Source organism: Amblyomma mixtum, chromosome 6 (genome assembly GCF_055824585.1).
Source record: "Amblyomma mixtum isolate Tamu chromosome 6, ASM5582458v1, whole genome shotgun sequence".
NCBI lineage: Eukaryota > Metazoa > Arthropoda > Arachnida > Ixodida > Ixodidae > Amblyomma > Amblyomma mixtum.
The window spans coordinates 65,743,575-66,031,932 of NC_143017.1; the positions used below are offsets into that span (position 1 = coordinate 65,743,575).

The 288,358-nt window shown below is 46.2% G+C and overlaps 4 protein-coding genes, 1 long non-coding RNA gene and 1 other non-coding gene across 9 annotated transcripts in view; 3 read left to right on the forward strand and 3 right to left on the reverse strand.

Moving 5' to 3' along the window:
- The first annotated feature begins 34,483 nt into the window (after positions 1 to 34,483).
- LOC149339263 (uncharacterized) lies at positions 34,484 to 205,147 on the forward strand. Of its 3 annotated transcripts, XR_016283500.1 has the most exons (5): positions 34,484 to 34,663; positions 171,428 to 171,522; positions 180,742 to 181,081; positions 184,115 to 187,081; positions 204,648 to 205,147. XR_016283500.1 is itself a non-coding variant. In XM_089548022.1 (4 exons), the coding sequence occupies exons 2-4, from the start codon at positions 171,436 to 171,438 to the stop codon at positions 184,204 to 184,206; spliced, it is 519 nt and encodes a 172-aa protein (XP_089404148.1). In that variant the 5' UTR covers positions 34,484 to 34,663; positions 171,428 to 171,435; the 3' UTR covers positions 184,207 to 188,704. The 3 variants fall into 3 exon arrangements, 2 of the variants coding, with proteins under 2 accessions (XP_089404148.1, XP_089404149.1); XM_089548022.1 differs by lacking the exon at positions 204,648 to 205,147 and having other exon boundaries at positions 184,115 to 188,704; XM_089548023.1 differs by lacking the exons at positions 34,484 to 34,663; positions 204,648 to 205,147 and adding an exon at positions 120,851 to 120,959 and having other exon boundaries at positions 184,115 to 188,704.
- Positions 94,682 to 94,753, reverse strand: TRNAA-CGC (transfer RNA alanine (anticodon CGC)). Its single transcript has one exon. It is a non-coding gene; the product is annotated as a tRNA-Ala (tRNA).
- An 8,384-nt stretch (positions 205,148 to 213,531) lies between the features above and the next one.
- LOC149339265 (uncharacterized) lies at positions 213,532 to 217,814 on the forward strand. The gene is made up of 2 exons (XM_089550443.1): positions 213,532 to 213,607; positions 216,352 to 217,814. The coding sequence occupies exons 1-2, from the start codon at positions 213,578 to 213,580 to the stop codon at positions 217,588 to 217,590; spliced, it is 1,269 nt and encodes a 422-aa protein (XP_089406569.1). The 5' UTR covers positions 213,532 to 213,577; the 3' UTR covers positions 217,591 to 217,814.
- Positions 217,815 to 217,842: 28 nt separating this feature from the next.
- LOC149339266 (uncharacterized) lies at positions 217,843 to 238,809 on the reverse strand. 2 transcript variants are annotated; one of them, XR_016283784.1, is made up of 7 exons: positions 238,670 to 238,809; positions 230,705 to 230,791; positions 230,485 to 230,571; positions 226,856 to 226,943; positions 226,720 to 226,762; positions 224,083 to 224,151; positions 217,843 to 218,024 (listed from the first exon to the last, which is right to left on the reverse strand). It is a non-coding gene; the product is annotated as an uncharacterized LOC149339266 (long non-coding RNA). The 2 variants fall into 2 exon arrangements; XR_016283783.1 differs by having other exon boundaries at positions 226,720 to 226,765.
- Positions 238,810 to 272,562: 33,753 nt separating this feature from the next.
- On the forward strand, positions 272,563 to 284,310 carry LOC149339267 (anionic trypsin-2-like). The gene is made up of 4 exons (XM_089550445.1): positions 272,563 to 272,658; positions 276,664 to 276,932; positions 282,551 to 282,690; positions 283,948 to 284,310. Exons 1-4 carry the CDS (start codon positions 272,576 to 272,578, stop codon positions 284,308 to 284,310), a joined length of 855 nt encoding a protein of 284 aa, XP_089406571.1. The 5' UTR covers positions 272,563 to 272,575.
- Positions 284,311 to 286,423: 2,113 nt separating this feature from the next.
- Positions 286,424 to 288,358, reverse strand: part of LOC149339268 (glucose-6-phosphatase 2-like) — a 6,642-nt gene continuing 4,707 nt past the window's right edge. Inside the window, exon 5 of the mRNA XM_089548024.1 lies at positions 286,424 to 287,976. Coding sequence (XP_089404150.1) covers positions 287,456 to 287,976 — 521 coding nt within the window. The 3' untranslated portion in view covers positions 286,424 to 287,455. The remainder of the gene's footprint in view (positions 287,977 to 288,358) is intronic.

The following is a 288,358-nucleotide window of genomic DNA, read 5'->3' on the forward strand; positions in this document are numbered from 1 at the left end:
TCACCGACAGAAAGCTGGAAGTCTTCATCACCAGATCAGTGTCCCAACCGCTGCCTTTCCACCAATTTTTTAACTTTTGTTTTCTTAAGAGGGAGGGCTTGTGAACGCTCCCCGTAATTTCGCTATTTCAACCGCCTTGATAATTGCTTTGGCAGGACGATCCTGCTGATGTGCTGTGGCCTCAGACTTCCGACACCTGCTCGCATCCACAGCCGTGACATTGGAAAGAAAGGCGGGCTCGTGCTGCGCTCTACGCATTGCAGGCCTGTATTTTAACCTTTAACTGGTGCCGTTTCCTGTCTACATAGCCTAACTCTGCTTCATGACAGTGAGAGCGAGTTCACATCTCTTTCAGTGCATGGCAGAAATCTATTGCTTTAGTTTTCATCGCAACCAGGTTCGCCTGTTTCCAAGGTATTCGCGCGCTTGCAAATTCTGGGCGGTTTTTCTTTGCAACCCCTATCAAAATGTGGACTGCTCTGTGAATGTAAGACATCAATGCTGAACTCTACCTGTTTTTTCGCTCTCCGCAGCTGCTTCGCAGACCAACCGTTTCCTACTTTCGTATTTGATTGTTTTTCTTTTTAACATAGTTTCTCCTACAGACTAAACCTCGTGTGGAGTAAACCCTGCCGCCAGGAGTTGGACACAAGCTGGTTTATCGTTAACTAGGCTTATCCCCAGTATGGCAAATATTTGCGCACTAAGTGCAGGCTCAAAGCGCTTAAACTACCTTTATTTAGGCTTCGAGCAAAGAGACATCAGTTGAAAGTCGACGCCCTCGTTCCCTCGTTTTCCTTTTGTCTGGGTCCCGTCTCACAGCGCAGTTTAGGTCTAGTTAGATATTGCTGTTTTTGTTCATCAGAGTAGACAGATTCAAATGTCAAATACTATGTTGGAATTAACAAAATAAGATCAAAATAAAAGCCTCGCCAGTTGCATGACTAAAAAGGTAGTAATAATGTCTTGCTGCTTTGTCGCTGATATGTACAGCCTTTGTCAAAAGTTTGGAGCCCAGGTGAGAGAGAGAGACTCTAATGAAATACAGAGAATTTAGCCGGCGTTTCAATATCGCTGGCATGCTACTCTGCGTAGGGGGGGAATTTGGGAGATCAAGACAGAAGGAGAGCAGCGTGGAAGAGGCAAAAGAAAAAAAAACGAAGATAAAATGCGGCCATGAAATGGGTACTAAGGGAGCAATGGAGCCCAGGTGGTTTGCTTCTGAGCCCCACTGTGTGGTTCGTGATGCATCTCCAGCACTCCAAATTTCCTCTGGGTAAGAAGATTTCTGTTTCTGCCTCGTTCAATGGGTAGGACTTCCCAGAATGCTTCAGGAGTCCCACTGCAAGGGTAAACCCCCGTGGCTCTAAACTTTTAACAAAGACTGTACGACGCATGCGATTTGGAAAGACCTGCAGTGTTAGGATAAAATATGCAATAATGACTGCGGCGGCTACCTCGTAAGTCGAATTTATAGCTGTGCCAAGTATTTACAGTAAACAGTTAAGGTGCTTGTAATTTGGGCTGTGACACTCGCTTCATCACCCTTAAACTTAATTGAGAACTCTATATAAAGGGGAACATCCTTGCTGCCTTGCGGCCTAAGCACGTTTTCAAGGTATGTATCGGTACTTGCAAAAAAGATGGCTAGCTTTCCGCGTGGTGTGTACCCTATTTTTGTTTGCAAGCAAATATTTTTGTATGTTGCAAAAGTTATCTGCAGACAGAGTGTTAGCAACTCTACGAAGCTCAGTGCAAAAAGCAGGAGGTCATTCTGAAAAAAAAAAAAAAATCACGGCGTCACAAAAGCTAGTCTTCTTTCCTTTAGTGAACTTTCAGGGTCCTTTGTGAGGAAGGAAATATTCAGGTTTGGTTTGGTTTATGGGGTTTAACGTCCCAAAGCGACTAAGGCTATGAGAGACGCCGTAGTGGAGGGCTCCGGAAATTTCGACCACCTGGGGATCTTTAACGTGCGCTGACATCGCACAGTACACGGGCCTCTAGAATTTCTCCTCCAAAGAAATTCCAGCCGCCGCGGCCGGGATCAAGGCTCTTGATGTCCAAGAAACATGCATCAAGGACTTTCGCTTCGTTACCATCTTCAAACCTGAAAGCAAGCTAAAAATTCTGACCCACAGTTTGGTCGGAAATGGTCAGGTCAATAAAAATTTAGCTATATCGTTTTTCTGAGCGAGGTTCTGTGAAACGCCCGTAATATAACAAGATTTTCTGAGCACCTTAATGGAAATATATGCAGCGCAAAAAAACAGGGCAGCAGAGTAGACACAAATAACAGGACTGGCGCTGAATTCCTGTCCTGTTGTTTGTGTCTTCTATGCTGCCCGTGTTTTTTGCGCTGCATATACTTTCCTTAAGATGAGCCACCGACTAGCCCATACCAAAATTTTGATCGATTTTCTGAGCATTTAATCACAAGCTGATCTGTGTAATATCTTGAACAGTTTTGGTTTTTTCTTCCTTAATGTGCTATGGAGAGGAAAGCGAAGTTTTCCTTTGGTGCAAAAGAAAGCACAATCTACTGGGGCGCGAGTACGTTAAAGGAAGGAGGGGGCGTCATTAACTTTCCGTCTACGCTATTATGGTCCTCATTCGCTAACTCAAGAATATTATCACATACGTTCTTTATTTACCACAATCATTGGATCGGCATCTTCATCAGCTGCTTTTAATTCATTCATTCATTCATTCATTCATTCATTCATTCATTCATTCATTCATTCATTCATTCATTCATTCATTCATTCATTCATTTATTTATTTATTTAAATCATAGCTATGGGCAACTAATACAACGCAAACAAAAAGAAACCAATGGCAAATTATTCACGGCAGCATTCATGACAAAATATGACTAGAGGAGTAACACAAATTCTTCGCAGGAAAAAAAAAAGAAAGCATGCAAGTGCAACCAACGTGATGGCAGGCCCAACTTTCCAATGCTGCAACACCTCATACATTACAGGAAGCAGTAGAAATGCAAGACTGGTGTCAACCGTTAGCAGACATGGCTATTACGTTGCTACTGTGTATTCAAGATGGACAATTTTATTTCGTAGCGAAAGCTACACTACATTAGACAGCGGCGCATTTCAGGCGGTCGTCGCAGGCCAGTACCACGCATGCGCCGTAACCATAGCAACCGGTTGCTATGGTTGTTAGGCGCCGAGCATAACATGTCCAGCGCCTAATGTACTTTTCGCTATGTATATCCTGGCCCGCAAATTTCTTAATCTCATCCGCCCATCTAACTTTCTGCCGCCCCTGCTACGTTTGCCTTCTCTTGGAATCCACTCCGTTACCCTTAAGGACCAGCGGTTATCTTGCCTTCGCATTACATGCCCTGCCCAAGCCCACTTCTTCCTCTTGATTTCAACTAGGATATCATTAACGCGCGTTTGTTCTCTCACCCACTCCGCCCGCTTCCGATCACTCTAAGTTACACCTATCATTTTTCTTTCCATAGCTCGCTGCGTTGTCCTTAACTTAAGCTGAACCCTCTCTGTTAGCCTCCACGTTTCTGCCCCATAGGTGAGTACCGGTAGGATACAGCTGTTGTATACTTTTCTCTTGAGAGATATTGGTAAACTGCCATTCATGATCTGAGATAACCTGCCATATGCGCTCCACCCCATTCTTATTCTTCTAGTCATTTCCCTCTCATATGGAATATGGTGGCCGCGGCTGGAGCAGGACAGGGTTAATTGGAGAGACATGGGAGAGGTCTTTGCCCTGAGTGGGCGTAGTCAGGCTGATGATGATGATGATGATGATGATGATGATGATCCTGGCCTAGCTGAGCTAAGCCAAAGCAATTTATTTCTTTTTTTTACTGCCCATCCAACTATTTATGTACCCAAGAAACGCTTTATCTGTGCCGCGCAAGAAGATAGGGATGCGATACCTCTAATGTTGTGATATATAATAGTACATTCGCTAGTGGTCCGAGGGAAGAACGTACAATTTTGACACACGTACTCATTGGTGTACATCTAAATACATAGATCAATGCCCAGGATAAAGCATCAGACAACCTACTGTCATTCGCTGCCTCCAGTGACACATAGGCTTGCTCTGTGAAGCTAGGTTGCGGTCAATTTAACTAACCACCAGGGCACAACAATCCCCATTAAATTAATACCTAAATGATTATTGCTTAAGTCTATCGCTCTTGGTTGCATCCTAGCAAAAGCAAGAGATATGCAAGGTTTAAGCAGACAAGACATGCTGACATCATATTTCCGCTGTGCTTTTGTCATTTGGCTGTCTTTCATCACTCGGATTATTCACTTCGACCAGTATGCGGTATCGATGCTCTTAGATAGACCATCGTAATGCTGAACTTCAAGCAGCGCCAGAGGGTTGATTCTTATTTTCTTGTTTTGATGCATTGTAAACACGTAATATGAGCTTTGTATTGCTGTGAAATTTGAGCGTCTAATGTTGAATCGCGGGTTTTCGCTTTTGCAGGCATTCACAGCGGGCCAAATAAGCGTTTCTTTTTTCATCGCGCATCCAAGGCACTTCAAAGAAGAGGCAATGAGACTGCCATAATCCCAGAATAAAACATCAAGACAAGAGGGGATGAGTCGGTTTTAATGACACGATTATCATGCTTGGCCTAAGGGCGACCATGAATAATTAACTAAAGGCATCAAGGCACATGGTCAATTTCATTCAATCCTACCATACAGAAATATGAAAATCAATGCGATTCAGATTTTGAGCAGCTTGCTCGTTCCCGCGAGAACTGGGAGTAGGCTCTTTCAGACATGCTGGAACAATGCCGCCAATGGTACGCAACTTTCGTGTAAGTAAAAAAATTATTCATCCACTTGTTCTACTACACTGTAATTAACAACGTTCTTGGTTTTAGGAACGAGTTTTTGGTTCGCTGTCTAAGCTGCATTTAACATTTCGAGTTAAAATTAACGAGATTCTCTCCATATATTAAAGAATGAAGTCCAGGCGATAATGACAGTGAGAGCACTTTCGCCACGCCCTGCAAGGGAACACCCCAAGGCTCTGTCATATCGCCTGTACTCTTCAACATGGCGATGCTAGGACTAGCGAGAAGGCTCAAAGAGATCCCGGGTATTCAACACGCGATGTACGCCGACGACATTACCGTATGGACCACCCAAGGGTCGCTAGGAGAGAAACAAGATCGGTTACAAGAAGCTGCCACCTGCATAGAAGACTACGTAAGGGAGAGAGGCCTGAGGTGCTCGACCGAAAAGTCGGAGATCATCAGAATAGGGAGACACCCCACCCAAGCTTCACTGGATGTCGTCCTCGAAGGACAGCTGATCCAGGAAAAGAACCTGGTCCGCATCCTGGGTATGTGGCTGCAAAGTAGCCGCAAATGCAGTCACACCATCACCCTGCTCAAGAGGGCCGCGGAACAAGTGGGAAGAATGATCAGCCGAGTATCTCAGAGAAGATACGGAATGAAGGAAGAAGACACTCTAAAACTCGTAAACAGCTTGATCGTCAGCAGGGTCATGTACTCGCTGCCTTACCACGCTACAACGAAAGCGGAGAGGGAGCAGGCCGACTGTGTCCTCAGGAAGGCCTACAAGATCGCTTTGCACCTACCCAGGAACGCATCAAACGAAAAACTGCTCCAGCTCGGAGTCAGCAACACCTTCGACGAGCTCGCAGAGGCTCAAACGGGTGCACAACTGGTTAGACTCAGAGGCTCCCCCACAGGAAGGGCGCTCCTGAAGAGGTTGGGTCGGAACACCGGTGGTCTGGCTGACAGATACACAGAAGTACCAGACGACCTCAGAAGGACTTTCAATGTAGGGCCATTGCCTAAAAACATGGATCCCAACTTACACGAGGAGAGGCGGAGGGCTAGGGCCGAGCAGATGGACAAAAGGCTAGGCCGATCCGAAAACACACTATATACGGACGCTTCTATGTACGCAAGCGTAGAGAAGCGCACAGCCGCTGTAGTGGTAGTCAATGGTACAGGGGAAATGACCTCCTGCGCTTCAGTGGGAGTGTCGGGGATAGCGGAGGCCGAAGAGATTGCCGTCGCGCTGGCGGTAGCCGAAGGCTATAGAAGAGGCCGCTCCCTGAACATTCTAACGGACTCGAAAGAAACATGCAAGAGTTATACGAAGGGCAACATTAGCGGCATCGCCCTTAGGATCATCGGCGAGGCGGCAGCTTCCGCTGGAAAAACGCCTATACAGCATATCATCTGGGTGCCAGCTCACGCAGGCGTAGCAGGAAACGAAAGGGCGGACAGCCTGGCTCGAGGGCTCACTTACCGAGCAGGCTTATCGGACGCCCCGGAGTTACGGCTACTCACGTGCGAGGGAGGCTACGCAGAGACCCTACAACTTTATAGGGGAACTAGATTGAGGTATCCACCACCACACAGAGCACTGACTAGGGAAGAGGCTGTAGGATGGCGTAGGCTACAGACGAACACTTTTCCTAACCTGTACATATACAGCAAAATGTCACCAACGCAATTCAGATCAGACTGTCCCTGGTGCGGCGGTACACCTACACTCTATCACATTACCTGGGAGTGCGAAAGAAACATAGCATTCCACAATTATCAAACACCGAGTGAGGAGCAATGGGAGAGCTGTCTCTCCAGCAGCGAGCTCGAGGTCCAGAGGGCCTTGGTACAGCACGCTGTTGAAGCGGCACGACTCAGTGGAGCCCTGGACTGAGGGCCCACCCTTGCTCGAAGACTCAAGTCGCCAGCGCCCAAGCAGGACGACCAAGAAGTCTTCATCTCCGCGAATCTCTTGAAAGAGCAATAAAAGTTTTCTCTCTCTCTCTCTCGACCATAGTGGAATGTAAGGAAACGGGGAATCAACCCAACTGAGATGAGTATTTAATTTCTTAAGCAAAAGTGCACACACAAAAAAACATGCAAGGTGCAATTACATTTTGAGCCATAAGGGCGTCCTCAGAGCTCCAAACATGGCCTTTGAGCTTGGGAGAAAACTGTGCTTTGTCTTTCTTCCAGCCTCGTAGAAGGTTTTGCTTGACTTAGACTAAAGCAATCATAGATGGTGAAGAGGGTCTTAATGGGACGCTGACAATATATGGAAGTATTCAAAACTTAAATTGGGCTTTAAGGAGTAAGGAATTCTGCAATAAAAGTGGCTGAAAAAATCAGAGGGCATGATCACTAGCTCTAGTTAGGTTTCTTGATGTCATTTAGTTAGACTAAATAATCCCTTAAGCTTCCGTTTAAATGAAATATTCATCTTAATCTTTTTTATATGAATGTTCAGAACTAAAATGGCTGGCTTATGGCGGCCTGTTGAGACGTCTTTGGCAACAAGTAATTATAGAAACTTACGGGCTAATGAAAAGCCCAAAATCAGCATAAATTGAAGAAAGCGCAAATATTGATGAAATGCAAAAAAATATTAACCGTTTAATACTGAGAACGGTTTGCCGAACAGATCTGAAGCCACGATGTTTTAGCCCGAATCAAAAAATGGTGCAGTGGGGGAAGGAGATGTAATGAGAAGAGACAACTAATGTTATGTTAGGGTAACTAAGTGAGCACCATGGGAAACGAAACACAGCTGGCAGAAGCAGGCATTCAAAGATAAAACAACAAACGGCTGCACCGCAATTTTGTTAATAAGATTTATTTTTGAGCAAGGAAACGGCACAGTAACTGTCTAACATCTTGCTGGACACCTCAACTGAGCCTTAAGGGAAGAGGTAGTCTGGGAAGGCATACTAATGAAAGATGTATATGTCGTTGGTTCGAATCCCCGTCTAAAGCTGGCCTCTAACTTGACTGCAACGAGAAATCGTATGACGTCACCTGGAACGTTGTACTACAAACGTTGGCGTCACGATGCTGTACGAATGTTGGCGGGAAAATTGGCGCCAAGTCAGCCAGTGCAGAGTATATACAGGCGAACGACAGGTATATGATTGTCTGGAATTCCAGTGTTCGTCTTGCTGAAAGCGTCATGTGGCTGCTTCATAACGTCACCCTATTTTCTTTAATCACGCCCCTATATTTCTTGCCAACGCTGGGATTTTCGGTACCATCTGCGAGTACACACACTAACACACCGCCGGCTTTTCTCGTAATTGGACTAGTAATGCTTTCGCAGAAGAAAATAAAAGCGAGTTTAGGGTCTCAGCGGCTGGCGTAGGACAGGGAGTACTAGAAATGATTAGGGACGGGGATTACCACGACGACTATGATAAAGACATTTACGTAGAAAAAACAAATATGACAGATGCCTAGCGCAACAAAACGCTATAGCGAGCTGGGCGCTCCTTTATGTTATGTTTCGACCCCGATACCGAACGCTGACCTACTTAATACAGTTCACGTCCCGATGCTCACATCCCTCACAGCTCAGCCCAACCTGCCGAGCATTGTCTTTTGGAAACAGCTGGAAACAGGAATTATTCAGTTGCGGCGTATTTTGACACTCATAGCGACAATGCTTGTTGTGGAGAAAGTGTATAAAAGCCAGTCAAAGCAGGCTACGCATGGTTACGTTGCCAAGGTATTAGCGATTTTCAAGGCCTAGAAGGAGCGTCTCAGTTGATTCAATGTGGCGGCGTTACTCCCTCCAGGATCAACCTACGTAGAATCCCGCTTGTTTTAAAGTTTAGCAATAAACACAAGTATGTTTGTCGATGATGAGAACCTCGTGTGACACAAACAGCCTTTCCTTCAGGGTGTCAGGAAGAAAACGAGAGGTAAAAAATAAACCGATGTCTGATATCTAAAAACGACCAGCATGAAAGCGGAGCTGCACATCAACTATGAATGCGCTTGTACAACGGGTGAATGAAAAAAAAAAACAGAAGATCATGGCAAGAAAAACCCAGTGAGTGCGAATTTGTCATGCTTCCTGGTAGAAAATGAGCCAACGAGCTAGAGAACTTTCCCAGTCACTGCCGCTTAAATTTTAGTTGATAAAGCTGCATCTTTTTGCGTTTTCTAGTGCTCATAAATTTTATGAACCATGTGCTACTTTAAATATACTTATATATTTCTAATTGCATATACAGATTGATCAAAGAGATACATCGTATGGTCTTTCCTGATTTTGTTTCGACCATGTGGGGGCTGTTTAACGTGCCGCACTGCTTCGACACCTAGATGCTTTTCTCGTTAGAAACGCGGTCTCCTGGATAAGAGTCGAATCAGGCACCTTATTTCGGCAGCCTAATTCTTTAGTTACTGTTCCAGAAGCGCAGATACAAAAAAAAAATGACGCCCGATTGAGCGTGGTTTGGGCAAATGCGAAATAGGTGCGCTAGCATTTCGCTTTTCATTTCGGATTAGGTTCGAGGCTCGGTTTACATGGTCAATCTGGCTTCAGACATTCATCGGCGAATGCAGCGAGTGGAGACCTTAGAACTAGTGCACTAAGGGCACTTAATCTCCGCCTTAAAGGGGTGGAGACACCTAATTTTTGGCTGGCGCGTTTTTTGTTTCAAACCTTTCTTATTGCTTAGGAAGCATGACACACACTCGAAGATTCATATATTCCCAGTGAATAATTTAATATCGCATTTTCGATTTCAGTTTCTGAACGCCGAGTTGAGCAGTGACCTCACTATCTAGGATGCTCAACTACTTTGCTTGGTCACGTGGGCCCACGAAGTTGTGACGCACCTACTGCTGCATCGTCTGCTTTCTCACACACATACTGACCAGCGCATGAAAACAAACAACGGCATGGCTAGTCCCAGCAGCTCGGATTTTGACGAATCTTATTCCAATGAGAACATCGACTTTTTTTTTTTTTTTGATCGAACGAACGCATGCTAATATCGCCTTCGCGGGTTCGCGTGAGCATACGAAGCACTTTGCGAAATGCCAGTAAGCACGGCTAGTTCGGCAATACGTTGAAAAAAACTAACCGAGTGAGGGGCGGTTCGCAGCAAATGTGGCTCTCTGTTGCGTCAACTGCTCTCACATGGCTCGTCACTCGTGTCTCATGGCTGCGGCTGTGCCCCGCTCATCGTACGTCACTGTATTTTGGTATGACGTCACTAAAACATTGGTTACTCTACCAGCGTAGTGATGTCAGCATTGATGGCACTAGCGATGGGTCTAGATCGTGAAAGTGAGCATTTAGGTAATCTTTGGAACCGAATTACAATATTTTTTAAACGTTCGTTGTGTCCAGCACCTCACTGTGAGTGCCCTTGCGTACAGAGGAATCCCATAGCAAGCTTTTTATGGCCTCAAAATTTGGTGTCTTCACCCCTTTAAGAGTATGACGTCATAGAGTTGATAGGTAATGCCCATATATGCGCAACATTACTGTGTCGTCTATGGCTCGGCGTTGCCTTCACAAATTACTTTACTTTCCGGATCGCGATGCCCGACAGCCCTTCTTGAGTAATCTGTGTCTGTGAAGAGACAATCACTCATCTCTTGTGTGAGTGCCCCGTCTTTGTGACCGAAATGAGTAAGCTGCGTTGTGCTCTGGACCGTCTTGATCCTCGCCCTTTCACAGAGGCCAAGGTCCTCGGTCCGTGGCCGCAACACTCGACTGCCCTCAAGGTTTACAAGGAACTGTTTTGCTTTTTCTGAGGGACTGCCTTGATTGACATATTGTGACTGTGTTTCCCGTTCCTTCTCTCTTCCCTCTTTAATTCCCTTCCCCTGTGCAGGGTAGCCAACCGGAATCCAATCTGGTTAACATCCCTGCCTTTCCCCTCTCTATGTATCTATCTATCTATCTATCTGTCTGGCCATTCCATACTTTGCATTCATATATCACTGGAAGTCCTCGTACCACTCCTGGCGCTGTGGTACAGCGGTTAAGCGATGCGCCACTGCCCTGCGATGGCAGGTGCGGCCACCATAGTGACCTGTGAGACCCAGGTTGCTCTTCGCGAGCAACCTCTCGCTACCAATCATTCATTGAACGGCCACCGGCAACGGTGGCCATTTTTCTCACAATCCGGTGGGCAGGCTGTGGTGACGCTAGGTAACCCACCGGTCACCTAGGGTACAGGTGGAGCCAGACAGACAATGGCGAAATGGCTGAGCGCGGATGAAAGCGCTAATGCACTAAAAAGAAAATAATCGCAAGACTGTTGCGACTGTGTATCGCGAATGTTTGTGCATTAGTTGTGGCGTCACAACAAAGAAAGGTGTTCTGTTTTGTTTTCTCGCAGTCAGACAGCCGATGGCTAATCCGAATTTGCCCAGGACTGCAGTGATACACTGGATAAAGCTTCGACGGGTTTCGAACAAACCACCTCCCGCCGCTGAGGCAGACGCCTAAGCCACTAGGCCTCACGTCTCCTCCCACCTTCTCTCCCTGTTCTTTTTCCCCATTTTCCTGTCAACTCCCATCTCCTGAGAGTGAAAAGAAACATTTCCCTCTCTGCACTTCGTCACGCATCGCCTTCCACCCTCTCTTCCTCTTTCCTCTCCTACTCTTTCCTGTCCCTTAAAAGTGGAGAGGATATTTCCGTCTGGTTACTACTCCACCTCTCAGTTGAGTGAGTTGGCAGGGGGAAGTGGCATCGCTTCCGACGCCTACGACGGCGCAAAACCGAGGAATGAACTAATAAGAGCTAACGCTGTAAGAACTCGCGGGCTACTGAGAGCACACACAATAGCCTAGCCTAGAAAGCTAACGCGTACGTCGCGCAGCGGACTTACGGGAACACGACCTCATCGCGAAAGCAAAGGTATGACGCGTCAACCGCAAAGTCAATTGCTTATGCGTAGGACGCCGCGGCCTGTGAACGCATTCGCCTCGGTGCACCTTTTGTTTGGCAGGCACGGGCATAACTCGGCGTCCCAGAGTCCGGGACCCGTGTTTTCTGACTGCGCAATGGGAGTGAATGGACCGCACAGCGGATATCCGTCGAGATCACACACTACCGCACATACCCACCCACACAGACACGCGAGAGCCCGAAACTGGAAGGTGAGGTGCGACGGGGTGAAACGAAGACGGTGTATGTGAGCGACGAAGATGTCGAAACAGAGCAGTCTCCGTCGCATTGGTATGCAGGCGTCTGTGCGACAGAGCCAAGAGAGGCAACAAAGTGCCAACTACTCCAGCCACGGTCGAAAAAAGAAGGGAAGCGGCAAGCTAGAAGCTGCAAAGAATCCGAGGAAGTGAAAGCAATAAGGGCAGACGGCACACCAAAAATAATAAGACAAAAAACTAGACCTATCGTAGTTTTCTTAGGGCAGCCCGACTGCACGGTGGTTGACAAAGTACACCCGCTGTCTGGCCTCCTGAGCAAACGTTGGAGGCGTGAGCCTGGCGCTCCATTTTTTTTTTTTGCCTTTCTTTCTAACCCCACCGATTCTTGACCGGATGCATACTATAGATGGACGTCGGTTCTGAATGGGGGCGTAAAATTAGAAAAGAAAGAGAAAATTCCCTCCCTTTTCTGTTTGCTCGTCCACAACGTCTGTTCACTATGCACAAGGCGTGGTGGATCTGAGTGTGCCGTCCCAGTCCCCATTTCTTTCCAGATGGAGGCTAACAGATCACGACGCATACGGGCAAAGTGAGGGAGAAGGCAGGGGAGGAGAGAATGCGAGAATTTTTGGTAAACTCGTAGCGGCTACACCGAGATCCGGAGTTCAAGAAGGAAATGTAGCGAAGTGTTTTAGTATTCCGCCGGCATGCTCCCCTCTTGGTTTGAAAATCCAAGTTTTTCGTTTTTTTTTCAGCCGTCTTTGCAACCAGCGAGATCGGAGATATTTGATAAAATCAGACGCTATGGGAAACGCATCTGATGGGGAGGTGTCGAAGAGCTTGGGGAAAGATGCTCCTTTGGAGTAATAGGAGTGGTTTCGAACAGGTGCTCTAAAAATTTGGCAGTCTCCTGTGATGTTCAAAATTTTCTCCCTAAAAATGCGCGTTTCACTAGACAGTAAAAAACAGGAAATTGTACCGAACTGCTAGGTCACGACGCACTCAGGGTTTTGAGTTTTGCAGCCAACAACAGGAAGTGACACGCACACAACACAGATGTGAAAGATGATAGTTGAGTGAACGTCTCTAAACGATACCTAAAAGTGCACCAGTTCTGTATGTACAAAAACAGCGCTAGTAGCTTTTCTTCGAATTTCTTAAGCTGCCAAGATGTCGCAGGATACGAGAGGGAGCTGAAATACCTCGGCAGAAAAGAACCCTACTCCTCATAGACTCAAATCTGGAAGTGCAGTCTTTCTTCATACTCTCAGTCCCTCCTTAATTCCTTCTCTTACGGCGCGGTTCAAGTGTCCACCAAGGTATGTGAGACAGATACTGCGCCATTTCCTTTCCCAAAAAACCAATTTTATGTTATTTTATATATTTTTATTTAGTCTTTCTTCAATGCCCTGCTCTTGAATTGGTATGTTAATGTGTGTGCATATGTGTTCTTGGTAGAAAAGAATACCACCGCCTGACATTCAGCTCTACAAGTAATAATTTACCAAGCTTCACAATCGTGCATCATTTTTCTCTTTTTTTCTTTAAATAATTTACGAGCGCGTTAAAAAGAACCAACTAATAAACGCAGAGTGGGAAAGGGAAATAGAAGGGAGTGTTTTGCGGTCATGCGCTCTTGTCTGATGCATCCTGAATTTTAGTGAAGCGACTTTGTGTAACAGTGCTCCAGTAAAGTTGCTGTGCCGCCATGTCGTGAACCACTGATAACCGTTTCGCAGCACTGCCAGAGATCCACTTTGGATAAGAGCGGTGCTTTCCCAGAACATGCGATGGGTAACTTTCTGTCAGTTTAGCAGTACTGGTAAGCAAGGTTTTCATGTTTCTTTTCTCTGAAACCCTTAATTCTGTACGTTGATCTCGTACTGCCCGGATGTGACTGGTTTAGCTTAATGGTAAATACTAAAATTGGAAGTCTAAAATGCTAGTTTGTGGCATTAAGCACATAGTAGAGTCTGCCTTAGTGCGAACGCCTTATCATGTGAAGAACCTGTTCGCCGGAACGCGCCATAAAAATATGCATTGCTCAGTTTTTTTAATAGTAACAGCGGTACTTTTTTCAGGCGCGTAGAAGACCGCCGTTCTGTAATTAGGGGTCACCGCACTACCCGCTTCTAACAACTCGTGTCTAAGGCGAAATGATGCTAGGTAAGCAATACATGCTGTTCTTCTTATCAAAACTCCTCCTACGTACTTTCATTCTGTTTAAAAATTAATGTATTTTGAAGTTCCAGCACTGTATTCTCGCCAATTATCGACGTCAGCTAGAAAGAAGCCGCGGTTAATGCGAAACATGCAGGTTACCTGAATTTATTTTTCTTGGGTTCACCGAAAAACCTTCAAGCATCCACATAAACATGACATGAACAGTTCATATGAAATAACTAGGCCAACAAGGATATTCAAATGATTTTTCTTCGAATTGTTCAGAGTACATGGAAATGTTTCATACAAAAATGCATGGTTAATTACATTTAAGTTTTCTTTGTATATACATGGTACTATGTACATGGTAGAAGTGATTGCATTAAAATATCATCTTTGTTATCATCCCAAATATTCTGGAAAAAAGCATTTTTTCAACGGTAGAGAGTTTATGAACCCAATTTTTCATATTTTTTTATATTTTACTATAAGCGTTCTCCGTTGGTTTTTTATGCAGTCTTAACTGTTCGATGTGATGAATGGAAACAATTTAAAGGAAATATTCTGTTGCACATAAGAGGAATGGACCATTACCTTCAATATTTTCATTACAGTAACTCAGGATTTTCTAATATTCAAAATATTTGTCTAAGAATGTTGGACTTGTTTGTATTTCGATCGTACGCGATGCGAACCTGTTTGGCGGCAGGTACCTCTGTTATGATTTCGCATAGCTTTAAGTCATTGCCTCCTTTAGCATGTAGTGAACACAAATAAATTTTAATGAATATTACAAACAGTCCGCTTTTCGACCTGTTGGGTTGACGGTGGCTTCTGGCTTCGAACGGAAACAACACATGGGCTCCAAATGTCACCTTGCGTCTCAACTACGGACAAGTTAGGAATTCTGAATCAAAATTAATATTTGGTTATGGACGTAATGAGTCACGGAGAATACTCGAAATTGTAATTGATATGTTTTTGAACGCATGGCTATTAATAAATCGTTCGTGTCAACATGCCAGCAAAACATACAGTAAAATACGCGCACAAGCGAACAAAAAGAATTCTAGCAAGTCTCTAACGTAACGGCTTTCGGATGATAATCATATATTGGTGAAACCTGAGTGGACCATATAACACAGGCTAACATAAAGAATACTAGCAATCCTTTGTACCGGAATGGCTTTCGAATAATCCTATCTTGTTGAAACCTAAAGGAGGCGGTTGGGGTCATATGCTCATCAACGCAGCTCGAGCTACTTCCTTCTGTTGCATCTTGAATTCTTCTCTTGCCAGAATTGCTTCGTTTGCCCTCAATTCTATTCTTAAAGGGACACTGAGGAGAGCACTATTAATATATTTTTTATAGCAAAATCCGATAGTTCGGCATGTCATGGCTTTGTTGCCACTTGGCCGGCAGCGAAAAATGCATTTATTTCTAAGAAATTTGGATTCGAAGTTGAAAAGGTTTTTCCCGCCGCTGTGATTCAAACTTGGGATTCGGTTATGACGACAGAGGACTAAGTGACGTGAAACATGACGTGATGCAGACTCCGTGATTTCTGGCTGCCAGCAGTGCGGCCTAGCAGCAGCCGAAAAGAAAGCTACCGCCGGCCGCACGTTGAAGGCATCTATCGGCTATTGCGGCCGTCGCTACAGTCGCTTCGCTTACGTTTGCACCGGCGTTTTGCGAGCGTTACGATGGATCTCGTTCTCGAAGTCGTCAACGAAGTTCTCGCAAATAGACACCTTTAGCATACCGTGTACCATGGGCGTCCGGAGGGGGGGGGGGGGGGGCAAGGGGGGGCGGCTGCACCCCCCTGGAAAATCACTCACTCTAACCGTGAGTGATGGCCGCACACCAGGGGCGGCGGTGCGCTCAGCAAAAAGAGTAAAAGCGGCCCCGCTTCCAGCTTTGGGTCACATCTGCGAAGTGCCGCGTCCGGGGACGCGTCGTTGCAGACATACAGCGGCACCGGCGAGCATGTGTTTCGAGGCGTCTTGAGATGGGTGCCTGTTTCTTTGATCTCTAGAGAGATAGCCACACGGAGGCAGACAGTGCACAATCCGGCCACCGATGAATTCTTCAGGAGGGAGGGACAAATCAGTCGTGTCCACCCCCGCTTTGTCGGGCTGCTCAAGGGCAAGCAGGCGATGAGTTGGCGCCGCCGCCGCTCGCTGTCTCCTCCGATCCACGGGAGAGCGCAGTTCGGTAGAAGCGCCGCTTTCAGAATCTTCGGCAAAGGGGATTAGCAGTTGCTTTTGTTCACGGCGACGCAGTCTCCAGAGGCGCCCCCACACCAGCGTTCCTTGCATCTTCTCCGGAAGCCAGCGCCTTTGGTCAAGGCAGCCCGATGGCGCCTGCCTGGCTCGCCTGGCTCGCCTGTCACCTCTGGCTGGGCCTCAAATCCCAACAGCGCCCATGTACTGTGTGATGTCAGTGCATGGTAAAGAGACCCAGGTGGTCGACATTATCCGGAACTCTGTACTACTCCGTCACTCATAGCCTGAGTCGTTTTGGGGCTCTGAACCCCATAAAAACACACAAAACAAATTTTCCGACCGGAGTGGCGAGTGTCCCTTCCCCTCGGAAGTCGCGAGGCGTTCCTTTCACCCCCAAAGTGCTATTAGGAACGACGACAACAAGTCTCGCCGGGTGGCCGCCAGCACGCCTGTTTCTACTGTGTATGGCTGCTAGCGACTTGAGGGTGATTGCTTTCGGGCCTGCCGCCATGGACCACAAGCACCGAGAGGACCCAGGTGCCAGCTGACTTCAATTACGGAGTTTGCCCGGTTGGAGTGCAGGAACAAAACCAGACCCCCTTCACAAAGTGCCTGCACGTGTAGAACGCCGCCGCCGCCTCGGGGAGACGAACGTTATCTTCCCCATTTGCCGTGACCGTGCCAGGGAACAAAGGGCCTCGTCTCCGGTTGCTCTTTGGCGTGCCCAAGCACCGCGACAAGCTGGCGGGCCTCATCTCCGACCCAAGCACGAGGAACCACTTTCGGCGTTTTCGTGACCTCGCGTCTGGCCTCGAGCGGCGGGTGGCATTTGATGATCAACAGATGTCGGTGACCCGCAGAAACCTTCGGCTGGCCGGAGGCCATCACCTACCGCCGTCAACGCTACCTCGACGACAACCTTCTTTCCCTCAGACTCCACATGTGAAGGGGGCGTGACCATGAGTGCAGTGTCGTGTGTGTGCGCACAGGTGAAAGCTCTAGGCCCCTCCCACTCCGGCAAGGGCGTCCTCAACCTAGGGACTTTAGGGAACAAGAAGGATATAAAACTCGACAACGGATGCGGCAGAATCGTCTCACTTCTAACCACCAATGTAAAATGTAAATAAACCTATTCTCCTTTCGCCATCTACCTCTTCGCTCAGCGGCACTCCTGTCCTGAACCCTCAACTCCAACAGTGCGTATTCGGGGATACTGCGGCAAGTAGGCCCTTGCATGTGTGCGCGCCTCTGTGTTTGTGCTCCGGTATTTTTAGTGGCCGGTTGTCAACTAAGCTGAGAACAATCAAGACAGCGGACGAGAAAACGACGAGCGGCGAGTAGTGTGTGTGCAAATACTCGACTGTGCGGTTGCGCGAGCGAGGTGTATGAAGCTGCGAGCGTGCATTTATCTTGTAAATAAGTTTTCGTTGTATATATAGTCATTTTTTGTTTTCAACGTACGCATTCAACCGTTTTTTCAATCAATGTGTATATATTTTTAACACTACCAACCCCGAAGAACTCCATAGCCAGCTTTGTCTCGCGCGGTTCCGAATGATGGACATTCGGCGCTTCTTCAAGCGTCAGCGGTTGTCTGACGAAGCGTTATCCAAATGCGCCCCTGCAGATTCTGGTGTGATATGTGACAACGGTGTAGCATTTGAACAGAGTGATGCAAGCTTTTATCACCGGACAGTAGCTGATGTCGTCGACTCCATGGAAGGGACTCTGTCAACAGTGAGTTCAGGTAATGCAGCAGGCCGAGATGATTCCATTTCTCCTTTCTTGGGATTTAAGTCCGGATTTGACCAGAGCGATGCAACCTTTCATCACCGGACAGTAGCCGACGTCGTCGTCTCCATGGAAGGAACTTCACCAGCGAGCTCCGGTCACGCAGTAAGCCGAGACGATTCCCTTTCTCCTTGCTTGGGATCGAAGTCCGGAGACAACATCAAGAAAACAAATAACTTGCCTCAAGAATAGGACTTAGGAGAGTTTCTAGGCAAAGCTAAACTCACTGGCATACCGGACTTTTTGAAGTTACGTCTTCTTACTAAGCCATGGTCACCAAATGTTACATACGATTTTAAGAAGGATGTAACACCTGGAAAGAGGCCTTTTCGACATCAATGGCTGGGAGATTACGCCCCCTGGCTTGCGTACTCAGCGACAGCGAAAGGCGCTATTTGTCGTTTTTGCGTCATTTTTCCTCCACGTGTTCACCGGGGTACTCAAGGAAGTTTTATCGTGCGCGCTTTCAGTAACTACAGAAAAATGCACGAGGCGTGCAGGGATCACGTAAAATCCCAATGGCACCAGGAGGCAATGACGGCCTCACAGAACTTTATGGATGTGATGAAAGGCAAGCAGCTACCCGTTGTAGAGCAGCTGAACAGAGCACTCCACGCGCAAGTTGAAAGGAACCGTGAGAAACTATTTCCAATAGTTTCCACCATTGTCTTTTGCGCGACGCATGACTTGCCAATTCGCGGCAAGCAGTCCGATAGTGGAGTCTTCAATGATCTGCTTGACTTTCGTGTAGAAGCTGGAGATACTCTACTTCAGGAGCACTTCGCTTCTTCTGCTGGCAATGCCAAGTACACTTCTGTCCGCGTCCAGAACGAGATCATCACAATCTGTGGCGACATCCTGAAAGAGCAGATAGTTACCGAAGCTAACAAAGCGTTTGCTTTTTCCGTTCTTGCTGACGAAACTGCAGATATTTCAGGAAAAGAGCAGATGTCTATAGGCGTTCGCTTTATTGACAAGGCGGGAGCCGAAGTGTGCGTTCGAGAGCAGTTTTTGGGATTTGTAGAGCTGGAGCAATTAAACTCCGCTTGCATCGCCGCGGCAATCTTGAAGTTTTTGACGAATGTCGGGCTGATTCTTTCGAACCTCGTTGGACAGGGGTACGATGGATGCTCTACAATGGCTGGAAAAGAAGCTGGAGTGAACAAAATTATACAAAAACAGTTCCCGAAGGCACTATTTTTCCACTGTGCAAGTCACAAACTAAATCTCGTCATCAACGATCTGAACGACGTCTCTGAAATTCGAAACACAATTGGCATAATCAAACAAACCATAAACTTCTTCCGCGAGAGCGTACTCCGGAGAAAATTGGTGCCGAACATTCCGATGCTGTGTGAGACAAGATGGTCTGCAAAATATAAGTCTATTAGGATCTTCTCTCAGCATTACGTGGCCATAGTCGAAGCACTCGAGGAGCTCGCGTCCACGCAATCATGCTCGAACGCTGCAACTAGACAACGAGCTCACATCCTCTACTGCGCAACAACAAGCTCATCTTTCATCGTCTGCTTGCATATTGTAGCGAAGTACAGCGCTCGGCTCGAACCAGTTACGAACATTCTGCAAGGTGTATCCATGGACTTCCATTCTGTGCATGACCACATCACTGAGCTGCAACGTATTTTTCGCGGCCACCCTGGACGAACGCTGTAGAGGAGTTCTCTAACATCATGAATGCAGCAAGGGAGGCAGCCAATCACTTAAATGTGGTGATATCTGTGCCAAGACAAGTCTCTCGTCAGGCCCACCGAGACAACTACGGGATTCAGTCGCCGGAGGAATACTACCGTGTGGCAATATATGTGCCGTACTTGGACTCCCTCACTGCTTCTTTAGCTCGGCGCTTTTCTGAAAGCAATGAGAGGAGCTTCAAACTTCTCCAGCTGCATCCATCAAAAATGAAGCACTTGAGCCGTGTTGAGTTCGCTGTTCTCGCCGAAGAACTCCAGTGCTTTTACGGCATCGACAACTTCAAGGAAGAGGCCATCTCTTGGTACGAGATGTGGTGCAACAAAACTGGGGACCCATCAGAAATAACTTACTGCGAGCTTCTACATCAGGCCAAGACATTCTTCCCTGGTGTTGCAAAAGCCATTGAGGTGGCTCTGGCTTTGCCAGTTACTACCTGTACGGTCGAACGCTCCTTCAGTACAATGAGGAGAGTGAAAACGTGGCTACGCTCAACGATGACAAACGACAGACTGGACGGCCTTTGTATGATGAGTGTGCACCGAGAGCGTGTAATGAAGCACAGGAATGAATTTATCACCCGTGTCATCACGCAATTCGCCCAGAAAAATCCGAGGCGTCTACAGTTGCTGTTTACTGACTGACTGTCGTTGCGTGTTTGTGAACATATTGTGCTGTGTGCTGGTCATCAATCCGGGTGTGTCGAGAACCCGTATGCAGCAAGACTGAGCACTCTTCTCCACGAAGTGATAGTATCTTTTTGCATTTTTATTAATTTTAATTGTTTCTTCGTTGATAAACTCCAATGTATCTCTCCTAGCCACGCTTTAATTTGCTGTTTGTAATTTTTCTTTCATGTGTGTATTTTACTTATTTATTTTATTTATTTATAAATAAATAAATTTACTCCGCAAATAGTGCCTTTTTGCTACGAACATAACCCCCCCCCCCCCCCCCCTCCGGCGCCAACAGCCAATGGGCCCCCCCCCTGCAAAAAATTCTGCGGACGCCCTTGCCGTGTACCTTGATACCGCTAGCGGAATACCGGGAGCCCGCCTAACGCCGGCGAGCAGGCGCTGATTGGTCCCGATGCTTCAGGCGAGCGCGTAGCTGCCCGGCACGTGGCGCCATCTGGCGACGTCAAGGAGATTTGCGCATGCATTGGCTGCGCCTCAGTGATTTGTGCTTCTCGTGTCCTAGCGTTGCTAGAACCATTGGTTCCAGCAGCACTGTTTTGTTATATGACGTCATGACGCTTGTACTTGCGAGTTTGGCCTGTGGCGGCGATACCTGTATTTTGGTTCTTGCTCTTTTCTACGTTACAAGAGCTTTGTTGTCAGTATGAGTGGCGTTTTTGTAATCAGGAGCTGGTATTCTGTCGATACAAGCCAACTTCAATTTCTCCTCAGTGTCCCTTTAAAAACCAAACATTCAATTTTTCGGTACCGCCATCGTCCTTTCTTGACTTACACCATTTTGAACTTAATTATACTGCGTATTTCTCTCTTTCTTTCTCTTTCTTTATAAGATGTAGTTGAAGTGGCTTGCGACTGCACAGCCCTGATCAAAAAAAAAAAATCTCCGCTTATCATTCAACTTTTCGTCTAAATGCGCAGCCGGGTGCCGATTGAAAAGCTAGAAGACAAACTGCAGTCCTCAAGACAATAGCCTCCGACATAATCCTCTGTGAACTGCGAGAAGGCTGCGCTTTGAGCGCCACCTGTCCCCGGAAGATGGTGTATGTGTGGCGACCGTACCTTTAACAAGATAGGGTTCTCCTTTTTCCCTCTCTCTCTAAACCTACCTGCAAGGGGTGATCGCCACCAACTTCAGTAAGAGATTTCTCCCGTGATTTGGTATTCATCGATTCTTTTCTGCCACCTTTTAAAGTAATTGCGCTTTCATGGTGGAAAAGAAGATTCTTCACTGTACTGTCCATCAACTGGCATTTTGGGAACTAAAAATAAAAGCGACAAAAAATGGTCTTATAATCAAAAATTCAAAAACAGCCGACTCTGAACACGCATAAAAAAGAACCTTGGCGTTTTAAGGCTCAGCTGAAGGGAAGAAAAAAAAGGCACCTGACTGGGTTCTTCAGCTAATCTGTTTCGCAAAGCTGGTGTAATGTCCCGCAGGGACAAACGCATAAAGATAGAACTTCTCTGTTCTTGATCGCATCGCGGTTCTTGCCACCCCGTGTTTCTCTTACGTGCCCGTTTAGAAGGCCTTAAAACGGGCTCTTAACGCCCTGACCAAAGTGCTCGTCCGTGTTGGCCGAAAAAGCGCGGTGAATGGCTTTGGCGGTTCGACGTGTTTGCCTTGTGTCCGGGCTGCGCAACACGTCGCCATCGCCACGAGGTCGTGGCACTCTGAAAACATCGCGCACGTAAGACTGACCGTAGCTGGAGGTAAGAAGAAAGGTGGTCGCGAGGTCTGCGTGTTCCACTGGTTGTAAAATGATAATCCTTTGAGACGGTTTCTTTTTTGCCATTTTTCTTTTACGCATTGCACTCGCGAGGCATTTTCTTGTCATCTAAATATATCTCGTCTCGACGCCGACGTGCAGACTAAAATGTTTCTCTTGCTGTCCAGAAAAGGGGCGACGGCTCCTTATTGTGGCTAGCTGCGTATATGTATTCGTGCACGAGACGCATTACTGAGCAGTCGATTGAATGGTTTGAACTTTCTCTGTTGTTGCGATCCCCCATAGCTGCTTAATAGCATTGCGCTTTCGGGGTGCTAATATGGGGCCTCAGTTGCGGTGAAGCTCCAAGGAATCCTAACTTGGTTCATTGTTTAGGTTATGATACATTAATGAGTGATTGAAGTTCTATAACGAAAACAATGCATCGGGTTAGGATTCTCTAGAGCTGCAATTACACAAGCGATAGTCTCAGTAGGAAAGCTTTCCAAATATTGAACCAACAAGGCACCACTTCAGAACAACATATTACTCACCACGAACCAAATCACCGACTGCACAGCTAGCGGGTTCACTAACTGAGCGGCGGTCGACGCAGTGGGAAACGATCCGCTGACGAAGGACTAAATAAAGAAGCACCTCGGGGGCATTAGGAAGCGTTTCTCTACCTCAAGCAAAACTAAGCAGGGAGCCGTCGGTCCGCTGAAATCTTCTATAGACGAAGACCTTCATAAAACTTCTTATTGTGAATAAAATTTACCTAAGCACTATACCACACATCAATGGGCTGTCAGAATATAACAGCAGTCCTACACATACAGAATCCTACACCAAAAAAAAAAACAGGAGACCATACTCTTCAGCAAAGACCTGGACAACAACGTCCGGCTGGCCGACCGCGCATGTGCTGCAGCCGTGGCCGCTGGGGCTTGGGACTAAGGGACCCGCCCGCTGGACTCGACGTCGAATACTTAACAGCAAATAAAGTTTTTCACTCACTCACTAACCACCTAGATATTCATGTTTGCTTACATGTTTTTTTCTACGTTAAACTTAGGGTGGTACTTTCTAAACTGATCAGAAGCTGAGGTATTTATTCCGCATCTTCGTAAGAAAATTGTTCAGTTATATGGTATGTCGAAAACTGAAGAAAGCATTGAAAATTGTAAGTCAATATAAATTTGACGTACCTTTGTCATCAGTCGACTAATGCAAGACTCTTCTAAAAACTTATACTGTTGTACAAATACCCTGGTGTTTAGCTCACTCAGAACTAACGTTAAAATATTCATAATTAAGTAATATTGTCAAAAACAAGTAATAAGGGTGTGCGAATAAGCTAACCTCGAGCTCCTGCTGGGGTGGCGGGGGTACGAATTTATTGGGGGGGGGGGGGGGGGTTCCTAATTCGGGTGTTGATTGATGCAGCGCCACTGCGGTACTCTTTTAAGCACCACCATTGGTACGCAGCTTGAGTCGGTCGATTTTCTCGTCTTCGGTACACGCATGCCGTTAGGGAAACAGCGGGGGCGTGCACTGTGACAGCCGGTCCTCGTGTTAAGGTCGTGTGGTATTTTGTCTCTATAATGGGTTGTTCTTTCGGCCGATTATTTTGTGTGAAAAACGTTGCTTAATAATATTTTACTTGGTAACATAAGACAACCAAGTGTAGCTCACCGAAATGAGACCCATACCGCACGTTAGTCCATTCATTCAAAAACTGGTCGGTTTCAGATCTACACCATGCTGAATTTGTTCTTATGTCTAAGGTAGTTCAAGAGCATTCGGCGGTGATGTTGTATTCGAGAATTTTTTTTTTATTTATTATTTTCATTTTTATTTTTTTATTTTTTTTTTTTAGGTCTGAAATTTCGCCCGAACGCAAAAGGGAAACTTCAAGAGTTATCAGAATATTGTAAGAATTAAAAGGTGAAAGAGGGAAACTTATTTTCGGCTAAAGAAAAAGATCTTGACCAGGGCAAAGGGACAACCCGGAACAAGCGGGAGGAAAGAAATGGAGATAACGATGCAATGGAGGCCAATGCGGAAAACCTTTTCTTATAGAAGCCTTCGTCCATTAAAAGCGTTTCAATAATATAAAAAAAGATATTGGAATAAAGCCTCTAAAGTGATCAGCACTGAGCGCCACCGTGCCGTCACCTTGGAGATAGCGCGTTTGCACTGCCGTTGCTTCCTGCTGCCTTTAATGTACAACATCGATGGCACTGCTGACGTTTAAGTTCACTGCCGAAAAAATTAAAAGGAACTGGTTCCATCTCGTACCTTTCTTCGCGCCTCGTTTCATTCATTTATTTGTATTATTTTGTTTTTGTTTTTTCATCACATGCGTTAGCAGTCATAGAGCAAGGAATAGAAAAAAAAAATAAAGGGTACTTCACATCTGCAAGTGGCCGCTACTCGCAGAGGACACTGTCGCCAAAATATGTTTCGCAGAATATATTAGAGTAACGAGAATCTTTGAGTACTTCATAACTGCGGCACATCTTTCATTTCATCTCGCTTCGATCATCGCCACAAAACAGGCATACCGCAGTGTAACAAAAATGCTCACAGTGTGTTTTCACGGAACCAGTAAGTATTGCCATACGCTAACCTGCTGCTGAGTTAAGCGTAAAAGACGCTGGCAAAAAATAACTTTGCTTTAACAAGACATCCGTGTGGACTCAAAGCAAGCATGGGCGGATGATCATAGGGCTGAAATTACAGAAGATCTTGGGAAAGACACGCTGGGGACGCATAAAACTGCGGACACTATTTTGACAATGTCACTGCCAAAGTTCAGAGAGATACAGTCATTTGGCTTATACTTCCTTTAATACGCTTCCTGTCTTGTATCCAAGCAGCACAGATAATCTGTACAAAAATTCGCTGTGGCTTAGCTTGGTTAAGCCCGGTAATTGCGAAAGCAATACCCGTACCTACGCCATGGTACAGCTGGTAGTGTAGCTGGTGGTGGTGCTTGTGGTTAGACTTGTGGTGATGGATACATAAATACATACATACATACATACATACATACATACATACATATTTATTTTGTCATATTTACACATGGAAGTATGTGTGCCGGTTATACAATCCAATCCAATCCAATCCAATGCAATTCAATCCAATCGAATCCAATACAATGTAATCTAATCTAAACTAATGTAATCTAATCAAATCTAATGTAATCTAATCCAATCCAGTCCAATCCAATGTAATCTAATCCAATCTAATGCAATCAAGGTCAAATGAAGGTCAATGGTGGTCACCGCCGCGGCACGGCAAAGGCGTGAAAGTGCAAGTAGTATTGCTTTCGCAATAATAATGCAAATGGATGGTTTGACTCTGGTCCTTTGGTAGAACCGGTCTTCGTCAATATATTCCCAATATTGGGCGAATTAACTTTGAAGCTTGGGCAGTTGCTCACTACCTTCCAAATGCTTTACAGTGGGATTGTTTAGGCCGTTCATGAATAGCAGCTACACTTATTCACAACGTTCTCGATTAATATACAGCGCGAACATACCTCCTAACGTCACTCGTAACGACAACCATCGTGCTGAATTCAAGAGTTTGGTTTCAACGCACATTCTCTGCTCAGGCCGATGCTTGTTGATTGGCAATGTACTGGACACGACGCTTTGTGACAGCGCACGACCCCTTACATTGTCAACCATTTTGGTTGACGAAACAAGCGAGGAGTCAGGTGTTAAGACTGGTACAGACAGCGGGTACCAGTACCGATCAGAAACTACTTCAGCTTCACGCAACAGGAGAACGTGGTACTACCTCAGCTTCACGCAACTACTTCAGCTTCACGCAACAGGAGAACGTGGTACTACCTCGGGCCGCACAACGTGCGCAGTAGAGTGCAGAAGATTGGTTTTATTGGGGTTTAACGTCCCAGAGCATAAAAAAAGAAGAAAAACTTGAGGGAAGCTCAGGGAGAATTATTTCCGGATTCATTACATGAAAGAGAAAGACCCGACAAAACTGGAAAAAAAGAAATAAAGTTAAAAATATAGAACAGCAGGAAAATCACAGCATAGAATGGTGTTCTCACTGCATGCAAGGGCTTGAAAACTCACCCGTTAATACATGGGATATCCGTCCAAAAGAGCGAATTGTTCGGAGGAAAGTCGTGCGAATCCTGCGGTAGCGACCGCCCGCATCTCAGAGAGGGCGCACCTGCAACTAATAAATGTTATTCAAAAGAGAGCTCTCGCCTTTCAAGAGACGCGCTCTTTGTGCAGCGTGAAGCAATTTCCTTAGTAGCGTGTTCAATAGCGCCTTAGTAACGCCTCCATCCGTTTGTGTACCTGTGCGTACTCCTAAGCTATATTCCATTAAAGTCCACGAACAAACAAGAAAAACGCTTCTTGAAAACATAAATCAGGCTTACAGCTGCTCGAGCTTTTGTTTATGCTGGCGCACGCCACGTTCTATATTAAAAGCAAAATTATAACAAGCCATTCCCTTCGTATGCCCGACCACGAGCATGAGTGCGCGTGTGAGCAGTTGCTACTTTAAGTTAATAATTCCTTGCAAGCATTCTGGATACTTTGATACTTCCCTGCTTTCTCTCAAACCCTCCTTTTTGCTCGCCAGTGTGGATCCCAACAGCTTGCTAAGCGGATGCACTAAAGTATGCCCTGGCTGCGAGATATTACGCCATTTTGTTTGGCACCATCCAGATTTCGTTCTTCGCACTAACCGAATTTTAATAAACTAGAGACTTATAGACTTACATAAAACTATGAATATAGTGATTGTTTCAAACGGCGCCTAGAATATCGTATCTTTAACTAGCCGCCGACAAAAGTTTGAGGAGTCGTGGCTATAATGCGCTATTCTTAGGAATTTGCAGCAGCTATTGCACCCCTTTAAGAGTGCACAGCTGCAAGGGTGTTACACCTCTGTGTGGTGCAATAGGTGCTGTTAGACTTCAGAATCCACCTTGCAGTTCTTCATCAAGCACGTAACTAATATGACGTGAGCTATTACAGCTTTTCATTAAAGAATAACTGTCGGAGTGATGCGTGCCGTTATGGTTTCGATTTCCGCCATCGCAGTATGTGAATAAACTGAATGATTTCAGCTCAACTGCCATACACTTCTGACTCCAAATTGAAGCCTGCCTAAACAGAGCACGTAAACGGGGTGGACGCATTAAAGCAAGTTTATGGCGTGCGACCGTGGTTTGCGTCTATGCCGAACTCTATCACTTTAGCAGCATTGCGCAACTCATTTCAGTGACGCATCAGTCTGCCTGTATTCACCTGCATTACGTGGCACGTGATGGTATCGCGATGCTTTGCGAGCGGGGTAGCTGAACGTTACCGCCTTGGTGGAGCTTTTTTTCTCCTTTTTCGAATGCATTCTAAAGAGCAGGACGTCAACATCATGGGGTCATCAGAACTGAGGCCACACACAAGACAGTTGCAGATACGTTATGGAATACATATCTGGGTATCATGATTAAAACCATGATATCGTAATTCTATAGTAAGATACAACACACGCAACAAGCGGCATATGCCACTCAAAGGGTGCTCTCTAGCCAATGGCGTCGATCGGTTTTCGTGAGGTCGCAGTTAATCTAATTAAGCTGCGGTTATTCCCCTTTCTTCTGCCACCCCCTACGATTTCACGCTAGTATGCCCAAGAGAATCGGTCAAGGGGATAGGGGGAAATTTGGTCGACTCCATTGGTTGGAGGGGTTCTTCTGAAGGGCGTTTGCCGTTTTGTCCTTGAGTCGTATCCGACTACAGTGCATACTGAGACAGGCTGTCGGCAGCTTTTTCTGAATACTGTTCCGCTTTCCCCTGAGATTGCATGCAGCGCATATAGGACCAGGCTTTCTTAAAGCACTCGGTGCTTGTGCAATTTTACAAGAATCAAGAGCTGTGCAGCTGCAAAGCAGTAGGCAGAAGGGAGAAACTGGACCTATCACAACCCACTGTATTGGGTGGCAGCCATATTTTGCACCGTTTTTGAGCATCTGGCAGCAACCGCCCGTGTCTTGACCAATCCCCCAGTGGGTACGCGCCATTTATCTCTTGAGGAAAATAACAACAACAACTGTTCGAGTTAAACCCACCGCTGCGGCTTAGCGGCAATGGCCTGTCTAGACCAAGGACACGGCATCAATTTTAGCTTCGGCGACTATATTTCAATAGAAACGAAATGCAAAAACACCCGTTTGCCGTGCAATGTCAGAGAAGGTTAAACAAACCATGTTGTCGATATAACTCAGGAGCCCTTCACAGCGACGTCTGTCGTAGCTCATGCGCGGCTTTGGAACGTAAAAACCCAGGTAAACCATACCGAACCGTACCGTACCACACCATACCATACCATATCATACCATACCGTACCATATCAAACCATACCATGCCGTACCGTATCATACCATACCATACCATACCAACCAGCTTGAATGAAAAGAAGTATAAAAGTAAAGCAGGAGCCAGACCGTTCTTTTATGCGCCTGTCAGAGCAAGCGACCTCGAGAACAAACGGGAAACCAAGAGGAAGAGCAGAAAGGCTGACATCCCTTATTTCCATGGCACGAATGGCGAAAAGGCTCTGTGACATTCGCTAGAGCCAATGCCTTCAGTAAGCTGCATTCTCGATCCAACAAAGCTCTTGACGTTCAGTGCCACCGCTTTTGTCGAACCACACTTTGTCTTTACGTAAAGTACTGACGATAACTGCGTATTTGACGTTATAGGTTCGTTTCTTAGCAGCATCTTTGGTCGTGTTTCAGACTCGAAAAACTCGCTCTTTGACTGTAGTTCTTCAAGCTTCTGAAAAAAGGCAAATGAAGAAACACTCGCTTACAATACATTATAGCTTAAGCGAATTCAGCTGAGAGATGGCCCCGCGCTTTTTTATCATCTTTTCCAAATTGAAGGCACTACGCTAGAATTAAATACTTGAACGGTAGCGTATTTGGTACCCCGTTTTCACTGTCCAATATTCTGTGTCCACTGCCGTCTCCTTTTCGGCCTACTTTCTAATGCGCGCCGCCCTCTTCATGGAAATGCTCTGCATAGTATTCTGTGCAATTTATAATCAATAATGAACTGTGCCCTTCAGAATAACGATATGATATTTGCCCAGCGAGGTCGCAGTATTCGTGTTAGACACCCGATGATTTTATAGTTCCTGCTATTGCGAGTTCGATTCGCGCTTATAAAGTGCTGAATAGTTCCGGGGCAACGAAAGGATAGGTGCTCAGACGAGAAGTTACAAAAAATATTATGCGTTCTTTGATCCAAGGTATAAAATGTTAATATAACATTTTCAATCCCCATCCGCGGCAATTTGCAACGTAAGCTGATACACTGGTCACATTTTACAACAAAACTTCTGACACTAATTTATTTTTATGAACTTTGACTGCGAACTAACTTGTTAGCTATAATATTCGCGTTGATTTATCCACCAGTTCATACCAACCCACCCCAGTGGTTCTCTTCCGACTACAAGGCGCATTTCTTTGGGACTATGCAAATGAAGTGCGAAAACCATTAGAATAAGCACAATGCGAATGAAACAAAGGAAAAAAGAGGCTTCAAGAAGAATGCCCCAACCGCCAAGAAAAGGAGTACGTAATAGCATACGAAATAAGCTCATTTTGTCAAAAACAAAACAACAACTATTGCACGAAGCGAACCTTTCTGCTAAGAAAAAACAAATAAATGCGCAGTTTTACGCGCGGAGTTTCCGACGGAGCGGAATACTTTTGTTTATTTAGAACAATGATGTAATTCCTTTTGCAGTCGTGATATGAGTCATAATGCCTAGCAGAATTACCTTTCTAGCTGCTGAATCGTCCTTTATAAGTCGTTTTGGAATCTTAGAATTCCACATATGTTTGTCACTTCTAGCCTAGCAAAGTGAAGCCTGCACAAAAGTGCTGGTGTCGAATATGGCAGAGCTTAGGCCTCGAACAAGAGAGAACGCACCCTCTATTCTAAAACATCAGCGTGGATTTTTCGGCGATGACAGCGAGCGTCTAGGTCGGTGGCGTTTGAAGGTTTTTCGGGAGTAGCGCATATGATTCAGCATCATTTCCGAAACTTTGACGCCGTCTTCCGTATGGTAGGCGAAACCCTTAAAATAAAAACAATATACTGCAAAGCGATGCGTTAGCTTCTGTTATCCGAACTGCCAACGGGCAAAATGCGTTTCGTCTGATAATACTTGAGCGAGAATAGAAGACAGAGGAAAACATTTGTTGTTTCTCGCAGTTTGATTTTATGCATGGCGCGCGACGATCAAGTTTGCGACGAACGGCATTGGCGTGTACGCGCGATGACAAAGCTGCATACCCTAGTAAAAGCTCCAACTTCCCCAAAACGCCGTAAGCGTAAGGTTCAATCGCCTGTCTTACATGAGTTGTCACACATCCATCTAAGCAGAGAAATCGCTGATTTTCTGGTCAGAGCAAGAACACGCATGACTGGAAGATCCCGTTAGCCTACCCACTTTTCTGAAGGAACTACACACATGTCTCTGCTTGTAGACCCTTAGGGAAAAGAGCCAGTGGTCTGCGAAAACTAACAAAGCTTGAGATGGTTCTGACGTTTATAACAAACGTGAAAGGTGCTTCACAAACATTTACAAACTTATAGAAAAAGGCTCCGACGCATTCTCAGGCCGGCAACAAGGACTACGAGCTACCACTGAAGACTGACCCGGCGTCTGCTTGTAGCGTGCCGTACTCTACCAACTCATCGTTGCCGCGCCTGGCTTCCAAACTGCTTCTGCGGTGGCTGCTGAAGCATGTGTTCTTTTGAAAACTTCCGAAGCCACTTAGCGTTAGAGGGGAAAATACCACCCTCTAGGTCGCGTGGATGGAAGTTAGTTTTACCCTCGAGGCTTTTTAGAAGCCGTGCGCAGTGAGAAAGAAAGTGACCCTCCCTGTCTAAAGCCTCATAAGCGCTAGGAGTTCAACAAGAGTTTATTGGCGTGGCTCAGCGACTCCTCTGAAAGCGTGACAGGCGGCTAGGAAACTGCAAAAAAGTGTTCTACGCTCATTAAAGTTATCCACGACATTGTTAACTCCAAGTCTTCGCAGGGAGCTTCTCTTTAATAAGGCAAGTGGGTAGTAAAGGGAGGGGCAAAGGCGGGGCACTTGGACAGTACTTCTCTTTTTATTTATTATTTTGTGCGTCTGTCTGTGTACCCTTTCAGAGATACTTGTGTCAGGTCTTTGTTGTTTCTAAGGCGCCACCCTGCCACAGAATATGTTTGCGGGACAATCATGACATCTTTTGCGTATTTCAAAAAGCCCTTTACATTTAAGACGTGCAGAATGTTTAGAAACTCGCAGTATTGACAGGCATAAAAATTAAATGACCAAGCTTCAGATGATGCGGGCTATCATACTTTTTGTGTTTAATTGACAACTTTAGCTCAGCAAGGTAAAGTTTGAACATGGCGCTTTACAAGCTCAGATGTGTCGGTGCAAGTATTAATCACGTTAATTTTTCGTCAGTCAGCATTCCGGTCAAAAGATATTCTCAATTACTTGCAAGCTCTTGCCCCGAACTAGGGCTTAACGCGAAGCAACAAACTCAGTCGAAAAGACAGATTGGGGGACAACTGCTTTTTTTTGTACCCAATCCTGAACCTTCATAATAGTTCGGCGATTGCTGGTGACTTATTTTTAATGAGCGCCTCTTAGTAAGCAAGCGAGATCTGAAGCAGGTGCGGCCACCCATTAAACTCAGCTTGCACTGCAAAAACCACAAATGTCATTCAGTATTAGAAGAAAGTGAAGCCATCTTCCGTCATAAGAACAGAACAGTCAGGGAAATAGTAAAGACGTTTTGCATTCGTAAGTCCGGCGGCACATGCGTCAACACTTCCTATATCTGAATACAATAGAGGGAAATTCTAATATTAGATAGTCTCGTGTGAGCTTGCCATTGTTTCTTTTTCCTGTATTCGTGTTTGCGCATATTTCCTTTTTCGCGTTATTGAACCTTCAGTTGAAAGATAGCGCCTTTATTGTCCTCTTCTCCATTGTCTTCATTCTTTAGCGCTATGGTGTATAGTTCAACCCAACTAGCTCAACTTCCTGGTATTTTTACCAATGTAACCAATATATAAAACTGTATTATTGCGCATCAGAGCGCAGGTATCAATGTGTGACGTGCTCGAAGTGATGCGGCAGCAACTAAGTCGCATCCCTTTCTAGGCCACCTTCCCGGAAAAATCTACAACAACTGATTCCCGACAGATCCTTTTCGATGATCCGATATATAAGCTCAGTTTTCGATGGGTGTTGCAATTAAACTGCAATTAATGGATAGACCTTAACATGATGGCAGAAAATAACATATGTATAGGAGAAATCTCACGCAATCAGTTATTGTCCGTAACGTTGTCCGTAACGTAACGTGAATCTATTGTGGTACCATTGTAAATAGGTGTGATGTATTGTACAGTATGTCGTTTTCTTATTTTTATGTATGTTCATTTTCTTTTGTTGCGTGCGCGCTGAGCGTTATACTGTTTCTTTTTTCCTTTCGTTTTGAGGGTATATACCTTGTACTCAAGCCTGATTTACGCGAACAAACTGCTGTCGTTGTATACCTGAGGTACTGGGTGCTACTTCAAGCTCTCTCAGGCAGCTTTTTGTCCAGTGTCCCCTCTTCTCACTGTAATGCGAGCTACAGAAATAAACTTGCAATTTCAATCTGCAGCCCTCCACTATGGGGTGCCTTCTAGCCCACTATGGGGCTCTGAAACGTGAAAACGTCACATTTTTTTTTTTTGTTGCGCCTGAAGAGCTCGCTTTGCCTACTAAACCGCAAATATGAGGCAAAGCGAACTTAAGGCATTTATCTCGTTTAGCCGCGTGCAGTTGAAAACCGCTTGCAATTTTTTTGCCTCGTCTCGTTACTCTCCTTGTGGAAAGCAGTTCTGTAGGTAGCTTGACTCGTAAATCATGATAATTGTTATTTGTATGTGAGATAGCGTAGGGATTAGTACTAAGACAAATTTATATTACCTACAACTCAACCGCGTTGCAGATAACAATTATTACAAAAATAGTTGAACTACAGGTTGGCTAAATGTCACTCACGCAGATGACAGGCAGTCAGGTATACAGAAAGAAAAGCTATGCGCGCATGAAAGTAACGAACAAGAATAAAATACAGAATTTAACAATTTCTGTGGAAAATAACTGTGAAAAAGCCATTTCTAGGAAGAATGAACAGCGAAACGATTTAAGAGCCGTTTGGCTTCTCACCTATTTACTTTGTCGCTACTCCTTTAGTTGCAAGCGCAGTGTGGAGGCAGGTTCTACATTGGCCTGTTTCGACCACCTACGACACTTGAACCTGTCGTGCAAATGCCAGCCCGACGAGTGTCAAAAGCCGCCAAACTCTAACGTCCACGCTGGCTGCTTTCAATCATCCGTCGAAACAGCGTCAGACACGCTGAATGGGGTCAACTGCTCTCGACCAGCCGGATAACATATTATCCCGTCACCTTTGACGCATAACGCGCCGAGTCGGCCGCTCTCTGAACGAGCCACAAAGAGGCCGCTCGGTCGCAACCGATAACCGCGACCGTTTCTTTACGGCAGTGGTACAAAAGGTGTTGCCTTTACGTCTGTTTCACCCGCCGTCGTCGTCGCCGACGTGGCCCGCTTTCTTTAAAAAGGCGTCCGAACAAACAAACGCCGGAACTCGGTTCCTTCCGCTGCGCCGTATCCCAGCGGCTGCTCCTATCAATGGCGAGATCCTTGTCGCACTCCGCCTGGGGACCGCGTGGCGTCCCACGAAGGGCGTAGGTGCCCGCTCACGTCCCGGAGAGTTTTCCACCACCACCGCGGCCGCCTGCGCCGGACAAAGGCGAAGCAACAATTTCCACAACCGAAACGGGAAGGACGGGAGAGGAGTTTCGCCGCGCATGGGGACGAGGAAGGCTGGGGAAGGGCGAGAGAGGGGAGTAATGGGGACAGAGGGAGAAGCGAGGGGGAGGCGAGCGGGAAGGGGGGACCTTTCGCACGGGCCCCCGATTGGTGCGCGCCGGAGCCCGGGCCGGTTTCGAACCTCGTGTTAGCGCGCCCGTTCTAAGAATCGATTGGTCGCTCGGGCAGGAGGCGCTGGTGGCGCTGGCGCACGTCACGTGTGACGTCTCCGGGGGGTCCCGTATGTTAGAAAAGGGGAGCGCGTGGGGATAAAAGCCCAAGTGGACCAATGGGACAGGGCCGCCAGTGATAAAGGCACATCGTGTTCCCAAACAGTTTTTTGAGGCTATCCGGGGACTGTGTGTACGGCACCCAGAGCACCGCGCGCTCCTAGGCCGGTTCCCGCACACGAGGCGCAACTAGCACACGGCACAGCGGAAGCAGCACCTCTTCCCGGGACCGGTGAGTGCGTGGCTGCGGTCGCAAAAAGTTTTTCCTCGAGAGTGAAAGAGTCGGCGGCAAAGTTTTGCGCGAGCGCTTGTTTTCTTTCTTGCGTTCACCGGAGCACTCGAATGGGTCGTTTCGAGCGTGCTGTCGACCTCGGTGAGCCGTTTGAATTCGCTGCACTTTGTATATGTTTTATACTTGCTCTCAGTACAATGACAAGTTGTATACTACATTCAAGAACTGCACGACCACGGTGGAGCGTTTACTGAAATGGGCCAATATTTCGGTAGTCTGCACTGCTGTCATTACAAAACGATAGTTGCTGTTGTTTTCGGTACACTGCGCCGAATTTGACATCTGTATCTGTGTGAAAATCGACTTCCGTACCGCTAATTGACCGAGACATTTTTTCTTCAATCATAACGACGACAAATGTCAGCTCCCTGTCTTTGTTGAAAGAAGCTGAGGCCAAGAGCGTTACAAACTTCGCCTTGAGGCAGCGCTATTCACCAAGACATCTAGTTTATATACCTAAAATATAAACAGCATGTGTTGCGTTGCTTAAAAGACGGACGAAACAAAATATCGGCAAGCGTGAGAGTTTTTCCTTTGATATTTTCTATGTAAAACCAGCTTTGAGGTTTGGTCTATGAGGTTTACCGCCCCAAAGTGACTGAGGCTACTAGAGACGATGCAGCGGAGAGCTCCGGATAATTTTGACCACCTGACATTCCTTAACGTGCACGGCGGATACTTCAATTTAGTATTAAAAGAACTACGTACAACCAAGCACTCGTAAACCATTTGACAAGTTTGGCTCTGTGCATGAAAGCGGATTAGTTGATGAAAACCTGCATCACAACATCGCCAATTTCGATGGAGGCGAAATTCTATAGGCCCTCGTACTGTGCGATGTCAGTGCACGTTAGAGAACCCCAGGTGGCCGAAGCTTCCGGAGCCCTTCACTACAGCGTCCCTCATAGCCAGAATTGCTTTGAGACGTTAAACCCCCAAAAACCCACAACTCAAACCAGAACATCGTCAGCCAAAGTAACGTTAAATATTCAAGGCAGTGCATAACTTAACCGGTCAAATACTTTTCTTAAGAAGCAGGCATAGAATTAAACAGTGTACCTTTGGACGCCGACGCCAAAAAAATACTTTAGACAACCCCAAACCCACTGGCACCGTGCTTCTGTTCGCTGTTTTGACACGCATGCGCGGCTCATTAAGCTGCGGTTTTTTTTTACTTTAGGCAGCATTAATTACAGCAGTTCCTATTACCTGTCAAAGCTTCACTTTGGTGACACCCTAAACTATCAAGCGTGATCAACGGGTGCGCCGCTGTAATTCAATGCTTTCACTATCACTAACAATGAAACAAAATATGTCGGCACAGCGGAAATGAGAGAACTGTCTCATATCAAGTTGAGGAATGTAGAGCGAGACGAAACCGAGTGGGTACGTAAAGGTGGACCAGGTGAAAAGCCGCGCAATACATTTCCGTTCACTGGCGGCTGATCAATCATTTCACCGGCTTTGTCCACTTCGTGATCTCACCTTGTCGTCATCAGCACTGCTGCTAAACATTACTTGCGGCAACACCCTGATTGAGGGAAAATGTCATGAAGGCACTGCTTTTCAAAATGACAATATCTCGTACAACCCTCTTTTTCACGGCGGTATTTTCAGCGTGTTACATGAATTCATTTTGAACTGTTTCTCCAAACCGGGAGAGACAATAATTCAGTGGCTAATCCCTTGCACCCTTCGAGTAAGGCAGTAGATTTAATGCGCCTTCTTTGGCTCCCTATAAATCAAACTGAACATGTGTTGGCATGCAAGAAGTCCCCCTTTGACATGTAGAAGGAATGGAAGCTGCTATGTAAAATGTCCCATAAAGATCGTAAAGGCCTGTCCAGTGGCGCTGTTTTGAGTGCCTTGCGTTCCTTCTCAATTTATCATTGTTATCGCATTCGTTTTTATATATTTCGGCACAAATATTGTTCACGGAAAAAAAAAAGAAAAATCGTTTTAGTATTGTACAGTTCCTAAACCCGTACTGTTGAATTTATTAGTTAAAAAACCTTAACTACCTGCCGAACAAATACATATCTAAAGATAACCAATCCATCGAACCATTCATGGTCCAATGCGAACAACTGTCATCCAGTGCTCTGCGTTTAGACAATGGCTTCATCTGCCGTAGAAATGATTTTGCTTAAGAATTTCATTTAAGACTGCTTTTAAAGGAGCCAGAGAATGCGGGATGGTACTTTGAAAAGAGCAAAACCCGCATGATGCGATTGCACGCTATACGGAGCTCAGACTGTCTTACCGAAAGCAATGTTTTACATAATATTTGTTTATACGCCGCCACGCGTACCGGCAACTTAAGGAAAGTACACCAACTGAAAGCACTTTGGGAGAGCATGCAAGCAATCCGGTGAAGAATGCATGGGAGTGTATAGCTAGCCGAGCAGAAAAATCTCCATCGTATAAGAGGTAATACGTTCTTTGTGTCCCACCGAAAAGAGTGCGGATGAAACATACGCGCCTTAAGGAAAACACAAACCTCAGGCCCTCAGCACGCAGCCTATACTGGGTACATAGAAATTTTATCTATGCAAATTGGCTGTCCGTTTTTCGTTCAGAAGAAAAAGGAGTATAAAATGCATTTTTGAAGTGTAAACGATGAAGAAACTTAGCGCCACGCTTCAATTTTGGAAATTCCCGTTATGTGCTTGTTCTTTAAAGATGGGAGGGAGCCTTGATAACAGCAAAATTCTGCAAAGAACAGCTCCTCAGCATCCGTTATCGTGAAGGAAGGCGAGTGAAAGAGGAGGGAATTGAGTTGACAAGAAGACGTAATACAGCCTTTTCGGCAATTTTATTTGAAGTAAGAGGGACTAGGCCAGAGTTGATCACTCAAATAGGATGCGCATAAAGAGATATGAAGCTAAAAAAGTGCGAAAATAAATTAAGGAGAGTGATTTCACAACATCTAAATACTTCATGCAGAGTAGATATGTAAATAACTTCGGAGCACAAAATAGCGAGGCATCGAAACATTTTCCGGTGCGTTGAAATTTTCCCATTTCCCGCCGCCGGGAGTCTACGCGTTCAGCATTGTTGTGCCTCAGCCTGCGACCGACTCGCGACACTACCAGAAGGCAGCGACACTGACGTGTGAACGAAATGGTAATGAGCTCAAAACTTCGTCGCTCTTTCACGCTTCATCGGCACTACTCATTTTTACTCCGTCAGTGGAAGTAAATGCCACCATTATTCGTCTTGATTTGGCAAGTACACAACTTCAGTGGGCTCATCGTTCTCCAAAAGTACATCCCTTATAGGTTTTGTAATTCAGTTTTACTTTCTAAACTGCAGGCTTCCTTCAGCTCAACGAAAAGTTTGCCGAACTACGCTCTTTTTGAGCTGTTTTATATTATTGTCCTTAACAAATACCAATACCATTTTTCTGTAAACGTGCTTCTTTGGTTTTTGAGCTTCTTACCATCCTCTCTTTAGGCCCACGAGTCATCAGAATATACTATCACTCAATCACTCACTCACTCACTCACTCACTCGCTCGCTCACTCACTCACTCACTCACTCACTCACTCACTCACTCACTCACTCACTCACTCACTCACTCACTCACTCACTCACCGACAGATACAAAAAGTGAAAAATAATCGCAAGAAAAATACTAGAGAAGACATTCGAAACCATTCAGAATTTCGCTTGACACAGGATGAGTTGGTAAGAGATCAAGAAACTACCTAATCTCAACAGGGTCGCTTATTCAAGCTCAGGATTGGAGTGCCAGCGTCTGCTTTGTAGCCATTAAACTAATAGACATTCCGATTTTTTTTTATGCCATAGAGTTGGATCATCTGTGCGGAAGCTTGGACAAGGAAAACCTTGCACCACTGCCCTATGAAGGGCTTTCACGGTGCTTTCAGCACTCTCCAGGAATAAAGTTATATTTCGCTCTAGCTTTCAGCCGTCTCCAGTGGCGCAAAACATTACTCGTGGATCGAATTGTGACAACTGCAGCAATGAGCAATCATGCTCCTGTGGTGCTAAAAACATAAACGTATAAACACCGTCCCAAACCTTTGCCTGAAACATATTTTTTTAGCTCCGCAGTCGGCAGTGATTTATGTAGAAGTAGGACAAATGTGAAATGATGACAAAAACAAAACGTTTCATTCTGAAAGGTTCATGAACGGGAGACAGGAATAAATAGGATGTCGAGTGGAGATGACGGCTATGGGAGTGCTTATGTTAGGCTGCACGCGGGACCAACATAATTGTCGAGATGGCGTTTAAGAGCAAAGAAGGAAATGTACCTCCTAGGACTCCTCTAGGAGTGCAAATGTCATATAAAAATTTGAAAAGTACCCTTGTTTAGTTTACAACGGAGGTTTCTAAGATCTAGGAGGACTTACTTGCACATACATCTATGTGAAACATGCGTTCGCGCCTGCGATTTTAAGCGGTAAAAGAAAAGATGCAAATAACTAACCATGTACAATTCCTTGTACACTCCCGCATAAAAATTCAGCTTTTTGAATTTTGAATTCGGTCCCTCAAAGTAGGTGTGTGGAAAAGGCTGCATTTCTGCGCTAGCCAGATTGAGCTCTTCCATTCCGCGGTAATTAGTCTCCTATACGCTCGTCTGTTGCACGCATCACTACGGCGCGTTATTTTCAGCAACGCTTATCTGAAAAGAGTAGTTCAAACTACGGCTATAGAGGTATCAAATTGAAACGAGAATACAACCTGAGCCCAGAGGAGATACCTGAGGCGAGAAAGCACGCAGCGTGAGAAGCCGTGCTTGCAGACGACTCACCAGAGGAACGTCGAAGACCATGCCTCCAAGAGAAAGTGACACTGTTAATACATCTCCCTTTGACGTTGTTTCTTTTCTTTTACCGAACACCCAAAACAGATTGAAAAGATATTTTATAAGTACCTTTTCGGTGGAACACTGCAACTTCAGAAAAGCGTCCAGCCGTCTGCTGCACGACACATCGAGCAAACGATCGGTTACGCCTTTGCAATCAGAGAACGCGTGTTTGCTCAGCGGAGGAGTTCCTTTCAACCGGCGCGATCACCGAAGCTACAACCCCCCCCCCCCCCCCATCCCCTCCCCTCCCCCACTCTTCATTTTTATTCCCTTCGCTGGTGGGCAGGTAAGATGCGGATTAAACTGCTTTCATGGATGGCGCACGGTCTTCTTCGTCGGTGCCGAAGACGCCTCCGTTTTAGGAACTGAATTCCGAGTAGATACAACTTTCTGAAAGCGACCACTGTGATTTACATGCCCTAGCATGAATAACAAGTTTTCATGTAGCGCGAAAACTAATGTTTCCAAGGCCCGCTTAGAAACATTTACCCGGTACAAAATCGCGCATAAATGAAGAGGAAATGAATCTTAAAGTTAAGAGTTGGTCTCCTCCTCAATCGAACCCAATCGAGCAAAATATGCAAACTGTTGCCAGCAACAAAAATCCTGTAAAACGTGTATGTCTCACTGCTCGTGCGCGTGTAGATTGAGTTGCCCCGCTGGTCTTAATGATCTTCATAGTAGCAAATATTTTCTAGTACTATTTTTCATACCGTCAGTCTCAGAGGCATAATAATTTGAAGGAAACTTCTGGCAACCTCATGAATTCGCTTCGACAAGCACGGCGCCGCGCAGCTTTGCGGTCCAAGCACACGTGGCATATCCAGAGCGGCATTCATTACATTTACATCACTTGAGGGCGAAATTCACCGTGTCTCGCTCAGTGCAAAGCTAGCCACCCATGCACCAGCCTCATTTCGGAGTCCGTCTTAGTTGGGCAAATAAAAAAGAAAAAAAAGAGGCTAAAGAATGCCTGCCCCAGCACTGCTATCAAAGTTTTGGGGTGCGTTCTAACTCTCTATAATCCCGACAAGACGTCTTGTGTGACGTCTAGGAAGCCGTCTACATGTCTACATATTGGAACGTGTCTACTTCACGCGCCGCCTTGCGGCATACAAACTGAACTAAAATTTACGAATAGTTGCACTCGTGTTGTGTTTTGTGTTGTGTGTTGTGTTGGGTTTAATGGCACGTAGGCAGCTAAGGCCATCATGCGCCAAGCACAAGGTATAGGAACTGTTTTCTGTGGGATTTAATAAAAATGTGGAAGCTCTCAGTGGTGTAAAGGGCCTAAAAATTTAACTACCTATTAATAACGGAGAAAACGAGATTGAGGAATGGCGAATAGAATAGTTTCACTCCTATGATCTTAAAAATTGTCACTAAAACGAGTTAAAAATGCGCTGTTAGTAGTTTGCGTGGTTTTTTTTTTTTTTTTTGCTGCAATAATGGTGCGTTCGTCGCTACCGCTTAAGCAGACGATCTCACCCGCACGATTTCCTCCCGCGCGATTCAAGCGTATAAGCTGCTATAGCAATCATAGGGTCCACAAAGACTGCTTTATTGGGCGCCAGTTCTTATGAAAATCAACTTAACGGAATGACGGAATGACTCACACTTGAAAGATGGTGCGTCTCCGTGCCCGCGAAGAGCACGGCTCGCTCAGCTCCGACTGCACCAACTGCTCCGCCATCTTTAGACAGGAAGTAAGCCTGCATCGATGTTGACTTCGGCGCAGCAGTCTTCTTGGACGGCTTCGTGAAAAACGGAACGCGTCGCTAAATGGCGGCTGTTCGGCAAGACGTCTAAGTAGATGTCTACTCGGGAGTATTGGAACGTACCCTTAAACCAACCAAAATAAGAGAATAACGCCTAAAGGAAAAAAGAGAAAGCCCAAAATGAAATGTAAAATCAAACACCAACTAGGAATGAGAAAGCCAAGGTATGCTTTAAGCGGAAATTCGAACCGAGAGCCGAAAAACGCGCAAAAGATGTTGGATGACGCAAAAAGTGAAAGCCAGGCGGCAGGTGCATGTACAAAAGAAAGAAAAAAAGAAACTCCGTAAAATAAAGCGGCATAAACAAAAAATTGATCTATAGACAGTCTATAGACTTCTTATAGACTATATTCCCTTCCTACAGATATTTATTTTTGTATATTCATATTCTATGGATAAAATCCTACTAAAAGTGTATGGCCATAAATGTGTGGTTTGTCTGCAGACTGTCTATAGGATTTGTATTGCCTATAGACTGTTCACCAAGTTCTGTTTATAAACAGTCTGTAGGCTTTATAGTCAGAAATACATGGCCTGTCTAGAGAGTGTGTAAATAAGTTTTTAAAGGGAGGTTTGGTTTGGTTTGGTTTGGTTTGGTTTCGTTTCGTTTCGTTTGGTTTCGTTTGGTTTCGTTTGGTTTCGTTTGGTTTGGTTTGGTTTGGTTTGGATTGGTTTGGTTTGGTTTGGTTTGGTTTGGTTTAGTTTGGTTCGGTTCGGTTTACGAGGTTTAACGTCCCAGATCGACTCCGACTATGAGGCACACCGTAGTGGAGTGCTCCCGACAATTTCTACTACATGTGGTTCTTTAGCGTGCACTAACATCGCACAGTACGCAGGCCTCTCCCATTATGCCCCCGTCGAAATGCGACCGCCGGGACAGGTTTTAAAAATACACTATGAGCTCAAACCATGCGAACTAAGAAATAACCAAAGATGAGAGAAGGAAGGCAGGGCGGAATGAAGAAACGAGGGAGGAAAAGACCGAACACAGATTGGCGGTGAGGCATTGGGCTACACGGAAAAGAGGGCATCACGCCCTTCCACTTGGGTCTATGTGTCTATCAATAGCCTCACATAGTTGCGAATAAGGCAAAAGAAGGAGATAGAGAGATAAAAAAAAAACTTTATGCCATCCGGATGAGTTGCACTGATAGTTTGCCATTGTGCTACACACAAATGCAACTTCTGTTTAACCAGAATGCATGCAAGCGATTTCCTAAAGAAGAGTTACAGATTGTTCGCGCCAGATTACGTGCACAGGATACAATGAATTTTCCAAGCAGAATGTGACTTTAGAGCACAGTTATCAAGACAGTGAGATATAAAACCATATAAGCAAGTCCACTAGGACACATGTGGTCAGAGCCCAAAACGCGGAAAATAAAAAGGGAAACGACCACGGCCCGCTATGAAATAAACGACGGCTTTCGGCGGAGGAGAGGAATATGGAATGTCATCTAGCCTGCGTCGATAAGTCAAGGAAATGTTCGCGGCGCCTCCAGCAGACCCTTACGTAGCGGTGACTGAGGCGGAATTCTGCAGCCCCCGCTTAGCAAAATCTGATGTCATGGGACGCCGAATGCGCCGGGTTCATGACACAACCCGTGTTTGCCGCACTCTCGCACATATCCTGCGTGACACGCACTCTCAGAGTCTTTCAGTCTTTGTGACGTCACTACAGGCTGCGCGTCCGAATCGATTTACGATTCTACAACCGATGTCGTATGGACCCCAGATATGCTGTTCTGCAAAGACATTGTCGTCACGAAATGCGCACAGAATGCGTGAACCAGGATTTAACTAGAACACCGTGGCTGATGACTGCCTTATGCGGAGTTTATACTCAGAGACTAATCTCGAAAAGCACAGCTTCCTTGTAGAATGCGAAGAAACAAACTGCGACGATTCACTATTCTCGCGACGTCTTGCATAGAGACAACGGTTTTTCTGTTCAGCTATTTTTGGTCGCGCGGAAAAAAATTACAAGTACAAATTATCTGCCTCAAAAACGTGAGTTTTGCGTTAACCATGTTAATCGCGTGTTTTTCTCTAGCTTAGTCGTTTGATGCCTATCCGCCTTTTAGCGTCTCATAGTTTCACGCAGCGCAGAAGAGCAGGCCAAGATGTCATTTCATTAAAAAAAAAGGGGGGGGGGGGGGGGAGGACATTTTGGAAGCGTTATCTACAGTCGACTCTATGACGCGGCAAGTGTCCTTCATACTGGTTTCGCAGAAATCGGTTAATGACCAGACGAAGGTGCGGCCTGTTCGATCTAGAGAAGCTTCCGCCGCTAAGGTAGCGTCATCTTGGGTTAAGCAGTTGTCATACAAAACCAATGTTAAAAAGCCGGCCACAATTAACTCTGCAGTCATGTGAAACTTGGGGAAATAACAACGCTGCTGGAAATGATATTAGGAGTAATCACTCATGAGTGTTTACATCAGCTCTGTAATAGTGGTACAAAAAAATCGCATACAGCTTTCTCAGAAGCTTTGCAGTTGAAGAAAATTAGGTGAGCACTTGAGCTCCACCTTAAGCATGTGGCGCGACAGCGTTAAATATATTTGTTACTTTCCTGCTAATTAGTATCTATTTTAATTGCACTCATAAATTAGCATACCTCAGTAGGCATACTACACCACTTGATACACCCGAAGACACGCAAGGTCTCCCTTTAACCAAGTCGAATAAACGTGCCTCAATGGCCTAGGGCTAACCTGTATAACTCGGAACCCATGGGACATGAGGGCGATTCTCAACCAATTATCGTAGTTTTCTTTTAAACGATACTAACTTAATTTGCATCCTTACTTGTCATAATGCCGTGTCACTTTTTCTTTAATCATTAATCATTTAATTAATCATTAATCAGTTTTAATCATTTTCATTCCGCAGCACAATCATCTCGACCAATCCCCAATTAGTGTGACAACGCGCGCGGATTTTCCTCCGAACGTCCGCTCTAATGCTGTCACGTTAAAGCTACGTCCTTATGCGGGGATCATCGCCTGTCCGGGGCAGTCGCTTTAGAAACTAAGCTAACCAGCACGGCTTGTAGATTGTAGGGTGAGGCCAAATTGATCAATAATTCAAAGCCAGGAACGTTGTTGGTCGAGAATTTTTAGCAGGCCAAACGCATGCATCCCAGTAGTTGTTACGGTGCACACTGTCTTGCGTGACCAACGCTGTCGCCACTCCCTCTATCCCTTCAAAAAAAAAAAAAAACAAGCTGCAAGCGACGGCCGCAACAGGACTGCACTTTCGAAACATGAAATGGTTTTAAGCTCCCATTCTAAGAAAATTAAGGCGAATATCATCAGCAAACCACGGCGAATCTGATGCCAAAAAGGAGGCCAAATGTGAAGCCGAACTTATCCGAAAACTTTTGTAGTTTTCCGTCCAAATGGGATTAGGCGGAGGAAAACTTAGCCATAATAGAACTCCCAGCGGGATTCCAACAATCAGAGGCGCAGACAGAGCAGCTTCGTTTCCTTATGCCTTAGACCACGTGGCTATCACCGCAGCATTGTTTGTTTAACTCGGTATTTATCGAAGTGAAATAATGTGCTATGTCCATGTTGTACTTAGAAAGCCCTTAGGAAGTGGTATTAAAGGCACCACTAAAGTGAACATCAATAAGTCAAGGTAGGCAGCACAAGAACGCAGCTTCACCACGCCACCGAGAGGTAGTGCCCCTCCGGTTTTAAGTCTCTCCGGCCATGCACTAAACTGCGATAAGTAATCATTTGGCCGATTCTGTTGAAACTGCAGATTCACAATCCCCGTCCCTCATACGAGTTTTCTATTGGCTGTGCAGCCTTTAAGATAGAAAGTGCCTAAGGATCCATTAACACATTTCAGAGCACTAAGGTATTGTTTGGTGCGAGGAGTCAAACAATGCCCTTCAAAGTCCACCAGAGGACGTCCCAGACCAGTACTGCGCCCTACGTTTCATGAAGGAATGCTCACTTGCTTCCGACCCCACAAAAATGCCATTTTTCTGAAGCCATTTCTTCACGAGCAGCATCTCCGGCCACCGTCGCAGCCTCTCTCTCGCGTTGTTTGTTTTAACTTGCAACCTATCGAGCCATTTGGTGCAAATTACAGTCATCGTTTACCTGTTCGTTCTGCGCCATGAATATTTGCCAAGGCTGCTGAAAAGCGGGCGAGCACCATGGCGCATCAAATATCAAAAGCAGCGAGAGATGCCGAAAGCGCTGTTCAGCAATAATTTTTTAAAAAAAAACGCAGTGTATGCAGGTAGCGCGACGTGGTGAAGGGTGCCGAAGGGTGCCGAAAAGCGGCAAAAAGTGCCGAACGGCCCGTGTAACTAAGAGGCTGCTCTAGCCGCGAAAAGAACCATGGACAACATCCGCGTTGGCCAGCATTGAAGAACACAAGCGGGCGAAGGCTGGGCATATTGAGCAGCCAAAAGACATGAGTAGTGCCCTAGTGCGAATCTCTAAGCTGTCCTGGAAAGCGCTACACCTCTCCTGCAATGCAATCCAGGCTTACTGTGTTCTCGACGACGAGATAAACTACCATTTTTTCCACACCCCTTGCGTTACAAAAGCTTTTTTAAATCACCTGCACCATTCTTCAAAACTATGGGCTTATGTTACTGTTCACAACTAAGCATGACAGACAGAAAACGTGCATAATTTTACCACTTAAAAGCACCTTAAAGATGTTCACGTATAAAGTGCTGCTGCACATGCTTACGATCTGTCGGAAGTTACTGCCAGTATTCCTTTGGCAAAGTGTGCAAATCAATATTTGCTGCGGTAAAGTTAGCGCCGAAATCTCAGGATTTTATTTTTTCAACTAATTCTATGCAGTCCGCAATGTTTTTGTTATTTTCAATTATATGAGTAACTGCTACTGACTAAAAAAGACGCAGCTTTGTCCAAAACAATGCAAAAGGAAAGTTCTATGGAAGGAGGCGCTAAGGTAGTGTCGCTCATAGGGTAATTTCCTGTACGCTGCAAAATAGGAGTTAGGTTTTAATTAAAGTCACCACCTGAGACCATCAGATGAGTGGACAACTTCCACATTTCAGCTACCAACTTACTAATTAAAACGCCGAACCTGTTATCAGTCGTGAGGCCACAAATACTAAACGGTCCACCTAACGACCTCGAAGCGTTTCTTGTTAAATGTTGCTCAAAGTTTCTTCTGATACACAAGATATAGATGATATATCACCTTTACTCATACTTTTATTGCATTGCGCTTTTTCGCCCATTGACATAAACATAAAAGAGCGTCTACAGGCTCATTTCGTTGCTAATACTTACACAGAAAATTGTAGTTTAAGCGTACTTCAGTACGAGAACATTAATGCCTGTATGCAAGCTTTACGTGAAATATAAACTCGAAGAGCACGACCAAATGTGAGGTACGGGATGGCTTATGAGCACGTGTGTAAGCCCTTCCATTTAATTTGAAGCTGAAGTGCATCTGCATTAGCTAATTAATATAGCAATATAACAGCCCTGTATTCACATCATTTCCTGCGTTTCTCTACCCCTTAAAGTAAGAGTGGTTGATAGCTACAAATATGGCTGCATTCAATGGGCTCCTAAATAGCTTCTAAAAATACTTAGTTTCAAATCCAGCCCTCCTATCCTTCTCTGCAGAATTGCGACCCATATAATTCATATACCTGTCCGAGTGCCTGAACTCGCAAATAGCGCCATCAAAGGAATGAGATTTTCTTTTCATTTTGTGTGCGAGAGCCTGAAATTATAGGTTACTTTAAACTTCAGTTCTCTGCATGGCGTGTCCAGTCGTGAAAGATATATTGATGAGACATGTAGCCGGAATAGGATGATAGAAAAAAAACTGCACAGTGGACCGATCACCAAAAGCTAGCAACCAGCCACGCTGTCGGCAGTTTCTATGCCTCGCAGTGATAGGACGCACAAGATAGTGAAATCGATGCGAGTGTTTTGAGCCGTTAGTGTTCTCCGCGTATGCATCAAGAAAAACGTTGAAGTCGCAGCGTTCCGCCGATACATGCGAGATAAGCGTCCGTAAGGCCATAGATCGCTATTGTCCAGTGAGCGTACGTAACTCTGGAATATATGGATCGTGGCTGTGATGAGCACGACATAGCACGCGTTTCAGAAACTCAAAAATAAATTGACATTTCTACCCTAAACAGATTATTCCTTAGGTTTTTCTTTTCCTCGTCTAAAGCCACGAAACACGCCAACACGGTGACCCGTAATTGCAGTAACATGAATTATTCATGTTACGATAAGAAACATGCTTCGAAACAACGTACAGTCTTTCTCAAAAGTATACATCCCAAGATGTCTGCTTTTGAGCCCTGCAGCGCAGCTCTTCTTGTACACTCAGGGGCCCTAATCTCACGAAGGTGGGCGGAACTTGAGTCCTCAACCCTCCCAAGATTAGATCTATCAGATGTGCTAAAGAGCCCCGCCACACGACTTCGAAGCAAACCCCTTGGGCTGTATATTTTGGGGCTGTATATTTTTGTCTTTACATTTTTGTCATGGCATCTTGCAGAGTGTGATGAGGCGATAAATTGGCAAATTGGTAAATTGGTTTTTGAGGGAAGGAAATGGCGCAGTATCTGTCCCGCATATCTCGGCGGACAGCTGAACCGCGCCGTAAGGGAAGGAAGGAAGGTGGGAGTGAAAGAAGAAAGAGAGAAAGAGGTGCCGTAGTGGAGGCCGCCGAAATAATTTCGACCACCTGGGGATCTTTAACGTGCACTGACATCGCACGGCACACGGACGCCTCCTGCGTTTCGCCTCCATCGAAACGCGGCCGCCGCGGTCGGGTTCGAACCCGGGTACTCCGGCGCGGTAGACGAGCGCCTTACCAGTGAGCCACCGCGGCGGGTATGACGCGAGGAACCGACGTTCGATTTAGTAGAGCTCCACTGTAGGTTCCACCGCATGTCGTAGCGGACAGCTATGGGTTAATTTCGTTCACTGGACGAACTTAAATGTGCCGCGATATCTCAGTACATAATCAAGAAAACTTTGCGCAAACCAAGACGGGGCACGAGGCAGAAAAAGCACACACACACACGAGCGCGCTGTGTTTCTGCCTCGTGTCCAGTCTAGGTTTGCGCAATGTTTTCTTGATTATGTCGCTTCTCCAACTGGCCCAACAGTCTGTACTACTAATCTCAGTACAATAACTTACTGGCATTCCGCCGCCATCGAATTTAGGTTAACTAGAGTGTGACAGCCGCTAAGCCATCACGTCTGGTTTCTATAGGCTTGCGCCATGTTGTACCACTCAACACTCATCCACTCAAGAATTAACTTTTACGCTTGCTTGAAGGCGTCTTACTTTATGAATAGCGATTACATTTCGCAAGAACGCGCTGCTGAGAAAACGTAGCGTCGAGTTTCGTCAAATGTGCTTTTATTTACAGAGTGATGCTTCCAAGAAGATACATTTACCCGCACTGTGCGATAAGTTTAGATTCTATTCTTTTGTAATTGGAGTTTATCTTCAACGCGTTCAGTAGCAGTCGCGTCGCGTCACACGTTATAATGCAACAAGCGACAAAGAATAGCTGGACGGACAGGTGAACCTATAGCGTCACGAACACGCGCCGGCACAAGTGCTGAAACCAGATGTCCTGCTTCTTCCTAAGTGCCGAGTAAGTGGGCGACGTCAGTGTGCGTTGATTAGATCGGCGTCTGGGAGAAACATGAGCAGGTGACGTGAGTCCCCCCTCCGCCGTCTCCTCTTCCCTGGGCGACTCGCTCAAAGCCGAGCTTCGCCGTCTTTCGGTAAGACGACGACGTCACCGAAGGCCGTGCACGTGGGAGGACACTCTACTTCGCTGCGACTCTGCGAGCGACGCTTTCCACTCTGCCATGAATTCTTGGAAACGCAAAAGGTGCCGACGCGCGTCACTGTGGTCGCGGTAAAACGAACGTCCAGGCGACAAAGCCAGACGACCGCCCGTTATCTTTCTCACCAGACCGTGAGCCGTCAAAAAGCGCAGTCTTGCGTCGCTAAAGGTTCTCCTTGCTCAAGTTTTACTTCAATGTCGTTGTCAGTTACAAAGCACGCAGCGCCTTCGGTCATTTTTACGCTCGCCACGTAAGAGTTGTGCTGTGCTTCCTGGTCCTATTTACATGTATGCATTGTGTGTAAATAAACATTCTTCTTATTATTAATATTGTTGCATCGGAAGCGGGCTAATTGCTGTACTTCTTTATGAGAAGGAATTGCTATATGGGAAGGAACACTTTGCCCAGTATCATCACTAATTTTTCTATAATCTCAAAGTTTTATTTGGTTTATTAGGGTTTAACGTCCCAAAACGACTCAGGCAATGAGGGACGCCGTAGTGAAAGGCTCCGGGAATTTGTACCACCTGGGGTTCTTTAACGTGCACTGACGTCGCACAGTACAGGGCCTCTAAAATTTCGCCTCCATGGACATTCAGCCGCCTCGGCGGGGATCGAACCCGCGTCTTTCGGGCCAGCAACCTAGCGCCATAACAACTGAGCCACCGCGGCGGGGTCTAAAATCTGAAAGGCAAAACCATTCTTTTGCTTGAAACTTACGAAGCTGGATGATTCCTTTGGGCCCAACACAATAATCGAAGTCTCTTAGTTTGGATGCAGCATTTTTTATTTGCTACCTGATTGACAATAACAATACTGCTGCCGTACGGAAATGTCAAGTAAGTTCTCCAGACAAACGCACAGCCATCCAGTAATGCGTGTATTTCATGCGAATTGCATTCACAATTTCTGCTTGCCTGACAGGAGGTTGAATACACATAGTCTAATTATAAAAGCAAAAAGGTCGTTATGACATCAGGGAGCGAAATATGGGAACCGTCATTTATTTAGATTGTCTTTAGGCATGCAGCATAAAAAGCATGAGGCAAAAACCCTAGAACTTTGCGTGCGGCGAATTCTTCCTAGTAGAGAACCATAGAAATGAAATTACTTTATAGCAGATTCAGCAAACTTTGAAAAATTTGATTCAGTAGATTTAAGAAAGAGAAAGAGTCATCTCGCCTCGTAATAGGACCACCGACACATATGCACGTTTACAAGAAATGCGCATGTAGAAAGTCTATACGGGATTGCCATTTACTGCCCGTTTAATTTTATGTAATGCTTGCAATTTTTAATATTAGAAACAGTTTTTCTTTTGCATCAAAAGCGCAAATGTCAACGAGCTGAAAGTATCTACAGTGTTTCATCAAGGAACGATACAAGCGGTGTTCTTTAGTTGGTCAGAAGCAACTCAATATATTCTATTTCTTTAGCGTAGATGTTAAGAAGACTGCTGGTTGTGACGTAATTGCCCGTCGAGAAATAGGGGGCCTGTTGCAACTCTGGCTAACTTTTTTCACGCTGAGGCGGAATTCATAAACGACAAAAAAGCATTTTAGGCATCTCTGTTCCTCGGTTCAGGCGTCTTTTTCCACCTGCGTTTTTTCTTTTAATCGCTCGTTGATATTGGGGCCGCAACAACACCCCTTATTTAATGCAACCAATTTTCGAGTCATAGTGTTGTTAAAAATAAAATAAAACAGAAACTTTCCTCTGATGATGCTCTATGCATAAAACGAGCCGTTTCCTGTAACTAAGCATTCTGCTCTTCCGAGTGACAGAAGGCGCTGTTTTCTTAGAACGGAAACTCGGGCACGAGAAGCTTCATCTCTTTAATGAATAAATAGCGTCTCATTGAGTGACTTCGAGCAGCACTGGTGGACTCGAACGGTGGGCTGGGTATGTAAAACGGGCTAAGAAGGTATTTTGGAAACAAGTAAAAGGTCACCACATTTTTCAGTAAAGATTCGAGCATGTTCTCTCTTTGTTCCTGAATCCGCTCATGCGCTTTGATAGTTCACGGCGTTGACGGTGACGTAAGGCTCGCTATGACGTAGAGGAAGGTTGAATGAGCTTACTCCAGCTTAATGTCGTGTCTTAATGTCTTAATGTCGTGTTCCAGCGAGAGATGTCGTGTTTCAAGCTGCCTTTCCGTCTCGGTGTAGTTGTAGTAGTAGTAGTAATAGTAGTAGTAGTTAGAATACCAGTAGTAGTAGAAGTAGTCGTAGTAGTAGTAGTGGTAGTAGTAGTAATTGTAGTAGTAGTTGGAGTTTTGGTATTACTAGTAGTCGGCGTAACAGATGGGTGGTCTAGAATACTACTACTAGCAGTAGTAGTGGTGGTAGTAGTAGTAGTAATTGTGTTAGTAGTTACAGCTATAATTGTAGTAGTAGCCGGCGTAACCGGTGGGTGGTCCCCATGGAAACCACCGAGAAGGTGGTCACCGTGGAAGGAGAAGAGAATGACGTAATGGAGGAATACGTAGCCGGAGGGTGATTACCACCGACACCATCCGGAGGACGCTAGCTTTCAAAAAGGAGGATACAGCGAGGGCGTAAGAAAGTTCAGCAAGAGAGGGAAAGGGGGAGGGTTACGGTGAAATTAGAGTATGGTGAGAGCGGAGTACGGAACCGAAAGATGGCTACTACGGGAACCATCGGGAGAGGGGTTACTCTAGAAGGAGGAACCTATGGCAAAAGCGAAGTAACGCGCCACCGGAGGGAGGTTGGCGCGGGAAGAACTGGGAGAGTGGTAAGGGGGGGAGGAGGAAGGAGAGCAATACCCAAACAGCTCGCGTTACACAGTGATAACTGTCCAGTGAGTTTTTTTTACGTCATGTTTCCTCTGCGCTTCTAGATGAAGCACAACTTCATCGCGTTTGAAACAAGAAACGATCGATGTCTATTCAACCGCACGTGCCTCTGCCGCGACCATAAAGCTCTCCTCTGCTTAATGAGGGTTCCAGAGCCTAAAGAAGGAAGTCATTCAAATGTGCGCGCAAAAAGCAATTTAGAGGGCTCTTACGTTTTTAATCACGTGTAGATCTCATCAAGCCCATTCGCAAATTCCGCCACATGGCATTACTGTTCGTCTTTTCGGAAGCAGAATTTACGGTCACCGCGGCAGAGCACTGAATCTATGACGTCTGAATCTCTACAACGATGCCTTTGGGGAGTGCTTCAGCGTATTGTCGGCAGCGAAATTTTAATTCCTGCGAATTTAAGCGCTGTCGCTCTTGCGAGATTGTCGTAAGTCTTTTTTTTTTTTTTGCTTGTTCGTATGTTTCCGCGTTCTAGAAGGAGTTTCGTTAGCGTGCGAGAAGATGGGGAGGAGGAGCTAGCACACATAAAATTCAGAAAAAAAATAAAAACTGGCATTCAAGGTCGAGGCAGACAAGAAAAATATTTTCATCTGCATTCTTCTTATAGCACGGTACTATCACGCACCTTAATCGTGTCATACTTTCTGCCAAGGGCTTTTTGGAAAGTTTTATAAGTATAAGCGTCGGCTTTGCAGGGATTACGCCGTGTTTATTTCGGCACACAAGTCAGTCTTGTTTACGAATTGCGTTTCGGTTTCGTGCTTAAATCGAAGCCATTAGAAAAACTTTATACCCAACTGACTATAATGGCTTAACTGGCGCATTTGAAGTGTTCCGTGAAAGCTTGCTTTAAGGGTCATAACGACTGCGTCTTCTTGTCCTATAAACCACGAAAAGAGAAAAAAAAAAACGACTTTGGTTTCTTCGATTCTGCTCGTGACCTTTACTCATCACCCCCATAACCCCCCCCCCCCCCCCTGTTCCTCTTTTCACATATCATTAGCCCACCATTACAACTGAATCAGACTACTCCTCATTGTCCGGAACGATGATGACAAAGGGACGCCCAAGTGGCCGTTCTTTGAAGAAGCTCCTCTCGTTTCCGATCATTCAATTTTGATTAATGACTCCGTTAGCCTGCAATACAGAAATACAGCGCTGCTTTGTGATGCCGGAAATGGAAGCAGAATTGAGCTCCCTTAATCACTCTAGCTTAGGCCCGACAACAACCGTATTAAGAGCGAATAGATGGCAGGCGCGGCGGTACTTCGCTCTCGAGCGTTTAGAGGATGTAGTAGCATCTATTTTCTACCGTCTCCTTTGTTACTCTTGATGATTAATATGTCTATGTTTGTTTAGTTAAACTCTCTGTTCTGTAGTTCATTTTAAGGGGCGAGCAAACGAAAAGTACAACGCGTTCCTGAACTTTCCCAAGAAAATAGAACTGATTAGGCGCAATGACAACCAAAAATAGTAGAGAGCAGAATCTCTAGCGGTGTAGTTTATTTGCTTTAGTTTTACATTAAAAGGGCACATGTCCCGATCACAGACTCCACTTATCTGTACTATCGCATGTGGTCTTGGATGAAAAATGTGCAAAACGAGTTACTTGCGCGAAAGGCCTTACGTGACATGCCCGGAAGACTGACACTGGTTTCTAAATGTTTCCCTATGCGTATTCTGTCATAATTTCGTCAATGATAAAGTGAGGGACGCGAGAAAAGATTTACTTGACCACAGAACGAAACATAACCGGAGATATTTAAGGCATTTAGTGAAATACTTGTCCTTTTCGCTGAAAGTGCGCAAATGTTTTTGTTTAATGTGCTCACTCGTAAATACTCTTCATTTCATCATACATCACAATAAGCTATCGATAATTCGAATTCGCTTAATCCGAAGTTCCGGCTTGTTCGAAATGCTGTTGTGGTCCTGTCAACGCCCAGTGTTTAAGAAGCTCCTCTTAATTCAAATTTCGCGTAAGAAATTGTCCTCCAGTACGCGTTGTAGTTATCGTGGTTTGGTTGCCCATCCTTCTGGTGAGTCCGAGTTCTGTCGTATTCTTTACACCCGTGTCCCTATCCGAAGACGTCCTATGCAGTATTACGCCATCCGCTTGACATCCTCTTTTCTATTGCCCCTCCGTGGTGGCTCAATGGTTACGGTGTTCGCCTGCTGGCCCGAAAGACGCGGGTTCGATCCCGGCCGCGGCGGATGAATTTCGATGGAGGCGAAATTCTAGAGGCCCGTGTACTGTGCGATGTCAGTGCACGTTAAAGATCCCCGGGTGGTCGAAATTTCCGGAGCCCTTCACTACTTCGTCTCTCGTAGCCTGAGTCGCTTTGGGACGTTAAACCTCAATAAACTAAACCATCTTTTATGTAAAGCTATCGGCAGGGAATGGGGAACTTTCCCAGGTGTTTGACAACAGCGTCCTATGTATACAAGAGATCTTCGCCATTCTTGTGACGGCCCTCCTTGCGTCGCAGGACCCGGACGCGCAACTTCGCTGTGTGAACCGGGGTGCCGGTGCCATGGCCCTACGTGGCCTGGACACATGCGCGTAATGTGAGGGCTGTGCGGTGGCCCTGAGATCTTGTACGGTCCAAACTCACTTGCTTAATAAAGTTTTCCATCCATCCATTATGAGATAAATGCATTATATGGTAATGAATGAATGAAATGTTGCACAGAAAATGATTCCGTTAACAATATTATTAAGACGTAGATCAAAAATATGCGTGGAAAGGAAGCCTTTCAGGAACCCTAGCACTAAGGCTGCAAGGAAAATCAGTTGGCAACTAAACAATCCTTCCCACAAATTTCACAGTTTTCAAGGCAGACACCTGAAGCTGGGCACTATTTCGGAACAAATTATAGCTTGACGCTGGGCTAGCGGTGTCACCTCTTAATTAAAGGAACGCTCGCGCTGTTTATCATAATCTGCTTAGTTTCGTAGTGCATTCGTTGTCTCTAAGATTAAAAGCTGCTGTCCCGAGTCGCTGTGTTTGCTGATCAATGCGCCACTTAGCCACTCTGCACGAGATTTACATGACTCCTGAGTGAAGAAAATTGGTTAAAAAATTACGGAAACGAAAACAGCTCCCGTACGTAGCAGCCTCGCCAAGGTTCTTGTCCTGAAGCCTGAAATGCCTGGGCTTTCGCGGTGAGAAGACATTGCCGAACGAAGTGATTTATAGCCCAATTACCCTGGTCGCCCCCAAACCCCTTTACAACCAAACCACGCGATCAGTTTACGACAGTGATGGCGCTTTAAGCCATTCGCGATGTCGGGTCGTTCTAGAAACACGATGCAAACTGACCTTGAAGGTGCGTTCAGATACATCCAATGACGTTTTTGCATTTTTTGTTGTTGTTTAGCATACGTTTCTCAGATTCATGAGCCGTGTCGTGCGCCAGAAAAAGTGACAACAAAAAAGAACATATTCGCGCATTGCAGAGTAAGACTTCATGCTATGAGTACGACAAGGCCGGGCTGCAATATCAACAGCCAAGTACACTTTAGATTCCGTGTAGTCGAGATCTTCACTCCATGACAGAAAGCGAAATATCCCAAGAGTTCAGTCGTTTTTTATTTAGTCCGTGTTTGATCCTAAGCTTATCTCTTTTCATAAATGGTATATGCAGTTTCAAACGCCCTCTTATTGAGCTGAGTAGTATATTTCGGTGATTAACAAGATTCCATGCGTTTACTCACAGTTCGTGTCCATCAGCACCTAAACCACAACATATTTACAGTGTGTTACTTTGTCTCCTACCCAGGAATCAGTAGTCTGGTTTCTTAAATCCGACTTCTCTCCCTCTTCCCGCCTCGATTTTGTGCGAAATTCCCAGCAGCCTTCTGCGGCAGGAGTGCCGAACCAAGTGATTCAAAAACATCTTTAAACCTGAGCACCTCAAGAAAAACCCTAAATGAAAAGTGACCCTATACTCAATTCATTCTAGTTCTAATCAGATAATAAATGATAACGGTTATCATAAGATTATGGTAAGCACTTCCTGTTACGTGCAGCTAATGTTATGCGGTATTTTTCAGAAAAATGCAATCATCGATTGAATGGAAGCGGAGGTGTGTGAGTGGAAGCGTCACGCTGATGTTAATGCGCACACGCGCGTAAATAAGCTATAAACAAAAGCACTTGTTGTGTGCTCTAGTGAACACTACTCTCGGCGTGCGAGGCTCCAGGCGCAGGATAACTCTTAGTGTTATTCGACAATGCCAGCCTATTTACGTACGAGTCATGATCTCATTCTCGACGTAAAGGTATCAAAAACGCGACTTGCTATAACCCTTATAAACTAGGGCAAAGCAAATAGCGTTCTCCTCAACAGAGCAGAAAAAAATTGCGCATTCTTTCCTACATATCTGTGCGCGAATTTATCGCCAACTTCTACAGCCGAACGCTTCCCGCGGCGTGAAGCGGGCATAAGTCTGCGCGATGTAGGACGTCAGCGAGTTATGCGTAAGAGTAGACGGGTTGCAAACACGATATGTCCGGAGTGGAATAAAGTGAAGTTCTCTTTGTGATAATCAGTGAGAGTGACCGTTGGCATATTTATTTGAGGAAGTCGAGCTGTGGCTCTCTTTCTCTTATGGAATAGAAGTGCACTTTCATCACAGCAGTTCTGCATCGAACAGATGAGTTAAGGGCACAATACTCGCGATGTCGACTAATCTAGCACTAGGTAAGGCAGTGCTCAGCAGTCAACGTAACACGAACGGAGAAGCAGTATCGGGAAATTAAGATATCGTTCGATTTTTCCCAGTATTGCTTCTCTGTATGGGGAAACGACAGAATTGTTTCGATTAGGTTTTACACGCTTGCTATATAACCAGCGATGTTCCAAGCCTTCAGCGACAATTGCGTCAATTGGGCTGAAAAATCTCTACTTCATACCTTTTTTCACGCAGAAGCTAAAAAACTCCTTAAAATAGAAAAAATGTGGCAGTTTCGGTTCTTGAAGTTCCGCAGAACCTCGTAAAATTATTTTTTTTTTGCTGAATTTTCTTCCTCAAACTCCTTCAGGAAGGAAAGTTTCCTGAATGCAACATCACTGTACATGAAAAAAGCTCTTGACCTTGGCTATATATGCAGGAAGTTGTTTCTACAGTTAAAGAAAGGTCGTGTTGAACTATATCATCGATAAATAGCGAAGTCTGAGCCGTCACAATGCTAAGTGCACTTTGTGTCAAAAGAAAGAGAGAGAGAGAAATGATTGGAACAGATTGCTTCAGGAACAAGTTGACAGGAAAAGCGCAGCTGAGTGTTTTTCACTCTAAACCAATCTGCACATTTCAGAATCAATTTATGTTGCTAATCAGAATATTGTTAGGGTATTCTATGCACTCATATCTAATTAGTTTAGCAATAATTGAAGGACGCCTTACAGCACCGTTTCAGTGAAAGGGCGTAGGGCACAATCCTTTCTCATTTCTCCCTCTGATCCTTCCTTGGTAAGCATGTGACTCTAGACCTCTGCTATCTTTTTTTCTCTGATTTATGGCTTGAGTAAGAAACACATTCAGCATGCCGGTAAGTACCGGCTTTTGAGATCAGCGAGCAGCGCGTTGGCGCGTTGTGACTTACGAAAAGCTGGTCTACATAAATTAACTCTTCAGTGATGTTTCATAACAGCATAGGTGATCTGTTCAGTATGTGAGGTGGTAAACTGCTCTGCTGTACTCTCTTTGCTATTTTTCTTTGATGGCTTCTAGAGCCAGGAACGCTGATTGAAAGGGTTAAAGTGTTCTGGAAAGTGTGTGCTGAGGAGGGGGCTGGCAACTATAAAGTGCATCAGGATTATCACTGTTTCTCGCCGAAAACCGGGAGAAATTGTTGCCATAATTGCGTAATCCGTGCAATCCCGTTGCCGGTGCATAAACGACCGATGGGTGCCATCAGCATTGCCAAAACAGCATCGACACGCTTTTATCTACGACCCCCCCCCCCCCTCTCCTTAGTAATGGACGTAGCTTTTAATCCCTAAGCCTTCAAACTAGCTAACATTTGTGCTTTTTTGTTGATTCAGACCCCTTTTAACGAATAGCTGAGGACTAGCTTTAATCATTTACGTAAGTTGTGAGTGCATTTTGACGTGTGCAGCCTGACATTTTGACGTGATTAAAGGGAAAAGTTCACTGCTGTCTTGTACGATAAGGTTTCTCTACTTCGCTAAAGCAGCTGGGATGCCGTTATATTTCAGAAAAAAGGACATACTTGAATAACTCTTGGCGCGAAAAGACACCAAAGATAAGAAAAAAACACTGAGAGGTTAAATCAGACTTTGCATCGAGGAAAGTTTGCGCGATAACAAGCACGAGTAGAAAAAATTAAAATGTTCTTCAGGGTCCTAACCAATGAGAGAAAAAAAACCTCAAAGCAGAATGTTCCGCAGATTAAATTTGCCGTCTTCCAAACGCGCACAGTGATCTCAAAATGAAAGCGGCTTCCCGCAGGCAATTAAGACGGTTCTTAACACATTTTTTCTTATCACCGAAGCAATCATCGCCAATTAGTTTTGATGTTCAAGGTAAGTGCATTAGCACCAGCATTAGCACAGCCGGCTCGGGCTATGCATCGATTTGCAATCAATATTCACTGAGATTTATTTTAAAGCGCCTGCTTCTTGGGATGTGGTATTCCTCAAGAACGTATCGTTCGATTTGACGGGAAAACGCGAAGCTTTTTAGGTACTGCATAACAGGGACAATTCAGCAAAAAGTGTGTCCTCGCTGCAGCGTTCCCGCTGGTGTTCGACTTTGCGAGCTCAGAGCTCATTCGTTAGCACACGTTTAGCTGGTGGCGTCTCTGTCGATGGTCCGGTCACAGCCAAGGGGAAAGCTAGGCCGGACACTTCCATCTTACGCTGGCTATTCTCGGAAACATATGCTGACTTCAACTGGCGATGGTGGTCGTTTTGATCGCTAAGCCTAACGGTTTCGCTTACCGTCTTACGTACGGCCTTCTTACGCTCACAAGCGCGCTGAATCCTCAGTGCTGATTGCGACTGATTCGGTGGTCCCGCGTCTTCCACGCCGAAAGAGCTGCACCTACCCCGCGACCTTCCCTCTGAGTCGCAAAGAAGCACGTGAAGAGTACTCGGGCTGAATTGTGACTGTGCTGTGAGGCTTGAAATGATTGCCATAGCGGGTGAATTCACTATAACAGCATGCAATGAGTGGGAAGAACGACTTTGTACAGCAGTAATTATACAAGAGGTAGTATTGTGTGCTCGTCGAGTTCAGGATGTGGCAACTCCTCCCTCGAGGACAACACGAAAGGCGGGAGTGTTTTTTTGTGCATGTTCATGAATCGAGAGAAAGTTATTAAGCCAATGAGTGGTAACAAAAAGGCATTTTTCCCGAAAGTGCGCCAAATAGGAAAAAATATATATTTGTGCGCTAAGCCTGTCCTTTATATAGAACAGGAATAAAACTCAAACTCTTCCTCTAAACAGTAACAGAATCTTAGACTCCTTAGGGCTAATTAGTAATAAGAAACTCGCCCGTTATATATCTTGAAATGAACGGCTCGAAGGCACATCTTTCGCCGCCAGAAGGCGCTGCCTTGCCTGGACAGGGTGGTGGCAATAGACCTCTCCCCGATGTAAACAGTGTGACGTCAAAAAGGTGTGCTCCGATGGGCAAAATCGTCGACTTTCGGTTCTGAACCGGTTTTTCAGGTGCTGAGCGCTCCCCCACTACTTTTGTACCCCGATTCGAAACGCCTCGCAGCCTTTCTTCTCCCGGTGTGAGCCCTCTCGGTACGGCGCATGTTTTGCCCATCGGGCCAGAAACACGTGCGCTGATGACGTAGGCCGGGAGAGGTCTATTGCCACCACCCCGTTTCAAAGGGGGCGCTCCTATCCATCCATCCATCCATCCAGACCGAAGAAGGGCGGCCAAGTGGCCATGCAGCAAAGATCCCTCGGCCCACTTTACCGGCGCGGCCGGAGGACCCTAAAAGTCTATAAGGGGTCTACTCCGAGGCGCACGAAGATACCTTTCTTTCCATCTCCCTTCTAAAGACAAGGACACGAATGCAAACTTAAAGGCGTAGACGCTGACGCTAAAACATGGAACGATGACTACCACTGTATACATCGGCGGAATCGGAACAGGGACGTGTAGTTGCTCATACGGCTCAGATGTGTTGCATGTTTAGACTCCGCGTAACCAGAACAAAGTGTTTTCGGTTTGCAGATTTGCAAGGAAAGTACGATGTCCATATTCCAGTCGCATTCCATTTGTTTTCGGCTTATGGCTTGGCAAACAGACCTGACAATTTTTTGTTGCCTTCGTTTTATTTTTGTAGAGTTTAACGTACCAAAGCGACTCAGGCTACAAGGGATGCTGTAGTGGATGTCTCCGTATACTTTCGACCGCCTGTGGTTCTTTAACTTGCGCTGACATTGTGCAGTAGATGAGCTGCTAACATTTCGACTCCATCGAGGTGCGACCACCGAGGCCGGGATCGAACCCGCGTCTTTCGGGTCAACAGTCGAGCACCATGCCCACCGGGCCACAGCGCTGGCGCAGCCTTTTGTCACCCGATCTGAACAGCCATCTATGATCGCGGCTGTTGTGATTATTGCCAGCGTAAAGGCTTTTCCCACTTCCCTTCCTCGTTTGTGGAGCCAAGACAAACTGCGGCAGTACCGGAGAAATTGATCCGGAGCGCTCTGCTATACGGCGCCCCTAATAACCCACATGCACCTACGGGACGTTAAACTCCGCATACTTCCCGTATACTTTTCCCAGCAACTTCGCTTTAGGTGCTCCTGATTCGCGCCATGATGGTTGAGCATTTTTGTCGCTGCAACATGGCTGGGTAAATTAAGAAAGGAGGTAACACAGTAACATGTCACAGCGGCAGAGCCAAACTTTCCACCATGCACTAACATAGCCACACCTGGAATCTCCTTTGAGAAAATAGTGCTACCATGAAGGAACCTGCCCAGCTACTTGTGTATTTCAAATGTTGTGGCGGTGGACCGGCTCCTCAAGGGGTGCATCTCAAGCGTTCGTTAATCGGCACTTTCTTAGGCCTGAGAACAACTGCGTTCAGAGATCTGTTTGTTTACGATGGGATCATATGACCCTCATTGGGTGGGACGTTCTTCAGACTCCTTCCTTTCACCAGTGCGCTTCTTCTCCGATACTGCTCGTTTTAATGCGTTGCCACTGGAAGCCCCAGCATGAAGAAAAAACGTCCGGCATCTGTCGTAGCTTTGTGTACACCAACTGCCTCAGTTGGCAGGTGGTCATGAGGAGAGAAGGAAATCCTCCTCTCCATTTGTAGCGGAGAGGAGTGAGAGGCTGAAATATCGCTGCCACAGGAAGAACCCAGAGGGTGGCTACCGTGGAAGGTGGAAGAAAGTCAGCCAAAGCCAATCAGCTCTCTCTGATTAATGCGCTAAGCTGACAACCTTAGCTCTTCAAGCAAGAAGAAGACCTAATGCTAACGCACTGTCATCGCATGATGATAATTATGCCCTAGAATAATTTTTTTCTTTTCTCGTCTTGTTATATATATTCAACAATTACAAACCTGAGTTCTCACTTTTTCATATCATGCAATAAGGGCATCACCTCAGATGGTCACACTTCAGCGCTCCGCTCGCCTCCTAACGGCAAAAAATTACAACCCATAAACACTGCCAGCCACCTGGATTTGTCTAAACAATCTGTACCGCCAGAAACAAACAGCCTAGACGTTGAGCCTTTTAGCGGTATGCGATTCCGATCACGGAGTCCCTGTTTCGTGCGAAATCCTTCCCTAACAAAAGAGACCTCAACTTAACTTCCTTACTGCCCACCACCCGCGCCTCTTCCGCGGTCAATTCAAGACTGCCCCCCCCCCCCTCCCCTAGTAAACAAAGAGAAGAGCCCCAACCACCAAAACAAGAGCTCCAGCGTCTTCCGACAAGCGTGCCGCCTTCTCTCCGCACCCAACACAACAGGAAGGCTTTGTGACGGCAAGCCACACACGCACGCCGCGACGTTCACGTCGACCGACGCAGCGTTAACGCCGAGAATGAAAGCCCGGCCTCGCCGAAGTCTTCTTCCTCAACCCTTCTTTATTCTTTTCGCTCCGTTCCTTCTATTTTTCCCCCTCCCAGCCCCGTGCTTCCGAGTCCCATTGTAATGCCGAACAGAGCGAGCCAGGCTCAACGAGGAGTACTAGGAACCGTCTCGTTGTGCAGACGTTTTTGATGTCCGCGTGTATAGCGTACGCACGGCGTGTTTCGGCGGTTTAGGCGGGCGCGGCCCGCAGTCGTGGCCACCGGTCGACGCTGCGAGCCTTCGCTGGGCCGAGCCGCAATTTGCTCACAGACGTGCCCGGAGTGTACGCTCTGCGGTTTGTCTGGACTCGTGGCGGACTATTCCCTCCCTCGGACGACCTTGCTACCGGTTCCGTTCGAGGCAGGCCTTATTTGGTTAGCCGTCTTTCTTTGCCACTCAGTCGACAGGGCGGTACGGACCGGCTGGGATGACTGCTTTTTTCTTTAAGCCCCTGTGAGGTAAGAGGGAGGGGGAAAGGAAAGACTCTTGTGTTGCGGATCAAAGTTATCGCGGCTGTGAGGACCCTAGAAGCTGTGCTTGAACGGCGCAGGCCGTTATAAAAATGGTCTATAGACAGTCTGTAGACTTCTTATAGACTCTAATGCCTCCTTATAGATATTTCTTTGTCTATTCAGTCTAAAGACTATCTATAGACAAAAATCTGCTAAAAGTGTACGGCCATGAATCTATAGAATGTCTATAGATTGTCCGTAGGATTTCTATTGCCTATAGACTGTTATCTAGGATTTGTCTATAGAGTGTCTATAGACTTTATAGACAGATGTCTATGGACAGTCTATAGACTGTCTAAAAAAATTTCGAAGAGGAAACGCTGATTATCTTCTTGATGCTAGGAGATTCCGCGAGGATGACTATCGCAAATCATTGTGCTTTTATGTTGGTGCACACTTCCATGTTATCGCAGCCCCCGCGCCGGATTAACTGTGGGGATTAGTGACTGCGGTGGGAATATGCGCATCACAGCTACTTTCCTGTCATACATGAAATGAAACTGCAGAAACCATCAGGAGCGGAAGACAATTATGGCGGTATCAAGACAGCAGGTGCAGCTTCTTCATGCTTCGAAAATATCGCCAGCGCTAGTATGCATGTAAAAAGGGAAGAAACACATCGGCTGAGTACCTCTTTCCTCCTTTGCTAAAGAAAATGACGACTTAGAAAGGCACAGTGAAATCCTCCACCCTTCATAAGTGAACATCCAGGCCTGTGGAATCCTACACTGTTAGGGCTGCAGTCCATGCTTTATTGTCCTCATCGCACTGTTCACGTTTCCTTTCTCCACTGATATTTCTACATCCTGCTCTTGTTTCGTTCTTTTTTTCATTGTTTAAGTTATTTTGTTAAGCCATTTTATTTTACTATTTCAGCCTTTTTATAGGATAAATGAGGCACCGAATCTTTCTCGTCCATTTCTGTCAGCCATGCCGCATGTCTCATTCGCGTTCGTCGAGAATGTCTTCCATACATGTATATTCGAGGAGATAAGTACAGCAATACGCAATGGGACTCTTGAGTGGTGAGGAACACAGTGATGATCATGTCGATGACTACAGGGAAAAAGTTCAATCTTCTTCACTCAGTGCATTTTTGGTTAATTTTGATTTTTATTCTTTCCGGGAGCGCGGTGTGCTAACATGACTGGGTTAAGTCCGTGTATTGTGTTTCGTGTCTTTATATAGTGTTTTACTGTGTAGTTGCTCTTGAGTGTGCGTGATTATGTTTTTTGTTGCTCTCTTCTACAATGTAATAGGGCACTGTGTACACTTCTCTCGTCCTCTTTAATGACTTGTTACGTGTACAATGCGCTTGATGACAGATTTGTTGGTATTTTTGCTTTATTTGTTTTTCCACCACTCCTGTAATGACCCGTCAATAGGGTTAACAGTATCAATAAACAAACAAACCAACAAACTTTGCTGTTAACTTTCAGTGCAGTGTTTTCGTTCTTGCTAAGAAAGTTGTGAAAATATTTACCAATTCAAGTTGAGCAGAAACCTTAGGACCATCATTTCAGCGGGAGTTCGTGCTGCAGTGCACAAGGCTTTCGCCAAAAAGTCACGTTCATCGACAGTGACCTCACTCGGCAGAAGCGTGACCGTCGCGCGCGTTTCCCGGGCCCGGCGACGGCAGGGGGCGTGCGCATACGAGGGCCGCGTCCGTGCCGCTGTGCCACCAGCGTTCCTAACGAGCCATTTAGCCTCCGGCGCTTCGCGGCAGAAGCGCACGCTGCGCCGCTTCTTTGCAGGAAGCCATGCAAAAACGCCGCCTTCTTAAGCACTGCTTGATGCCCGAAGCAAAGAGCGCCTTCGCCTTTGAAGACAGCAGTCACCACTAACAAGAGGCGAGAAAAAGGGTTTTAAACAAAAATCCTCGCCTCTTGTTTCCAGCTGAACTTGCTGCGTAATCACGGGCTCGCGTATTGGTGTGCCCGCTTTTGTCGCGTTAATATTTTGACAGTCCCAGTAGCTCCGTTCGCGCTTCGACGTTGCCGCCTTTTTTCGATGCGACGGTACTCTGAGCGAATGTTGACACTGTCCGAATTACTTGGCACGTAGATGCAGGTTGCTTTGTTGTAAACTGCAAGCTGCATCATTAAATGAAACAAATATGGTCTCATTAACAGTTTCAATCATTAAACGATTATCTAAATTGGTAATTGGTATGATGTTGAACGTCCCGAAGCGATACATGGGCTATGAGCGACACTGTAGTGAAGTGCTCAGGAAATTTCGACCAAGTAAGGCTTTTTAAGCTGCCCCGACATCGCACAGCACACGGGCTTGTTTGTTTCTTTTTTATGTTCGCCGCCATCCGCCATCGAAAATCAGGATCAGATTCCGTGACCTTGGGATCAGTAATCGGATTCCAAAGGTACTGAGTCACCGCGCCAGGTCTTTATCAAAATGCAACCTTTACTTCATAAATACGAGTGAAAACTACTCTCTTCCTTTCGTTCTAAGCAGTTTTCGTCCAGACTAATGATTCCCATGGACGTTTCCAACTTGTGTGTCGTACATGATTCGTTCTTGCGTGCAAACTAACCGTTGCCTTTCATATTCGAGCTGCCTGTGTACGATTCCGATTTTGTAGCGATATCGCGTGACCGTCGACTCTTCGCTGATCAGCACCTCATAACCGTTGGAATCAGCAAACTCGGCAGTAGTACCGGCATATGCCTGAAGCACGGTCCCGAGCAGCTGTCGTCTGTTAGGCTGTTCGCGGAGCTGTGTGCAGCACCTGATTACCTGCTTCCTTCGCCTGTCGCGCTGGTTTACATATTCGCCATCCTTGCCTGGAAAAAAATAAGTGAAACAGCCTGATAACAATTGGGTCATCATTCGGTGAACGAACTTTTGAATCTGCGTTTCGCGTGTTAGGAAAGCATCAGGCCCCGGCAGTCCTCAGCGTGATTCTCGAGATGGCATTTTGTTCACAACACAAACAGACAGCAGCTAGATGCTTAAGTATAAACGCGCGCTGTAGAACAGTTTTGGGGCAAAACGTTTCTTTCGATCAATAGCGCAATAAAATGTTTGCCAGTGAGATGCTGCCAAAGGATGCTTGTTTTCCGTCTCTCACGTTTCACGTTCACGCAAAAAAAAAAAAACAAAAAAACTCGATAATAAAAGCTTGAGGAAAGTCAGGTTTCGATAGCCCAGCTGTGAATCATGCGTCTTCTGCCACTCATCAGGTGCCCGTAAACGTTTGAAACATAAAAACAACCCGTATAGTATGCGCGATTCATTCGTATAATGCTGATCCTACAGCTATCAGAAGGATTCATTAGCCCTTTCCGGGCTTCACCGGCTAAAAAGCCAAAGTGAGATAAGCGCATGACTAAATGGGGGGCTGCACTCAGATCCAGGAGCAGCCAATCGCAGACGACAGTCGCCCTAGTCCGTGCTTCATGCGCACGCTAGAACTCTCGCCTATTTTGCCACTTCGCTCGAAAGTGGTATAGTAAGCGTATTGTGTGTGTTGTATGCGTTTACATGGCATGGGCGAAGCACGGCAGATACATGACACAATGTTCTTCATTACAGTTGTTATATGCATCCATATCAGTCATTGTTCCCGTTCAGCATAAAACCCAGCGTTGTCACTGTCTTCGGCGGCGGCGTTATAAGCGGGAGAGCAGGCGGCTGACTTGCCACCAAGATCACGTGCGTGACCTTGTGGCTTCTTCACAACCTGCCCACTGTGGCAGGTGGCAAACGGCTGTTAACTGCTTAGTAACCATATTCCCGGACTTAACCAGATGCAAATTACACTTGGCGGCCTTGTATGGTTCTCTCTGGGCACGCCCGTTTGCCTGTAACAATACATATACACCTCCGGCCGGCACGTGTGATTTTATCACAAAACCTGCCCACTGTGGCAAGTTGCTCACAAGCTTCAAACATATATCGGCGAAGTTAGCGAGTGAGGCCTCAAGTGCTAGCCCACTATAAGTTTGAAGGGTGTGCGCACGTCGTCTGACGTTTGTTCAAAAGAAGGTGTCATCATCGCAAAAAATAGCAGGCCGCAGGGAGCTCACATAGTGAAGCCCTTGCGTCTTCCCTAAATAGCAAAAGGTACTGAAAGCTGAGGACACGGGTTGTCCTTACCTTAGATAGATTTAGTGCCTGGAAGATGGCATAAGTGCTTTACTGTACGACTAAGAAGCAGGTCATACTGCCTGGGTACTTTTGAGTGCAGCGGTACATTCTCTATGCCTTTTCTCTGCTCTTCACTATGCGTCTGGAAGCCGCGGGGCCTGAATTGAGAGAAGCGTGGTAGCGTCTTGACGGTCGATCATAGGTAACTAGCCTGCTTCAATAATTTTGATAAGTTTAACGGACTTACCTCCGTGGCTAAACCCATCACTTAATGCTTAGCGAAATTCGGTCGCTCATATGAGGCTTTCACTTTCGGAAAGGATGGTAACGTGGATGTCACTGCACAATCGGACAGTGCACCTTGTTCATTTAGCCTTGTCCGTTCAGTCAGCCTTTTATGCGAAGCACACTACTTTAGCTACCACTTCAGCCCTTCACCATGGTTATGCGCCTCCAAATCACTTGATACATGACGTCACACCATGTGACACGATGACGTCACGACAGTGGAGAAACGGGGGCCCACCTCGCGCCGTCGCTGTGGTTGTGCGCCTCCAAATCATGTGATACATGACATCACACCACGTGACATGATGACGTCACGACAGTGGAGAAACGGGGGCCCACCTCGCGCCGTCGCTGTGGTTGTGCGCCTCCAAATTACGCGACACGATGATGCTTCGCATTCTCCAGGCTTAACCAAGTTAAGCCTCAGCCATTTTTTTCCATTAGATGTTGACGCTCATTCGTCATTCGGGTCCCCTTGTTGGACCTGGATGCACCCCACAGTGACTGGATTTTGTTGGTTTGGTTTATGCGGTTTAACGTCCCAAAGAGACAAAGGCTATGAGGGACGCCGTAGTGGAGGGCTCCAGAAATTTGGACCACCTAGGATTCTTTAACGTGTACTGACATCGCACAGCACACGGCTCTTTAGCATTTCGCCGTTTTCGAAATTTAGTGCTGCGACAGGGATCGAACCTGCGTCTTTCGGGTCAGCAGCCGAGCGCCGTAACAACAGAGCCACCGCGGCGGTTGGCCTTGCATTTGTAAGTACAGCATTTGTGTCATGGCAGTACTGTAGATCATCGAAAGTTTGTTGAGTTGGTTCAAGTTTATGAATTAAAAGAGCGCGAAATACGCTCAGAACGACGCCACAAGTGCGTGTATGCGTCGTACTGTCCGTCTTTCGTCTTTTCTTCGCGCTCTTTTTTATTGACGGGAAATGGCCTGGTGTAAGGTTCGACGAATTATATTTTAATTTCTGTTTGTTTGTTTCGCAGTTGAGCGCATGAGTGCACTTGCGATTTCTCTCCTTTCTGCTCAGCGAGGCAGGTGTCTCCAAACGGCCCGCTGATGCGGCCCCTCAGCCCCCGTTTTCGGACGCTGGTCGGACGCCGGTCCCGGGCTACTTGCCGACCTCCTCCTTTACATCCTAACAGTGCAATGATAAGAGAATAAACATGAGGTCACGACCAGTAACTCTTGTTGGTCAGAGATCTGACGTTACTCCAAGAGACGGCAAGGGCGACCCAGTGATGTGACCGATCTTGCCCTTGATGCAACTTTGGAAGAGTGACATCCGAAGAAGGTGACATCTGTGTATAACTTCCTGGCTGTCTTGCTTGACATTTGGAGGATGTGTGCAAGGGTATTAGACTAAAGTTTCATGAGCTTGAAAATCAATGCTGCCTGGGGCTATGTGGGGATACCTTACCCTAGAGTAGATGCGGATAATATACGCTGGGTGGCCAGGAAAATCGCTCGCTGTCAGTGGTGGTAAACGCTGTTGTGTACTATAATTCTTTTATATGAACCATTCCAACTTATTATCATCTAAGTCCCTGCAATACCACCAATTCAAGGAGACCGAGAAGATCGAGGGGAAGAAGAACTAGTCTATACTGGAGCGTTTTAAACAGTGCGTAGAATTCGAGAGAACTCAAAGTAGCAGTGGAGGAAGAGCAAGTCAACAGTAGGGAAGATGCGTTCATCGGCAGTAGGTCAGCGCGAACAGCACACAGCGGATAAGCATTGCAGGCGAATCCAGCAGAAAACTGCCCGAGTAAAGCGCTGACCAGCGATGTAACCGAACGAAAAAGATTGCGAGGAGAAAGAATCAATACTGTTACCATCGAGGAAGAATCTGTCTCTACTACAGGTATGTCCATGTCGACTAAAAAACACTGGCCTCTCTATCTACCCCTACAAGTTGCGTTAAAAGAAAGAAATCAAGACTCCGTGTTCCAGGGACGCTGGTGTCCGGCTCACTTGAAAATTGCAGCCATGGTACGTTTGCGAATAACTATGGCACTGAAACGTTAACGCATCGGTGGAGTACACCTGAAAAATTATGTAAGGCCGCACGTCAGTGTTGTGTGGTCCTAGAGCCGTGTTCCGTTAACCACTGACGCATTTTCTTGAGGCTTGAGCAAAAGCGGGGAAATCGCGGGAGCGGTAACTGAACTGCATAATAGAGCAATCTGACGGCGTGCGCCTGTATCGAGATATGTGCAGGGTGCCCTCCCTAATATGCTGCTCTGTTCGCCCACGAATTTCACACGAATTTTTCGACAGGAAAGCTGCAAGAAATCGCTTTTCGCTTCTATGGTGGCAGGATCTCCTGACAAGGAAGTTAGCGTGCGCGGGCCGTTTTATCAATCTATATCGCAAGTTGCTCTCTCCTCACAATTTTGCCCGCTTGTTCCTCAGACAGTAAACTTTCCCCGCTGTTAGCGACCTACAAAATTGGCTTTCACTCAGCGACTTGGTTATGTGGAAATGACCACCAACGAGGGGAAGCCGCTCGCTGCTTTAAAAAACTGCATACAGAACGCTCAAAATTCTGCAGCAATAGCAGCTTGCGATAGAGATTCAATGATGAAACATCTCTCGTTCACGAGTTAACTCGCTCGCCCAGACAACCTGCCACTGCGGGAGCGAATAGCGGCCTCTTGTGTCTTTTCTTTCGAAAAGGACGTGTGCGACGGAAATGCGTAGGCGAGCAGGTCAGCTTATTACGGAGGATGCCCTGCGCCTATCCCGACAATAGGCATGCCCCGTCAAATAGTGCTGACATGCGGTTCTGTCACTTTTCCCGTGCTATCTCTACTTTTTCTCACGCCTGTACGTGCCACGATCGTCTGCACTTGATGTATCTATCCAGAACGATAGCTGCTTCTATACCTTGGCTTTCTTTTGCGGTAAGAGAAGGGATGCTTCTGGGATGGCGGTAGGCGGTGATCTAGAGTGATTAGATTGCTGTAGTCATCTGGATGAGGTCCGTGTGCCTGACGCGTAGTGTGGTCGGACCACTCAGATAGATTGGGAGAGCCTGCCGATTTTCGTGGTTGGCCGTGATGTACGTATTTTTAGGTACACAAAACACGGTAGTGTGAGTCTTTGCAGCCCAAGAATAGAAAAGTTGTGAGGTGGGAGAAAACAGCTCTCACGGGTAGCCGTAGTTTGCCACGATGGGCCTGCTTTGTTAAGTAATGAGGCGATGATTCCGCGCCTTGTAGTACGCTGCCGCTTTTTTTCTTCTGACGAACTCCAGAAAAATGTCTGATTCGTTAGGAGGGCATCGTGTTTTGTTCGCGCTACTGCATAATTTCGTTAATATTGTGATATGTTGTGTGTATTGGCCAGTAGTCCGCATAGGTACGTGTACATTGTGCAAAGGTACACGGTGGCTTTGACGCTGCAGCTTCTCCAATTCCTGCCACTTCAGACCTTGCAGCCGCCACGGTGGCTCAGTGGTAATGGGGCTCGGCTGCTGACCCGAAAGACGCGGGTTCGATCCCGGCCGCGGCGGTCGAATTTCGATGGAGGAGAAATTCTAGAGGCCCGTGTACTGTGCGATGTGAGTGCACGTTAAAGAACCCCAGGTGGTAGAAATTTCTAAAGACCTCCACTACGGCGTCTCTCATAGCCTTAGTCGCTTTGAGACGTTAAACCCCATAAACCAAGCCGAACCAATTTCAGACCTTGCCTATTAAGTACTGCATCAGTAAGGATGTGGTTGATTTGACGAGTGTGTTGCACTTCAAGTTTGGTTCGTAGTTAATACTGCTTCTGCTAGAAGTTGGGCGAATCTGTTAGTACTTCATTGCGTGCTTCAGTACTCTTTTTCCCAGGCAATGCCTAGCATGCCAGTGTCTATTTCGCGAGTGATAGGTAGCCGGTTTCCTCCATGGCTATCCTCTTATACCTCCTCCTCCTAGGTAGCCCGTTGACGTTGGCCTGCGGCGCTTTTGTATTCCTCGGCTTTTTCGGAGTTGCGAGTGAGGGAGACAGTAAACCCTGATTTACTGGCGAAACATGCCAGGGATGTAGCAAGCATGCCCCCATGGACGATTATTGTCTTATGTTTTAAGTGTAAAGGCCGCACTGTGGGCTAGCTGTTAGGCACGCTGTAGTAAAGGAATCCGAATTAAAGGATGAAATCAAACCTTCATTGCAAGGAGCATTATACCCGTATCTCCAATTTACATTTTATATGCCTCAGTGAAAAATCATCTATATATATCATGATTTATGTGGAGTTCCAATGGTAGATTGTATGGGGAAATCTTCATAACAAGGTTGCAAAGAGTACTTTCAGAAGAGTAGATACTTGAAGAAAAGTATTGTGGCATACAGTCATGGTCAAGTTGAGGGGGAACAAGGTTTGAGCATTCATCTATTGATTACTCCACAATTATGTGAAACAATCACAGCTTTTTGTCGCGATAACGTAAAAGGCAGCTTGTCGCAGAAAAGCCGGCGGCGTCGTCGGCGCCGTTAGCCGTGGATGATAAATCCAGGAAAATACCCTGAGAAGCAACCTAAGTGCCAGGTGGGCCATCTAAGTCACGTGACCTTGTGACGTCATCACAATTTGTCCACCACGGCAGGTAGAAATTAAAGGTGCACTAAAGAGGAATCTGAACTCGTATTTTTACCGCTGGAACTCGATCTACACGTTCCGAGCGTTCTTTGGAACTTCGAATTATTGCCCTGTGCGGCCGATTTCCCTAATTTAAATCCGATTAAATGTCCCAGCTCCCACCTTTCTTTTTTTTTTGAATTCCCCGCAGACGGTGGAAGGAGTAAACCAACCTTTCAACCAGTCCCGTGGCGGCTTGCCGCTCTGCCATCGGCGGAGTGATACGTAGTGATCAGGAAAAGCAGAGTCCACGCGTATTTTTATTTCCGTGGGCCTAATTGGCTGCTATGTAGTCTCTGACCAGATCTATTTATTCACGGAAACCTAAAAAAATTAATAAAATTGAAAGCTAAGCCGCCACGCGACTGCTTGATAAGGCACTCCGTGCATTGGCTGACTCCTCCCACTGTCTGCGGGGAATTAAAAAAAAAAACAAGTGGGAGCCGGACGTTAACCCGATTTAAATTAGGGAAACTGGCCGCACAGGGCAATAAGTCGAAGTCTCTAAGAATGCTCGGAACGTTTAGATCGAGTTCCCGCGGCAAAACGACGAGTTCAGATTCCACTTCAGTGCACCTTTAAATTAATGGTCGCTCGCGAGAAGTTACTCGGGAAGAGCAACTTGCGTCGCACAAGCTCATTAGTGGCAGCACTTGCCGTCGAAGGGCAGTGGCGCATCGCTTAACCACTGCACTACTGCACCAGGAGTGGTATGGTGACTTCCAGGGATATGTGAATGTAAAGTAGAGAATAACCAATTCCACATATACGGGCATTAACCCATTAACGCTGTGGCGTCATACCCTTAAGGTGGAGCTTAAGTGTCACCACCAATTTTTCTCTTTTCTAACTAGATTTCCTCTTGGCGTAAATTTTTCAAATATATTTCTTAAATTTATTCGAGAAATAACTTTAAAATTCGTAATTTTGTTCAAAAGTTTGTTCCCACTACTATTCCTCGTAACTGCTCATCTGGATTCGGCTTTGCTGCCTGGTCTTCAAAGAAGCACTGAGGACAAATTTAAATAGGCTTCTAACCAATAAATGTTCAAAAATCCTGATAGAGGTGTCGCTATCATTGGCCGATTTTGGAAGTAAAAAGCATGCGTCGAGACCTATTTTAAACGCGGATCCCAGAAGCTATGCTACGGCTCCATTCATTTAAAGGGACCCTCAAGTGATTTCGATGGGAATATTCTAGTGCAACATATTTGTATAGGCGGTCTTTGTGGGTATTCGAGTCAATTTAAAAGCACTGCGTGGGCCCTATAATTTGGAAATATTTTTTTTTTTAAATCGCTTATCGCAGTAGCTCGCAACCGATTACGGCGACCTCTCACCGTGCGGCGTCCCCTGCCACGATGACGTCAGTGGGCAGACGGAACGGGCTTGAAGGCTGGCCCTTCTGCTCACTGACGTCATCGGGTAGGGAACGTGATATTTCCCGCCAGTCACCAGCCATGAAGTCGTTAGCGAAAGCACACGTTATTGTGGGGGATGAAGGAATTTGCTGCAACTAAAACCTTTACGAAACACGTAAAGGTTCGCGAGCATTTTATTCTGTACAACACGGCAAAAGATTTTCTTTTTAAATCAATTTTAGTGCTGTTCTGAAAGATTACATCAGATAGGCAAGCACTGTTTTGTATCGCGTAATCAGAAGCATTTTCGAACGCGGTATGCAAACGTACCGATTCAAAGACTTTTGTGGCATTTGTTTGGAGAGAGCAGTATAGAGTACCACTTTCTTGGTTTTCTCCTGTCGCGGACAGGCTGTGAGCGGGAAATGTCAGCAGAGCATATAGAATGTTAAGGAATGCTGTTATAATTTACTTCATCCACATTTTATAAACCCCGCTGAGCGAACCATATAAGGGTACTAGGTTTCGAAACGAATGCGATACTAAACGTACACAGCTCTTTGGCTTGGGCTGAAATGGTCAGAGTGGAAGCTGCGTCAGCGGCGAACTTCGAAAGCATCTTCAAGCGCCTTCATTCATCACAATTTCCGCCTACACACTTTTTCCTTTTTACGACTTTGGAACGAAAAAATTCAAGCGCGTGTCTGTCTCTAGGGCGAAACTTCTCGCTGACGGTGGCTTTGTTACTCTCGCATGTATAAAGTTGGGAAACTAAGGGCAGGAAATAATAACAAAAAAAAAGAGATGGATCGCATTTTCTGGTGCATATTAAGCGATTAGAATACTCCCTCCGAGCACTTCCCCGTCTGCCTAACGCCTGCGCTAAGGGCATATGGCATAACAGTATTAATCCCTGAATTACATCTGGCAAGATGAACGCGCTACACACAGCGCTCATTTTGTCGAACGCCCGGAGCGGTTTCGACAGCGCCCGAAGTTAGCCATTATTCTCTCGCAACTGTGCTCGCGCTGAGGCGTGTCGCTGTCCCGCTGGCCTTCATATTTAAGGTTCGCATCCATTAACCATTCAGGGCTCTAAATTCTGCCACCTCATCTCCATTCCCGCAATGTCACCTAAATAATTCACACGGAGGGACGCGCTTGGCAATACAAATGCGTATTTTAATATGAGCTTGCTTTCACTTTTTTATTTTGCTTTATATTATCTATTCGTTTTGTGAAAGCTTGGCTCTTCTTAGCTTCTTATGATTCTGTAATAACCTTGATGACTTAATAACTGCTGACAAACCTTGAATGAACTTTGAAGACGTCGAAATAGACGCCTTATCTCCTTGATTACGGCACACTACTGCTGGGGCCGGGCTCTGTAGCTGTGACGTTTTCTATGTCGATTGCAAGGTCGGAGGTTCGATACCGGAAGCCTAGACAGCCAGCTTTTTCGGGAAAGTAACTGCACAAGCTAACCAGCCTATCTAATGCGATTTTAATTATCAGGCTCGAACGGTATGAAAACATGCGGTTTATCATTCTGTCACTATCACTGATTCAGTATAAGTGAGAATTTTTAGCGTTAGTAGTTTTCCTCTGGGCGTGTGACGGCATTACTGACTTCAAGAATTCGATCCAGAAATAAAACAAATTTTACATCTGAGTGAGAGCCAACTGCTCCAGTAGATTTCCGTTTGCCCATGCGTCAAAACTGCCCGGCTGGCAGACGTTTATCCAAAAGACTTTATCCATGCGAATCTTTTACTACAAATCAGAAAACAAATGTTAAGGCCATGAATAACTTTCCAGGTGCGGAACATGATGAATCTCTTTTTGTATATTTCAATCTAGCATGGAGGGATGTTACGGCGCGCTAATAAGTTATTCTCCTAAGCGCCATCTTCTGTGCAAGTAGGCATGGTAATTTTTATCTATAATAAGGCTGTTTAGACGCACAGAACATTGAGCGAGGGAAAGAGTATTTCAAGAAAACCGTACTTTTAAGGACGGATGTGTTCACTTTGGTTTGCTTTACGTCGTGTCTTACCTAAGTGATATGTCTTGTGCCGTATCGCATTTTTCAATTGCGTATGATAACAACTCCTGTCCAAGAAGATTACCTCTTCCATGATGGTTTTTTTATTGTTTTTGCGATAGAACTTGTACTGCCCGGGCGTCGCTATCATACTGTTGACTGTCTTATGCATGTTTACTAACACTTACTGGCAACTTGAGTTCGAAAAATATTTATCTCCCTTTTATCTTTGAAATTAAACTATGCACATGGCTAGTCATAGGTACCTGTTATTGACAACGCATTCGCCACCCCGAACTTCGGTTCATACTCAGGTTCGCCCCGAGAGTAGTTAACATACTCTTGCAGTTCCTCCCTGCGGACAATCTAGTAATATTTTTTTCTTGGTCAGCCTTTTGTACTGCGCATATTATTACTCTTGGTGCCAACTATAATCTGAAAATTACGGGAATAGGTAAATGACTTTAAATGCTCCGCTGCTTTTTTCTCTTCCGCTTCCTGAGCTTTGCGTCTAGGTCACGTGACTGAACAAGTGAGACATGATCAAATTCTGCAAAATTGGCGGTGGGTTTGAGAAAAATTATGCTATTTTGAAATGCTAAATTTAACAACGGATCCTGTTATCTTTCTCCACAAAGTCGCCACTGCCTATAGCTCCGTCTGACGACCCATCTAGAAGACTGCACACACTTTATAGCCTCTAAGAAACAGCACGTTGTACGGTACAAAATTACGTTTGCAAAACAGCAGTGCTCCACCGTAGAGATAAGCGATATCTGAGCCCGGTCTATCGCATGGAGAGATACCAGAATAGCGCTCTTGTTCAATGCCATCAGGCGGCACTCAAATGGTGTCACTGGAGTGTGGTAGGAGACCACTGAAACGCCGTCGAACAGCTTAGTATTACATAGAGAACCATCGGTCGATGCCTGGGTACCTCTTCCTAAAAGGGGTCCATGGTAGAGAGAGGGTGTGGTTGATGGTCCTTTGCGATCACAAAAATGAACAAGGGAGGGAAAACCTCAGGTTGCTTGAGCCAACGTTTCGACAAGGGGACTTGTCTTCGTCTGGGCCAGACGAAGACAAGTCCCCTTGTCGAAACGTTGGCTCAAGCAACCTGAGCTTTTCCCCTCCCTTGTTCATTTTTGTGATCTTCCTAAAAGGGTTAGTTGACTCCCGCCAGGAGCAATATTTTTCTGGAAGCCTCTCTGCATGTTCTGTTCTCGGTAGGCACGACAAAACTCGCCTACAAAGCCGAATTTCTTGTTCCCACGCAAAACACTCTAGAGTTTTTCGTGATGTCGTGTCTCGCGATAGCATCTGTGGCGACTCTTACCAGAGCAGGTGTCGCATTCTCGCTCAATGTTTTACCTACCTCTCCTCCGAAATAGAGCTTCTCCGGTGCGTTTCATATCCTGCCGAGTTACCGTGGAGTGTTTGAGCAATAACAACGTCATTCCGCTACGCTCCCCAAATATAGTCCCACGCTCACGCGGGCACAAACAAAAACACCCGAAATGTCGTCCTAAGTAGCTGCGCTGCCATCATAGGTTGCGTCGTGCTCCTGTTCTTGCTCCGGCGTTCGGGAGCAAAAACTTCGTGGGCGAACATCAAGTTGTCCGCTGTTTTCTTTGGCACCTCGTTTTCCTGGTCTCCTGGGCGGCGGCTGCGCCGCCGGGAAGAACCGACGACGTCGAGAAAGGCGCCGACTTCACAAAGCCCGAGCCATTGATCTGGGCCCAAGACTCCCCGGCGCGCGCGCCCCGGAGCGCGGGCTCGGTGGGATCGTTACTGAGATGTTTTTGCCCGCACGCCTCGACCGAATTGTGTCGAACCCTCCTTCCGGGCTTACACCAGCCTTGCCAGTGAGGGCAAGAGGGTATCGTTTTTGCTCCTTCCAAGAGGATTATGTCGACAAGGCCTTTCCTGACCCCCTCGTCTTCCCTTCCCTTCCTGCGGGTCTGCTCCGGACCGTACCTCTTGTTTCGGCTAGTGTCTTCTTCCCCCTTCTTGCCTTGTGTCCTTTGCGCCCATGGCCCGGAGCGTGGCCCGGCCTTGCTCCGAGGCGCTGCCCCGTATCTTCATTTCCTTTGACTCGCTCCTATGATTCCGGTCTAAGCGCAATCAGCGTTTGTCCGTGTCGGGCGGGCACATCATTGCATTTTCACCCCGGGCAAATCGATAAGCCGCGAAGCAGGAAACGTTTGTTCTGGATGGAAGACGAAGTGGGGCTCTCGAGGATGGTGGTGGTGGTCGTCGGAGGCTGGACTACTGTAGTCCGCTCTTTCGCCCGAAGCGTAGATTCTTGCGCGCCCTTCCCCTTCTGCCCTTCTGACCCGTAATTACGCTTTCACTCGCGCTGCATTCTTTCGCCTCAGTGCTGCCTTCGACCCGTGTAACCAAGACAGCTCTGGATTTGTTCCAGATCACTCGCACTTGTAACGTAGAGGCACCTGCTGTATTGCAACCCCCGTACATTCTTTTTCCTTTATATGCACGTAGAAAGCCCATGTCGGTGTCTTTAGTTTGTCTTTTTTGTTCGCAACTAGTCATTGATCTTGCGATGTTTCATTAGGTTACAAAGAGTCGTTCCTGCAAATGACACAGGCGATTCCGCAATCATCTTCGAAGAAACGAGCGTAGGAGGCGGTCGGTGCAGTGCGCATCGTCATCATTAGGTTGCGATTACAGCACCAATCTGCCGCTGAAGGTTGTATGTGACGAGAGTCTAGTTTGGATCGCGAAAAGCTGCTTCTCGCATGGATGAGTTCCTGTAGCGATTCCGCCTGAGTGGGCCTCAAATGTCCCACCATTACCGCCACACGCAGGTTATGAGGAGCCCTTTTGCTGGATGATGGCTGCACAGACCTATTCCCGCGTGAAGAGGCAAGCCATTTACTATTTGTAGTCACTAACAGACTACGGCACTTAGCCCGAATACGTGATCAGGTCTAACTCAATTATTTATCCGTTTAGAGAAGCAGGCCTGCGCTTAGTACTCAAAAGTTCTGCCGCCAGAGATGTGGGCCAAAGCGCAGCTTCTGGTTCGGATATTTCTTTTTCTCCTCCGTGGAATAACGCAGGGAGAATACATTCAGAAGACAAGCCAGCCGTCAGAAGCAGGAAACTGGCGTGAAAGTTGCAGCCAAGAGTGCTTTAAAAAGTCATCCCTAAGAATGGAGATAACATCTTCTTTAACAAATCAATCGGCACTTATATGATATATATGATAGCACTTATATCGGCACTTATATGATGTCCATATGTAATAGGGGGTGCGAGCTTGTCAAGCTGCCCGTAAGGCAGCTTTTTTCTCTCGCCCTCTCATGTACTTTCTGTACATGAAATGAAATGAAACGAAACGAAATTAAATGAAATGAAAAGTACCTAAAATCTCAATATCTCGACAGTGATAACACTCTCAGCGAGTGTTTACGGGTAGACTCAGGTAAAATTTTCTTGGGCACAGGTTTCGAACATATCTTGCAACAAAAACAAAGAGATCTTGAGCACTAAGGAAATTTGAACGTCATTACGCTCAGCATTGCGCGCAAAGTTTCGTACGGAATAAGGCCTGATTAGCGCACGTCTGGATTAAGACATGCCACCTCCGGCGTGAGACGCGCTTGTCAAGCTTTGAGGGCCATAATTTCTCGAGAGGGAACAGTGCTTATCCCGTCAGATAGCCTGGCCCTCGACGAAACTGCATCGCAACAGAAAGTGCAAAGAAAAGGTACTAAATACAAATCATCTTACAGATGGTAAAAGAACTCTAAATAATGAACCACGCGTTGTTAAGATGAAGCCGCTCAGAGGTAAAACACAGCAGCGAAAAAATTGCAGCGGAAGCCCTGTGGGACCACTTTTCCCAGAGACCACACGTTCGGGTTTATCGCGCATTGCCGAAAGAACTCTGTAATCGACTAGAGGTTTTAAAAGCTGCTAGATGGAAGTCAATTTGAAATAATTGAGCCACATTCCGAACGACATTTTTCCGGAACTGGAGCTGGATACGCATTGTGACCGCAAAAAAAAAGGGAAGGAAGGACGATGGGGGAATGTTACTCTCTCCATAATTGAGTGCACAAACTTGAGCATCGACCAGCGCCCTAGGGAGGCCCGAATGCGATCGCAGCAGCCTGACTGATACAGAGCATCTAAGGCGACATGGAGAGGCGGCTCTGTTTGTGAAGACGTCCCATTCACAGGAAGTATGTGTATCGGAGAAGACAAGTAACACGTTGCAGAGAAGAGAGCCGCGATTGGCGACGGCTTTCTCCACTTCTTGTACCTCAATTAGCTTGGGGAGAAAAGGAAAGTCCTGTCTTGTTCCAGAGGGACCTCTCAATCATCGCGGCGGATTCCGGGAGCATTAGTGCACATGAAGCAATACGCCGCGTCCCGTTACCCGCCTGTCCCACTTTGGGGCGTCTTCCCCTATGGGAGCGGTTCGTATATTCGCCTGACCACGGAATCTATACAAGCGGCCAAGCAGTAGATTGATAAAGCACAGCAGCCATGGTCTGTATAGTAATCCTTCGGAGACACGGAATTGGCACTTGTGTTCCCGAAAATGAGAAACGCCTCTTCTGCACATGAGCGATCACGATAAAAGGAAGCAATGCATAGCAGAGGGGCTTCGGATAGCCAGGAAAGAACATTCGTAGTACGTCTCTATATCGGACAAGTTGTCGCATGATACGTGAGAAGAGAACAGCTATCGAGCGCGATGGAATGTTTCGAGATTGTCCTTCCGTCCAAATAGGCTGTCTCTCAGGAAATTAAGTGCAGTACATGGGTGGTAAACAGCTGAGCATATTCCATAAAAATATTTTGCTTTCGAAACAATAAAATAAAATTTCTCGTTATACACTCCAAATAGTTCACCCAAAAAACCACCAACCCTCCCTTTTTCCTTTGACACTTGTTAATATACAAGACATAAGGCTAGAAAATGTAAATTTGTACCGACAAAAAGACTGGAATCAGCTAGATGGAAAATGAAACGGCGGTCGTCCGGGTGTGAATGAGGCGATATATTGACTGATGAATTTACCAAAGCAATAGCAGGTGGGGACAAAATTGTGTAAAGGAGGGCTTCTGAATAAATTCAACCACACGGAGCATCTTGAAAACATGCATCGTAATCTCAGCACCCGGTACCTCTGGTATTTTCTCTCCGTCAAAATGCGGCCGGGATCTGTCCCGCCAAGTTGCGCTTAGCAGCCGAAATTCGTAGCCGCCTAGCCATAGTAGTGTAGGCGCGGACGAGCGACTATGAACGAATAGGCATATTGACGACCCTACTACTCACAAACGATTTTTTAGAAGGTGTAAGCGCATTTGCGTGGGAATCCCAAACAGCTAACTCTGTGCAATCGCTCTTTGGGTCTCTTACACTATGGAAGAGCTCTTTAGGTTTGGTTTGGTTTTTAGGGTTTAACTGGAAGAGCTCTTTAAGTTCGGTTCGGCTTTTAGGGTTTAACGTCCTAAAGCGACTCAGGTTATGAGGGACGCCGTAGTGAAGGGCTCCGGACATTTAGACCAACTGGGGTTCTTTAACGTGCACTGACATCGACAGTACACGGGCCTCTAGAATTTCGCCTCCATCGAAATTCAGCCGCCGCGGCCGGAATCGAACCCGCGTCTTTCGGGCCAGCAGCCGAGCGCCATAACCACTAAGCCACCGCGGCGGGGCCGGAAGAGCTCATTAGAGTGAGCCATTCGTCTACATTCCCGCTAATTTAAGCCTTCCAAAGCTACGGCCTGATATACCTCAGTTGTTCAAATATAGTAAGTTAGGAGCAATGAAGAAACAGAAACTCTAACCCCATCAGATAGAGACCACTAGACGATGAGATGAATGCTGCTTGCCGCCGGAGCGACGAATTTCCCAATGCCGTGCGACAGTTCTTCCGAGAGAACGGCACATTTCGCAAGTGTTAGGCACACGTGCATACTTTCTGCTTAGGAGTCGGTGCGTATAGAAAGAACGTATAAATAGTAACTTAGGTGGAAACACATTTCGATGAGTCTGCGTCCGGGCAGAACACAGTCGCAGAAGGCAGTTTTCATATCGAAACCTAAGGTCGCTCAGAAAAATACGAGGTCATCCGCGCTGAAACTTCCGGCCACTCCGTTCTTTCTTCCTGGGCCAGCCGGCTGGGCCTTCCGCTGCGCCACCGCAGACCTGTTCCGGGCAATACGGAAGCTAATGGCGTGTGTCGCCCTGGGCAGAGCAGTGGGAACGCGAAGCAGAACCGGGTGGACCAGGCCTGCTCGAAAAGCAAAGTAAGGGTTGGGACTTGGCCTCCGCTGATGCGTTATGATGAGGAACGCAAAAAGAAAACGACTACACCTCTTCAGAAAGAACCAGACAACCGGAGCTAAAAAGTGCGGTATGTCCAACGCTGACTGAATTGCCAGAGATCCCATGGTCGGCCCTAGACCATTTGTTCACAACGGCCATTAGGCCGTGCAGTAACTTATATCTTCAGCCTCGGGGCAGCTCGGTGTGCCTAATATAAACTTTCAAAACATTTAGGCGCCGCTCTTAATTTTCACAAGCAGCATATCGCATGCCTTCTTTCACGGAGTGCAACTTTGAAATTGAACAAAAATTTAGCCGCAGTTATCCTATAAATCTAAACGCAGTCGCTTCAGATGTAACCAGCATATACATTTTCTCTGGTTTCAGGCAGCAGGCGGAAACATACGACTTTATAAGTAAATAGCAGTGGTCTTCCATTGATATGTAAACGCATATTAATTTAGCCGAATTTGTTCTGTTAAACTGGACGTTTTCGTGACGAAGTCAATGCGGCATCGGCGCTTATTACAGCTCGTCAAAATTTCTGACGTATAAGAAAGGAAAACGCCATGTCTGCGTGTACAACAAGCCGCGCTGAGCTTGCCTTCGTTTCGGTTCTTTTGAATGCTCTGCTATAGAAATTAAACCTGGTTTAACGTGTTTAGAAGTTTAATTTTCTTCGAAAATTTTTGTTTCTTGTTACAGAGCTGCTGGTCCTTATAAGCGCCAGTACAAACGGCATGATAATTGAACGGATGACGAATGTTACACTGCAACATCCCAAACTACATCAGTAATATTCGAGAAGCCGTGTCACTGTTAATACCAACGAAAAAAGGGAAAGGCTAGACCGAAGACGATATCCGACTTGTCATGCGCTCTGCTCGGTTCTTACTATGTCCACAGCGTTAAACCTTTTCTCCCGGTTAGTTGGTTTGGGGTATAAATTCAGGTTTTGAAATTACTGTGCGTATCTAGAGTTCGTTAGGACGTTGGTACATCACTACATAGTTTTACTTCTTGGTCTGCACTGTCAAAGCTCGCGAAACTCAAGGAGAAGGACGCATCGGTAATGACACCTGCGTTTACTTTCGTTATGAACAGAAAAGCGAAGCGCTACCAACGAATGCATCGAAGGGTTAAAGTAGTAGAAGCATTGCGGTGCCTGAGTACTAAGTACGGTCCAAATGTACGGACATACGCTACAGCGTTCTGTACGTAACTCACACACGCGCGCTCGCCTCATAACGATGGGTGTTATTTTCATGTCTGCATTTTTTGTGTTTCCAGAAACCTCGTTTCAAGGTACCGTTTCCTCTGATACCTTGTTTTCGTTCAAAAAAAAACAAGCAGTATTGTTGATGCCACCCCCTCTAACTATCTTTTTTTTTTTCAGACTGAACAGCGCGTAAGCACAGGCATGCGTACTGAGACCCAAATTGATAAAATTAACTGCCGGCCTTGCGAAGCAAAGACCTAATTTACCCTAATACACCAAACGCAGGAAAAACGCGACGTGTATCTTTAATCAACCCTGCTTAGGAAAGCTAACAAGTTCAGCATCCTCCTTAGAAACATGCGGAAACCAACACGGTGCGATCAGCCCTCATCAGGCGGAAAGTGAGTAGGCAGAGCCCGTAAGAGTTTGTTTGGCTTCGGGCGCTTGCTCGCTGTCTCACTGTAAAGCTCACAGGTAAAGAAAGACGGCGAGAATAAGCCGTTAGGAGGGCAGGGTAGTATGTAAGCCGTTACATGAGCAGCGACCGCGGTGTTCGGGACGAGAACGAGTAGGTGGCGGCCGACGAGCGTTGTTTCGATGTCGGGCTCGTTTAACGTGACCCGAGCGACGTGGGCGTCTACTCTCCGAGAGTAGGCGACCAATTTTCCTCGAGCTCGAACGTGGTAAGGTCGCGGTGATGGGGGAATGGGTTACTCGTTTCCAGGTCGAATTCCGATCTGCCTTCGGCAGAAAACGGTAATGGGCACGGTTGACCCCTCGCTTTCATTCACTGGGTGTCATTCTCCGAGAGCTCGCCTGACGTCACTGTTGCGGTTTAGTTGAGAACGCTGAACGTACCCGAATAGCTCGGGACGTGATCTGCCGGCTGATGGCATCTCAGATGTGCTCGCATGTGTAGGTGCCGCTGTCGAGTGCCCCACACCTGACCCGAACACTGCGCTTCAGTGTCATTAATGTGTACTCTGATTTGCAACGGCAACGATTTAACGCTGCCGCCTTAATCAGTAATTGCAGAGAATTAAACATATAATTAAGTATGCTTCGGGCACATCACTGCGGCTTATGTCTATCTCGTCTTTGTTTTGTGACCAAAATGAAAGTAAAGAAACGTGAAGGAGTTACCGCCGGTCCTATATCGCAAGATATTCGAATGCTGTCGTGACAACAAAAGTGTGATTTTAGGCAACTGTGAGTCACAATGACAAGCGGTACTGATTGCAAAATAACGCAAAAAACTTGAAACTTGTTCACATAAATGAGTCAGGTAAACATAGAGTTCACTGAATGCAAGGTTATATCTCTTGCTCTTTTATTAAAAGAGAGTCAGTTGATTTAATATCAATGCGCGCAATAGGCATCTCCTTGTTTGCAAGCAATTAGACGTCAGCGTAGCATGTGGGCAAGGGGGCGCGCCGAAGGAAAACAAGTTTGGTTGGGGAAAGCGGCCTTTCCGGTCCGCGGTCTACCTGCTTGGCAAAGCGTCGCAAGCTCTCCGACGAAGTGTATTTTCTCGCCGAAATTTTTCATTAACTATATTTAGATGGGCTCAAGTACGCGGCACTCCAGTGCGCGGACCCATTAGCAAATGGCAACTGGAAAACTGATTTCAAGTGTCCGGCAAGCCTGCACTTCAGAGATATTTTCGTGCATCCAGTTATAACAAGTCTGACCCGTGCAGCCCGCACGCACTGAAATCGAATCAACCACTTGAAAAATACAGGACCTCGCAATGGAAGGGCATGTTGGCAAGGGGGCTATTTCAGACCTCGGTATCGGTTACTGCAACCTAAAGGCCCTTTACAGAAGCGATTACAGAGCCCTTCGAAGTGAACGTGGGCACTCGTGAGTAAAGACAGTAGCGTACGCACAAGCGCCGTGCTTGGCTCGCCGATTTTTCTCGCAAGTATGTACATTTATAGTTTGCCTCGTTTAGATTACGTTCTCCCTAACTAACACATGACATCGTTTCTGGAACGGTTAAGTGCTGTGTGGAACAATCACGACCAGAAGAGCTACGCCACCCCTCAAACAAGCAGCCACTCCAGTCATCAACAGCTACTGTCACCATTTAGCATCCACGGTGTCGCTGTAGCACACGAGTGCTTATAGCCGAGTAGATACCGTTATAAAGCTATTTCCCATGTCTGAGAACAAAACCCTGAAATAAGAGAAAAAAAACTAAAGTGGGCCATCAAACTTCATGTAATTCATGTCGCGGAATTCGCAGGGAGAGCCACTCTGCGAACCGGAATCAGCAGCTGGCTGTTGAGCTGTTGAGCTAATGATCGCTCAGAATAAAAGGCGAAAACCCAGTCGGTTATTCAAGTTCGTGCGTTTCTCGCATCTAAGCGAACAACCGAGGTTCCGATGTTTTCTGTAACGGGCTTGTCAGGTTCAGTTCTCCACTGTATTGTGGCTTGCTACCTTACACAACAAACGTACTCCATCAATACACCTAAGCAATCTGTCGCTGTTTTTTTTTTCATCTCAAACAACACTGCTGTTTCAATACACCGCTACCGCAGTTTTGTTTAAAAAATGTTACTGCGACGAGTATTCACTTTAATGTAGCTGTGGGAGCTTTTCGTGCCTCCAAAGCGCATTACGTTATCTCATTGTAAGTTGTGCTGGCGGAAACTAGTACGTTCGGGACGAAGCTCTGATGCGATTGTTAAAAGAAATATTATTTCACGCAGATGCACAGATTAGACGGCTTTCGAGACGGTGCAACCAAAAGCTTTACCTTAACTTGCTACTTGTTAACTGCTACTTGCTTCTCGGCCTGCCCACCCGCCCTCTACATGACCGCTTTTTGCTTGCACTTCCCTTGCTACGCAAATGTAATCATAAAGCACTGATGCTCTCGTTCTTTCAGTACGTCAGCTCGAGACCTCAGGGGTGTGTGAGGTCACGAACCGAAGAAGAAAAAAACGAGCGAGCTGTAGGAGGTAAAGCACGACATCTTCCTAGAGGTTTTCAACGCCATCTTTAGCGCTTCCACAAAATAAAAATGCTTCTCAGTTTTCTTAGGTGCTCTGCCTTAAAATCAAAACTAAAAATTCAGGAAGAATCTCGAAAGAAACAAACAAAAGGCACTTTGGCCCACACGGGCTCGCGGTTGCGATGTCGATGCACGCTCTAAGCACTGGCGCGTAGCGAAGAAACACTCTGCCGCGGCCCGTTGAATTTTTCACCAGAGAGGCAGCGGCGGCACAGCCATGTATGGATTTCCCATCGAGTATAGGCAACCCAATCGCGCCGCAGCGTCAGCCACACTGACGCATACGAACTTGAGCTCGTGTCACAATGCAAAAACAAAAATCGAAAAGAACGCGTTCAAGGCGCATCTTCTCGAGACGCGACCGAGACAGTGCTTACATCGCACCTTAATTTTTTTTCTCCTCTTTTTATTTCGTGTTTTTCTTTACTTTTCCTCTTTCTTTCACCATGCTGTCTAGGTTAAAGGGGTGTCGGGCTCCTGCAGCTGAAACGCGTCCACGTTTGCGTTATGGTGCTTCCCCTTCTGGCCTGGCTGCAGTGGTTAGAAACGACCCTCCGCCCTTGTTTCTAAGGGCCCGGGGATATAGCTCATGGTAATGACAGTCAATATACCGCTCGGTATTTCAAATCCATTACTCTACCTTCCTTCTTCGCTCATCGTCCGGGTAGACACCCTGAAGAAGAGGCCCGTAGCATTACCGGCGGGAACTTAACGCTTGTGGCTGCTTCTGATTATTCGCTTATGTAAATCGGATCCTTCAGGCGTATAGCGGTTGCTTTATAACGGGGTCAGAAGAATAGAAGGCGCTTGTTCTCGCCGCTGTAATCCGTGGTTTCGACAGGGCTCGAATGTGAGGCAAGAAAAATAGCGAAGACTCCCAGGCTTGGTGGGCGCTTTTCTGAAGTATGCCCCGAGGTAACCTCCGGATGTCTAGCCCCTGGCTTAAAATACCAGTCTGTATAAGCGGCAGCCATTTAAACTAAATAACCGCACTTAAGGTGCAGGGGCTCACTGCGGTCGCGACCATAGAACATTCAAATACGGTAGCATGAGTAACCGCACGCGATCTAACGTTCCGAAAGCGAAACGAAGAACACGACTAAGAATCATCATTCAAGCTGATACCCTAAGTCTATTTAAGTAGTTCATACAAGCCCTACGTTTTCTTGTGTGTGTGTTTCCAGTTGTTAAACAGGAATAAACAAAATGTAAACGGTTTTCAGAAAATGTACTACGACGAGAAGATTGCTTGGAACGAATATTAGCGGCAAGCGCTTAGGTGTTTGATCTGGCTCTTCTCGTTATCATATTAACTCTGCCTGTACTGCTTCGGTATGCAAGAAGCTTGGATGAAAATTTATTATCAGCAATATCAGCCCAACTTCCTTCATTACATGATAAAGATCTCTCGCATAAACAGCCATTTCCTTTAATTTAATTTTGGTCCATCTGCAAGCTCTAGGAGGTCTTCCTAAAGTGGGCAGACAGGAGAATACAAAGGTACTTACCTGTATATGCTTCAAACGCAATGATAAATCGGTATGTGTTACTGTGCTGAATAAAAGAAGCGTGAAATGCAGGCAACATTTTATTAAAAAAAACTGTTTCCAACGGGAACAGAAACACTTTCTTTATGGCTTGTTTATAACTTCAGCGTGGCGCTTTCTGGCGCTACAATAACAGCGTAAGTCAAAGCATTTGCTCATCAGTGCCTGTAAACAATTAAATGTGGCTTTGAGGGAAGCAGCTGCCTTTTTCTTGCCAGTTTTCAACAAATACTGCCCTTTTTGCATATTGTACTTGGCAGATTATTCCCTTCCCCTCCCTTATTCCATTTCTTCAGAAAGGCATCGACACAACAAAAATTTACGACACTGACAGGACCCTGTAGCGAGGAGACAACTCCACAGCAAGCAACCTCTGCATTGCACCGAAGCCGGCGAATTCAGAATTGCAATTACGTGGATTGCACTGAAGCTGTGCCCGCTAGACCGGATGTTGGGAGCAGAGGCAGTACAAAACATAGAGACCCCGCAGCTGCTTTGCAGACCGAAAGTATGCTACACGGACAGGCTACGCCTACTTTAACTAAGGTGTCGATCTCTTATGCACTCTCACGATTCAAGTTGGCACGTTGTAAAATCATATAGGTGGGAAATAAGTTTTTGAAAGCGCGAGGTTATGCTTGCGGACAACTGAACAGTCTTCATGCACGGCATCCTTAGAAGGCCCTGTATAGCCACGGGATTGCACGGGTTTGCCTCTCAGTGCTCGTCAAATAGGACCTTTCGTTCGACGTATTCTCACAGTATAGTGAAGAAGCCATAATTCGCCGATAGAGAATAATACATCATTTTGTTTCAAAACAATATAACTTTATTATTAGAGAGACTTTTTGTTTTCATACACTTATTTTTGTTAGATCCAGATGAACAGCTGAGCCCCCATGAACACTCATGGCTTTAGGCCGGACCACTGACAACAAATGAAACGAGAACTAGTTTTTAAAATTTTAAGTTTATGCTTGCGGAAAACAGAAGCTTGAAGCTTCGTAACGTACAAATTTCATGCACGTAGGTATAACAGTGGGCCTCGAGGCATGCGAGCTCTTCGAGCCCGACTAATAGAAAAAATTATTCGCCGTCCTCTTGTAGTGCCGTCAAGAGGTCGATTTTAACATTATTTTCTACCACTATATAAGTTTCCTGGTGCACAAAAGCCACGTATTTTTTAATTTTTGCTACCTTAAATTCTTGCCTATTTTCCATCTGTTCAGAGTCGATCTGTTCAGACACCGGCGGCTAAGGCTCGAACTAAACTCAGAACGCTGCATAACTTAATTTTTTGGGCCAATAACGAGAACCTGTATTTCTGAAAATAAAATTCTCAAAAAAGCAAACTTTTGAAACGCGTATCTATGACCGCACACTCATGCATGCACGAACTCAAGACCGCGAGCAGCCTCACTTATTGAAGATGACCTTCAATAAATGCGAAGCCCAAGTCGAAACCTGACCTTCGTTTTCCCAATAAAATACTCAATTAGTGGTGCGTTTCTGTAAAACCACTTCGTTTTCCGCGAGCCGCAGCTGTTTGCTGGCAAATCGAAAAGAAGGCAACTGCTTTACTGCGTAATTCGGTTTGGCCCTCTCAAATGTAAGTTCGAGACGTAGCCCTTCGGTCTATACTCTCAGTGCAATCCAGACGACGACGATGACTTAGGGAGAAGCTAAACAAAAATATGCATCGATTGTTGGCTCAGTATGCGTTACGAGTGGGCCCCAGGAGGTGCTTTCCAGAATCGTCGAGAGCATCGGAAACCAGTTCCTCTTCTGCGAACAGGCCGCGATTGTGCTGACACTCAGAAACGAAGTTTGCGCCAGCTGCCCTGAAAGCCTATTTACACTTTCTTAACTCAATTGGAGCCAGCAATGGGCCCGGGCCAACTACAGAAATTTAAACTCTCTTAACAAGTTTAGCGCGAGAGAAGAGAACAATAAAAGGATGAGTCCTCTGTTGTTCTTTTCGTGAATTTACGAAAATCTCGCCGGCCCACGGCTTCATCTCATGCGAGCTACTGCCCAGTATCCTTACGAGGAAATGAAATTGAAGTAATGGAGTTTGCGTGATATATTTTCGGAGAGGTTTTCGGAACGGTCAGTCGCGTATCCTTTGACAAACACTGACGTCGCATATAGCGCGTTCGAAAAGAGCTGAAGCGTATTTTGATGAGCTTTTGACGGCTATGTTCGTGTTTTAGCGCCCCCGTTTTGTTATATTATTAATATGCGTTACGCTTTTATCAGCTTGCGAAACTTTCGCGCTACTTATCGGGAGCCACTGCACGTGAAATAGAACAAAACGCGCCAAACTAAATTACGTTTCTTTTTTTTTTGAACGTTTTGATTATTTGAACAGCTTGATGGACCAGAGCATGTGCGAAACAAGTTTATTTCTACGTGGATTATTTGACTTGAGCAGTTGGTCGCTGACAGCAAGGAACGCGCAGCCCTGAACTGAGAGAGTGTTCTTCTTAGCACCCACGTACGCTTTATTGCACGAAGTGCTCTTAGCAGCTTACAAAAAGAATTCTGTGCTAGCTACCTATGCTGCTGAGCTTGGAATGTAATTTAGAGCGTGACGTTAATCCGCGCAAAATCTTACGGCATATTCATTTGAAAACAGGATTTCTCGAGAACCTGGTATTACCTAAAGTTGTTTTGAGTGAAGCGTGAGAAAACGAGCCCTTGCAATGCATTCACGTAACGTGTCTCATCTGAGGGGCGGGATTTAATTAATTCTGCACAAAAGGCTACCTTTTACGGCTAAGCCTATTTTAGAGATATTAAGCAACGCAGTAGTCCTGCTCGGTTTCTTTATCACAGCATGTGATCATGTTTATGGAGCAAATATGGAAAAAATTCGCTGTGGCTTAGCTTGGTTAAGCCCGGTAATTGCGAAAGCAATATCCGTACCTGCGCCATGGTTCAGCTGGTAGTGTAGCTGGTGGTGGTGCTTGTAGTTAGACTTGTGGCGATGCATCTGTTATACAATCCAATCCAATGCAATCCAATCTAATCCAATCCAATGTAATCTAATGTAATCTAATCTAAACTATTCTAATCCAATCCAATTCAATCCAGTCCAGTACAATCCAGTCCAGTCAGGCCGCCGTTCATGTGCACCGCCGTCGCACACGGACGGCGCTAGATCGCGAAGCAATGTTAAGCCGCTGGTGGTTGGCACAGCTACTGCTTTCTAGCGACGTGAGTCGAGCCTAATCTCTTCAGCGTAACGCCAACAATCGCGCTCCTAGCGGAGAGCGCAGGAGTTAGGCGCCGGTGGTGGCACCGCCGCGGCCCGCGACGGCGCGAGTCGGTCGCCCTTCTCTTCGGCGTGATGTCACACATGACGTCACACAGAGGTCAACTAAAGGTCAATGGTGGCACCGCCGCGCCACGGCAAAGGCTGAAAGTGCAAGTAGTAAAGCTTTCGCTTTAAAAGCAAGCTGTCATGCGAGGTTTCATAGCGCAGTATAGGAGCGCAAATTATCTGCACGTTATGGGAATTGGGACGCCGCCCTGTAGTGTAATGCTTGCCATGGTTCTAAAATTATCTTCGTTGTTGAGGGGGCCATTGTTTCACGCCTCCGAATTCTGTGCGTGAACTGTTCCGAAGAAATGGGCAGTTTTCAAATTGAGAGGATGCAGTCTCGACAACGGAAACCGAAAAAGCTAATGAATACACATTCGTCTGGCAGAAGCGGCACAAGTGGCGATGTGAGAAAGTATGCAAGGATGCCCTTGAGGCTATTGCAAACTAGTTCGACAACCAGTTAGAGCAGATGTACCCAGGAAGCTGAGTTTTAACGACAAAGTATTACTAGTGTCATTACAAAAAAAGCCGGCGGCGTGTGTTAGTCTCTTAATATATAATTGTGTTATTGCGTGTATTCGCAGATGGTACAGAAAATCATATCGACAGAAAGAAAAATAGGGTGACGTCATCAAGCGGCCGTAGGACGCGCACAGCAAGCCGAGCACCGCCATTTCAGATAATCATATAAATGTCATTCTTCTGTATATACGCCCTACTGACTGGTCTTAACGTAACGCCAGTTTTCCCGACTACTATCGTATCAAAACTGCGAGCAACATTTTTTAGTAAAGCGTTCTGGGTTGTGTCATGCAATTTCTCGTTCCATGTAACACATGTGCGAGTCAAGTTGAAGGCTACCTTGCGACAGGGACTCGAACCGCCGCTATATACACCTTCAATTGTATGCCTGCCCAGACTCTTTAATCTTCAAGGCACGGTTGAGGTGTCCACCGAGTTGTGGAACAGTTAATGCGCCATTTCCTTTTCTCGAGAAGCAATTGTAGTCTCAAAATTAGGACGCAACCATTCGTCGTGCACCGTTTCGGGTGGTGTCATGCGATTTAACGTTGCGTAAAGCATGTCTCTCTTTGTCAGGTTGGAGGCTATCTCGCGACACGTATTTGAACCGAGTGCCCGAGGGTTTCAGTCGGACCTTTGTGGATTCAGCGTTTGTGGAATCAGCGTTCGGAGGCGCTTGTTCGTTTTATTCTCAATACTCAACCTGCGTCAACGTCAAACGATGACGATGACACACAAATACTTTAGCCCTCCCGGCACGTAAGCAGTCTTAAGTGTTCTCTTAATTCTTTTGTCACGCTAGAGATCATGCATGGTCTTTATACTACAGAGTTGGTGAAATGCCACGCCAGTGGTGTGCTGAGGGAGCATTTCATGGCCGCTGGAGGCGCCAGCGGAAGAAACAGTGTGAAGCTAAGCCGGATCGGAGACACTGGCGAGCGACAAGACCCGAAAGCGCTTGCGAAGTGGCTTACCGAATGTTTGTCACCTTTTACACCACTACTCTAGGTATGACCTCAAAACGCGAGAGTGAGGCCCGTTGGTTTCCACCAGGCATCACTCACACAACCTTCTCATTCCGCGGACTTCGAAACAGCGGCTCCCTTCTAAGGACTTATCTAAATGTTGCGACCTTTCAGAAGAGTGCGGGAGTGTAATGGGACGACTTAAAAGATGTCGAAGCCATCACGTTCGTGTCAAACCTCGAGGTCGTTTCTGACAGCGACCATCAAAAGCCACGTCTCGTATTATTCTGCGTGCGTTTTTATAACATTAACTAGCCTTCTAACAAGCGTTTTAGTGACAACCGCTCAGAATTATAGCTAAAGGATTGTAGTGGCGATATTCTCTTTAGTGATCATTTTCTCTTTGGAATGGATTGAAGGCTACCAGCACGAGGCACTGTCTTCCAGACGTGTGTAGTTGGTTCGCGAGTGCATGAATACCTTCCACTTCAAGGCAAGTTATGAGAGGGAGTATACAAGGTGTTTCACCTTAGACTTTACACAATTTTTAGAAATAGGCTGAGTTATGATAGCGCTTTTCTGGCATAGCATCGTGAGTGGTGTAGTACACCCGAATACAGCTAGGACATGCTAACATGCAGTTTTGGTAACCAGTATTGAACAGTTAACTTTTTAACTCTTACTTTTAGTCTCCGTAATTATGGAGAGGAGTGTAGCCCATTGTAAGTAATATCCACATCAGTTTTTAGAATTTCGCAAACGCGCTTACCCTCGGCGCTGTGGCCCAAATATTTTGGCTATTTCAGCGAGTTACGTGCACTGAGAGATTGCTTTTCCTGCAAGCTTCTCGAAAGCGCATGTATTTTGGCGCGATGTAGCCAGAATTTGTTGGGTCATAGCGCCGAGGGTAGAGATGTAAAATTTCAAGAAATTTTGAATGGCATGAAAAAAAAAACGTTTTTTTTTTTTTGGGGGGGGGGGGGTCATGAAAAATTGGAAATTTTGCAAAACGTGACAAGAACAGATTTATTTGCAACAGCACAACGATCAATATTAATGCACCAAAGTTCAGTCGAATATGCAGTTACAGATGTCATATTGTGAAACGAACTTCTTGTTCTATTGCACCGAGAAGATAAATAATGATTTGCACTTCAGGCGAATATGGAGACATAAATATCATATTTGTGGAACGAACTTCTTGTTCTATTACACCAAGAAAGGGAACATAAAAACTGATCTATTAGTCACTTCATAATGGACTCAGAGTCACTGTAGCTGGATGCGGCACTACGAGCAGCAGCATGGATTGAAGCTGCGTCCACAGCTAGGTTCGACTGCACATACACAAGCTTTTGAACACGTTCCCCTGAAAGCCTGTAGCGAATCCTTGTATGGACGTTTCCGAAACGGGACTAGTTTCGTTCGCAGCTGGCGGATGATGGTGGTATCTGCAGCAGTCGGCAAGCCAGACAAGTTAGCGGCTGGTTGGTGCAAAGGTCTTGCCACCAGGTAGATGGGGCCACGTGCTTCGCTGAAGACCCCTGTCCTGGACCAAATTCCTGTAGATTTCCTGTACTCTGCTGCGTTGTAAATCAAGAATCTAGGCTTGTATTTGGCTAAAACCGCTTACGTGCACAGCAGCTTATGTTATTTATGCCATGTGTGTAGCGCTGTAGAATTTGCAGCCATTTTGTTCTACTTTAGCCATGAGTTCAAGTATTAGTATGTTTTTAAGTCAAGCCTGGATCTTATACGTGACCTGGCCTTCAACCCGCGTACGCAGCACGAACAATTTAAAAGCACTACCTGACAACAGCGATGACGACTGCTCTCCAATTGTTCAACGATGCACGCTGTAATGGTTTTCAAAGCAAAAACAAAAACCTAAACTAAAAGCAAGCAATCATAAAACCTTGAAATTGCATTGTGAAATTTTCGATGTTTCTTTCCATTTTTCCTCGTCTGAAAAAAACGAAAAAAAACGGTTTTTTTTCCAAAATTGCAGTGTTTTTTTCAGGCCTTCACATCTCTAGAAGGTAACAGCGCCGAGGGTAACCGACTCTAGCGTAGCAGCAGGCGGATCAGTCAAGTGGGCGGATGAGATTAGGAAGTTTGTGGGGATATTTTGTCCGCGGCTGGTAGAAGGCAGCGTTAATTGGAGAGATCATAATAATGATTACGATGGTGATGAGGCTGATGATGAAACAAAAGAAACAACGCGAAACATGCTATGACACAGGCGCTGTCAGTCGGGACATTTCTCCATATTTGGAGCTTATCTAAATATCTCCGTATCGCTCAAGGCGTGCTTTTCCGGGCTACTGTAACAACCAGAGTTGCGTTCCGAAACTCTAACTTAACGTTCATACGTCGTATTATCGTCCACTTTTATCTTGACCACTACTTAATGAAGGCCTTTGTGCCCCTGTCTTAAATCGTGGCTTACTGATTAGGTGTTTATGTTAGAACCGAGAGGTGCCGAAGGATACAAAGTTAAAATACGGTTCTTCACGTAAAAGTTTTAGTCATTATTACAGAAATCAGAAGTCCAAATCCGTGACCATTTCGATCCATTCTTTTGCATCCGTAAGCATCTTCTGAACTTCAAGACTGTAGTTTACAGCGTGTGCCTTCTAAGCAAGCCTTCGGAGTACCAGTTTGGTATTCCATTTTGTGCGGTGTAATTTAAAAAAAAAATAAAAACAAAAATAATGGAGGTGCCGGGGTTCGAACCCGGGGCCTCTCACATGCGAAGCGAGCGCTCTACCACTGAGCTACACCCCCATCACGGAGGAAAGCCGCCGCCGCTGCTCCAGTCATGATTGCTATAAGGGCGCTTTAATGGATGAATACGTACAGTCTTTGCCAAAAGTAACCGAGCAACGGTGGTTCCTTTCTTAGCCGAGTAGCGAAGCACTTACAGCAGCCCTTAAGTTCTGAATCTGTGCAGAGTAAGGTGAACCCTTGTACTCACGTTCTGAGCCCTTTTGATTTTTATGGGTGCCCTAGAGGCTCAGTTATACGGGTGATAAGCAAAAACGTGCTGCTTAGTTGCTATTGACTAATGGGGTACATACGAGGCGTCAAATTCATGGTCCCTCACAGTAATCAAACTGACTGATTCACGGCACGTCATCACCTGCCCCGATTCGTGGTCGGGGGTCTCAAGGCACTAAGGCGCGCTGCGCCTCTTTCATTTCTAGTTGTTTTGTTTGTTTGTTTTTTACAAATCTCATTTTTCTTTCGGTTTAACATTGCGATATGTATGATGGGGAAGGCATTCCGTCACATTTATTCCTGCTTTGTTTTTGGCTTTTCCTTAATAACAGGGACACCAAAATGCGGAAATCAGAGGTCTCGAACTCAGGTCACCATGCGGACCGCATTGGCAAACTTTTGTCTTCGAAAGACCGGTACCTGGTTAGGAGAGCAGAAGGGGAAAGGGCCCGCCGCGGTGGCTCACTGGTTACGGCGCTCGGCTGCTGGCCCGAAAGACGCGGGTTCGATCCCGGCCGTGGCGGCTGAATTTCGATGAAGGCGAAATTCTAGAGGCCCGTGTGCTGTGCGATGTCAGTGCACGTTAAAGAATCCCAGGTGGTCGAAATTTCCGGAGCCCTTCACTACGGCGTCCCTCATAGCCTGTGAGTTGCTTTGGGACGTTAAACCCCAATAAACCAAACCAGAAGGGGAAAGGGGGGAGAAATGCACCCGTCATTCCTTTATGACCACTTCATTTCTTGTGCTGCCACGGACGGGGCACAAGCAAAGCGGCGACGCAGCCTCACGTTGTGTGAAGATTATTACTCGAATTCGTCAAGTGTTTGACTTACAAGTAAGACAGGGTGAGCAACCGGCCAATGACAAATTGCGGACTGAAAAATTCAGTGTCAGTGTGCCACATGCTTGATGCTTCTCGTGTAAAGTGCGTACGTGTGTAGGGTCTACGTTATAATCGGGGCTGACATTACCGCGACAAATGTATTTCCAAAATCGGGACAGCAACGGAACAGGCAACAGCAGAAAGTCGAGACACTTTTCGAGACAACGAGCGCATGCGTGAATGTTTTTATTTGTCTTCAGATGTTAGCTGAAACAACTTGATTTGTGGGTGGTGTTTTTGACACTGAAAGGCTTATTTTACATTCTCGAGTTTAAAGAAGAGTCGTGAACATGTTTAGTGATAATTTGATTAGACTGTGCCTGTTATCCTCTGTGTTAGTATATTCTTAAGTCAGAGATCGACCGCTCCACTTAATCTGAGTACTTGTTTTACATCAAAGTCCTAAATTTCATTTTAAATTGTTGGTGAACGAACCCATTTCGTTTCGAGATTTTCCTCGAGCGACTTGCCAAGCTCTTTTTTCACAGTGCCATCGAGCTTTTCTCAAGCAGAATCCAAAATTCCAAACTGCGTCTTTCTGGCTGAGTCCCGCGGTTTCCAGCTTTTGCAATGGCGCTCGGAATTAAAATCCGTACTTCTGGATACTGTAAAGCTATCTGAGAAGAGCATAAATGGTTCTAGTTTCCTTGAGCTTCTTCACGGCTTAATTTCTTTAAGTCCGCCACCTTGCCTTGGTTTTCTGCACAATGTTGCATAACACTGCATACGACTTCGCTTCTTTTAGAAGTGTGCCTCATTAGGTCACCAGTGGTCAAGAAGTCAAAGGAAGGCTTGTAGAAGAGACGAAAAGCGATCGTCGCTTCGCCAATTTCCATTCTTCTTCCTATTTTTTTCTAGGACGCACTTTGTCTCAAAGCACGCTCCCTTCCTCACCGCATGCAAGCACGTCACCGCTTGCGGTTTGAACGCCTTAAGGCCTGTCGAGCGTTTGCGACGTAAAGGCTCTCCCATCATCATAGCACACAAATTATCTTACACTAACCGTTGCCTTTGGTAGAGGAGTATCGGAAAAATAACGCGGCACTTAAGAGAAAATGTAGACAACCAGAACAAGTTGTAATTTTCCAGGACACGCAATCTAAATTCCGGACCGTTACGGACAACAACGTGTACGATAATTAGGTACAAATAGCTTTAGATATCCAGTGGCCGCTATTGTATTGCGATCGAGACATTTTTCAGAATTAAGACATGTCCCGAAAATCCCAGCTGTAATCATGATGAAGGGAATAGGCTGATGAACGATACAGCATGTTTCCACAAGCCGAGAAACACAGACTTGGATCGTTCTTCTCAATGTCGTAACTTCTTAGAAGCGGGCTCGTGTTTCAATCCGTCGCGTTAAATTCAACCCAGTTCACACCAGCACTCAGTAGCTCGTACTCAGTTCGTACAGCTAAAATGGCGCATAAATATCGCTATTTCTTTTAGTGTCAAAGCACTATTTCACGGGATTAAACCAAACCAAGAATCTTGTGGAGCCCTTGACCTTGAGGTCAAGGGCTCCACAAGATTCTTGGTTTGGTTTAATCCCGTTTGGTTTAATCCCTTGACCTTGAGATCAAGGGCTCCACAATAAAATAAATATTGCCGCGACTGGGTTTGCCACGAACAGATCAGCTTCGCTGGTCACTGCAGGAGGGCACTGTGCTATCGCAGCGGCCGATCATGCCTTGTATTAAACTGGAACACTCTCTTACGCTGTGCATTGCACATCGTCGTCTTGGTCAACTTCCATCTGCGGCGCGAACAAGTCAGATCAGCTTAACCTCTATCAGAGGTCAACCTGAATCTAATATCGTCGCCAAACCTGCCGGTCACCCAGCAAAGCAGAACCATGAGCCAACCAACCTGAGCACAAGCTTTCGCACGTCTTCTCGGTTTGAATACGTTAAAACCCTACCACTTTTTTTTTTCTTCTACATTGGTCTACTATAAGGGAAAGTCTTGTGCGCTGTCACTCTGCTCCAGACGACTTCGACTGGCAATGCACAACCGCTGCGACGAATGTGCATCACTGGTTTCCACATTTCGCGGTCTTCGCACCCGTCTACAGCCAGAGACGTTCGCCGTCGGCCACGAACTCGGCCCAGGGTCTCGCGTGTGGCGGCGTCGCTCGCGACCGCGGCGCAGGGCCTCGCGTGACGATGACCGCGATTGCCTCGTGAATTTTTAATGCAGCCCTCCGTGTTTTCGGCGTGGCACAAACCCCTCACAAAAGCCAAACAATGCTTCGCTCCGTTTCGCTAGGCGGGGGCAACTTTGTGTCTACAAGTGATGCCAGTCTCGGGAGCCCTACGAAAGGCGCGAAGCTATGAAAAGCCGTTTAAATTTTTTACCACCTTTTATAAGGTCACGCGGGGAGCACGTAAGAAAAAAAAATGACAACAACGTCTACCCCCGCTGCGTATATGACATGACCTGCGGCATGAAATTCACTAGAGGCAGCGAGCCGTACTCATAACCCGTTAGCATCACACTGGAACACAAACGTATGTTTTCAACAGCACAGGATTAAGATGGACGGTAGGGCGCAGTATATAGCTTAGCTTAGCTTCGTAGTCGGGGCCGGTTTCTGATGGTTATTACTCTCACGCCTCTCTTTTCTTTTTCTGGGATAGGTGTTCCTAGATCCCATTTATACGGTGGAATCAGCTTGGTCTTTCTCTCGCTCTCTTTCTTGATTTTATTTTTAATGCTAATAAACCAGCTGTTCAGAACAGAAAGTTAATGCGTCTAAGCTTCCTTCAGACGAAAAACGAAAAGTATAGGAGAATAATGAGGAGCAAAAAATTTATTCTAGGCCAGTACTAAAGCCCAGTGCAAAAATTTACTAACTAAACTAGACTCTGGTTTAGTTAAAATATTCGGCGAGAGCCGCTTTCGTGGCTGCTTTGGCCGTTGCTTGGTTAAAGGTGCACTGAAGAGGATTCTGAACGTGTCTTTTTGCCGTGGGAACTCGATCCACACGTTCCTAGCATTCTTAGAAACTGCGACTTATTGCCCTGTGTGGCCGATTTCCCAAATTAAATCGAATTAACGGCCGGCTCCCGCCCTTTTTTTTTGAATTTTGCCTCGTACGGTGGGCGGAGTCGACCAACGCGTGGAGTGCCTTTCACCCAGTCCTGTGGCGGCTTGCCGCTCTGCCATCGGCGGAGTAATACGTAGTAGTCCGTAGTAGCAAATAGTCCGCGCGTATTTTTATTTCTGCGGGCTTATTTTGCAGCTATATTATCTGCGAATGAAACTATTTATTCATGGAAACCTAAAAAACAAAATAAAGCGAAAGCAAAGCCTCCACGGAGCTGGCTGAAAGGAACTTCACGCGTTGGTCGACTCCGCCCATCGTACGAGGCAGAATTCAAAAAAGGGCGGGAGCCGGACGTTAATTCGATTTAATTAGGGAAATCGGCCATACAAGGCAATAAGTTGCGGTTTCTAAGAATGCTAGGAACGTGTAGATCGAGTTCCCGCGGAAAAAAGAAAAGTTCAGTATCCTCTTCAGTGCACCTTTAAGCCCAGAAAGACTTGCACGGAGAAAAAATAATTACCAGCCACGGCAACATCGCCCGCAGACCACAGACGCAGCAGTCCCCGCCTGATGATGATGATGATGGCCTCAGGCTTAATGGCACATACCCACGACGGGGGATTGACCAGGGTGCCGTCTATTTTATTCGCATTCTCCTTCTTTTCTTCCGTTTTCTTCTTTCTCTCTTGGCCGCTGAGATCGACTTAGATCAGATTGGATTGGTTTGGATTGGTTTTGATCGGTGTCAGTAACTAGTACGGGGTTCAGTTACGCAACACCCAGGGTGGCCTCCCAATCACAAATTTCGCCGTAAAAGCGAGCTTTCTCGTCGAAAGCCCGTTGCTCGTCGGACGAGCTCGAGTGAAGCCAAGCAGTCCAGGAGGATGGGAAGGGCAAAGGCAGTAAGGGAAGGTAATGCCAGAGTTACATGCGTATAGAATGTGTTCTGTATCTGTACTGATCACCACAGAGTTGGGAAACTGAGCGGTTCGATGTCATTCGAAGCTCCAGAGCATTGGTAGGGTGAGGAAAGCATTCGTTTGAACTTGGCAGAGAATTTGTGTGCTCGTTCCGTGTTGAGTGACGGGTGGGATTGGGGGAAGATTGCGCACTTTTTTCTTATGCTCTGGGCAGTGTTTTTTGTACGATGCGGCGCCTGCCGCTGACGTTAGGTTTGACAGTTTTCTCTGTAACCCCGGCGTCGATTGTACGAAACCGTTCTGTCTTTATCGCACGTATCTCAGACCTCATTCGCTAGCTCTCCGGTTAGAAGCATCGCTGTCTGCGTAAAAGGCTTGTCGGCGATTATCCCTGAGTATGGGGAGACGACAACAGTGTTGGAGAAAGACTGGGTGGCTTGAGTAAGGTCAATTAAGCACATAAAAACAACCTCCGCGAACGAAAACGAAACGTCAGCAGCGAAGTACGGGTCTAGTGGCATGGGGTCCACTAAAGGACGCCTGCGTTGACATGCGCGGGGCTTGATTTTGCAGCGACGAGGTCAGGCAATTGGTGGAACGTTTTTGTTTGTTAAATAAAAGAACCCTTAACAGCGCACAAGCGCTTCGCGACGCACTGTGACACTAAGAATAAAGATGAAAGCGTGAATGTCTCTAAAAGAGGATATGGTATTCACCGTAAGTTATCGCGCTTGCTGAATGTTTTCCTTGATTTTATTAATCTTGTTCCGCCGTTTCTTCTTAAGTTAAGCCGATGTTTAGCAGAATATATTTGCTCGATACCTGTACTTATTGATGACATTAGAAACTCGCTGACAGGGCTGTCATTTAGTGTGAAGGGTCAAGGGGCGCCAGTTCAGGAAAGGAACAGAAGTGCCGAGATAAATAGCAGTAGAAATATCGCCACATCCTTTTCCGAACACCTCACAGTAGTGCCCTTCAGTCGGCTCGGAGGCGTGATTGCGTTACTGGAACCGACATACCGGCCGTGTTATGGATAAGTGAGTCCTTCTACGTACGAAGAGAGCCCGGACGCCCACGTACAGGGCCCATGGCGCGCTGTAGTGCCAACCTTGTTCGCAACCCAGAGACCCGATTCAGATCCACGCGTCGCCTGGCAGCGACCCATCAGCGAAGACAAAGCGACGGTGCTTCGTGACCTGAAAGAGAGATGCGATCGGAGGAGTCCGGTGTTCACGCCATGTTACGTGCCCTATCGACGGATTTGCGAGAGAACGGGACGAGCAAGTGCTATCGACAAATTCCGAACAGCAATGGCAGATCCCAGGAACGCTCCCGTCTGTAACGTGTTACTTCTGTCTATCCTTTCTTCCTTTCTTTTTTTTTCTTTCCGGCAGGAATTACAGTTCCTACCGAAAGAAAAAATGACAAAAAGTGTATCGGCTCACCGTGCGCCTTGCTGGCATCGGAACACTTATCGGCATAGGCGCCTCAAATGTTTACTTTCGTTCCAGGTGACGTCCTTAAGTTTAGTGGCGTCCGGTACGAAGTATGCACACCTAATATATGATGTCAACCCTAGAAGTTAGATAATAGTGATATGAGGAGATTTTCTTTAGGCATCATGAAGAATCGACTCGTAGAAGTGGAGGCGAACAGTAACCCTATCTCTGACCTCACTAAATCAGCAGGTATAATTACATATACACATGTATACGTATACACATATATACCTAGAGATAAATACATAAATGCAGAAGATCGCAGCGGTGACTCAGTCGTTATGACGCTTGGCTGCTCACCCGAATGACACGCGTTCGATCCCTGCCGTGGCGGTTGAATTTCGATGGAGGCAAAATTCTAGAGGCCCGTGTACTGTGCGATGTCAGTGCACGTTAAAGAACCCCAGGTGGTCGAAATTTCCGGAGCTCTTCACTATGGCGTCCCTCATAGCCTGAGTCGCTTTGGGACGTTAAATCCCCGTAAGCCATAAACTGAGAATGTATGCAGAAAAAGAAAGAACCACGCCTGAAGAAAAAAGTACGACCCTCCCGTGCTGTGACTCTACTTATTTCTGTTAATGCGCAGTTTCGTTTTTGCTGCTGCCGTTGTTTTGTTCTCGAAATCAGCACGCAAAATAAAGCTCCTGTACAACATTAATCTCTGTCTGTCACTGTCCGTTCTTGTCTAGCTATGCGAGAACAGCGTATAAATCAGGATGAACACGAAAAAGTGCTGATAAGTGCATAACTAAAACCAGCAACAAAAATCATTTTGGAACTTAGAAGAGTAGTAGCTAGCACAATACTGTCTCCACTTTATTCAACGACTGTAAACACGTGCACGAGCGTGTACAGCGCGAATCGCCATTCCTGCGGATAGTGCCAAACTACAAAACCTCCCGTCGGATCGTGGAATATATTTTGCTATCGCGGCATTTTCGGAAGCGTACAACTACCGAATTCGGTAGAGTCGCGAGTAGGCGCGGAAATATGCGAGCCACCCATCACGCCGACTTAGCAGCGCGAAACATTCCTACGCACGCGTTAGCAGGTCACTACGAGAGCCCGCTAATAACAGGAAAGGGTACCAAAGCACGTACGCATTCTTGCACTGCAACAAGTCAAATAAAGTCAGTATTCACCGCGTAGCTTCCATAGCGTGTCCACCCCGCGCTACTGCGCGCTGACATTTGGCCTTTGTCGCATGCGTCTAAAAAGAAGAGACAGAGTAAGGCTAAAAAACAATGAAAGAAAAGAAAGAAGATAGAACAAAGAAGGATAGGAGCGTTGTACACTGCGCAGAAAGGGACGACGCCCTTCTGACTCTCCCAACTGTGACCCGTGCGCGAAAAATTGGTCGAGCGATCACGTCCGCTTCTTCGCGTGTGTGGCAAAACAAACGATAACGTACCGCCCGTGGAGTGAGAACTGCTGCGGTGGTTGTCGAGGCCGGTTTTGCCTGCAGCGGATATTCGACCGTGGTAGAGGTCGGCTAGTGCTGTTTCCTATACTGATTGCGTAGCGCCCTCGACCAGTTCGTCGCGGTTAGATTAATAACACGATTCAGAAAGCTGAGCCTTACGACGGTGCCTACATATTTTCGTCGACCAGGGACGCGACGGAACTGTATGTTTTCTATGTCGTCTGCGCCTGCATGCAGTGCGTGTTAGCGTAATTTCTGTTCTTCGCTGCAGACGCAGCCGGTGCATAAGCATCTGGACTTTGCTCGCTTAGACCCAAGATGCTTAGGTACAGCCTTTGTAAAAAATAAAGAGCCCAAGGAGGGGTGATGGAGGAAAAACTTTTACGCAGTAATTTTATACTGGTGGGTATATGATCGCCGTCCTCTTAAGGCGGTGACCTCAGTCCAGCATGTCGCCCGCTGTCGCTGTCCGGCACGCACGCTCGAACAGGCTTCATGGTTTTGCAAGTCTTGAGCTCGACACAGCATCGACAGCCTCTCAAGAGGAGAAAGTAGGCGAGGGAGGGGGGGGGGTGCTTCGGTGTGTCGGGGCATTCCCACAGGGACTGGAAGTAGGTGGCACTAGGGCTGCTACATGTCAGGCAGCATCCAGGGTGTATTGGGTGCGGAAAAAGGGGCGTTTGTGATAAAGGTTTGGGAAAGAGTGTGTCCGAAGTTGGCGCCAGGCTGTGGCGGCCGCTCTGCTGAGGGATTTCTGCAGTGGAGAAATGCTCTTCTCTACTGTCTGTAGCGTTCTAGTATGCGTGTGTATGTAAGAGGTTTCATGGGTGGCGGTGTTGATACGCTTTCCTCTTCCCCGTGCACAAATTACCGGCCGTCTGTCCTGCCCTCTCCCCGTGGTGCCCGGCGGTTCAAGACTCGATTCGAGTGCATGGGCGGGCTCGTTGTCATCAGGGGCTGCGTGTCCTGTGTCCATGTAACATTGTTAGACGATGCGCTGCGCCTGTGTTGATTGTAGGCGAGAGGCGAGCACCCGACATGCAACTTGTAAGTCGGTTATGATGTTCCTGACGCCCGCATTCTCAGGGTTGATGGAGGTGCAGCGGATGGCAAGGGCGATAGCTGCCTCTTCTGCCGTCCTGCTAGAGCGCGTGTGTGTGTGGATACTGAGACTTGTTTGTCGTCGGTCCCGGTCATGGTCGCTACGCTCATGGCTTCCGATCTGCCCTGGTAGCTTGCGGCGTCCGCGCAAAGGGCGCATGGGTTCTCCCGATTTTTTCTCTATAGCGCTCGGACTCGGGCTCGACTCCTTCCATCAATGTGTTCGGAGTGCACGTCCTTTAGCATTCGCGCCATCTAAAGAGTTTGCTTTCTAATCTGTACAGCGGCACTCCTGTAGCATCAGTGGAAGTTGTCACTTTCGGAGGTTTGAGAGCGAAAGATTTATGGTGGGGGGTTGGCTCATAGAAGGATGACGTGAAACTTTCGGCTTCCTGAACTTGTTATGGCACGCTAATTGTTGCCAAAGAAGATAAAATACGTTCAGTGCGTAAAAGCAGAACGAAGTACGAATTCATTACAATTCAAAGATCAAACTGACCTCACACTATTGAAAGGCATTAAAGGCCGTCAGCAGCCGATTTAGTGCTTTGAGACTTCAATATGTTTTCGTTGTTTTTTGCGCATGTTTCTTTTCAACCAGCGGTGCAGTCTGGGCGCAAAAAAAAAGTACAAGTGGTGTTTTAAAGTATTTGAGGGCGGTTCGCGATCCGTTCGACTCTCCACTGGTACCATCAACGTCCACTACTCGACCTGGGCTAATACGCTTTCAGTGGGCGTGTTCGTTCAAGATTTCTCTTCTCAGCCGCGTAATGGACACGCCCATTCGATCACGCCAATCAAAAGCGAAAGGGCAGGCGAAGAATAAAAAAAACACAGCGATACAAGCTTCGCCGGCAGAAGTGTTTTGAAAGTACAGATACGTGAAAGCAAGAAAAAGAAACCTTAACTTAACACTGCAAAAGCGTAACAAGCTTTCCCGAAACTTGTTCGTTCATCCCGTCACTTAAAGCGCTTTCGGGACGACGGTGAGTGGCGTATACTGAAAATACCGAGCAGAGTATAGTTGTCCCTGCAATAGCGGTAACAGCGGCAGTCCGGTGATGTCCAGTGCCCGCGTTTGACCACTCTGTTCTCGGCAACTGATGAATGAAGCGCGTCAGGCTCGCCGGGGCCTCGGGAGACCCGGTGTCTCTCGCGCCGGACCCGGCGGCGGAGTTTTCATCCCCCAGTGGGCGCTGTCTAGCGCGCTCTCCGTCACGGCGCAGGTTCCACCGCCCCTCTCGCACTTAGCGCAGCAAGAACAAGAGCACGATGTCTCATGTCACGGCTTTGACGAGCCGCGACAAGCCACAGCCGACCAAGAGACCCGCCAAGTCGAGTTGTCTTCTCCCGCCAACTTTTCCACCCTCTTCTCTTTTTTTTTTCCTTTTTTGTTTGAAACTTCTTCGCTCCGAAAACAGTTCTGTGCACCACAGCGAACACTTCGTCCGAACGCAGTTCACTATAGACGCAGGGTCAGCATCTCCACGGCTGTAACGCTCTTGTCAGTGCGCCGGTTGTACAAACGTTGCGCCACCGTTTGTCATGGTTGTTGTGGATTGATTGATTCTCGAAAGCGAGAGTTGCGTCGTCCCGAAATGCAAACATTGAGGTCTGAAGATGACAGTCGCGAATTGCCTCCGTTAATCCCAAGCTCCGAACCGAAGGCAGTCGTGTTGCTCAAGTGCATAAGGTTTATGTTTGGACCTTTCTCCTTTCCTGCGGAGTTATCAGATATCGGAATATCAGCTGCACAGTAAGACGTAGCGAGACCGAGGTGAACAAAGATCATCACCACTCGTAGGGGACAAAAAGTGAGAAAGAAATCTAGAGCACAGTTTTCTGTTCTCACTTGACGAGCAGCTCGGTCATAAGGAGAGCAGGAGTTCAGGATAGAACATTGATGAATCGTTCTCAATATAATTATCTTCTTCAGCGATGAGGAGCTTAGAAGTCGTGTGGATTCAAATGAAACACTTAAAAGTTGGTAAATTAGATGTAGGCGGGGTTTCAAACAGACACTCCCTGTCGCACCGGCTGAAGGAGAGAAACTTCGGTAAGTTGGTGTGGCGTATCTGCTTCCCCGTCGGTACTGCATTCAATTATTGAGGTCGGAGAGTAGGCCTCCGATCGGCAGTAATAGGTTGAGATACTCGAGGGGATAAAAACGCTTGTAATGGCCTGACTGGCTCGGAAAATTGAAGCCGCGCCTTGGAACCAAGACGGAGGGGAAAAAATATCTCAAGACCGAGAGGAGGGAGAGGGCGTCCGCGGTGATCGGCCGCAGCCGGGGGAAGGAGAAGACGTCAAGCGCAGTGCAGCCGTGGCGGCTAGAAAAGTGCGTCGCTTGGCTCCAGGAGTGCTCAAAGTGAAACGCTAAAGGGGACGGCAAAAGAGGCACACGAGAAGGCATAGTTGTCACCACTCTCACTCATGTATAGGTACTGAATTTAAACAGGAGTGGAAAGTCGTTGGCGGCTGGAGTGCTAAAAGGAACAAAAAATTGTGAACGGGGTGTGACGGGCACAGCGACGTACATCCTTTTCGAGTCTTCTAACCGTCGCGTTTCAGAGAACACAGAGTTTTCGCCGCCTCTGCTTTGTCTTTTTCGGCGTATACCTCGGTATTTTTATTATTTTGTGACTCGCGAAACAACGAGATTAACTTGGATGGGCCTGCGTGGGAAATTCGCCCTCCGTACGCCGGCGCATAATGGTGAAATAGCTGAAGCTGCCGTGACTCGTTTTATTCTTTTTAATTCTTTTTCCTGTGAGCACTTTTTTTGAAGCCTGTGCAGCCATTTGATATTGCCGTTTCTTCTTATTAAACTGCGTATTTCCGTAGCCCAAATTGCGCTGTTGGGGGTCGCTGCCCGTTCCAGTACTGTTTGACCTCTTTTTGCACAAGTATGCATACGAATAGCAGGTCATGCTTTTCTCTTTTTTTGCATTTGTTTCAAGTAGGTCGTGGCCTAATGGATTGCGTCGGTGCAGTGTATTCACTCACTGGGTTTGAAAGTTGTCGCGTAGGATTGCAAGCAGCCCTAACGACAATTATCGCAATTAAACCGCTACTTCTCAATAACCACTGGTAACGGTTCCGTGGATGGTTTTTCATCATTAAGTCTATTTAATGAGGCACTCAACTTAGTCTGTGTTGTGATTGTTCATTGTCGAATAAACTTCATAGTACACTGTTAAACCACTTGGCCTTACGCCAGAATCTCAGTTATTACAAGGAGTTGAAAAAGATGAAACTCCGGGCGACTTCATCGGTGCTCACTTGAATTACACCAACTTGACGTGATGATAAGTCGTGAAAGTTTCGTCATGCTCAGTTCAGCATTTTGGTTTAACGGGTGCCTCTACCACATATTAAGCTACCTTCCCAACGTCAAGGCAAAGTCTTCTGCTATCACGCCGCCGCGGTGGCTCTCTGGTTATGGCACTCAGCTGCTGACCCGGAAGACACGGGTTCGATCCCGGCCGCGGCGGTCGAATTTCGTTGGAGGCGAAATTCTAGAGGCTCGTGTACTGTGCGATGTCAGTGCACGTTTAAGAACCCCTGATGGACGAAATTTCTGGAGCCCTTCACTACGGCGTCCCCCGTAGCCTGAGTCACTTTGGGACGTTAAACCCCCACAAACAAACAAATAAACAAAGTTTCTCACTTCTGCTGAAAATGATCGCATTCACTGTATGCACTGTGCATTCACTGTACAGCATATCACTATACCCATTAACTGTTCACTATACCTCATATTTCTTTGGAGTACCATGCATGCTAGGCTCATAACCAGGCAGACCTCTCCTTTATTCATTAAAGTTTTCCTCTCTTTCTCTCTCTCTCTCTCTCTCTCTCTCTCTCTCGACTTATATTTCGTCTTCATTTCGGAATGACCCCCGGTCAACTCATGAGCTTCGTTTTCCAAGGCTCTTTAGCACTGGTGTACCACTCAACACCTCGGCTTTACCTTCTACTACGGTCCCTTCTTTTTTATCTGTTTTTTTTTTGCTAGCTATGAGGATGCGGTTTTGATTCACAAGCTTTTCACATGTATACGACAAGGCGTAATCAAAATGCATTTGCCGCATCACTCATAACCGGCGCCCTCTACGGTCGTCATTGCCCGTTTACCACCGGCACCAACCTAACCCCACCAAGATTTTGAGAGTGGCTAGGGCATCAAACCTGAGCCCGTCAAGTGCGGGCGGGGCATTCAGAGGTTTGAACCTCGCTTAGAGGTAACTTCTTTCTACTCACTAATGCGCTCCTGTAGCGAATGTCGTAAGGGAAATAGGCAAAAGTGCCTGATTAACTGCGATATTGTGTACATGTTGCCGTCCCTGTTAAAAAAGAGTTACTTCGAAAGAATGTGAGCTGAATGTGTTTTATGTTTAAGACGGGTGTCAGCAAGTCGTTGCCTGTAAAATCACACCATTTACTGCAAATGCTTTGGTTTGGTTTTATGAGTTTACTGTCCCGAAGTGACTCAGGCTTTGAGGGACACCGTAGTTTAGGGCTCCGGTTAATTCGACCACTTGTGGTTTTTTAACGTGCACGAACATCGCATGGTACGTGGGCCTCCAGCATTTCGCCTGCATAGAAATGCGACCGCCGCGGCTCAGATCGAACTCTTGCCTTTCAGGTCATCAGCCGAACACCATAAGCAATGAGGCAACGCATCTGCATTTGCTGATAATGAACAGAAAGAAGGGTCACAAATATTTTAGCCCGCTTCCCTCACGAACGATTCTTTCATCTTCTATTTCAAATCACAAAGTAACTCTTGACTGCGTTTTTGGGTTTTTGGGTTTGATCTCTCTTAAAACTATAAATTCTAAAACCGTTAGAAAAACGGCAATGCTTGCTATGGCCTGGAAAGGCTGCCCGCCTATGCTGTGCGCACAGAAGACTGTGTTCTTACTCGTGGTCGTCATCACGTAGTCAAGTTTTTCTGAAAACAAGCGTCCGCGAACTGGCAGGCTTATCACACAACCCCTTAGGGTCGCAGTCTGAGGAGCATTTCTGCGTTTTGTTTTGTCTATAAGTACTTCCTTTTGGTACCATTGCGCGTATATTGTGTGTGCGCACGATGCGATGTAAACAGTTTTTTTTATTATTATTGAGTTCTCGTCGAGTAAAAACATAAGTTCCTCAGAGTTTTGCATGATCTCTGAAGGTGCAGTTTCCATGAATATACAGGAAATATGCACTACACCGCTTCAAACAGTACGGGTTGAACCGACTGTTCACATGAGGAACAGTATTACTTTAGACCGCAAAGCATCCGAGCCATTTTTTGATTACTCTTCTCGCTCAGCACATGACAATATCTCTCACAACTGCTTCCCGTGTGGAGCTGTAATGAGGTGATACATCAGTTATAAATCCCTCGCCCGGTAGCTTCTGCTATATATGCGCACAACAACCGCTTTAGACCGACGTTCGCTCTTCGGCAATACTGATTCTAAAGCGGAATATTATTTCCGTTCGTACTCAGTCCCTGCAAAACGACACCGTCTATCAAGCACATGTCGCGCACATTGGAATAAGTCGGGACTCGGATAAAGCCCACTAAGTTCTCCAGAAATAATCGATAAATGGCCAACGATGTTAAATGTTCATGCCATTCAAAGAGCTCCTATTCACTCCGACAAAAGAGCGGTCGTACGCAGATAAAGCGGGTCATAAGGATCAAGTTAGTACATCCGCTCGTGACTAATGATGCTATCCTCAGATGCGACGAGGATAAAACGGTATGGCACGTGGCTTGTGCTGCTCTTTCTATAACCCCCAACACGGTCAAAGCTTAAACTAGGCAAGGACAGGAATGTCCAGTCTTTTAAGGAGCTATAGCGTGCACGGCTCCCATCAGAAACGAGGGAACGGCGACTGGCACAGTTCGTATCTAAGCGGCAATTCAAATGACATCGATTTCTTTTGCACGCTGCTCGCTGAAGCTGGCTCACTTCGCATCGTTCACCGCAGGAAACCCTGCAGAACCGAAGCGAATCCCGAAAAAAAAAAAAGTTTTGTTCCCCTACAACGTAGGGGCAATGCGTCTAAGAAATCCCGCTTGGAGAGCAGCATACTCCTTGTTCTTTATACTGATATAAACGAACTTTCCTGGACGTTTCTCTCTGGCCTTTTCTTTTGTTTCTGTCTTTGTCCTTTTTTTCTTGCCAAGCGGTGCTCTGTCGCTGCGTCCGGAGAATTCGCTGGCTTCAATTTTGCTGGTCTCCGCGCGGAGCGATCATGCGAGCTGGCATTCTGATCACGGTCTCCGCCGTCTTCCTCCCCTCTGCCCGATGACTTGCAGCCAGGCGTCGCAGCCACTCTATTAACCGAACCCTTCCCTCTCCCTCCTACCGCTACCGTCGAAGCGGCGGCCCAATCAATTCCACAGAGGCCGAGCGCCGCTCCCGTGGACCTTTCCAGAATCCCCCTCCAAACCGTTGCCTGTACATGCAAGCGCTCCGGCGAAACCGCACTGATGGTGCGCTGGGGGGGAGGGGGAAGGGGGAGGGGGGTGGTGTTTGCGCTTAACCAAAGTAAATCACACTCCTGCGCCCATTCACATCACAGTGCAGTGCGTGCCCGCTTCGTGGGTGTCACTGCGTATACGTATACCCAGTGAGGTGTCATGGTTCACGAGTGCGACGATTAACCTGTCGGTAGGATTTCCCGCTTCACTGAGACACCCACAAGCACGCGAGCGGGGGTGCCTATCACACCGCCTCATGCAACAAGAGGAACACACGACGCAGCCGAACCGGAACGCGCGGTGGCGTTTATGTTTCTCTTTTTTTTTTCGCTTGTTTGTTTGTCCTGCGCTGTCGGAACATTCTCGAGTTGCAGAGCTGCGGCGAGCAAAGCCTCATTATCGTGCGCTGTAGAGTTTCATTGAACGGGACGAACGCGCGTTTCGGCGCGATAGGAAAGGAGCAGCAATAATCTTCCGTCCGCTCCCGCTATTCTCCACTACCCTATACCACCCTGTTGATTAGCAACGCGCTGCTACGCGGGAAGGAATACTCTTCTCGCGTGACTCAATTACCCGTCGCTGTCCATAGGAAGCTATTTTCTGCCGCCATGAGTTCACAGTTATAGCGGAGCTACTTTTCTAGCCCCACTCTCAGGGGTGGGGGGTCGATGCTGAGACTTAAGACTGAGCGTACACGGTTTCTGTCGAGGATTCTGTTAAAAAAGAAAATAACGGAAGAGCATCCGCGGTGCCGAGCGGTTATTGTCATCGAGAAGCAACATATTGGAAAGGTGAATGGATCGATCGAAATGAAATTGAGCCGAGTGTCTTTCCAAATTTCGCTTGCGAAACGAAATCGGTGGGTCGATCGCCAGTCTTTGGCACGAAAACTTCTGCGAACTTGTTACAGACGTGGCTGAGACGTGGTGAAAATACTTGGAGATTTGGTAATAACAAGTCAATGCGCGCTCGGATTTAGGACGAACTATTTGAGCGACTCGACTTCTTTGTTCCTCACAACATCTCGTAAGTTTCTTTCATCGTTTCTTTTATCTCTTACCAAGAGACGCAGCAGCGAAATCTAATCAGTTCTCGACAATCGTCTCTCTTGCTAATATGTGTCCATTGCCGACGTGTGTGGACTTCCGTGTTCTATCCTTGTTCCGAAATAGACCTTTCTATGCATCCTCAAAGGTATAGACATTTATTTTAAAACTTTTCTAACCGGATTTTTCATTCTTTTGATTTTAGCGCATTCAAATTTTTCTTTCTCATGATTGTATATGCACACTGAGATATTGGCAATCTTCAGAAGTCTTCAAGCATTTGCAGTCATGCAGCTACGAACCTCATCTTTTTTCCTTGTTTACGCCTTTGAAGCTAATAGTTGAATTACATGTATAATCTAGGCAAGAGTTAAAGATTGTGATACTTTATTTAAATCAGCCGTGGACAATTCATATTCGTAATTTATACCTAGCCTAATTTCCCAATGCTCAACACTCACCGCAACAGATAAAGAATGCTGTGCTCATACAATTTCACGACCTGCTGAGAAGAATATTTGAACAGCTATACGTTTGTAACCATTTCGGAGCAGGCCAGGTTATTTGACATCTAAAACTCCGTACATTAACGAAATCAGTGCAATTTTCCCCGCCAGTTACAACTCCCTATGCAATGCAAGCAGACAGAGAGTGAAAAATCAGCTAGAACAGTAAGGAAGAATATTGTTATACGAGAGGTAAGATTGTGGCTATGCTGGCTTTCGCGTAAGAACACGTTTTATTTTTATTTTTGTTATGTGAACTGAATATATCGCACAGTACAGACAACACTGCTGTCAGTTTGTGACTCATAGCCCAGCAATGAATGACCAAAATCATCTTGTTAGAGTAAGCCATGATGAATTGTGTTTTCAGTTGCTCGTGCAAGTTTTGCTGTAGCTACTTCCTGCACCATTTATGACAAATCTTGTGTTAAGCCTGGCTTAGCGCTATCTTGCAAAAGGCCTGACTTAGCGTTACCTTGTGAAAGTTTTTACCACATTTCGTTTCTCTTGACTGCCTCTTAGTACATCTTGTTGACTGCCATCTTGGATTCCATTTGCATTTGTTTAGAAATGAGTCTAGCGGTTTATGTTCAAGTTTTGATCGGTGCGTAAAGATGCTGAATGTGCATCTTACAGTTATGAATAAGTACTTAATTCCGTGCCACACGTTTATATATATGAAGAAATTAAAATCATTTCAAATGACGGTTGATAATTGGTCACACGCACATATTTCAGTCACGTTTTTTCTTCACTTACAAAACAAGAAAATTGTTTTCCACATATTTTTGAAATACTTGGTTCAGTAGTGTCCGTTTTCGTTCCTTTATGTGTAGAACAACATGCGTTAGTATACAGGACGGCACACTGGACATCCTCCTCAAGCGATTAAACACTTTACAAAGGCAGATAATTGATCTAAGCCCATTACAGTATCTTATCGACTAAGCATATGCGTGAACGCATGCTGGCTATGATTTTGTTTTATATTCTCAACACCACTTCGTGTTTACGGCTATGAAAAGAAATCAAATCGTTTTACGAATCTCTCCAATTGCCCAGACCACGCGCGCTTATACTTCTCACAATGACCATTGTTAGAGTAAGCAATCGATGCAGTCATTTCGCACTCTTGGGGGTCGTGAGAAGGAAACACTGCCACAGGAAACGACGTTCGAAAATGCCCCCGCAACCCGACTCTGGTGTATATCTTCTCGCGTAAGCTTTCCCCGCGTTCTTCGTTCTTCTCATATTTCTTCTTCATGTTTTCTTTAAAGCCAACAGTGGGAGCGTGGCGAACTGCGTGCTTACTCTACGCCCCCCGCGCGCAAGTGAACCGCGTACAGTGACGTTCACGAAACGCTGAGCGCGTAGCTATACGGGGGGGCGCTTGAAACGGGTCGCTCATCTTCTCTAACTGAGCTTCTCAGTTAGTCAAGGACCCGAACCACTACAGTGCGGTCATTTATGGAGCCCCGCTCGGGCTGCTGCGAGTAGGGAGCTCGGGTGCGTATGCATTATTGCCCACACACTCTCGATGGGAGCGCTCGGAAGCGCTCCACGCCGTTCCGAGAAGTGCAACTGTCCTCTTCCAGCCACCCCCCCCCCCCCCCCCCCCCGGCCCTCTCCTGTTAGTTGCTCGGTGGCCTCTGTGATGGAATTGCCGCGGCCTAACGAGAGTTCCGCGTTTGTCTCGCCCTTACGCTAATGACGTTGGCTAGTGCTGGAAAACTTGGGGGCCCGCTTCTCCTTTGTAGGCAATAAAAAACCGCCGCGCGTGTGTTTTTTAAAGAAAGGGGTTGGAGAAGGGGGTTCAAACTTAAAACAAGTATCTTGTTTTAAAGCATCGGCTGTAGCGAAGGAAGACGCACTTTAAAGAGGTCACAGGCTGTGTTGAGTAAATCTCTGCCCTCGGTTAATTTTCTTTCGGTTTCCTTGTTTCATGTGAACTTTATCGGGAACGTTATGGGGGTATCTTTGTTGTTTCGTTTCCTGATTTGTTATTATTTGTCTTGAGTGCCCTTGGAATGCGGGCTTGAAGCTGAGTGCCCTTGGAATGCGGGCTCTTATCATGACAAGGCCTCTGTTTGTGCATTTCGTCAAATATGGGGTAGCAACCGACTGGAGCGCTTCTTTGCATTTCGATAAATTGACGGCGTTAAACTAGATTCTCCTTGTTAACTGCTACCGTTGGTCATGAAAGTGAAGATGCTAGTCAGTGCTACGCCTGGGTTACCCTACTCCATAAATTGTAGTAGGCGCGATGTATTTACTGAATAGGGTTCCCTCTCTTTGCGCTCCTTTCGCCGGAGCGCTCAGAAAGGTACATGTATTCTCCGACACTCCAATCTATGCCTTTGAATGCATCCATGCTCCTCTTTTGTTCTTCTCATTGTGGGCCTGTGTTGGTGAGCTCTCTTATGCAGCGCTAGCTGTAGAACTCACGGTGACCGTCTTGCGAGGTTCGGCGTCCGCATAGGTGCAAGGGTGCTCCTGTGCACTTGAGTGGAGGTAGAGAAGGCTAGAAATCAGCGGGCATATGGGAAGCGCACAGCGGGGGACTGGCCGCGGAAAAATCAAAATGTAAACGTTCAATGCAGTTCATGCATCAAAAACTGAGCAAGGTTCTAATCGGAGGCTACCTCCGACCGTACGAAGAGCTGTCCAGATGTCTGTTGCTGCCTTCATACAAAGTAAGGTCGAACAAAAAGCTTTTTTCAGGGATTCACTGGCGAGGATTTATTAGCATGTTATGCAGCCAACAGAAGCAGGTAAGCGCTTGCGCCTGCATAGACGTGATAAGATTGCGCCATGAAATATCCGCAACTCGCGTCTTCTTTGATTGCCAATACGCATGCATGTTATCACCACGCAAAACAACAGTAATTACCAACACCCATGCTTTGGCTAGTGAGCGCATGTTGACTCCACCGCAAGCTGCAAGCTACTGCAGTGCTATTCCGTTATTATCACATTATTGTTTAGCTTTTTAAAGCCCAAACATGAAAATAAGATACAAAAGAGGGTTTACAACGAGTACACAACGAGCCAGCCCAACTGCACAGAAGGCGCAGATAGTACTTAATGAAGAATATCCGTAGAATGGTCGACTATGGCACTGAAAAGTGAAACACCATCTAAGTGAAACTATATGTGAGTTGAGTATCGGCAACTTTATGGGTATTCATTGATTTCAGTTATTTATTTCAATGCAAAATTAGCACAAAAGTTGCGCGTAAGCTTCATAGATGAACTTGCAGATCCAATGAAAGAATTATGGTTCAACGGTTTGCGCGACAAGTATTCGAAGGAAGGTTTACGGAAGATTCTGCGAACATATTCAAGATCTTTAAAACATGGGAAAGGCTTCGCGCCGGAAGTAAAGGAACACAGTTGTAGACAGAGATGACTGTTTCTGGACTGAAAAATGGTTACCGCGTCTGTCTTTGCCAGGAGGCGCAAACAAATCGGATACAACAGGAATTCGGGAACAACAATTTCAAAAAATTTAGGGGTGATCAACTGGTTTGATGCTGAGGAAATCCGACAGCATTTGCCTTTTCGACTCCACTTATGTGGTAAAGAGAGACATATAAAGGATGTTTTGAAATCATTCCGCAGCGCTGAGCATCTCAACTTCGAACTGTCGCGAGCTTTAGTGTAGTTAATGTTGGGCTTCGGGCGACGTCGCTACAGTTCCTTTCAGTGAGTGTTGGAGGTTGTACACTCCTCGGTTTATTCATTTTTGCTGAATCAGTCTAAGTCCAACCTCTCCGTCCTCTCCCTCAGAAACGGGGAGATTTCTCTCTCAACATCTGCCACCCGACAACAGTGGCAGGTGGCAGGTAACAGGAGGAGAGAAAGAACTCCCCTCAAAAACAATATACAAAAACATATAAGTACAGGCGCGGACAAAAGTAAACGGAGCACGCAGCTGTCTTCGAATATTTTTCACGCGTCACCTAATTGAAATTTCCAGCAGTGGTACGCGCATCCTGGTAGAGGAGGTTGGTGGGCTTTCTTGTAGACAAACAACGCTTCTTCATTACCAATGGAGAAAGCGCGATTGCACTTCGAACGAAATAGCGTGCTCCGTTTACTTATGGCCGCGCCTGTACATACATATACAGAAAAATCGCATTAAAACACGTTACTCCGCTTACGTGGTGTCGAAATGTGCAACATGCCTGAACCGTTTTCAGCCAGACCTCGCCGTTTCTGATTTCACAACGGCATATATACTAAAGGTAGCCAACGTTCTGGGTTTCAGCGCTCTGTCTTTACATTGCACTGGCTCTATTTTTTCTTTTGGGGGGTGAGAGAAAAGATGGCCTCGCACACCACGAGGGAAACAGTTTTTGGACGTTTGGCTTCTTCCGGCCGGAGCGGTAGAGGTGGCCGTCCTTCCTCGGTCTGTCCGTGCGCAGCGGCGCTTTTTGGCGGCGCAAGGCGTGGCTGACAGCTGCGCGAATCGTCATTAATGGCGGCGACGTGCCCCGGCGGCCCGGACGCCAGCGGTGTGCAGGGAGCACGTGCCAGCAGCGGAGAGGACGGTCCCTGCGCCCAACCGGTAATTGCGTGCAACGGGTGCCAAACAAAAAAAAAGGGGGTAGGCAGGTGAGCCAGGTTCGTCCCGCGATGAGAGCTGCGGCAGCAGTGCCGGAGTGGGCAACAATGAAACTTGCTGCTGCGGGGAAAACGGGCTGAGGCTGATAGACAGTGAAGCCTTACGGCTGCACACTGCGGTATCGTAACGGGCACCTTATTAATCCTTAGGGCCTTAAGAAACCCAGCAACGCTCGATAAAATGGTGCCGTTATTTGGTGATTTTCATAAATATTCGTCACCTTTATATAGCCAGAATTCAAGGGCAATGTGAAACTTGCTGCGAGTGAGTGAGTGAGTGAGTGAGTGAGTGAGTGAGTGAGTGAGTGAGTGAGTGAGTGAGTGAGTGAGTGAGTGAGTGAGTGAGTGAGTGAGTGAGTGAGTGAGTGAGTGAGTGAGTGAGTGAGTGAGTGAGTGAGTGAGTGAGTGAGTGAGTGAGTGAGTGAGTGAGTGAGTGAGTGAGTGAGTGAGTGAGTGAGTGAGTGAGTGAGTGAGTGAGTGAGTGAGTGAGTGAGTGATAGGGCAGGGAATGTGCTGAGCAGCCACGTGCTAGTAAAAAAGATTGAAAGAGTCACACAGTGAAAGTGTGAGCGCACAGGTGGAAACGTGACGCAATAATGAGTGAGCGAGTCGTCATAATACTTTCACTTCAGTCAAAGCTCACATGAACAAGGATTGCACATTCTTCCCGACTGTTGTCCGGTCGTGTTACCGCGCCTCGCCGTGAGTAACACTCGCAGCAGGTCACGGCAGCGCTGGCTGGCTCGCCTAACCCAGCCTGGCGACACGTGGCGGTGCATCGAGTTCAAGAAGAGCAAGTGTGGAGGGTGAAAGAAAGAGGGGCGCGGCTCAATTCCTGGCTCGCCATTGCGTCAAAGAGCCGGCCGAAGCCGCGTGACAACGCGGCGCCGGACAAACATGGGACGCGGTTCGGGGCCGGCCACTGCCACACGGAAAAACGAGAGGGGGCCCCTGCGATGGTGGACGCAGTCACGTTTATTGAAAACGTGACCGCCGTTTCTCTAAACACAAAGGCAGAAAACTATGAGTGAATGCAAGGGAAGGAGATGACACGTTGCCTACACGGCGCAGGTCAGAGACGCAAAAATAGAAAAGCGGTGCGGCGAATAGGTGGCGCAATGTATGGCTGTCCGGGACCGCGGGCACCAGGGACTACCGGTTGGCAGAGGGAGGCTGTGCTAACAAAAGAGGCAGCATGCAAAAGCTCTTGCTTACCTCGTACGAAGAAACGTGGCCTTGTGGCGAACTTGGCGGCAACACCGCCCGGGTCGCCCGCCTCACTTTCATGATTAACAGAAGCAAGCAAGAAAGTTATCTTGCCCAACTCACACCAGTTTTTATAAGCTCTGTGGGTTAAACCGTGCCACCTATTTCCCTGGCCGCAAATTGGCAGCGTGGTCTTACTCAAATCGTTTGTGTAGTACTCAAAGCGTCAAGATGGCAGCCAAAAGCCTTTATTTAATGTTTTAAAATACGGACTGGACTTTGCCTGCCTTTTCGTGAGAACGAGGCTTCAATAAACGCCTATTCCAATATACGGATCTAACCCAAAGTTTCAAGATGCCGCAGATGTTGTCGAGGATGTCGATAGTTGTACTTCTTAGCGGGCGCTGCACGATAACTATACTTGGAGGATGAGGTTATGAAGGAAGGAAACGCGCTGTAAAGCACACTAGTAATGGTCGAAGCGCTTTTGCTATAATGTACGGTTTGCTTACTGAACAAAGTAAGTCTGTTTGAAAGTGTGAGTACGACTCTAAAGCAAATTAAAATTTCAGGTGAAAGAGATATTTTGTATATTTTCCTCTCATCTCAGTCATCTTACAAGTAATCTGAACGAAGGTTTCCTTTTATAACTCGCAACATTTCCAAGCATTACCCGCTGATTTCGCTAGGATAAATGCCAACAGACGAAACCCTCTTTTATGCGCTGTAGTTTGGCTAGACTGGGTGCAAATCTTAAGCGTTAAGCACTCATACAGCTATGACAACTGCGCCCACCGTGCAAAGAGTGCACGTGCACAATGAGTGTCGTGAAATTTGCGCATCGGGATGCTAAGTAAGTGGGCGTAGGAGAAAAGCATGATAATAAAGGCCGAAAAAAAAAAATATCTGTAAGCAAGGCATTCCACTCTGTGGTTGTTCTCGGAAAAAATGCAAAAATTTAATTGGAGCACTCAAGGTACAAAACAGCGTAATGGTGCAGAATATGGCGAGTCTGCAGAGATAAGCTACAACGTAAGTAAGACGCAAATGTTAATTTTATGAGGTTTAATAGGGTAAATTAAGAAATTTCAGTCGCATTCTTTCTTCTTAAAAAACATAGATACGTCGTTTGTAGTAAAACGAACAGATGGAGAGTCAGAAATCTGGTAAGCGTTAAAGATGAAGAGGAAGCCTTTTCCCTCACCTATTTCATGTTTCCTAATATTCTTATTCTTAAGAAGCGACACAACCTTGTTCTAGGATGGTAAAACTAGTAAGGCAAAGGCGTTCAGGTTAGATCAAGGCGTAGCGTTTTTTTATTTTTATTTAAGAGGTGCAAGACGACCAGAAAGAGATTAGAAAACGGTATTTACGTTTCCAAACGAGACGAGTAGTAAATTCAAAGCATATATATTTAGATTAATATACCTATACAAAAGGGTGGTTACTATTTCTATATGTGCAATTTCATGGCACCTCTTTGTTTGTAACTTGAACAAATTTGTTGTTTCTTTACACAGGCAAAGCTTAAGTAACCGGTAGAAGAAAGCATTTACATTTCAGACTCTTCTCTGTTTAAAGCATAGACTGACCAATAAGCTGAGGTTCCCAAATTAGTTTACATTACATGACGCTACCAAAAGACCTTGCTAAACTATTACAAAAAAGGGTTATCTGTTGACAGTACGAGTTCATTAATGATAGCTACTAGCTGGGTAATGTACCTAAGCGTTGTCTAAAACTATGTTCGATGGAAGAAAAAAAACTTTATTAATTAGGTCAGATATAACCTCGTTCTACGCGAGCTGATGCGTCAGTTATAAGGAACAGCAAAACATTATAGGCACTCCTTCTAAAGTGCCTGGTCAGTACCAAATCACACGCGATCAAGGAGCTTTACGGTACCACTAACTTGGCATGGCGCACTTTGGTACTGTAGAAGCAATCTTCCGGTACTCAAATTGTTGCGTAAACCTAACAAACAAACGCTTGAAGCCTTCAGCCGTGGTGGCTCAGTGGTTATGGCACTCGGCTGCTGGCCCGAAAGACGCGCGTTCGATCCCGGCCGCGGCGGCTGAATTTCGATGGAGGCGAAATTCTCGAGGCCCGTGTACTGTGCGATGTCAGTGTACGTTAAAGAACCCCAGGTGGTCGAAATTTCCGGAGACCTTCACTACGTCATCTCTCATAGCCTGAGTCGCTTTGGGACGTTAAATCCTAATAAACCAAACCAAACCAAACCTTCAGCAGAGACCGAGGCCTTGTTGCGCGTCTGTTTCAAAACCGAGTGTCACAGCCCGCTACTACGAGCTAGCGCAAGCAGCGTTTCGTGATATGATACGGCTCTAGGAGCATGCGAAAAAAACAGTTCCATTCATCAGGCCTATGTCATTTACGTTAGCGGGAAGGGCGTAAAGATTGCTGGGCATTGCGTACGAGCACACTCGCGATAAGCAGCGCAGCCAAGGCTTGTTCTCACATGCATGCCAGTCGCTTGGGCATCACGATTACTGCGTGGTACGTATGAGCAAGCTTTCTATAGTCGGCTACATGGTGGTAGCAACAACGCGTTTCTGGGCGGTGATGTTTGAGGTGCAACGTCGCAAGCCGAGTGTCAAGGTCGGCAAGCCGAGACCGGCATCGCAACAAGAAGTTGAAGGAGTTATCAACCAGTTCTGACGCGTTCCTCTTACCGTCATGGACTTGCACGCGTGCGTGTAACAGTCAAGCGCGATTTGAAGGCTATCGCGCGAGCGTCGACCGATAATAGGAACAGCGCCATGGCCCAGAATCCTTTGCCGTGGCGAGGGAGGTATCAGGATAGCTTGCCTCACCCCCTTTGCTGTTCCGTAAGCAGTCGCCTCTCCTTTCTGGGCAATTAGTTTTTTTATTATTTTTTTTGCTTCATCCAACAGGCAACGTGAATGAACCAAAATAAAATCTGGTGAAGGGATCTTTGGTTTGACCTCTACCCTTAGGTTTCCAGCGAAAGTGCCAGACAGCCTGGCGCCTGTATATCGGGTAGAGAAACGAGATCTCGGAGTTCTTGAACGTCGCTTGCAGTAAATGCTGAAAATGTTTTTGTGAAAAATAAAAGCAACAGGCGGATGAGGTTCTAGCCGCAAAGAGTGGGGCGCATTTGAGCTGTGTGCTCGTTCCTTCCGGTAACACAACAGGCGTGACCGCGAGGAAGAAACGTTGCGTTGACTTCGAGCCGAAACTTCTGTTCGCATAGAGCCACGTAAGTTGAAATCTTCTTCACATTGTTTATTTGCGTGACGTTGGCCTCGACCCATTCCATAGTCATTTCACGAGGCTCGCGTTATGTTTCTCGTTTGAGATAAAGAGGATGGGATTTATGTGTTTCTATGTGTTTATATACTATACGTTTCTATTACGCATCCGATGTATGTGATCGTTACCATTACGGTTCACTGTTCTTTTCAATTTCTTGAATTTGTGGTTGCTATACCGTTTACTGTGATTAGTACATACTATGGCGTATAGTACACCCTCATTTTATGTAACTAGATAATATCATTAGGTATTATTTATTTTTTCCATTTTATGTTAGCATTTCTGGAGGGTTCATTGTATTATTTGTCTTGTAGAGTATGTGTATTGCAGCTTTGCTTTGTTGAATGTTATGTCTCCACTTCCAGTGGCTTTCTATATGAAAGATGTAGCCAGAGCCATAATCAGCCACCAACATCGCCTTTTATGTCCATGTCATTTTTAAAAAATTCACTTCGCCAGTTGTCGCCTGTAGATGGCGTTTCATGAGCTATTTAGCCTCATAATCAAATGTGATGGTATCCATCCGGATGTCGATGCAGGCACAGTCACTCTTTCTGAGGCCCTAGGGTTTAAAGATAACAATGGTCATGTAAATAAATCTGCAGTGGAAATCAGCAAAAAACGATTGGAGGATTGGTGGCTGAAAAGCAGAGATGTGGCATAAGGTTAGAATTGTAGGAAACCGTAGGCAAAGGTGATGGAGAATCTTAATGAGAATTGCCAACACAGTAAACAAAAAAATAATAAAGAAAGAAAAGCTGAGCATGGTGGCAATTGCCACCACCCCGTTTCAAAGGGGGCGCTCCTATCCATCCATCCATCCATCCAGCCGTTTTTTTTTTTTTGCGCCTTCTGAAAGCGACAGATGAGGATAAAGCCGAAGATAACTCTCACAAAGGCTTGGTTTCGCGCTAGAATTCCCTTCATACTTGTGTTCCTCAACCCCGTGTTGTAATGGATTAACATTGGAACGCTTATGCGAACGAATACCCGGAGACGACCGTCTGTCGGTGGCCAGCCTCGTAGAAAGCATAAAAAAGAACTCACCACAGTTACAATCGCAAGTGGGATTCGAACCCGTGGCGGCGCGAACAGATCGGCTTAACTGGCCGCCGCTTTAGGACACACGGTCATCTTCTTTTTTTTTTTCTTTATTGCCTGAATTCAGTACGTCAACACAAAGCGCTCACGAAATCCCGTGTCATACCTTCCCTACGCATGAATCACAATGATCACCCGGGAAATTTTTTTTCCTGTTCGCTTTTTAGAGCTTGAAGCGCAGCAGTCTCCTCTAAAGGAAAGGCGATAGATCTGTAATTTGAAGCAAACTGACATCTCAGCGTAAACATACTCCGTCCTCTCCTCATGCGACACGTTCCTAGATCATCGCTTCGCGTCTTTTGGCTAAAATAGATGTGTTTATGGCCTATTCTTCGGGCTAGCTACTGTTAAAAAAGGTAGCTGTGCACAAACTTACTTTAAGAGAAAAGATGTAAGAAAAATTACTATCGATAGATTCGTAGGTCTTACTGAAAAAGCCAATGAAAGAAAAGCGTCATATGAGCATTGGTATAACTTCATGCCGTGGTAAATTTCCGAAGCACTCACAGTGACTTGCTACAAAGCGGTCAATTCGAGAACTTTTTCCTCTGCTTCACTCTAGTCACATTGGTTGTTTTTATCAGAGAAGGCTTTAAAAAAAAAAAAACGCGACGCGACGTTCGGAGATTCTTCCTGGCGAAACTTTTATCTCTAACCGGAAACTTGGTCAGGTCATCTCCGAGCACACATTATTATCGGGCTTACCACCCAGTAAAGATAGCACCCGTAGTTCTCCCCAAAGTTCTGCAGGGTGAACCACAGCGAAGGCGCATAGTAAACCAATCTCCGCAGACCAGAGAGGTGTTCGCGAGTTTCAACCCGCTCCTGAATCCCTTCACGTTGTCTCCCTTCTCGGGCTTTGCGATTGGGCCGTCGTATAAGCTTCCTCTCCATTATCTCTCTCCCTGAAGGCATCGAGGCCTGCCTCACCGCTTCGCTCTACTTGACACTCGAGGCACGGCAAAAACAAAGACAACAAATTGTCGCGACGCGCCGTGGCGACAACCTCGTTCCGGCACGCACCCCCCACGCTCGCGGTCCCCGCCGCCACTCTTCCTATATGCTAATGAGCCGCTCTCACATCACTCACCAATGCCTGCGGCCTTTTTAATGGCCCTCCTCCCGTGTTATACCCCCTCTTCAGCCAACCACCTCCCTCCACATCCCTCCACTATTTGCTTCATTCCCATAACCTGCGCTTTTCCTTTCGGCGCGTAATTTCAGGTCGGGAATAGAAACAAAAAAAAAAGAAAGTCTCACCTTTGGGGCGGACGCTCCTTCATCGCGTCGCCCTCAAAGAAAGCGTCGGGGCCGCACTCGCTGATGTATGGCGTGGAGCTCGCGTGCGTCGTCGCGTTATCGCGTAAGAGCACGCGCGATTCAAATTTGTCTCAATTGCCCGTCTCTCTCCCTCTCTGTAATAATGGACGCGGGGCGACGGCACAACAGTCTCTGGAACGTGTCCGCGTGAGGAAGAGGCAGGAACGCCCCGCGAGTGCTAGTTGTGTACCTCGGCAACGAAAACAGCGGATATAACGTAATTGCAGCTGATTCTCGGGGTAGTCTATCCTGCCGTAGCGGCGTTTTCTTAGTGTAGCGCACGGAAAAGAACAAAAAGCTCCTTTTCGCAGAGTCTAGAAAAAGCGGCAGCGCTTGAACCGAAAGTGTTCAGGTGAGACCGTAAGCATTGCTGTGGTCGACGTAGTGTGAGTGACGGAAGTGATTTAGAGAAGCGGGGGAGTGAAGGAGTGCCTTTGTGCGTTACGGAATTACCTAGACTGTGCGATCCCGGTGCGTTACAGATCTTTGTTGGGAACACTACGTTTCTGACGTGACTGAGGCACTGTTCCAGCGAAGCAATAGGAGGGAACTGTTCAGACGCTATAAGAAGCGACTGCAACCTTTATCCTAAAGCACTGACTTTGTGATACTTGTGTACAGAGCTTGAGCAGTGCGCATCAGAGAATAGACACCTTTAGCATACCGTGTACCGTGTTAGCGTTACCGGTACCGGAGTACCGGAAGGCTGCGCGCAGCCAATGCGCATGCGCAAATCGCCATGACGTCACCAGATGGCGCCACATACCCGGCAGCTGTGATCGCGCTTGCAGCGTCGGAACCAATCAGCGCGCGCTCACCGTCGGTGGGCGGGCTCGCGGTACTCCGGTAACGGTAGCGGTAACACGGTACACGGTATGCTAAAGGTGTCTAATAACACTGAAATTAGAGAGCAACAGCTGGACTTTCAGTAAACCCCTCGTGCCCACGTGTCTTGTAAGCCTGTGGGGTTCTACTTACGTGGAAGCTTGTATCCTCTAGAATCTAGCAGTGACGATGAGGTGTTGCTCTCTTAGACGGGTACTAGGCCGCTCCAGCGCTCTACACTAGGCTGACGCAGAGTAAGAAGCCGTGAAAGGTCACTGAGAAGCGGTAGGGCGTCACTTCTTTAATTCGCCTTGAGCGTCTTCCTTCTTTGTTCACAGAAAAGCAGTGAAACAACAACGGTAAACGCAGTGCATGCGAAAACGAGCCAGAGTTGCAACTCTTGAAAAAGTTTTCTGCGATTACTTTTACGCCATTCAGCATTTGTAAAGTTGATGTGGCATGGAACTCCTTCGCCGCAAATTCAAAGTATGGCAAACACTGGGCAACTGACTTTTTTTTTTAAAGAGGCAGTGCCGGTTTAGTCGCCCTATTTCGCCTCTACCGAACTTCGCATTTTCTAGGTGCGAACAGCTTAAAGTAAAATATATAAACCCATTTATACGGGCTCAAGTGGCTCAAATACTAGGAGACTGAAATGGTGAAGGAAGCGTAGCCTCTAATGCATGAGCATCGAAAGAAAAAAAATGGCAGCAAAGATATCAGAAGAGTCACAAAAATAATTCGCTTAACGTAAGAAAATACCTTGCAGATGGATACTAAGTACACGGAAACAGCGTCGACGGCTTTCAACTGCTTCTTCTTTTCATATGGTTTATATTTTATTCCTTAGCCACTAAACGGCTAGTGCGAAACATTTCAAAGCGCTCCCGCAATCTCCTAAGTGAGGCCACTTTAGAACACAGCTCGGGACGGCTGATGAACCACAGGAGCGCTGTATTCTGTTCTTTAGTATGGTCATCCGAAGAAAGCGCCAAAAAGAACGAAGTAACCTTCAGTTTAAAGCCAGAAAACGTCCGTACGCAATCGAGGTTGCGGTCAGCAGACCAGTAAATGCTTTTAAGACATGATTGGAAATACACGCAACTAAAGCAGAAAAAGAGCTAAATACAGTCTCCGAAAGCGTGATACTGTAGAATTGTCGTTTTTTTTTGTTTTTTTAGAGTACATCGGTCGCGCACAAAAGCCTTAAAAGTGTCCATGAAGGCCAAGTTTCTTCGCACAGACTGATTATCCGGCTAGTTTCGAACTCGAAGAAAGCACACAGACGACTTGCACTGCATGATTTAGCAAACATGCGTCAAGCTAACGGCAAAGCATTGCCAGATCTTTTTACTTGTAGCCCTTAGTTTTTATGATCGCCATTCGTTCAGCTACGCCCACTTCATGACAAAATCTTCTCCGAATCTTCAATTAACCCTATCTTATACGAGCTGCGGTCACCCTCAGACACCCTCATTTCGTCTGCCCGAGTAACTATCTGCTGCCACCAGCTACGTTTGTCTTCACGTAAAGCCACATCCAACTCACCACACCCCACGCTGAAAAGGACTAAAAGTGACATAAGGTTCGTCTCTTTGGAGTAACTGAGTTCTTACAACCATCCGTTCCTCAAAGGAGTAATCGATGCTGCCTCAGAGACAAATGACAAAAGGGAAGCCAGCAAAACTAACTATCCTCGCGTACCAACCATTCGTCGCAAGGGCTAATTGATGCATTTACTTCCATTTTACCCGGTTTTGGCTTACATTGTAAGGGTTCGTTGGTTATCTGCTCTCCAGATTACGTGCCTCTCTTCGGCTTACTTAGTCATGCTACTACCTCAAGCTCTTGCTTAAACACTTCTTACTAACTGCCAGAGGGCTTAAAGCAGCATCCCTTGCGGAGAAAACACTAATGTAGGCCTACCACGGTCCCTATGTGGTTACGGTGCTCTGCCACTGAGCGAAAGGCTGCGGGATTTAATGCCGGCATTCCTATGGAGGCCAAAGACGAAAGCGGCCGCCTGTTGTGCGGTAAAATAAAATGTGAAAGAATCCCAGATAATCAAAAATTAATCGTTATTGTTGATTCCTCTATCAGCGGACAAGGATGACGGCTGTCTAGCGCGCAGTCCAGCGGTTTTCGTTCGGTATTAAGCACGGGACGTACGCAAAGCAGTGGTTCTGTCGTTTCATTAAACCCACAGGTGGGGCAGTCGGCTATACAACTTGGGAATGAGTAACAGTTCTCGAAAGCAAAGCCAAGCCACAGACTTCATAGAAAATTTCCCTCAGGTCGCTGTAGACATGGCGGAAAACAGAGGGGGAGTGTATAATAGTGGCGTGACTTTAAGAGCGCCTGGTACTCGATCAATAGCACTTCGAATGCACGCATTGCTGAGCTCCCTTCATCGACATGTACACCATCACCCAGCTACAGCCCATTTCTTCCACCATAAGGACCGCGAAACCACCCTTGATAAAGGACCCAAGCTCTTGCCATCTCAATTGCTCAATGTGTCGATCGTGGAGGACTCAAGTAAACGGTGTATTCTTCGCTACCACTCCGCGACACTGGCTCAAAGAATAGTGTGATTTTTCGGAAACTCTTTTCGCGAAGAAATCTCACTCATTTCGTGTTCTTCCGTCACTCCGTTTGTAGTGTCGCGCAGTTCGTTTCGTGATGCTCCCGTACCCAATTTGCACGCCGAGACGTCTTAATCATCCGCACGATGAAAGTACCGGCAAGTGGTTATTATGCTGTATATATAGTAATAAGTGGTAGTTACTCATTGGTATCCACCCATGCGCAGCCATACGGCTACAAAAGAAGCTGCTCTGAGAAAGCTGCAGAGCTTTCCTTTGTGCGATTATGTGGACGCCAGTGAGTGATTACTCCCTTACCACAAACCTTCTCCATCCTCGGGGATTCTCCTAAACATCTGACCAGCTGTATTATAGAAAAAAATGACGAAGAACACTATCACATGAAAGGAGCAGTGAAGACAGCAAGTATTTAAGCAGCCCCCGATTTCCTTTCTCAGCGCCATCATGACGGTTGTCCACGGCCCTGATGCACTCAAGGCAGGAATAAGATCTCTACCTTTCCTCATCAACTACTATTGCCTAACGTTAACCTCATCCTGTGATTGGCTTAGAGGCTTTTTTATCGGCTAACATGTCTTACTTTGCTGATTTCATCCGCTCTTCCGTCGGACCCTCACTAACCATGTTTCGTTAGCACTTTTCTCCGCGCACTGTCTGATGCGTTCTTGTTTGATTCCTGAAATGTTCCGTGCCTTGAATAGCAAGGACTAACAAGTGACTTTTGTTCATTCTTGTTCCGCACTGACAGTGTGGCTTCAGTGGATTCAATCGAAGGCGTGAGGTGTGGTATAGTGAAGGCGTAACGCCACAAGAACACCCGCGATACCATACGTAACGGCGATTTCTTTTGAAATGCAAGTGGCACGTTGTGCTCCCTCTTAGCGTTCCCTTGCAGGGTTCAGATAAAAACCGTGGACTGTGGAGCGTCGGCCATACTCTCGACGAGTCTTAACCCGATTGCGCCAAGCCTGTCGGGGCCGCCGTCGTGTAAGTTTTGCTGCTTTCAGCCTACTAATGAACTCGTATCTGAACTTGAGTCAGCACAGCGATCTCGGCAGGAAGCTTTCGACAATATTTTACGCAGCAAAGGTACGCCGTATTACTCCAAGTCCCAGCCCAAGAATATTCCCTATCACAACCACGACTTGACGGTGCACGTACTCTGCGCTACGGCGAAGGCTTCAACCGTCGGAATGCGCCTCCGGGATGAGAACAACCCTTGGGAGACACGTTGCATCTGGTCAGCACAGTTTTTCCGATGCCGAGCAATCGATGCAAACAAACAAAACAAAAAACTGCAGATTCAAAAGCACCAACGCAATGTGTTGAAACTGGCAGATGACTCGGCGCGCACGCGAGAGAGAGTGGCTCTTACGCGAGTGTTTTACCCCAGGAGAAATTCGGGGATGCTTTCGAGCCAGCTCGACTGGAAGCGGCGTGGGAGGTAGCGAACGGAAGGCGCGGAGACCGGGAGAAGGGAGAAGAAGGGAAGAGAGAAAGCGATGCTCTGGGGGTGTCGAGCAGTGGCAACTTGAGCCCCGAGAAAGTGTCCACCAGATCCGTGGATTGCTCGGCCAATCTTATACGCAATCGGAGCGCCCGTTCTATTTCTGTTCCCCTTCGTTGCGCTCTCTCGATGCTCCTCTTACCTTCGTTTCATCTTCCTTAGCTTCTTCTTTTTTTTGCCCTGAGTGAGCGAGACCATCGCGATAATCGGGTCCGACCTGGACACTAAGACAAGCCAGGAGTTAAGACGAAGAGAGGGGGGAAGGGTAAAAGCGGCTCGTTTACGACCCTCATCAACCGGTGACAGTCGTTTCTTGGGCTGTCATTGAAAGAGAGAGATGGAACGGGTGAGAAGGAAGAAAGACAAATGCGAGGAGGTCGAGGAGGGGGTGCCGATAAACTAGGGCCCGATCAAGTTTCCGGGCAGCCCACGTAGGGAACACTGCCGGCAACGCTGATGCATCGCGGCGCCTTACTCTGAACTCTCGGGCATCAACGCGCTTGAGTTTCTTTGCTGCGCGTTGTTCCGAACAGACCACCCGCATGCTCTTTCTCGGCGGCAAGATTCGGGTTTGTTCAGCATCACTTTAAATGGCTTAGAACGAGAAAAATCAAACAGACGTCTGGCGAAGAACAGCCGTGGTCCGAGCCAGTACAGGTGCTCCTAAAGTTCCTTGCAGCAAGAGTGGTGCTTGCGAAAATACTTCCTTAGTTCCTGATGCACCGTTTTGTCTTACATACGGCTCTCAGAGTCCCTTGACATCGTTCTGCCTCAAAAAGACCACCCGCATTCTTCCTTTTTTTGCCACTGAGGTTCGAGGTTCGGTCACCGTCGCTTTGAAGGGTTCAAAACGAACTACGTTCAAAGAACGGCTGGAGGCGGGCTACCGCTATATACATGTGCTGCTTCTTCCTTCGTAAACGGGTTCCCGATGCCCACTTGTACACATACGGGCACTGTATGCTTGCACGCTGTCCTTACCTGCAGCTGCAAGCGATGCTGTGACCCGTAACCGCATTTTCAATTGTACTTTTGCATTGCTTGTTTTGTGATATCTATATTGTTCGGTACTATAGCACTGGCTTTGGTTTTTCCCCTCTATGTATTTCCCTCTCCTGCTTGGACATGCAGCATGTCCGCAGTATTCAATAAATATTAAAATAAAAAATAACTTTGTAACTGTGCAGTTTGTATTCGATTTCAGTCCCTGTTCGAATTTACTTTCACAGCAGTGATCGAATACAAAGCTAGAATTGTTTGTTGACCTCTTCATATTATTCTTTATTTGGCGTCTGCCGCGGTGGCTCAGTGGTTATGGCGCTTGGCTGCTGGCCCGAAAGGCGCGGGTCCGATTTCGGCCGCGGCGGCCGAACTTCGATGGAGGCGGCATTCTAGAGGGCCGTGTACTGTGCGATGTCAGTACACGTTAAAGAACCCCAGGTGGTCGAAATTTGCGCAGCCCTTCACTACGGCGTCCCTCATTGCCCGAGTCGCTTTGGGACGTTAAACCCCAATAAACCAAACCAAATCTTTATTTTGTGCTTCCCCAATGGCTAGTAAACGATCGCTCTAAAAGTCAGCTGTTCTTAACGTAAATCAGCCAGCGCTGCAATCGTTGAGCAGGCGAGCCGGCACCAAGTCTCCAGTGCATGCCTAAACCCAACAACTCTGGACAAAAGCGTTTTATAACGGGAAAGAGTTTATGAACGCAATTTTTTATATATCGCAAGATTTCCCTATAACAGAAACTATATACACTGGTCTCCCGTCAGCTGGATACCATTTTTTTGCTCCGAACGTTTTTGCTATCGTCAAAAGCGTTCCCCATAGATTTTCTATGGCAGTCTTAACTGCTCGATACGAGCGCTGGAGAAATTTTAAGAGAAGGATTTTGCTACACATGGCAAGAATAGAATAGTACTTTCAACATTTCCGTAACTCTACCTTACAATTTTCCAATATTCAAAATTTTGTCCAAAAAATGACACACTGGCATATTCAGAATCAATCTTGTTACAAACTTATGATCATTGCATTTTTATTCCATTCAGCAACGGTTGACAGAAAATAAAAACTTTTCTTCCATACTTTTTATTTTTAACTCGTAAATTTTATTACATAAGTTTGCAGAAGTATTAACCTGCATCTACCCAGTGAGATTGTTTGCAGGGGCTGAATGGGACGCATTCCTAATCAAAACCTTCCGCACTCTGTTCCAATCAGAGCAAACTGTTGAAAGTGCATGTCGTTTCTCGCTGGACATTACAAAGCTTAAACTGCTCGTTTCGGAGTAGTCAGGTAGATCCATACAGATAATCTACCACAAAGCCTCTCCAGGCGATTCTGCGGAGATTACGAAGGGGTAAACAGGAATAAGGTCGTAAAAAGAAGTCAAATCTCTCTCGAAATTGCCTCAGTCTCCACGATATACGGCCGTAATATACCAGCACACCTGCTAGTGTCTACATTCTTCAGTGTTGAAAACATAAAAGGGAATGATAATATTGGATGCGCCCGCACTAAGGAGGAGGAGGAGGAGGAGGATATAGAAGAGGAAAGGCAGGGAGGTTAACCGAAATAATAATCGGTTTGCTACCCTACACGGGGGGAAGGGGGTGAGGGGATAAAAAAAAGAAAGAGAAAGGAGAGTAGCAGAAAATTAAAGTCACTATAAAACGTCACTGTTCGTTAAAGTCACAGCCTATCGTGCAGGCCAGAAGTTCTCAAGAAGCGGAGCAGTGCCTTGCAGGCTTTCTACGCCGACGACCGCCGCGGCCAGTGGCCGAGAATCTTCATTTCCGTGAAAGGGCGCGGATCTAGGCGCTCCAGCGCACGGCTGAGAGACTGCCTTTCGGTGGTGTAGGCAGGGCAGTCACAAAGAATTTGGGTTATGGTCTCGTCATGCCCGCAGATGGAACATGCAGGACTATCAGCCATACCGATTAAGAATGAGTAGTGGTTGGTGAAAGCTACACCAAGCCAGAGGCGACACAGCAAAGTTTCTTCTCATCGCGGTAGGCCTGATGGTAGCCGGAGCTTCAGAACTCACCTCTCTTCGTGTCGCCATTGAATACATCAGTCAGCAGCGCCCTCAGCGGTGGTCTATTTTCACCCGCACTAAAATCGCAAACAACATATAGGTCGCGCTGCTTCCAGAATCAATATGAGAATGTTTTGTGCTGATGTGATGCTATGCGTGCAGAAATCTAGTTGGCTAATCCCAGGAGTCCCCTCGTCTGCACGTAATTTCCTGTCACCAGCGGCTGACGTTCATAGCTGCCGCTTCCGCGATGAAGCAAGCTAATCACCGCGCGTGGACACAGCCGATAAAACGCTTCCAAATATGCAATGGTCTAGCCTCCATATTAGTATTCGAAGTTCGACGATAAGAACACACAATGGAATCTGACCCGCACGGGCTTAAGAGTCGATGAAGCAGAGACACATACGAGCTATTCATTGAGCTTCACAGGAGCAAATACCCCGGGAAAAAAAACAATGACAAGACACAATCAATCTCGCGAGCTACCAGACGAAAGGGTGGCTCCAGGATTCCCAAACATTTTTAGCCGAAATGTCAGAGTTCACGCTGCCAATAAGCTGTCTGCAAACAAAGGGCTTAAACTCAGACGCGATCTTCACTGCGGAGATACAAAGAAAAGTGAAGCGTTGTTTCGAACAGCACGACAGGAAAAAGCAAATTTTTATGTATTTTCAACAGAGTGCGTTTTTTTAAACGCTATTCAGGAGTTGCCTCCTTTTCATGATTCACCATTGTTTCGAAGCGTGTCGCAGCTCATTCCAGACTATTTTTAAAAACTCACCGATTCGCTCTTGATGTGCCTACATTCCACGCATAAACCCACTTAAGCCTCTCAATCCCATTGTTGCATTTGCATTCGACTTACAGCGGTGCTTGTTTCCAAGTGCTAGACACATCATCGAAATGCAAGGCGAAAGCCTCGTTCCCTTATTGTTGGAAGCATTGATAGAAACCGTGATTACAGAAACATACCAGATTCATCGCCGACTCAGTGCAGAGCCCGCTATATTTAGCTCATTCCTCCAGGCTTGCACAATGCGCCAGCAGGTGTCGTCGGCGTCAGTGTGCCGGGTGCATGCGCGATTTCGTAAGTGATAGAAACGACACTCTTTAAGCAGCCTGTATACGCCCTTCGGACATGTTCTGTACACAACTACAACGTTATCAGATGCTTGACTCTATAACAGTGCAGGCTGTGCCGTCTGTAGTTCACAATGTCGCGATTCTCAATTATACTGTAGTTATATTCGCTTAACGTCTACCACGGTTCCGCATCAATGGGGTACAGAGAAACAAATCTAATCAGTTCAAGCATGGAACGTCAGTACACCAACCGACCATCACCTGTAAATTTATTCCCCGGGGGTCCTCTCTGTAAGAGGGGTACGTTGATAAATCAGCTCAGCTCAGTGATGACACCTTTAGGAAAAGGAGTGCAATGGAGTTGGGATGGATGCCTCACGAAGTATAATATTACGCGCCAAGAATTTCGCGTGGGAGGCAAGTGTTCTGTAGAATCTGTACAACTTTCCAGCTGTCCTTCGTTTCTTTATTCTCTTTTCCTACAGCCCGCCAATACGGTATAATGCGGGCCTCAGGATGCTTACTCAGAGTCTGCAAATACCAGCAGTTCGTAGAACAAATCTTCACACAGAAAAATTCTGGCGATCGAGTGTCGGCTGGTCCCCAACTTCGTACTTGACCCCATGTGCTCCCGTGAAGGCAATGTAGAAAGATCACGGTTCCAGCCCATTACTACGAAATCCCGAATCGACATCTCTATGTGACAGTGGCTTCGGTGAGCCGTATATAAAAGCAGTGCAAAGGAGAGAGAGCCCCTTCCCGAAAGACTCGGAATAGAAATTGCCACGGTCGTCCCGAGTGGTTCTTGCGTTGACCCTTCAGCGTCATCCCCGCCACGTTTTGTCACTGTGCGCTTAATGGAAATTTTTATTTGCTGAGAGCTGCAGCTCATTTCTGAAAGGGCACGCTTTTTCCTTCAGGGGCACGATTCCACAAAACAGTTTTCGTAGTCACACTTGTTAAATGCACAGAAATTAAACCTCGTTCTAATGTCGCGTTCTCTGACATTAGTGTCAGAGAACGCGACATTGCAATCGTTTTCATTTTATTTACGACAAACTTAAACGCTCGAAACTGCCATGGGCTGGGTGTGTAATGCAAAAGGAAGATAACACGTGCTCGTTAAGGGTAACTGGGTGCATTCAAAGAGGAGGTAAGCGTACACAGGTGCCCAAGAGTCAGGTGGGTGGATGCGATTAGAAAGCTTGTGGGTATAAGGTGGCCGCAGTTGGCACAGGATAGGGTCAGTTGGAGGGATATGGGAGAGGTCGTCGTCATACAGTGGACGCAGTTACGCTAGCGGTGGTGGTAATGATGATGATGAAAGACTTGAATATGAGTACCTATAGTTCAGTCATTCCCAACTTCAGAGACAACCACACATGGCAAACATGACTTTGAGTTTTATATTTACTGCGGGATATCGACTTGGCGCGCCGAGATTTTTATACAGGACAATGGCCTGTTTTATCTTATTGACTCAAGTAAAGAAGACGGAGAAAATTCCTGGTGATCTTGGAGAGAGCCTCTGAAGGGAAGCAATTTGTCCGCCTTCAAAACAAGCGTGACAACACGTCCAACGAGGCTCTCACTAAATGTGAAAGAATCCTTCTTCGCGCCATAGTAAAACAAATATATATCCGATGTTTCTAAGCGAGCTCCAATTTGTTGTCTTTTCCTATTGGTTTTGCTCGGAGTCAGGTACCAAAGCGACTTCCGAACTCAGCCTTAGCTTTCTCAGATGACGAAAACAGGCGGTGCAGTCGTGCAAAGCCTTGCCATCGTCTTTCTGCGATTGCCTGAGCAGAGCTCGTCGCACAACTCGGGATCTTGCAACACAGGGACTCAAGCATCAGCTCGTACTCAACGTCTACAAGACCTCGGCGACAGTGAAAGGAGGGCCGCTGACCGATAATCGCACGCACCGGCTATAACGGATGCCAACGCCGTGCATCCCGTGCACTTTATCCGGAGCTTTGTGCACTTTATCCGGAGCTTTGTACACTTTATCCGGAGCGCTGTGCGGCCCACCGGCAGCAGCCATAAGCGCCACATAAGCGCGATGGAAAGGTCAATACTCACTACAGGCGGTGGAGGCAGCGACGGAGCTCCGTTCCACAGGGCGAGCGCGGCTTCATTGATTTCTGAAGGGTGGCCCTTCGGAGAAGAAGGAGACGGCGCGGGAGCTTGTTAGGGCCCTCCTGGACAAACCAGAAGGCTGGGCTGACCCGGGGACTTGTCCTCCGAAGCCGGCCTGGGGAGGGCGGAACGGGGGGGGGGGGGGGGGGGGGGGGAGGGGGCCTCTCCCGCTATCCTCTTCTGCTGTTGTCCTCTGCAAGAAGGAGCAAAACCGGATGCTCCTCAGAAAAAAGACAGCCGGCACCCTTTTCAGCATCTGCGCCGACCGTTTTCTTCTTTTCGGTCGTTCTGGTGTGCACTGGGCCAGTTCGTCTGCCGGTCGTACCACGCAGCATCGGGCTTACCCAGGGCGCCAAGAAGCGCGGAGCGAAGCGCTTGATGTTTGTGCGCACCTGCCACCTGCCCTTAGCTTAATTTTGTTTTTGTTTTTACTTTCCATTCATCAGATTCTTAAAAAAAAGAGCTGGCGAGGGCATGCAGTCCTCCTCTGTTTTAAAGTCCCTGCCTGGAATCGGAGGCCAAAAAAATATATATATCAAGAGGCAGAGACAAGGCTAGGGCTAACTCACAAATAGAAGCTGATTCATTTCACAAAAGAAAACATGGTCATCGCCGAATCAAATTAACAAAATTAGTTTGCCTGTACTAGTCGCCTCCATGAATAATTCCGAGGAAATGCACTCGCCCGCTTACCAACTGTCATTTATCAATTAATTAATTCATTCATTCATTTATTCGACAGTCTAGCTCGTTAGGCCCAAGAACGCCATTTGAAGGTCATGAGTATCGATATAGTGCGATTGACAACCGCGCGACTTTCGAATACTTTCAAACGACACCACATCCAAATCTGACGAGAATGTAAGGAAAAAATCTTTTACTAAAAATAAAATGGCATTTTTATCATTGTGATATGACCCGTTGCGGCTTCATTTGCCCTCCAAAACCACAAAACACTTTTTTCACTCAAACGCCTTGCAGAAATGACTGCAAGGGCCCTAGATGAATATTTCAGCGTTCTGTTCCTGTAATTGTTTTTATCTTGGTTTGCTCAGCACGTGTTATGCGATGTAATAATTTTTTTTTCCTTTTCGCCGGACGTTCTACATACTGCAATCTCCCACTATATGCGCATACATAACTTGAGTTACGTGTAGTAAGAGCGTTTGTCCCTAATGATGCCCCAAGCCCCGACACGCTCGTTTTACACAGCGCACCACGATCCAAACTGCAAATGAGTCACGGCTTGCATTCATGCAGCCGGTGGCAATAAAAAAAAGGAGATAAAAATAGAATGAGGACGAAGCAAAGAACGAAAAGTGTGAATATCTCCGCTAAAATAACTTATCTCGCTTCTCTCTTCGCATTCCAGACTTAGCATTGCAAAGCAGAAGGAAGCCCACGGCGGCTTTCAAGACCGAGAACATATTGAGAAATTCTCAAAACTTCTTTTGCACGTCGAAGAGCACGCGAAACACCATGCATTATTACGCTGCTCTCGTACGCTGCTAGTGATGCCTTTGTTCTGGCTCCCTGTTCGCTCTCGAACAAAAAATAAAAAACAAGAACGGCTGCGACACATGTGGTAGACATTCTCGACAAGGGAAAAAAAGAATAGTAATACGGAAACCGAAAAACTCCTTGACACGTCTGTACACGCGCGGCCATTTTTATATTTCTTGCTTTCGTTATATTTGTTTTTCTTCTGTTGTTTCTTCCCCTTACTATGCGCACATAAAATTCGCCCTTCTTAAAAGCAGCAAGATTTGCTATATGCTAACCTGCTCGTGCATAGCATACTCGTAGGATCGCCACCGAGTGGTGAGGAATGAAACCAGTTTTCGCGAGAATGACCCTGTTCATGGACAAAAAAGAAAAAAAATCAAAAAGCGAAGACGGCGTTTTAGTGGGCGAGCAGATATGTACGACATCACTGTAAGTGTTTCCAATAGGAACGAGCTTCTCAAGTGCTAACAACTTCAGACTTGTACCTTTGCGTTTGCTTTTGAATCCTTTAGCAAAAATTTGAACCCGTGGATATGTGACGTGATGGTGAAGGCAGCTGTTCATATTGCGATGGTTGCAGCAGCAGAATTCGGCATCTATGCCGTTCTCGTCGACATGTGAACACGGTGCAGTAGGGAAAGTGAAACAGGAAAAAGAAAAGCAGATGCGACGGCCTAGTGTGATGCAGGGAGGAAACGACGAGGACGGAGGCGAAAAGGAAATGTTCGCTGCGACAGCCCGACTTTGAAGGCATTGCTTCGTATGATCGAAGCTGCTGTTAACAGAGCTGAACTTCCTTCATAGTGCAATAACGTAATGAAACAAGTATCTTGAGACCAATGTTGTCATCCAGCATTCAACTGCTATCATAGAAGACGTGCAGGCAGAGTGCGCAATTATACACAACATTTGGCGCGGTAAAATCTGTTTGTTGGTTTATTGGTTTATTAGGGTTTTAACGTCCCGAAGCTACTCAGGCTATGAGGGACGCCGTAGTGAAGGGCTCCGGAAATTTCGACCGCCTGGGGTTCTTTAACGTGCACTGACATCTCACAGCACACGGGCCTCTAGAATTTCGCCTCCATCGAAATTCAGCCGCCGCGGCCGAGATCGAACCCGCGTCTTGGTAAAATCTGTAGTACGTATGCATTTAATTCCAGTCTTGGAGGAACATAACCGAGCCGATAATTTAGGTAATATCATCGTCTTAAGTATAGCAATGCCACACGTATATAACATGAGAGAAGTGTTTACAGAAATCATGGTCAATTTGCGAGAATTAAATTGAAGTAGCCTGTCTAGCGGTCACCTTCAACAAGCTGCTCTTTTTTACTTAGCGCAAGCCAGATTTGTTGGTTAGTTATTCAGCTATTTGGTAGCTTGATACGTGAGCAAAAAAAAACGTGTTACTATCCAAGATATCTAGCACTAGAAGGGAACTGAGGCTGCGGTATTCCCGAGAAGTTAGTTCTACTCCGAAAGTTTTCTTTCTCTTTCTAGCTTTCGCGAAAATGCGCAAAATATGTGGGCTCTGCAAGATAACATGGTTTCGGTTGCGGCTGCAGCTACAGCTGTAGTAACTGCCTATACCAGGATAAAGATAGGGATGGTGGATGGGTTTCGTTACAACAAAAAGCGAACAAGGGAGGTGAAGAGCCAACGTTTCGACAAAATTGCGAGTTTGGCAACTAAAGTGTTGACAGATGAAAGCCGAGGACACTATGCCGTGACGACTTCCGGTGGATGTGACGTCACACCGCTCCCGTGGCTATATTGATACCCAAATTATACATCTTTCGGCGATCTTAAGTGTTAATTACACTTAATTACACATTTTTCTATCTAATTTGACACAAATCCGGCGTTTTTCCGACCATCCTGCGCCAATTTTCAGTATGCCGTGACGAGTTCCGGAGGATGTGACATCACACTATTCCGGTGGCTATATCAACGTCTGCGTTATTTCGACACAATTTCGACATTTTTGACTATAATTAATTAGCTAATTACTCAAAGTCATCAAACGTGGCTTCAAGATTTATTTTTTTCTCCTCTATCTGAAGCAGGCATTTGTTTTCTCCTATCATTTTTAGGTCTCGACTTAACACGGGAGTTACACGCTGCCAAAGGTGTGACACGCTCTGCTAACGGACGACAGTATGAGCCATTGAAGGCTTTCGCCTTAATAGGACTTGGCTTCGTCTAGGCCTACCGAGGCTCTGGCCAGCAATGGAGTACTTCTAGGCGCCCGACATTCAACAGGCGCTCCTGCGGCGCAGGAAGGTTTCGATTGTACCGCCGTCAATGACACTGCCTCATTTATTGCAGAAACATGTTTTCTTTTTCTTTTTAAACCTAGGCTCGTTCGCCATGTGGCGCAGCCTACAAATGTGCTGCGAAGAAATTACATGCATCGCCAGAAAACACATCTGAAAAAATATTGAAGTTGCCTTGTTGCGCCACGATAAAAATATATTTTTTCTTTCTACTTTTCTCCCTTGAAGACATAGTACGAACAGATTTTTCGCCCTCCAAGCTTCCCTGGGCAATGCATGTGCTTTCTAGCCTAGGTGCGCTTTTCTTTTCATTTGCGAGCCCTAAATAAGAACGCGTGCGCAAATTAGTTTTTGTTAAAGCTTGCTTACACAGTGAAGTTTTCGTTGAGTTACACATTACGAGAATCAATACACCACCAACTGAGGACTAGAAAGCTGCACTGTCTAGCTCACACCCTGAAGACCAGCTTTCGCTGGTGAACTGGGCAAGAGTGACGGCAAAAGCCTGTGGGCTCATAGAATGAGGACCCATCCAACTAACCTCGATTTATTGTGTGACTCAAATGTTGACTCACACACAGACATAACGTGTGTGTTCATTCACACACACACACATATCGTTATCTTTTCACATCACTGCACTGAGCGTATAAAAACAAGAGTATTAAAGCCGCCGACAATACAGCTGCAATAAGTGAATCCAGCATAGCCACGAAGTCATGAATAGTACTTCACCTTGATTTAGTTAGACAACCTTGTTCGAGAAGTGGAAAAGTTGTATGGTGGGACCTACAAGCACCGCGCTTCGCAGATTTATGAACGCATTCATAGCAAGGCTTCATATATGGCTGAAAGCCATATCTATTTCACTTTTTGACGGAACATTTCGCGCGACGTTTAATCTAAGTAGAACTATCTGCCTTACAACAAAAGCACAAAACCTTGACTGTGCGAACCAACTTTTCGTAAGCATGTTTCGAGAGTAAGAGAGCTGCTTAAACAGAAAGAAGACTCCAACTCCCTCTGCATAAAACAGGTGGGAAGGTTTTAGACGAAAAAAGAAAAGAGCAGCACTCAAAGCTGCGACTCCCAGAGAGGCATACAAATAGATAAAAGCGAACGCAACAATACACGCCCCTAACACCCTGATCTGCGCGACCAGGACCGTTAGCTCCCTGGGCTGTCACAAAGAGAGACGAGGTATAAAACAAATAGATAGGAATAGCAGCCGAAAGAAGAGAAGCATGAGCTACCAGGACAGGGCGGAAGCGAATGCAGACACCGTACGACGATCAGCATGTATTACGCCACGTGGGACGTGCGCGCTCAAGGGCGCTCATGCAATATGCATACAACCCGCGGGGGTCGAGAGGTGAAAAGAAAAATTCGGCGCTGAGGTGAGCGCAGTGATGTGAACGGGGCTCACGGGGACGCCGCGGCAGCTCTGATCGCATCGCAGTCGACGAATAAGGAAACAAGAGAGCGGCCGTTCCCCTCTGCCGACCTCCTCTCTTTGAGAACACAGAGCACACCCCCTCCTCTCCCACCCCGCTCCAGCCTTTAAGCCATCTCAGAGCAAGAAGCACTCGAGATGCCTCCGTGTGGAGGGAGGCGACCCCTAAGGCTCTACAAGTCGTAGCGGACGGCCAATCATTCAATCGGTTCTCTTTTGCGGCCGCTGTGATGAGGAGGGAGCTAATAATTCACGTCAGCATCTCAGAGAAGAATAAAAACGGAGCGTCCCGGAAATTACCGAAGGCATCATTCGTCGTGCTGTGACAGCAGTGTTTGGTTTGGTTTATTGGGGTTTAACGTCCCGAAGCAACTCAGGCTATGAGGGACGCCGTAGTGAAGGGCTCCGGTAATTTCGACCATTTGGGGTTCTTTAACGTGCACTGACATCGCACAGTACACGGGCCTCTAGAATTTCGCCCTCATCGAAATTCAGCCGCCGCGGCCTGGATTGAACCCGCGTCTTTCGGGTCAGCAGCCGAACACCATAACTACTGAGCCACCGCGGCGGGGCTGTGACCGCAGTGTGTCTATGTGCCTAGAAGTTGGTCACATAAGGCATCTTGCTGTTCGTTTTTTGGTCAAACATGTGGAACATTTGCGATAAACTTTTTTTTTTGCTTATTGAATGTATTTGCGTGACAAGAGTCGATTACTGTATCTAACTATTGTTTTCCTTCTTCTTTCTCTTTGTTTCTGGGGAAAATGTAACCAGGGCACTGAAATAAGCACTTCCTACATAACCAAATTTTCATGTTAGTGTGAGCGGATAGATATTAAAAATAAGACAGCCACAGTATAAGATCCGTTACTTGCGCCCGCTGCGGTGGCTCAGTGGTTACGGCGCTCGGCTGCTGACCCGAAAGAGGCGGGTTCGATCTCGCCCGCGGCGGCTGAATTTCGATGAAGGCGAAATTCTAGAGGCCCGTGTGCTGCGCGATGTCAGTGCACGTTAAAGAACCCCAGGTGGTCGAAATTTCCGGAGCCCTTCACTACGGCGTCCCTCATAGACTGAGTCGCTTTGGGACGTTAAACCCCAATTAACCAAACCAAACCAAACCTTTACTTGTCTTTTATTTCATCTTCATCCCAGCAATAGCATCCACCAATTATAAATGCGTTATAACATTATGGGGTACTGGTTACGAAAGGATCACCACTTATGAGGAAGACGCTGAGAAACCTAATACATACACAACGGAAAACAGTTAAAAGAGTGCGTAAAACGCTGTGTGCTGGGCTGCACCAGTGAACTTGCGCGACTGATAGCGAAAAGGGCTTTAATGTGCTTATGAAGTAAAAGTGTTGTCGCATTTTTGTTTAAACTAAGTAAGCAAAAGCCCTTCACTAACGAAAACAAACTTCTGTTTAGAAATCATTCATATGTAATCAAATTAGGCTCCCCGAGACCTTGCCGATCTCGGTGCCTCATAGCTTCCGGAGTTAAAGGAAGAAGAACCTGTCCATTCCATCTTCCTGTGCCCATTAATCACTGCATAATCTAGATGAAGAACTAATAAATTGCATCCCGTGCACTTCCGGCCGCCACAACGAATTCATATTCTTATTATTGAAGCTTGCAAAATGATGTGTGTTTTTCGGAGAATTTGGCAACATTTTGCTTTTGCTTTGGTTATCCTCGACTGTTCTCTTTTTACGTAACTTGTTATTGCCACAACTATAAGCAGTATGTTAAGCAAGTTATCAATGAAATAGTGCGAGTGAGTACGTGTGTTTGTGCGCCTAGAGAGAGAAAAATTGGCAGTTACACAGGCAACATGTAGTACAGTAGTATAGATAAGCTCTTTTAACTGCAGGTGCTATTTCTCGAGCCTTAAGTTTATATTTACGATCTAAATTACAATTTTTAGAAGATCTGAGTACTGCGATTGTGTTGCGTGCACAATTGTTGTGGCGAAAGACGCTGTTACTTCTTTATTAATAAGAAAGCGTTAGATGGCTACGTCGCCTCATCAAAACTTCTCCGCACAATTGTGTCGTCCAATAAAGGTCAATGTGCGAAAGTTTGATGGTGTTAGTGCGTGATGAAATCTTGCTAGGGGAACAATTTGGTTCGGGAGTTATAATTAATTAATTCCACGCGAAAATTACACTTGGACGTCAAGATATCCATGGACGTCGATGTAGTACATAGACGTCGGAATAGCCACGGACGTGGATATAGTATGCGGACGTTTTGCTTTCGCATTGCTGCGATGCGGATCGTCGCAGGGATCTCAAAGTTTTGAAATTCAATTTGACTTAGCTTTTCAACGAAGCGCGCCATACTTTCAGTCTAACACTTTGCACGGCAAGTGATTTTCTCGTTGCTCAAAGCTTGCATCTTCAGCCGCGCAACATAACTCCACCTCATGATTAGCAAATAGTGACTAAAGGCGCAGGCGCATCGCTTCGTCGTGGGACAAAGCGTCGTGCATGCACCGAAAGCCTTTCGCTGTTCGGGCACGAACCTGTCACGTCTTCACGCGTCCCAGATGTCACAGTCACTTCCACAGGATAATTTTCTAGCTTGTGCGTCGCAACACAGTGCCACTCAATGGTTGCAAATTATATTCTCTCCGCCTTTGCTTATAGTCGACGTCACATTTAATTATTCAACCCATTAAAGAAAAGTGGGCACATGTGTGTGCTTAGAGACCTGGGGCACACGCGCTCTGGAAAATGTCGCCACTTTTTTATATTTTTTTCTTTTAATTTGAGCATTCTCTGTAAGACAGGGTCGATATGCGAAGGCAGGGATTCCCCTTTCACGTAGGTGCTGGAAAGCTCCTCGGCAAAGGTGGAAAGTGGATTATTTTGGATTGTTTTCGCGGCCTAAAGCTTTGCTTTTTGTTCATAGTTGCTCGCTCAAGAGAAACGCGCTAACCTTCTTACTCGAACCCAGCGCCAAGGCAAAGGGCGCCTGCGAGGAGTTGAATGGTTGGGCGTCAGTGCGGAACCGGCCGAGCGAAGACCGAAGCCGTTTGCCGTCTTCCTTCGTAACTACATTTCAAGAAATTCCCACGGGGGAACGGGAAGAAGCGCGCACGGCGATTCACGTTGGGAGCCCGAGCTTCGGAATCATGCGTCACGCTTTCACACAGCTTAGGCTGAGTGCGACGGAAGGGCGGAAATGAGCACCGCAACCTGCATGCCTCCGCTGTCGCCTCTGTTCCTCCTCCTAGGGGATCCCTCTCTCCAGGAATCCTGACACTCAGCGAGTTTTCAAGTACTTCCTCACTTAGCTCACTTCGAACCCCGCTTCAGACTAAACAAAGAATCTTCGTTTCATCCGTCAGTGGTGTTTGCAGCGATTGCGTCTTCGTTTTTTGCGTTCCTTTTGCGTTACTTTTGCTTGCTTGCTTGCTTGCTTGCTTGCTTGCTTGCTGCACGCACGACCTTAATTGACGTCACTTTCTTTCCTTCATCCATCCCGTTGCTATTTACACCCCTTCACTAACCGGAACCCTCTTCGGATTAACCTCCTCACCTTCCCTGTTATTCTCTCTCTGCATCTTCTTAGCTTGTTAATGAGTGTTTTGGTCTACGTTTGCGTCTTTCAGTCTGCTTATTTGTCTTGCATGTCGCTTTAATATATCAGAACGAAGCAGCCGCCGCTCAAGACATAGAAGATGCATGTGAAATTCGTATCTTGCGCTCAGTTTCTCAGCACTCTCATGAGCTGCGATGTTTCTGAAGGAAGGAAAAGAGCGAGAAAAAAAAGGCCTAGGGTACCAACGTCCGGTGATGGGTGCAGAAACACCTAAACTAAGTGTAAACTCGAGGTCCCGCTTTGAATGAGACGACGTGACGGCTTTTTGTGTCACTAGAAGAACGTCGATCCATAGAGATCGCAAATGAAGTGGCCGTTTTGGTCAATATAGCACACATCACTGGTGTCCGGTGGGAAAATGAAAGGAAAAATTTCATAGGGACCCATAAATACTTCTTGTGTTGGAAATGCGATAACAGTCGAAGTTGTTAGTGCCCTTACTGGAAAGGATGTCACTTCTTGTCTGGTAACGTCCCTTCCCTCCTTCCAATGAACGATTTTTCTGACCGACATAGTTTTACCTGATGAGGCCTTTAATACCATCGCATTAAAATAAAATTTAAAACCGTGTCGCGCGTCATTACTAAAGCAGAAAGCACCAGGTCCAATAAAGCGCAAGTAATACCATTCATGAAAGTGCTGCTCTGATTGCGCCAAACAGGCACTTCAGCGACAAATAGCTCGATACCTGTGGCGAAAGCATAGACGAACGGAAAAAAAAATCTAGCCAACATTATCCCCCCCCCCCCCCCCTTCCTTTCGTAGAAAGGGCTTCGCACACCTGATAACGCAAACGAAAGTGCGCTATTGCACCCAGAATTTTTCTCGCGCTCGCACCTACTTGGGCGTTCGAGTCTGAGGATCTTCTGCAAATGAAAATCAACGTTGGGAAGTATTTGTGGCTGTTTCCATTCTCACTCGGTTTGTATGTCTTCAGTTTGTGATTCGATGCATCGTGTCGAAAGTTTGGTGTTCCAGACAAGTTTGGCGCGAAGCGAAGGTATGCGTGGTGTTGTCTGTCACCGTACAAGCCCTCTGAACGAGAGCATCGCAGACGCGATAGAAGCAACGCTGAAGGTGTGGTTTGTATAGTGGGAAAAAAAAAAAACAGTTGCTAACGGCGTGGTGCGGTAGGTGCGACTCGTACCGAGGCGGCTCTCTTACCGCCAAGAAAAAAAAAAGTACGGCGGGGAAGCGCTTGACATGTGAGCGAAGAGCAATCACAAATACCGAAAAAATGTTCAGCTCTGACCGCATTCATCGATACTTGCGGGCTAGTGGGCCCGTGTGTTGTGCGATGTCAGAGCACGTTAAAGAACCCCAGGTGGACGAAATTATCTGGAGCCCTTCACTACGGCGTCTCTCATAGCATAAGTCGCCTTGAGACGTTAAACTGTATAAAACCAAACCAGCTGCTCTCTTAGAGACAGCTATCTGGTTATACCATCGTGCCACAACTTTAGAGATAAAAACATATCCTCCATACGATCAGCTTCTCTCAAGTGTCGCTGCCACACCCGCTCCCGTCCTGTTCACCAGCGCACAGGACACATACTTGTCATGTCATCAACGTCGTCCTCGTCACGGTGCATTCCGATGGGGAGAGGTTTTCTTTTTTTCTTCTTCGTTGTAGGCCAATGCGGCTTCGTTTTTGTTTATGGCCCAAGCCACGTAGCGTTAGCTTTCGCAATATTACTTTTCGTAACACTAATGCTCTTCTAATGACCAGGCAGAAATACCCCATTAAAGAGCGAAGGGAAAGCGGTGATTATAGGCTAGTTATGCGTACAAAATCCCGACATCTACATGTCACTGTGTTGTGCGCGTTACACCTAATTTGAATTCATGCTTTCTTCACTCCTCTTTACTGCTGACAGTAGCAGTTGCCTCGTTCTCACAAACACCGGCATACAGCCCGAATTCGACGATAACATTGTTCCATGCACTGCGCCAACGGCTGACGAAGAGAAGCCGTCTTACTGTCGCTGTCATTTCTGGATGATGATAATGTTCGTAATGTGCCACGCGCAGAAAAAAAAAGTCATTGGTAATTTTTCTTTCCTCTTTGTTGCACCGTTAACTTTAGTGGCATGTGCCGATGTCTGACGAACTATCCCCAGTTCTCCAAACCACTCGTTCTCTCACTCGCGATACCAGCGGCGACTGCATAATATTGTGGGCACGTTATGCGAGGGGTAGGCAACGGACCATTTCAAGCTTGCCGTAAAGACTGCTGGCACAAGCGACAAGAGAGAGTTAAAATCAAGCCGCAAAAATGACAGAATTGTGCACTGGAAAGAACAAAGGAAGCGTAGGTGTCGTACCACTGTGTCGTGAGGTTGTGAGACGGCATACGAGGGGGTACCCAAAAGAAACCGGACTTATTTTTGTTTGAACTTATTTGTTCACATTTTCAGCACAGACCTTCAATATCCTTCAAAGTACTCTCCACTTACAATAATACGTTTGTCGAATCTTTCATTCCATTTTTCAAAACATTGTTTAAATTTATCTTTTGTGATGCTTGACAGTCCCTCCGTCGTTTTTTTTCTTCACCTAAGCAACATCAGCGAAACGCTTTCCATTCACCTGTCTTTTCATTCTACGAAACAAAGAAAGTAGCACGTGGCAAGGTCGGGTGAGTATGAGGGTTGAGGAACAGAGGTCATGCCATTTTTGGTCCGAACTTGTCGTAGAGACAGGGCTGTGTGAGCAGGGGCATTGCCATGGTGGAAAAACCAGTCACCCGTCTGCCACAAATCAGGCCGCTTCCACCGAACACTGTTGCCCAATCTTTTCAAAACATCCAAGCAGAAAGCCTTGTTAACTGTCTGACCCTGCGGAACAAATTCTGAATGGACGACTCGTCTCACGTCGAAAAAACAAATCAGCATTGTTTTGAGGTTTGGTTTCACCTGACGAGCTTTCTTGAGGCGAGGTGAATTTGAAGTTTTTCATTGGCATGACTGTTGCTTTGATTCAGGATTTAATTCAGGAACACTTGAGTTGTCCCCACAGCATCGTCCTTGAACGTCTTTCTGAATATTTCAAAAGTTTCCGTTCAACTTTTTCCGAGCAAAAATCAGAATTTCACCGGCGCACGCTGTTCACGAAAATCAGCCATTGCAAAAACGACACTCACACAAAACAGTCGTCACTCCAAAAATCTGCCCAAACTAGTCTGACCTCCTTCAGCGACGGCACTCGGCTTACTGACTCTGAAATGTTCGTTCTATGCACTCCTAGCGGCAAAACGCGGTACCACAGAAGCTGAGCCGATTCAAAAAATTAATCCGGTTTCTTTTGGGTACCCCCTGGTATTTGTGGTGTTCGTTTGTTCATTCTTCAAAGATGCCGGCAAGCCGTTTTATCGCTTTGTTTGTGAAGCAAGACGCGACCAGATTAATCTCGACTTTACCGCATCCAAGTGGAGCCGAGTCTACGTTGTTCCAGAATGTTCTAGTAACTTTGCACGCTTTATCTCGATAGTGTTCGCTATCTGCTTTAAACTGAGCACGGCCGGAAGCGGCGGGCATTCTGTTCGACGACCGCTGAGCGCGCCTGTTGCTACGCCGCCGCCGAGTCATTCAATTCTTTATGGGCGCAAGTCAGCCCCAATAAAGAGCTTCGTTTGGAAACCAATCTCGTTGTTTTTGTGCTCGATGTACTGCAGTCACCACTACGCGGCAATCTTTTTTTATACTAGAGTGCTTATGGCAACGATTTCTGCCGCACGCTGTAGGCAACACGAATTAAGTACATCTGCTTCTCTTTCTCACGCACGTACGCAGAAACGCTTATACACACACTGTATCCGTTACTTCCACAGTGGTCGTTTCATAACATCGCTTCTGTTAGCGAGCTTCACGGTGTGTCAAAAGGACTAGCGTTTGACTTAGAGCGCTGGAACGCTTTTCATACCCTTTTGGCCTCAAGTATAAAAAATACAGGGAATGCGCTCATTAGTGTACAACTGAGTAACTACTTGAGGTAGAGGTCTCGGAGCCTCTGCCTTAATTTGGGTTTTTCTATTCAATCATTTTCCACAGCTAGGGAATTTGAGCAACTGTCTCGTCTTAGAATGCCAGCTTCTTGTGCTGGCACACCAGCACAACTTCGGGTACGCATATCGCTAAGAACCTTGCGCAGCCAAGCCTCTTACACATTTCAACCTGCGTTGGCAACAACAGCCTTACTTCACAATTCAAAATCAGATCTCTCTTGACGTTCACTGGGATACGGAAAATTCATCTTTGCTATCTCTCTTCTCAGCTTGCCGGCCCGTCTGAGTTTTTTTTTTTTTTTTGTCTGGTTATAACATACTGCGGAAAGAAGATAACCGTTGGTCTGTTAAATTGTCGGAGTGGATTCCAACAGAAAGAAAACGCCAGAAGGCAATGGCAGAGAGTCACGACAGGAGAAATAATTAAAAATTTTCGAGGATAGGGTGGCGCAGCGCGGCCGCAGTACAAAGCTTAATGAAAAGTGATGGGAGAGAGGCCCTTGTCCTGTAGCGTCTAAAAAGACAGTCTAAAAATCTAACAAAGTCTTCTGCCGTAACAACAAATTTTCTACGCTATTCTGCTGCCTCTTGTCGTAATGACAAAACTTCAGAAGAACAATGCGAAGCACACTACACTACTTTAAAAATTTACAGTAGTACAGGAAAATTTGTTGTTACGACAACACGAAAAAACATTTTGTCGTATGTTGGGTACGATTCGGCCTTTCTTTTTTGGCTTGAGAGGACGACTGTGCTTACTCTAAGGCTATCACGACTGGGTGGTCCCTTCCGACACTGACGGTTTCCCCGTGTTTATAAAAGTGTGCGACTTGCCTTTCTGTGCGGCCACAGCACGTCTATGTCCACGAGGAATTCGCCTACTCAAGGCTCGTACCGCGGTCCCACGCGCCCGCGTACTGTGAACAGAATGCTTCGTTAGCTTAGTCCCGAGGCGCGCGCAACGCCACAGCTGCTCAGGTGACCTGAAACAAACCCGCGCTGCGCCGAGCGTTCCGGTTTGTGAAGCCGCTGCCGAATAGCTTAGCAAGCTGAGCTGCGGCGCCGGTACCCCGCTGCGCTGCCGCGCGCGACATTACATACGGCACACGTGGAGTAGAATCGTCGAGGCTCGGCGGGGGGTTCAAATGCCTGATTCGAAGTTAGTTTGCAGAAACTCTTTTCAGCCTTGTCCCTACTTCCCCCTTTTCCCCATCGTCTGTGATATCTTGATGGAACTTCCTTTATTTAACTTCTATTTCAAAGAGAATTCTCTCTCGCTTCCTGCCCCGTTTATTTACATTTTTGTTGACATCTTTCAAGTTCGACGTTAAGGCAACTTCTTGGCCTCAGTTATTAAATGTCTTGTACTCTAAACGCAACCTGGTTCTGGCAGCACAAGGCATTTCAAACGGTATCAATAATAAGCATACTTAAATCTAAACAAAGGTCAGACATCCGATCGCACTCGCCTTAGTTTAAGGCAAGATTTTATTCACGTCCAGACCCCCGCTTTCTTCGGACAGCGGCGCCGAATTGGAAAATTTCTGATTACTTGCCACCGGCAGAAATTCTTGCCGTTAAACGAGGTTCGAGTTTTTGCAGTTTAGAAAACAGATTTCCGCAAGGGTTTCCGGGTTTTACCCGCATAAAAATTCGGCACCCACGGTCAAAAAAAAAGATTTAATTTATGCTAGGGCTCAGAGGCTGAAGGCGGAGCCACCGCGACGTACAAGAAATTTAAAGCGTCTTGGTTCCGAAGCACCCGCAGAATTTCTGAGCATCAATAAACCATCACTCGTGCTCTTTCTAAGTCTTGAATAAATGAATATTTGATATGCTCATCAATCTGACACATTTAACCATCTCTATTCTGACTAGCCTGATAGTGACACACGGTTAAAAATCGGAGCAGTAGTAAGTGCAAACCACCACCGCGGGTGTTGCATTATTAATGCTTCCGCGTTGACGTAATCTAATATGCGCGCTTTTACCCGATCGAAGGCACACTGTAACACGCAAAGACCAGGCCTAAGCTTTCCTCTCCAGCAATCTCGCACTCAGCGTGCAGACGAAAGCTTCCCTTCAAGCGCGAGACGCGAACGACGTGTGGCGCTGTCATGGCGGCTAAAGAGGCTTTTCCGGCGAACCTGTCACCGACCATCAGGCTCGTTTGGGAGTCGTTTCCTCCTTCTTCGTTTCCCCGCTCGCGCGCTGCATTGCGGTGGCGCCGAGCTACCCAGCATGCGACATCTGCAAAGACGTATTACCAGTCATCCGCCGCAGAGAGGACCGATGCTCGCTGTGGATTGTTTCAAATTGGTTTAAATTTTTTTTTTTTGCATTTCACTGTCCTTTAATGCTTCTTCTTTTTCTCTACGCTCCTTCCTTTTTGAGTTGTTTTTAGTACACCCCGGACTGTTTAGTACAGGGTTTCTCAAACTTTTTTGCTTGGAGGAACCCCAAAAGCCTTCAATAAGTTCCAGGGAACCCCCCCCCCCCACCCCCCCCCCACCCCCCCCCCCCCCCCCACCCCGTTTTCACTTACCAGCAATGTTGTCGAGCGCATTTTTGCAAAGGGAAAGTTGCAGAGGTTAAATGTTTATTGCACAGATTAATACAAATACTAATGTGATGTGTGATGGTTGGTACTGCTTCCCTTTTAAGAGCAAGTCAAAGCGTGGCTCAGTAGCACTCAGAGCTGCCGGGTCAGGGCCGGTGAGGGTTCTCGCGGAACACAAGAAGACAGCCCGCGGAACCCCTGTGTTCCGCGGAACCCAGTTTGAGAACCCCTGGTTTAGTATATTACGAATAGTTCAAAGAATATAAGCAAACCGCGTTTGGTTTCGCTGTATGAACTGAGCCATGCCGAGCTGACGTAATGGAAGTGAATTCGGCGGCGAACAGCCATAAATAAACATCTAGGGGACGAGCTTTAAGGCGAAACGTCCGCATGCCAGTTTTAGGATTAGAAAACAAAAAAATATATATATTTTTTTTTCGCTTTCCGTTTTTGGCAGGTTAAAGATTCCGCGCGACTCACCCAGATCTCGCGAGGCAGCAACAAGAAGAAAACGCTCACAAATCGTACTATTACTGAGTTATTTCTGAACGTTGAGCAACAAGTTAGACAAGTTTTGATAAACTGCTTATCAATGGTGTCTCGTATTTCTGGGATGATCAAACCAGTAGCGCAGTGCGCGTGTCCCTTGCCTGACGCATCTCTTCCAGTTCTCGTAAAGTGGCTGGCAAACCACCCGGGCGGCCAAACGCGCAGCGTTGCTCCAATTACGATGTCAGTTTTCTGTACACTAACATAAGGAGTGTTCTTTCTAAAAACGTAGCTCTTTCTTCTTTAATTGATTCATGCTGCTCCTCGGTCATCGCGCTTACCGAGACGTGGTTAAATGACATGGTTCCTGATGATGTCATTTTCGCCTGTGACTCCGAATTCAACATATTTCGTTGTGACCGCACGGGCCGTAGAGGTGGCGGTGTCCTTCTGGCTGTCAGTAAAGTGCTCACTGCTGTGCCTATCGAGGTCACGTCGTACATAGAATCGGTATGGGTTCGGTTGAGTTGTGGTCCCACGGTCGCCATCATTGGCGTCATTTACCGCCCTCCGGACATGAATTCTTCATTCGCAAGTCAGTTTTCTAATTTACTAAGCGATCTTACTTGTCGTTTTCCGAATTCAAGCTTACTTTTACTTGGTGACTTTAACTTTCCGGCTATTAACTGGTCGTCTTTAACAGTTCCTGCCAATGATCCCGAAGCTCAGGCTTTCCTCCAGTCCTGTCTCGATTTCTCTTTGCAACAACTTATTTCTGAACCTACGCGTCTATCCGCCACTACAGCCAATATTCTCGATCTTATCTTGACAAGTGATCCTTACCTTTGCTCCAACATTGCGCTCTTAGAAGGCCTTTCCGACCATTCCATAATCACGGGTAACCTGAATTTTGTGCCCCATAAAAAGGTAACTCGTACTAAACAAATAAGGTGCTACAACCGAGCAAACTTCGGCGAAATAAACGCTCAGTTGTCAGTCTTTGCTGATCATTTTCTTCACGATTTTTCGTCACGCTCCGTGGAAACGAACTGGAACCTGTTCAGCGTGAAACTTGCTACTCTCATTGACAGATTCATACCCGTCATCAGTATCCCCTGCACTAACACAGCACCTTGGTTTACTAGGCATCTACGTCGCCTTAATAACAAGAAAAAGCGCCTTTACAGACAAGCCGACAAGAACAGACACTCCGAATCTTGGCAACGGTACAAATTATGTGATAAGGAATATCAGTCTGAGTTGATATCTGCACGTAGGCACTTCTTCACACATGATCTACCGGCAATGCTAACAAACAATCCACGGAAGTTCTGGCAGATAATAAACCCCGCTAATCATCCTGGCATTACTCTTACCAACGCGGAAGGCAGCAGTGTTCCAGTGGCCGAATGCGCCGAACTTTTCAATAACCCATTCACATCCGTTTTTACCCGTGAAGATCTCCCTCTACCTCCTGTTTCTGTCAGCACTTCTAATACATCAATGTCCGAAATATCTATCAGTGAGACCGGTATCTTATCCTTACTAGGGAAGCTTAAAACAACATCAGCATCAGATCACCTTGGCTTTAATAACAAAATACTCAAAAATTCATCTGATGGTATTCATCGCATCTTGTCCGCTATTTTTTCACAATCTCTATCATCAGGCGTGATTCCGCTGGACTGGCGCCTAGCTAAAGTTGTGCCAATTTTCAAGTCTGGCGATCGTTCCTCACCACTAAATTACCGACCCATTTCATTAACTAGCACTGTTTGCAAACTTCTTGAACACGTAATTCACTCGCAGGTAATTAACTATCTTGAAGAACATAACATTATCTTTAAATATCAACATGGGTTCCGTAAAGGCTACTCTTGCGAAACGCAACTTGCCGGATTCATTCAAGACATACATTCATCGATTGATGCTGGCATTCAAGTAGACTCCATATTTCTTGATTTTTCTAAAGCTTTCGACAGAGTACCTCACAACCGGTTATTAATGAAACTAGCACTGCTTAATATTCACCCTCTTGTCATTGCATGGGTTAAAGATTTTCTGTTTTCCAGGTCTCAATTTACAACTGTCAATAACCACAATTCGTCTTTCAGCCAAGTACACTCTGGCGTCCCACAAGGAAGTGTGCTTGGCCCCTTACTTTTCCTAATATTTATCAACGATTTACCGGATTCCATTTCTTCCCGTATCAGACTTTTTGCTGATGATTGTGTAATTTATCGCAAAATTTATTCTAACACCGATTGCCAATCCCTTCAATCTGACCTGGATTCAGTAACAGCATGGTGCTCAACCTGGCTTATGCAACTTAATCATTCAAAAACTAAATTGATGTCTTTTACTAACCGAATGTCTCGAATTCAAACAGCATACTCCTTAAATAATAGCTCACTCGAGCTAGTCACCACGTATAAGTACTTAGGACTTCACCTTCATTCAGACTTAGCATGGAACCACCATATTAACCTTATGCTTGCATCTGCTAATCGGTCATTAGGTCTCTTAAAACATAACCTAAAGCATGCTCCTCCTCACCTCCGTACTCATGCCTATACCACTCTAATTCGACCTAAAATTGAATATGCCTCGGCTATTTGGGACCCTTACCAATCTTACCTAATAAATAACATTGAATCATTGCAGAACCGCGCCGTTCGTTTTATTTACTCCGATTATTCACGTAACACCAGCGTCACAGCCTTAAAGAAACGCGCAGGTCTCCAGGATTTATGTCTCCGCCGTAAAATTGCACGACTGTCACTTTTTCATAAACTTTATCATCATCCATCACTTCATAACGACTTTTTTTCTTTGCCTACTTCGATTTTTGACCGCCGCGATCATCCCTTTAAAGTTAGACGTTTCACGTGCAGGACATTTATCTATGCGCATTCATTCTTACCACGCACAATATCTGACTGGAACACTCTGCCTTCACATATCGCAACCACCACTGATCCTGATAAATATTTTAAACTTATATCTTCAATAACTACTGCTTAACTCTTCGCATACATTGTTATTTTATTTGTTCATGGCTTCCTTTTTTGCAGGGTTTGTTACTAAAAAGATTCATTGTATTAGTGTTCTGTTTGTATAATTTTAATAATGCAGTAATCTTCGTTCTTTGCCTCGCCGCCATTCTTTTGATTCTTTTGCTTACTTATATGTCATGCAACGTGTCTTATTTGTGCTTTTGATTGATTCTTTTGCTTACTTATTTCATCCAGTGTGTCTTATTTGTGCTTTTGTTGTTTGTTTTATATTTGTGGTTTTTTTTTTATTCTGTTCAATTGCCTGTGCCCCCCCCCCCCCCCCCTATGTAATACCCTCTCGAGGGCCTTTAGGGGTATTCTGTATAAATAAATAAATATAAAATAGTTTTTCTTTTCAAGTTGAAAGTGAAGAGGCTGTCATTAGAAAGCAATGGATATTCTTTACTGTTATTTTTTGTTTGTCAAGATTGTGAAGGTATTCACGGCGAGTTCAGGTTCTGCTTCGAAATAACCCTAAAATCGATTAGAACGAATAAATCTTGTTTTGCGCGCAATAAGAAACGCGTTCCGCACTCACTCTGTGCAGTGGGAAGATGCAGTCAACTACGACGCAATAACAGCCGCGGTTGCGAAGCTCGCTCATCTTACTTAACGAGAACGGTCAGGATAAATGCTGCTGGAAATTGTAATGGATCTCTTTTCAAGACACTGCTGAGATTGACTCCCTCGAATAAAGGATGGGTAAACACACAACAGTTCGTTTCCATCGATCTGTTCTAATCTTGTCCCCAGCCGCGCCAACTGCTCGATCACGATGAAATATTAGTTTAATAAATCGCACTATTGTTTCGGCCCAGGTGTGCTATAGAATTTATTATTCATCAACTGTTTTGGAGAATTCCCCAAGGTGGAGTATATTTTGAATGAGGGAGCAAAAGGCTGGATGAAAATGAGTCATTTGCTCCCTTATTCAAATTTATTATTTTTCATTAGAGATTACGAAATACTTTCTACTACGGATCTACTTGAAGCATTACCTTATGCTCACGACCTGCATAGCCCGTGAATACTGTTGAACGTGTTTTCCCTCTACACCCCTGTGATATGCGCTGCCTAGAACATGATGCTAGCAGGCGCGTTCTGTTGCCATATGTGAACAGTACTGGGACGCCACAGGGCGCAGTTTTCTGAAGAAGGAACCTAGTTCTTCGGATTGGGGCTTTCACGGTTTCAGCTCAGATGTCTTCTTGGCCCTGGTCTGGACCGCATATAGCGACTTTTGCGGCAATAACGTTTCAAGGAGCTTGTGGGATTAGTGAGACGGCACCTTTACACAATTAAGTCTGAGCTTACCAATGCAAAAAGGCGAAAGGATGAACTTTTGCAAAATAAACGCCGGGAGACGAGGACCTCAGGTTTACATAGTTAGTCGTTAGGCTTCGTTGCCTGTATTGGTTAGTGCTGGGCAATGCCAGTATGCTGCCTATTCATAAAAACCAATGTGGTGAATATGATGGTCATAGTGGCTGCCCGCGGCGCGTTGACCATGCACGGTAGCTAACACTGAAGATGTCGCCAAAGGAGGAGAACACTGCAACAGCCTGTCGCACTCGCCCGCTGCCATCGTCATGGCCCGGTTTCGTTGAAGAAGACTTTATGTTTTGTGTACGGTATGAGTGGTACGTACGCCCGTCCTCAGATGTTTACTGAACGAGACTTTCGCGAATAAATCTAATTCGCTGCGTCCAGGTGCATTGCTCGATATTTAATGGCTTACTATGTAATTTTCCTATTCAGAATTAGCCTGCGCATATTTCAGGCTATGCGATGTCTTGAATAATATTGCGTTCCATAAACTTTTGACTTCGGATAAACATAGTGCATGAACTCTTTGCTTGTACGAAAGGACTCGACGACATCTAATTTCGGCCTTTCAAGTTTGGGCAGCAGTTTTATTTTCCATGCCGTGATTTCCGACATACAATCTACCGGCTATTAGTATTAACACGTTAAAATTTTGCGCTTTGAGGCCTATCTAGTTGTTCGAAGTACACAGTGTTTTTCTTTCATAATTACCCGTCATAACATTCCCCATCTAACATCATTCTACAATAGCAACGTTGTTTTTTTTTGTTTTTTTTTTTGTAAAAATTTAATTTCACTTCCTTCACCATCGCGCAGCCGACTGCTTTTAAGCGTGCCTACTGCCACTTACTGCCGCCTTGATTTCGAAGAATAATGTTTCCACGAGTTGTCCCAAAAATGAAGATTATGCGCGTGGTGTATACCGTAGGCGCCTGACTTCCATAATGCGCGCACGCCTGGGAGTACCGCACTGCATGCAGGAACGCAGTGAAGCATATGTGTGTATACAAACAGTCGCGGGGCCTTCGAAGAGAAGAGAGTCCGCCACTCTGTGTCCTTTTAGGACTAATGCAGCTAATGTATTACTACAGGGGGCTGGTATGCCAGGTGCGAAAACTGTAGTAAAAATTTTGGTTTTCTAAGGCAGAATTGAGCCCGGCTGACTGTAGTCCGGAGATTACGGTATAGTCATTTTTCACTCCGCATTCATTATATTAGGAGAGGCGGAGTAACCAGCTCCGCCAAAGGATGTCAAAATCTCTTTAAGCCATGGCGGCGTAAATCAAAAATAAGATCAGGCCTGACGTGGATCCGGTATTAGTTTCTCAACAGCCTTGACAAATGCGCAAGGCATTAACTCACCACGATCTGAACGCACCGAAAAAGGTGTATGAACAGGTTTTTGACGCAATTTGACGCTTTCTGACGCTGCCCAATATGCCGGGAGGACGCACCGTCAAACGCTGTCCGGACCACCTTTCAGTTTCAATTCAGTTTTAGTTTTTTTATTATAACATCTCTGAGAAAGTTTTCATTTATATATAACGCATGAAGTTGATAGCGCGGACAGGAACTTCACCCTTAGGCGAATGATTAATACTCCCTTAATTAACGCAAGGTCTCAAAGCCTTATTTGCGGGACACAAAAGCACAGCTAGGTTTTTAATAAATTTCAAGGAAATAATCCAGCTTTGTCTTCATCTGAAATCGCCTTCTGAGGTTGTAAACACAGTAGCACACCAACAGCAACTATTGAGCAGCCAAGAGGCGGGAAATGAGGAGCCCGTTTATGACACGCATATTAAGGAAGCCGCCAATAACAGAAAACAAGGAAAGCATAAGAGATATGTTTCTTCTTTTTTAATTGGTGGCGCGAACAGATGAAAAATCAATAGTGCAATTACTTTTCTGGGGGACAATAATTGATAAGGAGTACCTGAAAAAACAACCAGATGCCGCCTGCTGGATCCGAGCCCATGAGTCCGCCACCTCCGAATTTCGCGTACGGTGTTCTAGCAAACGTGAAAAAATGTAGGTCACCGTACGCGGAATTCGGTAGTCTTTTGTTCGGATACCACCAGCGCCATGTGGTTTTCTTTTCCTCCTATTTTCTAACCAAATGTCTTTCAACAAAAAGTAATTATACTATTAATTTGTCATTTATTAACTCCGCAAAATAGTTAACATATATAGAGGCATTCCTTTGTACTTTGATTGGTTGCGGTGGTTGTTGGTTTGCTTCAACAGCGACTAAACCGTACATAAAACTTCATTTATCAGCTTGTTTTATGAACTCGATCACTGTCTGACACTTTAATGATATGAAACCATACAGCCATATTTAAAGCATCGTTCATCATGCAGTACCGTGATTACATTTTGTAGTGCTCTCTTTCCCACTCAAGATTTTTTTTTTATTATTACCAATTTCTGCCTTCGATAATATAAGTCGCTGTTATTATATTTTTATTAATTTTGCTTAACTCATTATCTGCCTCTAGGTTTTAAAACTGACGTGTTCTTCGCCTCCTTCGAAGCTTTGTTTCTTTGCCTATTTCGAAGTACTTTTGCATTAAACTACCTTGCGAAAGCAGCGAGGACTCTGTCAAGCTTGCCTCAGAGCACCTATTTATGCCCTGTCCCTTCAATTCCTGCCGGTATAAAAAAGCCAATAAACTGAAAATGAAGATGCAACTCGCCTTTCAAAAAATGTCTGTAGCTCTGTCAGGCCTATTAGCGAGGTCCTTTTCAAGCTACGTCAAAGACTCAGGTTGCACAAGCCTAAGAGCGCCTCCTGTACCTCACTGCAAGCCGAAACCAGTGGATTTCTTAACTCCTATATACGTCACGGAGACAGTGCAGGTGTCCGCGTTGTTGACGGCTGGGCCGATTGCGCGAGCAGCTGGGGGCCGCACGGGGTAGGAAGAGTCGAATAAAGCTGCAAGCAGGAACACTCGTGGGCTAGCGCGTAAGTGCGGTCGTTTATTTCATTTCTTTAGGGCAGTGACGTAGTTACTAACAGCCTCAGGTTTACAGCCCTTCGCTAGAAGTCGGTCGATTTGCACGAGGCAGCATAATCACGTTATACCGAAGGCTTTGAGAGATACAGTTTTAAGGCAGAAGCCTTTAATGCGTCATCGTTGTAAGCAGGAGTTGCCGACAGAAATGTCATGCTTTTCAATTGGTCGAAACGGTGGTGACGTCACGGTGCGCCAATTTCAAATGGGGCCAATTGTACTTTGGCTAGTAACCATGCAACCAATTAAAGTGATCGTATAGTGATGCTCCAAGTAAGTGGGACTGAGTTTAGTTAATTGCGTAATTACCCAATTAGCCTAATTAACCTTTCTAGTCAGGCCAGATAAATAAATAAAACCGAATAGGAAATTGGTCGAGTTCGGGAATCGAACTCCGGTCTCCGGAGTGCGAGACGAGCACTCTAACCACTCCGCCATGCCAGCTCGATGGTTTGGAATGAACAAAGGCGCGTTTAGTGAATACGGTGTCTTCGTTCACTCCCATCCTCCTCCCTTCCCGTTACGGCGAGGTACAGGTGTCCAGCGAGATATGCGAGACAGATACCTTTCTTCAAAAACTAATTTACCGACGAGCAAGACGTAGAACCGAACGGGCGATGGCGTTGTATGGACTCCCTGGCAGCGTTGCAAGACGCTGTCGCGTTTCACTCTTAGAGGCGAAGCCTAACAACGCATCAGTGACACAAGCAGCAACACCGCGCTTAAGGCTTTCGCCTCACCGCACTTAAGGTCAACAAAGTGCCCCCGTGAATATTTCATTCTTTTTATTATTCCGATTAAAGTTGTTTTCAAAACGCTCATTTGTTTTTTCTTTTTTTATTCTTCATTTGTGTTTTCAAACCGTTTAGAGGTTAACTAAGAACTAATAGTGCTGCACTTAATATCTCCACTTTTAACGTTCCATGGCAATTTCTCGGCACCACCTTCGCTTATACAAGGGTTCAAAAGAGTCTCAAGAAATACTAGTCTCTTGAACATACAAGTAGCGCGCTTTCATTCAAGTGGTGCCATCTTTTAAGACAACTGAAGACAACTTAATGACCTTCCTTGGTTTATAAAGGCTTCCTGAAGTCGGCTTTTTCAACCATGCATGGCAGCTTCAAGATTTATGCTTTTCTTCTGAAACCTTCCGGCAGATGGCTGTAGTGTACCAACGCTGGTCTGTGCTTCAGGTCAGGGGCGCTTCGTAGCTAAATATTTAAGACCGCTGATCCAAAGATGGCGCTTTAATTAGTGAAAATAAATAAAATAACTAGACCGTTTACCAGAGCAAGGATTATTTGAGGAAATTATCACTGGTCTTTACCCGAACTTTAAGAGCGTCACAGCCGCATTTGACTGTTAGCGTTATATCTTTTTACCACTCTAGGAGCACCTGCGTGTCATCGTAACATTCTTTTTTTTTGCTTTTTTTTTTCAAAACGCGTTCAATTCAGACAAGCTTTACTGATGTAGGCAATTTTTTGCCAAAAAATCAGTTTCAACATGTTAGGTTCAACATCATCTAAGTTTTATTAATTGACCCGGGGTAATAGCACGTGGTATTAACAAGTAGCGTGCTTTCCAAACACTCTCATAAAAGCGTCTGTCGAGATTCGAGACAATGCGTCTGAAGACGAGAGATTTCGGTGGTTGCTGAATATAAAAGCTCGCTAAGAGGAAACCGTGAAATAACAGCTTCAAAAGCATTGATCCCACATTCATTATCTCGACAGGTGCTTTTATGAGAGCGATTGGAAAGCAAGGTTCTTGGTACCGCGCACTATTCCATCCCCGTTAGCAAACAGAACTTAAATGAGGTTAAACCTCAACCTGTTTGTTCGATCATTGCTTTTGCGGCTATTAGTGAACTGGTGGTTCTGTGCGACCTTTCTTGTTCAACAGCGACTGAAAATCTCTCTTTGCAAAACATGATTAGGGGCAACAGAGTTTCGGCGGATAAAGCAGCTTTAACGCGTATGTACGAAAATACCTCAGTCACTTTCTCATTCAGCCCCGAAATCATTCCAGTCGTTAACCCACCCACGCCACTCGTTCAAACACCGAGAGGCTCGGCGACTCACTTAGCTTGCCTCGAATTTCGAGCAGAACCACAGTCGTGGCATTAGCATTGACACAGGCTCTTAATGCGAGGCGTTTCAACCAACCGAGCTTTCTTGAAAAATTCCCGCGTCATCCCCCATTAACGACCATCGAAAGATCTGTTTGAAAAGCTTTTTCTTCCAGCTTCTAGAGGCTATTTGTGTCTCGAACGTGACTTTTCCACGACTGCCTGGGAGCCATGATGGGCGCGATATTTGAAAAGACAGAAAGTAACAGTACAAACCATGTCGCCATCTCCGTTGAACCGCACATGGCTATAGAAACGGCGAAGCGCGCTAAAACTGGAATACTGATTTGCGCAGTGTGGGCGGAAGAGCTTACATTCACCAAGTGCAAGGCCTACGTAAATGTGGCATTTCATGGATCGACTTTTGAAAATGTTCGGAGCAGATTCTTTTTGTTTCTTCTTTAATCTGACATTTCTGATGAGCGACAAATCCGAAGTGCAATTAGGTCGCTCCGCTACTCAGTACAGCGTTATATCGTTGCTAAGCCTAGTTGAGCAACTGAAAACTGGCCACTCAAACTGGGTATACGCAGAAGAGAGCCAAGTGAGCGGAACTACGAGAAAATCTAAGAAACACACAATGAGGTGCGAAAAGAAAGCGAAATTCCCTTAATTTTCACTCGGAACGGCGCACACCTGAGCCCCTGGTGGCCCGGCAGTCTCCATTTGAAGATTGCCGACAAATAAGAAAGGCCCGTCTCGGCTGTGAGACTCCGCAGATCCCGGAGAGCTTGGCGGTCCGTTTTAGAAGAACGAACTCCGCTCCGCACACGACGAACCCCGCGGTATAACTGCGCAGGAACTTCTCGTTCATTTCAGCCAAGAGGCGAAGAAGGGGAGAGGGCAATTCAGGCGCGGAAAACCATCGGTCTCTGGCCCGACGTTGACCGATACCACGTCCCGAGCCGGCGCCCCAGCGCTGTTGCCTGGCAAAGAAAACAAGAGGCGCAGTAAACAAACCAACGCAACACGGCGCCGCTGCAACGACACGACACGAGGCCTTGTTTCTCTTTCGCTTACCGCGCCGCTTCCACGAGGCCGCCCTGGAAAGGTGGGACGTGCCTGCGCCTATAACGGGATCGCGTGCGTGAGTCGTCCCTCCATGCGCGGGCTTTAGCTTAATTCGTGGGGCGCGGCGCATATAGGTTGTTGGGCAGCCTCGTTTTCATGCGCGCCATGCTTCGAAAAGCGAGTGGCTAGGCTCTCCTGTTGCGTCATAGGGGGACGACCATTCGTGTCAAGCTTGGTCGATCTATCTCAGCTTGATGCTGTTCTTTCCGATAAACTGCGTCGTGTCGGGGTGGGTGGAAAACCTGTTAAGGAAGCTTGATCCGAGAGGGCTGCATAAAATGCGCGGAACATCGTGGGCGCCTGGTGGGGTTTTGGAGTTGTTATGCAAAGGGATGTAATAAGTTTTGCGCCCGCTTGGCTGAACAGTGGCTGCAGGTCACCCTCACGTCTTGTACGCCATGTTGCCGCGGTACATGGTTCGTATCTATATTTTTTGCCGCAGAATTTCGAGCGGATGTTCGCCATAAAACAAGAGGAATGTTTCGCAGCTGGCAAAGTTTACACAGCGTTGTTCGACAGTGCTTGTTAGTCAGCCCTCAGTGTGGATCCTAGTTAGGCAGCTTGTAAGAGTAAATGCAGGGGAAGAGAGAGCTTTCATCAGCTTTATGGTATTTTTCATTCGCGCTACAAGTTATTAACCCTCATGGCGACTCTGTACAACCACGCCTTGGGCTGCCGTGATGGCAACAACATGATACTCTTTGTGGACAAGTGGCGCAGTTGTGATTAACTTCTTTTAGGCAACTCTGCTCTCTGCCTCTGGATTCAACAAATGACGTCTTGTATAATGAGATCACATTCTCGTGTCTACCACGCGGGCTCATCGTGTGGCGTTAGACTGAGTGACATAACGAAAGCACCACTTCGCCTGTGCGCAGAATGCGCAGATGCGGAGGAAGCACTGTTGTTCGCATATACGACGCATTTCTCTCTTTATGTGGCGTGACTCGTAATGAGTTCGCTAGAGATGCCTCGGTGGCTTGCCGCAAGCTAAACAAGGGTGCTTTTAAAGACGTCCTTGAAGCAGGGTGCATCACAGTGAATGACGCCCCTACAGCGGGCATGCATAAATTGCTGTGCTGTACCTCGCCCCAAGAAGCAGCAACCCCAACGAGCCTGGTTGCAGTAATAAACCTCATGAACAAAAAAAAAATCTAGATGCACCGTACGCCCGAGCAACAACAATCAGGGCGCCGCCAGTTGGATAGACGTGAAACTGCGCAACGCCTCTTTTTTTTTTGCTTTTTTCTTTCGGTAGTCTTTCGTCTCCTTTCGTTTACAACCACGCTGCGGAGACGAAAAGGGAGGAACCCGTGCTTGGGCTGGTTCTTACCGTGGTTTATCTCCGGCCGGCAGGCACGGCGAGCCTGTGCGCCCGAGAACACGTGGTCGGGGCAGCGGAGTTAACGGAGACATTAAGCCGTCCCACTATATATGCGAGCCACGGAGAGCGTGCCGGCGGTAATCGGTTGGAACCAACGCGCCAAACCTGCCGGTGCTGCCGCCTCAAGCCGTATACTCGCGAGACAAAGTCATTCGCCTCGGCACATCCACAACAGATGTCTCTTCTACGCGGGCTCTCGCGCGGGCCGCCGCTTCTTGGCTCTCTCCGCGGAAGCAAAAGGCAGAGGAGCCACAAAAAGAAGGTTCATTTTCTATGCATGAGTGGGCTATATACTCCCGCTATGCGAGTAAGCTTAGAAGACAAGGCTAACCCTAACCCACCTAAGTTACATCGACCAACCTTTCATTCGCATATACGCGCGTGAAGTGGACCACCCAGCCCATGAGGCGAACAACAGCACGCGCGCACTAAATAGACCGAGACGGAGAGGAGTAAGATGGCGCGCCGGATCTATTTTGCGCCCACACATCTGAAGAAATCCTTTGGCTGCAACCGTGTGCGACGCGATGAATCTGAGACAAAACGGACGAGGGGACGACAGCGTGAGATCCTTAAATCCTATTCAAAAAGAAAAAAAAAGATGCCAATTTTCTTCCCACACGTGCCTCGTAATCCAGCCCGGATATAAGCTTCCGCGAAGGGAGCTATGAGCAACGAACTGTACGAGAGCGAATATATAGGATTTGAGTGTAATTAGGAAAGGGCTCTGAAGCGCGCCTACCGTTTCCCAAGGGCTAATTTGGAAAGGCTTGCCTAGATTCGTAGGTAGCCAGAACAGAGCCAATGAGGGGGAAAAAATGTAAGATAAGCCATGCAGGCAGAGATGGTTAGCTAGGATATCCGATCCGGATTTGACGCAGTAGTACAGAGCGCAAGTGGTGAGGGTGTCCAGTGTTTCGATCTCAACCAACGAGTGGAACAAAGGAATCCCGGAAGGCAGCGTCGACAGAATGCTCGATCCATTACTGTCCCTGCGGTTGCTGGGCTCCGTTTCAATATCGTTGCCCGCCTTAGAGTGCTCATTTCGAAGAGAGCTCTCCGTAGCTGTAATGAGATCGCCGGGAATGAGACCTGTCGTTCTCGTAATGCTGGTGCCCCCCAGAGACTGGGTAAGCTGTACAGGAAGGAACGAGAAAACGAATAGGTACAAAAATACTGTACTAGAGCCTGTGACCTTTGGAATTAGGCGAGCGGGGTATTGTCATCGAGTATCCTAGTTGGCGCGTTTCTCCGTTTGCTACCCCTTACTAAGCACAGAAGGTCTACTGTTTGCCTCACCAACTTTCGTACATTTGTCTTAGTACACTTCTTTCGTTGAACGTTGGTTGCTTAGCCTGTTTTCAACGTTGGCCTGACCGTCTCCCGTATACTTCGTAAAGCTATGGAAAAACAGTGAAAACAGTGGGTCCGACAGACACCGAGACAGATTTTCGTTGTAACGCCATGTGCACCGACCACCCTGAAACCTTCCACGCACTTCTCGGATGCGCAACAACCTCTGTAACCTGCAGAACTCCTATAGTGTGCTGTAGTCAAGGTCGAATCGAGGATCTGTCGAGACCCAACAGAGCGTTTACAAGACGTTCGTAGTTACTTACCGCCCGAATGCCGTAATCTGCGAGCCGCAGGTTTAGAGACCGCTTTACCAATAGCCAGGGCAGTCTCCAAACTGTGCAAGAAATGTTTCTATATGACTTATGAGCACTTCACCGCCATGTAAGAAGTAGGGGGAGGGGGCGCACATTTCGTTACTTTCCAGGGAATTCCAGCCCCCTGTACGCTACATGGGATGCATTACATCACCATGCCAGAAATAATCTTGTTGGCTCGTAATACGATATGTAAATGCCCGCTCTCTGGAGTGTCGCCGCGTTGAACCAAAGGCGGTCTTGTCACTCATCAAGAAAAAAAATTGATTAGTTTTTTTGTTGATAAGCACAATGCTTCGAACCTTCCCTTTGTAATCTGAGCCTACGCATTGCCTAAGAAGGTCACAAGGGACGTCTGACAATGCGCCGCATCCGCACGAGTCACCCTTGACCTTCCCAAACAATTGCCTTAGCATGTGTCTGTGTCGTCCCTGATTCCATTTCAGGCATCAGGGACGGCTCAGGACAAGGCAGCAACGTTGGCCAATGGACGGGGCCTTTCCGCGTATCGCGGTACCGAGGTCGTCACTGGTGCGTGGAAATGGTCTGACCTAGTCATGCACGAAGACTTCGAGCTAGTTTTGCCTTTGCGATGTAAAGCTAGTTGAACGACCGGGAGTATTTGACAGCCGGTTTAATTTTGTTGACGTCTTCTTTTCAGTTTGGTCACCAAATATAATGCCGAATTGAATTGGATTGAAGAAAGTTTATTTTCAGACACACAGGAAATAAACTTGCGCGACACCCCGAGATCTCTAATTAGTGTGTGTAGCTATCTCATAGCCACTGAGGTAGCCTTAAAGGTGCACTGAAGAGGAATCTGAACTCGTCTTTCTACCTAGAGAACTCGATCTACACGTTCTGACCATTCTTAGAAACTTCGAAGTACTGTCCTAGCTTCCGAATTTCCATAATTTAAATAGGATTAAACTTTCCAGATTGCGCCATTTTTTGAACTCACCGCTGACGGTAGGTGGAGTCAACCAATATTTCAGCCAGTCCCATGGCGGCTTGCCGCTCTGCCATCGGCGCAGTGATACGTAGCGATTGGCGAAAGCAAAAAGTCCACGCGTATTTTTATTTCCGTGGGCATAATTTGCGGCTCTGTAGCCACTGACTGGAACTATTTATTCACGGAAACCTAAAAATCCAGATAAAAGCGAAAACGAAGCTGCCACGCGACTGCCTGAAAGGCACTCCACGCGTTAGATGACTCCTCCTATCGTCTGCGGCGAGTTCAAAAGAAGACAGGAGCCAGGACGTTTAATCCGATTTAAATTATGGAAATCGGCCACACAGGACAATAGTTCGAAGTTTCTAAGAATGCTCGTTTAGATCGAGTTACCGCGGTAAAAAAGACGAGTTCAGATTCCTCTTTAGTGCACATTTAAAATTCGAAGTAAATTTGTGTGTTCAACAGGAGACGGTGCTTCCTTGCCATCGAGCTGTAAGAAAAAGCTCAAGAAACCGATTTACGCGAATGCAAACGACATTTCGAATCGCAGTTTTGCACCGCAAGGCGGCGCTTCATGTGACGCAGTGACATCTAATCGCGTCGGGGCGTAACTTTAAAGATTAAGCCACACGCGTCGCGACTGGGTGCCATTTGATCACGCGACTTGCAGTGGGTTGGTCAGACCTTTTGTGCGTTCCGCCGTTTGGACACAGTAATACTGGAAGTAAGCTCGCCTAAAATACGTTTGCAGTGCCTGTGAATGCTAACAATCTGCCATAGAAACACTATTCCACGAAAATCGCCAAATATATTTCCTACGCTGCTATAGCCAAGACGAGCTCCAGTAGACAAAGAGCAAATTAGTAAGTGTTTTAATTTAATTTCTCCTTTTGTTTGTAGTCCTAGTTTAAATTCTGTCTAAAACAATTGCAAGTTTGCGAAAACATCAGTCTATCAGGCATCGTGCTCACGTTGTGCTGTCTACAACCTTCAAACGTCATGGGCTTCCCCGGAATGTGATCGATAGGCGGCGTTTGTCGTGAACAAAGTCGGCCGAGTGGTGACCTCGGCTTCGGAAGCCGACACTGTTTCCACGCTCTGATTCACCGTTGCGTTGTTCGCGAGGCTGTTGATTACCGGTGACCGGTCATGCCAGCGTAAAAAAAAGTAAAAGTAGGAAGTACCAGAGGTGTTGCTCAGTAAACATTATTGCCCTCCCCCCGATATATAAAATAATCATCACCAAGGAACACTGAAGCACTGTGCACGGACACGCATTTTTGCATGAACTGTGTGAGCTAGGGAAGAACGCCCTTTAGCCCGTTGCAAATAGTAGGACTACATTTTATCTGCCGCTGCATTCAATGCAAGCGAAGAATTGGCTGTAGCAAAGGTTGCTTACCACTCCTTTTTGTGTTCGTATAATTTCTAGCCCAAAATTTACTATGTACCATGCGCAAGTTCTAATACAACTGCGGGAATCGTATCCGGCAGAATGAAGCAGTGTCCGGGGAAGCTTTTATTTCACAAATCGCAAAAACAAAGTTTTCGCGTCGACAAGCCAAAGAGGTTGTTCGATGTGAAACTTCTGGAGCCGAGCGCAAACAGGTTGTCACTCACATGTCGGTGTTAATTGACGATCTATATCTACAGAGATGCGTCTTTGATCGTAACGCAGTCATGAAGCTCACAGAGTGGAAATTTGGTGCCGTGAATGCCAGGATACATTTCAATAATATTCGACGCTAAAAGAAGTCTTAGAAAAGCAAAAGGCAGAAAATCCTCTAGTTATGACTGTGGAAGAAAAACTGCGAAGATGTTCCAGAGTACCAGAGAATGGAAAACAGTTAACTCGTCCTTACTTTTGTTGTACCCAAAGAGTACTAACTTGCCTTTTTTTACCTTTCAAACTTACAAACTTCAGATAGTTCAGATTTTCAAACTAGCAGAAAGAGAAATTTTCTTGCGACTAACTGATTGGTACTGTTTTAGGTATCCATAAGTGAATAGTACGTGCTAGGCGAGCTAAAACGGAGCAATTATGCAGATTGATTCAAAGAAAAGGCCGTACTGCATTCGCATATTACAGTATAGTTTCCATTCCAGCATGCGGAGAATCAGATCACAGGTTAACTGCGTCTCTTAATTTCAAATGAGAACAGGAAGCTTTCAGCCCGAAGCACTATACTTGATTGGCATCTGGGCGCACTGTCAATGCCATGTGAGACCGCAGTTCCCAAGCGGAAGTGGCCGACGCTGTGTGAAAGGCCGCAAGAAGCTGACTTGTTCGACATACCAGTCGCGAGATCATCCTAAGACAAAGAAAAACTCACTAAAGACAATTTACGTCCTTTTCTGCATCTGGACAAAAGTTCTACATTCTGATAACGAATTTAAGAGGCGCAGTATATACACACGAATACAATATGCATGAGCATATGAGAGCAATCGTAAAAAGCTTGATGGGCCAGACCTGAAAGCTGCAATCCCTGGTCTGTTTTCAGCTTTCGTTCGTTTAAGTAAGTTTCTTTGTATTTTTAGTTTTTACCTCGTTTGTTAAGAGTGCCTTCGTGCGTCAGAGTTAGGCATGCGTTCGCAATTTCAACGGTGCCTACCTGCTCTGTCGTCGCCATAGAACAGTACCATGTACCTACAGCGTTCGGGGCTATTTTCTCCAGCAAAGCGCCGAGTAGCAATTTCGTGTCATAATTTGTTGGCGTAAGAAGTGTTGATGCAATACGCGATAACACATATTTGCTGGCAGAACAAAACAAAACAAAAACAGGCTAAAATTTCAGCGATGAACGAACGCATATACCGGTTAACAATCTGAGCATTCAGAAGAAATATTCAGTTCAAATTGATCCACCCGAAAAGTGGGTTTCTTTATGCAAAAGCTCCTTCCATTCCATCTCTTAGCACCGACTTGTGCAATGTGCCGTGTTACCATAGTTCCTCTCTTAACGTGCTCGGCTTTACTTGTTTCCAAATCTCGAACGGTGCGCTTCGGCATGCTTTGGCTACATGTTCCACTGTCTCCTGGGTATGATAGAACATTCTTAAACATTAATCCCGAAGTGCAGTGAGAACGCGCGGGCACCGTGAGATACCGTAAGGGCTTTAAATGCGCCTAAACGGCGCAAACGCAACTAGCAGTGTGGGGTTCACCCATTTTAGGTATGTACGAGGAGCACTCAAGGAGTGTAACATCACAGCAGTACATTTCGTTCCTGCACTATGTAAGCGCATTTTCATAGCCCTAGCGCATTGTAATGCATGTGATTAACCTCTCGTGCAGTCTAAAATAAATTAAGGAAATAGTGGGCGCACTGCTTAGTCTTCCCCTTCTAGAAGGTTCTATCCTTTCATATTTGCCCCGCCGCGGTGGCTCAGTGGTTACGGCGCTCGGCTGCTGACCCGAAAGACGCGGGTTCGATCCCGGCTGCGGGGGCTGAATTTCGATGAAGGCGAAATTCTAGAGGCCCGTGTGCCGTGCGATGTCAGTGCACGTTAAAGAACCTCAGGTGGTCGAAATTTCCGGAGCCCTTCACTACGGCGTCCCTCATAGCCTGAGTTGCTTTGGGACGTTAAACCCCAATAAACCAAATAAACCAAACATTTCATATTTATACTGTATAATATGCCAAGCCACGGAAGGTAACAGTTTTTCGTTAATGCACAGCTGGTGACTGCTATCAAGAGACACTTGTTAATGAGATTGAGCAAAGCATGCTAAAAAACGTTTACTATTTACCCCAGAGCAACGTACATGTTCGATCAGTTAAGCGCGTTGCCGGTGCTGTCTCACTTAAACAGGGCCGTTGCGTTTGTCCCTAAACGAGCCGCGAAGCTGCCAGGCATGCGTGAACGATCAGTGCGATCACAAGCACTTCATGAAATAAGATAGCGCCAGAATTGTCAGCCCTTTAATGCCATTTCGCACAGCAGACAGCACGTGGCGTCGTCTACCAAATATTCGTCGACAAATATGCTGATTAAGGAACGAAACAGCGCAACTAAAACGAAGGACCAAGAAAAAGAGAGACACGAACACGCACGAACACGAAATATGCTGAGACGAGTGTTTTCTGGACAATCTCCCTCTTGTATAAACGTTCTTTTATTTTTCTGTTTTGACTTTCCTCCGTGGAACCTTGCATGGTTCTTTGCGTCCAACAGATCTCTAGAAATGCGCGAACCAAATAAAGGAGCATCAAAAGAAACTTGAGTTACCAACTATTCCAAAAGGATAATAGCAAAAAGCACTGCGCACCGGGGAAAAGCCCTCCATGAAAATCGAGCTCTTGGCGTCTGCTACAGCCCCGTTCCCTCAGACTGTCGACGGAGGCTACAGAGAATCAGAAGTGTGCCGTTTTCACTATGAGGTGGCGGATAGGCTTGCAACTAGACCTGGCCGGTTCGTGTTCAGGCTGCCGGAATGCTGCTGGCATATAGACGATCACTTTCATCCTGAGCGAAGAGTAAATTTCGTCGCGCCTGTTTCGGCTCTCCCGGGAGGCTCTACATTTCGCACCGACTCGTCAGCCTGCACGCGAGTTCTCGAAGCCTGTGTCGAGCGTGGATCCCGAGCCCTGGTGTCCGGTCGCAAACAAAATTTTATTACTCGTGTCACTCCGAGGAAAGGAAGCATGGATGGAGACTCCCGCCGACAAGGAGATCGTAGGGCATATGAAGGAAAAGGGAATGATAAAATGCACGGAAGCAGCCAGTGTATGATACGATGTTCCCGGAAGTATACGCTTTCTATATCAGGCTCATAAATAACAGGAGGAAAAAAATTACTCGTGTAGCGCTGTATTAGACATAACATCGGTATTGATACAATTTGACTCTTCTTCTTGGCAGGCAGTGCTGTGTCGCAAACAAAGGATATCAAATATTCGAGAGTCACCTTTGATGTGTCGAAAAACAACAGATCTGTTGATCTGTTGACCTGATTAAAAGGCCGCGATGGAGCAGTATTATGCAACTTGTTGGTTTCATCGCAATGCTGCGGTTGCCTTCCTTGCATTACCGAGCCCGGAGATCGGTTCATTGCGCGTCTTTCTTGAAATCATGGGCCATGGAAATCATTAAATCATGGAATAATAAATAAACAAATGGGCCACCAGTGAATCAAAGCGATGACCTTTCGACATATTTCCTGCATAAATGTTTCTGAATGTCTGAATGTTTTGGCGATCGAACTAGGATTTTTAATTGCCCTTCCTACATTTTTCGAGCTTCTCAAGCACTGTTATCCTGAAATTTCGAATGCATGGGGCCAATGCCCACCGTTTGTTGACTCATAAAGGCCACATAAGATTGATAAAATTGGTTGAATCTGAACCAGTTGTGTTACACAGCTTGCTTGGCGTCAGCTCGGAAGAGAATGGAAACACGAGTGATGGGACGAGGACAAGGCTATTTCCGTTACTTTCCGAGCTGACGCCAAGTAAACCGCATAAGAAATGATAGGACAAGCTAGCAATGTTACGCAGTGCCGCCTTTCCCGAGTGGGACAGTTTCCATGCCTGAGGCAACCAAGCATACCGTACCTTGTACTAGCAAGGATGTTTACTTCGCAGCAAATCAAAGAGATTAAAAAAAAAAACTCGTTTCTGGTTACAGCTGTTGCCTTTGATGGCGTTGCCTTTGATGGCGCTGCCGTCTCGTCCGTTAAATATTTGAGTTTAAAGGGAGGGCTTCAAAGAGATGAAGTAATAAACGCCCTTCGTAGAAAATGTTTTGGTGGTAAAAAATATAATTTTATTAGAGCCAGAAAGGGAGCATTCTCGTTGGTTGAGCCTGTTGTCAAGCCTAGAGCAATGGTTCTTTTTTTTCATGGCACTGGGTAGCACATAACAAATACATTAAGATGGTAAAGCCGTCTTGAGAACACGCAAATGCAACGTTTCTCAAGCATCAATGTATTTCCCATTGCTTGTCTCGCTGTTAGGGCCGATGTCCTATAAGCTAAACTTCACAAATCCAAGCACACAGTTGTGAGCTGGAATTCCCACAACAAGCATGACCTCACCCCTGCACTCCCAATCACGTAATGGAAGTTCTAGCGAGTTTCTTAGGGCCCGATACAAAGAGAAGCGATCAATGTGAATTGAAAAAGATATTCTGGCAGTCCAACGCACGCAACGGTACACACGGGATGTTTGATAGCGTTGAGATCCGGAATGAGCAGATGCTATTTTTTTCCCCGGACGGGAGAACTTCACGTGAGTCCTTATTCTTGCTTTTGCTTTCCTTTCCTTCGTTTTGCAGCGGCGACAATGCACCACACGGAGATGAAGGCCTTAGCTCTGTGTTCTCTGGTCCTGCTGCTCACGCTAGTATCCGCAAAAGGTGCATCGTATCAGGTAAGCACAGTCCGCTTCCTTTCAGCACTGGCATTGGCGGATTGAAAGTACTTTGCCTGAAAAAAATGGAAGACATTACTATTGTTTCAATGTACTCAGTGTTGCATGCCGACCAACAAAAAATACTTACCTGTAGTGCATAAACATCCAACAATAAAAAGTAGAGAACAATTGCTGCTCTACTACCAGATATGTCACGACAGCTTGGTAATTCCAAGCAATGTGAGACAGGCTTCAGTGCATGCCTCAGTACACGCCTGTTGACGCGTTGAAAGAAGTCTTTCCCCTCCTTTTTTTTTCTGGCAATCCTTCGCTGCTGCCACTAAGAATCAGAAGGAAGTTTTTCACTAGTTCGCGCCTCTGTGACAAACAATCATCCTCAGTAACTTGTGAAAAACGGGAAAGCGCGAACAGAAAGAGTAGAGAAACAGCAGCGATCCAATAGTAGCGGTCCAAGAGTAGTTGCGTTCGCATACGGGCCTACTGCCAGAATATCCCCCGCCAACTAGCTCAACAGTACGGGTTGCTAGCGACGTTTCCTCGTACAGCAAGTAAAATAAAACTGAAGATTTTATCCTTCACAGCAATAACAATCACTCGCATAAACAAACGCCTGAGTGCAACAACCTTCGCATGTGTAAGACAAGCAAGCTAAGGCCGGTGTCAAACAACTTCGCACGGCTTCAATAAACGACAGTGCTTGGTTAGCTTCAAAACGTTGCTTGGAAACTGTCTCACTGAACGCACCATAAAAAAACCCAATGATACATCGCCACGTAAATAACAGGTGCCATGCAAGAAAAAGGGGGTGACGCAAGCAACTCTTTCCTCATTAATCTGTGCTCTTGCTGGCTCATTAGCTTCATTCGTACATATGCTGAAGGCCTGTCCGCACCTAGCGGCCAAACCGCGTATTCGGTATATTAAAACTGACAATAAGTCGCATAAAACAACTGCAACTATGTCACTTCAACTTATTTCGTGGCATCTCCCAAGATGGAGCAGATTTCTTTTGTAAGAGGTATTAGAAGTTGCGCAAGTAAGTGTATTCGTCCCAGCATTGTGAAATGAACCTGCGACAAACACCAAGCTGGGGCAGCTACTCTACCAGCTGACTTAACCAGTATATCAAGCAGGTGGCTGGTCTAGGCAGGATTTTTTTGCAACGACGCAAGCACTACGAGACTCAACTCGTTCGAATAAACCATTCATTGGAAGTACTAATTATAACAGCGCAAAAAGAACGCCAACAAGGGTAGATGTGCAGGCTAGTTGGTGAACCATGATTCCTTAAAACAGCGCAAAAGACAAGGACAGAGATAGAAAAGACACACACAGCGCTGTTTTAGAACGACAGCGAGCGTGCTCGGCAGACAGCGACAGCAATACGCGCGACGATGAAATGCGGATCAGAGGACACATACTGACTGTACTATCTGACTGTACGCATACTATTGATCAAATGTTTAGGGGAATCCCCCAAGGTGGAGTAAATTTGTAATAAGGGAGTAATTACTCATTGCCGCCGCGGTGGCTCAGTGGTTATGGTGCTCGGCTGCTGACCCGAAAGACGCGGGTTCGATCCCGGCCACGGCGGTCGAATTTCTTTGGAGGAGAAATTCTAGAGGCCCGTGTACTGTGCGATGTCAGTGCACGTTAAAGAACCCCAGGTGGTCGAAATTTCCGGAGCCCTCCACTACGGCGTCTCTCATAGCCTTAGTCGCTTTGGGACGTTAAACCCCATTCGTTAGTTAGTAATTACTCATTGGCATCCACCTGAGCGCAGCCATACGGCTACAGAGGAAAGCTATACAGCTTTCTCTGAAACTTCGTAGTTAAAGAAAAATTCGTCCTGGTCCGGGGTTCGAACCCGGGACCACCGCTTCACCGGAGCAGTCGCTCTACCAACTGAGCTAACCGGGACGGCAAGCTTATGGTAGGGCGAGAGCGAATTGATCAATAACTCGAAGTGGGAACAGTGTTGGTCAAATGTTTAGGGGAATCCCCCAAGGTGGAGTAAATTTGTAATAAGGGAGTAATTACTCATTGGCATCCACCTGAGCGCAGCCATACGGCTACAGAGGAAAGCTATACAGCTTTCTTAGAAACTCCGTAGTTAAAGAAAAATTTGTCCTGGTCCGAGGTTCGAACCCGGGACCACCGCTTCACCGGAGCAGTCACTCTACCAACTGAGCTAACCGGGACGGCAAGCTCATGGTAGGGCGACAGCGAATTGAACACACATACTACCTGTGTCCTTGTCTTTTGCGCTGTTTTAAGGAATCACGGTTCACCAACTAGCCTGCACATCTACCCTTGTAAGCTTCATTGCTCGTTTGGCGGGCTCTTTCCAGTATGTGTCCTTTGATCCACATTTCATCGTCGCGCGTATTGCTGTCTCTGTTTGCCGAGGACGCTCGCTGTCGTTCTAAAAACAGCGCTGTGTGTGTCTTTTTTATCTGTGTCCATGTCTTTTGCGCTGTTTTAAGAAATAACACCAAGGTTACAGGAAAATGTATAGATTTTCTATGCAGCCACTGAGCTGAGCTCAGGAGGGAGTTGGAGGTTTGTTGTAGTTACAGCTTTAAACTTATGATATGTTTACCCTAATTGAGAGAATGTGACGTATTAAGTTGTGTGTAATCTTTGCTTCTTTGCGCAAACAATCAATAAATGTGAAACGTCCGAGGCCCCCAGCCGATCAGCTGAGGTTACGGTTTCTATTGTTAGTTAATTCGAAAACTGGCTTTGATATGTTGCCCTAAGATAGGCAATACGCGAATCGAAAACCCCCCCAAAAATATCTTCATTCGAAGGCTGGCTAATTAAAAGCTGGCTTCCGGGAAAGCTTAAAAGCCTTAAGCAGAAAGCATTAAGAGATTTGAAACCAGCACCGACGAATCTTAAGAGATAGACATACTTATATCTACCAGCGCGAAATGAAGCGCGGAAAATTTTTTAATGAAAATTTCCATTAAACGCCTTCTGTGCGCGTATTCATACTTCTTAGAAAAACACTAAGCATTGTTCTAGCAATAGAGTGCACGAGCAAGTGTATCGAATCGTTGAAGAAGGAGAATAAAAGCAATTAAGGAATGCGGTCGAACCCCGACATATCGATTTTGGATGTCTCATGTATTAGTATAACTTGAGCAAAACTAAATTTTGTAAAATGAAAAAAAAAAAGTGCAAAAACGCAGAAACAGTTTCAGCAGCCGTGAAGAAAAGGGTTATGTGTTCACGATGTAACGAACTTCAGATACCTAATTTGTTTTTCTGGCAACTTCAAGGAACTTTTGGTAACGAACAAATCGCCCTTAATTCTGCCTCTTCTGACTTAGATTTGCTTTTCTCGACAAACTGAATAAGTTAATTTTTAGGCGTTAGATCACAACCCGGCTATGAGGTGCAGATTACATTAGAACGCCCTGGCATAATTTCGAACTCGTGAGTTGTTTAACACCGAGGAAGATGTCGGTATGCAGACGCTGTTGCATTTCGTTGCCATGTGTAAAGGTCGCCGAGGTGAGGAGTCTAGCCCTCGCACCTAACACATATACTTAGGAGCAAGACACGACAGCCGCTTGAGCCACGGCTTTGGCTGTCTCGCAAACACCTTTCTGACATTTCTGCCGGTGAAGACAGAGAGAGCATCGTGGAGCTAGACGAATTTTTGATGTAGTCACTATAATCCTGCCCGCTGCGGTGGCTGAGTGGTTATGGTGCTCGGCTGCTGACCCGAAAGACGCGGGTTCGATCCCAGCCACGGTGGTCGAATTTCGATGTAGGTGAAATGCTAGAGGCCCGTGTACTGTGCGATGTCAGTGCACGTTAAAGAACCCCAGGTGGTCGGAATTTCCGGAGTCCTTCACTACGGCGTCCCGCATAGCCTGAATAGCTTTGGGACGTTAAACCCCCAAAACCAAACCAAACGAAATTAAGTCCTGCTCTAAAAATTAGGATTGCAGTGAAGGGAATGATATCTGTTGTGCTCTGAAAACTTGCGGTCTATAGAGAATCACTGATCATGCTAGCAGACACAAAGAGAACTCGGCGGCATTTCCATGTGCATGGCCTGGTGTGCTATTTGTCTTTCTTTGGCTCGAAGCCGTGACAGTCAAAGAAGCTGGACAAGCATCATTAGACTATGTTCGCACGCGGGCATATTTTAATTACAGAGATACGGCCAAAATGAAAGCTAGTTCGCAGACATGCCCTAAAGAAACACCTCTAGTAACCAGGCCATTACCGGAATAAAAGCTCCAGATGCTGTTCACATCGATATTTCCTGTCGAGTCGTCAGTTTGCTGAGAGCTTTAGGCACCAATCTTTGTTTACATCGGACCAAATACCGCCATAAGGATATATCGAATTTCTAGTTGCAAAATTCTTCTAATCCTTTCCTTCCTCATCCTTGTAATTGGCCGGTTACGAGTTTAGTGAGGCCGAAGTAGGTACAACACAAGTGATACCACGAAGCAACGTTAACTTGTCAAATTTTCTGCTTATTCGTTTTTATTAGGAAGTGCACCACAGCTTAACGAGCGATATGAGACACTCACGAGTGCTAAACAAACCACCAGCGAAGTTGCGCGATAGTGCAGGCGACGAGATACCATATACAGCAGAATACTTGCAGTTTTTGGTGTGTCCGAAGTACAAAAACTAATAAAACACGTTGTTGGGCTAGTTGGTGCATAACGTTGATGGGAAAAACACCAGCCGAAAAACAGGCGAACCTAGGAAAACGAGACGAAGTTAGGGCAAAAACTAAATTGGGCCAAGACATTGCTCCGTACTGTGTGCATTCGGAAAGCCCTCCACCATGTTTTGGCAAACGCCTAACTTGTTGCTGGCGTTTATCAGTATACATTGTAATGGCACTCTGGTCACTAGGGAGGAGACCGTTTTACTACGGTCTCGGGAAAAAAATATCTGAGTATAGTTGAAAAAATGCACAGAACGAAAGATAACACGTCGCGCCAGAGTATAAGGGTCGTTCTCGATAAATGATAAATGAAGTGAGGTTACGTGTGCAGATTTCAAAAGACATCTGTGAACGGGGCGTGCAAACTCTATATTATATGTTGTGAGAGCAAATCAACAATGCGAAAAATCGGAATTCGCGTCACTTTAATGACCAGCCGGCTCCTTCTCACGGCCTTCAGACTATCGCCGACATTATCATAATCCTTTTGTAGCTCCAGCTTTCACGTAGTACACCAGCTATCCTTAATTTGCTTCGTTTATGAAAACTCGAGAGCAGTCGAACTAAGTTCGCTCTGATTAAAACTGAAAAATTAAAAATAAAAACACTGTGGAAGAGAGTAAAGGACAAGTCAGGCATTCCTTCTCAAAGGCACCCTTTGTCTCTCTAATAATCAACTCGAACCTCACTCTGTCGAGTTTGTGTGCAAACGTCGCAGTTGTTCCTTCATCACCTTGACACCTGCGATAAGGAACGAGAACTTGGCTGCACAGTAAGCCGCTATCAGGCGGCTGATGAAGGTGGCGCCGTTGACATGCTTCAGTCACGCGCGCGAAAGCGCTACCGCAAGCTGTCCCAGCACAAGACGCATGACAAATCTTTCAAAATACGTGATGGAGGTGAAACTCAAGAGGCGCCCGTGTGCTGTGCGATGTCAGTGCACGTTAAAGATCCCCAGGTGGTCGAAATTATTCCAGAGAATTATTCCTCTTTCTCTCTTTCTTCTTTCACTCCCATCTTCCTCCCTTCCCTTACGGCGCGGTTTAGGTGTCCGCCGAGATATGTGAGACAGATACTGCGCCATTTCCTTTCCTCAAAAACCAATTTACCAATTTGCGGGATGCGCACGCGCTAGAGCAGCTTACAAAACCGCCCGTCTCGCGAATCCGGTCACGGGCGTTTTGACTCCAGCAGCGTTTCGAGCGAAATACGAACTCGCGAAAGAGTGGGAGGAAGGTCAAAACATTCTCGGCCACGTGTCGACCAGCTTGTTTTCGACGCCGGGAGCGGCAAAATGGAAGCGAGTAAATATTAAAGCAGATCTCGGAAAACATAATAACGGATATTTTATGTGTAAAAAAGTTATCGAACGAGTTTCTGACAGTGAACCCTGCGAGACCTGCACATTGCAAGCGCCTATTGTGTGCGTCGCGGGCGCCGCTTTAAGGTCGAGAAAGTGTTGAACCGAGAGGCTTTCTCGCTGGGTTCTGCGGAAGGATATTTTCAGCCCCAGGGGCTCACTGGCCTCTACACGTGCTACACTTCTTGCTGGGCGTAGCAATAAGAAGTTTCTAACTCGCTGTGAAACTTTCTTGCGAATACAGGCAAACTAACACAGGGCTAAAGATATCGAATCATTCAGACTTAAAAATATGTTGTTTTTTTGTGAGTCTAAGCATGAGGTAAAAGAAAAAACGCGTAAAATGAAGAAATTCAAGCTGAGCGTTGTGCTACAACACCCTGCACACACGCTGGTAGGTTGTCGGAAGTCATCAATGTGATATGAGCCACGAACATGGCTGCGTGTGTGTAGTGGCGATCGGGCGAGAGGCAATCACTACGCCATTAAGCAAGAACGGCTATTTTAACATATGAAATCAACAAAACAAAGACTCCAAGACAGGAAACAAACGCTGTTTTGTCTATCGGCATTTAACTATGTTTCATTGCACCATTTTGTTTCTGTGCTGACCGTCCGGTTAGAAATTTCTGAGAGGAAAGTATGTACATACATAGAGCAGCGCGCGGTCATCATCGTTTAGTCTTCCAGCGTCCGCGGTGATTTCGAGTAATGCGCTTACGATTGCAGAACGCCTTTTAGCGGAACTCATTAAGAAGAGCTGCGTTCTAGAGAGCCAAATACGACAGGAATTCTAAATGAGCATCGCTAACATTAAATACCGCTTTATGTGTCGAGTATAGCTTTGATGACAACTTAGGACCACCCACATCGCAAGTTCCTTATTTTATTATTTTATCGGACAGACCGGCCGTTGCTTGAATAAGCGTTTGCAAGAACACAACAACAATTTAGATAAAGGCAATGACCAATCTTATCTTGTTACCCACTGTAAGGGGTGCGCAGTGATGAAAAGCAAGAAGAAAAAGTGCACTGCTTTGTTAAGCCAAGCAAAGGTGTTGTATTCTCACAGAGATCAAACCACGCGGGAAGTAGCAGAAGCATACTTCATCGCAACGGAGCAACGGGGCTGCGTTAGCAAACCTTCGGTTGCTTTAAGTGATAACGAGATCACGTTTCTTGGCAGATTGTGGGCTTCGGGCGCACACTAGTTTTATCATTGTCATAGTTTTGTTTGTTCAATTTTGTTTTCATGATTATGCCTTCCTTATATACCCAGGTTTTTGCAATAAAGCCTTAGTTGTGAGATCAGCGCTTGTCCTGTCGTCGCCTTTACTCTTGTGTCTAGTCTTTTGTGCGCTGTTTTTCAACCATGAACCTATACCAACTCGCCCAACTTAACGTTCTACTAAATGAGAAAACCAGCAAATATAGGCATAACGTTGACGGCGTTTTATGTTCGACATGTCCCTAGTTCATTTGGGGATGAGCGGCAATTGGCGGCTCAAAATGCAAGAAACGTAATTAACGCATGATGTCTCAACAGAACAAACAAGATGTTTATTGAAAAGTGCGCAGCGGAGTTGCGAGAAATGCTGCTAACAAATCGAGTCTGCGAAAGGATGCGCCGTAAGGAAAGACGTTGTTGTTGTTGTTGTGACTGAGAGAAGGATGAAAAGGAAATTGCACGGGCCTGCCTACTGGCTCGAGCCAAGCCACCACCGCTGCCACGTGCAGATAGAGGAGAGTTAAAAGATCAGAGGAAAGAGAAAAGGGAAAGAAAGACGCGCGTCGCAGCAACAACTGTGTCCGCCGGAGCGGACGCTGCTGAAAAAAACATATAAGCGGCCGAAGCCGCGCTCGCCGAAGCGAGGACAGATACAGGAAAGGCGTCGTACTGCTGCCCCATTAAAATATGCCATTGTGATCACGTGAGCCATGTCTGCATTATGTAGCCGCGATATTTAGTATGCGCGGTGTGAGAAAGTGAGGACGTGGGTGGGAGAAAGTTTGCAAAAAAATTTTCCAGGAATTGCGCCGTTAAACGCTTGTTGTTCGGAGATCGTATCATACGCATGAAATGACGTCATCATCACGTAACCATAATTGGTAATTTGATCCGTCGAAACTCGAATGTCGTGTGATATGGCCCATTGTTATCGGTCTTCTGTAATGTGACCTATAATTACCGAGTCAAGTAACCCACGTGAATGATTAATTGGCATGATTCACTAAACACCAGATACATGACAGCCACAACACCATTTCACTTAGACGACCCTCATGATCTCTCACGCAGCCTGACCCCCCTTCACACCTGAAGCTTAAACTAGCGTCATCATGCGAACGTTCTTGCTGTAAGGTAAAAACGTAGCGCAAAGAAACAAGGACACAGAAAGACAGAAAGGAAAAGTGGCTTTATATCTACATCACGACCACCACGTCGTCAAACCATGCGCTAGCATAGCGTATAACAGCCAGATATTCGAGCTCTTTTGCCAGCAATGAAACAGAGAGGGTACTAACACAATCATCTTTCAATCACAATCACATTCAAAGTTAGTACCCCCTCAGTTTCATTGCTGGCAAAAGAGCTCGCATATCTGGCTGATACGCTTTGCTAGCGCATGGTTTGACGGCGTGGTGGTCGTGATATAGATATAAAACCACTTTTCCTTTTCTGAAATAAACCAGTGTTCGAAGTTAGCGCCGTGCGTTGTCTGTCTTTCTGTGTCCTTGTTTCTTTGCGCTACGTTTTTACCTTGCAAATATGAACCAACAAGCCCAAGCATATACCCTTCTGTTCTTGCTGTGTTTATTTTTTCTTTTTTTATAGCGACACCTGTTAAAGGCACATATGCAGGTCCTAGGGCGCAAGCGCTGGCGTTACACCACGCCATACTGATTGGTCGGCATGCGAAGGCGTCATGCAAGACGTCACTGAGACGCGCTTCACTGAGTGGTCCAGACACAGTGACGTCACTAGTGACAGCACCACCCACAGAAGACATTATTCACCGGTGCAACAAACAAACAAGATCACACACTAGTGACCATCCTGCGAACTTTCGTTCTCTGTGCTGCCCAACCGCCGTTATCGCATTGATCTGTTGGTCTTTCGTTGTAACCACGCTCCTGTGCCGCCCCGCAGAGTTCCGAGGCCGGCGGCGGCGGCGACGGGCAGCCGTCGGAGCTGGGCGACGTGCTTCTCGAGGAGCAGCTGGCGTGGGGCGAAGGGGGCGCCGACGGCGGTCCCGACGAAGAAGGCGGCGTGCTGGACGCCGCCAAACGCGCCTTCCACGCGATGCGGGGCAAGAAGGAGGGCGGCGACGAGGTCTGGGACGAGGACAAGCGCGCCTTCCACGCCATGCGCGGCAAGCGGCTGCTGGCGCCCGCCAGCGTCGACTCCTTCATCGCCCAGCTGCGCCGGGCCGTGCTCCAGGGCAAGCGAGGATCGGGCTTCTTCGGCATGCGCGGAAAGAGGCAGATGCGTGAGTGAGGTCCCCTCCTCTTCACTTCTGTCCCGGCAGACTCGAACTCCTAACCCTAAACCTAATTGGCCTAACCAACAGTAAAAAAAAACTTCTTGGTGCCCTGAGCCAAGAACTGGACTTAAGGGCCTCCTCTGCGTAACCAGCATAAATCCGCCCCTGCATTACCACAGCTACAGTGTTCTATCCGATCGTGAGCTGTCCAATAAAAAAAAAAGTGCGGCACAATTTCACTCTTTGATATAGTTATATGAAGCATTTCAGGAGAGCTTGAAAGTGGGCGCTCGAACAAAAGAGGACTAAGAATGCATACCGAGTGTATTAGGGCTAGTTAAAGAAATTCCCATAGCTCCAAGTTTTTTTTTGTCAATTTGTAGCCCCTCTTAACGCAACCACAGCGGTATTTGTATTAGTTGTTCTTTCGCCAGTTTCCGTTCTACTCTAATCCTCAAAGTCCGCGAGCAATTTTGTTAATAGCGTGGAAAATTTAGCGTACGCAGTCTCAGGGATATTCATATTTCGCCCATACATATGCATAGTGTCATTTTATGAGCTTTATGTTGGCTCTTTTTGTGTAACACACCGGAGGAACACTTCCGCGTGCTCTGGTCGTATAGTGACATTCCTGTCGCTAATAATAAGCACATATCCTTCCTTCCTGTGTGACCCTTCATAATTTTTGCTTTCAAAAGTTTCTTCATTTAGGCACTCTCATTAGATCCGGTTGTCCTGCCAACCACACATGTATGTGTCATACGGGTTATTTTTACCAGCAAGAATACATTAGGAGTATTTAGTGACCTGAATGTTTCAATAATTTGGCTAAATATCTTTCGAAATCCTTGATTTTGATCTGCGTTTTATGACCGTGCTTAAATACGTTCCCATTAGAAGGGTCAGTACGAGCGGGAATGGCGACCGCCGTCACGTGATTACTTCGGATATAAGGAACATAAGTATGCCACATTGGATGTAACGAACTTTCGTGTGTTGACCTTGGATAGGATGAACCTAAGTGTACCGCTTCGGATATAACGAACTTTAGACTGCTAACCTCGGATATAACGAACCGGAATATACCACCACAAGAAAAAGAGGATTCAGTCTGTGCGTGACCCAAAGAGGCCGTGCATTGTGTTCTAAAAATGCTAATAAGAACATATGAACAGCGCATGCGAACGCATCAAACCCAACCCCCGAGATTCTCCTAAAAGATCGTGTTTATTATATGTATAAAAACCTAATTCTGCGAAAAAAAATAAAACATCCCTATCTTGAAGCTAATAGGACGAGAAGTGTCCGTACCAAACTTCAACTTGTTTCGCACCTTAAATCTCGAGTTTTTCTTCATCGTCTCAATTATTTTAGCTGACATGTGAGAGGTAGTGAGAGCGAACAGCAGATATGCTTACTTCTTGTTTCGCGCACCGAGGAAGTAACCTTCATTGAACAATCTATCCTCCCGTGTATTGCTTCGAGCTTTGCTTCTTTGGTTAGGCTGACATCTCCGCGGTTTCCAGCAAAAAGGTCCCCTTCCCTAACCCTGTCTACACGCTGTTATAAGTCCTCCCGTTGTTCCGCAGACAGCGTGTTCATTCCCCTTTGTCCCGAAAATGCAGCACTCGTATTTGCCGGGTGCCTGGCGGTTTGCACACGACATCGAGCAATCTTTGTCCCGCTAACCACCGCGACGTTGACTTTGGGGCCCAGAGCAGCTTCCGTACAAAAGCCCCGCCGCCGATCGATTATCCCGCTCAGTCAGCTGTAAGCGACGCTTTTGCTAAAGGGAAATCTGTCCCATTGTTCCTGCCATACAAACATAACGTCGCACTTTGTGCTTACAACGAGAATAGGAATTTTAGGTCCTTGCCCTCACAGCAGTCCGTCTGGAGACACAGTTGCGGGCAAGTTAATTGAGAGGAGGTCACGGAGGACAGAAAGCATGACTAGACAGCGACAGACTTGGATGCCCTAGTCTGTAGATAGCAGTTCGAGTGATTATCCGCAGAGAGGGCTTCCAGGGACAGTGGTTTGTGGCCAGGTACAAGTTCTGGCCCAGACAGTTAGAAGGTCTTTTTTCTTTCTTCTGGTGCTCCTAATGTGTGCTTTCAACCGCAAGCACGGGAAGAATAAGTTTTTCACGTCCTAAAAGATTCGTCTAAACGATTTCTGTAGTTGCAGTTTAATCGCTGGTACCAAAGGTAACATTTTCGTGTTTTTTTTTTCTTCCTTTGATGACTAATGTTCAAACATTGGGGAAGCAAATAACTCTGCGCTGGCTGGAACCTGTCATAAGCAAATGAGCTCGGCGCCAGTCTCTAGGTTTTACCTTTTTTCGCAATTTCAGTCGTTATTTATCAACAATCATCCAAAAAAATATACATTAATATTGTAAATTATAGGACTAATCTTTAAATCTGTTTTTGTGTAACGTGGTATCTGCACGCAAGAAAAAGATGTATGAAGTATCTTCTCCAGATAACTAAATGGAAGTTCTCTTGTAACTTCCCCTTAAACGTTTTATTAAGGCTCGAGAACATCAGAAGACAACTACAAAATCTAGTAATAACAAATTTTGCTTGATTCGTCCTTTCTTATGAATACACTCTGGCTGCCATTTCCAGCAGTGAATGGGCCTCTCGATACATTCAATACAATCAATCATTACAAAAGATTAATACCACAGAATGAGAGAATGCGGACGAATAAAGGGTGAAAACCAGGCTTTTCAACTTGGTTGAGCAGAAAAAGGGCTTCTGAGACTCGGGTTCATGTCGTAGACACAAGGTGAAACGCAAAATACATGAGATGTGAAATCATAGTGAATATCGATCGTAGCGCAAAGACTCCGGTTAAATGCACTACACCACCTCGGTTCTAATAAAAGAAAGGTAAAAGTGCTCCTGAATTCGTGCTCTTCCTATATAACCGTTCACTTTAACAGCGATGGAAAGCGACACAGCTTGTTCCAAAACCGGCGCTTCTTGGACTGTTTTCCGCTCATTGCCTGTTGTTGGGTGCTCTCTCTCGCAGGTAACGGCCACAAGAGTTCGAGGTCAAAGTTCGTGGCCTCACGAGGTCGGAGGTCGGCCTCTGGCGAGCCTCCAGTCGAAGCGTTCTTCTAGGAGACCTCCCCCTTCTCCGCCTCCTCCTCCTCCTCCTCGAATCTCCGAACGTCCCGTCTGTCGCTCTCGCAATCAAGCACTTCGCCTGGACCGCCGGACAGAGCACGCCACAGCCCTCTTCCTCCTGCGAGAGAACCGCCGACGACACCAGAGATCCCGAGCCGTGGTTATGTATCAGAGAACGCGCAGTGAGACTCGCGTGCAACGTTGCTGGGACGTTGTTCGGACGTTGACCGACCCCGTGCATTCAGCACGGCTCTCAGTCTACTCGACGCACTGATCCAAGGTCTCTGTATGGACCAGGCAATGGCGTGTCTTGCTTGAATGTACACTGTGCAGAGGTTTCTCATTGATTTTATCATTTAATTTATAATGGTCTCACACTTCACTCACCATTCTGCTGCTTCCTTGTTAAAGCTTGTCGTAGTGCGAAACACTTCAATCAAGGCTTGCCTTTATAGGCAGAAAGGTAGCCTGCTATTTATTGCTTTGTAGAATAAGTGTTGCATTCCTCCGATTAAGCAATGTCGCGCAAATGGCCGTCATGCCGGTAAGTCAACGCCTTATGGCGAAGCTAAGCAAGCATGAAGAGCCATAACACAAACATGCGCATAATGCTCAGGCCAGCGTTAGCGCTGGTTTTTGCGTCCCTCTTTTAGGAAATAGGTGTACCATTTTGAATTTGAAGTAGACTTGTTTTTCTCGTATGTCCATATGCGCATCCTGTGAAGCCAAAGTGGGCTGGTATGTGCATTGATTCTAACGGTTTTCGATGTACCGAAATAAATTTGAAAAAGTGCACCACCGGAAAACAAGTAGTTCTATACGGCTCTGAACTCGCTTCTTCTTGGCCAAACCTCCCGAGATATTTTTTTTTTACCCGGTTTTATCACAGCGAGCCACAAAGAAAAAAAAACACAAGACATCTGCGCGCCGCAACGCAAGCTCAGCAACAGTTATGTGGCCCTGATTGAACTTTCACTCGCGGAATCACTCCGTTTATGTCTCACATGGCAATGCTTCTTGCTGGCGCTATGTGTATATGTGGTCTCCGTGTGAATGAAATAACATTCGCGGTACTTTTCTCCATATCTAAGTGGATTAGAGCGAGTACTTCAAGGTGTAAGTGCTATGCAGTTCAACCGCACTGCACGCATTTAGTTGGAAGCATAGCATGTAGCACGCATCGTGATTGGCTGTTACCGGTGGAGGCAAACAAAATAATGTTAACGACATAAACACTAGACACAAGAAGTATCTGGTTGCTGCTTCCGCCCAGCGCACTGCGCTGGTCCGCTTCCCCTCGAGCAGTTTTGTAGTTTTGTTGGCCACCTATACTTACATGAAGCGATGGAAGCAACCAGGTTGTCTTATTTGTGCACACATTTACATTGACGGCGCTTGCAACGGTGGGTGAAATGTGCGCGTGCAGCTGAGAGAACAGTTTAGTATACCGCCCCTAAACTGGTATTGGTGCTTCCTTCCAGTTCACGGGCTAACGGCATATGCTGTTGTTACACCCCCCGAGTAAGTATGCGCTGTCAGCATACGGAGGGGACGGGGGACTTGTGGTGTTCAAAAACGCTATCGTTGCCTGTGACGCTTACCACGTTCTTAGCGCGTCGACGTGCCGGCAAGGCGGATCTAGCGCGATATTTTCGAATCCTGCATGCAGATTTGTCCGACGACGCCATGAACAGTGTACAAACAACTTATTTCGTTCGTGGCATTTATCATTGTGACGCTGCTTACAAATTCGTTCTTAGCAATAAATCCTACGCCTAAACACACTTCTTGGGGTCAAATTTTCTTGTGCCAAGAGTAGGGGAAAGTTTTGACGAATGGTGCAACTGAAAGAATATTTTTGGCGAATGTAAAGAGGGCGCCTATCGATCGCACAGCGGCTTCTTGATGGCTCTCTGATGTCGTACGGCGATACGTTGAAAAAGTTGACAATCGAACGGTAGCAGCTATATAGCGCTGTTCATATAAGCTTCGTGTAACTTTGACGAGTTGATATATCGAACTGTCCAGTGAAAAAAAAGGATTCTACGCCGCTAAAATGAAGTTCCCTTCCTAATTAAACTCGTGCTGATTCCCGTACGCTCCTCAAGATGGCAGCAGCGCCTACAGAACATGAAGTGATCCTGTGCGTCATGTCTGCCCGTCGGGCTGAAACGAAAAAAAAAAGAAATGCACGTCTGTGGGATCCCAGGAATTATAAAAAAAATTACAGCTTTACGCGCCTGATTGTCGTCCTCTCCTCCTGCATTTCGCGCATGTCTCGTGCAGCGAGATACTCAGAAAACCGGGAAATATAGAGAGAAAGCTATAACGGCCGGTCGCCTTCGGCGACGACAGCTACCAACCGGGGAGCTCTACCTAGTATTCTTTCCTCCTTGACTCGAAGTCCGTCTCCGAGGCCCTTTTCGCCTTTCCTGCGTTTCGTCGTTAAAAGACTGCGATCTGACGAGCGCTTACTTTCTTCACGTCGTCACAAGGAAGAATACGCTTTATCCGCGCCTATTGTTCCTTAGAACGCGGCGAACCACGATAAGCGTATTGTTCTTGGCGTCGGCGACTTACAGGTCGCGATCGAACATGCCATGGTCTCGCGCCTGCGCGTCTTATCGACACCGCACGGATGGCGGCGTCCGCTTAATCACGCGCGCTGGAAACGACAGAGTCAGGGTCTGGTGTTACGTGCTGGTTGTTTTGGCTCAGCTAAGCACGCCAAAGGGCGCGTCAAAAGCATCTCAGCCATGACAAATATTCCCTTCATCACAGCGACACGCTGACACCGGTCTTCTAGCAACAGTCGAAGAGTTCGCAGGGAATATTTTCCATTCGAATTGGTTGGCCGGTCACAGACACGGTATGGAATGTATGTACGAAAGCCTTTGTTTCAGAGTTGGAGGTATTAGCCCACTCTGCAGTCAATTAACTTCGAAATAAATGTTAAGACAAAAATAGCATAGATGCCGAAGCATTTCTCTTTGACCTTTTTATTTCTATCCAGAGGTACTTATAAATCAGGCGAACAGTACATAAGAAGCGTTGAAATACATAAGAGATATCTCTGTGAATGCAAAAATTTATACATCAAGGTCCTGCTATCGTACCGAAAATACCTATGGATACTGTGTTAAGGCAGTGTGATAGTCGCTGATGTCAGCTTAAAAATTTTACTTAGAAAAAAGTCTTTAGGGAATATTAATTAGGGATCAAGGAACACCTGGTGAATATCACCGACTAGCCCGTCTAGATATAGAGCTGAAAACTGTTCCTCAGACATCCGTCGACTTGCGTATTTTGTATGAGTGTAACGATTACAACCGTGGGCTGCACCCGTTGCTACATGCCCTCTTTCGCGCCTTGCAGTAACGCCATCTATCGGTGAGCAACCAGACCAATATGTTCAAAAACGCCGTCGTTGGGCAACGGAGTGGCAGGTTTGATCCGAATTCCTCCAGCTTCAGAGTTTCGAAAAAAAAATGCAAATTGAATGCGTGGTCAGAAGGTGGCTTTACTGTTTTGGTTCGGCGTACGCTATAAAGTGTGCTTACTCGACCGCTGACAGATGTTTTTGTATGCCACCCAATTAGCACTACTAATAGCTAAAGGTGCAAAATATTTCCCACATATTTGGCGCGCCACATTTGAAACCTTGACATAATATCCCACCGGGCGTACTCTATAAAGGGCCAACACAAAAAGCAAAAAAAAAAACGTGGAGAGGCGGAAGGGGGAGAGGGCGCCATTTCAGGCTCCTTTCACTATTTGCAGAGTTAAATCGGAGTGGCTAGTGTTACTGGAAACTTTAGACAACTTTACTGGTGGTCAGTTCATTACTTGTCTCTCTGCTATTATTATGCGATGAAGTAAAAAATACGCTTGTCTTTACGACCGTGAACATTCGCTGATGTGTGATCATTTTGCGCCGCGTATCACTGTTACTGTGTGTGTACACTAACGGAACAAAAATATTTTTAATAACGTCCACTAGGTAGGCCCTTGGGAAGAAAGAACATAGAGCAAAATACGAGAGCTTCAATCAGGCAGCCATTCGACCACTTCTTTGTCGACACAACGCACGGGGGGCGGCCACAATTTTTTCCTGAACCTTTAGCGCCCAAAGGAGCTTTGTCGTGATGTTTGCTTGCATCTTATGTGCTCGCAGTGCTTATTTCATCAAGCCGACAGACATATTGTTCCTGGACAGATCTTCGAAAAAAGAAGAGACATATGAGCTCGTTGTTACCGCTGCACCTTGCTGCAGTGTATACTGGTTGTAAGCAGCGTTGATGTGGCGCGTAAGTTTTGAGAACTGTACAGTACCGCTAAAAGCATACGAGGAGGAAATCTAGTATGTTATACCCTGTCCTACAATGCCCGCCTTTTTCACCGCATTGTGTTCTCCTTCATTTCGTTAGGCTTGCAACAATGTACTTCTCCCGTTCCAAGCTTCAAATAAAACGATCTTCTATTTTGAAGTGGCCAGAGTGTACTGTTCTCTGTGTGAACAACTGAAGGGCACCCTTTGAGCCTGTCTGGCTGTGGTGCCTCCCAGGAGAAGTGGCTGACGCTCGAGTTTGAGCATAAAGTGGAAATAAGAAAAGGTGCCGGTCATCGTTTGGTGGTGGCGGCTACTGTTGTTCACTCACACATTTAAGAAGACAGGAAATGTAATTTAAAATGCGAGCCAGGAAACGACGCAAGCTTAAGACAGCCAGAAATTCCCAGTAGTGGACACTAATTACCACATACCACTCGCAGAATCTATGGCATGTAGCGTCGTTTACCCCTGAGTTGCGCACGATGAACTCTTCGCTTAGAGTTCTCTTGGCCAATGCCGTATAAAGGCTTAACATACGCAGACGCTGACCAAGAAACAAAAGGATACGAAAACAGTCTTTTCAACAACCACCGATCTCAGTAAATATCAGTTGTTCAGCAGTATCCCTTCCCCATGCTTTCATTGCTGCCAAAGACAGGTGGCTTCTGTCGTAAGTACTATAGCGAGTTCTCATCTCCCCCTCTTCTCTCCACAACTGAAAAGAAGTATCGGAACACGGATGTTAATCACTGAGACGCGACTACTCTTATCATCAGTATCATCTTTGTTATGCACTCTTGCAAGCTCCTCATCGCCATGGACGAGGCCACCGATGATGCAATCAGTCAGGGCTTGCAAACTCACTGTCCACGAATATTACACACCAAAAATTAGCTGATTTACCACCGCCACACCCCACCTCATCGATCCGTGAAGCTCGTATCCTCCACCGATTACAATTGAATCGGCTTCATACACAAGCCAAACTTTATTTCCACTGGTACACTTCCGCACCTCAGTGTTTGAACTGTTCACACACTTACGCAGATATAGAACACTGCCTTACACAGTGTGACACAGCCTTCCAGTCCATCGCTTATTCTGGCTAGCCTCCCGGGACTTGACCCTGCAACGCACCCTTGTCAGCTTGGCCCACGCCTCCACCTCATCTCCGCCTATCGTCTCCACAAAGGAAAAAAGGCATTGGCACAGAGATGGTAATCACTGAGACCTGATCACTTTTACCATCAGGGCTCTTTGCTTGATCACGTACGTTTGTCTAATGCACCTCCTGGAGAGAATTTCGACACAAATAGCTTATGCATCACGTGTATGGCATGCATTCCCGAGTTCTTCAACTGCTTTTCAGTGCAGTGGCAGCACGTAAATGCTGCTGATGACATGAACTACGCTAATTTCTTTTAGCACGGTGATCTCGCACTTTGTGCCTCAATGCGCTGAACCTGCTCTGCTGCAGCTACAGTTTGGACAATTACGGGCCCATTCCCGGCTGCACTGACAATCAATAAACCCACTTCCTACTCGTATACAAATGGAAGATGCACGGAATGGCGACCGTTCCGTGAGAATGTTCGTTAAGTCGTGTCAGCTGTCATGATACAAGATGGAATGCAATTTATAAGCGTGACTACAAGTGGCATGCCTGTTCTCTTCAGCACTAATTACGGAGCAACGTGTCTAAATTGCAAACGTTGCCCCAGAGACATCGTCGCCTAATGAGAACCGATGGCCTGTGATGTCATTGATCACTCTGACGGTAGAAGCGGATGGATGAAGACACCTCGACACAATTGCAGGTACACGCTGCAGTTAAGGAACAGAAGTTTCCGAATGATCAACGATTCCTTTAATGTAAATGGCCGCCGATGCGGCACTTTAAGGGACAGTCTGAAGAAACACCGTTCACTCGCCAGGTCCGAAGCGAAACAGAAACGGGGCATTCACCCTGCGAGCATATTGCACAAACTAAGAGGCGGTGAGCTCAGCCTCTTTGGCAGCACGTTTATTACCAAGAAGTGATGGAAGTGAAGCATGCTACAGCGCAGGAGGCTAAACTCGAGGAACGTCGAGGTAAGTTAGAGCTCATATTCTTAATCGAAAAAGAAATGCCTGGAGTCTGTCACCCAACTTCGCGCACTTTAGCGTGAAGTTCCCAGACACCCTTAGAGCGTGTGGGGGTCGCGGTCTCGGACTCAAAGGAGATGCCCCCGATTCAGCGTGGCAAGCTCAGCGGAGACCAGCTACCAAGTGAAAAGAGGTTTTTGGTCGTTTGGTGCCCAGCTTTCGCCGGTCGCAAGCCAGAGAATGGGTCGGAGCCAAAGGTTCGCAAACAAAACAAAGTTTATACAGCGATGAGACGATACAGAGGATTACACAATCACTCGTACGAGTACATACAAAGTGATTAACAAGACAATGCAACGCGGGCAAAGTTGTACTCGAGAGAGAATACAATACAAAGGAAATATTGCACCTAAAGGGCACTAACACAAGAAAGAGGCAAACAAACAAAACACAATTTATTCACCGAGCACTGCGACAGTCCGACCACCAGAGGTCCACGAAGATACCATCCAGCAGAACGACACGTGCTGCCTCGTTGAACGGCGGCTGGGCGAGTGGTGTTGTCCCGGGAGACGAGCGGGCGCGCTTCGATGAAGCTTAAACGGCGACTCGGGCTAAACTGACAGCGGCCAGCGCCCTTCTTACATAGGCTTGGTCCGCGTCAGTTTCTTCTTCGCGCCAAGGCTGGCGCGCACATACACACAGTATCGGCCGTGCCGTCTACTTTTCCTTCTCGCGCCGGCCGCGCGTCATCATTGGTCAAAAGCCGGTAGTCGCTTCGAGGAGCTTCAGGAATGTTCTGGCGTGGCGCCGCCGCCGACGCGCGACGGAAGAGAGGTGGGGGCATAGAAGCATCTCGGACATTCTAGAAAACCGACGTCATGGCTGACTCATTCCCTCCGGCCAGCGGTGGTGAAGGGGGCAGCCACACACACAAGGCTAGTAGCTCTCCGGGGTTTCCTACTCCCCCGTTTTACGACCAGCGCTGGCGAGATGAGTCCGCGCGGCGCTGTTTTTGTTTCTTTTTTCAAAAATCCGCAGAATTTTGTCACAGAGTCCTATGACTGGACGACATTTATTAACGAGCGAACACCATCGTATATTCGCGATGCAGCCAGAAGGGTACTGCTTCGATCTTGTTAACGCTCTGGCTCTGATATTTGCGTGAACCCTTTTAAGTAAGTGCCAGAACGCAGGAAAAAGGGCAGTCTGATATCATTTGTTCAAATGATGCAACTTTCTTAGTTACCAAAGCTGGCAGTTCAACACAAATTGCCAAGATAAATGTCCTCATAATGCTTATTTTCGAGTCTTTTTCCTCAGGTAGGCTTTAGAGCAGATGCGAACTTATCATTTCGAACCAGCCGCGACAGCCTGTGCGTGATTTCGACTGCCTGCAGCATCACAGTAATAAAAACCGAATTTGTTTTCATGGTGATTCCGAAATTAATGCTTCCTACTTATTTTTGATGCGACAAAAACGCGAACAGCTCTACATCAGCTATTGCCAGCGTACAGTGATAGCCACAGCATCCTGTTTTTCGGCAAAATACCGTTCAGTTCCTACAATTTTCTCCAGTCACGATTAAAAGCGTCCATGCCGCTTTATTTAAAGGCCTCTTCCAAACGGGAGGCATATTGATTAAAGGGACTATGCAATGAATTAAAAGTCACTTGTAAATGTTTGCAATAGTTACGAATGATGCTAGAAACATTCATACCAAGTATGAGCCTTCAGAACTGAGCCGGATTTATTACGAATTTTTAAAAACCGCGTTTTTTTAAATTCGCGGGTCGATTGGTGTCTTCGTAGGGACCGACTTTGAAACTAAAATCTAGAAAATAGACGTTAATAGTCCCGTGACGTCGGCAGGCCACCACACGTTGTCATTTGCTGGAGCCACGGCAGCCACGACGTCACGGGCACGCTTCCGGTAGCCGTGAAAATCGTCTGCTCGAGCCGCCGCGCGACCCCCTCGGGCAAGCGCGAACCAGGGCATTGCCTTCGCGCGTATGTTATCAATTTACCTCTGCCGCCTCTTTCTGTCGGGAGTTCGGGAACCACTCGCAGTGCCTTTGTCACTGTGACAAGCAAAGAAATCCGACGTGCACCGCGATTCAGGAAGGCGAAGAGAGACCGGAGAGACGCTGCTGCTGGAGTCATAGAGTTTCTTACTATTACCTAGAGGGAAAGCTGGCGGCGCTGCACTTCAGCCACCATGGACGCTCAAAGCATCATAGGGCGGTGAGCTACTTGTTGCGGGACAGTCGTAGTTTTTCAGGAACACGGAGTGGCACTACTAAGATGTTTCATTCCAAAAACGCTGTCCGTGTGTGCGCAGACGACTTTCGCGCGAACGCAGTGCGCAAAAGCCATAGTAGTGAAAACGCGACGACACACGACGCCAATAAAAGGTTTTACTCTTCCGAAATTCCATTAAAAAACCTCTTAAAGTATCTAAGCAACAACGTTTTTTTTTTAAACATATTTACTTTTAAATAGGAAAGCCAATAGGAAAGCTAGTCATCTATTATCTTGGCAAACTTTGCACTTAAATGCTTTTCTGCTCGTTCGTTGCAATCATTAGGCAAGATATTGAATGTTAGGACAATCGTAGTTATCTAACAGCTTTATCTTTCTATTATTTTTTGGCCAAAAGTTGTAGTTCTGCAGTCGGTAGCTCACCGCCCCATGATGCTTTGAGCGCCCATTGTGGCTGCAGTGGTCTCGAGGGGTCTACATGCAAACTCCCATAGAGGGGTCGCCAGCTTTCCCTCTAGGTAATAGTAAGAAACTCTATGGCTGGAGTGCTGGGTGCGACAACCGGAAGTCGCAAACCTAACGTCAGCGAATGACGTATTCTTGGGCGGGGCCCAGTCCCAGAGCTGTTTTCTTTATTTTTTCTTGATGTTCCGTGCGTACGAGTTGAGGGTGCAGAGGAGGAGCGTGATTTTTAATCGTCTATAACTTCGTTGTTATTGATGCTAGCTCAAAAATTCTTTCGCTGGGGTGACGAGTGATGGAATGCCTATCTCTCGTTTGCTTTACGTAATCGCAATTAATTTATTGCATAGTCCCTTTAAGATTGCGCATGATGGAAATTGCTGCAAGGAAACTTCTCTTCGCGCATAACATGTTTAATCGAACCACAGCAATAGAAGGTGCAACTCGTCAAACGTGGAGTGAATGGTGGGCGCGGTAGGACCGTCTACCCAATGGGGAGGGTGTAATGTACGGTCATGAAAGTGGTATGGGCAGTGCCTATATCTCGTAATGCGTCGCATTTCCTTGTTTAGCAAACTTGGCTGACAGTCCCTCTGGGGCTGACCGTCCCTACAGATTCAAAAGTATTCAGAGGTATCACTTATTTCATGTTCCAGAAAAATGTGTCCAGGTGCCCACATAAGTTTTCGGAACGCCGAAATCACACAAAACCTCAATTTTCTCGCTACGTAGAGGCACAACCTGGCGTTAAGAAGTGCATCATGCTTTTCGCGGAGAAGAGTATTATAGAGTTCATCCGTCAGTTTGTGCATGGATGGTGAAACTGCTCAGAGATTAAGTTTTGTTGTAATTTTCGTGTTCCGAAAACTTCTGTGGGCACCTGTACATCCATTTTCCGCTGAGAGCGCACCGCGAACTTTTTATTCGATGGCGGATTGCCTTGTAGTAGCCGCATGGAGTGCCGTTTTGTATTGAAGCTTGTGCCTGCGAGAAAACATTTCTTCACCGGCAGCGGTGAAATCTATAATCTTGAGGTTCGTGATGCTTCATTAGGTCTTGGCAAACTTAAACACTTGCACCGGTCTTGCACAGTGACGGCGCCAAGGGGAGGCCAGAGGTAGCGGTCGCGACCCCAAAAATTTATTAAGCCCTTCTTACCTGAGAGAGGACGTCTCATATCATATCGCGGCCCGCATTGGCCTCCTGCCTGCTATGTGAAGTTCATACCACTGCATTTTGTTCATCCGTATTTTATCAAGAGCAATCCCCAAAGGCACTTTGCCGACCCGAACTTCACGCTCACGTCACCCCCCCCCCTCCAATCCCTCTCCCCTTTCATGATTCTCCTCGCTACCCCACCACGAACGCTCTGGCGCCGACCTTGGCCTTCACTTGCAATTTTCCCCCTGTTAGAACATTTGGTATACCAATTTTGCGATATACTTACGTTAACGTAAAAAGTTGGGCTAGTTGGTACGCATTCATGGTTAACGAACGCAAAGAAGACGAAGAGAAGACGACGACAATACGACAAAAACGCTCACTCGCAATGGAACGTTTATTGAAAAAAAAAAACAGCAATATGTACACAAAAAGGCGAAAATACCAAGAAGCAAGAGACTATGGTTCAATGACGCCGCACCAGGAATCTTAATCAGGAACGGATTATACGCGCATCAACAAGGTATCTAAAGCAATGCAATGAATATCGGCACTAAAGAAGAAACACACGAGACAAAATCAAGTGTCATCAAGGAAGGCTAATTCATGGCTTGTTAGGGTGACTGAAGGGCAGTGGCATAGCCAGAAATTTTGTTCAGAGGCGGGGAACGGGGGGGGGGGGGAGGGGTGGGGAGGGGGGGGGGGGTGGGGGGGGGCTCATGTTGCAGCTCGGCCTCCTCATAGAATTTGTGGAGGGATCAAACGCAAGAATAACAACTTCATTGCCACTGACAATGCCATTGTGTATTAAATAACGCTACGCACTGTATAGACAAGTGAAATATGCATTTTTTTAATAAAATAATGTATTCGTATGTCTTCAAAATCGGGGCAGACATAACTGATACCAATGCTTCCATGTTTTTGCGTATTTGATAAGTAAAGAAAATATCACATGAGAACGATATCACTCCGAAACGAGCAAAGCAGTGCATGCCGCTGATATGAAAAACATAAAAGCCATGAAATAAGCAAGTCGAGGGCAAATATTTTAACGGATCTTTGTCGTTCAAGAACCTTTACATATCTGTACATATGCGACGGCCAGGGAAAAATCTCAATGACGCTGTCCTTCGTTCCAGTGTACTGCGCAACACTAGCTGTCAGCAGTCATGTATTGCGAGTAATTGCACCGAAATTTTAGTCGCAAAAGTGAGCACATGTATAAACGAGGAGTTCTGCAAAATATGCAAAATGTAAGAGTAATAAATTGAAGTTCCCGATTTGAAAATTTAAAACACGACTTTTGAAATCTCAGAGCAGCTTTCGCGTCAGAACTTTATGACAACTTTATGCCCATAAAGTTTCGGAATTGAAATGCTTGGCTCCGTAGACTCCGCGGCCGCCGCGAGATACCCCGGCGAGCGCATTTGCCATCGATAGGCCCTTGAAAGTTCGTGCTACGATGGGGCTCCTTGCGTTACGTGACTCCAGGTGCGGGGGCGTTGCCACGAAATTCATTCATTCATCTTTATTCGACATCTTTACAGAGGTCTGGAGCACAGACAAAAAGCTGAAGAAGACAGCTTGACGGGGTCTGTGCCCCTTAACAATTCATGTGCGTACAGACATATAGAAATGACATTTGGCATCGTCAGTTGCAAATTTGTAATTCAGAACATAAAAAGTCATGACTGAAAACTAAATGAACAATTCTGTTATTAATAAGACGAACAATTCACAATGTACTAGTAAAAACATTCTCGGTAATGATACAAGGCAGTTACATGGATAATAGCTAAGCAAAAAAAAACAGAGGACGGCAGCATGAAAGCACTGGTGAATACAGGATAACAAAGCGAGCAATAAGAACGTTAAGAAAAACAAGAGAAAGTGACACGTTGATGAAAGTTTAAAATGTGTAGGAAAAGACGTAGACTTTCTTCTAGGTTTGCTTTTAGCTAACTGAATTTTTTTTTATGGATTGCGAATATTCAGTAGGGACGGCAATCTCACGCGCAACGACTGAGTTCCATAGTTGGTACGCACTGATGGAATGTGCCAGATTTCATGCAACCCGAGTTAGCAATGTTCGCGCCAAAATGTCTTTTCTAGTCTGAAAAAGACATTGTAGATGACAAAATCCAGAATGACTTCCAGCACCGTTGGTCGCTTTGGTGAGCGGTGCGTGACGGTTGGAAAAAATTTCGGGGGGGGGGGGGGGGGGGGGAGGCTGAAGCCCCATAAGCCCCTCCCCCCTACCCTTGGTTACGCCCCTGCTGAAGGGGTACTAATCCACGTGTCGATTGATTTTACGATGTAATACGCTTCCTTTAGCTCGCGTGTGACTTGATTATGGTGTGTAAAAAGAGTAGTGGTGTTATCAAATTTTGACGCACATCGCTTACTCTTTCCTAGCCGGTCACATGCCAGGAAATGGTCAGACAGGTTACAGCGGTCTTGGTCAAAGATTTATTATGCTCCATAAGGTGTATGTTTAAGCAGCGGCCGGTTTGGCCGATGTAAACATGGCCGCAGGTCGTCGGAATTTTGTAAACTACATTTCTACAGCGCTTTGTTAACCTAGCTTTGTTGTGTTGTCTTTTCTTCGTCTTCGTCTTTTCTGTGCTCGTTAACCATGGATTGGGATACACTGCAACACTCGAACGTCACCAGCGTTGTTTTCGGTGCGTTAAAGCCAATACCTGCAGCGCAGAGTTGATTGGTCGGAGTGCAGCTTTCAATTGTTGAAGAGGATTTGGTTGAGACGCTCTTAATTGTGCGATGTGAGGTCAGTGCGTTGTCGTGCTGTCGTAACTAGCATATGAAGTTTCTGGCGCCAGTAAAAAATAGGTGCCGTCCATCACTCGAGTGTGATTTCACCTATGATCTTCTGCCGAATATTCGTAAACACAACGCAAGGATTAATTGGTGCACCAATTTCGAACTGTGGGAATTCACTGCCTCTCACGGAAGCCTCTCACAGGCGCCATTTTAGTGAAACTGTCCCTGTGCTGCCATCTACCGCGCCGACACAAAACTTACTGGATGATGGCGGGAAGGTTGAAACACTACCACTGTGCCACCAACATCTCGCTGTTTCGTATACGGTTGATATTACAAAAACTAAACGGTATTACTTTAGTACTTTCCTACACCCGTTCCTTTGCTCACTCCACATTCAGGAGAAATGCTCCATTTGAAGGACGCATGCGGAAGTGCGCAAAGGACGTGTGGAATTATATAAATATATAAGCTGTGTGGCTAGTCATTGTGTGAACCAGTAATTATCTGGTATTTGTTCATGTGTATTCATAGACTTGCTAGTTTTTTCCCAGAAAAAAAAATAGCATGTTCACTCCAAATATTGATACCTTTTAAGTCATTGCCATTCGCTCCTTCGCTAGCCAATAAAAAAAAATAAACAACAAACTCTGGCCAATCCCTGTAATTTTTCTTCACACTAACAGGTATTGTACTTGGTTTCGGTGAGTCTCCAATTATTAATTTACTTCTTGTCAATTGATCCGCCGCGGTGGCTCAGTGGTTACGGCGCTGGGTTGCTGACCCGAGAGGCGCGGGTTCGATCCCGGCCGCAGCCATCGAATTTTGACGGAAGCGAAATCCTAGAGGCCCGTGCACTGTGCGATATCAGTGGACGTTAAAGAACCCAGTTGGTCGAAATTTCCGGAGCCTTCACTACGGCGTCCCTAATAGCCTGAGTCACTTTGGGACGTTCCTCGAAAACATACGACTATGCATGGCAGCCTAAGGTTTTCAAACATGAAACTTCTTTACTACGCAAGCATAACACTGTACCTTCCAAAGCTTCTTTCCACGACATATGGCCGCGAATCTTTGTAGAGTTTGTTCATTCTTCAAAGCCGCCGGCACGCCGCTTCATCGCTTCGTTGGTGATGCAATACGCGACAAGAGGCATTTAGAGAGATCGCGTCCAGGTGGAGCCGATTCTACGTTCTTCCGGAATGTTGCAGTGACTTTGCACGATTTATCTCGAAAGTTCGCTATCAGCTTTCAATTGAGCATGGCCAAGAGCGACGGGCATTCTGTTCGACGACCGCCGAGTCATTTAGTCCTTCGCGGATGCAAGTCGGCCCAAACAAAGTTTCGTTTCGAAGCCATTCTCGCTGTTTTCCGGCTCGCCGGACTGCAGTCACCACTACGGGACATCTGGTGGAGGTGCTGACCTGCTATTCCCCTCACGGTGTAACCTGGTGCGCAGTCAACGCCCGTCGTGCTTCGCCAGCCCCGTGAGTAACCGACCTTCCGTGGAGAACGACACGAAGATGTAGAGGACTGGCTGGACGTTTACGACCGTGTGGCAGCGCTGAACGCCTGGTAGTATAGCGCCAAGCTTCGAAACGTTTATTTTGCATTGGACGGCCCTACGAGAACGTGGTTTGAAAACTGCGAATCTTCCCTTACGACCTGGGCGACCTTCAAGCAGCAGCTACTGGCTACGTACACTAGCGTCGCACGAAAAGAAAGAGGGGAGGCCCTGCTGCAGTCACGAATTCAACACCCAAACGAGACCGTGACTGCGAATGTGGAATAAATGAAACGCCAGGCGCGCCAACCCTGACATGACTGTGAAAAAGATGGTTTGGTTTGGTTTATGGGGTTTAACGTCCCAAAGCCACCAAGGCTATGAGAGAGGCCGTAGTGGAGGGCTCCGGAAATTTCAACCACCTTGGGTTCTCTAACGTGCACTGACATCGCACAGTACACGGGCCTCTAGAATTTCTCCTCCAAAGAAATTCCAGCCGCCGCGGCCGGGATCGAACCCGCGTCTTTCGGGTCAGCAGCCGAGCACCATAACCACTGAAAAAGAAGCTTACCTTTCTGATGCGTGGCGTAAAGGACCAACTATTCGCCAGCCCGATCCCGAATCCTCCAAAAACTTTTGCCGAGTTCGTAGCCGAGGCTTCTACCGTCGAAGAGACCCTTGACGCCCTCACCCGTCAGTACAATCGAACACTTCATGTGCTGACGGCAGGCCGCCCAGATGATACCCCTACAATCGGGATAACCTGCTAGATCTAATACGCGAAATTGTTCCCGAAGAACATCGCCGAAGGCTGCCATCCTCAACTCAGCAGACGCAGCAGACTCAGGTGGCGTCGCTCATTGACATCATCCATGAATAAGTGCAGCCTGAACTTCCTTCTTTGCGAGGGGAGTACTGCCGCGAATCTTCGTAGCGTTTTTTTTTTTTTTTTCATTCTTCAAGGCGGCAGGCATGGCGCTTTATCGCTTTGTTTGTGATGTAGACTCGACCAGATTTATCTAGATTGATCGCATCCAGGCGGAGCCGATTCTGCGTCTTTCCAGAGTGTTGTAGTAACTTTGCACGCTTTATCTCGAAAGTTCGCTATCAGCTTTAAATTGAGGACGGCCGTGAACGGCGGGCATTCTGTTCGACGGGCGCCGAGCACGCCTGCAGCTACGCCGCCGCTGAGTCATTCAGTTCGGCCGCAAGTCAGCCCAAATAAAGAGGCTCATTCGGAAGGCATTCTCGCTGTTTTCCGGCTCGCCGGGCTGCAGTCACCACTACGGGACAATATTATTTAAGAGCGCCCGAACTTTAACAGTTAGAATTGATTAGAAATCAGCGCCTCAGTTAGTGTAAAAATAACTTCGCTTCGCCGTGTAGCATACTTTTAACTGTATAATAGATAAAAATGCCTATTTTTTTCGTCCCACTGCTAAATCTGCTCCAACCATTCCTGGTCTCGCGAGCACTGCACCAGAACAGTTCGCGCGTTCGCAATGCTATATCTCGTTGCAATGCAGCGGTTTCTTGCGGCAGAGCCGACCCCTCGCTTGAGGTTTGTCGGTGTAGAAGTCGTTTCGCACCATATTTTTTTTTTTCACCTTTACCTCTTCCCGCAGCGAGAATGTAAAATGGCTGATTTCGCCCAAACCCGACCAAATATGGCAAGTCTTAGGGCGTCGCCCTTGCGTGTTCATAAATATTTATAGGGCAATTCCTGAAATGCGTGACCCTAACAACGCAGTGTCTCCATTACCATTAAACTAACACAGACACACAATTCCTGCCTGCCTGTCGGTGTGGCTGCTTTGGAAGGTCCTCAGAGACAAAATAACTATGAGAATACCCTCACAAAGCTAGAGCCCCAGCGGGACTAATAATCGCTAGGTGTTCTTTGGTGTCGTAGCCTTTCTTGTGCCTTATGCACTGCACAATATGGAAGACCAGTGCTGCCTTCGTGCGGAAAATTTCTCGCTCAGTGCTAGCGGTCGCTCTCCAGTCACCCCGGCCTTAAATACGCTACATGAGTCTTTAGTTACGACTTACTACGTCATACTAATGACCGCTGAAGGATTTTGGACGGTACCTAAGGAGAGGGTGCAGAAAAAGACAAGGTGGTGAAGTTTCCCGAAGTAATGAAAAAAAAAAACTGAAAACAAACATAGACGTCAAGGTGAACAGAATAGGCGCAAAGTCGCGACTGATTTTATTGGTAATTGCGCATAATTAATGATTATGCACTTACCAAATCATGACTTTGGCGAGGTTCAGAAACCTGCATTGCTTCTAATAGTAGCTAGTATAGACGGATTGTTCAAGATATCACTGCCTTTCTTGTCTACGAAAAAGCCTCGGAAAGTTCACATGCCACCTGGTCACGGCTTCTCAAGATTTTTGTCTTGGTTAACAAAGGCCGGCATGATTTGTTAGACGAAGCCTTAGGGCATGCGCTACAACTTAGGTGTAAATTAGACATCGCTTTGTTCTCCATATAACGCTCTTGTTCCCTTAACCATTCATTGATATATCGGCTTGCTTGGCCAAAGCATACCTTCCTGCATGTTAGGATGACCTTATAAACAACAATGAACGGAGTGGCGTGACGCTTCACTAAGTCGACAGCCTTCTTCCGGACATTATCCGATGACATAGCCAGGAACAATTTGCACGGGGCAGAAAACACCAACCGCACACCGAAGCAATTCATCGTGCACTTTCTTCATATTATGGGGGGAACCATACCACGATATTATCTACCAATCATTACTAGGACACTAGTGCCATACTAGTGCCACCCCAGGCAATGACCATGCGGAGGAGGTCACGCGAACAACCCACCATGACGGCGATTGTGTGTCGATCCCAATTTCAAAAGCGCCAGTGCAATCATAAATGAATTCTTTAAAAGAAAATAATATTTTCTAGTGTCTTCTCTGTAGTTTATAAAAATAAATCACGTTTTATTAGCCTTCTGTTCTTTTTGTAACCAAAAAAAAAAAGCTAAACAAACTCATACTGCCCCAAGCCGCACTCTATTTAAAGAGCCAATTAGCATCATTTTAGTAAAATACCTTCCAAAGGTGATACGAGCACGCTGTTTAGAGGATGTTATTCAGATGTTATTCAGCTGTGATTCTGACTATATAAGACACTTTCACACAAATAAACTCAGTTGATAGTTTGCGCTCTGTCTGTCTCCTTGGCTTTTTCCTGTGGCTGTCTTTTTTATAGCGCAACTTGGTTCCTTCGAAGCAATGCACCAACTTGCCCAACAAGAAGTTCTTCTAAATTATTCAGGAGCCTTGACATTTTTTTTAATCGCAAAATCAAAACACCACACTTCTGGACAATATTACCCATCATGAACCAGCAGGCTGACGCTGAACGTAACGGAGAAGGCCAAAGTTTAGAGCAAGCGCTGCACAAGATAGGAAGAAGCAAATTGGAAAGCGAAGAAGGCTTCTCGTGCCTTGTTTTAAAATGGCTGCTGCCATACCTCGCGTTGTGGAAAAGCAACCAGATCGGCTGTGATGAGGGCCCTTTGAGAGGGCTGGCTTTGCTTTATAAGGTATAGCAGCCTTTATAACTCTTTAGAAAAGTTCCAAAGTCACACCACACTACACGAATTTCTTTCATTATTTCCCCCCGCATTAATCTGACCGGTGCGGCTACGAATGGATAATGGTGCATTGAACAGAATGCACGCCCAAGCGCGCTGCAGCCAAGCCATCGCAGACGTTAGCCCAAATGCGATTTTTCAGACAGCAAAACAACAAACGACCTGCAATCGAGCTGAAGCTCGACCCACAGCCTCTGGATGAATAGACCAGAGCGCTGCCTACCGAGCGATGCGTCTTATATCTTTTTCAGCGTAGTCTCAATTGCAAGAAAAGGATGTTATATCGTCACGCAGCAGTTGGTGCTGGTAGCTCGCGTCTAGACGGCATAGGAACGCCAACACCGAGAAGATGCAACAGCACGCCGAGACGGCCAGGGTGGAAAGTCCAGTTTCTTTTTCTTCAGAAGCGAACAGCGTGGCGCACGAGCTGCGTGCCGAACAGCCGCCGAGCGGCTATTGTTGTAGACACGGCAATATGCACTGCAACTATTTGAGGCGCCATCAGGAAACGTCATTAAGGTGCGATCCTTGAGACACGCTGATACGACTACGCCTCAAAAGAGAGGCGAGGCTTAGTAAGGGATACAGACGGAGTATCATTACGGCTGCTTGCAAACAGTGTGGTCTCATTTCACGAGAGTAGATAATCATCTGGCTAAAGTATAATTGTCGACGTGTTCTACTACGAACTACAATGCAAAGCCTGTGGAGCTATGAGATTATAATGGCAACAGCTTGTGCCTGAACAAGCACGGGCTCCTGGCGGAACTCCTGGGAGAGCTGAGCCGCTTTTTGAGGTTGCACTACGCCCAAAGCTTTGGGCGCTTCTAGTGGCTTGCATGCCACTCGTGTTGGCAGAAACACCACACAGCGCCGAGCTGTGGCCGCCGTCCACCCACTTGTTTTTCCCTCTCTCCCTCGCAGTGCATGTTGAGAGAAAAAAAAGTGCATAGGCTTCGAGGTGAGAGGCAACTCTAGGATTTTTTGATGCTCGCAACATTAGTGAACATAAAACCACCACGTGGAATTCACCTACTTTACCTAAGCACTTTATAATAGAATTTTTTTATCTCCCCTGCTGGTTTAGTTTCAGCTGCCGACCGAAGGCTATTCTTTTTTTTCTTGTTTGTTTGTTTGTTTACTGGCGAGGAAGTCGAGACCAAGAGGTTCCACCTCCTCGTCAAGTGCTCGTCATGTACGTGTATGTATGTATGTATGTATGTATGTATGTATGTATGTATGTATGTATGTATGTATGTATGTATGTATGTATGTATGTATGTATGCATGTATGTATGTATGTATGTATGTATGTATGTGTATGTATGTATGTGTGTGTATGTATGTGTGTGTATGTGTGTGTCTATGTATGTATGTATGTATGTATGTATTATGTATATATGTATGTATGTGTATGTATGTATGTATGTATGTATGTATGTATGTATGTATGTGTATGTGTGTATGTATGTGTGTGTCTATGTATGTATGTATGTATGTATGTATGTATGTATGTATGTATCTTGCTTGTAAGCAGATTGGCAACATTTCTAAGCACAAGCCTCCAGCAACGCAAATTCGTGTATAAGTGACAGGTAAAGGTGTCACGTTCTGGCTTCCGCGACAGTTGAGTGGCAGAACCATTGCTGCCCTCAACGCGCAGCCCACTAGATGCGAGGCCCGAAGCATGAAAATGAAGTTTTTAGAGCTACACTTAAGATTACGTTATTGTCACACCTACAGCTCGATCCCCTAACTTCCTCATGCTTAATTTTTCTTATGTTTACAGCACTTTCTTCTGCTCGTGCTACCTGCAAAAAATATAGCCGAGGTGAACTCTACATCAGTTGTGACATCGCTGATACAGCATATATTCTGCGGGGGAAAAAAACGATAACTCACCAGTAAAAAATGATATTCACCGATCGAAGTTCACCGAATTTGTAAAAACTAAAAAACGAAAAGTCCGACCCGTACTAATTGGTTATACCGCAATATTAATAGTAATAATAATAAAAATAAGACAAAAAAGAACGCATTGCGGTCTTAAGCAAGAACCGGCATACAAAACACAACTGAAACACATGTAAATAATTTGACCGAAAAACAGCACTCACAGACCCACGAAGCGCGATACACTCAATATGATTTTTTTTTTTTTGCAGCGGCGGCAGCTCGTCTGAGGGACGCTGTTTGATCCTTCGTTCTTGAACTTTTGCAGTGGACCCAAGGAATGCATCACCAAAGTATTGCTGCCTTTCTACTTGGTCCTTGGCCATACAGTAATCTGCATTTTTCAAGCTCAAGACGGCTGCAATGCAGTGATTACCATCTCTTTTCGACGGCCAGCATCATCGACAGATATCGTTCGTCAACAGCGGCGACTCCTTGTGACAAGATCTGCTTGATTCCCGGCGTGGGCGGAACACTTCATTTGGCAGCGGCGGCGGCTCGTCTGAGGGACGCTGTTTGATACTTCGTTCTTGAACTTTTGCAGCGGACCCAAGGAGTGCATCACCAAAGTATTGCTGCCTTTCTACTTGGTCCTTGGCCATACAGTAATCTGCATATTTCAAGCTCAAGACGGCTGCAATGCAGTGATTACCATCTCTTTTCGACGGCCAGCATCATCGACAGATATCGTTCGTCAACAGCGGCGACTCCTTGTGACAAGATCTGCTTGATTCCCGGCGTGGGCGGAACACTTCATTTGGCAGCGGCGGCGGCTCGTCTGAGGGACGCTGTTTGATACTTCGTTCTTGAACCTTTGCTGGTTAGTTTTCAAATTCACCTCTTTCGTATCAACTTTCCGCCGCTGCTGCCAATGTGAAGTGTTTTGCATTCAGTGGCTACTGTTTGACGTATCTTGCAATGTCACGTTGCGGTTCTTGCCGGGGTGTGTTTTTTGGGGATTCTGCTCGCTTGGCTTGCACTGAATGCGCATTCTTATTCCATGTGGGGGAGTGCTCCGGGGTTTTGCTGAGGGAGCACTTAAAACCAAAAACAAAAGAGAGTCACTCAAGAAAAATTGGAAGTGCAGCTCATGCAAGCCAGGTGGGTCAAAAGAAATCTGTGCTGAGTCTCCGGTCTCGCTGGAAACAGACATACATGCAGTACTTCTAGACATAAATGACAAACTGAACTCTCTCCTTTGCCTACCAGGCAAAGTCGATTCGATTGAGAATTCTATTGAGTTGCTCTCAGCGGAGTTCGACAACTTTGCTACACGTCTTGATGCTCAAGAAAAAGAAACGAAGCAGTTGAAAGATAGGGTAAGCACCTTGGAAAACAAATGTGATTCAAATGAAGTGGCATAACTAAAAGCTGAACTGAACGACCTTGAATGGCGAAGTCGAAGGCTGAACCTGGAGTTTCATGGCATTTCTCAAACGGATAACGAAATTCTTCTCGACAAAGTAAATGAAATTGGTGCAACACTGAGTCTGGAAGCCCTCGTCACGCACGACGTCACAGCAATCCACAGGCTGCCGTCGAAACGCGACAAAATACCTGATGTCATCGTTCGTTTCGCCCGTCAGGAATTAAGGGATAAATGGTTTGCCAAGAAACGTGCCTTGAGTGACGAGAATAGTGACCAGTATATCCTGGAAAACCTGACAAATCACGCTCGTAATCTTCTCTTTGTCACAAAGAACTGGGCTAAGGAGCATGGTGATGCGTTTGTTTGGCACGTAAACGGCAGGATCCTTATCAGAAAGAAGCAAGGTGATTCAGTCGTGGTTTTCCGATCTGAAGCGGACCTTGCTCAGCTGTCTTAAGCTTTTTACACATGCAGTACCACGAGCTTCTCCTACCGCATGAAGTTAAGAGCAGCTTAGCATTAGAAAACAGCTTTTCAGCTTTACATCTAAATATTCGCTCGATAAGAAACAAGGCCGACCACTCGCCCTATTTCATAGCACCCCTTCAACATAGCTTTGATGTGCTGTTGTTCACAGAAACGTGGGCGGTGCATGAAATTGATTTTATAAACCTTCCTGATTATTCTCTTTTCTATTTGAACCGAAGCACGCGTGGTGCATGGCGATGTAGCCATTTACGTGAAAAGCGGTCTTAAAGCAGACCTGCTACCCGATTAAGGCGGAAACTTGGGCTAGTTGGAAAGCTTTTGGATTCATATTTGCTAGCGCTTAGTGAACAGTTTTCTGTTATGAAGGATGATTTTGAGATACTTACAGTCAAAATTGCTGGCAGTATTGTCTCAGTGGTATATAGGCACCCGTCAGGTTGCACTGATACCTTTATTGAGTTTTTTGATGCCTTTCTTGACTTTTTCTCTCGGGAAAAATCTACGCTTAATGGTGGCGACTTTAATCTTAACATTGAAGATCATAGTAGTAACAGCAGTGCCTTTTTAGAAGCTGTCTGGTTCAATGGATTTTTGAATTTAATAACCACACCTACCAGATTTACAGCTACTTCTTCGAGTACACTTGATCTTTTGATTGTTGACATCGCTTCGTATGTCAGTTGTGCTGGAACTATAGTTTCGGATATTAGTGATCACTGCGCTGCATTTGCTTCTGTTGTTTCCCAAACCCCTGCTGTCAATTGTGAACATAACGTCTTTACTTACCAGTGATTAATGAAGAATCCCTTAACCGTTTTAGGCTGTCAATACTTTCTGAAGACTGGAGCTCGATTTTCAACTACTCTCAGCCGGACGAATGCTATAAGTAATTTCTTAATAAATTAAAAGTACACTACACACGGTGCTTTCCATGGAAGAGAAAAACTAAAAAATCTAAGATCCGAAAACCATGGGTAACCCCCCTTCACATGAAAATGATGAACCGCAAAAGTAAGCTTTTCAAGCGTTTTATGCTCACTAAGGATCCTGCTGACTTAGTTTCATTCAAAAAATATCGTAATAATCTAACAAGTGAGCTAAGGAGCGCTAAGCAAGCTTACCAGCAGCGCTTTATTAGTAATAACAAGCACAATCCCCGTCAGCTATGGATAGTGTTGAATGAAGCTTTTGGCGACAAAAAACATAACAAAACACTAGGTGAACTATTTGTCGAAATGAGCTTTTATGCGGGGCCTCCCTTGCAGAGAAATTTAACTGTTTTTTTACTGCCTTTAATCCAACCGGAGATGTAAAACCTGCCACTAGTATAATTAGCAATATGCCTAATGAATCACTGGTCTTTTATCAAACGGATTCGGAAGAAGTGTTCTCAGTATTAATGAATCTGAAATCAACACGCTGTGTGGATTATGATGGGGTGCAAATAAAACCGCTGAAGTTTGTTGCAGACCTAATAGCCCCGTATCTAGCTTTCATTTTTAATCAGTCCCTTTCATGCTCTATTTTTCCTAATGAAATGAAAAATGCTAAAGTAACAATTATCTTTAAAGGAGGTAATAAAGCCGTATTAACCAACTACCGCCCGATTTCCGTACTTCCGGTTTTTTCGAAGGTATATGAAAAGATTATTCTAAAAAGAATGGATAGCTTTTTTACTAAATACAGCTTGCTAACAGATTCACAGTTTGGGTTTCGAAAGGGACGCTCTACCGAATCTGCTCTCCTATCACAAAAAGAATTTATCTTGCAAAATTTTGAACGTAAATGTCTAACTCTCGGTATCTTTGTTGATTTCAGTAAGGCTTTTGACTTTCTTAACCACACTATTTTGCTTGCTAAACTAGAAATGTATGGTGTTCGAGGAATGTGTCTCCATCTTCTACGGTCATACCTCACTGATCGAAAACAGGCTGTTTTCTGTGATGGACATGGATCCACTCTTCAGGCTATAAACTGTGGCGTGCCTCAGGGCAGCCTTTTAGGTTCTTTTCTCTTTAACGTATACATAAATGACCTCGTAAACATTGACAGTAACGTTAAATTCATTCTGTACGCAGATGACACCAGTATTTTCTTAACGGGCTCCTCAACAGATCATTTATTAAATTGCGGTAATGCTGTTCTTAAAACTTTGCATGCGTGGTCCGTTCAAAATGGGTTGTCTATTGATACCAATAAATCTAAAGCTGTTTTCTTCAGACTTAAAAACGTCAAAATTAACTTAAACGATGATCTTCAACTTGGGAACCATAAAATAGAAATCGTGGACACCTTCAGATCACTCGGTGCAATTTTTGACGTCTGTATGAGCTGGACCGCACACGCAACACATCTTCGCAAGAAATTAGCTCCTTCCGTTGGTTTTCTTGCTCGGTACCGCACTGAATTTCCTCCCTGTATAAAACGAATGATTTATCATGCCCTTTTCCAATCACACATTAACTACTGCCACATAGTTTGGGCTACCACATCCAAAACAAATCTACAGAAAATTCTAATTCTCCAAAAGAAAGCTATCAGGATTATCGCAAGTGCCAGTTTTACTGCCCATACGGCTGATTTGTTTACTAAGTATGAAGTAATTCGCGTAAATGTTTTTGAGTACCGCCTATTATACTATCTCAAATTTTCTTCACCATCAATATGTAATTTATTGCTTAATATCGCAATGTTAAAGCCCATAGAAAAGTATGTTCAAACCCGATCAACTGCAAAATGGACACTTCCACGCGCTAGAGCTAATTATGGTAAACAAGCACTTAATTTCCTTATACCTAATGTTCTAAACAGCTACGAATCTAACCAGCTTAGCATGTATAACCTCCGACCACATGATTTAAAAGTGTACTTTGTAAAAATAATATTCCATAACTTCTTTTCATATATTGTAGTTTGTGTATGTATCGGTGTCCTTTCCCCATTTGTCATCAACCCAGCAGTGTATAACTTTCAAACGCATTTGTTCAGTTTTAATTGCTTTTTCTAGTTAATCCGTTCAATCGTAAATATTATAAATTCTTTCTATAGTGTGCGTGTATCCGACCTGCCACCGTTGTATGTATGTGTTTATTTTATTTATTATTTTGTAATATCTCTTAGATGAGCCACAGGCATTTTCAAGCTATTTTCTTGAACTTTTGGCCTGTGGCTCATTCTTAAGACTGTATGCACATTTGAGAAATAAAGTTTGGATTCATTCATTCATTCGTGTTCAGGTTTAGTTCTTGGGACAGGCGGCATGCGAAAACGGCGATATTTTATCCGTTTCTTGATTCGTTGCGATTCCAGCTTTTGTGGCAAATTGGCGTAAAGGTTATACGAAATTAAAACGAAGAACCAGCAATTATATCACATTTTCTTTAAGCCAAACGTGACCTACGCTTAACTTTAACGCCATACTGACCGTTCGGCTGTTGAAACCAAAACCGAAATAGCATCATATCAAATCCAAATTATTTCACATCCATACAGGATGTAGGTGGCAAGGACAAAAAACCGGACGTTTTCGGCTTGACGCATATACAATTCGCATTACAACAATTCGCAAACTTCGCGTATACAATGAAAACACTAGATTAGCAACAACAAACAAACGTAGTTATGTAATCTTAAAGAATCGTAAGGCGGAGATGTAGGCATACGTAATGAAGAAGTGCAACGCAAGCAGTATGATGCAAGGACAACCGTCATAGTTACAAAAACGATGTGAACTAGGTATACTAATTCCTTTCGCACAACTTTCAAAGTTCAAATCAAGCGATCATAATTTTAGTGCTGATATTCCTTTAAAAAAAGCGGCGACGAAGTAGCACGCGGAATATGAGGATGTTAAATGCTGATTCCGAATATTTTTTTTTTCAGCTTCTATCGCTTTAATGCTTGCAGAGGCTTTCCACAACTGAACGAAAATATATTTTTATGCGTAGCATATTGCAATCACTCAGTTCAGCCCTTGGGCGCGGCCGGGCAGCCACCAAACCACGTGACGTGACGTCACGACAGCCGGAGGAAAAACCGTAGGTAAAGATGATGGCGATTCTTGGTGAAAATTGCAAACACAGTAAACAAAAAAAATAAAAAGGAAAAAAAGAAAAGAAAAAAAAGAAGAAAAGGAAAGAAGAGAAAAAAAAAGAACGCCTGAGCATGGTGGCGGTTGCCACCGCCCCGTTTCAAAGGGGGCGCTCCTATCCATCCATCCATCCATCCATCCATACGTCACGGAGGAAAAGGTGCTGAGAAAATCGAGTGCCGCCAAGCAATACCTCGCGCAAAAAGACCGCGCAATATGCAACGCATTCTTGGCTTAACCAAGCTAAGCCTGGGCATCTTTTTTTATGCTCGCATCGAATGGCTTTACAGCTGTTCACAGCGTCACAGCGTCAATATAGCGAGGAAAAAAATAACGCAAGTATTAGCTTTTAAAACTCAGAATAATTGTAATCACTAATGTCACAAGAAGCCAGAAAACTGCCAGCTCTAGAGCAATCCTTCAAATAATGCTCGGTTGCGAGCTGAATCGCACTTCCAGCAGCAAACAAACCAAACATCCGTCCAAGTTGGGAATTTGACTCTGTGAAAGCTTGTTGACACAAGGTTTTTTTGTGACTCCCACCTATCTGATGTGGAATACTGGACAGAGGAGGATTCACAGATGTTATAGCAGACGTTTTAGAGAATCCGGAATATGTGAAGGACTGCGATGAAAAACACTCTCGTCGCGCAGAAAAACACCATGATTAAAATTCTTTCACAATATACCTATAGAGTAACAAAGCAGGTATGAACAAAACAACTAACATAAAGGAGCCGCATAACAAAATTAGACCTTATCAGTGCCGTATTAATGTGTTTAAATATTCATTTTTTCCTAACACGTTTAATGACTGGAACCAGCTCCCGAACGATGTGATGAATGTGCCTTATATTGAAAATTTTATTGAGAGCCTTATTCATTGAGTTTCTCGGAATGTTTTTTGTTATTATTATTTTTAGCTTAGTCTGTTGTGTGCGCTGTTCATGTGTATTTCATTTTTATTGTTCTGCTTCGTCAGTGTACTCTTGCAATGTGTTCCAGTAATTTTGTTTTTAGTATTGGTCGTTGTTAAATGATGTATTCATGTGCATTATGGAGAACTTTCTGCCAGTGTGTGGCCCCCATGTACTTAACCCCCCTACAATAATGCCTTCTGGCGATGTAGGTGTTCTAAATAAACAAATAAGCTTGTAGTCGCGCAATAAAACATTCGTAGTCCGTGACCGCTGACGTGAACAGCAGGACTGATGAGTTTACACGCTATCATTACACTCTATCGAGTAGTTAAGGGATTTCACGGGGTAACTCTTTTTTATTCTTCTTAAGGCATACATTCGGCGCCTACCAACTTACAGTCCAGCGTTTTAATCCACTCACGTGCCATTAAAATGCGTTGAAAAGATGCGATAAAAGGAGGCAGAGGCTTTTTTTTTTATTCGAGATGGTCGCCATTATGCATAATGTAAAAGGGAGAGAAAGTTATGAAAAGGAGTGTAAACAAGCCTCGCTTAAAAAGTGGCAAAAGTTCACGATAAAGTGATTATCATGAGTCCACTTGCGATAGTCGCCTGCAACGTCCCATCGCAGGCCTACCTTCTTTAAGAAGCGTCGTCTTATGGAACCTCTAGCCGGGCAAGTCCACAGCAAGTGTTTTTCGTCACACTGGTCTGGCGCAGCACCGCAATGAGGACACTTGTCAGTCACTTCGAAACGTTTGTCACGCCACCGATGACGCACAGGAGTCAGAGCCGCTCCTGTCCGAATCCGGCGCACAGATACCTCCTCCTCCTGAGTGAGACTCCGGGGCCGGAGGCAGAGGATTGCGTTTTCTCTTCCTCCGTCACATATGTTTGTGGTTGTTGTTCACTATTATGAGCTACTAAGTGGCCTACAACTACGCACTCCTAAGGTATACATAGTATTTTTTAAAAGCAGTTTTCGCTCTTGCTACTCTAGCCCATGAAACTAACCCAAGCACAGATTTCTTTTTTTCTTCGCAATTTGCCCTTTCGCAAAGAATACGGGGTTCGTCTTACTTGAGAGCCTTCGCAACGATCCCTCTTGATGACGAATCTGAAGACTGTTCGCAAATGATGCAACAAGTAGCTGTACACTTAATGAGCAACCCTTGTGACAAATGGTTCACCAGCTGACGTAACAGGCCTGCTGGTAATCTAGTTTCATCATGCAAAGTTGTTGCTATCTCGGCCGCAGCTACTTTAGTCGTTGAGAGTGTTCCCTCCCTTTCCACCCACATTCTGCCATCGCGTGGGGAGTCATGTCAAGAAGCTGACGTACAGTCCGAAAAAAGCCAGCCGTCAGTATATTAACAGTGCTCTGTAGCAGAAAGATGAGCCCGCGCTGGACTTCTCCTTTCGGCCCACGCTTTTTTCCCTGCTTTGTTGTTAATAAAAGGCAAGAGGAACCATGTTTTCTCGTTTTCTCAACAAAATTACCGCATCGACGACCAACCACTCAGCCTGTAAACGTGCGCTTCACTGCGCGCAAACTCAGACAAGCAAGCAAGAAAGAAAAAGCAATACCGGTGGAGAAGAAAGATCAAAAGTCATGTTTTCCACCAGTGAGCCCCCTTAAGAAGCAGCCCAATTTCGTCCCACCAAAAAACGAGAAGTGCTTTAATTTTAAGCCCGAGACCGCAGCGGCAATCCCTCCCCCACCCCCACGTGGCGGAGCTCGCTGCGCGCGTGTGGCCTTTAGTCCCCGCCAGCGAACAAGAGCAGAAAGCAGAGAGCTCCCCGAGGAGAATAAGAGAGTCCGGAGACACATTACCGCCAACTTACACGAGCCGGCGACAATGACTGCGACAACCACGCACATCCTCAACAAACAAAGGTCCACGAGGAGCAGCGCCATCCTCTCTGAATCCCTCCCCGTCTCTCCTCCAACCTCCTCTCCCTACAGTGGCACTGCTGCTACTCTCGGGAAGATAGCAGCTTGAGAGCGCAGAGGGAATTCGCGTGATCTGAGAAACGTACTAATAAAAAAGGGGAAAGGAAAAGGGAGCGGGGATAGAGGGAGGGGTGACGACAAAGTAGACAAAGCGGGCTTTCTTGGCGGCGACCGCAGAAGCTAAAAGCTTCCCCCGAGTTGGCGCGCGCGGTGGCCTTAGAAGAATGGCAATCGGATTACTTGCCTTTCGGGACTCTGGGGAGTTGGCCGGTCCGCTCCTGGTTGGCTATATAACGACGCTCGCCGCAGGCCGGAGCAACAGGCGCTACTCGTCTCATCGACGGCAGCGCACGCGGCATCAACACCAGAAGCAACCATGGGACTTCGCCGTAGGGCAGCTGCAGGGGTGAGTGGTATAGTCCCTGGTGCCCCCCTGGATATGTGCTTAGGCAGTAGTAGTCGGTGTAGCCTTTTTTGATAAGCAGATCGAGAATGCGAGGATTTGCGGGAAAATGGTGCCGATAATGCGGATGATCGACACATTGTTGCATTTTCCGGCGCGTCCGCTGTTGCAGCCATCATTCGACTCTGAGTGCTTGCCGGATTCTCATCTCGAACACCAAGCTCCTGAACTAGAACGCGAGACTCGATGCGTATGGATTGGAACGGTGGGGCATCTACTCACACCTACGCAACGCATATGAAGGGTTTACGGGGCTTCTGACTGCTTGGGAAACATAACACCGCGCCTTCGCAGGGACTGTGCAGATGTGCACAAGAACTGAGTGGATGATAAGGCTATCTTTGCGTAATATCATTTCCTATTTTGTTTTCAGCAACACCACGCATTTGACATAGCGCGCGCCTTACGTTTTTGTCATTTTTGGCGAAAAAGTTTTTAATTGTAATTTGTGTGCAAAAATGAGCGTACTAAACGGCTGAAAAAGTACATAGCAGGCACTGGTCAGTGGCGCTTTTCATCTCTTGTGAAAAGACTAAGGAATGATTATTTCCTAATAACATTCATTATAAGTAAGCGCAATGTTTTGTTGAGAATGATCATTTGGAACAGTCAAGGCTTATTAATGGCAGTTTCTTCCGTGGAAACTGGTGGCCTGTTTATTAAGTGGCATTCGTACTAAGTCGCGGTTAACCGTTGGTTGTTGTTTGTTTATTTTTTATTTATTCAATACTGAAAACCTTGTACAGGTAAAATAAGGGTGTTTGAAAATATAAACAAAATAAATATGAACAAAATAATTAGAACATGGATAGTAGCGGTTCTTAAAACGCCTCTCCCTTACCCCTCTCTCTCTCTCTCTCTCTCTCTCTGCGCACCTATTTTTTTTTTTAATTTAATTACGGGGACCTCAGCTTGAATTCCAGGAAGTTTAGCTTGCATGCAAAGATCAAATTTCTGCATCTATTTCATTTCAGAAACCTAGACTGGAACATTTTCGCGTTCGCAGTAGCATCTTAATTTATCGTGGCATTCGCCGCTGCCGCATGCTTACCTAGGAGATGACGTCGGAAAGGCGACGCTTCAACCATCAATCAAGGCACGAGAAGGATTTTATTGGGATAAAACTGACACAAACTTTTTCAGTAACGTCGTTTCTTTATTCCTAGGTAAAATGGTGTGTGTCCTATGTCCTGCTAGTCCCCTCAGTTCAAACAAAGAAAAAAGCACTTATTTAGGGATGGTGCAGCCGTGAAAGGAATCGGGATGCTGGAAATCGTTAATCATACTTTAGCGTATTTTGAAGAACGACAAAAATACCCCTGGACAGAACCGCCACATATGGTTCTTCACCAAGTTGTAGCAGTCTGCTGAACGGCAGGTCTTGCCGCTCAGTGGTCTTCTCTGTACTCTGAATCTTCCGGAAAAACCAACTTGCACATCTTTCACACCGCGTTACTTAAATACGGAAGTAAGATATTTTTCCTATTGAACAAATACTTCAGATGACTGTATGAATAAATAAATAATATAGCCTGCCTGCAATTTGCTAATTATTTCAGCGCTTTCGTTTGTCTGGCCCAGTGAAGCAGATTCTTAGGCACCTCAAACTTTCTATGTCAAACACCTTTAAGTCCTCTTGAACAAGCTGCTGAACATATGAAAACACGGAGAAATTTCACATTCGATGGTCATATTCACCCCAATTGAGGGCTGCTCTTCCTGACGTGGTGAACAACCTATGTCCTGTTCTCGTCGCAATGCGAATATTTCGCCTACAACAAGGCTAAAAGTAGAAAACTGTTTGATGATGCGAAAGTCAGAAACCTACGGTAGTTGTCACTTTCAAAAAAAATACAGAAGTGAAGATCTCAATGTTTTAAAGTTAAACAGCCGCATTTTCACGCACTGAGTGCACTTATCGGAAAACAAGCTGATATAGAAAGACTGACCGCCGACTGAATCATGAACTTTTTTGCCTGAAGAGCAGCAACCTCAATATTTTTGTGTGACTTGCGTGTTGACTGTGGGTGATATTTGCAAAAACTGAAGTAATATTTCTTTTAAGCACGTATGTAAAACTATAATTTTGATTTTTATCTTCGTTTGGCTGCAGCAGTCACAGTAATATTTTGTCGCCAAAGAGTCAGGAAAAGTGAAGGCCTTTAAGGTAGTGCCGATATCAGTACCGCAAATTGAGAACGCTGAATGCAGTCAGACCGGAATGAAATGCGAGCACGCATGGGTCGTACTTTTCTACTTTTCTGTGAGACATTCCTTTAAAACCCATCTGGGAATATGTACTTTCATAGACCTTCTATTAAAAAGCATGACTCAGTCCACTTGTACACTGAAGCTACAAGTACACAGGTAAAATATTTTGTTTTGCTCAGAGGCGACGTTCGTGTTTCATTCCGGCCTGACTGCACGTGACCAATGTTGTGGACAAGAATATTTCGTACGTCTGAGTAATCTGTGGTGCTTTTTTAGCATGGAAAGCGCTATACCGAAATTTGAAATTTAAAGCAACATTTTCAGAACAGTAATATGCAAGGCACCATCCTCGCTACCACTGGCCGAAAGGGAGAGCTGAAACAACGCAGTAAACTCTAACAAAGACACTGTACACTTACACAGACCGCGCATGTCTCTAGAACCACCATACAGTGTCAACTTTCTTGTTCCCACAGGAGACCCTCCTACTGCGGATGTTCCTGGTGGCCTCCGTGCTCTCGCTAGACGTCTCGGCCCAGCACATGGTGGGCAGCGACGAAGCGCGGTCGCTGCTCTCCAGGGGCGGCGACACACTCATCCGCTGGAACATCTCGCCAGCCACGCTGCAGCATATGCGCTCCGAAAGCTTCAAGCGTCAGTTCAGCCCGTGGGGCGGCAAGAGGAACGCCGCATTCGACTACCTGCTGGACGCGCCCGGTGGTGACCACCAGGTGGCGGATGCGGCCTCCTCTTACAAGGTGCGCCGAATCCATCACACGCCGAGCCTGAGGAACGCGGACTCGTTCAGTCCCTGGGGCGGCAAGAGGGCCCACGGCGACGACAAGAAGGAGAAGGAGCAGACCTTCAACCCCTGGGGAGGGAAGAGGGCGGGAGACCGCTTCGCTCCCTGGGGCGGCAAGAGGGGCTCCACCTTCAGTGCCTGGGGTGGAAAGCGACAGCAGGACAACAGGAACTCGTTCAGCCCGTGGGGAGGCAAGAGGGCCGGAAAGTCCAAGCAGGTGGACGACGAGGAAGACGAGGAGCAGGTCTTCGCCCCGTGGGGCGGGAAGAGGGCAGCGGAAGACAGGGCCTTCTCACCGTGGGGTGGAAAGCGGGGCGGCGACGACGGAGAGACGTTTGCGCCCTGGGGAGGAAAACGTGAGGACCGGTTCAACCCGTGGGGCGGGAAAAGAGAAGGGCCTTTCAATCCCTGGGGAGGCAAGAGAGAGGGTTCGAACAAGGAGGGCTTCTTCAACCCGTGGGGTGGCAAGCGAGGCGCAGACGATTCTTTCAACCCCTGGGGAGGCAAGCGTGGAGCCGACGATGCGTTCAACCCCTGGGGTGGCAAGCGCGGGTCTGACGCCGCGTTCAATCCCTGGGGTGGCAAGAGACAGGACTCCTTCAATCCTTGGGGTGGAAAGAGAGAAGACGTCGTCTTCAGGCCGTGGGGCGGCAAAAAAGAAGACAACGTTTTCAGGCCCTGGGGCGGAAAGAAAGAGGACAACGTATTCAGGCCCTGGGGAGGCAAGCGCCAAGGTGATGGTTTCAAGCCCTGGGGAGGCAAAAGAGAGGAAGATACGGCGCCAAGTGCCCCTGCGGGCAGGGGCGCGGCATTCGGAGGAGAGGGTCAGCCAACGTCCTTACGCAAGAAGCGGGATTCTTCTATGCGAGAGCACAAGGTGACGACATCTAGCAGAAGAGACTCGCGGACGTAACCGCGGCGCAGTTACCGCCACGCTGCATGTTGGTGACAAGTGTCTCCTCACAAACGTAAAAAAATAAAAAAGCGGCCGCTGTGAACGCACAAGAACAAACCTGCCATGAAGAGGCAACAAAAGGAGCTTGTTCCTTTTTTCACCGAAGACTATTTTTTGGAAATAAATGAAAGTTTCGGTACCTAAACTGAAGAAGAAAAAAAAAGGTCGGGGCGTATACAACAATAAAAAATAAAGACGTACTTCTATGGAGACCTGTCTAATTATTTGTTTATTGAGCACGTGCTCTTCATCGCTTAAAAACGACTTGTTTTGTCATATGTGTCGGTGTAGACCTTGTGGTAAGAACGACACATTGGTGTGATGTAGGAAGTCCATTCTTTATCCTGGAAGCTTCTCCCGAAGCGACTTGATTTTGTCGCCCACCATGCTACCTGTTTTTGCAAAAAAAAGAAAGAAAATAATTGTTTAGTCATCAGTACGCCAGTAACTCAGCATCAAGGCTTAAAGGGCCATTCTACTCGAGCATAATGGCAGGTCTCGTATAATTTGAGCGCTAGTGTACAGAGTTGCTATAAACCGACAGAAGGCTGCAACGGCTATGCTGTTGCTTGGAAAAAACAATATGATATTTTCAGACGCTGTGAAAAAGAGGCTCTTTACTGAACACCGCTGTGAAGTTCTTCACACACCATAAAGTGCGTTACACTCACAACTGCCGCCGCGAGAAAGTTAGCAGCAGGGCAGACCATTGTGCGAATAACAAAACTAGATTACATTTCCGCAGTTAAATGGCGAAACAGTTTAAGTATTATTGGAATATATAAACCGCCCTTTATTAACTCCTGAAGAAGGGAGACTGCGTAGGCAAACGCCTGCCTAAATAGAACGCATTTTCATTAACTAGGCGGTTAGAGACATACGCCAGAGAGCGCCTGGCCAGTCCCATCTGCACCCTCCAGTCTCCATCACTGCTCTGGTCAACGTCCGCGCTTCAACTCCTAAAGGCGATATCATGTGTTCCAAAAATTAAGGACGCCCGCAGTTCACGCGGCCACCGAGAGACAGCAACTGGTGCCACTTCCATCGTTTCGTTCCTCTCTATACCATTTTCTGTGAACATCGGCCAATTCTACGTCGAGCTTCCCCAAAAAAATTGGTCTTCAGGAAAGGAAAACCGAAGTAGCTCTTTCATATCTCAGTGGACAACTCAACTACGCCGTGAAGGAAGGAAGGAAGGAAGGAAGGAAGGAAGGAAGGAAGGAAGGAAGGAACGAACGAACGAACGAACGAACGAACGAACGAACGAACGAAGGAAGGAAGGAAGGAAGGAAGGAAGGAAGGAAGGAAGGAAGGAAGGAAGGAAGGAAGGAAGGAAGGAAGGAAGGAAGGAAGGAAGGAAGGAAGGAAGGAAGGAAGGAAGGAAGGAAGGAAGGAAGGAAGGAAGGAAGGAAGGAAGGGAGGGGCACTGATCAGCCAAAACCTTATCGTTAACGGGCGAGAGCTCTGAAGTGGTGAAGGCCCTGATATAGCCTCTTCATTCTTGTTCGCAATTAGGCCGGGAACGCAGGCGGCGGCTTCTTCCCCTTTTCCATTTCACGCAGACAAAGCTCTGATAGAGCACGCAGACCGGCGCAGCACGCTATCTCTCCCGCACCCAGCTTTCTACCAGGATTATGGACCCGGCCAGCCTCGATGGCAGGAGGAATGCCAGAGCCGAAACCCTGGACAAACACCTCAAAAACAACAGTGGGTTATGTACGCCGACGCATCGAGGTGCAGGTGCCTTGAGGCGACAGCAGACGCGATCGCCGACTCAAAAGGCAAGCCCATATACAGAACAACTGTACAAATCAATTCGATCTAGAATCTAGACGGCGGAGGAGGTGCGATAGGCCTAGCAATCTCGGAAGCCAATGGAAGACAAAACAATTAGCGGATATTCTCAGACGCACAAGCCTTCAAAAACAATAAGGTTATCCTTGCAGAAAACAAGTTCCTGGACGGCCGACAGGCCACACGATTGTTTTAGCCCCTCCTCTGAGGTAGAGGGCGACACTAAGATAGACGCTGTCGTCCGAGGTTGCACTAGCCGAGGAGCAGGAACCCATGTAGTGACCTTCACAACACCAGAAACATACGGGGAATCAATGCAGGCCTGCAGGGAGAGGCGTACGGAGTACTCTTCCCCACATGACAGCCTAAGCCGACTACATTTAGGTGCCGACAAACCAACACGTATCCAAACAGAGCACTATCCCACAAGATACAACAGCGAATGCGTCTGGAGCGGAGACTCCTCTAAGTTATACCGCACACCATGAAGATGCAGGGTTTGTCCTATAGTGCCTAAAATAGATAGCCTTACTCCAGCAGTGGGCGGACCATCTAGCTGACTCGGACCCGCAGCGTTAGCTCGCGCTGGTACAGCGAGCAGCTGTGGCCAACGGATTCCTGAACAACGGAACGCCTACCACTACTCCCTCATTAACCCCTTCCTAACCCACTACCGCTAACCTCCATTTCAGTCAATAAAGCACCAATAAATCAACTAATCTGCCCCATCTGTACTGCCGCTCCGACGAAGTGCGCTGCCCGCGCAAGTTCAGTAAAAGTGGTCAAGCTACACCAAATTCGCCCTTCACTCTGGCACTGCGCGCCCGTTCTCCTGACCACCTGTGCCCGGCTCCGTCCCTCTTTCTCCCGGTGTCTCTCCTCAACACCGGTTGATTCTCTGTCTACGTGCCTCATGATACTCGCCGCGGTAGCTCAATGGTTAGAATGCTTGGCTACTGACCGAGAATACCCGGTCGCGATCACGGCAGCGGCGACCACGTGTCGATGGAGGCAAACGCAGAAGGTACCTGTCTGCCGTGCGATGTCAGTGCACGTTAAAGATCCTCAGGTGTTCGAAGATTATTCCGGAGCCCTCCACTACGGCCCCTGTTTCTCTCTTCTTTCACCCCCACCTTCTTTCATTCTCTCACGGCGCGGTTTAGGCGTCCATCAAGATGTGAGACAATTACTGCTGCTTTAATGTCCTCCAAACATTTTTTTTTTCAGAAGTGAATGGTACGTCACTGCCCGAAGTATGAACGTTAAAATTAACCTATATCAAACTGAGTTCTTCAGGCTGGCATTTGAACATTGTTCATATTTTTTTTATTTTTTTTATTGACTATACATCGCTTGCTAGATCCCGTTTCTAATTTTATAAAATCTTATGAACGCTGGACTTCGTGTTTGGTTCTGTGTAGAAATGCTAATATATTCAACACATTCGCATATTGATACAATCCGCAGAATTCGAGGCATATTCGTGCTTAAATTATACGGCAAATTGCGACATGGGTACTATGTGGTAACTTGCATATCGTAGGGACTTACAGATCAGAAGTTCTTGTTTCGCGATTCAAATTTCAAAGTCTTCGATTCCTACTCCCGCTAGATTTCTTGCCTCAGCTATATTAAATTGTTATTCAGATCGGGGTCAGAACCCAATATTTGCATAGCCATTACTTAGGCAAACAAACCAAAAAAAACAATGTCCAGGCTGCTGAAAACAAATAATTATCGACAGGTTTCTTACGCTTTTTAAGCCGACTTCATGCACAGATACGCAGGTCTATGCACAGTGAATGCAAGTGCGGAAAAAAAAAATTTAAAGCACGTGGTGAATTACAACGCTGTATTTTTTTTTCTTAATACTGCGCAGTAGTTCTAGCAAATTCGCCTCATTTGATGTTAACAAAATTGTTCGAATCGTAAGCAAACAGTTTGTTTATTGCTACACAGCACTCAAATGAAACTTGTTCTTTGACCCAATTGAGAATGATTGCCCGAAAAACATCGGAGGGGTGTGCTCATGAAATATTCGTCTACGTTCAGATAATTCATGCATAACATTAAAAACAACACCCTGATCATGGTGCGCAACCAAGTCTATCGATACGTTGTCGATAATAATGTGTGCCTCCTAGACGATACTTTTCACATGGTCCAAAATAATAACTGTTAAAGAAATGCTGTAGAAGCCACAAGAAGTAATCAAAAGTCGGCGGGCGAAGCGCAACTTACTTGCTTAGAAGAGTCCATCAAACGGGCTAAAGATGTCTACAACGCAAAAGTGCAAAACTTCGGAATGAACATGTGCGCAGCGCATTATTCGCCGCTGTTATAACAGCACGTCGTAGCAGGGAGCATCCACTGACGTCACCGCGACCGCAATTTTGTTGTTTTGTGGAACACTGCGAAAGGCTACCGCCGTGTCTAATGGAATTATCGACTCCTGCACCAGCCTGTATGCTGAAGTCACGCGCTGGACAACAAAATAGTGCCCGTGACGTCACATGAATACCCCCTATAATCTGATACAAGATGACAACAGTTATAAGGTGAGATGGAAAGATCTGCTCATTAAAGGTGCAGTGAAGAGAAATCTTAACTCGTCTTTTTGCCGAGGGAACTCAATCCACACGTTCAGACGATTCTTAGAAACTTCGATTTATTGCCCTCTGAGGCCGATTTTTCATATTAAACCGAGTTAACGTCCGGCTCCCGCCTTTTTTTTTTTTTAATTCTCCCCATACGGTGGGCGGAGTCGACCAACGCGTGGAGTGCCTTTCACCCAGTCCCGTGGCGGCTTGCCGCTCTGCCGTTGGCGGAGTAATACGTAGTAATCCGTAGTAGCAAACAGTCCGCGCATATTTTTATTTCTGCGGGCTTATTTTTTGGCTATATTCTGTGCGAATGGTCAAATGTTTAGGGGAATCCCCCAAGGTGGAGTAGATTCTTTTCTTTAACTACGAAGTTTCTGAGAAAGCTGTATAGCTTTCCTTTGTAGCCGTATGGCTGCTCTTGGGTGGATGCAAATGAGTAATTACTCCCTTATTACAAAATCTACTCCACCTTGGGGGATTCCCCTAAACATTTGACCAACACAGTTCCCACTTCGAGTTATTGATCAATTCGCTCTCGCCCTACCATAAGCTTGCCGTCCTGGTTAGCTCAATTGGTAGAGCGACTGCTCCGGTGAAGCGGTGGTCCTGGGTTCGAACCCCGGACCAGGACGAATTTTTCTTTAACTACGAAGTTTCTGAGAAAGCTGTATAGCTTTCCTTTGTAGCCGTATGGCTGCGCTCGGGTGGATGCCAATGAGCAATTACTCGTTTATTACAAAATATACTCCACCTTGGGGGATTCCCCTAAATATTTGACCAACACAGTTCCCACTTCGAGTTATTGATCAATTCGCTCTCGCCCTACCATAAGCTTGCCGTCCTGGTTAGCTCAATTGGTAGAGCGACTGCTCCGGTGAAGCGGTGGTCCTGGGTTCGAACCCCGGACCAGGACGAATTTTTCTTTAACTACGAAGTTTCTGAGAAAGCTGTATAGCTTTCCTTTGTAGCCGTATGGCTGCGCTCGGGTGGATGCCAATGAGCAATTACTCGTTTATTACAAAATCTACTCCACCTTGGGGGATTCCCCTAAACATTTGACCAACACAGTTCCCACTTCGAGTTATTGATCAATTCGCTCTCGCCCTACCATAAGCTTGCCGTCCTGGTTAGCTCAATTGGTAGAGCGACTGCTCCGGTGAAGCGGTGGTCCTGGGTTCGAACCCCGGACCAGGACGAATTTTTCTTTAACTACGAAGTTTCTGAGAAAGCTGTATAGCTTTCCTTTGTAGCCGTATGGCTGCGCTCGGGTGGATGCCAATGAGTAATTACTCCCTTATTACATTCTCTGCGAATGAAACTATTTATCCATGGAAACCTAAAAAACAAAATGAAGCGAATGCAAAGCCTCCACGGAGCTGGCTGAAAGGCACTCCACGCGTTGGTCGACTCCGCCCACCGCACGGGGAGAATTGAAAAAATAAAGGCTGGAGCCGGACGTTAATTCGACATAATTAGGGAAATCGGCCACACAGGGCATTAAGTCGAAGTTACTAAGAATGCTCGGAACGTGTAGATCGAGTTCCCACGGCAGAGAGACAAGTTCAGATTCTTCTTCACTGCACCTTTAAGTTACAGCAGTTGTTGAAATATCGCGCACAAATCAGAGGGAGGCTTAGCCGTCAGCATATTTATCTCTATATCATGTTTATAGTTAGGACGGTACAACACGCAATTATCAAATAGCATACGCTCTAGTAGTTTGAAACGAGTTGCATTCATTAGCGCCAATTTTAGCACGTCACAGTTCGGTTCAAATCCTAGAAAAGAAAAAAGCATTGCAGCTTCGTTCTTTGCTTAATGCGATACCGCTAGAAGACTCATCGGGAGAAAAATGTGGCGACGGCCATAAGATTCCTCCATTGGCTGAAGGGGGGTCTTCGTCACAAGACATGACGTCACCTCTGGCAAAGACATGAACAGTTTCTAATGTTATCCTGTTGCTAACACATTATGTAATCGGGTGCCCCTGGGAATACTTTGCTTTGACGTTGTTTTTCTTTTTTTTTGTGACGCATCATCGCTGCTCCCTTACCAAGTTTCTTGGGTATCGCTTTAATCTTCCCAAAGAGACCGGCTTCCTCTTGATCCTCTTTGAAGCCGACTGAAAAGGTGGAGTATAGCAATAGTCATCGCTTCCTTTTCAAACAAGGGAAAAGGTAACGCTTGTAAGCTGTTCATGTCCAAAATTCTTGGAAAAAAATTTTTCGAATATTTGAAAACTTAAGGTACTGGTATAGAAATATTGAAGGTTTTAGTTCATTCTTCCGATACGAAGTAAAATCTTTCTTTGTAGTCGCTCGCATCGCTCGTATCGAGCAGTTGACTGCCATAGAAAACCAATGGGGGACGCTCTTAACCATAGCAAAAACGTTAATAGCAAAAACTTTCAAGCTTTCGGCGAGATATCTGGGGATTTTTTTATTGTTATAGTGACATCTTACAATATATAAAAAAAAATTGGACCTGATAAACTCTTTCCTATGCCAAGATTCTTTTGTCCACAATTTTGGGTATGATTTCGCGCGGGAATAGTATTCGCGTCACAAAAGGAAGCTTCTATCTACTGGTGTATGCATGGACAAATGTTAGTGGTGTCTTGGCTGCCTAGGACACGGCGTCAACGACGTTAGCATCGACAGAGACAAATTGTACGCTCATGAATTTTCGCGAACAATCTCACACTATAACCTCTATGCGCCTCTTCACATTAACCTCTTGTCAAGAGGCCAGTCTTTGCTTGTCTTCGCAGGTTAACGAAGCACGGACATGCATCGTCATTGGTCTATTTGCCGATATAGAGCCCTGCGCTACCAATGAGACGGTTATCAAAGCAGCGGCCAGTCACCCATATAGTACAGCGGAGTGAGGAATAGTTCCTTAGTCTTATTATATTTCGTGTTTTACTTGCATTTTCAAAGGCTTCCAAGCAACTTATGTCAAATTCCAACCTGAAAGATGTCGTCCTTCGTACTTCAATCTTGCGAATTTTTCAAGAATGTATGCCGAAAACTGCACAAGAAACGCCCCACTGTTTGAAGCGTCACAGTTGCGAGAGTATCAGATGTATCTGACGCTGCATGTCGTGGTTCTATCGAAGCAGAGAATATGGCCGTTTCGTAGGATTTACCTTCGTCGCTAATTTATTGCTAGCCGCTACAGGATCACTACAAAGCGTAATGCGATGTCTGATAATCTTTCAAGCTTATACGCCCTCGCACAAAGACTCAGTCCGGAATGATTGCGTTATCATGTAGAAGAGGTCGGAGAGGATTGAAATCAAATATGATAAGAAATACCAGTGCAGTGGCGGTCACATGTTGTTTAAATTGCGCATTAATACACGGGCAGGACCCTACTAGCTCAAAGCTTGCGTGGGAAACGAAATGACAGAGATTTTTTTTTCCTAAATTCCATAAACGTGCGAAAGCAGAATTGCATGAACGGTAACGACGACAGCGTCGCAGACGGACGTTAATAGACTACGTTGTGTAATGCGCAGCGCGAGCCTGGGTTGCATTTTAACACAAGGTCGCGTTCGGCCGCGACGATAGCCTAGTGCTCTCTCGCAATGGCCATAGAAGCTGATCTGTTCGCGCCCTGCAGGCTCAAAGCGAAGTCGCGGATATTTATTTGGTCGTTTTTTTTTTTTTGCTTCTTGCACATGAACGAACCCACAAAAACCGCAAGACCTTGCTCTGTGTTTACTCGTCGGAATAGCGCTTTCGCACTAAAAGTTAGCAGGCGTCAGTTTATTCGTATTTTCTTTTTCATACGTTTCCTTCACCATTCGCATAAAATTTCTGTTGCGTTGTGTTGTGTGTTGTGTCGTGCTGTGCTGTGTTGTTGGTTTTGTTTTGTTTTGTGTTCTGTTGTGTTTTGTTGTGTTGTGTTGTGTTGTGTTGCATTGTGGGGTGGGGTGTTGTGTTGTGGTGCATTGTCTTGCGGTGTGTTGGTTTGTGTTATGTTGTGCTGTGTTGCGTTGTGTTGCATTCTGTGGTGTTGTGTTGTGGTGCGTTGTCTTGTGGTGTGTTGGTTTGTGTTATGTTGTGTTGTGTTGTGTTGCGTTGTATTGTGTTGTGTTGTGTTGTGTTGTGTTGTGTTGTGTTGTGTTGTGTTTTGTTGTGTTATGTTGCGTTGCGTTGTGTTGGGTTGTGTCGTGTTGGGTTGTGTCGTGTTGGGTTGGGTTGTGTCGTGTTGTGTCGTGTCGTGTTGTCTTGTGGTGTTGTGTTGCGGTGTGCTGTATTGTGCCGTGTTGTGTTGTGCTGGTTTTTATAGCGGATAAGCATCTAACGCCATCATGCGCCACGCACAACATGAAGTTTGTGCTATATCTACGAGAAAAGGTTTCTGCCATGGCTTGGGCTCACACTTACATGTGAATAACTGTGCGGGCATCCTTAAGACGCACCGCAACTTTTCTCAGCTTTCCTATTTTTTTATTATTTTCTCGTGCCTTTCTTATTCTGTTAAATTCCCGAAAAAAATTGTTAAAATCTCCTGCGAGCAAAAAGGAATTCAAACTGCAGCTGCGATATTTAGTTGAAAACAGTACAGCGGAAATAAATTGTTGACCTCACAAAATTTCAAGGGTTAAAGTTCATTTATGGCTTATTAGTTTTCTATTTTTTTTTCGCGCGTGACCCAGAGAAACACAGCCCGGACTACGTACGTTGTTCGTACTCTTCTTCTCTCTCAATATCCTCGGTCATCACCTGCTATGTGAGAAACGGAACATAAAAGAAGGCATTGCTCGTCATTGTCGTAGCGTTCATCTCTTGACCGTCTTTCTCGTAAAATTGCCTTACCGTCGTTAACAACTGGGTCATCAGCAGTACGACGACGATCAAGACGAACATGGAGCGTCGCATGTCGGGCTTTTCTCTCTGGGGCCACCTGTGAAGTGGTTGGTGCATTTGAAACACTTTACTTGAGACACTTTCTTTCCATCGTACCCCACTGAAAAGGTATCGCCAGCAGTAAGTCTACCGTAGAAGGCAGAAGGCCATTTCTCTTTTCCAAATGTATATAATGACTGTAATCAAACTATGCGATCATAATAATCATTACGACCTCTGAAGATAGTAATCACAGCGCGGAAATGTACAGCTTATCACTTCTCTTGCAGCACCGCTCATAGCGTTTCCCATTCCGCCTCTCCAACACTTTCGGGGATGAAAGATAAGCCCCTTCGCTATTTGGTTGGTTTGGTTTGGTTTGGTTTATGGGGTTTAACGCCCCAAAGCGACTAAGGCTATGAGAGACGCCGTAGTGGAGGGCTCCAGAAATGTCGACCACCTGGGGTTCTTTAACGTGCACTGACATCGCACAGTACACGAGCCTCTAGAATTTCTCCTCCAAAGAAATTCAACCGCCGCGGCAGGGATCGAACCCGCGTCTTTCGGGTCAGCAGCCGAGCACCATAACCAATGAGCCACCACGGCGGCTCCTTCGCTATTTAGTAGGGATATTTTTATAGCCGTGACTAGGACAGCGGCGAATAATACCCGAGGCACAGGTCCAAATTCGAGTAGGGATGAACTGCATAGATTACATATGCAGAGATGTAACTAGGCATAATAAATCCATTTTTCCGCTCAGATAAAAATATTAATCATATGGTTCAATAAAGCTCGCGACCTTTTTCTGTGCTAAGTTAAACCTAACGGACGCTATAACCATGTAATACGCTGGGCTACGGAGCATTGAGATGTCAGAATTATCCATAATAATGATTTCTGTGCACCGAGCTAAGGGTTCATAAATCTGCTGCTATGCCTGCAGATTTTGCATGCACAAATCAGCTAGTCTGACTTCGGTCTACTTGGCAGTGAGAAGTTTTATCAGCATGAGCAAACAAATACTACCGCGCTATGAGCCGCCGTGGTTGCTCAGTGGTTATGGTGCTCTGCTGACCCGAAAGACGTGCGCTCGATCCTGGTCGTGGCGGTCGCATTTTGATGTATGCGAAATACTACAGCCCGTGTACTGTACCATGTCAGTGCATGTATAAGAGCTCAGATGGCCGAAATTATCCTGAGCCGACCATTACGGTGTCCTCATAGGCGATGTCGCTTTGAGACATTAAACCCTTTAAACAAACCAACTACCTATATGACCCATTAGTATGCTGTCGTCGGCCTATTTTCTTTTACCGCGTTGCATGCAACGCTTAGACAGAAATGATGTTGAATAAGTAACATTTTTTCGCTGTGACTTTTAGTGATGACAGTGCGATTTCGAGCTTCACGGTAATCTATTTCTTGGAAAGTAATTGCGAAAATCTTCCAACACAGCTCAGCTATCAAGTTCGAGATCGGATCGCAAAGACCTTAGTTTCAAAGCGATAGATTCTAGCAGTACCGCTTTCTAATAGTATATCCTTCTAGACGGATGTGCTTACCTTCTTGAGCCTACCATCTGTACTTATCCGGATACCAGAGGCTGTTCCCTGACTACTCCCCTGAAGACCACCGGTTAGTGCCGACTGGAGACCTAAGAAACTTTCCTAGTCTAGCTTGCGTAAGTAAAACTGCCGACTGAGACAGGCTTCAGACTCGAGTTTTTCAGTGGGGCTTTCTTAGCTGGCACCTTGTCCCCCAACTCCTCGCTTCCATAAATCTTGGTAAATAAGTGGGGTGTATTGTTCACATAGTCGTTCCGCCTTCGTACGCCATCACTCAAAGAAGATGTACGCCGACAGTGTAGCTAGGGCCAACTGCTGGAAACATGGACATTCACGCGTTAACGGGCACCCATGAAGTGTTACCGCGCGGAAAAGCTGAACTATTCGTGAATGAAGGCTCTTTCTTTCAGTCTCTTTTTTTTATTATTTTTTAACTGAGTTCAGGGGACGCAAGGACCTCAGTGAAATAGCTTAGCGACCGCAAGAAAAGCTACCTCGGCTAACACATGGCCGGTGTGTTAAAAGCTGCAGCGTTGTCAACGCTTGAGCGCAGACGGGGTTCTTGAGCAAGACTGGTTGCGTGGCTGTATTTGTAAAAGCACTGCCCTCGTAAGCAAACCTCCCTTACAAGTCGGAACTTTCAAAGGCCCAGTTCATTTCCAGAATGCTGCGGCTCTCGAAATATGCTGTTAACCAAAAGTCTCGTGCAATTACGTCACTAATTTGTTTTATTTTTAAATTTTCTTTTCGTTAAGACGAATGCGTTCTATATTGAAACAATGTTGCGTTGTCATGCTACTCTTCCTGTTGGTAGCTAACAAAAACATCGGGGATTTTGCGTGAGTTCACCCTAATTGACCTTCTCTTTTTAAAATTACTCTTTTGTTTTATCACACATTGTCCAACACTTTCGCACTTTTTTTTTTTCTTTTGATCCACTCCAAGCTCAGAAGAGCATGACAAGTTATCACTAAAAACGAATCGCCCAATCGTCTCAGTTTGGGCCCATTGACCTCCGACCACTTGAAAAATGGCAGCTTGCAGCCCATCTTTGCTAGCCCAAAATTATCCACTCAACTCAAATGTTAAACTTTGTAGCATTCGTTAAAAGCTCCAGCCGGGTCCTTCGTCATGATAACGGGAGCAAAAACATCATCACGATGTGAAAAACAGTAGGCTATAACGAGGCTGACGTAATCATGAATAGTCTTGTAGCTACGTCAGTGCAGTTTTCCTCCGTGAAATATATGCACCATGGTCGACGCCTGCATTTATGAGGCAACTACACCGCCTGATAAACATTTCGCCCTTTTCGCCACTACGGCGCCCTCATTTCATAGCGCAGATTTACACTCGATGCCGGAAGGCCTTCTGTAGCTTCGGAGCTGTTTATCGCGTTAACGATACTACTCAGTGCTTATTCTGGTTTGTTACGATTACTGATTAGTACGGTTATCCAAAGGGCGTCTGATGCAAGAATATGATGAGTTGTGACACCACGGTTCCTAGCTCAAACGATCGACACTCCCTGCACACTTTTGACCAGATCTGGTGTGCAGTTACACTTCTTTCGCTGCGCCTCTTTCTCCCACCTTAGCCTATTTCCTCACTGCGCAGTTCAGGTGCCTTGTCAGAGTAAGACAGTTCCGCGCGTTTCCTTTCTTCATAATCTTAACCTAGTACCGTCGTGATTCCACGCCGTGAAAATAATCTTAACCTAATGTCGTCGTCCTCCAAGTGCTTCTACGCAGTGAAAGGTGTCAGCAAAATATGTGTTTGTCAACAAAGGGTGCTTCAGACCGCATTTATGTCATTTGACGTGCAGTTTTGTGCGCCTGTGTTTCTAGATTGTGCGCAGTGTATAGCGTTATTTCTCATTAGGAACGGTGAACTCGAAAACTGCTCAAATTCCAAAGGGATGTTACTTTTGAACGCATTACAATAAGAATCTATTCCTCAGATTCCTCCCAAGAATTTGCAGTGTTTCTTTGTTTGTTCTGATTAAGACGGCCAAGTAACTTCCCTACTTACCTGCAGAATACTCTGATTCCGCGAGGTCTCTTACGCTTACGATGCAAAAATTATTCGGTGCGGCAGGATGCCTCCAAAAAGCAAACACTATTGGAAAGAAAGCAGATGGAGAGGTAGACGATCAAAATTAGGATAGCGCGCAATATAATCAACTGCACTTTAAATGGCAAGAAGCTTTGAACTCCTCAACATGCAGCGTCTTCTTCAAACGCATACGTACCTCGAGAATCCTTTGTCGCTTCAACTACAGCGGAAACTTCCTCGGAGTCTCAAGAGAAGACGTCGAACGAAGGCTGCGTCGAGGCACCTGTGACATTGAAAGTGCTCGCCTATCTCCGGACACTCTTTTTCCCCGACTATGATGGATACGCATCCCGCTGGTGCGCAACTGAGCACACAGTGCCAGGGCCGGCATGGCGAGTGTTTCCATGAAAGATCCACCCGTCCTTTATGTGCCCAGAGTCATGATTGAAGAAAAAATATAAGACGAAAAATGTTATTGGGTGCTTAAGCGATGAAACTTATGTTTTCTTTTGCAGTTTGGTGGAGCTGTGCCGTATGCGTGCCTTTGAAACACGCGTGCAGACAGTTAATCTCGTCGAAAGCTAGCTCTACTCACTGTGCTGACGGTTCTCAGGAGCAGTGCAACTAGATGGTAATTGTCGCACGCCCTCTGCTGGAACGCTGCTCAAGCGGGTATTGTGCGGTGAGGCTTCATGATCAGTAACGATATTGAAGGACTCCGCTGAGGCTTCGACTACTACTACTGTTAATACTACTACTACTACTACTACTACTACTACTACTACTACTACTACTACTACTACTACTACTACTACTACTACTACTACTACTGCTACTACTACTGCTACTACTACTACTACTACTACTACTACTACTACTACTACTACCCAGGTGCGGTCTCAGTTACCGCACCTGGGTAACTGAGACCGCTGTCTTCCTGTCCTTTTCGACCACGGTCGTGCCGCTGAGAAGTATTTGTCCGACACAAAACTGCTTCAAGTGTCGACACCTATGAGTGCCCAATAAAAAAACAAAAGCTAAGTAGTTCCTAGTAGGAAGAGTCGTAGTGGTTCTAGCTGTAGAAATATTAGTAGTTGTGGTCGCAGTGGAATAGGTCGCCACCGCTGGCAAAGAACAGGGTTAATAGGAGAGATATCGAAGAGGCCTTTCTTCCGCAGTGGTCGAAATTATGCTGCAAATGAGCAGGTACAGCACTATTAGTAGTCGTAGTAGTAGTAGTAGTAGTAGTAGTAGTAGTAGTAGTAGTAGTAGTAGCAGTAGTAGTAGTAGTAGTAGTAGTAGTAGTAGTAGTAGTAGCAGCAGTAGTATTAGTAGCAGTAGTAGTAGTAGTAGTAGTAGTAGTAGTAGTAGTAGTAGTAGTAGTAGTAGTTGTAGTAGTAGTAGTAGTAGTAGTAGTAGTAGTAGTAGTAGTAGCAGTAGTGGTAGTAGTAGTAGTAGCAGTAGTAGTAGTAGTAGTAGTAGTAGTAGTAGTAGTAGTAGCAGAAGTAGTAGTAGTAGCAGTAGTAGTAGTAGTAGTTGTAGTAGTAGTAGTAGTAGTAGTAGTAGTAGTAGTAGTAGTAGTAGTAGTAGTAGTAGCAGTAGTAGTAGCAGTAGTAGTAGTAGTAGTAGTAGTAGTAGTAGTAGTAGTAGTAGTAGTATTAACAGTAGTAGTAGTCGAAGCCTCAGCGGAGTCCTTCAATATCGTTACTGATCATGAAGCCTCACCGCACGTTTTATATAACACGACAGAAGCTGATGATATAAGGGCGCATGGGAGCAGCGTCGACATTGGCTCCTTGCGCCACACGTTGCCACTGAGACTGTTTGTGACGTTTTCGCGCGAGTTAACCAGCAAGTAATTTTTGTGGAACAAATATTTCGTGAACTGAACAGTTCGCAGCTTTCTAATTTTTTACTTCGTCATAAAATCTCTATGTCAAAGAGGAAATAAAAGCTTGTCTGCCGCGTTTATATCAACAGCCCAACATTGAGGTACTAGCTTCACTGAGTTAATTTTTATTTTTGTTAAATGCGGGATTCTACGCTCCTTGTGCGACTCACATCGGTAGCGGTGGTATGGCCTCTTTTACGAAGGACAGTCGTACACTCTGACACAGAATTGTTTTCATCGTCATCATCACCACCACCATCGTGGCCATCAATCTTTTCCTTCATTCTTCGCCTCCGTACGCGGTATTGCTCGCAGCCCTTCATTTGCAGCCACATTTGCATAACGCCGGCACAGTATTGACTATCTCGTGGTCAGCTGATGGCTCTCGGCGACGTTATGCGCGTTTTCTTTTGCGCCTTCGGCGGCCGAGATCACGATTTCGGGTTCGACAAATACGCCGCTGGGTCGTCGATAAGTTTGGTACGTGGTCTAGCTTGGTCTTTGGCGTATCGTGCTGCGACGTGTCAAAGGCACCTTGCAAAACTAATCCATAGACACGAACGATGTCACTTACGTCGAGGTGTTTTTCATAGGCGCGGAAATGCGGGGAGTCAAGCCCAAAACCCTTAGCTTACTGCCGTGATATGTCCCGCTTAGATATTTTTCACCGTCGAGTATCGCTAATCAAGGAGAACAACTCGTTTTCCTGCTTTCTTCTCCAGCCGGCACGGCAGCCAGCTATAGTTCTTTGCAATAAGGGCTCCCTGGGCGCTGCCGTAGTATTCACTGGAGTGTCGTGAGCACCTCGCGCTAGAACGGTGGAAGCGGCAGCGATACCGGTTTCCTACAGCCCATAGAAGTGGCGTTTCGACAACTCCCTCGCCCGACGCAAAGGTCTTTTACAGCTCAATTAAAAATAAAAATTAAAATTGCCCTGCCCGCATCGCCTATGGCACAGCTGGCCACACAGCGTACCAGTCATAACACGCTGAGTGAACGGTAGAAACTACGCACCAGTCCGTCATGGTGTCGATCAATCACAAAGGCGGCCACCTGCTATGCCGTCTGTTCGGTGCCCCTATAGACGAAGCCTTGACACGCGACGCGGCGTAATCACCCTTGGCAGCGTACAAAGCTTTTCCATAGCGTTACGGCTAAGCTTAATGAACAGTAAGGGTTCTGAAGGTCTCTTGTAGTAGTACACATCAAGGAAGCCAATTGCCATTAAAACCAGGGAAACTATAAGAAATTTTTTTATAATTTTTACGATATCTGCGATGTTAATCAATGAAAAATTAGTGGCATAACCATTTTTAGCTAAACACTAAAGCAGTTTGAAAAAAAGACGTCCGTCCATGTCTAACACCTCTGTCTTGCGTAAGCGTCTTAATGTTTCCGCATGTAACCATTTTTTTTTTCAACTTCAACCACCTGCCGCCGATGGGATCCGAACCCAAGACTTCTGTATGTTTCGCACGGGGCCCTACCAAATGAGCGACGATGGTGGCTGAACAACTTTCTAGTTTCGAGTGTATTTTTATTGCGTGTAGCCTAACCTCGAGAGTGTTCACCGGCGCCACCCTCGTCCATAGCGGCGGAGGTCATGGGTTGGGATCCCACCGGCGGCAGGTGGTTATCTTTTCTTCTATTTCCTATTATCTTAACTTTCACGTAAAAATTATTACTTAAAAAAACTCATTTATCAACCATACAAATAAAGGCAGTAATACAACCATTCACGTATGCTTTATCTGGTGGTAGTAGTCATCTAGTAGCACAGAGGGGCCTAAGGCCATAATGAATCGAGCACAAATTGTAGCAAAGATACTACTGGGCCCTGCCTAAAATCGCCCGATCCATTAGTTCTCCGTAATCAAGTTTTTCGTTTAGAAAAAACAAAAGGGGTAATTGGGTGCGTTATGAAAACGTGAAACCTTTGTGCAAGGCAGCACAATGGAATCGTTTCGGTTGCGCAGCTGGGCCACGTCAGGTGAGGAGCCTTACTGATGCGTTACCATAATGTGAGCTCGATTTCACTAGCGCAAGATATGCAGCCGTGGCATGCAAACGAAGCAGTACAGATAGCAGAAATTCTGCTGCAACTTCAGAAAACTTTGATTACACTAAGCAATCTAGTTTTTGTGGCACGAATTATCTGTATGTCGATGTACGTGTCATTTTTCTTGCCCCTTCGTGTTTCTAAGCCTAACATTTATCTAATTTTCATTGCTTGACCAAATACGTTAGTTACTTTCGTTGTCGCGAATGGAATATGCACGCCTGCTTATTTAGTTCACGGTTCTGAAGCAAACTCTTGAATCGTGATTTGCCTCAAGTAAGGTGGCAGTCACTAAAATTGGCAAAACTTGAAAGGTGTTCGCATTGAATTCCCATTGCCCAACCCGGAACGTTTTAGTATCCACGTGAAATGAATGTAGCTCATGCCTCCCTGTCCATTTTTAAGGAAGGTGTAGAGGATAAAACATTTTGTTGTGAGGTTACAGATACCAGTTCACTGTCGTTACCTCGGTATTCTGATACCGCGGAAACGGTCAGAAACGACCCCACTCGTTTTTCAAATCTATTTGTCTTTTCAATGCCAGAGTCTCTGAGGTTCTTTGTTCACTTTCATTGTTTTTTTTTTCAGAAAAACATAACATAACCGAGAGAGAGAGAGAAGGGCTAGTGCCCTATGATCCCTTACGTCACCCACTCGTTGGGTAAGCCCACAAAGCGCCCAGCTCCATCATCAACCTGCCCAGTGGAATCAGTAAGCCGAACCTGGGACGCAAAATAAAGGTTTCTCTCTCTCTCATCTTATGAGACAATCTAAAGGCTTCGGACAAAAAAAAATAAACTGTCCTCGTGGTATAAGAATGCGAAAGCATCATTGCAAGGCCAGGTCACAATGACCTAGCCAAACGAAATGTCCCTCAGCGTGTGTACGTCTCTTCCTGCGTCTCTGTCTTGTTTGCGCTGTTTTGAAAATGATCTGCCACCACTCACCCAATCTTATACATTGGCAACCTCTACAAAAGTCGTTCTACTTCATCTAGTATACCATAGACGCTGCAATGAGGAGGCAAGAAAGAAAATATTTGATGTGCGAAACTGCACGCACAAAGAGCCGGGAAGCTTTATTGAAGACAACAAAACCGTCGAGCTTACAACACGCCTTAGCTCTTCAAAAAGTGAAATAAGAAATTAGAAGGTAGACATCTTCGTTGTGCCCTTGGCAAGCTTAATGGACGAGATATATGCTCATTGAGTATGTAGCGCCTGCAAACGGCATTTCTACTTTTAGTGGTTCAACTGAGTTTTCTGCTTCAACGTTCTCTTTTTGAGCGAGGTTTCATGGCATAAAGGATAATTAGGTTCCGTCCTTCAAGGACCCTCTCTGCCCCCGAATTACGACGCTTATTAGTTTAACCCTCTCCCCTCTGGTACCGCAGCGCCGGTCTCTTTGCAACGTGCCAGCGCTATGCCTCCCAGATGTAACAAAGTTGGCATACTATAGTATACAAAACTTATGAGTACCGAAGGAGATTTTTTGTACTTTTGTTTTTCCGCTAACGAGGGGAAAATCAAGGCAGTGCTGCTTTGTGGGCAATGCGGAATCCTTTAAAAAAAACTGAATTGTTGGAAAGCCGACAAAATCGGAAGCTGCCGGAGCCAGCTCAACGTTCAATGCAATCGCCATTGAAAGAAACTGAGGAAGCACAGGGTGCTTTCCACGGCACTATACTTTATTTTTCCCATTTCCGGGGTTCGGTCAGTGGTGACCGCAGCGGTACGTTGCCCATGACTGTGGGGATGCCAGTGACAGTGAATAGACCCAAAGACGGTAGGCATCTTTCTAACGCAACGAAAATGTGTCTCATCAGCTGCAAAACAAAAAAATATATGACAGGCAAAGAAGTACATAACCTTTTTTTGTTTCTCGTCAATTTTCACGCGAAGAGCAAGCGCGCCCGCGAGCGCTCTGGTTGCCGCAACGGGTAGCGCGCCAGCTGTGCAGTGTTTTTGAGTTCGCTCGGTAATTTCGTCAACAAGGAAACTTTGCTTTCGTAGCTGAAAACGAGACAAGATCCGCCTCCCTTGACATGGCGCTTTCCGTTTCTACTTTGGGACAACAAGCCGGCCGACCAACCACTGGGTCCTACATAACGGAAATAAAAGCATTGTGCTTAACAGAAATTCTTTTTCTGCATTTTTACTTAGTATCTTAAAAAATCAGGCAAACTGCATTTATATCATCTTTGTGTATCATTATCACTAGGGTTAGCCGACCAAGGAAGATGCTCTCTGATGAAGTATACGGCAAAACGGAAGAATGAGGCAGGAAGGTGGCGACGGCCATAGCGGCCAATTTGATGACGTTTTTAGTTGAAATTCCGAGTACACAATAGCACGAGCACTCGGTAACCGAGGATCCTCGTGATTTCTCGCGTGGCGAGCACAGTACAAAACAATATGAGGACGGAGCTCTCGGCTCGCGTGAAGGATCCTGCTTTGATAGCACGACGGAAACCACTTTCCTGCGCATCGTCTTCCATGACGAGCTGTTAGGAAATGTGATCGCTTACGGGCTTGTTGAGCGAGGAGCAAATATATCTTCCGAAACAAGCATTCTTGCGGTTCTTCCGACCCTATTCTATATTCCCACAAAATACAGGAAACGTAGCGAGTGATGCTAATTGCAGGCTGTAATGCTGTCCTTGCTTGTTATGGGACTTTGTGTCTCGTGATCGAAGCAAGCAGTTATTTTGTTTATGAAATGAAATATAATTGCGGCCTTCCTTAAATTGCAGGCTGGACCAATAGCATAACAGAAATTCTTATATTTAATGCATGGTTCAAATAACTTTTTCCTTCGCTGAAAAATGAATTTACTCTGTCGGGACACCCGTAAGTTTCTTGTTCCTCAAGAACTCGACAGCATGAATATAGCGTAGTGATTGCGGTACGAATTGCACACTTCTTAATAAACACCTCTGCACTGAGATGCACTTTCGCGTACCACATTCAGCTCCATTGCACTGAGACCACTTTTGTACAACGTATCTGTCGCATCGTTTCTGTGACCACATGCGCGACATCCATTTGGTCTTACTTCGACGGCTTGGAGAAGAACCAACTGAATATGCTGGATAATGTGGCAGGTGCACAAGTTTCCAGCCCCATCTGCAGTCCTTTCCTCACATTAAGAGAGCATTCCGCGTAACGGGCACCTGGTCAATAAAAATATATGAAAACAACGCTGATGCTGTTCGTGTGCTAAAAAATTGGCAGTGGCTTAGCTCTGGTTAAGCCTGGATATACAAGCGAAAAGCTGCATTTATGCTTTGTTTGACGTCACGGCTGTCGCAGTTCGCGCACAAGGCACTGGGAGCACCACGATAGCGGTGTAGATTTTGAGCCAACTCCCTCGCTATCACTTCTGGGTCTTCTTTTCTTCCTTCCATGGCGAATGTCTGCGCCTCTTCTACGGCCGCCGCCGCCGCTCACGCGTGATCGCAACGCTTTGCGAAAGAACCTTCTCTTGGGACTGCGGCGGAGACCGCGCGGTAGCGGCGAAGGGTAAACCGGTGGCGAGGAGGAGATGGGAGGGGGTGGCGAGGAGGGAAAGGGCGCGCCACGGCGGCGCCCAGGGGTGGCCCACGCGAAGCGCGGTGTTGACGAGCCTAGTCAAGCTTTTCGCTTCAAAAGTTTGACGCGCCCTCAACACACTGTGGGCAAATGCTGTCAAAACACATCGCCGCCGATGGCCCATAGAAGGTCACAAAAGTGTAAGGAAGATAGTATCGTGTCAATGCTGTTTCCATGTCCCATAAATGAAGTCAATGCGGTTTTCCAAAAGAAAATTGTTCCCTCGCGAAAACGAGTGGTCGCCTTGTTCCTTCACAGCACGTGCATTTCGTCATTATCCATCTGGTTAATTGTTAGCACAGCTCCTCACATCATGTCACTCATTCATTCACAGCGATGCTCGCTGCACAGTCTCAAAACTGTTCGCGGTACGAGCTGCAAGTGGAACAGTGTAGAGCGGCACGCTTCAGGAGCGGCCGGCCGACTGCCTGGCGATTTGGCTCTGCGAGAGCCACTTCGATTCACAGCGCTAGCTGTTAAAGCGAAGTATCCCCGCATCCGTCCTGAGCGTCCGCAATCACGTGATCACTCCGTGCGCATAGCCCGTATCTCGCGCTAAATTCGTCATCAGCTGGGGCCCGGCGTCGAAGAAAAATGCTGCCAAACTTGCTGGCACGATACCTGTGCGCCTGCATAGAAGGAGCCGCCACAGTTGCGATAATCCGCCAGCAGTAGTATGGCACTGGAGTCGCTCTATGCCAGGGCAGTGGATACAGCCGAGGCGGAATATCGTGCTCTGAACGCCACACGTGAGCAGGAGGCCAGAGCCACAAACGTGTGGCGGGTCCAGCAGAGGGGGAACGCTGTCGAGACGCTGCCCCTAAACGAGCAGCAAAACAAGATACTCTAGCCCAAGCACACACATTTATCACACCATAAAGCATTCGTTGTGTTCCTCCAAAAACAGAAACACAGTCGTCACACATTCGTCTGTGGCAGCACCTTCAAGGCACATGCAACGCTTTCAAAAGCACAAGGTAGGCCAGATGGCGACTATCGACCGCATTTCCACGGATGTAATAATCAATACTTTTTTCCTCCGCCGTGGTGGCTCAGTGGTTATGGTGCTCGGCTGCTGACCCAAAAGACGCGGGTTCGATCCCGGCCGCGGCGGCTAGAATTTCTTTGGAGGAGAAATTCTAGAGGCCCGTGTACTGTGCGATGTCAGTGCACGTTAAAGAACCCCAGGTGGTCGAAATTTCCGGATCCCTCCACTACGGCGTCTCTTATAGCCTTAGTCGCTTTGGGACGTTAAACCCCATAAACCAAACCAAACCAACTTTTTTCCTACTTTTCTTATGTGCATAGTTGTTGCCCTACGAACACCTCTCCATGCACAAGTACATAGTGAGTTTTCAAGTTCACGAGTCGTCATTCGCTGACTGTTGTCGTCTGATCTTGACAGAACAACAAGCAAGACGCATACACAGGTCCTTTTGATGTCGTCTATCAACAGGCACTCTTTGTTTGTCAATCCCTACAATATTTTCTTTAGCGGGAAACAGTAAACAAAAAGCGTGTTTTCTCCGGTTTGTTCGTATTTCTTTTATCAAATTCTATCAGTGTACAATACAGGAATCCGCCCATCACGCGAGACGTGAAAACAGTACATGCCAGTCATCGCCTGTGTTTTTCTTCTTCCTTATCACTGTATATATCGCTGTATATAAGCTCTATGTGCTGCCTCATGAAATTTTTTTAGCGTAGCAACTCAAACATGGATGTCCACACTCTGCGAAGCATTTAGAACCATACGCAATATTCATGCGGTGTGTCGGGGAAGTTCTCTGCGGGCTGCCAAGCCGCATCAGCGGGCACCTTCCCAAATGGACGTAGTGCTTCGCTAAAGCACGGTGTTAACGAAAACATGGTCTCTGCAGCTCGTAAGGCGGCTCGCAACGAGCGGCCAAGATATATTATTTAATTATAAATGCTGCGGAAAAACCGCGTCCCGTTAATAACACTAACCTAATTATAGCGGTCCTCTTATTGTCCCGGCTTTCATCGGATACCCTGCACTTATAGAACAGCAGGATGCACGCGCAGGTGGCGGCAACAACCGGAGGCTCACGACGGCTCCCCGAGCGGCATTCGGTTTCACACCGGCGTCATCCATATTCCACTGGCATTTCCGAAGAGGAGCGTGTGATAGGAGAGAAGGGTGAGGGGAGGAGATGTTGGATCGCCGTCGTACTTCCTGCATGCCTAATGAATAGCAACCTTGTCGCCCGACACTTCGACCCGCGTAGGAGTAATGAGGCATGTGCGAGTCGCACTGGAGTTGAGGTAGCACGGTCTTTTGTGAAGCCGTAACTACATTCACAGCTCACGTGGCCTTCGACACTGCGGGCAATGTGCAGTCGCAGTAATGGTTCTCGGTCAGCTTCTACATATTCCGCACTTTTCTTAATAGAAAGATGCCTAATAAAGGTAAATCTGAGGCCGTTTAATTGATCTCAGCCTAGCTAAAGCGAGATTGAGTTGATCGATTCAGATGATCGTGTTTTCACGGTGAGTACAAGGGAACGGCAGTACCTGTAAGCTTGCAGGTATAACAATTTTGCTTTGGAATCATGATGAGTAACTTGAGTGCATTCAAATCCTGTCAACAAGATTGTAATAAAGAGTTTAAGTCGGGCGTTGTGTTGAGCATCATTTTGTTCTTTCCTCGCAAATTCACAGTGGATACTTGCTGGCTCCAGTTTGCAAAGATAAGAGTAAACTGGCCATATTATAAGGAAACGTGTCATCCTTACCTTTGACAAATATAAATTCGCAGTGGCTTTTTACAAGCGACATTAGGGTGGAGAAATTGCTAGCACTTTGCGAGGGTAACACCTCCATACTCCTCCTTTCAAGACGTCCTGCTGTTATAATCTGTTCGTGTTCTGTCGCCATTGCGTCGATCGTGTCGGTATGCTTACTGAATGTGTAAGAAGTATATATGGAAGTAAGTTTTCTACGACTGCGCCGAAAATTGGAAACCTTCAATTTTCTTAAACCACCGTGTTCACTACATGAGTTTCACGACGAAAAGCAGGTCGGCAGGTTATTAGTTTGGTCAACGTTAAAATATAAAAACAGCAGAATTTGTAACAAGTTTCAAGTGAAGAGCTTAAGAAATTGAATATAAACTAGGCCTGATAATCCCTGATAATCAGTTAGTCACATCTCATGTAACCTGAATTTGCGTCATAGTGTTTTGAATAGTCTATCATTCTCAACTTTGTCTACTAAAACTTGCACCATGAAGGTAGGACTATTGTTCTCAGGTTCACAAACGAGTACGAGTGGTATTTTTCGAGAATTCAGTTCAGAAATCTCCTTTTCTTCTCATTTATTCGTAAGTGGAGATATTATGTTGAAAATTTATCAAATAAACAGAAAGGTAGCAAGTATTTTTTGCACAGGCAGCATGCATAACAGCATAAGAAATAACTTTGAAGAAGTTTTTCGAGCACCTCATTTCTGACGCCTTCATGTCGCAGACAGTAGCATTATTGTTTAAGGACCTACGCAGCTGTTTTATATACCTGAGACAGCTTAAATATGCCTGCCAAAAAACTTTCTGGTCGCCACTGTTACGATTTTCTCGAGGAAACAGCGTCAACAGATCATGTGCTGAACTGACGTCCAGGGCTACGACGCGTATTGACTCGATGTTGGATCCTGGAATTATCCATTTGGCAGCTAATGCGTTAACAATTAAACATGTTGTAAGACGGGGGTTTATTAAATGCACTGGGACCTTATTAAAGGAGCAGGGCGGCAACAGTCTGCGGTCAGCCATAGCGAGCCCAAGCACGCGCAGCGATGGCACTGCCGCCGCTGCACAGAATGTTCGTCTTCGTCTTTACAATTGCCCCCGGGGAGAAAAGGAGCCAACCTGGCGACTCAGGGCGCAGGCAGGACGGCTGGGTCGTAGAAGGGCTTGAGGCGCTGGACGTGAACAGTCTCGCGTCCACGGCGGCGGCGATCAGAAGATGGGTGGAGAGGTTCTACAGTGTAATTAACTGGAGATGTGCGCTCCAGTACGTGGTATGGGCCATGGTACTTGGCAAGAAATTTCGATGACAAACCCGGAGTATTCGTCGGAATCCAGAGCCACACAAGGGAGCCATTGGGGAAGTGTGGTGTTGTTTGGCTGAGGTCGTGGCGGGATTTCTCTCTGCACTGGGTGTCAGTCGTGAGAGCACGGGCGATGCGGCGACAGTCTTCGGCGTGCCGGGCGGCTTCAGAAAGAGGTGTATACTCGGAAGCATCGGGTTGGTACGGGAGAATGGTGTCAATGGTAGCAGAAGGGTGACGGCCGTAAAGGAGAAAGAAAGGAGAAAATCCTGTAGTGGACTGCGTTGCGGTATTGTACGCGTAGGTTACGTACGGAAGGACAAGATCCCAGTTTGACTGATCTGAAGAGACATACATAGACAACATGTCACCGAGGGTACGATTAAAGCGCTCGGTGAGACCGTTGGTTTGCGGATGATATGCGGAGGTGGTTCGATGAATTATATTGCACTTGGTGAGCAGTGCTTTCACAACATCCGACAGAAAGGCGCGGCCTCTGTCGCTCAGCAGTTCGCGAGGGGCGCCGTGGCGAAGGATGAATCGGTTTAAAATAAACGACGCCACCTCTGAGGCTGTGGCAGCTGGAAGGGCTGCGGTTTCGGCATACCTTGTCAAATGGTCAACCGCGACGATAGCCCAACGGTTGCCGGCCGAAGTGTACGGGAGGGGACCGTATAAGTCAATGCCGACGCGGTCAAATGGGCATGGCGGGCAAGGTAGCGGCTGCAATTCTCCAGCAGAACGATGAGGAGGTGGCTTGCGACGTTGACAGGTAAGGCATGACCGCACGTATTTGCGGATGAATGTGTACATGCCACGCCAATAATATCGTAGTCGGATGCGATCGTAGGTCTTGAACACTCCGACATGACCACACTCCGGGTCAGCATGAAAATGGGCGCAGACTTCCGAGCGAAGGTGACGGGGAATAACTAGCAACCACTTGCGGCCGTCTGAGGTGTAGTTGCGGCGATAAAGTAGGTTATCACGTATTGAGAAATGGGAAGCATGGCGGCGAAGAGCGCGCGAAGGCGAAGCAGCCGTAGGGTTGGTGAGGAAGTCAATAAGAGAAGAGATCCATGGGTCGGCACGCTGCGAGGAAGGCATGGCGCTGATGTGAAGCATCGGTGAGGAAGCGTCGAAGGCGGAAAGGCTGGAAATATTGGCTGGAAGTGGGCAGCGGGATAGAGCATCGGCGTCTTGATGTTTGCGGCCAGTACGATACACGACGCGGATATCGTACTCCTGGAGGCGAAGGGCCCACCTCGCGAGGCGACCAGATGGATCTTTCCGAGAGGAAAGCCAGCATAGCGCATGGTGGTCGGTCACGACTTCAAACGGGCGGCCGTAGAGGTAAGGGCGGAACTTGGTAAGGACCCAAACTATCGCCAGACACTCTTTTTCAGTGACCGAGTAGTTAGATTCAGCCTTTGTTATCGTGCGGCTGGCATAGGCAACGACGTATTCGATGAAGCCATATTTGCGTTGTGCGAGTGCGAGAATTCATTATTCATACTAGTGTCAATTGCTGTGCACCGCGTGTGATGGAGCTTGGAGCCCGTTACTGTCTACAGTACAAAAAACTAATCTGATCATATCACAGAGAGATAGTTAGGCTTTCCCAGTCATGTAAGAAACTCACATTTCTATCCGAAACATTGAGTTTTATTTAAAGCATATGGCTTCCGTATTTCCAATTTTTTCATAGAGATGACAAAAAATTACTTGTTTAGGAAGAAAAAAAAGGCTGTATGCAGGCGCGTGCAATGAGGTAAAGTTCTGAAACTTCTATGAGATTAACAAAGGCCACATAGGCGTGGAGTATTCGCTGCCGCAATGTGGCGCGAATAAAGCGCGACATTTTTGAGTATTAAATTTACTATCACTCAAACCTCAAAGATACTATATGAAGGTTCTTTCCCACAGGTATTTTCGTAAGGTTTTTATTGCGTGTTAATACAGCTATAAATCCACTCCCTAACATAGTGAGCACAAGATGTCAGGAAAATTAGGGGCTTGTTATGGTGCATGTGTTGTACTTCATAATTATGATAAAAGCCTTTCCCCTAGGCTTTCGTTAGTTTCATTAACTGTAAGTTTCTTTCATATGTACTCCAAAACAAGAGCTAGAGCCGTGTCTTCAATGTCCCGAGCTTTGCTCGACAATCACATTCACCGCTCGAAGCGTTTTCAATTACGTGGCAGTGCTCGTTCTTGGTATACTCCTGGGTGGGGAAAGGAAAAGCACCCTTACGAAAGAAATTTCTCATATCTTCAGAACAAGGTGTGAAAGAAAGAAGAAAGTGAGACCTAAAAGTAAATTTTTGACTTCCGTCTTTTGCCTGAGGACCAGTTAAATTCATAATCTGCCCTTGCAAAACTGCCGCTGAAGAGAGCCTTCGGGAAAGGTGAAAGGCTTGCATAAACAAACACCCCAAATAAAAGGTATAATAGGTGAAAACAGTAGATCAGTAATTACTTTTCGCACTTGGTTACCTGCCGACATTTCTCACTCTAAAATGTTTTCGATCACTCAAAATATTTTTTTGTTGAAATGAACACCCCAAGCTAAATCTCCGCCGCTCAGACCAACGCGACGGCGGCAGGCAAACGGCAGCCGTTCGCTCCGTTGGCTCCTGCCCGGAGGCAGCAAAAATGCAGCCACAGTGGAAAGGGCGATGTTCATATCCCTGTCTGTATGCTTCCTCCCAAACTAGTTTTCTGATTGGACAGTACCGCAGTGGGCCCCAGCGATGCGTACTTCGGAAGCACCCGCAGGTGTGGTCCTCTCTCGCTCTTCCCGTTAAAGGAAAAGACAAGAAAAAGCAAAGCGGCCCGACCTCATCATTGATGCCGACGAGAGGGCAATGGAAGCGGGAAAAATCCTTGCGCCATTTGTTTCTTTTTTCTCTCTCTTTCTTTCTCCACGAGAAGGCGGGAATTAACCTCGGAGTTTCGGCACCCGCCACAACACGACCCTCGTCGCTGTCAGTCTGGCGTCAATGAAACGATGATCACCGAGACCTTGCACCGATGGATTTCCTCAGACCGGGACAAAGCTCGACGGCTGCTTTTCTGGACGGCGCAGACACCATCAGCCTGCGGGAAATAGTGCTTTGGCGAATATGTGGTGGATAAGGGTATCGCTGGCGTTTGGATTTTTGCTCGTTGCCGCTTCAGCCTGTGAGTTATTTAATTTTTTTCTGCCCTGTTTTGTACGCAGCGCGAGTGCCGTTTCCACATTTATATTTCGGGCTTTAGGGCTTGTATATAGCTTAAGGAACCCTAAAGGATTTTTAGAGTAGAACCCGGCGCGGTGGCTCTGCGGTTTTGACGTTCGGCTGCTGATACCAAGCTAGGGGGTTTGATCACGGCCGCGGAGACCGTATATCGATGGAGACGAAGCGCCAAAAGCGCTGGCGTGTTGGCCGATGTCAACGCGCATCAAAGTAACCAATGTGGACTAAATTAATCCGGAGCCCTCCACCATACAGCGTTCTTCATAGCCCATGTGTTACTTCGGTACATTAAATCCCGCAATTTGCAATGTTAGATTTTGTGCCACAACTATACAACAATGCCGCCTCAAACCACAGCTTACCTAATTTAGGGCGTAGGAAGAATGACGCCGGTCTTTTTCTTGCAGCAAAAACGAATCGCTATCACTGCATTTTGTGTGGTTTGGTTTGGTTTGGTTTATGGGGTTTAACGTCCCAAAGCGACTGAGGCTATGAGAGACGCCGTAGTGAAGGGCTCCGAAAATTTCGACCACCTGGGGTTCTTTAACGTGCACTGACATCGCACAGTACACGGGTCTCTAGAATTTCTCCTCCAAAAAAATTCTAGCCGCCGCGGCCAGGATCGAACCCGCGTCTTTCGGGCCAGCAGCCGAGCACCATAACCGCTGAGCCACCGCGGCGGCACTGTACTTTGTGATAATCCTCAGATCATTTCATGAGACATGAACATGTACCCATAAAAGTTAGGAGGCGCAGTGGAGCCATTGAAAATTATCCCGCAACACAAACTGTGCTAGTCAGTGCGTCGCCGGTTCGATTATTCGCGTCGGTAATACGTTAATTGCCGGCAGTTCAGACGCCATTTCATTTGTTACAAGCTGCACACACGCCGTCCTCATAATTATTTTTTGTGAAACACAGATTTGGTAGCGTAAAGTCATGCAAGATGAAGTGATTCGAGCAAGCAAATGCAAGCGCATTGTAATATGGCAATGCAATCGTTGGTTCACGTCCCGTCAACTCAGTCGCACCTAAAAGAGCGCGGAGCTGGAAGTCACTAATAGCAGAGAACCGTTCCCCTGATAAGAATCACCTGTTGCAAATGGTTCTGCTTTCTTTCCTGCATTCCAAGGAGCTCAACACTACATAGGTCACGGAATGGTATCTGCACTAAGTAAACCAGTGAAGTGGGTGCAGTTTTATCTCAGCAAATTCTCTTTTCTAACGCCAGCGGAGGACGGAAAAGGGTACGTGAAGACAGTATGTCAGCTCAGATAGTTCACTCAGAAAGAGAAGGCTTCTATTTAAGAATATGTTTAATTTTAATATGCTTAATTTTGCTGACGTTTCGGATGGTTCTGCATTTTTTTTTTCCTCCGGGACAATTACTTACTAAATACCTTTCAAGCAAATAGGGCTTGGTTTTGTTTGCACTTTCCGTGATTATTGAACAGATAAGATGTGTTTTCTTTTTACTCGTTGGTTGTGACGAAGAAAAAACGATTAGGGTTTTCGAAACTTTAAATGCACATAAATTTGTCTAGAGTGTTGGTTATCAAGAGGCACTAGTATTGCTCATTTTTTTTCGTAATTCTGCGCTCAATGATTGCCTTTGGATCCTTTTCTTCTTGGTGCATTAAACTGCAGGCCTGATAAGCCTTCACCGCGTAGTAAGTAGCAATTGCACCAGGCTGCCGCTAGTAATTCAGTCCCGTGCTTAATCTTGAAATCGCCTAGTTCTCTTTTATGGAGTAATGGCCCAAGGAGAATCGAAGGAGTCCAAAGATATTCACACTAATGCGCCTGACTTTGAGCGACACAGCAAGGGTGATCATTGTTTCGCTGGTGGTCAACAAAGATCACCAACGCACTATTTCACTTTTCGGATAATTCAGCCGAGAAAAAAAAAGACAGTTGATTTGGGTAATTGGGTCAAATTCTGATATGTGCACTAGCAATGTGTCAATTATCGGTTGAAGCTACTACCTACTCGGTGGTACCAGGCTACCACCTAACTACCACCCCAACTTCCTATTCCGTTTAGCTACTGTGCAAGCATCATTCGAATCACGTTCTCCTCTTAACCGCTACTACTCACTCCGCTTAGCTCACTGCGCTTAGGAGCGGTGTCGCCTAATTAGCACCCCTGGCTACCACCGGTTACACCTTGGCAAGTAAGCCATCCGGTGGGCAGGTGAGCAGTGGCGCAGTGGCAAAAGGCAGGGGCTATGGCAGGTGCTGTCACCGGTGGAACTTGGTTTGCATGGGTTGGGCTGCGACCCAGGTTGCTGTTCCCGAGCAGCCTCTCACTATTAAGTGGGCTGCCGTCTGACACGGTGGGGAAGGGGAGCAGCCTGCCACAAAACTGGCTTCAGACAGACAGGCAGGAAGACAAACACACAACGCCCAAATGCGGGGAATGGCCTCTATGTATGCTAGCTCACTAAAAAAATATGTGTTTCAAGCGGTATTTGAAGCTCTAAACTGACTTCATCCGTGGCATTCATTACACAGAAAAAAACGCTGTCTCTGAGGACTTCACACTGAAGCGCTCATAGCTGTGACACACCGCTAGCATGAAACAGCTACGCATATAAGAAAGTGCCAGACACTCAGTGACGCATCTGGACTCGGTACCCCATGTAGGATGTTTAAGTCGTCGACGGCAAACACTGCGATGATAGCATCAGCGGCGCCTAAATAAATACGAATCACAAATTGTCCACGTCACAGCCAACTAATCATAAAAGTCACGAAATAAAACGAAGAAGAATCCAACATTTGGACCTGGAAGGCGAATCCCACGATGAAGCGGATGCATTGATTGACGCCAACGTCAACGCCTTGAACGAGGAGGGAAGTGACGGGCGCGAAGAGTACGGCGAGGGCGGGAATGAATGCGGGAATGTATGCGGTGGTTATAATACCAGAATCAGTTGCACGTGCGCACTTTGCGGGATCGGATGGAAATGATGCAGTGAACGGAAAGCGCATATGACAGGTATGTGAAGGCCTGCAAAAAGCAAGCATAGAGGCGAAAAGAGAAAGGACATTGAAAGAGCTCTCAGTTAAGCAGTGCCAGAGGGAGATAAGAAATTATGGCGAGCATTAAAGCTGACTACGATTTTTTTTTTAATGCAGAACTTTATCGCGGTAGCCAACCTAATTTTAGTACGTAGTGCGCACAGACTTGAGCCTGCTAAATGTCATAGCGTTGCCTTATACAGTTGAGCAATTCATACTTAATATAAAGCTCGATGCGTGAAGGAATCAAAAGGCTTCAATTGTTTTTTACTTTATGTAGTAATGGAGAATAAGAAAATTGGATTCTGGCAGTTTGCAAGCAGTGGCATTCAGGGTTTTCAGATGAAAGCACAGGCACATAATCATGAACACAAAACACTAGAGCGAGCACTAACGTAGCACGTGCACAATGTTGCGACCATACAGTCGCTATCGCTCCGGCGTTGTCTTCCGGGCTCCAACACTCTGAGTGCCAGGAAGTGTTTGCATCACTTCCGATCAATCTTTTAGCTATTTCTTCTTTCGTTTTCTTCGTCTTCGAATCCGTCTTAGAATGCCTCGGACGCGTGTAAACACATATCACGAGCAGCCCTTCCTGCTTTCAGCACACATTCTGTTTCCTTTCTTCCTGACACACTAAAAAAAAGGAGGGGAAAGGAGATACAAATTCAAGACGCGGGGGCGTGAAGTATACTAGGAAAACCGAGCATACACATCGCCATGCTTCTAAAATAAAATCATGCACCCGAAGCGTTCGCGACCAGAAGAGATCCTCCTGGACCGTATCTTGCTTCCAAGACTCCTCCGGAACCGACTTCCAGTGCCTTCTTCCGATGCCGAGGTCACGTGGGCGAGTCGGGTCGACGCGTCGCTGCTGTCGAGATCCCGCGAAAGGTCGTTCCTCTCCACGTGATACGAGTGTGGAGCACCCGCCAGCACGGATGGCTTTCCCCTTTCCTATCGCACTTGTACGGAAGACCTGAGCTGCTGTCGGCGGAAAGGGGCACTGGAGAAGGAGGGAACGAGGAGGTGCTATGCGGAAGGCAGAGTAGAGTAGGTGGAAATATGCGCTGCGTTTGCGGAAATCGGCGCTGCTGTTGCTGCGCGCTGGGAGTCGCTTCTGATCCCGGCACTGACTGAATCAACCGCGCCACTGAGCCTTCCCTCTCTCTCCAACCCCTCTCTCAGACTGCTCACGTTACAATGCTTTGAAGAAGCCGCGTATTTCTGTTCTTTTTTTTATCTACTTCTTGTTATCGCTTTCTTTTCTCTTTATGACGCGCGTTATGACGATTCTTTATTTGGTACTTTTGACGTTTCTCGCGTGTCGTCCGCGTGCCATTACGTCAGCGGTATGCGCGGAGTGTAGGAAAGTATACGCGTTGCGATTTCAGGCATGATTTGTGGCGGAGCATATACGCGGGCACCTACGTGGCGGTGAGAGAGAAAAGGGGACAGAGAGGTATCTCTTTTGCGTTGCAAAGCACGCCGTCGCCCGCTGCAATTTGGAAGGCTAGACAAAAATGTGCGATGAAGGAAAAAGCGGTTTCTTTTGGCTGCCGCGGAGGAAATCGTCAGGACATATGCATTTGTAATGCAAACGCCGGAAAACCCTGGAGGAGTGGCTTTGCTGCACTTCCACCAACTGCCTCTTTGTTCGCAGTAAAAAAAAAAAAGAAAAATAGGGGGGATATAACGACAAAAGATGAGCCCACTGTGGTCTTGCCATATATGACAAGATGAGCATACCTGGGATGGTCTTTCGGGTCGAAAATGTCGCTGCCGTCGTTTATACCACCCACTGACTGCCCATGGTGGGTCACTTTCCCATCTTGCAGACGCTATGAAATATACCATGCTTACGATAAGCAAAAGTACCTCGTGCTCAACTATGCAAAACTAAGCGAACTGAGCAAACGCAGTGCTAGCTGCTGCAGCACGGTTCCCCTCTTTTCCACTTTCGTAATTGTCTTGACATCTCTCATTTGTTTTTGTTTTTCTGGCGCTTTTTACATGTTAGACAATGTGCAGGTTTTATGTTAAAGGTCAACACAGGCTGACGTAAAAAGGATCTGGTTAAGCAGGCCTTAAGCACGAAAAAAGCCGCAACCTCTGAACAGTACACTATAATGAGGGCAATATTGGAATAGGCAAAACAGCAATCAAATGTGTTCTCAAGAACCTAGATAAAAAAATACAGAAAAGAAACACAAGTTTACAAAAAGCGTTAGGTCTTCAGTTTCCGCAAAACGCAGTGAACATGCAAGTAAATTTGGCTAAAAATTCGAAAGAAAATCGATGGTACAGTTAACTTTTTCTAAACCCCAAAAAATTGCTATAGACAATGCGAAGCACTATTCGTGGTTGTAGCGCTACGTTTGCAGCACGGTAGCACAGTGGTTTCCAGGCTTCCCGATAAGTTCACTGTTTTCTCGCTGTGATGACATCTGCGTTTTGAAGTGTCCCCAAGACTCCTCAGACACTAAGTAAGCTCTAGAATGGCCCAGAAATAAACGAACGCGGTTAATGAGCAATTCTGCGCCGTAAGGAGACAAAAAAAAACGCAAAATAAAGAAGCAATCAATGCTGCAAGCTCTCTCAAACTCCCTCCTCCCACCGCCACTTTGTTATTTTGACATTCTTGCTTCTTAGTTTCGGAGAAGTGACATGCTTCAGAGCGCGAACCTAAATAACAATAAAAAATTGTACTTTACTATTGCTAAATCATAGCTCAAATAAATTACAGTGGCTACTGGCATCATTATCAGTTATTTAGGACAACGTGTACAGAAAAATTTTTTTTCGGTGTTCGACGTGTCAAAAATGACATTTACGCACAGACTCACGAACAAAAGTTCGGCTCTGGAGCTTTCCACTTCATATTTATAGATATTTACGATCAAGAAGAGAAAATGGGCATGCGCAAGGCACGTCGTGCGGAGATCAGTTAACCGATGGTCGCCTGACTACGCCCACTGCAGGGTAAAGGCCTCTCCCATATCTCTCCAATTAACCCTGTCCTTCGCCAGTTGCGGCCACCGTATCCCCGTAAACTTCTTAATCTCATCCGCCTACCTAACTTTCTGCCGTCCCCCGCTACGTTTGCTTTCTCTTGGAATCCACTCCGTTACCCTTAAGGACCATCGGTTATCTTGCTCTCGCATTACATGCCCTGCCCAAGCCCATTTCTTCCTCTTGATTTCAACCAGGATGTCATTAACCCGCGTTTGTTCCCTCACCCACTCCACCCGCTTCTGACTTCTAAACGTTACACCTATAATTTTTCTTTCCATAGCTCGCTGCGTTGTCCTTAAATTACGCTGAACCCTCTTTGTTAGCCTCCATGTTTCTGCCTCATAGGTGAGTACCGCCATGCAATGGATAATCTCCGTGAAGACGACGTAGAGGAAGTGCCCGGTGTGTGCGCGCTTGCCGCTCGGGGCTGGCTGTGATCTGTACCCTGTGCTCCGGTCGTCCTTGTGCCGACATAGACTTCGGGCCACGTAACATCTTACAGCTGTTGTATACTTTTCTCTTGAGTGGTATTGGTAAACTGCCATTGATGATCTGAGAGAACCTGCCATATGCGCTCCACCCCATTCTTATTCTTCTAGTTATTGCCCTCTCATGGTCCGGATCAGCGGTCACTACGTGCCCAAAGTAGACATATTCTCTTACTACTATGGTCGCTTACAGTAACGGAATCGATTCCAAGGAATGTAAAGCATATGCAGGGGCCGACAGCGATTCAAGCGGCCGGCGGAGGTTAGGAGGCTAGAGGAGAAAGGGGAGATAGGGGGCTGAAGCTGGCACAATATAGGGATACATGGCGATCGGTATGAGCGTCTTTGGCCTGCAGTAGACGCATTTCGGCTGGTAAGGGCAGTGATGATAAATATAAGTGCCTGATATGTCCGCACCTTAAGTCTATTAACTACGCTTTTTTATTTCATTTTTTTATATTTTCTCTACTCTTCTACTGTCCATCAACTCTACGTCGACTACGCGGAGCAGCATATCGGCACTTTTTTTTCGCGCTGACCAAAAACTTCAGCTTTCTTCATTAAAGAGCTCCCTTATCTCTCCGAATTCATATGTCTGTCTCACAAGTGACCATCTTATTCCACACTGCGGTATTTATCCGAATTATGTGACTCTCTGTGAACACCTCAATGCTTCTTAGCACTTGTAATGTTCGGCGAGTTGGTTCAACGTTTTCAACGGAAAGATGCCCACTTTGAAACTACGGACACAGAATAAAAACACAAGACACACATATGGCCCATTAAAAACTAACAGTTTATTTCTTGCTTACGCAGAACTTACTGCGGCGAAGTGATCAACATCCAGAAAACCTCTAGTTAGACACAATGCACAAAACAAGAAGGATGCGACGCAGTAAATTTTTCTTCACCGTTCATTCACTCAGCCCAAGACATTCCAGCTCCTTTGCTGATAGAAACACTGATGGATCACTGATACAGGAATCGCCGCACCACTTTGTCTCCAGTCAACTCTCCTGAGAAGCTCAGCAACCACGTTCCGTTCGCGTTCTTGTGTGTGGATACGAACTGCAATTATCTGTACGGGAAATTATTGAATGTCAGCAGACTAGTGGATTTTCTTTTTGTTCGCCCCACTACGTGGCAAGGAGTAGCCGTTTCAGATACCAAACGTCGGCTTCGATGTATCTATGTAAATAAAAACTGTCTAATATTCACGCAAGCAAATTAAATGAACCGCATTTTGAAAGTCCTGCGTTGAAAAGGTACCATGTGACGGTTCAAGAAGGAGCCGATTACAGAAACATAAACGCAAGATTGGAACAGGCCTGCCATTGGTGTCTCATGTAGGAGTAAAACGTGGTCACTTGAGAGGATCAATCACCTTGGAGGCAGGTGCACTGAAGGTTCACGCGATATATTCTCTAATCATGTCGACTACTCTTTCGCTGAGGGCCACCGAAGGCACTCTGACGCATTTGCCGTGGGCTCCCTCCCCGTGCATTGGCACGCCTTTAGTGTCCCTGGGCGAGAAAAAAAGTCGATAGGATTAGAGATGATATCACGTGAAGTTTAAGTGCACCTGTCTCCAAGATGGTTGACTCTCACGTGACCATGTGTTCTCCTACATCAGACAGCCCTCTCCAAAATAAACCAGTTTCTAGTCTGCGCCAGTCTTGTGTTTGTGTTTCACTATTCTACCTCTTGTCCCGTCGCAAGGTATCTTTTCAGCTCAGCAAGTTTAAAATGAAGGAGAGAAAGAGATGCTCTTTAATCGAAAAACAGAGAATTTAACCGGCGTTGAAATTAGCTGACTTGCTACTCTGCGTGGGGAAGGGATTCAGGGAGAGATACGGAATGATAGAGGTGTGGGAAATTGGATGACAACGTTCACTGTATATAAAATGCGTAGTGAGAGTGCTGAACGGAGGGTTTAGAGCTTGCCTAGAAGACCAGTGTCATCTAAATAATCAAATTAAAGTTCCTCGGCATACGCTTGCAATTCTAATATGTCTCACCAACTAGCCCCGCCAAACGCCCTTTCGATGAAACATACCCTCGAAAAGCGAAATGCGTTTGCTGACGCCTTCAGAACGGCATAAACTTGGCGCCCACATCCGACAGCGCAGGGCTGCGGCCATGCCCTTGACCGAAACCATTTGACTCCACGCGCTTGCTCAGGTACCAACAGAGATTAATCGGGGGCCATTTCGGGGGTAGCACGTGTTCTAAAGGCGTCCGATATCGACCACAATCTCGATGGTTGCGACGCGATAGAGTGTTTTGCCCGTTCAAAGAGGCGTTGCGGAGAAGCAAACGTGAAGAGTGGCAAAGCGCCAAACGAGATTGCCGTTGCGTCTCCTTCGATGCGTTTCCTCGCTTCCTCGCCCCTCGAAGTGGCGACGACGCCATTGTCAGCCACACTCTTGGCTTTCGAGCTACGCCTTCAGCAGCAGCACGCACTCAATATCTCTTTATTCCTCATTTCTTCCTGCATGTGCTTTGCTTGCATGAAAATGCATTTATCACATGTATAGCAATTAGCGCACCTCTTATCCCTTCGTCCAACTCAACTCAGCGACAAATTCCGGAATACCTAAGCACCGTAACACGAGTTTCAGCCGGTGCACTTTGCCAAGCTTGCAAGGTGAAGTGAACTAGTCGCATCTAAACGTGTAGTCATCTTGTGCATGTAATGAGAGCTAATCATTCTTTTAGAATCGTAAGGCGTTTATGCATATATATGTGAAGTAGGAAGAGGTTGAATCATATTCCGGCAGCCTTGTGTTCATGGCACCTGACAGTACGCGGTGCATGTAATTCTCTGGCGTAAATACTGTTTTCCGCGCATTGACAACCGCAGTGGTTTTCCGAGGTTCCATGACACTGCATTCATTAACGCCTATTCGTTAGTGCGCTCGCTAAAGCTACCGGTTAACTCGAAGTGCGAGTAAAGTGCGCTCGGAGAAAGGGAATTGTCGCTGCACTTCGCTTTAGCACAAATGCATATTTTTTTACATTTTTCATTCTCTGCCACAGTTTTTGGCTCTCTGGGCCCACTGATTCAATTCAGATTTCCCCAGTGGTCATTTATGAAAGCACAGGGCGCAGCAATCCTTTTGCATTAAATTTTGTCTTGCACCAATATCACTTGTGTCAGGAGTGAAGTTCAGTTCATAAGGAATAAAAAATGACAAAGAATCGCTCTCTGGGCCCACTGATTCAATTCAGATTTCCCCAGTGGTCATTTATGAAAGCACAGGGCGCAGCAATCCTTTTGCATTAAATTTTGTCTAGCACCAATATCACTGGTGTCAGGAGTGAAGTTCAGTTCATAAGGAATAAAAAACGACAAAGAATCTCTACTACATTCGAAACAGTGAGAAATCACGGATTAGTGCTACTTAGCATAGGACGATGAGCGAGCGGGCAGTGCCGAGGGACGGAGCGCTCGCGCTTCTCGGAGATAGAGTCGCGCTTCTTGGACGCACAATCGGCAAGAGCCAATTTTGCTAGGCTCTGCACATCAGGATTAGTGCTGAAGTTCAGAGCTTTTGCACTAAAACTGGGCTGTAAATTTATAGTGGCTGAAGAAATCATCGACTGTCGTTTCAGACAACGAAAACGGCGGTACACGTGAAAACTTCAAGCGAGCGTGCACGGGCGCTGAAGATTGTCAGTTTGTTTGTGCGCGGGCCGAGTGGGTGAGAGAACAGACGCGCGTTAAAGATATCCTAGTTGAAATCAAGAGGAAGAAGTGGACTTGGGCAGGGCCTGTAATGCGAAGGCAAGATAACCGCTGGTCCTTAAGGGTAACGGAGTGGATTCCAAGAGAAGGCAAGCGTAGCAGGGGGCGGCAGAAAATTAGGTGGGCGGATGAGGTTAAGAAATTTGCGGGAATATGGTGGCCACCGCTGGCGAAGGACATGGTAGAGGCCTTTGCCCTGCAGTGGGCGTAGTCAGGCTGATGATGATGATGATGATGACAACGCACAAGCGTCGCTTTCGGTCATTGCCCATCTGGAATTCTCCGCTTTCCCTTTCCTTTGTACTTCTTTTTCGGAAGCACGAAATAATAACCATGACTAATTCGCGTGTCGATTATTTCCAGGTGACTTTACCGACACTACCGTACAACCCACCGATGTGTCCGTACCCGCAGGGTTTCCGTTCCCGAAGCCGCTGTACCAGTGCGGCCGGCGCCTGGTACGGAACCCCGTCGAAACCAGCACCAGGATCGTCGGCGGACGGGATGCCGCTCTCGCCGAGTTCCCTTTCCAGGCGAGTTCGGCAGTGCATTGAGCCTACAATAAACCTTTTAAAACAAATTGTAGAAGGTGTTTTAAAAGGTACCTAAGGAAAGCCCGACGGTCTTTTAGTGCCAAAGCACTACTTTACACGGTACCAACCAAAAAATCTTGTGTGAAGCCTCGGAGTAACTCGTGTAAGCTCGGGTTGGTTCGGAGGAGCGTCGCGCAAGCTGTAGTCAATGGGAGAGTGACCTTGAGGGTGACCTTGGCATACTCAAAGTCCCTAGCTTTCACACGTCTGCTCGGGTTAACTACATAAAAACCGTACCACTTTTTTGTTCTTAGAAAATAACCGATTATGTGTCTCCTTCTGACTATATCGCGTATTTACCGGCAACAAAAGGCGCCTTTACTGCAAGATAATTAAGTTTGAAAATTTTCTACCCACTCAATTCTAACTCGTGCCGTCAAGACCGAAAAGGACTCCGTGATCGGCTTTGGGAAATGAATGATGATGTCGCCTGGCCTCGGAGATCCGCACCACACAACTTGCTTGGGTTCACCGCAGTTTTCCTGCGAAAACAGCCGGTGGTAGCGACGCGTGTATCTTATTCTTTTTAACTTCATTTTGTTGAATAGAGCTTGGTTTTCAGTGAAAGCACAGACTTTGGTATTAGGACACTATAATCCATCGATTTCGACCGACTTAAATTTGTCTTCGGCTCTCCACTAAAGACGAAGTTGCTAGCGCCTACTTGCGTGTTAGAGCACCAGTGGTCGCAACATGGTAAACCTATCGGAAATATTTTATTAGAGTTTGCAGCACAATAATACCGCTAAAGATGATGCATTTTAGAATCTTCGATGTAAATAAACAGCTAGAAAGCATCTACTTTTTATTTTTTTAACAGTTCATCAAGACACCCTCCGTTCATGCCCCCTTCTAGCTTTTTCCTCTTGTCTACGAGTGGCAGTTTAGGTGGCGTTGCGATCACAGGCCCTTCTTGGAGGCGCATCTAGCCGTTGGCGTCCAGTGCCTTTGGCGTGTTGTATCCCCACCTGTATATTTTACACCGTGGCCAAAATGAAGACCATCGGTGAAGTCGTTACTCATCCGGAGAAAACCGGCAAACATTGATTGTCTTGGCCATCTTTGCCATTACAAGAGCTCTTAATACATGTTCTAACTTTGCCATCACCCGAATAAACTACGATACCAAAAATTTAACGTCACCTTTGGGCAGATTTTAAAGTTCTTAGCGTCAAATAAGAGAACACACCGTTCCTCGATATCTAGGGGCCGATTTTTCTTTACTTGCATCAAGCTCTATGCTTGAATGTCAAGAGCTGAAGAGACCACATAATTTTTAATGGACAGAAAAGGTTCGTTTCCTCTCTATATAAGACCTATTCTTGTCATAGGTAATGGTACTGAAGAGGTCCTCACTACTCAGCTCGTTTGGAAGAAGACTCGATTGATTTTTTTTTTTTGAAATCAGAGGCAGTTGCTATAAAAATCTACAACTAGTCACAAAAACAAAACGAACCACACCAAGCTGACATCAAGAACTTCACGTTTCACCCCCTGTGTACCCGAGTGATTCTGCCAAAAAGCGGAACTCCCTATCAGAGAAGCGGACGGAAGTCTGGCTGATGCATTTTTCCCGCTGATACGCATATGAAACGCTTCCATGAGTTCCCGTCCAAGTTGATTCTTACGCCTGAACAGAATTGTTGCTTTGTCAAAGAGCGGTTTACACTACATCTTCTTATCGCTCGCATCACAAGTGCGGCAATGTTTTGGGAGGTTGTCAAGGGAATCTCCCCTGAGTAATCTTCGGTGTTCACCTAATCTTTAGTTGACGCATCGCCCTGTTTGGCCGATGTACACTGCACCACAGGATAGCGGCAGCTTATACACAACTCCCCTGGCACAAGGAACGAACGGGGCTGTGTGCTTGATACTGCACTAATTTTTTTCTTCCTATCCTTCCGCCGCCTCCTTCCTTCCGTCTGCTCACCTGGGAACAGATTGAAGCCAACTTTCTAGGGGCGGAAAACACAACAGGAACGTTGTAACGCCCGGCTACGTTCTTAAGCCCATGCGCCGACCTGTGCACGTATGGTATAACGGCGACCCTTCGCCGGTCTGTTTCCCGGAGTTTGGGCCTCGAACCTGCCTTGATCCGCCTTGACAACCTCCCGCAGGCTTCCACGATTGTTTGCGGAGGGTACCCACTCTCTTTCAGCCTTGCCAACTGAGACACAAAACTTTCATTGATGACATGTGGGCACGACTTAAAGATGGCCACTTTAAGACAGGAAGTAACTATCCCGTTCTTTACGACCTTGGAGTGGCCGGATGAGTGATCAAGCAATAATTTCTTAGCCCTGGGATGGTATACCCATCCCTAAGGTGTTTGGGGCGAAAATACAATGACAGGTCTAGGAACTGGAGCTTTCCGTCTCTTAGTATCTCTACTGTAAAGTTGAGACCGGGGCCACACTCTTTAAAAAATTTGAGCGCGTTGACAACATTGCGCTGCAGATTAGGTTCGGAAGAAAACACTAAATAATCATCTACATACCTACAAATTTTCAACACTAGGCCATCTGATTTCTGTTTTACGGATCTATCTACCTTCGCCAGAAAAATGTTGCTAAGGATAGGGGGCTACGCGTGATCCGATACAAACACCAGTTCACTGTACGAAAAATTTCCCGTTCTATCCTATGACCGTGTACTTAAGATAAAACGTTAGTATTTCTAAAAAGGACTTAACAGATACACCACATCTGGACACAAAAGAAGCCTCGTCGTTGTGCTCCAAAATGCATTCCTGGAGGCTTTCCATTAGCTCATTTTTAGGCATACAGTAGTACAAGTCCTCAATGTCCACGCTGAAGGCGGTACACTGTCCTGGGTTGCTGTTGCTCAGAAGACTCACCACTGCCTCAGAATTTGGAACGATGAATGGGTCCTCCACAGTCAGACTCCCCAGATACTTCTGGAGGTAAATGGCCATCAATAATTGCGTGGTATTCCGCTTGGAAATGATTGCCCGGAATGGGATGCCTTCCTTTTAGGTTTTCGCCGTAAAAAAGCGGCTAAGTGAAGTTCTTGAGCCTTCTTTACGGCACTCGCTAATTTCTCCATGCTGTGGTGGAGCAGCAATGCGACCGCGGAATACTAGCGGAATACCTGGCAATTACTGATGGCCATGTACCTCCAGAAGCATCTGGGGAGTCTGGCTGTGGAGGACCCATTCATCGTTCCAAATTCTGAGGCAGTGGTGAGTCTTCTGAGCAACAGCAACCCAGGGCAGTGTACCGCATTCAGCGTGGACATTGGGGATTTGTACTATTCTATGCCTAGCAATGGTGACCACAGAATGGTGACGTCTCGTATTAGCTCAGATTTGAAGAGGGAACGGAGGAAACTAGTGAAGCGAAAGGCTATTAACGAGTTAGCATTAAGAGGAAAGGTAGAGGAATTCAGAATATCACTGCAGAACAGATTTTCCATTTTAACTGAAGAAGACGACCGTAGTGTTGAAACAATGAATGATAATCTCACAGCTATCGTTACAGAGTGCGCCGCAGAAGTAGGTGGTAGGATAGTCCGACAGGATACCAGCAAGCTATCTCAGGAGACTAAAGATCAGATTAAGTAACGCTAAAGCATCAGTACGTCTAACTGCACAAACAGGATAGAACTAGCAGAGCTAACGAAGTTAATAAATAAGCGCAAGGTCGCCGACATAAGAAAGTTTAACATGGAGAAAATCGAGCATATACTCTAAGGAACGGAGGTACCGTAAAATCAGTGAAGAGAAAACTGGGCATAGGTAAAAACCAGATGTATGCGCTAAAAGACAAAGAGGGCAACGTCATTAGCAATATGGATAAGATAGTTAAAGTAGCCGAAGAGTTCTACACAAATCTATATAGTAGCGAATGTAATCATCAAGTTGCTGAGAGGGGCAGTCGACCACAGCAAAGGGACATCCCGCCAGTAACGAAGGATGAAGTAAAGAAAGCCTTAGGAGCAATGCAAAGGGGGAAATCAGCTGGTGAGGATCAAGTAACAGCAGATTTGTTGAAGGACGGAGGAGAGATTGTGCTAGAAAAACTAGCCACCTTGTATACGCAATGCCTTGTGACCTCGAGTGTACCAGAAGCTTGGAAGAACGCTAACATTATCTTAATCCATAAGAAAGGAGACGTCAAGGACTTGAAAAATTACAGACCGATCAGCTTACTGTCCGTTGCCTACAAGGTATTTACTAAGGTAATCGCTAATAGAGTCAGGACAACCTTAGACTTCAGTCAACCAAAATGATCAGGCAGGCTTTCGTAAAGGATACTCGACAATAGACCACATTCACACGATCAGTCAGGTGATAGAGAAATGCGCAGAATATAACCAACCCCTATATATAGCCTTCATTTATTACGAGAAAGCATTTGACTCAGTGGAAACCTCAGCTGTCATGCAGGCATTGCGGAATCAGGGTGTGAAAGAGTGTTATATGAAAAGGTTGGAAGATATTTATAACGATTGCACAGCTCCTTTAGTTCGCCATAAAGTCAGCAATAAAATTCCAATACGGAAAGGTGTCAGGCAGGGAGACACGATCTCGCCAATGATATTCACCGCCTGCTTACAGGAGGTATCCCGGGGCCTGCATTGGGAAGAGTTGGGGATAAGAGTTAATGGAGAATACCTGAGTAATTTGCGATTCCTGATGACATTGCCTTGCTAAGCCACTCAGGACAAGAACTACAAAGCATGATCAATGAGTTAGACAGGCAGAGCAGAACGGTGGGGCTAAAAATTAACATGCAGAAAACCAAAGTAATGTTCAGCAACCTAGCAACGGAACGGCAGTTCGCAGTTGGTAACGAGGTGCTGGAAGTAGTAAAAGAATATGTCTACTTAAGGCAGGTAGTGACCGCAGATCTGGATCATGAGAGAACTAGAAGAATAAGAATGGGGTGGATCGCATATGGCAGGTTCTCTCAGATCATGAATGGCAATTTATCAGTGTCCCTCTAGAGAAAAGTCTACAGCAGCTGCGTCTTACCGGTACTCACCTATGGGGCAGAAACGTGGAGGCTAACAAAGAGGGTTCAGCTTAAGTTCAGGACAAACCAGCAAGCTATGGAAAGGAAAATTATCGGTGTAACATTAAGAGATCGGAAGCAGGCAAACCGGGTGAGGGAACAAACGCGGGTTAATGATATCCTATTTGAAATCAAGAGGAAGAAGTGGGCTTGGGCAGGGCATGTAATGCGAAGGGAAGATAACCGCTGGTCCTTAAGGGTAACAGAATGGATTCCGAGAGAAGGCAAACGTAGCAGGGGACAGCAGGAAGTTAGGAGGCGGATGAGATAAAGAAGTCTGCGGGGATACAGTGACCGCAACTGACAAAGGACAGGGTTAATTGGAGAGACATGGGAGAGGCCTTTTATCTGCAGTGGGTGTAGTCAGGCTGATGATGATGATGATGTCTAACAATGAGCTAATGGAAAGCGTCCAGGAATGCATTTGGAGCACAACGATGAGGCTGCTTTTGTGTCCAGATGTGGTGTATCTGTTAGGTCTTCTTTTATAAATACTAACGTTTTCTCTTAAGTCCACAGTCATAGGGTGGAACGGGAAATTTTTCGTACAGCGAACTGGTGTTTGTATCGGGTCATGCGTAGCCCCCTTCCTTAGCAACATTTTTCTAGCGAAGGTAGATAGATCCGTAGAACAGAAATCAGATGGCCTAGTGTTGAAAATTTGTAGATATGTAGATGATTATTTAGGGTTTCCTTCCGAACCTAACGTGCAATGCAATGTTGTCAACGTGCTCAACTTTACAGTAGAGATACCAAGAGACGGAAAGCTCCAGTTCCTAGACCTGTAATTGTAATTTTCTCATTGTAATTGTAATCATCGTAATTTTGCCCCAAACACGTATGTTGGGCATACCATCCCAGGGCTAAGAAATCATTGCTTGTTTACTCATCCGGCCACTCCACAGTCATAAAGAACGGGATAGTTACTTCCTGTCTTAGAGCGGCCATCTTCAAGTCGTGCCCATATGTTTCATTTCATTTCATTTCATTTTATTACCTTAAAGGCCCCTTAAAAGGGGTGTGACATAAGGGGTGGCAAGAATAAAAGCACAAACTCACAATGACAGGAAAGTTTCTACATTATCAGTGAAAAGACTTGGGCAGGTGATGATGGCAACGTTGTTTGGAAGGCCGTTCTAGTCTGCGGCTGCACGAGGAAAGAAGGAATTAGAAAAAGTGACGGTGCGTGATCGTGGACGGGAAACTTGTAGGTGATGGCTGGTGCGGTGAGATATGCGTGCGGGTGGAAGAATATAAAGTGCGATGTGCATAGGGCTGTGGAAGAATTTGTGAAATAAAGACATGCTGGCAATGCGACGGCGGAGCGATAAGAGTGATAATCCGGATGCTGTTTTTAAGGACGAAACACTGATGTCATAAGAGTAGGATGAATGAATGAAACGAGCAGCGCGATTCTGAACAGATTGGAGGGCATTGATGAGATATGCTTGATGAGGATTCCAGATGGGCGACGCAAATTCTAGTTTGGACCTGACTAATGACTTGTAAGCTAATAACTTGACATGATGGGGAGCATGATGAAGATGGCGCTTTAGGAAACCTAATGTCTTGTTTGCTGACGATATTATATTAGTAACATGCAGGCTCCAAGAAAGATCGCTAGAAATAGTTATGCCTAGATACTTGTATGATTGAACTAGTTGTACGGGAACTTCAGATATTGTTTAAGAGAAGGTTAAAGGATTACGGCGATGGCTAATGGATAAAAGATTACACTTACGTGGGTTAAGTTCCATTAGCCATTTATTACACCACTCCTGAACGGCATTAAGTTCATTTTGAAGAGAAGATTGGTCAGCGGTGGTGAGAATAGCACGATAATTAAAGTACACAGTCGTCAGCGAACATGCGTATGTTAGATGTTAAATTTTAAGGCAAATCATTAATGTATATAAGAAACAGTAGTGGGCCAAGCACAGATCCCTGTGGGACGCCCGACGTTACTGAGAGTGAGTTAGAGTTTTTATTGTTAACGGAGACAAACTGCGAACGATTAGTCAAAAATTCTTCGATCCACTTCAAAATATGGGGGTGCAAATTTAATCGAGAAAGTTTTATCAGCAGGCGTTTATGGTGTACTTTATCAAAGGCTTTGGCAAAATCTATAAAAATGATATCAGTCTGTAGATTAGAATCAAGGTTAGCATGCAGATCATGAATGAATGTGGCAAGTTGGGTCTCGCAGGAGTAACCCCGGCGAAACCCGTGCTGAGCAGAATGGAAGAAGTTATTCGAATCAAGGAATGTCATGATGTGGGTATATATTACGTGTTCCATGATTTTGCAGGGAATACTAGTTAGAGAGATGGGGCGGTAATTAAGCGGCGAGTTCTTGTTACCTGATTTGTAGACTGGAACGACCTTCCCATTTTTCCAGTCTATGGGCAGTTGACCTGTGAAGAGTGACTGAGCGAATAACAAGCACAACAGAGATGAACATATATCTTTGGTATTAATCAGTATTTTAGCGTTGATATTGTCAATTCCAGCAGAGGATGATATTTTAATGTTTTCTATTAGTGACAAAATTCCTGCAGAAGAAAATATAAGAGGAGGCATAGTATCTTGAATAATTGGGGGGTTTGGAGGAAATGTCTGCTCTGTTTCATTAGTAAACACGGATGAAAGGGCTGTGTTGAACATGCTGGCGCATTCAGTTTCAGAGACAGTTGCACCCGAAGCATCAGTGAGGGAAACAGTGCGTGTGTGCTGGGGGTTAATGGCTTGCCAGAACCTACGGGGGTTAGTTGACAACATTTTAGGCCGATCGGAGTTAAAAAAAGTGCGTTTGGCTTCTCGAATACTTGATAAATAAGTTTTTTCGGCTACATATTTGTTCCAAGCGTTCTGACTAGGAAGCAACTTGGCTGATCGGAAAAGACGCTTCTTTTTATTTTCAAGACGTTTGAGTGTATTTGTGAACCATGGGTTTTGGGGATTATTTCGTATATTTATGTTTAGAATAAACCTGTCGACCAAATCTTCGATTTTCCTCTTAAACAAGGAGCAGTTATCATGGATGGATCTTTGATGAAAGCTGGATTGAAATACTGGTAAAAATGCGCGAAGTTCATTATTTATTGCTGTGTAGTTTCCTTTATCGTACAGTCGGATAGTTCGTTTAGTAGTTACGCGTAAGGACGGTTTAATCGTGAAGCCGGCATGTATGACGTGGTGATCGCTGACGCCTGGTAGATACGTGATGGAATGAACGCATTCAGGATTATCCGTTAATATTAGGTCCAGGATATTAGCGCAGTCTTGAGTTACACGGGTTGGTTCGGATATAGTTTGAACGAGGTTAAAATTAAGGCAGATGTCTAGAAATTCATTAGCATCCTTATTACCTGTAGCAGTTAGATTATGCCAGTCAAGGCTCGGAAAATTTAAATCTCCGAATAGGAGAGTGCAGGCGTTAGGGTGCTTAGCTTTAATTTCATTTAATGGGTTATTAATTTTTCGAGGGAAGTCTGGGCAGCTAGGAGGCCTGTAGCAAACGCCAATCACAACTGATTTAGGTGAAGCATGGCATAAAACCCATAATATTTCTATATCTGATGAAAGGTGAACAGCTGAGCATGATAGATCCCAAGCGGTTGCAATCAGTACCCCCCTCCTCTTCGATCTGGGCGATCTTTCCGAAAAACACTGAAATTAGGCAAGTCAGCAAGGACTTCACTATCAGGAATGTCACTGTTTAGCCACGTTTCCGTAAAGACTAGTATGTTGCTAGCAGATGAAGTGACAATATGGGAAATAATGTCGCGCTTTGAAATGAAACTCCACATGTTAGTAAAGATCGCTGACAATGAAAGTGCTTCTTGCTGTGCATGCTTCGAACGATCTGCCGATAGGTGCTGAGATGGTTGCTATTTCACTTCTTTTACTGTTTGTGATGATTCATCGAATAAGTAGCGTTTGGGCCAATATGTAATGTTTTGAAGCGCAAAGAGAACTTATCGGATACTGATTTGGCAAAGGTTACAAGATGTTTGCGGGCGTTACGAACGGGAAGGGAGAAGTCTTCGCCAATACTGTAGTTGGTGCCTTTAAGCTGAGTACCTAAAGAAATGATGCTTTCTTTAGTTTTCGATGAGGTGAATTTCACGATGATTGGCCTGCTGCGATCAGTTTAGTGGCGCCCGAGGCGGTGAGCACGCTCGATTAGATTGGGTTCGATGGCGAAATCTAGTTGAGTGGAGCAATGACGAATGACTGTTTCTTCCGAATCTGCATACGTTTCAGTAGTGTTAGTGTCAGGAATATTGTAAAATATGAGGTTTTTACGGCGAGAGCGATTTTCTGCATCGTCCATACGTGCTTCAAGTTTGTCGATCTTGCAGGTAAGTTTGGTGTTTAAAGTTTTCAGGGCGTCTATCTCAGAATGAAGAGTGGAAAGTGTGGCGTAGTGCGATTCCAGGGTGTCCGTGCGCTTGTTTAAGTCGGTCAAGGTTGTTTCGGTAGTGTTTAGTTGATCTTTAATGTCCTGTAGATCGGAAATTAATGTAGCTTGCCCGGTAGTTAGTTTCTGGATCTCGGAAAGTATGCAATCGTAACAGTCGGGGGCTGGGTTAGATTCGACATCGCCTGACAATAGTAAAAGAAAACGGAGAACACGTGAACACTCGGCAACAATACTACAGCAGCACTGAGGACTCGGCAGCTGCATTAAAAAGTAGTTACTGGTTTTTTTAGCAAATAGGGAAAACTTGTTACTAACCTGCATTGCGAAAAGCAGAGGATTAGTAGTCTGTGCTGACACACAGCTACCGAGCCCACAGAGCGGCGGCGATGACAGCATGGGCTTTATATGCCTGATAAAATTATCAGATGTTGATGTTCCTGGCGATGGGGCTGGCCACTGATGGTCCAGGATGACGTACTCTTGCTGCGATGAGGGCAGTTGATGGGATAGCAATGGTGATGGAGCAGGCGGATGAAAATAGTTTTTTGCATGATACTTCACGGCGGCCGTAGACACTGATGAACAGGAGGCAGACGGTAGAGCGGCGAAAAGCAGTTTCAGGGCGAGGGTAAACACCTGCACTGCGAAAAGCAGAGGATTAGTAGTCTGTGCTGACACACAGCTACCGAGCCCACCAAATGAAAGTGTTGTGTCTCAGTTGGCAAGGCTGAAAGAGAGTGGGTACCCTCCGCAAACAATCGTGGAAGCCTGCGGGAGGTTGTCAAGGCGGATCAAGGCAGGTTCGAGGCCCAAACTCCGGGAAACAGAGCGGCGAAGGGTCGCCGTTATACCATACGTGCACAGGTCGGCGCATGGGCTTAAGAACGTAGCCGGGCGTTACAACGTTCCTGTTGTGTTTTCCGCCCCTAGAAAGTTGGCTTCAATCTGTTCCCAGGTGAGCAGACGGAAGTAAGGAGGCGGCGGAAGGATAGGAAGAAAAAAATGAGTGCAGTATCAAGCACACAGCCCCGTTCGTTCCTTGTGCCAGGGGAGTTGTGTATAAGCTGCCGCTATCCTGTGGTGCAGTGTACATCGGCCAAACAGGGCGATGCGTCAACTAAAGATTAGATGAACACCGAAGATTACTGAGGGGAGATTCCCTTGACAACCTCCCAAAGCATTGCCGCACTTGTGATGCGAGCGATAAGAAGATGCAGAGTAAACCGCTCTTTGACAAAGCAACAATTCTGTTCAGGCGTAAGGATCAACTTGGGCGGGAACTCATGGAAGCGTTTCATATGCGTATCAGCGGGAAAAAATGCATCAGCCAGACTTCCCTCCTCTTCTCCGATAGGGAGTTCCGCTTTTTGGCAAAATCACTCGGGTACACAGGGTGTGAAATGTGATGTTCTTGATGTCAGCTTGGTGTGGTTCGTTTTGTTTTTTTGCTATTTATATGTGCATGTGTTTTGGAATAAATCTTCACTCCTCGTTTTTTCTGCGCAATTTTTTCCGTATGCATTCCAACCAACTCGCCCAACTTTCTGCTCTTCTACAATTAGGTTTGGTCAAATGACCAGGACGAATTTTTCTTTAACTACGAAGTTTCTGAGAAACCTGTATAGATTTCCTTTGTAGCCGTATGGCTGTGTTTGGGTGGGTGCCAATGAGTAATTACTCCCTTACTACAATTAGGTTTACGCATGAACTTTTGTTTAGGACATTGAGATCCAACTAATTGATTTTTTTGCTTTCCGAATACCCTTATTTTATTTATATTAATATTGATAATACTAAATTGTATTTAAATACACGGCACATAATTACGGCGGTGATATAAATTGCTCCTCCAACCAGACCCGTTATGCTCTCAGACCGCACGCAAAAAGTAAGCTTGCTCCCGACGTATCGGCGCCATGACGCCCGTCTTGGATGAAAACTTAGTTTCAGGAACTATTTCGCTATACTTCTTGAGTGGTGAGGTCTTCGAAATCTTGGGATAAATTAATATTACTGTGTTACTGCCCTATTCAGCTTTCTTTTTTTTTCAACTCCGTAAGATGAGCTTAACGTGGATTTCCGCACCAAGTAAACTCTAACCAGACATTTCTTCAAATCTTCTCCTCAGTGTAAGCTACGCTCTCCTTTAATGTGAGAACTCTGTTCACTACCTTTCACTGAACTTCATTTATTGCTTCCCACGCTTGAGCCAGCGATGTAGAAAAATTCCGGGATGCACCTGTCTTCCGTTCTGCTCGTCTGAGCTTTCACAGGATTGCGCCATGTTGAGAATCTCCGAACAAACAAAGAGTTTTCTGTCGGATGTTTTTTTTTTCATTTCTTTTATTTTCTTGCAACCCAACCAGGGTAGACGCACGTGAATCGCTGTATCTGCGTGTGTGGGTGCCGGTGTTATCTGGCAGTCCCTCATTTCTCATGCAGCGCTTTTTTTATTTTTTATTTCACTTTTGCGCGCTGCCCAGACTAGACTGGTCATGCGTTGCAACAGGATGAATAAATGGGCCCCTATTTTACGTGCCACGTGAAGGTATCAAAAACGATGGAAACGAAAGGTGGAAGGGTTAAGCAGCTTCGCAGCTGGAGCGCTGTGAGAGACCAAAAAAAATTGAGCGGAGGAGTTTCTCGGCAGTAATCTAATAAAGGTCATCTAATTACGCATGAGTTTTCCCTTCAGCTTCGTCGCCGCCTAGCGCTTATCAGAGATGGTGCTCGAGCAGGCGAATCATAATTCAATTCCAACTCTTTCAATTCAATTCTGCCTAATCAGGCGCATTAACTGCGTAGGAATTAAAGAGAAAGTCAGAATTAGCGAGCTTTTCGCGAGGTGTGGCACGTGACAGTTAAAGCTCGTGTGCGCCGGAAAAGGAGCTTGGAAGCATATTTGATTTTGTTTCCATCTTTTAACACCTGCCTCTTCTCGTTAAAAAGGGAACTTGCCCTGGAAACACTGAAATAATATCCAATCAGCGCATATACTACACAGTATTTGAGTTCGTCGTGTACGCCGAGCAGTAAGAAAATGCGACCGATGGGGCACGGACACAACAGTGAAATCGAGCTCAACAAGGCGAAAATATGGATTATGAGGAGAGGGGGGGGGGAGATTATGTCGCTCCAGAAACATGCAGAGCTCACGCGTGAACTGATGACAATGACAGCGGCGCTCGCTGTAAAAAAGCCTTTTGTTGAATCTAGTCTTGCTACCGTATAAGCTATATTATTGACATTCGGACGCTTTCAGAGTTAATCCTATTTTCCTTTCACTGTCCGACGGCTTAACCGGTTAGCAGTGACGTGTGTTGTTAGTCCCTCCAAAGAATAACGTTCACCCTATGACTTAGATCATTGCTTTTTTTTATTATTCGAGGTTATGTAATGAGCTAAGCCAGTTGGCCAAAATCATTTATATACGTCACTGTTACGCCAGAAGGCTAAGGCATACTCAAAAATATCCCTCTTTCCACTGCACGAATCACACGGAGTGCAAAGCCCGCCCGCTCTGATAAATAAAGAGCGTCACTATATGATTTGTGAAGAGCGTTGTGATCACTGGGGCCTTGTTACAGATGTCAAGTCCACTTTGTGATCGGGCAATGCGCTCACCGACGAGCCTAAGCTAATGAGGCTGCTCTGTCGTTTTCTCAAATGGAATGCGGGGGAACAGCACGATTTTTAGTCAAAAGATATACGGTTTCGTTCCTTAAACCCATCGGTTATGATTTTAGGGTAGGCAGTTCAATTTCTTTTTAGCGCGCGGGGAGGGGGGGCGTTTTTGTTTTATTGCGCATGCGTAGAAAAGCACATGTGGAGAAATGCGTGTTTTCGGCTTGTACGGTGGCGCTGGACACAGCGTTCCGGTTTGTGCTTAGCACTGTCTCCTTTAGTGCCCGGCAGACCAGGAGTTGATAGTTGGCGCCTGTCCCGTTGTTTTCTTGTGCTTTCCTTGTTCCTGCCCCTTTAGCGCCGTCTTCAGAATCAACCTTAGCCTTCCAAACTCCCTCCTTCCTCTCTGCCCCGATTTACGACCTCGGTCACCCGGCTGGCGTCGAACCAACTGGAGTCGAACCATGCCCAGGATTGCTTAGACTGTCGGTCAATAATAAAGTCATTCTCTCTCTATCTTTCTCTCTTTCTCTCTATTTATAAAAACAGCACAAATCTAATGTTGCTTGTTCCCCGGCAAAATGCTTCTCGCCTCTTCATATCTCATAAGACATTTCGCAATGTCCTATTTACGCAGTGGCCTAGTTCTTAACTGTTCTTACCGTTGAGCCAATGCGAATTACTCTCACTAAATCGGAGTTTTTCATCATCTGCGCTGACAATTTTCTCATACATACACACAATACACGAATAAATATGTGTTTTCCGGGGCTCATGTGCGAAAGTAAAGACAGCCACCATTTTATATTCCCATTAACCAATATCCTATACCTAAGAGCCTTTCAGCTATAGTATGGAGACAAGGAAAGTCACCTCGAGCGATCTGACAAGGACGACGTACAGCTGCCATTCGGATTGATTAATTGTAGGGGTGCACTAATAGTATTTTTTTTTCGAGACCGAATACAATATCTCCATTATTATTTGGTACTAGTGGCAATATTCGTATAAAACAAATATTCATGCGAAACCGCGAAGAGCTAGCGGCAGCGCTAAAACTCATGCAGTCAAAGCCGTGGCTGTCAACAGGTGCAGCACTGGTCTCCACTATGAGACACGTAGCACGAAGCCAGCATGTTAAAGGTGCAGTGAAGAGGAATCTGAACTCGCCTTTTTGCCGCGGAACTCGATCTACACGTTCCGAGAATTCTTAGAAACCTCGATTTATTGCCCTGTGTGGCCGATTTCCCTAATTAAATCGAATTAACGTTGGGTTCCCGTCTTTTTCTTTTTTTTAATTCTCCCCGTACGGTGGGCGGTGTCGACCAACGCGTGGAGTGCCTTTCACCCAGTCCCGTGGCGGCTTGCCGCTCTGCCATCGGCGGAGTAATACCTAGTAATCCGTAGTAGCAAATAGTCCGCGCGTATTTTTATTTCTGCGGGCTTATTTTGCGGCTTTATTATCTGCGAATGAAACTATTTATTCACGGAAACCTAAAAAACAAAATAAAGCGAAAGCAAAGCCTGCACGGAGCTGGCTGAAAGACACTCCACGCGTTGGTCAACTCCGCCCACAATTCAAAAAAAAAAGGCGGGAGCCGGACGTTAATCCGATTTAATTAAGGAAATCGGTCACACAGGACAGTAAGTCTAAGTTTCCAAGAATGCTCGGAACGTGTAGATCGAGTTCCCGCGGCAAAAAGACGAGTTCAGGTTCCTCTTCACTGCACCTTTAACTCGGTGACCGTCATTTCATGCGCCTCAGAACATTACGTTTTTCTACAGACAACAGCGGTGAGCAAACCAGCGCCATTCTGAATTTGGCGAGAAGGACAAGGGTTAAAAGCCATGGGTTCCGATAACAGGCATAAAAGCAGGGTTTGCTGAACCCTGGCTGAACCTTTCCGCGTGGCACAGTTCTGGAGACCATATATCTGAGCATCACGAATGCTTCCATCCGAATGGAGCGCGTCACGGCGCTGATCGCGCAGTCCACCCACGGCAGCGTGCAGTGCCATGGACAATATTCCCGGAGAAGAATTTTGAAAATGGGAAAATTGAAAGATACTGTTATGAAGATATTGAACGTAAGAGTCCATTCTTCTGATATGTTGTAAAATATTTCTTTTACGGTGTTTCCATCGATCGCGTCGAACAGCTAAGAGTGCCATAGAAATCCGATGGGGAACGCTTTTGACGATAGCAAAAACGTTAATAGAAAAAAAAATGCAAGACTGCTGTTGGGTGATCTGCGACTATATATACTTTTGTACTGAAATCTTACATTATATGAAAGAATTGTGTTTGTAAACGGTTTAACGCTCAAACAATGCTTTTGTCCAAAATTGTTGCGTATGGACGTTGGAGTGGGCCCTGTTTTTGAAACAGCCGTCGAAGAAAACCACGGCGGGCCTGATTCGAAATTTGTGCCTGTTATATGAAAACTACTAGAAAACTTGACATCGTATGCATGGAAGTTGTCAGTACTGCGATCCTCGCCCATTACGAAATTCAGCAGCACGAAATTGCCACCAGTTCGATTATGGACTCCCGGCGTGTCGGCTCAACACACAGAGAACGCTGCGCGCCAAATATATGCAAAAGCCAGTGTAGGAGCCTCATGAGTTTCACTACATACACGAGGTTAGCCCGACGCTACAGGATCGAAGGGGGACGAATACGGCCGGGCGCCATTATGACAGCTCGAAGGCCTTGCTCAGAAACAGTAGCTGCGAAAAAGTAGCCCTGCAGTATTGCAAACGACGGCATTCTAACACTGCCGAATACGCCTTCTTGTTTTTGTGCTTTCATCACTGGGGTAATTCTAGACCGTAACAAACACCGAACGTACTTTGCACTCTTTAGACTGCTAACGACGACTGACGCTTCGAGACCGCGATTTATATAAAATACTAACGCAGGTGTTGAATCTACTTGTCGCGCCTATTCTGCTGTCTGTCTTTCCTCATTGGCCTCATTACTTTGTTTGCTTTTCTTTCACTTTCTTTATTTTCTACTCCTTCATCATGGTGGAAAGCCTTGCTCATTCGAAAGGCAAAAAGTTCTGAAGACTTCTGACAACTTCATACGCGCACCATTTTTCTGCTGGTGTTGCGCAAAGCACGCATTTACGGCTACGAATCCTACCGGCTCTCAACCAGCCGATTTGTCACCGCCCGCTGTGTCGACTTCAAACTTCTGAGCGCCCCGCCGCTGCTAACCAAGCCCGTCACTCTTCTCGCACGCAGGCGGCCCTAATACGGAGAATGAACGGGAGGAACGTGTTCTTCGGTGGCGGAAGCCTCATCACGGACAAGTTTGTGCTCACCTGCGGCCACTGCCTGTCAAGGTAAGCGCCTCGGCGACGCTGTCAACCTGTCGTCACGGAAATGAGGCTCCGCCGCACGCTCCAATCCCAGAAATACAAGCCGAGCAAGAGCTATACGGCTTGGAACGCTGGATCGAAACTTCATCCGAGGGCTGTCAGCAGCGTTGACTGAGTTTGTCATTAGCTAGGCAATTACTTTAAATAGCCGCCGCGGTGGCTCAGTGGCTATGGTGCTCGGCTGCTGTCCCGAAAGACGCGGGTTCGATCCCGGCCGCGGCGGTTGAATTTCTTTGGAGGAGAAATTCGAGCCCCGTGTACTGTGCGATGTCAGTGCACGCTAAAGAACCCCAGGTGGTCGAAATTTCCGGAGCCCTCCACTACGGCGTCTCTCATAGCCTTAGTCGCTTTGGGACGTTAAACCCCATAAACCAAACCAAACCAATTACTTTAAATACTATGGCACAGTAGCCCACGTGCGATTCTGGGCGGTATACTAAAAACCAAAATAGTCCTGCCACCAGAACCTAAAACCGCGTTCCTCGAAGTCAGTCTTAGCAGCCGTGTTTAATATTTCTTATGTTCCGAAGCAACACACGGGCCTTAAAAAGTAATTTCGAGGAAGCCCTGGCCTTATTCCGAAAACGGCGGCGCTTCCCATAGAGTGAGTAGATGTTCAAAAGCGCGGACGCTTGGCGGCTGGTGTCAGTGTTGGGGCTGAGAACCTAATTATCATGTTTTTAAGGAGGGCGTAAGACCCAAGGGAAAACATCTGGTAGGCTAGACGCGCATGGTATACAAAACGCGCCCCAATGCCGCTATATCCGCACATAGAAGAATTGGTAGGCAGCTGCTTATATTTCAAGCAAGCTGAGGTGACGTAATGTGAGCGCTGGGCAAATCGAGATTTGAGTAATAGGTAAATACGAGACAATGAAAGGTAAAAGTAGAGTTTATATATGTAAATAAATGTTATAAACAATGTTTTCAATTCAACACTGATTGATCTGTCCTAAAGAAGGACAGCCCGTCGTCGCTGCGCTGTTTTTTGCTTCTTCAATATGCACCAACTCGCTCAGTTTTCGGTTCTTCTGCAGTCCTAAAGACGCTACACTCTTCATAATTAAATAGCTTTTAGGCGCAAAAAAATAGACGAGACACATAGGTAGGTGACAGGACGAAGCGCCAATATGGCCCAAAACCAACTAGCCCCGCAGCAAGAGCTCTTAGACGCTACACTCTCCTGGAATTTACACCGCAAAAGGGCTGAAGGCGACCGTTAATTTGAATTCCCCATACGGCGCGTTTTTTACCTACTCCATACTCTGCCAATGCACCCCTAAAAATTCTCTTTCTTCATGGACTCCACAGCCTGGGGAAAACCTGTACGATGGATTGTCATTGTGAGTCCGTTTCGTCTAAACGGCACTCTTGCCAAGTTATTGCTTAACTCAGAGGCGGATGTTACCAAACTGACTGGAAACCGGCCTGGTATCCCCCTTTTTAACAGGATAGCTTTGAAGCTTCTGTCCTGCAAAAAATCCGACGTGATGCAAGCAAGTGGTCCAAAGCGTCGTGGTGAGCGAAAAAGCAGATGGCCCACCTGGCACCTAGGTCACGTGACCTTGTGACGTCATCACGACATTCCCACCATTGTAGGTGTCGTACCTACCCACGGTATTGCAAGAAGACTGCCCACCATGGCAGGTGGCAGTTAAGCTAATGATTCGTCGCGAGAGGTTGGTCGGCCAACCTGGGTTTCACAAGCCCCACTGGTGGCTATGTTCGAAACAGCCAGCTTTCAGGGCAGTGGAGCGTCGCTTAAGCGCAGCACCGCTGCGTCAGGAACGGTATGACGACTCCCCGCCATCTATGAATGTAAAGTAGAAAATTACCAATTCCGTATACATTGGCATGTAGACAGAACCCAGGCGACAGAGGAAGTAGACTTGCGCTGGAGGGTTCTCTAATACTATAGCATTGCACGTTAAGAGTTAAGTGATGGTGAAATGAACTCCAATATCCGTCTGTGCGAAGTGAACACAATAAGAATCCCAGGCCTCGGAAAGGACACATTAACGCTATAAAGTCATACCCTTGAGACGGGGCTTAAGAGTCCCCTCAAGTTTCTTGATCTCCTGCTCAGTCTTGCCCCCCTTCTAGTGCGTTTTTGTGATGTGTTTCGTGTTATTAGGTTGACCGCGTGTCTCTTCTTTGTGTATTTGAAGAGGCAGTTATTCCACACATATCATTTCATGTTTAATAAATGCGATGTCAAAGGAGCATTGTTTCATCAGTTTCAAAGATGCAGTACTCTTCTGGGATATCCTGCAACGCACATTTAAAAAAAGAATTCATCTGACTCCACATTCTGTTCGCTATCTCACTGCGCTGCCATTTGTTGATGAACCCCTGGACATCTTCTTTCTGATTGGACTGCACAGCCTCTGGAAAACCCGCATGATGGACAGACACTGTGAACCTGTTGTGTCTACAAAGGATCACTTCAGTTGAATGGTTCTTCATCTAAGAGACGTGTATGCCCAGACTGAGTACGAACCGGAGTGGCACTCACTATTTGTGATGTGCTCTGCATTGCCCCTTTTCTAGTGCATGGTATTTTCAATATGTATTGTTTAACACTGTTTTCATAATGGCTTGTATGTAGTTCATGTACATAGAACATTACATCACTGTAATAAATACCATGTTGAAGAAAAAAAATGCGATGTCAAAGGAAAAAGAAAGCGATGCTCGAGAGTCTAAGGCTTCAATCGAACAAATTACTAGGTTCGCGCCGTCGTGGGTTCAAATCCAACTAAGAGCATTGTGGATTTTTTTTTTCACGTATATGTTTACCTTCCAGGCGGAAATTTTTGTCAGTTTCGAGTTCAGTTTAAGCACGATGTTGGTAATATGTTCAGCTAAGAACTTTCAAACTTGTCGCCTTCACGTGGGGTGAAAAGATGACGCCAAGAGCTTTAACATACGCTCGGCCCTCCCCTCGTTCTCCTGTCCCAAAATGTGCCCCCAATCACTTGATTAGAGATGTCCTAATCTTGAGGCCCCCTTCCACATGAAAATTTATGAAATCTATATTATGACTGCCTCTTCAGCCAGGGTATAAAATTTAGAGCGCAACTCTTATTCCTGCATTCCGCGTCGTAGTTGTAGTCGGCGTAGTCAGCGTGGCACGGCACCTGACAGGTGGCAGGTAGAAAGCGTCACCTGCGAGATAGGAGGAATGAACAGCCGGAAGGTGGCTGCCACCGGAAGATCTCCGAAGGTGACTAGCAATGCAACAAGTCACCTTCTAACCACGGCAGATAGGATCTGCCACCGCTGAAGAGCTTCGTCCAAATTCTGGGTTACCGACTATCGTAACCATCTGTCTTTTTTCGGTGGCTCAGTGGTTATGGCGCTCGGCTGCTGACCCGAAAGACGCGGGTTCGTTTGGTTTGGTTTATGGGGTTTAACGTCCCAAAGCGACTAAGGCTATGAGAGACGCCGTAGTGGAGGGCTCCGGAAATTTCGACCACCTGGGGTTCTTTAACGTGCACTGACATCGCACAGTACACGGGCCTCTAGAATTTCTCCTCCAAAGAAATTCCAGCCGCCGCGGCCGGGATCGAACCCGCGTCTTTCGGGACAGCAGACGAGCACCATAACCGCTCAGCCACCGCGGCGGCAGACGCGGGTTCGATCCCGGCCGCGGCGGTCGAATTTCTTTGGAGGAGAAATTCTAGAGGCCCGTGTACTGTGCGATGCAGTGCACGTTAAAGAACCCCAGGTGGTCGAAATTTCCGGAGCCCTCCACTATGGCGTCTCTCATAGCCTTAGTCGCTTTGGGACGTTAAACCCCATAAACCAAACCATCTGTCATTTTTTTTTCGCAACATAAAACGCCGGTGCCTTTTTTTTTTTTTTGCAGTCTCCCCCGTAGTTCCTCGCCCAGCTAGTTTTAACAAATTTGTTTGTTTTTTTTATTGCCGGTTCTGAAGAACCTCCGCGCGCACGTTCCCCTTGCAGGGAGTCCATCCGCAACGTGACCGTGTGGCTGGGTCTGCACCGGCTGTCGTTCCCGTCGTTCTTCCAGTGGCGCTCGAGGCCGTGCGCCTTCTTCATCCACCCGCAGTTCGACGACGGCACGCTGGCCAATGACATCGCGCTGCTGCGGCTCCAGGACCGCGTGCCGCTCTGGAGGCTGGGCGGATACGTGAACACCATCTGTCTGCCACCCAGGGGATTCGAGCCGCAAGGCTCCGCCCTGGTCAGCGGATGGGGCTACACGTCCGAAAGTACGTCGGGGTTCTCCCTACCGTACTTCTAAAGGAGAGGAGAAGATAACTGTAGTTGGTATAGTACAGTCGCGGGTAAAAAAGATTAGCACACATGACGGAACACCAGAGCGCCGGAATGACAACGCGTGGCGCTGCGGGTGGCGAAGAGGCTGATTACGAGAGTGCCGGGCCGTTCCCATTCTACAGTATTAGGGGGGTTCAGCGGACTGCCACGGACCAGCAGAATTACTGGCTAAAAGCAGCGTTATCATCAATTGTTCCCCCGAGTTCCTTTTGACAAACCATCGCGGACATAAAAATACAGTAATACAAAGAAGCCATCTTTGCTCATGATAACCGATACAAAATAAATGCCGCATGCACAGTCACGTAGGTTCGGCACTTCAACGCTCGGGCGGTGCACGCTTGATAAAGCTTACTTCCTGCCGTCACCCCCTAGGCTGCAAACATGAAAACAGCCCGTTAGGCAGTTCTGCGTACCACAGCGCCGCGTGGTGAGATATACTAATTCTTATCGCCAATGATCTGTGCTAATATTTTTTGCTCGCGAATGTACATGGGTTGCACCGAAGTCTTAGTGACTTCCCTGCTTGAGACAGCAAGTGCAACCGAAAAGTGCGCGTTTTTTCTAATCCGCTTATCGCTACCTACTCCGACCTGTACTGAGGAAGCTCTTCCATGGGCTCCATCATGGCGCCCATGACATCACGTGCAACCCATCCGTGTTGATCTTTTTCATAACATTCAGGCTTCTCTGCGGAGGTGGTAGCATTAATGCTCCCATCTCTTCAGAATTCTTCAGCAAGCCAGGTGCATCGTTCGAATTTCGTTGTTATCGAGGATCACATGGGACACTTTTTGACAATAGCTTTCAGTATTTTCTTATTGCTGCCAACATCGGGAGCGCAGGATTGCGAAGTACCGAGTTCGACCCCGTCTGCGGCGGCCGCGTTTCGATGGAGGCGAAAAGCAAAAGGCGCAAGTGTGAATGCACGAGACACCACAGCGCTTGCAGTGTCTGCTTCCTTGAGTCCCGTCCTTTGCGCTGTTTCAGATACGAACGTTAAAGATCCCCAGTGGTCAAATTATATCGAAGCCCTCCGCTACGATACCTCTTTCGCTCTTTCTTCTTTCACTCCCACCTTCCTTCCTTCCTTCCTTCCTTCCTTCCTTCCTTCCTTCCTTCCTTCCTTCCTTCCTTCCTTCCTTCACGGCGCGGTTAAAGGGTCCACCGAGAAGTGAGACAGCTACTGCGTCCTTCATTTCTTCAAAAACCTTTTTTTTTTTTTTCTGAGCACAGCCGAGCTCCAGCGCCCGAGTGAGGAGTTCGCGCTTCGCATGTCATTCCTTCTCTCATGGCCGTCTCATTGCCCTCCCGAGTGCGCATTTAAGATCCGGCGACCACAATGGCGAGGTCTGCACGGCAATTCGGCGGTGACAACATTAACTATTAGCAGGGGAGGGCTACATAGGGCTCTGCCAAAATTAACACACCATAGTATTTCAAAGTCTGAACTCCATTGTAAGCCCAAGCCTGGAGGTGGAGCGATTGTCGTATGGGTTGCCTAGAACATCAAGGATGTCCGGAAAAATTCCACAAGATATCAAAGCGGGACCAAAGGAGCTCCCCCAGCTATCACTGTATATACGTATCTTATAACGGGCCCGTCTTTCCCTTATATTTTTTTTATTTCTTTATTTTCTTTTTCTCTATTTAACTCTTTTTTTTTTCAGTTTTCTTTTAATGCTTGTCATCTACTTTTCCTTTCTTGTCTTTCTTCTAATCATTTTTCGGGCCTTTTTGTGCCTTTCCATCCCTTTTTCCACCTCTGTTTATTCGGGCCAAAAATTATCAGCATGTTTCAACATCTTGCGTGCTGAATTGTTTTTCTGTTCATTTCCCTTTTCTTAATTCTCATAACTACTTATGAATCATTCTCGCTACCTTTCCTGTGTTTGTTTCTGCTCTTCGTTTTTTACAGAGACGGCACAGAAACTTAGAGACGTAGTCTTCACGGCAAAAGAAAAAAATTGCATTTCAGCTGTTACACGCAAAAATTTGTTGCACGTTTTGACATGACGACCTGCAGAAAACCTTGTCAAAAAACAACTTATTATTTTACGAATATGGTAGCGCTAAGAATGCTTTCTTTCTTGTTTTCATCAGCGATAACACAGGACATTTCTACGGGGCTGGCTGCACAAACAAAACGCTTAAATATAATTTTGTATTCAATTTTGACCAGGATATGTAAATATGAAAAGACTGTGCTTCTGAATACTTGATACTCATAATGCTGTAAGCTCTAAAGCGAAACTAAATTTAAAAGAAAGCACTTAGCTGCGACCACCTCAAAGCCAAAGTGACCCAGTACAAAAGGAAACGTTTGCCCGACCGTAGCTAACTGTCTCTTTCCTGCCTCTTGCCTACCACTTGCCTGAGTCTTGCATGGCTCTTGCCTCGCCGTCAGTAACGTATTTTTTCCTGAGGCAGGCAGTGATGGTAGTGTGTAATAACTGCGCATGCTGCAGGTATTTTCCGCTCCTGTAGCGTTCGCCGCGCAGAGGATCTCTGTAGGGACATTTCTTCATCATCATCATCATCACCGCCAGCCTGACAATGCCTACAGCAGGGCAAAGGCCTCTCCGATGTCTCTCCAATTAACCCTGTCCTTTGCCGCCGTATCCCCGCAAACTTCTTAATCTCATACGCCCACCTAACTTTCTGCCGCCCCCTGTTATGCTTCCCTTCTCTTGGAATTCACTCCGTTACCCGTAAGGACCAGCGGTTATCCTGCCTTCATCATCAGTCTTCGCAAAATAAAATACAATAATAGCGCTGTTAAATACGCCGTTCTGATCGCACGTGCCTCTATTTTACACATCACTCCTTCTTCCCTACGAATCGATATGCCCGGGAAAGATCTGTCACAGCCTCTTCAGCCAATTCTTTTTTTTTCTGTCGCGGCGATGATCTACGTATTTTGTTCAGTGCTTAACGGAGCGTTGCAACCTTATTCGTATGCTTCCTCTCTGCCCGAAAACAGAGTTAGGTAATCTATGACGTCAACCACGTCAAGCAGCGCATGAACTCAGTAAGGAAGCTGCAATTGCGCCCTTATGCGGGCCCGCCCTGTCAAGGTTATTTTGTTTTTGCTTTTGCGAGAAATTAAACCCAGTACATTTAGGCCATGCAGAAGGAGAGAAAAGGAGAAAAAAAAAAGTGCGGAGCAATTTCTCATCTGTTTCCTGTGTTCGGTGGCATTGCATTCAGCCCCCAACTGGCTCTGAGGATGGGTTGTGGAAGTTTTTCCATGCTACATATGAACTATAAAAGAAAAAAGAATCTAGCACACACACGCGTATACGTAGAGCCCTTACCTTCAGATCTCACACGGCCCGCTTGGCCGGAGCGTACACCTGCAAATAAATAAATGGAATAAGGACAAACAGCGCGTGGGTGTACCTCAGCCGCATGCACTACGGAAGGCATAATTTCGCTGAGTAACGAATGAGGGGGTTCTGCTTTGCAGTTACGGCCAACGCTGCGATCTCCTGCAGTCTGCTTGTTTGCGCTTGAGGGTTATGTTCGAAACAACCCGAGTACTAAGCAACAACCGCTTGTTTAAATTTATACGCTGGTGGTTTCTAAGTTATCGGTTGAGCGTTTCTTCGGCAGCAAAAAAGTTTCCTGTAACCATGACTGGACTTCCAGACTCGATAAAAAAGAAAACAGGTTGCTTCAGATGTGAACATTTTTCTGTTCTGAAGAAATGGCGGTAGTGGCTGGTTATGCATATTAAGATAAAACTAAAGGGAAATACTCGCAGCTCAGAAAGGAAAAAGAAAAGGCTTTACTGGCATCTTCTACAAAGCAAGGCTGGCATATGGGATGGAAAAATTTTTCTTGGAGTGCTTCTTTACTTGGTCTTTTTTTGTGCCAGCCGTAGCTGAGCGCCTATCAGTGCTTTTGCTAAGCGCCCGTTGTATGATAGCGTTCATAGAATTTTTTATGTATAGTGGCGCCAACAGTGCACTAAATAAATAACGCGCAATAAGTTCTGGAAATTTTAACCATTGTTTTATTTGCCGAGAAATCGCACCGCAAAGTCCTTACCAGAACAATACAGCATCTAGCCTACCGGAGCCTAAAGCTTATCTCAACTTAACTGGCAGCTCTCGCGGTTTTAACCACGCGCTATATAATCTATTTATTTAAATTTCAGTACTCGGCTTGAACAAAACAGAACTTTCACCTTCTTTAAAGACAGGCATCAAACGCCGAATGTTTTTTTTTTTTTTTTCTGCTGTTTAACTGAAGGCTAGATTTTATTCAACAAGGACTCCGGTTGTTAATATTGTTGCTTTCGTCGACCCCAATCACATAAAGAAATGGGTAAAAGCTCTAATTTGGTGGAAATTAAAGGTTCCCTGTAAAAGAAGATGCTCCAACGGTTGTTCCCTTCCGAAGAGCCAAACTTTTTTACCCCTAAAAAGAAGGAAGAATATTTGATTATTTTCCTTTCGCTTTTACGCTAGGTACTATGTTGCACATAGACCTTTTAAGAATAATAAGAGTGCTGCCATTTTGCACGGGCGATTAACACAATTAAACGGAGTTGCTGGGGGCCGTCCACCTCATGAATTCTGACACTAACCCAAAAGTCCACCCATTTTGTCTGTAAGATAACAGCGCACATGCTGTTGATAGCTTTACAACCTAACTTCCTTACACTGGGCTGGTTAATAGTTATAAGAATAACCTTTCTGTTCAGGAAAGTAACAGCAGGTTTTCGCGGCACGTGTTCGTGAAACATAAGAGAGACTGAAAATTCGCTCAGCCGCGATGATAAATATTTGTTTACATACACTGCTGCGAAACTAAGATTTTTGTCTCGCATGAACAGCAAGCGGACCTAGAGGAGCTGTTTCTCGTGCAAAATAGAGAATGAAAAAAAAAAAAAAACGCGCCGGCGCCGTGATCCAATGTAGCCATTCCTCGAATGTAAAAAAATGACTTCAGAACAGTTTTTCAGTGCGTGGGCTCAAAGTTTCAAAGTTAGGAGGCTAACACGCGGAAGTACTGTTTTCTTTCAGACGTCCTATCATAGCCGCCCCTTAGCATATACATGCATCACAAGTGGTAATGCCGTTCCGTTATTGAGCCAAAGGTCATGAGTCGAATTCTGGACGCAGTTAAAGCCCACATCTCCCGTACCAGAACACAAAGGTTTCTCTATCAGTTTGTTCAGGAAGCAAAGCACTGTTTGTTTGTTTGTTTGTTTGTTTCTTCCTTTCTTTCCTTCTTTCTGTTTGTTTGTTTGCCTGCCTGCCTGCCTGGATGTCTGTCTGTCTGTCTGTTTGTTTGTTTGTTTGTTTGTTTGTTTGTTTGTTTGTTTGTTTGTTTGTTTGTTTGTTTGTTTGTTTGTTTGCTTGTTTGCCCTAGCGGTGGCGGGACAACTATTTTGATATCTTGCGACGGCAGCACGAAACTAGAGCATCGTTTTTCAATGCGCTTCCTGTTAATCCGTTGAATATGTTCGGCGGCTACAGTTTGCTTCTGTTCCCGTCTATGCAAGCGGCGGTTCCGTCACCTCCGAGCCTTGTATTCGCAGATGGGCCCACATCGGACGTGCTCCAGGTGGTCGAGCTGCCGCTTATCAACCTCACCCTGTGCAAACAGCTCAACAGATTTCTTGTGCAAGAAAACAATCTTTGCGCCGGGTACCTGGAAGGCGGAAGAGACGCTTGCACGGTACGTCTCTCTCCTACATGCAATACTCGCTCCAGCACTAATGTCCCCCCATTAATGCTCCCATTTACATGCGTCGCTGTCGGTATGGATCTTACCACACCATACAAATCTAGTTACTGCATTTATCCCTTTTGTATGCATCTCAAACATCTGTTATTTCCATAAAGGTCAGCAAAGTTCTCAAAATATTTATTCTCTTCTCAACATTTTTTTTTTATTAAAATCAGTGGTGTGTGCCGGCATGAGGAGGGTTAATGTTTTATGTAGGACTGGACTTGCCGTGAATTCTTTCTCCATCTGGAAGTGTAGTACCGAATCCTCGTTAAGAACATAGCAGAGAGGGATTTGGTCTCTTTAATTAAATGCCATGTAGGGTGTTGTGACGGCAGGACAGTTCTCCCTGGCACCCACGAAATAGTGTGGTATACATACAAGGACACCATGGCATGCACAAGTTTTACCTAAGGAACATTTCTGCAGACATTTGAGCGGCTTAGTCTCTCCATAACGCCTGAAGCGATTCTTCGTTGCATGTTATCCCTTCGGCGCCAGAGTCAAGAGAGATAAATCTGGGGATCATTTATTGGTTAGCGCTGTTTTACTCGTTTCGGGCTCCCATTTGGCTTTAACAGGGTCGTTTTCTTGCATATCGTAAAATAAGCACAATTAACTGAATCGGTCACGCATAAAGCTAATTATAAACGAGAAGTTTCTCACAAGCGCATGCTCGCCTGTTAAACTTGCTGCAGTATTCTGGAGATTCTTGCAGACACCTCAATAGCGCAAGGTCCTTTCTTGTTTCGGTTAAGTACAAGCGTAGCTAGCCTACTCTATAATGACTGCGTTTTATAATGCGATTGCATTGTTCATTTCAAGAACCAATATATGGCTTCAACGGGCTGCTTGATACGCAAACGTGAGCACAATTGATATAACCGCCTTCTTTCTAACGGGACAGAGAACTAGTTGCCAGAAACTTGTCTCTCAGAGTAACTAATCCCTTAGCCATTTCTTTAAGAAAACAGCGGAAATCTTCTAAACATAATTATTCCATGTGCGAACACTACGCAGTCCGATGCTGAAAGCGGCGAGACTGACAGGAATTCCATCAGCGCAAAAAGCGAGAAACCGGAAACAAATACATATTCTCATTTGAAACAGGTTTCTAATAAACTATATCGACCCTCAATTCGCACTCGGCGAATCTCTCACTGACTTCATCTCCACACCCCTAATCTTTCTCGCTGAATGACGCAGGGCGACTCCGGTGGGCCGCTTTTCCAAATCATCGACGACACGGCCGTGCAGATCGGTATCGTGTCGTGGGGTCGCAGCTGCGCCGTTCCCAACTCGCCGGGCGTGTACACAAACGTCCAGCCGTACCTGTCCTGGATCGGTGACGTTCTCCGCAACAACAGCAGCAGCAAGCCCCGCCTGCAACCGCGGGTGCGCCCCGCCGCAACAGCCACCCGCCCGCAACCGTGGCGCCGCGTACCGGCCGGCCCGCGCAGGACACCCGCGATGGCGATGAGGAGACGGCGACCGTTAAGTAGACGTCCGCCGTCAAGAACCGGTACCTCAGTGAACAACACAGGCCATGTGACACGCGAGACAGTGTGATGTCCGTTATGTTGGCCGTGTTCGCGAGCATTGCAGTATTCAGGACAGTGTGGCAGTAGCCGCGCTGTCTAATTCTTCGAGGACTGCCACTCTTTGGCGCCTGTTCTCCAGCTGTTGTTAAATTTTGCTCCCGGCCGCGGGATTTCAGCCCTGCGTTCGTGAGGGGGCGCTCCGGTCAGTGCATAACGGAGTGCGAAAGCTGTGCACTGATCTCTCTTAGAGTGTGTGTATTGGAGTAATGAAATCCTGCTGTTAAAGTGACCTTAAATACCTCTCATACATGACCTATCAAGGCATGTTTTATAACTGAAGCGGGAATTGTGATGTAGGGGTCTGCGGCACTTTCTTCACCTGTATTTGAAGAGGAAAAGAGAGGCCTTATCTTCACTCTTGACGAAAACAGATCTCGACTATGCCATTATCTGATTATTTAATTAGTAATTGTTAGAAGCGTAAAGCGCCATTAACGTGAACAGATAACAACAGGAGTGGCAAGGAAGAAACGAGGTTTGATGATGACCTATTGTTTATTTGTTCATTCTTAATGAAACCGCTACTAAAGCTGTTAAATTCCTACCGCTCTACACATTAGTCAGCACTCCGTTTTAATTTCATGTGATTCAGACTGCAAATTCAGTTCAAGCCAGCTTGTAGAAAGGCCTCAGGCGATTGCGAAGAAATTTTATTCGTTCTCTTGTTTGCTTCCTGTTGTATGTGTGGTTTTATAATTTTGTGCAGAGGCTTCTTTCGCTGTCGGCAGACGCGTCGCTAAGCATAAATTTCCCACGCGCAGCTGACTAAGCACGACGACTGAAATTTCAGCAGTGGCCCATCTTGTGCGACTCTGAACACAGAGTCTTTGTAAACAGTATCTTTGTAAACAATATAAAAACAACGGTAAGGGCCACAAGGGTCAACGCCCCTTGTTAAGCACGTACAGTCTTTGTCAAAAGTAACCAGGCTGCATGGTTTGCTTCTAGCTTGCATAGTGGAGCCCTGGTGGCTTTCCTAAAGATCAAAACGTCTTGGAAGGTAAGAAGACCCCCAGTCATTACCTTTAACGACCATTTAAGTTTCAGGGAAGCTGTAAGGGCTCCACTGTACGAGCTAGAAGCAAACTATGCAGCCTGGTTACTTTTGACAAAGACTGTACCTTCGATGAACATCACATGATGAATCCTTCCTTTACTCGAGACACGTAGAACACATGAGGAAGCAGAGTTATTCGCTCTTCACTCCTTACTGAGAGATTCTGGGCGTTGCCCGCTGATGCCTGACCGTACAGATTTGAAGGTCGTCATTGACGAGTAACTAAACTTGCAGGCTATATATTTCCTTTAGAGCTGTACGGCTTATCGTAGTGGCCTGAGCTTGCCGGCTGCAACGTACGAACAGCATCAGTTCGTGATGTTTCTAACGGTATCTTTTATTTGACTGCGTGGTAGGAAATCACAATACTTATCTGGATAAAAACTGCATTAGTTTTACTTTTGATTGCTTCATCGTACATTAATATCTGTATGATAGAAAAGCTGCGTGCTTAACTAAAGATTTCTACAGATAGCAGCACCATCGAACTCACTCGCGGCATGTGGCTAGCAGAAAAGGAGAAAGCGCGGCGGTGTGTTCAAAATTCTTAAACATGCGTGTACTGAGTTTTTTTTTTTTTACCTACCCTTGATTTTCGAGGAGAACTTACAATTTAAAAGCATTTTGCGTTGTTCCAAATATCCCGTGTTTCCCACCTCGCTTGATTGACCTATTTAAGCATTCCAAAATGTTTCATCGTAGCAGAAAGGTTGGGCATCTATAAATTTAAAACATGAATCTGAAACTGTAGTCTGGCTCGAAGTAGGGCGAGTTGTAGAAAGAGCGGTAAAAAAGAGTAAGCCTGGAGTAAAACTAAACGGTACAAGGCCCCGCGAATAGCACATGTTGGTTCACACGACCTCGCTCAAGCTATTCGCCCCAGCGCTTGTTTCGGTGGTTGCGTGCGAACCGTGCTTCAGACGCCATCTGCGTCTATGCAATTTCTGCAAAGTGCGTCACTCAAGGCTGCTATTCCTGGAGTGTTAAAAGCAAAAAATTCGACTGAAGGACGTGTAAGACCAAATAGTAAAGCAAACATGCTTTATTCAACGTGCTGGAAGCATTTCATAGTTCAAAACGGCATGATACAAGTATTCGTGAACACATTACTATTTACAGTTGACTTACGATCAGAGGACTCCACAAGACGTATGGCACAACCTCGAAACGTACAACTGCCCCAAATTTTTTATTTTTAAGGCACCTGTACGTCACCGACACAACAAACACAGTGTTTCAGATCTGTACAAATATTTACAACGTGAATATGTTACAGTGGCATGACGTGTGAGACATGCGAAAGACAGAAACAAGAAAAAAAAATGCAGGTAAGCAGGCTATCCCTGTTACCGTCTGACTTGTGCAACGAAGGTGAAAAGGTGAATTGTGATTGTCACGGTGAGAACGAAGAGTGGCACTAACGTTTTTCCTAGGTACAAAAAGGCACAATTTTGTTCAAGCTCCTTCAACCTTCGCGTTACGAAGGCAGTAATAGGTGGATTGAATATGAATAAAACTATTGTCACTGCTTATTGATGCTCCGGTTGACGCGATTTTTGATGACCTAAGGACCAGTGTCTAACAATTTTTTTGCATTCCATTCAACTGGACCAACGCCACAAACTGAATGATGATGAGTATGAAGTCTACGCGTGACGACACTATGTTCGATGAACTTTTGGTACAATGTCACTGAAAGCACGAGGAACTTTAAGCGGCGTGAATGCAGGGTCGATCACATTTGTTGGAACTGTTTTGTGTGATTAGCGATGAAATAAATGGCAACATGTAGCGGTTGCGGTGGTCGTGAGTGCTAGAAACAAATTCAGTGTTTTGAAACATCAATAAAGCCCCCTTTTACGACGGGAAATGCTATTCCAGACAATCGTGACTTACTCTGCACACAAACGTCGCTCCATCCCAGTCCCAGAACTAAGTCTTTAGCTTGGGGAAGGGACGCTTTGGTAACAATTTGTTAAAAATGCCTAAAGAAAATAGGGAGCGGATCTGTGGGAACGGGAACCGGAAGGCAGCCGCTATCCTCAGATCCCCCGCACTACGACGACTTGGCCTTTCCCGAGGAACGGCTACGACTTCCGGCTAAAGACGCCACGATGTAGGGCACGAAGCCAAACATTGCCGCCGCCAGGAGTGCGTTGAAGATGAACGCCGAGGCGTAGAAGACAGGCACGTTGGTCTTGGGTAGGGAGACCCACTCCGAAGCCTTGCCGAGGAAAACGGCCAAGATGGCGGCCACGACCCGCATGGACCAGGTGAACTCGGTTGTCTTGACGACGCGCTGGTAGAAGCCTGACGTCATGGCAAGGCCCATTCCCAGGGGGAAAGCGCAGTAGCGCATCATGCTGAAGAAGGGCGTGGTGTCGACGTGGATGTACTCCTGCTTGACGCACCATTTGACTGCCCGGTCGACGGACCACAGGGGGTCGACTCCCATGAGACGGAGGACACCGTAGGTGGCGAGGGCGCTGGCGCACAGGCCCACGCTGATGAGCACGTACTGGCGTCGGGTAACGTGGTCAGTGTCGATCTTGCACATTAGCTTGGCCAGGAGGCAGCCTGGAATGGAAATAATTAAGGTTTGGTTCAAATGTGCACGAATTAAGTCATTCACGTGTCGTTTGTAGCGTTGCATAGACAACAGAAGACATTGAAAACAGGGGAACAGATAATGTTTCCTTTTTTGTTCTCCCCTTGGTTAAACTGTGGGATGCTGAGCTGTAATTTGTTCAAAAACTTGTTTCCCGGTTTAATTATCAATGCAGTTAAACGAAAGCCAAGATGCAATAAGGAAAATCTCTGACGAACTCGCATCACTCAACAGCAATAGCAAACACATTGTTAGTGTACACAGCAGACACAATCACGAAATCAATTCTCCCAGGCATTTTTAAAGCTAAATAGAGCAAGAAAAGTTGCGTCAGTACTTTCTGTAGACATT

Bases quoted from the DNA above. Each gene is read 5' to 3' on its own strand.
- LOC149339263 (XM_089548022.1), top strand. From the start codon at position 171,436: ATGCACCACACGGAGATGAAGGCCTTAGCTCTGTGTTCTCTGGTCCTG. The intron at 171,523-180,741 runs GTAAGCACAGTC...GCCGCCCCGCAG, and splicing joins CAAAAGGTGCATCGTATCAG to AGTTCCGAGGCCGGCGGCGG. The intron at 181,082-184,114 runs GTGAGTGAGGTC...TCTCTCTCGCAG, and splicing joins GCGCGGAAAGAGGCAGATGC to GTAACGGCCACAAGAGTTCG.
- LOC149339265 (XM_089550443.1), top strand. From the start codon at position 213,578: ATGGGACTTCGCCGTAGGGCAGCTGCAGGG. The intron at 213,608-216,351 runs GTGAGTGGTATA...TTGTTCCCACAG, and splicing joins GCCGTAGGGCAGCTGCAGGG to GAGACCCTCCTACTGCGGAT.
- LOC149339267 (XM_089550445.1), top strand. From the start codon at position 272,576: ATGAACGGGAGGAACGTGTTCTTCGGTGGCGGAAGCCTCATCACGGAC. The intron at 272,659-276,663 runs GTAAGCGCCTCG...TTCCCCTTGCAG, and splicing joins TGCGGCCACTGCCTGTCAAG to GGAGTCCATCCGCAACGTGA. The intron at 276,933-282,550 runs GTACGTCGGGGT...TTGTATTCGCAG, and splicing joins ATGGGGCTACACGTCCGAAA to ATGGGCCCACATCGGACGTG.